The sequence below is a fragment of the Saccopteryx bilineata genome, chromosome 3 (assembly GCF_036850765.1).
Source record: "Saccopteryx bilineata isolate mSacBil1 chromosome 3, mSacBil1_pri_phased_curated, whole genome shotgun sequence".
NCBI lineage: Eukaryota > Metazoa > Chordata > Mammalia > Chiroptera > Emballonuridae > Saccopteryx > Saccopteryx bilineata.
Genome location: NC_089492.1, coordinates 273,516,179 through 273,801,034, shown reverse-complemented (window position 1 = coordinate 273,801,034; position 284,856 = coordinate 273,516,179). Strand labels below are relative to the sequence as shown.

The 284,856-nt window shown below is 45.7% G+C and overlaps 6 protein-coding genes, 2 non-coding genes and 1 pseudogene across 36 annotated transcripts; 6 read left to right on the top strand and 3 right to left on the bottom strand.

The window, feature by feature from the left end:
• Positions 1-77,495: 77,495 nt before the first annotated feature.
• On the top strand, positions 77,496-164,299 carry ARID1A (AT-rich interaction domain 1A). 2 transcript variants are annotated; one of them, XM_066270015.1, is made up of 20 exons: positions 77,496-78,679; positions 106,575-106,787; positions 109,337-109,789; positions 111,876-111,992; positions 143,134-143,374; positions 143,646-143,735; positions 144,273-144,440; positions 145,101-145,413; positions 147,507-147,652; positions 147,740-147,849; positions 148,997-149,206; positions 152,620-152,827; positions 154,368-154,500; positions 154,676-154,848; positions 155,221-155,371; positions 155,453-155,587; positions 155,672-155,768; positions 156,221-157,112; positions 157,470-157,600; positions 161,239-164,299. In XM_066270015.1, the coding sequence occupies exons 1-20, from the start codon at positions 77,549-77,551 to the stop codon at positions 162,967-162,969; spliced, it is 6,843 nt and encodes a 2,280-aa protein (XP_066126112.1). In that variant the 5' UTR covers positions 77,496-77,548; the 3' UTR covers positions 162,970-164,299. The 2 variants fall into 2 exon arrangements, with proteins under 2 accessions (XP_066126112.1, XP_066126111.1); XM_066270014.1 differs by having other exon boundaries at positions 154,673-154,848.
• LOC136332824 (small nucleolar RNA SNORA64/SNORA10 family) lies at positions 91,001-91,134 on the bottom strand. Its single transcript, XR_010730956.1, has one exon. It is a non-coding gene; the product is annotated as a small nucleolar RNA SNORA64/SNORA10 family (small nucleolar RNA).
• Positions 164,300-173,643: 9,344 nt separating the features above from the next.
• Positions 173,644-184,331, top strand: PIGV (phosphatidylinositol glycan anchor biosynthesis class V). Of its 24 annotated transcripts, none has more exons than XM_066270008.1 (7): positions 174,299-174,396; positions 175,289-175,377; positions 178,086-178,219; positions 180,486-180,545; positions 180,898-180,991; positions 181,619-182,019; positions 183,981-184,331. In XM_066270008.1, exons 3-7 carry the CDS (start codon positions 178,142-178,144, stop codon positions 184,260-184,262), a joined length of 915 nt encoding a protein of 304 aa, XP_066126105.1. In that variant the 5' UTR covers positions 174,299-174,396; positions 175,289-175,377; positions 178,086-178,141; the 3' UTR covers positions 184,263-184,331. The 24 variants fall into 24 exon arrangements, with proteins under 24 accessions (XP_066126086.1, XP_066126088.1, XP_066126084.1 ...); XM_066270001.1 differs by adding an exon at positions 175,583-175,663 and having other exon boundaries at positions 180,898-182,019; XM_066270002.1 differs by adding an exon at positions 175,583-175,663 and having other exon boundaries at positions 174,308-174,383; positions 180,898-182,019.
• An 18,567-nt stretch (positions 184,332-202,898) lies between these two features.
• On the top strand, positions 202,899-239,490 carry ZDHHC18 (zinc finger DHHC-type palmitoyltransferase 18). Of its 5 annotated transcripts, none has more exons than XM_066269980.1 (10): positions 202,899-203,278; positions 209,134-209,294; positions 228,982-229,131; positions 231,546-231,683; positions 231,801-231,849; positions 232,387-232,489; positions 234,276-234,388; positions 235,414-235,513; positions 238,122-238,199; positions 239,090-239,490. In XM_066269980.1, the coding sequence occupies exons 1-9, from the start codon at positions 202,995-202,997 to the stop codon at positions 238,161-238,163; spliced, it is 1,140 nt and encodes a 379-aa protein (XP_066126077.1). In that variant the 5' UTR covers positions 202,899-202,994; the 3' UTR covers positions 238,164-238,199; positions 239,090-239,490. The 5 variants fall into 5 exon arrangements, with proteins under 5 accessions (XP_066126077.1, XP_066126076.1, XP_066126078.1 ...); XM_066269979.1 differs by lacking the exon at positions 239,090-239,490 and adding an exon at positions 238,756-239,083; XM_066269981.1 differs by lacking the exon at positions 238,122-238,199.
• On the top strand, positions 214,424-215,035 carry LOC136329174 (large ribosomal subunit protein eL33 pseudogene; annotated as a pseudogene).
• Positions 239,491-244,607: 5,117 nt separating the features above from the next.
• Positions 244,608-245,947, top strand: SFN (stratifin). Its single transcript, XM_066269977.1, has one exon. It carries the CDS (start codon positions 244,700-244,702, stop codon positions 245,444-245,446), a length of 747 nt encoding a protein of 248 aa, XP_066126074.1. The 5' UTR covers positions 244,608-244,699; the 3' UTR covers positions 245,447-245,947.
• A 15,495-nt stretch (positions 245,948-261,442) lies between these two features.
• Positions 261,443-269,810, bottom strand: GPN2 (GPN-loop GTPase 2). Its single transcript, XM_066269976.1, has 5 exons — positions 269,077-269,810; positions 268,361-268,517; positions 266,589-266,749; positions 265,464-265,594; positions 261,443-262,281 (listed from the first exon to the last, which is right to left on the bottom strand). The coding sequence occupies exons 1-5, from the start codon at positions 269,485-269,487 to the stop codon at positions 262,209-262,211; spliced, it is 933 nt and encodes a 310-aa protein (XP_066126073.1). The 5' UTR covers positions 269,488-269,810; the 3' UTR covers positions 261,443-262,208.
• Positions 269,811-269,946: 136 nt separating this feature from the next.
• GPATCH3 (G-patch domain containing 3) lies at positions 269,947-281,848 on the bottom strand. The gene is made up of 7 exons (XM_066269975.1): positions 281,280-281,848; positions 279,110-279,531; positions 275,559-275,733; positions 274,573-274,632; positions 272,086-272,207; positions 271,838-271,965; positions 269,947-270,810 (listed from the first exon to the last, which is right to left on the bottom strand). Exons 1-7 carry the CDS (start codon positions 281,713-281,715, stop codon positions 270,594-270,596), a joined length of 1,560 nt encoding a protein of 519 aa, XP_066126072.1. The 5' UTR covers positions 281,716-281,848; the 3' UTR covers positions 269,947-270,593.
• Positions 281,849-282,116: 268 nt separating this feature from the next.
• Positions 282,117-282,203, top strand: LOC136332818 (small nucleolar RNA SNORD35). Its single transcript, XR_010730950.1, has one exon. It is a non-coding gene; the product is annotated as a small nucleolar RNA SNORD35 (small nucleolar RNA).
• Positions 282,204-284,856: the final 2,653 nt, after the last annotated feature.

Sequence of the window (284,856 nt, the reverse complement as noted above, 5' to 3'; positions counted from 1 at the left end):
AGAATCAACCAATGACTGGGATGGAGGGCACATGATCTGATGTACAGATGGTGTTATATTGTTTTTTGTTTGTTTGTTTTGTGGCAGAGACAGAGAGAGTCAGAGAGAGGGGCAGATAAAAAGGGAGAGAGATGAGAAACATCAATTCTTCATTGCAGTTCTTTAGTTGTCCATTGATTGATTTCTCATATGTGCCTTGACCAGGGGGCTACAGCAGACCGACTGACCCCTTGCTCGAGCCAGCGACCTTGGGCTCAAACTGGTGAGCTTTGCTCAAACCAGATGAACCCACGCTCAAGCTGACGACCTTGGGGTCTTGAACCCGGTTCCTCTGTGTCCCAGTCCAACGCTCTATCCACTGTGCCACCTCCTGGTCAGATGGTGTTATATTGAGTTGTATACTTGAAGCCTGTATGGTTTTGCAAACCAATAATATCCCAATAAATTCAATTAAAAATCAATCAATAAATGCATAAATAAGTGGAACAGAACAACAAATTCTCTCTCTGTCTCTCTCTAAAATCAATAAATTTAACAATAAATAAATAAATAAATAAATGAACATGGTTTCATCACAGTGGTCAATATGTGGTACATTACACAAATATTACCAATGTGAAGACAGAAGAGAAGTGGTGGGAAAGATTAAATGGAGTAAGTAAGATCTTGGTAGACCTTGAGTTTCAAAGAGGATTTAAAATTTAAAAATAAAAGGATTTGAATAAAGGAGAGAGGAGCATGTGGGGAGAAATCAGTAGGGAAATGAACACAGGTTCTGAAGCAGGAACATAGAAGTATGTTCTCAGAATATTGAGTCTGATAAAATTAGAATATACACTTTAATGAAGAATAAGAAATAGGAGCCCTGGCTGGTTCACTCAGCGGTAGAGTGTTGGCCCAGTGTGTGGAGGTCCCAGGTTCAATTCCTGGTCAGGGCACACAGGAGAAGCAACCATCTGCTTCTCTACCCCTCCCCTTCCTCCCCCCCCCTCCCCCTGCAGCCATGGCTTGAATGGTTCAAGCAAGTTGGCACTGGACTCTGAGAATGGCTTCATGGCCTTGCCTCAGGAGATTAGCTCGGTTGCCAAGCAATGGAGCAGCAGCTCCCATGGGCAGAGCACTGCCTGGTAGGGGGCTTGCCGGGTGGATCCTAATTGAAGCAGAAGCGGGAGCCTATCTGTCTCCCCACCTCTCACTTAAAAAGAGAAGAGGAAGAGGAAGGAGGAAGAAGGAGAAGAAAGAAGAGCAGAAGGAAGAAGAGGAAGAAGAAGGAGGAGGAGGAGGAGTTGAAGAAGAAATAGGGCCTGACCTGTGGTGGCGCAGTGGATAAAGCGTCGACCTGGAAATGCTGAGGTCGCTGGTTCGAAACCCTGGGCTTGCCTGGTCAAGGCACATATGGGAGTTGATGCTTCCAGCTCCTCCCCCCCTTCTCTCTCTCCCTCTCTCTCTCTCTCTCTCTCTCTCTCTCTCTCTGTCTCTCCCTCTCCTCTCTAAAATGAATAAATAAAAAATTAAAATAAACTTTTAAAAAAAAAAAAAGAAAAGAAAAGAAATAGGGATTGACAGGTAGGGCTGGGGCAGATAATACATAGATGGGCTTGGAAGTCAGGTAGAAGAGTTTAACCTGCCTGAGTTGGGAAAACAAGGAGTAAAATTAAACCATCAACTGAACAAAATACTGAGTGGCAGAGAGGGTATGGGTTCTTGTGCACACTTGAAGATTAAGCCTACCCCTTCCTCCTCTTAATTCTGAGCAAGGGAAAGCTAGCAGAGGGGCCTGTGGGAAGCCACCTGTGTTTTTCTTTTCCTTAATACAAATCTTTTACATTTCTGATACAAATTCCCTTTGCCTCTTTCTTTTGAAACCAGTAAAAAGTTCCAAGGGGACCTGAAGCTGCTTCACAATTTAGAGTAATGCTTACTTCTAATGCTAGAAACCCATCTGGCTCTGTTTGTAACCATAAGGTAGTTTTCTAAATTTTGAACACATATTGGTCTGGAAATTCCCCATAACTCAGGAAGCAGCTTACCTAAATTGAGTATGAATGTATTGAGTTGTTCTGAATTCTCCTGGTGAAAGAACTTGTGAATTGTGATCCTATAGAAAACCATTTTGAGCCTGACTAGTTGGTGGCGCAGTGGATAGAGCGTTGGACTGGGATATGGAAGACCCAGGTTCGAGACCCTGAGGTCGCCAGCTTGAGCGCGGGCTCTGGTTTGAGCAAAGCTCACCAGCTTGGACCCAAGGTCGCTGCCTCGAGCAAGGGGTTACTTGGTCTGCTGAAGGCCCATGGTCAAAGCACATATGAGAAAGCAATCAACGAACAACTATGGTTTCGCAACAAAAAACTGATGATTGATGCTTCTCATCTCTCTCCATTCCTGTCTATCCCTCTCTCTGAAAAAAAAAAAAAATCATTTTGAAAATAGAAGGGCACAGGGGTTATGGTATGTACCTAGGTGGGTAAACTTTCTCCTCTCTTTTGTATCTTTTTGCTCACTACTGAACAAGAAGTTTTAGAAGCCAATGCTTGAGCCAGAAAGCCAAGCTCCTGGGTGATTGAAATTTTTCTGGTTTCAAATTAAACAGAAAACTAAATTAGCAAATTAATTGTTGGATGTATTTTCTTGCACCCTTCATCAGCTGCTGCAGGACCAGTAGCCAATCAAAGAAGACTTTTGGCTGCCCTGGAGAGGGGGCAGGGTTCAGAATCAGGTTCTGCTAGCTACCAAGTGTCAGACATGTTAATTTTAAATTACTTTTGTACAGCTTGATGTCAAAATGATTAAAGCATGAAGAGGAAAACAGGACCAAAGGAGAGAGAGAAGGGAAATCATTTACCATGCATTGGGAGCAAGGACACTTGCAATTCCATTTTAGCTGGCTTTCTCCTATAGGTTATGGAAGTTCTAAGCTTTAGGCCCTTCAGTGACCAAAAAGGGGAGGGTTGTGTGATGATGGTCATGGCTCTTTATTCCTTTTGTATAATGTTACTATATTTATATGGCAGAATCTATATCACAAACATTAATATGGCCACACTTTCTTCCCCCTCCCCAATAAAACTTAAATCTGATATTAGGCACTGTCCTAGGTATATTTCACATGTAATATATCATATAATCCTCACAACAATACTGTGAAGTATGTATTATTATTTCTATTCCACAGATGAGAAAACTTTGGCTAGCAGATTCAGAGCTGGGATTCTAGTCCCAGGTTTATTCTATTCCACAGTCATACTGCCTCTCCATTTTCTCTTTTGGGTTGGAAGAACCAAACAAGATTGTTAAGACAACTTCATGTCACGCATGCTTTCCTTTTGTTGAAAGATGCTGCTGAGGTCAGCCTTATTCTCCATGAAATAGTAAAAGCTTTACAGAACTAGTTTCCCAGGGTGAGCAGGTAGCAAGCTCACGGGTTGGTTTGTCTTTGTCTCTGTATCCAGCTTTACCCAGTTGGTTCCATGGACTTCATGAAAACTTTTGCTTAAGATGAGCCATCTCACCTGACTATGGTAATGTGAAGTATAAGGCTGACCTTTTCTGCTATTGCTTTTCAAACTTTAACACAAAGCTCTACTGCTTGAGTTCTCTTGGTCTGTGAGATTGTATTGTGTGTTTTCTCTACCCTTTCCAGAGTCACTCCACATTATCTTTTTTTTTCATTTTTCTGAAGCTGGAAACAGGGAGGCAGTGAGACAGACCCCCACATGTGCCCGACCGGGATCCACCTGGCGTGCCCACCAGGGGGCAATGCTCTGCCCCTCTGGGGCGTCACTCTCTTGCATCCAGAGCCATTCTAGCGCCTGAGGCAAAGGCCACAGAGCCATTCCCAGCACCTGGGCCATCTTTGCTCCAATGGAGCCTCGGCTGCGGGAGGGGAAGAGAGAAACAGAGAGGAAGGAGAGAGGGAGGGGTGGAAAAGCAGATGGGCGCTTCTCCTGTGTGCCCTGGCCGGGAATCAAACCCGGGACTCCTGCACACCAGGCCGACACTCTGCCACTGAGCCAACCGGCCAGGGCCACCCCACATTATCTTACCATGTCATTTGCCACTGGAATTGCAATATGGTGCTACAATTCAATTGGACACATGCCAGGCCAACAGTCTATCCACTGAGTCAACCGGCCAGGGCCCTTTCAGGTATTTCAATATGGCCCTTTGATCACTCATGACTTCTTTAATTTTTTCTTATAATCCAGGGTTTCAAGTCTCACTATCTTGGTTACATCCTCATTATCTTAATTATAATCCTCTAAAAGTGAACATGTTACTTAGATGTGGTTTAACAGAATGAAGTGAAGCTTTCTTTCCTTGTTCTAGATGCTGTATTTCTATTAATCCAGCCTAAAATTGTATTTATCTAAAGTTCCATATGAGGAAAAAAAACCTAACTTGACCCCCACCACCTCTCCTTGCTATGTATTTGGTTTCCATCTTTATGTTCCTTTTCTAGTTCTGTCATAACACGCCCACGTGCTTCTTTTCTGCATGACCTTGATCATCAATTTTTGCAGTGTAGTACTGACCTATGTGCACATATGTTACATTTATTTTCTCTTGGATTCCATCACCTTATTTCTTCCCATTTTAATTGCTGGTTTCTACCTAGTTCAATGTCAGAGAATCCAAATCGCTTTCTAACCATCTTGCTTCTTTATAATGTAAGGTAGGCATGTTCTGAATCTGGTGAGGTTGGATGTGTCTGTCCTGGTTAGCATTTACAATGCATATGCTGACAGTTCGAGGCTGGCTTCCAAGAGAGTAATCTGATTTGGGAATGCTGTTCCTAAGCAAATCTCAACAAATTTCACTTTACTGTTGTTCCAGAGGAAAATATATGGCCCAGGACTTGGTCATATAGGGGACATCCTAAATGTAAAAGGTGGTGAATTAATAGTGACTTTTTACTCTGCAATAGTTAAACTGAAAACGAGCTTGGATAATAAGCATAATGGAAGCAGCCTGGGTTCAAAATCCTAGTTCTGTAGGCTCCAGCCTGGGGGATCTTGTGTTAGTTACTTAATTCTTCTGCTGCCTCATTTTCCTTGTCTGTAAAATAGTGACAACAATTGTACCCACATTTTAGGCCGGTCACAAGGGGTTAATTCATATCAACAACTTAGAATAGTGCCTGGCTAGTAGTATTGGCTATGTAGTAAAAGGACAGATATTATTCCTGTATGTTGGAAGAGAATTTGAAGGTAGAACAGAAAAGAGATTGTTTCTTGCAGGCACTTAGGTTTTCTGCCTGCATCTTTTATAAGCTTTAATTCATTGAGCCACAGTACTGAGATTTTGGCTTTATAAGGAAGCAAACATCAGGAGGCTCAAAATCATTTGTGAATGAATGCCCCTCAATCTGGGGCTGGTGGGAAGCAGAGTAGAATTGTTATTTAAGAGGGAGAGTAAAGGTTAGAAGAATTGAAATCTACTAGAGATAAGATCTTCTTTTTCTTTCTATTGAAAAAAAACAAAAAACTTTCAGGCAAAAATGAGTAAATGGGGTTCCTAGTGAGGGCTGTGGAGTTACAAATACTACCAAAAGAAATAAGTAGTCTACAATGGTCAATCTTTTAAAAATCACTGGATTAAAAAAAAATGAAAACATGACTTCCTCCACCACCCCCATCCCACAGAAAACACCAAAACCACTTTTTAAGTCTTGGTCATAAAGCAGTTTAGTACAGAATTCTACAAAATATCAAAGATTCCACAGAAACATTATTTGCTTATGTTGTATGATCTACAGTGTAGACTCTACACAAACATAAGAAATTAGTTTAGGTTGTGTCAAACCGTGTTAAAATACAACATTAAATAAATGCAAAGAGCCCAGAACAAAGAAAATGATTAAGCTGGTTTAACTGCATTCAATCCACTATGCTAAATCCCTGTAGGGGGCTCGAATTAAACAACAAATTTGGTTCCTTGGCCTAAATCCTTTTCTTCAAAGGAGAAATCTTTCTTGTAATTCTGATAAATTTGTTTTCATCTTCTTCATTTCTTAGTCCCTAGAAAAACGGGTGAAAATAACCTCATTGATTGGGTTGCTTTTTCGGAAGAGATGGACTGAAGACTTGAACAGAGGGCGCTTGGCTTCGTTATAAAGCTAAAGGCGCTGGACGCGACCTGAGGCATGGGAGATGTGATTGTTCAGTCCCAGAAAAATGCCAGCTAGTGACACCCGGAATGAAGATTTTATCCGGCAGTGAATCAAATAAGGCTGAGAGGGAGATAATAAAGTGTAATTATAGCAGTGATGTTAGTGCCTGTTTATGGGGTCTGGCAGCAATTTGGTTGAACGCCCCTCATTTTGAGAAATTCGTAATTTTGGCAGTAAGAATTCTTGCCTTAAAATTTGGCACGAACCCTCACAGTTTAATATTGCAAAATCTGGGAAATGTTGAAATGTGGCTGCTATTCTAATTGAACCTTTTCAGGCTCTTTCGAATTGGTTTTTTTCCTGTTGGATTCACAAACAAACGCCTCTCTTTTAAAAAAGTTCACAAAGGTTTTTTTTTTTAAGCCACAAACTCGTCAGCTTACAAGCAGACGTACTGCTGTAATAAACTCTCATGACTTAAATCTTTGTGTACATACGGGGAGGAAAAAGCCTTAACTTGAAAAACCCGAATTCCTTCTGTTAGTAGCGCTTTAAAATTCCTCACAATCACCTATTTTTTAATTTCCTTTGAGTCAGGGCGGTACGACGTCGTGTTACTCTGGGTTTTATCAACCGACTGCTTCCCCCAAGATAATTCCCTGTTGTTTTAAAGTAGAAGGGAGGTCACCAGGCTGTAGTGAAATGTGGCCAACCACGGCTGGGACCAAGTTAGCCCAACAGGCTTCTCTAAAGTTACTGGAAGTTTTCTGACAGGAAACCGCTCACTTCTTACAAGTTTCGGCCCCGGTTCCCACGGCCCCAGCGGCTGCGGCCCCCCTGCGCCCCTCTCGGGGCCGTGCTGGGGCGCGGGCGCGGGCGCGGGGCGCTCTGGGCGGCAGGGGGCAGCAGCGGGAACCCGTTGTTCTGCAAGCGGGGGGTGGGGCGGGAAGCCGATCCCCACCGCCCGTTTCCTCCCCTCCCCCTCTCACGCCTTCTCTCCCTCCGCAACGGCAGGAGGGCGGGAGCGCGGAGCCTTCCCCCGGGACAGGGGGCGTGTGCGTCCCCTACGCTCCCCTCCCCCCGGCCGGGCTCTCCTGGCTCCCCGAGGCGGGAGTTTCCAGGAAGAGCTGAGCCCGCCGCACCACTGAGCGCACGAAGACGTCAAATAGTCCCTCAGAGTGATCTTATTAGAGAATTCTAGTTGCCAGGGGCTAAGTTGGACTCCCCAAAAGATAGGGAGTGGCGGCCTTGCCTGAGGAGCCCGGGCAAAGAGGTCTGAGCTCCCACTTTTCATTCCTGGGGAAAGATGTGTGGGGGAGGCGGAACGAGTTCCGGCGAAGCGCCGCGCGAAGTGCTCAGAGAGTTAAAGTGGGCGGGAAAACCCGGAGCGGACTCTCCCTGACACGCCCAGGACCTCCCACCCTATTCTTCGTGGTGTGGAGGAACGAAAAGAGCATGGGACGTGTTCCCGTTCCCTGCTTCCTAAGTCCCCACTGAAGAAACAAGCAGCAACCCGCAACCTGGAGGGATTCGCGGCGGAACTCGGGTCCCAGCACGGTGGGGAGGGGCCGCCTGGTTCCTCCTCCTCTAACGTCCGCACCGTCGGCGCGCAGTGCGCGCGATCGGAAGCCCAGGCCTGCGAGCTGGAGGAGCTTGCGCGCGCATGCGTGTGGTGGGCGCGCGGTTTCCGCCCCTTTCCTGAGTGCGTTCGCTTCCCCCCTTCACCCCCACGTCCCTCAGCCGCCACTTCCGAGCTTCCTCCACTCCCTGCCCTCTTTTTTCGGGGGAGGTAGGCCGTTTTGCAGATCTCCTGACTAACCCCTTCACCCCAGCTTCGCTCCGCCTCCCGTGAGCTTCGGTACAAACTCCGCAGCTAGGGCTCGGCTTTCACATTCCCGCCTCCGCCTTCTCTCGCCCCTCCCAACCCTAAAGCACTTCCTGCAAATTGTTCTGTTCTCGCTTCTCTTAGCGCCACCTCCTACTTAACCACTGACTATGGCTGCTTTCCTGTTGGTCAGGCCACGGGTTATAATCCTGTATTCTTCCTTAGCGTCGTGATGTCCTGCTCCATTTTACAGATGGGGAAGTTAAGGTCCAGAGCTCTGATGTGCTCCTCGACCTATTTCCAAATTCGAACGCACGATACTAGAAAGAGTAGCTCACGATCTCCTGCAATTCAAGCAGCTTTGCAGAGCCAGTCCCCAAATCTTTCTCTTGGAACCCTCAGTCCTTCAAAGCAAACCACATCAGCCTGGTCAGCAAAAGCCACAGAACAATTTACTCCAAATAAGTTACATAGCGATTATTGCGTTAGAAGAAGGGCCAACTGGAGATTTTAGCAGGCTTTTAGAGGTGATGCAGATGACTTGTTCAATATAAAGTCAGTTTTTTAACTTGATGTGTGATGTTTTGTCTTAGATTTTGTAATTTTCTTACTCCTTTCCCCGTTCGAGGTTATTCTTAAAGTTTCAAAAACCCTTTGACAGAATTTGTCTCGATTTAAAAAATACTTATTTTAGCTCAGCTGGTTATCTCAGTCGGGGCGTGGTCCTGAAACACCAAGGTGATCCCCGGTAAGGGCACATACCAATGCCACCAATGAATGCGCAACTAAGTGGGGCAACAAATGAATGCCCCCCCATCCCCGCCCCCACCCCGTGCCTATTTCCTTCTTCACTCTGTCTCTCTGAGGTCAATCAATAATTAAAATTTTATTATTCAAAAAGATAACTATCGTTAACATAATTGGTTATTATTATCCACCCCTGCCTCCCCAACTCCCAAAGCCAATTCTTCCCTGGGTATGAGCTCTGATTCAAGTTATCTTGAATCCATAAGAAGCTTGCAAGAGAAGCCATACAGAATCTTAAAGGACTGCTTCTCAACTTTGTGTACCACAAACTTTAAAGGTATAACTGGGAATTAAAGGAAACAGGAGACTTGTGTAATTTTATGTATAATATATCTAGAGAGTCCGTTATTTCAGATTAAAATGTCTCCAGACTCTCATTCTAAGCATTGTAAATATGGATCTGTTTTGTTGTTTTGTTTTAATTTTTTTAGATTTTATTTATTATTTTTTAGAGAGAGAAAGAGAGGGAGAGAGAATAAGGGGGAGAAGCGGAAGCATCAACTCATGGGCCCAGCTCGCTACCACTGCATTACTCTGCTAGCAAAGGAAGCATCAACTCATAGTAGTTGCTTCCTGTATGTGCCTTGACCTGGCAAGCACTAGGGTTTCAAACTAGCGACTTCAATATTCCAGGTCGGTGCTTTATCCACTGCGCCATCACAGGTCAGGCTAAGTTTTGTTTTAAATGACAGTTTTATCATGATTTTTCTCTATTTCAAGTATTTCTAGATTATATATTGGGCTGGCATCTATTTAGCATAGATGGTCTGAAAAAACAGACCAGATTTGTTAAAGACAGTCTTTTCTTTTAAAAAAAAGGTTTATCTTATTGATTTTAGAGAGAGAAAGGGAGAGAGCAGGAGAGAGACAGGAACATCTATCTGTTCCTGTATGTGCCCTGTCAGGGGATGGAACCAGTAACCTCTGTGCTTTGCGATGATACTCTAACCAACTGAGCCATCCAGCCAGGGCTTAAAGACAGTCTTTTGTTAGACTAAGAAGGTGGCCTGCCAACACTTTCTGAACCATTTATTCAGTAAATGAATGCCTCCTGTGTACATATCACTCTGTTAGATCTTTTGTGCGATATAAAATTAGACAAGACAGGGCTATTAACATTTTTAATTTATAATTTTAGAACCAGAAAGGGAAAGTGAGAGAGAAAGAGAAACATCAATTTTGTTGTACTTATTTATGTATTTATTGGTTGATTCTTGAATGTGCCCTGAGCAGGGATGGAACCACAACCTTGGCATATTGGGAGTATGCTCTAACCAACTGAGCTACCCAACCAGTGCCAAGACAGGGCTATTATTTATTTATATATTTGTGTATTTATTTTGAGAAACAGAGAGAGACAGGAAGGGAGAGAGTTCAGAAGCATCAACTCGTAGTTGCTGCACTTTAGTTGTTAATTGATTGCTTCTCATGTGTTTCTGAAGGGGGGGATGCTCCAGCTGAGCCAATGACCCGTTGCTCAAGCCAGTGACCTTGGGCTTCAAACCAGCAACCTTTTGGACTCAAGTCAGGGACCATGGGATCATGTTTAAAATCCCATGCTCAAGCTGGTGACCTCAGGTTTTCAAACCTGGGACCTCAGCGTCCCAGGTGTATGCTCTATCTACGGTGCTACCACCAATCAAGCAAGACAGGGTTATTTTTAAAAAGCAATCTAGCAGTGGAGATAAGACTCTCTACCACAGGCTTAACTCAGTAAACTTCATTATTTCCAGATTATTTTATTTTTTAAATCACTTAAGTTATATATTATTTGAAGTTTCCAAAATTTTTCTTCCTGTTTATGTGCAGTTCTCGGGTTCTGAATACATACATCAAGAGATGGGAACATTGAATAGTTAAGCATCTCAGCAGGAGCAGGAATAAGCAGTGATTTAATGGCAATATGAATAATGTCATAGTCCAGTATTGAAAAGCAAGATCCTAAGAATAGCCTGACCAGGCGGTGGCACAGTGGATAGAGCGTTGGACTGGGATGCAGAGGACCCAGGTTTGAGACCCCGAGGTTGCCAGCTTGAGCGCCGGCTCATCTGGTTTGGGCAAAAAGCCCACCAGCTTGAACCCAAGGTTGCTGGCTCCAGCAAGGGGTTACTCGGTCTGCTGAAGGCCTGAGGTTAAGGCACGTATGAGAAAGCAATCAATGAACAACTAAGGTGTTGCTACGCGCAATGAAAAACTAATGATTGATGCTTCTCATCTCTCTCCATTCCTGTCTGTCTGTCCCTGTCTATCCCTCTCTCTGACTCACTCTCTGTCTCTGTAAAAAAAAAAAACAACAAAAAAGCCTGACCTGTGGTGGCGCAGTGGATAAAGCGTTGACCTGGAAATGCTGAGGTTGCCGGTTCAAAACCCTGGGCTTGCCTGGTCAAGGCACATATGGGAGTTGATGCTTCCAGCTCCTCCCTACCTTCTCTCTCTCTCTCTCTCTGTCCTCTCTCTCTCTGTCCCCTCTCTCTCCCTCTCTGTCTCTCTCTCTCTCTCCCTTTCTCCTCTCTAAAATGTATTAAAAAAAAAAAAGATCATAAGAATAGCAGGAAAGAAAACTAAGTGTAAGAATGTCCAGGTCTTCAGATTTTAAATACTGAAGAAAAATGGGAAATCCTTAGGAATTATCTACTGTTTAACTTTCATGAGTGTTCACAAACAGTTTGTATTTCAAGAAGGATGAAATAGTCTTATATTCAAGTACTTTCCTACAACCCTGGCTGGGTCACTCGGTTGGTTGGAGCATCATCCAGATACATCAGGATTATAGGTTTGATCCCTGGCCAGGGTACAGACAGGAATCAACCAGTGAATGCATTAATAAGTGGAACAATGAATTGATATTTCCCTCTCTCTCTCTTACTCTCTTTCTCTCCCCATCCCTTTTCTGTCTTTCTAAAATAAATCAATAGGAAAAAAATTTAAGCACTTGCCTAAATACATAGATTTGGCCCTGGCCGGTTGGCTCAGTGGTAGAGTGTCGGCCTGGCGTGCAGGAGTCCTGGGTTTGATTCCCGGCCAGGGCACACAGGAGAAGCACCCATCTGCTTCTCCACCCCTCCCCCTCTTCTTCCTCTCTGTCTCTCTCTTCCCCTCCCACAGCCAAGGCTCCATTGGAGCAAAGTTGGCCAGGGTGCTGAGGATGGCTCTGTGGCCTCTGCCTCAGGTGCTAGAATGGCTCTGATTGCGGCAGAGCGATGCCCCAAGATGGGCAGAGCATCACCCCCTGGTGGGTATGCCGGGTGGATCCCAGTCAGGCACATGCCGGAGTCTGTCTGACTGCCTCCCCATTTCCAACTTCGGAAAAATACAAAAAAAAAAAAAAAAAAAACCCAAAAAACAAAACAACAACATAGATTTGGTGATGAGGTTTTTTTTTTGTTTGTTTTTTTGTATTTTTCCGAAGCTGGAAATGGGGATAGACAGACAGACTTCCGTATGCGCCCAACCGGGATCCACCCAGCACGCCCACCAGGGGCGACACTCTGCCCACCAGGGGGTGATGCTCTTCCCCTCTGGGGCGTCAGTCTGTCGCGACCAGAGCCACTCTAGCGCCTGGGGCAGAGGCCAAGGAGCCATCCCCAGCGCTCGGGCCATCCTTGCTCCAGTGGAGCCTCACTGCGGGAGGGGAAGAGAGAGACAGAGAGGAAGGAGAGGGGGAGGGGTGGAGAAGCAGATGGGCACTTCTCCTGTGTGCCCTAGCCGGGAATCAAACCCAGGACTTCTGCACGCCAGGCCGACGCTCTACCACTGAGCCAACCGGCCAGGGCCTGGTGATGAGTTTTAAGAAAGACCAATGGTAGAGAAGCAAAATCTAGTTGCAGTGGAATTCAAACTTCCTAAAGTATGTAGTAGGGGAGAATGCTTTGATTTAGGTTAGACCCAATACCCTTACCCACTCTCCCCCAAAGAAAATCATGTATAGTCAAGAGATTAAACATATAATGTAAATCTAGATACTTTTTGACCAATTTAGAAAGCGTTGCATTTGAACTTTATTATTCAAATTTACCTTCTACAGTGATTTTATGAGCTTTAGTTTCAGTTAGCTACTCAAGTGATTTTGCTGGGCTCCTGCTTCTACATGTACACACTGCAACATCAACCTTGCTGTTACATCTTGGTCTGCAAACTGATGCTTCTCATGGGGTTGGTACTATAAAATAGTGTAACTGGGTTTTTCAGCTCAACCCTATTTTATTTCTGACATTTAAATTCAGAAGTTAAATTGTAAGAACCCCAAGAACATGGTCTTTCTTAAGTAAAATGAAAAAAATACACAAGAAAATGTATTACTTATTAATTCTAAGGATAATTTTCAGAACTATTCTATTTGACTGTATTCATATCCATAACTTGCAACAGTGCCCCACAGACATAGTCAAGCTGCTGTGGTTTATTATCACTGAACTAACTAGGAGTAACACTATCTGATTTCTTTTTCTTTTCTTTTTTTTAAAGATTTTATTGATTGATTTTTTCAGAGGGAGAAGAAAAAGAGAGAAAGGAGATGAAGGAGAGGGAAGCATTAACTCTCATCTACTTGTATGTGCCTTGACCAGGCAAGCCCAGGGTTTCAAGTTGACATCCCCAGCATTCTAGGTTGACACTTCATCCACTGTGCCACCACTGGTCGGGCTCTTTTTTTCTTTTTGAGAGACATAAGAGGAGAGAAAAAGGGGGGGGGGGAGAGAGAGAGAGAGAGAGAGAGAGAGAGAGAGAGAGAGAGAAGGAGGGAGAAAAGCATCAACTCATTGTTCCACTTAGTTGTGCACCCATTGATTGCTTCTCCTACATGTCCTGACTGAGGTTCAGCTGGTGCCTTCAGGGTCAAGCCAGTGACCCTGTGATGGAACCAGCAATCTTGGTGTTCTGTGGGGATGCTCTATTCATTGCACCACTGGCCAGGGCACGATCTAATTTCTTTCTTTTTTTTAGTTATTTTTTAAAAATTATTTTTATTTTATTTATTCATTTCAGAGGAGAGAGAGAGAGAAGATGGGGAGGAGCAGGAAGCATCAACTCCCATATGTGCCTTGACTAGGTAAGCCCAGGATTTCAAACTGGCGACCTCAGCATTCCAGGTCAAGGCTTTATCCACTGCGCCACCACAGGTCAGGCTAGTTTTTTTTAAATGTGTTTTTTTAAATGTTTATTTATTGATTTTAGAGAGAGATAGGAACATCGATCTGTTCCTGTATGTGCCCTGATTGGGGACTGAACTGGCAACCTCTGTGCTTGAGGACAGTGCTCTACCCAACTGAGCTATCCAGCCAGGGCCTATCTGATTTCTTAAGGAAAAATCACCTTGCACTAAAAACTAGAAAAATTGATACAACTCATCAGTTTTATAATGATGAAAACCAAGTCTTTCCCCAGGTTATTTTCGATCTCTGTCTCATATAGCATAAACTGATCCTTATTGTTGGTCTCGCACCTAAGCTGGAATTCTAAGGCTTCTATTTCTTCAGTCATTTTAGAATCCACTATGAATAGATGTCCATTAAGTCTTTTCATCACCAGGCCTTTAAAGATGACTTTTCTAGCCACTGCTTCTGAGTTCATTCTTTTATCAGACCTGGGTAAATCACTCTTTTTTGTTTTTGTTTTTGTTTTTTGTTAAGTCACTCTTTTTATATGGCTTCAGTTTCTCTACCTTGGGTCTTGCTGGACTCACAACAGCTTTATTGCATTCTTCAGGGGGCTCCTTCTTTGCTTTAGTGCTATAAGACCTTGGTTTCTTTTTTTTTTTTTTTTTAGATTTTTAAAAATTCATTTTATTTTTTTTATTTTGTTTTGGTTTTTTTTGTATTTTTCTGAAGCTGGAAACGGGGAGAGACAGTCAGACAGACTCCCGCATGCGCCCGACCGGGATCCACCCGGCACGCCCACCAGGGGGCGATGCTCTGCTCCTCCGGGGCGTCGCTCTGCTGCGACCAGAGCCACTCTAGCGCCTGGGGCAGAGGCCAAGGAGCCATCCCCAGCGCCCGGGCCATCTTTGCTCCAATGGAGCCTTGGCTGCGGGAGGGGAAGAGAGAGACAGAGAGGAAGGAGGGGGTGGAGGTGAAGAAGCAAATGGGCGCTTCTCCTATGTGCCCTGGCCGGGAATTGAACCCAGGTCCCCCGCATGCCAGGCCGACGCTCTACTGCTGAGCCAACTGGCCAGGGCTAAAAATTCATTTTAGAGAGAAGAGAGAGAGAGAGAGAGAAGGGGGGATGGAACAGGAAGCATCAACTCTCATATGTGCCTTGACCAGGCAAGCCTGGGTTTTCAAACTGGCAACCTCAGCGTCCCAGGACAACACTTTATCCACTGCATCACCATAGAACAGCAGGACCTTGGATTCTTACAGCAATTTCTTCTTTTACTCAACTCTGTGTCCTTTTGAGTCTTGTTTAGTTTTTATACATTAACGAGAGAACTTTTATATTGAGAGATTGAAATTTTAGGCTTGAAAAATGATGTGATCTTAAAATAAAGCCTTAGAGAGATTAGGGGTATAAAGAGACTACCTCAGCAATTCTTAACCTGGCATCAGGATAGAATTCACTGGATCCATGAATGTAGTTACAGGAAAATGACATCTTTATTTTCACTAATTTGTAATTGAAATTTATAATTTCCTTTTAGTTAAATGTTAGTAACATAACCACAGCAATATTACTACAGCAATATTAACCACAGTGCCTTACTTGTGACTGTCAGATAGAAAACACAGATAGACCTGGCTGGGTAGCTCAGTTGGTTAGAGCACTGTTCTATCGACCAAGGTTGCAGTACCCCATCAGAGCACATTCAAGAATCAACCAATGACTGCATAAATTAGTGGAACAACAAATCGATATTTTTTTCTCTTTGTCTCTCTGTCTCTCTCCCCCTTTCTCTCTTTCTAAAATCAATAAAAAAATTTTAAAAAGGATCATTACATATCACATTGCGGTTGTTGTAGACACATTGATATAGTTTTTACTCACTTCTAGATCTTGTTATATAATGTGTTGATAAAGAAACACATTACTGTATCATAAATTAATTTTTTAATATTTAAATAACTGTTTTGGTATAAGAGGTTTCCTTTGTAAACCTATGTAATATCCTCATAATTATTTTGTGCATTTAAAAACATTATTCTAGCCCTGGCTGGTTGGCTCAGTGGTAGAGCGTTGGCCTGGTGTGCGGAAGTCCTGGGTTTGATTCCTGGCCAGGGCACACAGAAGAAGCGCCCATCTGCTTCTCCACAGTCAAGGCTCCATTGGAGCAGAGATAGCCCGGGCACTGGGGATGGCTCCATGACCTCTGCCTTAGGTGCTGGAGTGGCTCTGGTCACAACGGAGCAACGCCCCGGATAGGCAGGGCATCGCCCCCTGGTGGGCATGCCGGGTGGATCCCGGTCGGGTGCATGCGGGAGTCTGTCTGACTACCTCCTCGTTTCCAGCTTTGGAAAAATACAAAAACAAAAACAAAAACAAAAAAAAACACCATTATTCTGAGAAGAGGTCTATAGGCTTCTCCCCACTGCTAAACAGGTCTATGGTACAAAAAGTGATTAAGAACTGCTTTAATAAAAAATAAATACTATTAGTATTTGGTTATAAACCAATGAATAAAAGAAGAATCCATGAGTCCACACTGATATTAATAAGTAGATGAATCATTATATAAGTGTTGGAAAAGTGAAGGCTTTTTCTTTTAGTAGGATGACAACTAATTAATATAGATGGAATTATGGAATAAAAAACTCATTTGTGCCTGACCAGGCGGTGATGCAGTGGATAGAGCATCGGACTGGGATGCGGAGGACCCAGGTTTGAGACCCCGAGGTCACCAGCTTGAGCGCGGGCTCATCTGGCTTGAACAACAACAACAAAAAAAGCTCACCAGCTTGGACCCAAGGTCACTGGCTCGAGCAAGGGGTTACTCGGGCTACTGTAGCCTCACAGTCAAGGCACATATGAGAAAGCAATCAATGAACAACTAAGGTGTCGTAACAAAAAACTAATGATTGATGTTTCTCATCTCTCTCCGTTCTTGTCTGTCTGTCCCTAACTATCCCTATCTCTCACTCTCCCTCTGTCTCTGTAAAAACAAAACAAAACAAAACAAAACTCATATGTGGTGAGGAGAGGTAGAAGAGGGCATGAGGGGATAAATGGCAATGGAAGGAGACATAATTGTCATGGTGAACACAATACAATATAGATGATGTATTACAGAATCGTACACCTGAAACCTATATAATTTTATTAACCAATGTCACCCCAATAAATTCAATAAAAAAAACCTCATTCATGGATGCTAAAACTAGTGGGTGAAACTTTGATGAGCAGCAGGATATTTACATGGTGAAGTGTCTCTCCATAAATTACTTAATAGTCACAAAGGGAAAATAATGACAGAACCTCAATGATCACCACTTTAACCAAGTCATCAAACCTACATCACTGATATTGGGACAAACTGACTTTATGTACCTCTTAATAAGAAGCACTGGGACACAACATCTCCTCAGTAGTAATCTTGCCCAAAATGCACAAACTAAATCTAATCATGAGGAAATGTCAGGCAAACCCAAATTGAGGGCCATTTTACAAAATAACTGCCCTGTACTCTTCAAAAATGTCAAGGCCAGGAAACAAAAATAGGCCGAGTATCTGGTCCAGATTAAAAGAGACAAGAAAACTAAACGTAGTGTGTGACCTTAGATTTGATCTTGGATCAGAAAAATAAAGATAGGCCTAAATAATGTTTTTTAGGACAATTTATAATATTTAATATATGTGTGAATTATATAATGGTATTGTATCAATGTTCAATATGCTGATTTTTATATCTAATACTGTGGTAACAAAGAGAATGGCTTTGTTCTTAATAAATAACACACTAAAGCCTTTTTTATTATTTATTTAAGTTCCCCACTGAACTATTTAAGGGTAAAAGAGTTTCATGTTGCCAAGTCTCAAATGGTTCAGAAAAAATGCACATATTTGTAAGTATGTAAAGAGGCAATAATAAAGGAAATGGAGCAAAAGGTAAACAATTTTGAATTCAGAAAAATGACTGAGGGGAGTTTCTTCTACTATTCTTGAAATTTTTCTATAACTTTGAAATTATATTGCCTGAGATAATTTATTCCATATCCTTATTTTGAAGAGCAGAGAATTCAGATTTTTGAAAAGTGAAAACTTGTTCAAGGTCCCACAAGTTAGCGACAGGGTTACGGCCAAAACTCAGATCTCCAGACATAGGTCTTCAACTGAATTTGTTGGTGTTTGTGTTTGAATGGCAAAGGTTGAGCCACCCCTTTTAACTTCTCTTTTTATTTTCTTGGTTCCTTAGAACTAGTTCCTTCTACTAGAGAACCAGAGTAACAACTGAATGCTTCTTTCAGTTCCTTCATGATTAAGCAAGGATAAATTTGCTTCAGAAAAATGAAAAAAAAAAAAAAAGGAAAAAAAAGAAAGAAAAAAAAAGGATAAATTTGAAGCTTGTGAGCTGTACGGCTGAGATAGCCCTGTAGGTCCAACATTTTCCTTCTTGCCAGCCTTTTTCTGTACATGGGTAGCTATTTTTATTTTATTTTATTTTATTTTATTTTTGTGGCAGAGACAGAGAGAGAGAGAGAGTTAGAGAGAGGGACAGACAGATAGGAAGGGAGAGAGATGAGAAACATCAATTCTTCGTTGCTGTTCCTTAGTTGTTCATTGATTGATTTCTCATATGTGCCTTGACCGTGGGGCTACAGCAGACCGAGTGACCCCTTGCTCCAGCCAGTGACCTTGGACTCAAGCTGGTGAGCCTTGCTCAAACCAGATGAGCCTGCGCTCAAACTGGCGAGCTTGGGGTCTCGAACCGGGATCCTCCACGTCCCAGTCCAACGCTCTATCCACTGCGCCACCACCTGGTCAGGCACATGGGTAGCTATTTTTGATATAACATTATTTGTATCCCTTCTCCCAGAGAGTAGTGATGTATTATTGTTTAAACTTCTTTCCATAAACCACTTGATTTCAAAGTCTCTTCGATGTTAAATAAAGAAAATTGTATGTTTTTATATCTATGATTCTATGACTCAGTTTCCTTAATTAATGGAAAATGAAGGCATAATATACTGAAAGAAAAAGGAATATAGCATCTCAGAATTATAGTCATGAAATAAGGAGGTTAACCACAATAATAGATGGTGGGACCTTTTAATAGTTTTATTAGTTAATGACTAATATCAGCTTTATCAAAAAAATTAAATAAAATCTACCAGTTTCTATGCAAAACAGGTAATTGTTATCAGTGTGAGGACTCCTTGTCTCCAAATGAGATAATGGAAAATATTAATTTGAACCATATGGAATTGCCATTTTTTAGTAATAACTGAATATCAACAATTTCATATATCTCAACCTAATAGAAGTAAATATAGTATTAGGTAGTGATGTATTTTCTCTTACAGCCCAATGGTAGAAAAATGGAGATTGTTCATGTGGTATCTGCTTTTGACTCTTCAACTTCTTGGTTTCTTTTCTTACCCAGGCTGTTCGTCTGTCCTGATACACTCTGTGAGATTCATTCTAGCCTTCAGATTCCTCCAAATTTCCATGTTGGCTTATATTAGCTTCTAACACCTGGGATCCTTTCATTGATTCATAGAAAGTTAGAAATGGAATATCAGAGGAACTTTGTTCAATCTCCCTATATTTCAGATGAGTAAAGAAGCTAACATCATTAAGTTGATATGTGAGAGGTGTGGCAAGATTGCAGATATCCTGGCTCCCATTACAGTGGTCTTTCTACATCAGCACCCACATTCTATCTAGACCTTATCTTTTCTACAGCTCAATTTTACGGACTCGGGTCTATCTGTCAATCTCTCTTTCTCTCTTTCCTCCCCTTATCTTTTTCTTAGCTCCCACTTCTTCTCACTCAGTTACCTGGAACTTTCTTATTCCCTCATTTTTGTCTTTTTGCATTCCCGAGCAGCCTTAGCTTGTGCATTCTCTCTCTCTTTCTCTCTCTCTCTCTAAGATTTTATTTATTGGCCTGACCTGTGGTGGCGCAGTGGATAAAGCATCAACCTGGAATGCTGAGGTTACTGGTTCGAAACCCTGGGCTTGCCCGGTCAAGGCACATATGGGAGTTGATGTATCCTGCTCCTACCCCCTTCTCTCTCTTTCTTTCCCTCTCTCTCCCCTTCTAATAAAGAAATAAAGTCTTGAAAAAATTTATAAAAGAGATACACTCATTAAAAAAAATATTTTATTATTTATTTTACAGGGTGGGGCGAGAAGTATCAACTTGTAGTTGATTTACTTTAGTTGTACATTGATTGCTTGTCATATGAGCCTTGACTGAGCAAGCCTGGGTTTTTGAACCAGTAACCTCAGCATCAGCATTCCAGGTCAATACTTGATGCATTATACCAGCACAGGTCAGGTCTCTTTTCTTTTTTGTTCTTGTTTTTTATTATTTTATTGTTTTGTTTTATTTTATTTTGTGTGGTGTTTTTTGTTATTTCTCTCTTTTTATCTATGCCATTGGTGAAATGTGAAGTCCCAGCAAAGGTCATTTTATATCTCATTGGTCTGAGTTTAGGTCACTTGACCATCACTAAACTTATCAGTTCCTTGGAGGTAGATTATCCTGGTCTTAAGCCAAATAAGGTCTGCTCTGGATTTAGATGTGAAATGAGCTTTCTTGGAAGCTTCCTTGTAACTACAGATAAGACTATGGGTATTGTTACTAACAAGAAGAAGAAATAAATGTTGCATAGCCAAAACCAATAAAAATCCACTGTATGATGCTTACCACATTCTGTTACTTCTGTATTAATACATTCATACACTAATTAATATATAATTAGTACATTAGTCATTCTGTGTTAGTAGTTAACTTTCTTTACACAACTTGTACACAAATTTTCACTGCATCAATATGCATAATAAGGCCTGACCAGGCAGTGGCTCAATGGATAGACCATTGGACTGGGAGACAGAGGACCCAGGTTCAAAACCCCTAGGTCACCAGCTTGAACATGGGCTCATCTGGCTTGAGCATGGGTTCACCAGCTTGAGTGTGCGATCGCTGGCTTGAGTGTGGGATCATAGACATGACCCCATGGTTGTTGGCTTGAGCCCAAAGATCGCTGACTTGAACCCAAGGTCACTTGAACCCAAAGGGTCACTTGCTCTGCTGTAGCCCTCCAGTCAAGGCACATATGAGAAAGCAATCAATGAACAACTAAGGAGCCGCAACGGAGAATTGATACTTCTCATCTCTCTCCCTTCCTGTCTGTCTGTCCCTATCTGTCTCTGTCACACACACAAAATAAATGCGTAATAACCCAAAAGAGGAAACAATCCAAGACAAGTGTCTGTGAACTGATGATGGATAAATAAAATGTGGTATATCCATACAATGGAATATTACTGAGAAATAAAAAGGAATAAAGTACTGATACTTGCTACAACATGGACACAACTTGAAAACATTATGCTAAGTGTAAAAAGCCAGTCACAAAAGACCACATGTTGTATGATTACATGAATATGAAATGTGCAGAGTAGGCAAAAATCCATAGAGACAGAAAGTAGATTAGTGGTCACCAGAGGCTGGGGGGGGGGGGGAATGGAGGGGTGGAGAAATGGGGGATGGTTGCTAATAGATACATAATTTCTTTCAAGAGGTGATGAAAGATTCTGGAATTAGATAGTAGTTATATTTGCACAACTTTGTGAATATACTCAAAACTATTGAATGTACACTTTGAATTTAAAGGGTAAAATTTATGGTATGTGTATTATGTCAATTAAAAAAATATAAAATAAAGCCCTGGCCAGTTGGTTCAATGGATAGAGCATTGACTCGGCGAGCAAACATCTGGGTTTGATCTCTGGTCAGGGCACACATGAGAAGTGATCATCTCCTTCTCTCCCCCTCTCTGTCCCCCTTCTCTCTCTTCCCCTCCCGCAGTCGGTGGCTCGAGTGGATCCTGGTCAAGGTGCATGTGGGAGTCTGTCTATCTCCCCTCCTCTCACTCAAATAAATAAATAAATAAATAAATATACCATGAAGTTAGGAGCTCATTTTCACCTTTGTATTTTCAAATCCCTTGCTACCCCAACCCCAGTGCCTGATACATAGCAGGTACTCAAAAATTATTTGAATAAATGAATGGAAAAATTGGAATAATTGATTATATTTTTATTATAAAGAGAAAGACAGTTACCTAATTCTCTCCTTAAATTAGCAATGCATATGAGTGCAGACCAACATCTTTGTAACTAAAAAGTCTACATTATATTCAAAGATTATTCTTTATTTTTATTGGTTTATTTTGTACTACACTATATCTTAGCCAAAAGGCTGAGAAGTGATGTTGTTGGTTTATTTTATGATTTGTCACTTGAACAAATACCATTTGGTCATATATCATCACAGAATTGAGCATGTTAGTCCATGTTTTCTTCACTTTCACAGCATTTATTTTCTTGATTTCCTTGTAAAATTTGCTTTCACTTCAACTTTAAGAGCAAAGATTTATTATTTAAATTTATTTATTGACTTGAGAGAGAAACATCGATTTGTTGTTCCACTTATTTATGCATTCATTGGTTGTTTCTTGTATGTTTCCTGACTGGGGATCGAACACACAACTTTGGTGTATTGAGACTATGCTCTTAACCAACTGAGCTATCTGGCTGGAGCAAGAAAGCAAGGAGTTTAACTGGGGTTCTGATTTTGTTTTGTCTGATTACTGCTTATAATAGTTCTATTATTTTTTTTATTTTATTTTATTTTTTGTATTTTTCTGAAGCTGGAAACGGGGAGAGACAGTCAGACAGACTCCCGCATGCGCCCTACTGGGATCCACCCGGCACGCCCCGATGCTCTGCCCCTCCGGGGCGTCACTCTGTTGCGGCCAGAGCCACTCTAGTGCCTGGGGCAGAGGCCAAGGAGCCATCGCCAGCGCCGGGACCATTTTTGCTCCAATGGAGCCTCGGCGGCTGCGGGAGGGGAAGAGAGAGACAGAGAGGAAGGAGGGGGAGGGGTGGAGAAGGCAAATGGGCGCTTCTCCTGTGTGCCCTGGCCGGGAATTGAACCCGGGACTTCCGCACGCCAGGCCGACGCTCTACCACTGGCCAGGGCCAATAGTTCTATTATTTTTAAACAGTATTTTAAACCCTTTAGGTTTGTGTGTCTTGCCCAGAGGGCTTTTTTTTTTTTTTTTTTTTTTCAGAGACAGAGAGAGAGTCAGGGTGAGGGATAAACAGGGACAGAGAGATGAAAAGCATCAAGCATTAGTTTTTCGTTGCACATTGCAACACCTTAGTTGTTCATTGATTGCTTTCTCATATGTGCCTTGACCGCAGGTCTTCAGCAGACCGAGTGACCCCTTGCTGGAGCCAGTGACCTTGGGTCCAAGCTGGTGAGCTTTTGCTCAAGCCAGATGAGCCCGCGCTCAAACTGGCAACCTCGGGGTTTTGTTTTGTTTTGTTTTGTTTTGTTTTTTTACAGAGACAGAGATAGACAGGGACAGACAGGAATGGAGAGAGATGAGAAGCATCAATCATCAGTTTCTCGTTGCACGTTGCAACTTCTTAGTTGTTCATTGATTGCTTTCTCACATGTGCCTTGACCGTGGGCCTTCAGCAGACCAAGTAACCCCCTGCTGGAGCCAGGCAAGCTGGTGAGCTCTTTGCTCAAGCCAGATGAGCCCATGCTCAAGCTGGCGGCCTCGGGGTCTCGAACCTGGGTCCTTCCTCATCCCAGTCCGATGCTCTATTCACTGTGCCACCACCTGGTCAGGTAACCTCGGGGTCTTGAACCTGGGTCTTCCGCATCCCAGTCTGACGCTCTATCCACTGCCACTGCTTGGTCAGGCATGCCCAGAGGGCTTTAATCATATTAGCACCATTCAACTTAGTCTCTGTACTTAGCTCCATAAAGGTGGGCTATGGAACGACGTAATGTGCAGGTGGAATTACTGGTAATACAAATGATCATGAGTCTGAAACAGGATAAATTATCAGAAATAATCAGAAATTATCTTCTAAGTTCTTGCTGGCTTTATTTAAACTGACCACTCTACCTTCTCCTGGTCACTCCAGTTATAAGTAAGATACAGAGCCTGCTTAGCTCTGCCATTCAGAAGCATTAGCTGCTTTTTTTTTTTTTTTCATTTTTCTGAAGCTGGAAACAGGGAGAGACAGTCAGACAGACTCCCGCATGCGCCCGACTGGGATCCACCCGGCACGCCCACCATGGGGCGAGGCTCTGCCCACCAGGGGGCGATGCTCTGCCCATCCTGGGCGTCGCCATATTGCGACCAGAGCCACTCTAGCGCCTGAGGCAGAGGCCACAGAGCCATCCCCAGCACCCAGGCCATCTTTGCTCCAATGGAGCCTTGGCTGCCGGAGGGGAAGAGAGAGACAGAGAGGAAAGCGCGGCAGAGGGGTGGAGAAGCAGATGGGCGCTTCTCCTGTGTGCCCTGGCCGGGAATCGAACCCGGGTCCTCCGCACGCTAGGCCGACGCTCTACTGCTGAGCCAACCGGCCAGGGCCATTAGCTGCTTTTCATAGCCTTTCTATCTCAAGGGCTGAGTCAGGGATATGGGGCAGCAGATCCTGCAGATTTTGATTTGGGATTTCCAAGAAACTTTTTGAAATAGCTACCCTGTTTTTAATAACTGACAGCCCCAGTGTGGCCACTAAATATATTTTTTAATCTAGAAAAACATTCTTTTATTCTTTTTTCAAAACTTGATTTTTTACAAATTTTAAGTCTACCTAAGGTTGAAAAGAACGGTGTAATGAATATGTCATACACCCTTTATCTAAATTTATCACTTGTTGATGTTAATATTTTGACTTATATGCTAATGTACTATATCTAAAATATACATATATATACTCCTTTAAAAAAATATTTGTTTTAAGACTTTATTCATTTTAGAGAGAAGAGAGAGTTGGGAGGGGAAGGAACGGAAGCATCAACTCCCACATGTGCCCTGACCAGGCAAGCCCAGGGTTTCAAACCGGTGACCTCAGCATTCCAGGTCAATGTCTTATCCAGGTCAATGTGCCACCACAGGTCAAGCCCACATATATACTTCTAAAAATATTATTTTATGATCCTTTCAAAAAAGTAAATTGCAAGTTATAGATACCATGACACTTTCTTAAACATGTTAAATATTTTAGCATGTATTGCTTAAGAAAAACATACATACATTTCCTGCTGTATTAGTTTCCTGTACCTGCTATAACAATTTCCACAAATTTGGTGGCTTAAAACAACAGAAATACCCGACCTGTGGTGGCGCGGTGGATAAAGCATTGACTTGGAATGCTGAGGTTGCCAGTTCAAAACCCTGGGCTTGCCTGACCAGGTGGTGGCGCAGTGGATAGAGCATCGGACTGGGATGCGGAAGGACCCAGGTTCGAGACCCCGAGGTCGCCAGCTTGAGCGCGGGCTCATCTGGCTTGAGCAAAGAGCTCACCAGCTTAGACCCAAGGTCCCTGGCTCCAGCAGGGGGTTACTCGGTCTGCTGAAGGCCCGCGGTTAAGGCACATGTGAGAAAGCAATCAATGAACAACTAAGAAGTTGCAATGCGCAATGAGAAACTGATGATTGATGCTTCTCATCTCTCTCCATTCCTGTCTGTCTGTCCCTGTCTATCTCTGCCTCTGTAAAAAAAAAACAAAAAAAAACAAACAAACAAACAAAAAAAACCCTGGGCTTGCCTGGTCAAGGCACATACAAAAATCAATCAATGAACAACTAAAGTGAAGCAACTATGACTTGATACTTCTTGTTCTCTCCCCTCCTCTCTCTGTAAAATCAATAAATAAAATAAAACAAACAAACAACAGAAATGCATTCTTGCACAGTGCTAGAGGTCAGAAGTCCAAGATCAAAATGTTGGCAGGGTCATACTCCTTCTGGAGGCTCTATGGGAGAATCCTTCCTTTGCCTCTTTCACCTTCTGGTGGCTTCCTTGACTTCTGCCCATATCACTACCTCTGTGGTCACATTGCCTCCTCTTCTCTGTTTCCTCTGTGCATCTCTTATAGAAACACCTGCCATTTGGATTTAGAAACCACCCAGATAGTCCAATATCTCATCTCAAGATCTTTAACTTAATTGTATCTACAAAGACCCTTTCCCCTAATAGCAAAGGTTCTGGAGATTAGAATGTGGATATGTCTTTTGGGTGAGAGAGCTATCATTCAGCTCAGTGCATCTACATATCCACAATACAATTGCCATCCTTAAGAAAACACAAGTAAATCCTGGCCAGGTAGCTCAGTTGGTTAGAGTGTCATCTCAGTGTGCCAAGGTTGCAGGTTCAATCTGCGTCAGGGCACATACAAGAATCAACTTATGAACAGTTGATGTTTCTCTCTCTTTCTCCCTTCCTCTCTCTTCAAAATCAATCAATTAAAAAAAAACCCCACAGATAATCCCTGGCCAAATCTGTTGGTTAGAGCATCCCCAACCCAATAAGCTAAGGTTGCAGGTTACCTCCCCATTCAGGGCACATACAAGAATCAGCCAATGAATGCATAAATAAGCAGAACAACAAATTGTTGTTTCTCTTTCTCTCTCTCTCAAATTGATTAAAAAAATTAAAAAAGAAAACATCCAATTAAATTTTTTTTATTGCCTGACCTGTGGTGGTGCAGTGGTTAAAGCATCAACCTGGAAACGCTGAGGTTGCCAGTTCAAAACCCTGGGCTTGCCTGGTCAAGGCACATATGACAGTTGATGCTACTTGATCCTTCCCTCTTCTCTCTCTCCCCTCTCTATAATGAATAAATAAAGTCTTTTGAAAAAAATTATTTATTTATTTATTTATTGACTTTACAAAGAGGAGAGAGAGTGGCCCTGCTGGTTGGCTCAGTGGTAGAGCGTTGGCATGGCGTGCGGAAGTCCCGGGTTCGATTTCCGGCCAGGGCACATAGGAGAGGCGCCCATCTGCTTCTCCACCCCTCTACCCCTCCCCCTCTCCTTCCTCTTCCCCTCCCGCAGCCGAGGCTCCATTGGAGCAAAAGATGGCCTCTGCCCCAGGCGCTAGAGTGGCTCTGGTAGCGACAGAGCGACGCCCCTAATGGGCAGAGCATCGCCCCCTGGTGGGTGTGCCGGGTGGATCCTGGTCGGGCGCATGCAGGAGTCTGTCTGACTACCTCCCCGTTTCCAGCTTCAGGAAAAAAAAAAATACAAAAAAAAAAAAAAAAAAAAAGAAAAGAAAGAGGAGAGAGAGAAAGGGGATGTAAGGGAGGAGCAGGAAGCATCCACTAGTAGTAGTTGCTTCTCATATGTGCCTTGACCAGGCAATTCCCAGGTTTCGAACCAGTGGCCTCAGCATTCCAGGTCAATGCTCTATCTACTGCGCCACCACACGTCAGGCCACAGATACAATTTTATTACTTATTATATGATCCACATTTAAGTATTCCCATTTGTCATCATAATTTATAGTGTGTGGGTTTTATTATTAATTCTGAACTGCATTTTGTCCTCAGGTGTCTTTAGTGCTTTAGTTTTTTTTATTCTAAAACAATTCCCTACTTTTTTTTTCATAATATTGTCATCAAGGCCTTAATTTTGATTAATGTGATTATTTCTTTTTTTTTTTTTTTTTTTTTTTTAAATTATTTTTATTTATTTTTAGATTTTTATTTATTCATTTTAGAGAGAGGAGACAGACAGAGAGAGAAGGGAGGGAGGAGCAGAAAGCATCAACTCCCATATGTGCCTTGACCAGGAAAGCTCGGGGTTTCGAACCGGCAACCTCAGTGTTCTAGGTCAATGCTTTTACCCACTGCACCACCGCAGGTCAGGCTAATGTGATTATTTCTTTATAATTAAAGTTAAACATTTTTGGCAAAAACATTACATAAGTAACCAGTTGTTTTTTAAGAAAAAGTATGTTCAGCCTGACCGGGCAGTGGTGCAGTGGATAGAGCATCAAACTGGGATGCAGAGGACCCAGGTTCAAGACCCCCGAGGTCGCCAGTTTGAGCATGGGCTCATCTGGTTTGAGCAAAGCTACCAGCTTGGACCCAAGGTCACTGGCTTGAGCAAGGGGTTACTCTGTCTGCTGAAGGCCCACGATCAAGGCACATATGAGAAAGCAATCAATGAACAACTAAGGTGTCAAAACAAAAAAAATTAATGATTGATGCTTCTCATCTCTCTCCATTCCTGTCTCTCTGTCCCTGTCTGTCCCTTTCTCTGACTTTCTCTTTGTCTCTGGAAATACAAAAAATTAGAAAAAAAATCCAGGGAATGACAAACCAGCAAAATAAGTTATTTTTTTGGAGTTGGCATTTATAGAATCATGGAACATAAGACCTGAGAAAACTTAGAAAGAATTGCTCTTTACTCACATTCATTCATTTATTCTACAAATATTTGTTGAATGTGCCTGGCATAATATCAGGTCACATAGATGAAAACATAATTCTTATCCTGAAAGATAGAATAATTGCTATGAAAAGGTTAATGCACATTACAAAGAGCATATACAGTACACAGAAAGAAGTATCTGGGTTTTCTGTTTGTTTGTTTACTTGTTTTTTATTTGTTTGTTTGTTTTTGTGTGTATTTTTCTGAAGTTGGAAACGGGGAGGCAGACAGACTCCCACATGCACCTGACCGGGATCCACCCGGTACGTCCACCAGGGGGCGATGCTCTGCCCATCTAGGGCGTTGCTCTGTTGCAACCAGAGCCATTCTAGCACCTGAGGCAGAGGCCATAGAGCCATTCCCCGGCCTACTTTGCTCCATTGGAGCCTTGGCTGCGGGAGGGGAAGAGAGAGACAGAGAGGAAGGAGTGGGGGAGGGGTGAAGAAGCAGATGGGCGCTTCTCCTGTGTGCCCTGGCCGGGAATCGAACCCAGGACTCCTGCACACCAGGCCGACGCTCTACCACTGAGCCAACCGGCCAGGGCCTGTTTACTTGTTTTTGAGAGGAAGTAGCAATACTTAAGTTACGTCTTGAAAAAGAAATATGAGTTTGCCTAGTGAACAGGAGGAAAAGAACTTCTGGCTGAGGTGATAGCATATGAAAAAACACAGGAAGAAGATATAGAAGGGTAATTTAGAGAGTAGCAAGTAATTAGGTCTATTCAAGATGCCAGTCATTTCTCCTATGCTCATATTCTCTTCTTAGGAACCTGTCTTCCTCAAAGCTTATATGTATTGTATGACCCCGTATCCCTGGACGCAAGACCAAGAATGGGCTCTTGACTGGAGCTAATGAGATTTTCTCTTGCAAGAATAAAATAAAGCAAATGAACTTTTATTGTTAGTAATGGCAGACTGTATAATATATATATCATATATATATTGTATATATATATATATTTTTTTTTTGAAGTTAGAAGTGAGGAGGCAGTCACACTCCCACATGCGCCTAACTGGGATCCACCCGGTATGCTCACCAGGGGGTGATGCTCTGCCCATCTAGGGTGCTACTCCATTGCAGCCAGAGCCATTCTAGCGCCTGAGGCAGAGGCCATGGAGCTGTCCATCCTCAGTGCCTGGGGCCAATTTTGCTCCAATGGAGCCTCGGCTGCAGGAGGGGAAGAGAGAGATAGAGAGAAAGAAGAGAGGAAAGGGTGGAGAAGCAGATGGGCACTTCTCTTGTGTGCCCTGACTGGGAATCGAACCCAGGACTTCAACACGCCGAGCCAATGCTCTAATGCTGAGCCATCTGGCCAGGGCCAGACTATATAATTTAAGTCAACCCTCCTACTGAAGACAGCCAAACAAGGTAGATGAAATATAAAAAGCCTTATCTAAAAGCATACAACAATTAATAAGATAGTAAGGATTTTTTTGTGTGTGTGTGTGACAGAGACAGAGACTGAAACAGAGAGAGGCACAGATAAGGACAGACAGGCAGGAAGGGAGAGAGATGAGAAGCATCAATTCTTCAGTGCGGCACCTTAGTTTATTGATTGCTTTCTCATATGTGCCTTGACCAGGGGGCTATACCAGAGTGAGTAACCCTTTGCTCAAGCCAGCAACCTTGAGCTTTAAGCCAGCGACCTTTGGACTCAAGCCAGAGACCATGGGGTCATGTCTATGATCCCATGCTTAAGCCAGCAACCCTGCACTCAAGCTAATGAGCCCACGCTCAAGCTGGATGAGCCCAGGCTCAAGCCAGAGACCTCGGGGTTTTGAACCTGAATCCTCTGTATCCTACTCTGACAGTCTCTTCACTGCACCACTGCCTGGTCAGGCATAGTGAGGAATTATTGGGTTATGATTTTAGATAGGGAAAGAATTTGGAGTGATGAGCCTGGAACTCAAACTGCTTTTGTCTGGAGGCATTTACTGATTGAGAAGGGACTGGGAATCTAAGCTGCACTTCTGAAGCCTTGAGAGTCAATGGGGACAAAAATGGGGGTTCAGGACCCATAAAGAGTAATAACCCTGATAGATCACCCTCTTCTCTGTAGGGATAAGGTAGCACTAGAAGTAAACTAACCCTCATACAGACTGCAGGCTGACTTCATATCATCTAGGTGGCCTAGAATCTCAGGGTCTGAACCTGTATTAAATTGGACCTAACTGCTCATGGCAAGAGTAAATAAAAATCCTCTTTTAAGGAAAATATCATCATTCTAGGCCTTAAATGTTTAGATTTTTTTTTTCAAATACGATGTCCAGCACAAAGATAACCAGACACATGAGAAGTCAAGGCACCATGAGTATGGAGGAGAAATAACAGATAATAGAAAAAGATCCAAAGGGATTCTGTGTGCTTCAATTATTGGACACAGACTATAAAACAACTCTGTGTACTATATTCAAGGAGATAAAAAGCCAAACTTGGAAACCTTTGCAGAGAGCTAGAAACTATAAAAAGTGACATAAAAAAAAAACAACATTGCAGAGTATAAATGAACAATATGGAAACTAGGCTGAGACCATGGTGAACACTGAAATTTGTAAGGTCAGATAAACTCAAGTCTAGTGACCTTGTTGCTCTATCTGCAAGTCCAGGAAGAAATACAGACAGAAACAGAGATGAGAAAGCATGTGACTCCAGGGAAAGATACATAAAGAAAAGCTAGCTGACTATTTTCCAGTTCAGCCTCTTCCTACTGCAAATGATGCTACAATAAATATCTTTGAGCTGGAATGCTGAGATCGCTGGTTCCAAACCCTGGGCTTGCCTGGTCAAGGCATATAGGAAGCATCTACTATGAATTGATGCTTCCTGCTTCTCCCCTACCCCAAAAAATCAATAAATAAAATCTAAAAAAAATCTTTGTACACATATGCTTATGCACTAGTATTTTTATTTCTACAGAAAAAATCCCATATGTTGTATTAAGATATGTCTTAAATTGTGAAAGATACTGCCACATTACTTTCCAAAAAGGTCATAGCAATTCTCATTTCCCCCAACAATGTGTGAGAGTTCTCATCTCTCCACTTTCTTTCCACTACTAAATGTTACCAATGTTTTGATATAGTGCCAATTTGGAGAGTTAAAAATGGTATCTTAAAAATCTATTTTGCGGCCCTGGCCGGTTGGCTCAGTGGTAGAGCGTCAGCCTGGAGTGCAGGGGTCCCAGGTTCGATTCCTGGCCAGGGCACACAGGAGAAGCGCCCATCTGCTTCTCCACCCCTCCCCCTCTCCTTCCTCTCTGTCTCTCTCTTCCCCTCCCACAGCCGAGGCTCCATTGGAGCAAAGATGGCCCGGGCACTGGGGATGGCTCCTTGGCCTCTGCCCCAGGCGCTAGAGTGGCTCTGGTCGCTACAGAGCGACGCCCCGGAGGGGCAGAGCATCGCCCCCTTGTGGGCGTGCTGGGTGGATCCCGGTCGAGTGCATGCGGGAGTCTGTCTGACTGTCTCTCCCCGTTTCCAGCTTCAGAAAAATACAAAAAATAAAAATAAAAAATCTATTTTGCATAAAAACAGATATGCCCAAAAGAATAAAAGAGATAATCCAGACACAAAACCTTGTATATATGGTCAAATGATTTTCAACAAATGTATCATAATAATGTCAATGAGAAAGAATAGTCTTTTAAACAAATAATATTGAGAAAGCTGTATATCCACATGCAAAGGCTCTTACCTTATATCTTACCTTATACCATATACAAAGATTAACCCAAAATGGATCAAAGATCTGAATATAAGAAATAAAACTATAACACTCTTTTTTTTCTTTTCTGACCTTTGTCTATTTTATTATTTTATTTTTTACAGAGACAGAGAGAGAGTCCAAGGGATAGATAGGGACAGACAGACAGGAACGGAGAGAGATGAGAAGCATCAATCATCAGTTTTTCGTTGCGATACCTTAATTGTTCATTGATTGCTTTCTCATATGTGCCTTGACCGTGGGGCTATAGCAGAGCGAGTAACCCCTTGCTCGAGCCAGCGACCTTGGGTCCAAGCTGGTGAGCCTCGCTCAAACCAGATAAGCCTGCGCTCAAGCTGGCGACCTTGGGGTCTCAAACCTGAGTCCTCCGCATCCCAGTCCAATGCTCTATCCACTGCGCCACTGCCTGGTCAGGCATATAATACTCTTAAAATAAAAAATAGTAGAAAAGGCCCTGGCCGGTTGGCACAGTGGTAGAGCGTCGGCCTGGCGTGCAGAAGTCCCAGGTTCGATTCCCAGCCAGGGCACACAGGAGAAGCGCCCATCTGCTTCTCCACCCCTCCCCCTCTCCTTCCTCTCTGTCTCTCTCTTCCCCTCCCACAGCCGAAGCTCCATTGGAGCAAAGATGGCCCAGGCGCTGGGGATGGCTCCTTGGCCTCTGCCCCAGGCGCTAGAGTGGCTTTGGTTGCAACAGTGTGACGCCCCGGAGGGGCAGAGCGTCGCCCCCTGGTGGGTGTGCCGGGTGGATCCCAGTCGGGCGCATGGGGGAGTCTGTCTGACTATTTCTCCCCATTTCCAGCTTCAGAAAAATACAACAACAAAAAAAAGTAGAAAAGGTTCACGTCATGGGATTTGGCAATGATTATATTAGATTCTTAGATAAGACACCAAAAGCACAAGCAACAAAAGAAAAACTAGATAAATTGAACTTCATCAAAATTAAAAACTTTTGTGCCTCAAAAGATACTCTCAACAAAATAAAAAAGCAACTACAGATGGGATAAAATATTTGCAAATCGTACACCAGGTAAGAGATTATTATCCAGAATACATAAAGAACTCCTACAAACCAACAAGGGCAAAAAAAAACCAAACCAGTTTAATTTAAAAATAGGCAAAGGGCTTGAATGGACATTTCTCCAAAGAAAATATATAAATGGCCAATAAGAACATGAATGATACACAACAACACCACTGTTTATTAGGGAGATGCAAACCAAAACCACAGTGAAAAGTCACTTCCCATCTACCAGGATGGCTATAATAATATTAATAATAATAACATAATAACAATAAAGGCAGAGATTAACAAATGTAAGTGAGAATGTAGAGAAATTGGAACCCTCATGTATTGCTGGTGGGAATGTAAAATGGTGCAATATTTTAAAAAACAGTTCAGTTTTTGGTTCCTCAAAAAATTAAACATAGAATTACCATGATTCACTTTTGTGTATATTTTACAAAGGAATTGAAAGTAGAGACTCAAGCAGATATTTGTATGTCAGTGTTCATAGTAGCAACACTCACAATAGCCAAAAGATGGAAGCACCGAAGTGTCCATGAACAGATGAATGGATAATCAAAATGTAGTAGTAAATAGATATAATGGAATATTATTCATCCTTAGAAAGAAGTGAAGTACTGACCCATTCTACAATATGATGAACCTTAAAAACATTATGCTAAGTGAAATAATAAGAGATGCAAAAGGACAAATATTATATGATTGCACTGATATAAGGTACCTAGAATAGTCAAATTCATGGGGCAAAAGGTAGAATAGTGGCTACCAGGGGCTACCAGAGGGGTAGGGGGAATGGGAGTTTCAATTTAGGATGATGACATAGTTCTGTAAGTAGATAGAGGTGATGGTTGCACAACAATGTGAATGAACTTATACTTAATGCCACTGAACTGTAATCTTAAAAGCAGTAAAATGATAAATTTGATGTTATATATATTTTACCTCAATTTAACAAAAATCTATTTTGTATATCCCTGACTACTAGTGCTGGTGATCACCTTCTGTTTTTTCTTCATTTCTCTTGTTTTGTTTTTTGGACATTTATATTTCATTGTTTATAAATTGCCTGCTTTTATCCTTTGCCTATTTTTTCTCTAGCTTGGTTGTTTATCATTTTGTTATTTGTTTATAGAAGTTTTCTTTTTACATGAATAGTATTAGCTCTTTTTCTTCTATTTCATTTAGTTTATGGTGTCTTTGATATTCAAAAATTTCACAAAATGGCTGCCAAGAACCCATTACCATTATCAGGAAAATTTAATATGGTGAGAAGTAGAGAAATCAGTTCACAGAAAATAGGATGCTGGACAGAATACCTAATGGGCACTTAATAATGAAATTTTGTAAAGATGTGGCCCCTCCAGCAAAGAACTTTAAGGAAATGACAGGAGGCACTGGATATTCATGCTATTAGCTGAGTCATGGTTTACTTGTCATGTTTCAGTCATTAATTCTTCCAATAATTTCTTTACTCTTTCGACAAGCATTAATTGAACAGCTATAATGTACTAAGTGCTGTATTATAACAGAATACAAAAATAACTAAGACGTAAATATTACTTTTGTGAGAAGCTCATGGTATATTAGGGGAAGTAGAAATATAAATAACAAAGAATAGCAAAAGGATGAGTACCACACCAGGAAGATGATGGTGCCTCAGACTAGGAAGCTGACATAAGAAATGAATGGATTTGGGTTATATCTTAAAGGTAAAACTGACAGAACTTATTGGTGATCAGATATAGGTATCAGGAAAAGAGGAATCAAAGATAATTCTTAGGTTTTGGACCTCAGCAACTGTGAATATCTAGAAGAACGTTTTCTCAGCTAGAGAAGACTGAAGGAGTGATTTAAAGGAGAAAGATCAGTTCTGTTTTAGATATATTAAGTTTGAGATGCCTACTACCCAGTAGACTTGTTCAGTGTATATTATGAGTCTGGGAGCTCAGGGAAAAGAAGTGAGGCTGGATTATAAATTAGATCAATGGCAATATTTAAAGCTATGGAACCAGGTGGGACCAACGAGGGCAAAGTTTGGATCTAAAAGAGCCAAAGGCAGAGCCAATTTTCAGAAGTTATTGATAAGTAGAGGAAGAGGAAGATTCAACTAAGATGATTGAGGGCAAGAAGAAAAATAAGAGAAAGAAGCAACCTAGATGCAAATAAAAGAAATTATTTCAAGGAAGGAATAGTCAACAGTGTTGAATACTGTTGAGAGGTTAAGACGAAGGTAGAAAAAGACTAGGTTTGAATAGATTAAAGAGAGAATAGAGGCCCTGGCTGGTTGGCTCAGTGGTAGAGCATTGGCCTGGCTTGTGGAACTTCCAGGTTTGATTCCTGGTCAGGGCACACAGGAGAAGCGACCATCTGCTTCTCCCTCCCATCTCTCTCTCTAGCTCTTCCTCTCCCACAGCTACGGCTAGAATGATTCGAACAAAGTTGGCCCAGGCACTGAGGATGGCTCCATGGCCGTGGCCTCAGGCACTAAAATAGTTCAGTTGCTGAGCAACAGAGCTGTGGCCCAGCTGGGCAAAGCATTGCCTGGTAAGGGCTTGCTGGGTTGATCCCAGTTAGGTTGCATGCCCCACTGCCTCTGAATAAAGAAAAAAAAAGAGAGAAGATAGAGATGAGAAAGTAGAGACAGCAAATAGAGACAAACCCTTTGAGTAGTTTTATAAAGAAGTAAGATGCTGTGAGAAAGAGCTTAAAGATATATTTTTAAATTTATTTATTGATTTTAGAGAGATAGACAGGAACATCAATCTGTTCCTGCAGGTGCCCTGACTGGGAATCAAACCCACAACTTTGGTGTATTGGGACAATGTTCTAACCAACCTAGCTATCCAGTCAGGGCTAAACTATTTTTTAATAAAAACAAATGTTTGCCCTGGCTGGATAGCTAGGTTGGTTAGAGCACTGTTCCGAAGCACAGAGGTTGGCCAGTTCGACCCTAATCACAGCACATATAGGAACAGATTGATGTTCCTGTCTCTCTTGCTCTTTTTCCCTTTCAAATCAATAAAATAAACATTAAAAAAATAAAAAAGCCAACTTTAAAATAAATTACATTATATGGTACAAAATTTTAAAGATATAAAGAGTATACAGTGAAAAACCTCACTTCTGTATCTTTTCCTCAAACACAGTGTTTTCCTCCCTCATGTCAATGTTCCTAGTCTCTCATGAATCCTTCCAGAAATATTTTATGTATATAGAAGCAAATATTTATATGTATTCTTCCACCTTTCCTCTTTTAAACCAACACACAAATGGAAGCTCACTGTATACTCTGTTTCTGCCCCTTGTTTTTCTATTTATCAACATTTCTTGAAGATTATTCCATATAGATATATAAAAGTCTTCTGTTTTACTTATTTATGGTTGCACTGTATTGTTGTACCCTAATTTACTTATTGAATCCTCTATTTATTCAATAGTGATCCTTACTGATGAATATTTAAATGGTCTCTAGTCTTTTGCTATGATAAAGCTGCAATGAATAATTTTGCACATAGGTCATTTCACATGTATGACAATATATCTATAGGATAAAATTACTTAGAATATACTGAGTCAAAGGGTAAGTACATTTGTAAGTTTGATAGATATGGAGCCAAAATGCTTCTATAATTTGTACCAATATTATCTACCAGTAATGATGACAAGGCTTATTTCCCCATACAATATGTTATCAAAATTTTTATTTTTGCCAATCTAGTAGATAAAAAATGGTCTTGTGATGTTGCATCAAAAATGGTCTTTTTGGTTTTGTATTTTGTTTATTTTGAGTAAGGTTGAGTATATTCTGAAAAGTTTAAAAGCTATTTATAATTTTTTTCTTTGAATTGTCTTTCCCTATCTTCTCATCATTTTTCTAATGAGTTGTTGGTCTTATTATTGATTTTTAGGAGCTCTTAATATATCAAGCATGTTATATTTATGAGTTGCAAATATATCTTTTTACTTTGTTTATACTGATTATTTTCCTGCAGATTTCTTTTTGGCATACTTCAATTTATGTGAGTTTTGTGTAATACTTTTAAAACCTTCTCCACACCAATCAAAAACCTCCCAACAAACAAAAGTCCTGGACCAAATGGCTTCACAGAAAAATTAACACCTATACTTCTCAAACTATTCCAGAAAATTCAAGAAGAGGGAAAACTCCCAAGATAATTTTATGAGGCCAATTTTATCCTAATTGCAAAACCAGATAAAGATATTACAGAGAAAGAAAATTATAGACCAATATTCTGATGAACATAGATGCTAAAATACTCAACAAAATATTAGTAAAGTGGGTCCATCAATACGTTAAGAGGGTCATATACTATAATCAAGTGGGATTTATTCTGGAGATGCAAGATTAGTACAACATCTGGCCCTGGCCGGTTGGCTCAGTGGTAGAGCGTCGGCCTGGTGTGCAGAGGTCCCGGGTTCGATTCCCGGCCAGGGCACACAGGAGAAGCGCCCATCTGCTTCTCCACCCCTCCCCCTCTCCTTCCTCTCTGTCTCTCTCTTCCCCTCCCGCAGCCCAGGCTCCATTGGAGCAAAGATGGCCTGGGCGCTGGGGATGGTTCCTTGGCCTCTGCCCCAGGCGCTGGAGTGGCTCTGGTCGCGACAGAGCGACGCCCCCTGGTGGGCAGAGCGTCGCCCCCTGGTGGGCGTGCCGGGTGGATCCCGGTCGGGCGCATGCGGGAGTCTGTCTGACTGTCTCTCCCCGTTTCTAGCTTCAGAAAAATACAAAAAAAAAAAAAAAAAGATTAGTACAACATCTGCAAATCGATGAATGTGATATACCACATAAACAAAATGAAGGATAAAAATCACATGATCATATGAATAGATACGTAAAAAGCATTTGATAAAATTCAGCACCCATTTATGTTAAATACTCTCAGCAAAGTGGAAATAGAGGGAACATACCTCAACATAATAAAGGCCATATATGATAAACCCACAGCCAACATCATACTCAATGGGCAAAAACTACAAGTGTTTTCCTTAAGATTAGGAACAAGAAATGAAAGTCCACTATCACCACTTATTTAACATAGTACTGGAAGGCCCTTGTTGGTGGCTCAGTGGATAGAGCATTCGCCCAGTGTATGGATGTCCTGGGTTTAATTCCTGGTCAGGGTGCATAGGAGAAGTAATCATCTGCTTCTCTCTCCTTCCATTCCCCCTTCTTTCCCTCTTCTTTTCCCACAGCCAGTGGCTCAAGTGGTCCAAGGGTTAGCCTCGGGCACTAAGGATGACTCAGGGCCTGATTGTTATCAGACTCAGGTGCTAAAAATTGCTCTGTTGATTTGAGCATCAGCCCCAGACAAGGTTGCCAGTGAATCCTGATCAGGGCGCATGTGGGAGCCTGGCTCACTATCTCCCCTCCTCTTACTTAAAAAAAAAAAGAAAAGAAAGGGAAACTCAGAAAAAAATACATAATTGCATAATTGCTTCAAAAAGAACAAAATAAATTTAACCAAGGATGTAAAAGACCTGTACTCAGAAAATTATAAGACACTGAAGAAAAGCCTGACCTGCAGTGGCGTAGTGGGTAAAAGCATCGACCTGGAACACTGAGGTTGCCAGTTCAAAACCTTGGGCTTACCCGTCAAGGCACATATAGGAGTTGATGCTTTCTGCTCCTTTCCCCTTCCTCCCCCCTCTCTCTGTCTCCTCTCTCTAAAAAAAAATGAATAAATAAAAAATCTTTAAAAAAAAGTCATCTAAAGGCACTGAAGAAAGAAATTCAAGAAGATAGCAATAAGTGGAAGTATATACCATCTTCATGGATAGGAAGAATTAACATCATTAAAATATCCATATAATCCAAAACAATCTATAGATTCAATGCAAGTCCTATCAAGATACTAATGTTATATTTCACAGGACAAGCACAAATATTCTAAAGTTTTTTATGGAACACAAAAGACTCCAAATAGCCACAGCAATCTTGAAAAAGAAGAACAAAGTTGGAGTAATCATGCTACTGATATCAAACTATACTACAAGCCCATAATAACAAAAACAGTATGATACTGACAACAGACATATAGACCAATGGAACAGAATAGAAAGCCCATAAATCAACCCACATTTATATGGTTAATTAATATTTGAGAAGGACAGCAAGAACATACAATGGGGTGAAGACAATCTATTCAATAAATAGTGTTTAGAAAAATTGGACAGGCACATGCAAAAGAAATGAAACCAGACCACCTTCTTACACCACACACAAGAATAAACTCAAAATGAATTAAATATTTAAATATTAGATACAAAATCATAAAATTCCTGGAAGAAAACATAGGCAATAAAATCTCAGACATTTCTCACAGCAATATTTTTTCAGATGTATCTCCTTGGGCAAGAGAAGTGAGAGAAAAGATAAACAAATGGGACTATGTCAAACTAAAAAGTTTTTGCACAACAAAGAAAACCATCAACAAAATGAAAGGACAATCCACTGAATGAAAGAACATACACTGTTCACAAAAATTAGGGGATATTTCAAAATGAATATGAAACAGTAAAAAAAAAAAAGCATTTGATTGTTTTTTATTAAGAACATCAGAGCCTGACCAGGCAGTGGCACAGTGGATAGAGTGTTGGACTGGGATGCGTAGGACCCAGGTTGGAGACCCCAAGGTCGCCAGCTTGAGCGCAGGCTCATCTGGTTTGAGCAAAAAGCTCACCAGCTTGGACTCAGGGTCGCTGGCTCAAGCAAGGGGTTACTCGGTCTGGTGTAGCCCCACGGTCAAGGCACATATGAGAAAGCAATCAATGAACAACTAAGGTGTCACAACGAAAAACTAATGATTGATGCTTCTCATGTCTCTCCATTCCTGTCTGTCTGTCCCTGTCTATCCCTCTCTCTGACTCTCTCTTTGTCTCTGTGAATTAAAAACAACAAAAAGTTAAAAAAAAAAGAACATCAGAAAAGCAAACGACAAGTCAAAGATAGTTGTTTGATTATGCAAATGAGATGCAAAATCCACTTTCATTTCATTGGTGAAAATTCACTATACAAAAGGCTGAAAGTACTGGAGTATCTGCACGTTCCCGATCCCTTAATTTTGTGAGCAGTATAATTGCGATACATCTGATAAGGGATTAATACCCAAAATTTATAAAGAACTTATAATACTCAATACCAAAAAAATTCAATTAAAAAATGAGTAAAGGACCTGCATAGATACTTTCCTAAAGCGGACATGCAGATGGCCAATAGACATATGAAAAGATGCTCAATGTCAATAATTATTAGAGAAATGCAAACTAAAACCACAGTGAGATATATCACCTCACACCTGTCAGAATGACTGTCATCAATAAATAAACAAGTGTTGGTCAGGGTGTGAAAAAAAGGGACCCCTCATGCATTGTCATGGAAATGGAGATTCCCACATACAGCCACTGTGGAAAGTAGTATGGAATTATCTCAAAAAGTTAAAAATGGAACTTCCTTTTGACTCAGTGACCCCATTTTTGGGAATATGTCCTAAGAATCCTGAAACACTAATTCGAAAGAACATATGTGCCCTTATGTTCATTGCAGCATTATTTATAATAGCCAAGATCTGGAAACAGTCCAAGTGCTTATCAGTAGATGAGTAGATTAAAAAATTGTGGTACATTCACACAATAGAATACTACTCAGCCATAAAAAAAGAAGGAAATCTTACCTTTTGTGACATCATGGATAGGCCTAGACAACATTATGCTAAGTGAAATAAGCCAGTTAAAGAAAGACAAGTATCATATGATTTCACTCATATGTGAAATCTAATGAACAAAATGAACCAACAAGCAAAATACATAAAGAGCAGGATGACAACTATGGGGTCGTGGGACTGGGCCAAGGAGGTGAAGGGATGGAGCAAAAAAGGACAAAATAAATTCTCACGGATACAGACAACAGTGTGGTGATTGTGGGGAGGGAGGAAGGTGGAGGAGGATATGGGAGGATAAATGGTGATGGACAAAGACTTGACTTGGGGAGGGGTAGGTGAACACACAGTACAGTATACAGAGATGTTGTAGTGGGAATTATCACTGAATTAACACTGAAACCTGTATAATTATGTTAACTAGTGTCAGCCTAATAAATTCAATTAAAAATGAATAAAAAACAAAACCTTCTCCACTCCAAAAGTATTTTTAAAAATTTCTCAAAAGAGCCTGACCTGTGATGGTACAGTGGATAAAACATCGACCTGGAATGCTGAGATCACCAGTTCGAAACCCTGGGCTTGGTCGGTCAAGGCACATACAAGAGGCAAGAATGGTTGATGCTTTCCACTCCTCCCCCTACTTTTCTCTCTCTAAGATCAATAAATAAAATCTTAAAAAGAAAAGAAAATGTTCTTCTCCATGAGAATAATAAGAACACTGGGAAACATTGTCAAAATAAACTTTAAAAGAAAATTTCCCAGAAGAATTTTTTAAGTATGGGGAAGGAGACCTTAAAGCAGGGGTCCCCAAACTTTTTACACAGGGGGCCAGTTCACTGTCCCTCAGACCGTTGAAGGACCGGACTATAAAAAATATATGGCCTGACCAGGCGGTGGCGCAGTGGATAGAGCGTCGGACTGGGATGCGGAAGGACCCAGGTTCGAGACTCCGAGGTCACCAGCTTGAGCGCGGGCTCATCTGGTGTGAGCAAAAATTCACCAGCTTGGACCCAAGGTCGCTGGCTCCAGCAAGGGGTTACTCGGTCTGCTGAAGGCCCACAGGCAAGGCACATATGAGAAAGCAATCAATGAACAACTAAGGTGTTGCAATGAAAAACTGATGATTGATGCTTCTCATCTCTTTCCATTCCTGTCTGTCTGTCCCTGTCTATCCCTCTCTCTGACTCTCGCTCTGTCTCTGAAATAAATAAATAAAAAATTTTTTAAAAATGAACAAATCCCTATGCACACTGCACATATCTTATTTTAAAGTAAAAAAACAAAACGGGAACAAATACAATATTTAAAATAAAGAACAAGTAAATTTAAATCAACAAACTGACCAGTATTTCAATGGGAACTATGCTCCTCTCACTGACCACCAGTGAAAGAGGCACCCCTTCCAGAAGTGCGGCGGGGGCCGGATAAATGGCCTCAGGGGGCCGCATGCGGCCCGCGGGCCGTAGTTTGGGGACCCCTGCCTTAAAGCCTGGTTGCATGTTTTCAGTAGAAAGAGAGGAATTGATCTATGCTCTGCCACTGAGCCAAGGGCCTGATGATTAACCTTTAGGAGGAATAAAGACACTTCTTCCTTTGTTACAGGAGAGAAAGCAGAGAATATGGGTACTGATGCAGATTTTGGTGGATTTGGTGGTGAGAAGATGAGAAGGTTTTTATCTGATTGCCTGTGCTTTCTCTGTGACATAAAAGGCAAATTCAGAGTTCAGGGCAGGAGGACGTTGTTAAGGTTTAAGGAAAGATGACTATTTAGAAGGTGTAGAATCCTTACTGGATTCAATGTTCTAACTTCTGTTTACCTCCACCTGTTCTCCTGCCCACCCCTACCCTTCTGTCCTGGAACAAAAGATAATTTGTTTAAAGTTTTTATTGATACAATGATTCAATCTGATGTAATGACTTGATTTCCCTTTGAAAAACCCTTTATCCTTGGAGAATGCTTTACTTGATTAGATTAGTGTAAATGACTTGGCCTCAATGTGCTATTCATGGGTTCCTAGTGGAGTGACCTTGTCTTCAAGAGGTGTTTGGCCTGACCAGGCAGTGGCGCAGTGGAGAGAGCGTCAGACTGGGATGCCGAGGACCCAGGATTCGAGACCCCGAGGTCGCCATCTTGAGCGCAGGCTCATCATCTGGTTTGAGCAAAAGCTCACCAGCTTGGACCCAAGGTCGCTGGCTCGAACAAGGGGACTCGGTCTGCTGAAGGCCCACGGTCAAGGCACATATGAGAAAGCAGTCAATGAACAACTAAAGTGTTGCAAAGTGCAATGAAAAACTAATGATTGATGCTTCTCATCTCTCTCTGTTCCTGTCTGTCTGTCTCTATCTATCCCTCTCTCTCTGTCTCTGTAAGAAAAAAAAAAAAAAAGAGGTGTTTGGGTTCATTCTTTGGATGACAAGGGAAAGCTTTTCCGCAAATAATTCACTTTCTGTACTTACCACACAGTTGCTAAAAGCTCAACAACTTGGGCTTGAGTTGCCTGCCTTTTCTTTGTTCATCTGGCATTTATATGTCCCTAAAAAAAGAATTTGATTGGGTGGATTTGCCATTAATCATTATTTAATGCTGCTTTGGAACACACTAAGCTGCTGCTGCTGCCTCAGTGGCAGTTGCTAGCCTGAACATAGTTGCCTCTGGCTTGTGTCTTAGCTGCTGGTCAGTCAGCTAGGATAGCAGGATTTGTTCCATTCAAAACAGGTTGTATGAGTCATAGCATTTGAGCAGCAAAGAACAGTTTACTTTGCCTAGAAGGGGACCACATACCTGGTAAGCCTAGATGGCTACATGGACTTCTTCAGCCCTTCCAATTAATTGTTCACATTCTTTGTCTCAGTAATTAATTCTACTTCTGGGAATCTAACCTGAGGAAATAATCTTTAGGAGGCAGTATAGCAGAGTAAAGAACACACAGGCTTCGCAGTCAGATACACTTAGAATTGAATTCCCAATGTTGATGTTAAGTATCTACATCACTTTGCAATTTTTAAAAATCTTCACATACCACAAAATCCACTCATTTAAAGTGTACAATTTAATGATTTAAATATATTCACAGAGTTGTGCAACCATCACTATAATCAATTTTAGAATATTTTCATTATCTCAAAAGAAACCCTCTTCTGCCTGACCAGGTGGTGGCGCAGTGGATAGAACTTCAGACTGGGATGTGGAAGACCCAGGTTCGAGACCCCGAGGTCGCCAGCTTGGGCACAGGCTCATCTGGTTTGAGCAAAAGCTCACTAGCTTGGACCCAAGGTTGCTGGCTCGAGCAAGGGGTTGCTCAGTCTGCTGAAGGCCTGCAGTCAAGGCACATATGAGAAAGCAATCAATGAACAACTAAGGTGTTGCAATGCACAACGAGAAACTGATGATTGATGCTTCTCATCTCTCCGTTCCTGTCTGTCCCTGTCTGTCCCTCTCTATGACTCTCTCTCTCTCTCTCTGTAAAAAGAAATCCCATTCCTATTAATCACTCCCCATCCTACAGAACACTACACAATCAATAATCTTTTTGTCTCTATGGATTTGCTTATTCTGGACATTTAAATAATAAAATTACATAATATGTGGTTTTTGTGACTGGATTCTTTCATTTTTTTTTTTTTTTTTTAAATGAGAGACAGACAGAAAGGGAGAAAGATGAGAAGCATCAACTTATGGTTGTGACACTTAAGTTGTTTATTGACTTCTTCTCATATGTGCCTTGACGGGGGGGTGAGGGAGAGCTCAGGCCAACCCAGTGACCCCTTGCTCAAGCCAGTGACCTTGGGCTCAAGCCAGTGACCATGGGATCATGTCCATGATCTCATGCTCAAATCAGCAACCCAATACTCAAGCTGATGAGCTTGCACTCAAGCCAGATGAGCCCATGCTCACATTGGCAACCATGAGGTTTTGAACCTGGGACCTCAGCGTCCCAGGTTGATGCTCTATCCACTGCACCACTACCAGTAGGCCTTGATTCTTTTTATTGCTGAATAATCATTCCATTGTTTACATATACCACTTTTATTTATCCTCCATCAGTTAATGAACATTTGTATTTTTTTTTTTTTTTTTTTTACAGAGGCAGAGATAGAGACAGACAGACAAGAACGGAGAGAGATGAGAAGCATCAATCATTAGTTTCTCATTGCTCATTGCGACATCTTAGTTATTCATTGATTGCTTTCTCATATGTGCCTTGACCGTGGGCCTTCAGCAGACCGAGCAACCCCTTGCTCGAGCCAGCGACCTTGGGTCCAAGCCAGTGAGCCTTTTGCTCAAACCAGATGAGCCCGCGCTCAAGCTGGTCTCGAACCTGGATCCTTCCGCATCCCAGTCCGATGCTCTATGCACTGCGCCACTGCTTGGTCAGGCTGCATTGTTTTCATTTTTTAAGCTATTATAAAAAATGCTGTTGTGAACATTAATGTACACCTTTTTTAAAATTTATTTATTTTATTATTTTTACAGAGACAGAGAGAGAGTCAGAGGGATAGACAGGGACAGTCAGACAGGAATGGAGACAGATGAGAAACATCAATCATTAGTTTTTCGCGCGTTGCGACTTCTTAGTTGTTCATTGATTGCTTTCTCATATGTGCCTTGACTGCGGGCCTTCAGCAGACTGAGTAACCCCTTGCTGAATAACCCCTTGCTGGAGCCAGCGACCCTGGGTCCAAGCTGGTGAGTTTTTGCTCAAGCCAGATGAGCCCACGCTCAAGCTGGCGACCTCGGGGTCTCGAACCTGGGTCCTTCTGCATCCCAGTCCAACGCTCTATCTGCTGCGCCACCGCCTAATGTACACCTTTTTGTATATAAGTTTTTGTGTGGACATATATTTTTATTTCTCTTGGATATATACCTAGAAGTGGAATTCCTAGGTCATGGAGGGTCCCTATCTAATAGAATAACTTTATGTTTAACATTTTTATATTTATTTATTGATTTTAGAGAGAGGGAAAGGGAGAGAGAGAGAAACATCAATCTGTTCTTGTATATGCCCTGACCAGGGATTGAACTTGCAACTTTGGCATATCAGGACAATGTTCTAACCAACTTAGCTATCCGGCTAGGGTTTTATTTTCATTTATTAATTTTAGAAAAACAAAGAAGGGGGGAGAGAGAGAGAGGAAAACATTGATTCATTATTCCACTTATATATGCATTCATTGGTTGATGTTCCCTGACCAGGTATCGAACCCACAACCTTGGTATATGGGGACAATGCTCTAACCAACTGAGCTACTTGGCCAGGGTATTTAACTTTTATGAAACAGCGAAACTGTTTTCCAAAATGCTGTATCATTTTACCTTCCCATCAGCAATATATGAGGGTTCTAATTTCTTTGCATCATCACCAACACTTGTTATTATTTTTCTTTTTAATTATAGGCCATCCTAGTGAATGTTAAGTGACTTCTCATTGTGGTTTTGATTTGTATTTCTTTAATGGCTCATGCTTATTTTTTTAAGATTTTTATTTATTTACTTTTTTAGAGAGGGGAATGAGAGAGAGAGAAGAAGGGGAGGAGCAGGAAGCATCAACTCTCATATGTGCCTTGGCCAGGCAAGCCTAGGGTTTCGAACCAGCAACCTCAGTGTTCCAGGTCTACACTTTATCCACTGTGTCACCACAGGTCAGGCTCACTAATGGCTAATGATGTACAAATCTTCTATGGAGAGATCCCTATTCAAGTCCTTTGCCCATTTGAAAAATTGAGTTATTTGTTTTTTATTGTTGAGTTGTAAGAGTTTTTAAAATATATTTCTGAATACCAGTCCCTTATCAGATTTGTAAATTTTGTCTTTTCTTCCCTATTTTAGGTTGTCTTTTCACTTTCTGGATGGTATCACTTACAGCAAAAAGTTTTTAATTTTGATATAGTCCAGTTTAACTATTTTTTTCTTTTGTTGCTTGTCTAATCAATGTTTTGTTTTGTTTTTCCTTTTTTTTTTTTTTTTCTGAAGCTGGAAACAGGGAGACAGTCAGACAGACTCCCGCATGCGCCCGACCGGGATCCACCCGGCACGCCCACCAGGGGCGATGCTCTGCCCACTAGGGGACGATGCTCTGCCCATCCTGGGCGTCGCCATGTTGTGACCAGAGCCACTCTAGCACCTGGGGCAGAGGCCACAGAGCCATCCCCAGCGCCCGGGCCATCTTTGCTCCAATGGAGCCTTGGCTGTGGGAGGGGAAGAGAGAGACAGAGAGGAAAGCGCGGCGGAGGGGTGGAGAAGCAAATGGGCGCTTCTCCTGTGTGCCCTGGCCGGGAATCGAACCAGGGTCCTCCGCACGCTAGGCCGACGCTCTACCGCTGAGCCAACCGGCCAGGGCTCTAATCAATGTTTTTAATTCCTCTTTTTTCAGTCTATCATGAACTTACTCCAAGTTTTGCTCTTACCATTCTGCTGAAATTGCTTTTTTTTTTTTTTTATTTACAGAGACAGAGAGAGAGTCAGAGAGAGGGATAGATAGGGACAGACAGACAGGAACGGAGAGAGATGAGAAGCATCAATCATCAGTTTTTTGTTGTGACACTGTAGTTGTTCATTGATTGCTTTCTCATATGTACCTTAACTGTGGAGCTACAGCTGACCGAGTAACCCCTTGCTCAAGCCAGCGACCTTTGGGTCCAAGCTGGTGAGCTTTGCTCAAACCAGATGAACCCACGCTCAAGCTGGCACCTTGGGTTTTCAAACCTGGGTCTTTTGCGTCCCAGTCCAATGCTCTATCCACTGCGCCACCACCTGGTCAGGTTGAATTGCTTCTTAAAAGACAAATTGGCGGCCCTGGCAGGTTGGCTCAGTGGTAGAGCATCAGCCTGGCGTGCAGGAGTCCCAGGTTCGATTCCCGGCCAGGGCACACAGGAGAAGCGCCCATCTGCTTCTCCATCCCTCCCCCTCTTCTTCCTCTCTGTCTCTTTCTTCCCCTCCCGCAGCCAAGGTTCCATTGGAGCAAAGTTGGCCCGGGCACTGAGGATGGCTCTGTGGCCTCTGCCTCAGGCGCTAGAATGGCTCTGGTTGTAACAGAGCAATGCCCCAGATGGGCAGAGCATTGCCCCCTGGTGGGCATGCCGGGTGGATCCCGGTCGGGCACGTGCAGGAGTCTGTCTGATTGTCTCCCCATTTCCAACTTCAGGGAAAAAAAAAAGTTTCCTGAGATTTTCTTTTAAAATTTTTTTTTAATGTACTGATTGATTTTATAGAGAAGAAGGGAGAGAGAAAGAGAGAGAAGCATCAATTGTTCTATCCAAGCATTCCTTGGTTGACTCCTATATATACCCTGACCAGGGATTGAACCCACTACCTTAGCACATTGAGATGATACTCCAACCAACTGAATCACCTGGGAATGACATGAGACTTTTTTTTTGGTTAATGGGGTGACATCAACAAATCAGGGTACATATATTCAAAGAAAACATGTCCAGGTTATCTTGTCATTCAATTATGTTGGATATCCATCACCGACCCTGGCCGGTTGGCTCAGCAGTAGAGCGTCGGCCTAGCGTGCGGAGGACCCGGGTTTGATTCCCGGCCAGTGCACACAGGAGAAGCGCCCATTTGCTTCTCCACCCCTCCGCTGTGCTTTCCTCTCTGTCTCTCTCTTCCCCTCCCACAGCCAAGGCTCCATTGGAGCAAAGATGGCCCGGGCGCTGGGGATGGCTCTGTGGCCTCTGCCTCAGGCGCTAGAGTGGCTCTGGTCGCAACATGGCGACGCCCAGGATGGGCAGAGCATAGCCCCCTGGTGGGCAGAGCGTCGCCCCATGGTAGGCGTGCCGGGTGGATCCCGGTCGGGCGCATGGGGGAGTCTGTCTGACTGTCTCTCCCTGTTTCCAGCTTCAGAAAAATGAAAAAAAAAAATGGAAAAAAAATTATGTTGCATACCCATCACCCAAAGTCAAATTGTCCTCTGTCACTCTCTATCTAGTTTTCTTTGTGCCCCTCCCCCTTCCCCTTTTCCTCTCCCTCTCCCCCCCCCCCCCCCCCCCCCCGTAACCACCACACTCTTATCAATGTCTCTTAGTCTCGCTTTTATATCCCACCTATGTATGGAATAATGCAGTTCCTGTTTTTTTCTGATTTACTTATTTCACTTCATATCATGTTATCAAGATCCCACCATTTTGCTGTAAATGATCCGATGTCATCATTTCTTATGTCTGAGTAGTATTCCATAGTGTATATGTGCCACATCTTCTTTATCCAGTCATCTATTGACGGGTTTTTTGGTTGTTTCCATGTCCTGGCCACTGTGAAAATGCTGCAATGAACATGGGGCTGCATGTGTCTTTACGTATCAATGTTTCTGAGTTTTTGGATATATACCCAGTAGAGGGATTGCTGGGTTGCTGGGTAATAAGGTAGTTCTATTTTCAGTTTTTTGAGGAACCACCATACTTTCTTCCATAATGGTTGTTCTACTTTACATTCCCACCAACAGTGAATGAGGGTTCCTTTTTCTCCACAGCCTCTCCAACATTTGCTATTACCTGTCTTGTTAATAATAGCTAATCTAACAGGTGTGAGGTGGTATCTCATTGCAGTTTTGATTTGCATTTCTCTAATAACTAAAGAAGATGAGCATCTTTTCATATATCTGTTGGCCATTTGTATTTTTTCCTGGGAGAAGTGTCTATTCATGTCCTCTTCCCATTTTTTTATTGGATTGTTTGTTTGTTGTTGAGTTTTATGAGTTCTTTGTATATCTTGGATATTAGGCCCTTATCTGAGCAGTTGTTTGAAAATATCATTTCCCATTTAGTTGGCTGTCTGTTTATTTTGTTATCAGTTTCTCTTGCTGAGCAAAAACTTTTTAGTCTGATGTAGTCCCATTCGTTAATTTTTGCCTTCACTTCTCTTGCCTTTGGAGTCAAATTCATAAAATGCTCTTTAAAACCCAGGTCCATGAGTTTAGTACCTATGTCTTCTTCTATGTACTTTATTGTTTCAGGTCTTATGTTTAGATCTTTGATCCATTTTGAGTTAATTTTAGTACAAGGGGACAAACTGTAGTCCAGTTTCATTCTTTTGCGTGTGGCTTTCCAGTTTTCCCAGCACCATTTGTTGAAGAGGTTTTCTTTTCTCCATTGTGTGTTGTTGGCCCCTTTATCAAAAATTATTTGACTATATATATGTGGTTTTATTTCTGGGCTTTCTATTCTGTTCCATTGGTCTGAGTGTCTATTTTTCTGCCAATACCATGCTGTTTTGATTGTCGTGGCCCTATAATATAGTTTGAAGTCAGGTATTGTAATGCCCCCAGCTTCATTCTTTTTCTTTAGGATTGCTTTGGCTATTCGGGGATTTTTATAGTTCCATATAAATCTGATGATTTTTTGCTCCATTTCTTTAAAAAATGTCATTGGGATTTTGATGGGAATTGCATTAAATTTGTATATTGCTTTGGGTAATATGGCCATCTTGATTATATTTATTCTTCCTAACCAAGAACAAGAAATATTCTTCCGGCCTGATCTGTGGTGGCGCAGTAGATAAAGCGTCGACCTGGAAATGCTGAGGTCGCCGGTTCGAAACCCTGGGCTTGCTTGGTCAAGGCACATATGGGAGTTGATGCTTCCAGCTCCTCCCCCTTCTCTCTCTCTTTGTCTCTCTCTTCTCTCTATCCCTCTCTGTCTCTCTCTCTCCTCTCTAAAAATGAATAAATAAAATAAAAATAAAAAAAAATTAAAAAAAAAAATTTAATAAAAAAAAAAAAAAAAAAAAAGAAATATTCTTCCATCTCATTATATCTTTTTCTATTTCCCTTAACAATGGTTTGTAGTTTTCATTATATAAGTCCTTTACATTCTTTGTTATGTTTATTCCTAGGTGGGTTTTTTTTTTGGGTTTTTTTTGCAGTTGTGAAGGGGATTATTTTTTTGAGTTCGTTCTCAAATGTTTCATTGTTGGCATATAGAAAGGCTATGGATTTCTGTATGTTAATTTTGTATCCTGCGACCTTACTGTATTGGTTTATTGTTTCTAGTAGTCTTTTTGTGGATTCTTTGGGGTTTTTGATGTATAGGATTGTATCATCTGCAAAAAGTGATACCTTTACTTCTTCTTTTCTGATATTGATGCCTTTTATTTCTTTGTCTTGTCTGATTGCTCTGGCTAGAACCTCTAGTACCACATTAAATAAGAGAGGAGAGAGTGGACAACCCTGTCTTGTTTCTGATTTAAGGGGGAAAGCCTTCAGTTTTGTGCCATTTAATATGATGTTAGCTGATGGTTTATCATATATGGCCTTTATCATGACATGAGACTTTTAATTTTTTCTTTTTTTTAGCAAAAGAGAGATAGAAGGACAGCCAGACAGGAAGGGAGAGATGAGAAACATCAACTCATAGTTGCGGCACTTTGGTTGTTCATTGATTGCTTTCCCATACGTGTCTTGACTAGGGGATTCCAGCTGAGCCAGAGACCTTGGGTTTAAGCCAGTGACCTTTGGTTTCAAGCCAGCAACCTTTGGGCTAAGGGTCATGTCTATGATCTCATGTTCAAGCTAGATGAGTTCACATTCAAGCTGGCAACCTTGGGGGTTTCAAACCTGGGTCCTCAGTGTCCCAGGTCGATGCTCTATCCACCGTGCCACCGCTTAGTCAGGTGAGACCTTTTTCTTATTGAAGTACCCTCTACTTGTTCTCACCAAAGTCTTTTTTTTTAATAGAGACAGAGCGAGAGTCAGAGAAAGGGATAGATAGGGACAGACAGACAGGAAGGGAGAGAGATGAGAAGCATCAATCATTAGTTTTTCATTGCGACACCTTAGTAGTTCATTGATTGCTTTATTTTTTTATTTTATTTATTTATTTTTTTCACAGAGACAGAGAGTCAAAGAGGGGGATAGACAGGGACAGACAGATAGGAACAGAGAGATGAGAAGCGTCAATCATTAGTTTTTTGTTGAGCGTTGCGACACCTTAGTTGTCCATTGATTGCTTTCTTATATGTGCCTTGACCGTTGGCCTTCAGCAGACCAAGTAACCCCTCGCTCAAGCCAGTGACCTTAGGTCCAAGCTGGTGAGCTTTGCTCACACTAGATGAGCCTGTGCTCAAGCTGGCGACCTCAGAGTCTCGAACCTGGGTCCTTCACATCCCAGTCTGATGCTCTATTTACTGCGCCACCGCCTGGTCAGGCCTCACCAAAGTCTTAACTCTATATTCTATCAATTTAATATTTGCCTTTGCACTCTGGAGGGAGCTGTTCATATCTCTGATGGTCATTTAGCTTTCATTAGGTAGCTTTAGATCTGCTTTTATGGAACCCAACCCTGGCCTTTAAACTTGGCCAGTCTGGGCTAATTCAAGTCACTCTCAAACTCTCTCCCTCAGGGGACGATTCTGGCAGCTGAAAAGAACCACTTTTACTTTATACTTAATAATAATTGTTGATTACAAACACAACTGATTGGTTAGCATTTATTACCAATAGGTCCATGGTCAAGTTGACCACATTACCAGAATACATGATAAATAACCTCTTGTTACCTCTCAGCAATAGTATAAGGAAGGCAACTAGATATAATAAAAAGCAAACAGACTTCGAGAGTAGCTTTCTAGGTCTGGGTACCAGAAGGAGGTGGGTAAAGAGATGGGTACTCCCACTTTTTAACCCTTCTTATTCATCCAGGGTCTCCCAGATCCCCTATTCCTCCTTTTGTATAACACACAGGCACTTCAAGAATCCCTTGTCTAGCCACTGCTGCTCCAGAGCATGCTGGATGTGTCTGAGACTGAGCTTTGATGTGAGAAAAACCCAAGTCCTTGACTGACCAGGTGGAAGAGAGTTGTCTGCTCTCTGAAATCTTCCAGACTATTATTTGAAAAATAAATTTCTGTTTTTTATTTTAAAAAGAGAATGAAGATTTTTGATTCAGGGTTGAATTTGAATCTCAGCTCTTATACTTATTATTCCTTTGATCCTGGTTAAGTCACTTAATGTCTATTAGCTTCAGTTTCCCACAAATATAAAGTAGGGTTGCTGTGCATACTTTGCAGCACTGTTTGAAGTATAGGAAAGAAAATATGTATATCTTGCATATAACAAACACTCAGTTTTAAATGGTAGCTTTTACATTTTAAAAATTGAATACATTGACTTTAACTTAAGAGTACAACTTGAGCCTTTTTTCTATCAGGAAAAAAAAGGATTTGAAAAGCTCCCTGTAATCTATAGAAGATCTTTAAATCTTACCAGGTTTCTAAGTTATTTAGGTTTTCTTTATGCCCATATCTTAAGGACTAATGATTTGAAATCAGGAGAAATTAAGAATAGTTTAGAAACAAAGGAGAACTTTTGATAGAGAAAATCATATCTTGTTGAGTTGTGTTAGCAGAAAAGTACCTTCATTTCCTACAGAAAGTAATGTATCCAACAATCCAGAGCAACTGTAGGGGAATTAAGAATATTGAAGCAAGAGAAAAGGGATATAAAACTGCTTTTGAAAAACCAGTGCTACTCACTTCTAGGAAAGATGCTCATATTCCAAACCTATTTACTCTTACTTTACACACAATGCTAATAAACTTATTTATCTGGTTTCCTAGGACACAGATTAGGAAGAGAACTGCCAAAACCAGGCACCCAGGAAGTAAAAAGAGGTATTATCTAATAGCTTAATAAAAAAAGGGGGGGGGAAACCCAGAAAGAAAATTTTACTACTTTACTTAAAATATCTTATTTCAACCTTTTGTATTTTTAAAAAATTTTTTGTAGTTTCACCTGACCAGGCAGTGGCATAGTGGATAGAGCATCGGACTGGGATGTGGAGGACCTAGGTTCAAGACCCCGAGCTTGAGCTCGGGCTCATCTGGTTTGAGCAAGGCTCACCAGCTTGAGCCCTAGGTCTCTGGCTTGAGCAAGGGGTCACTTGCTCTTCTGTAACCCCCAGGTCAAGGCACATATGAGAAATCAATCAATGAGCAACTAAGGAGCTGCAATGAAGAATTGATGATTCTCATCTCTCTCCCTTCATGTCTGTCTGTTCCTATCTGTCCCTCTTTCTGATTTTGTCTCTGCCACAAAATAAATAAATAAATAAAATTTGTAGTTTCAATTATTATTTTTTATTTATTGATTTTTAGAGAGAGAGGAGTGTATGAGAGAGAGAGAGAGAGAGAGAGAGAGAGAAGGGGGAGGAGCAGGAAGCATCAACTCCCATATATGCCTTGACCAGGCAAGCCCAAGGTTTTGAACTGGCAACCTCAGTGTTCCAGGTTGATGCTTTATCCCACTGCACCACCACAGGTCAGGCCTGTAGTTTCAATTATTAAAAATAATTTCAATTGAGATAATTAGAAATTATATCAATTATTATTTAAAAAAATTAAATCAGGCCCTGGCCGGTTGGCTCAGCGGTAGAGCGTCGGCCTGGCGTGCGGGGGACCGGGGTTCGATTCCCGGCCAGGGCACATAGGAGAAGCGCCCATTTGCTTCTCCACCCCCTACCCCCTTCTTCCTCTCTGTCTCTCTCTTCCCCTCCTGCAGCCAAGGCTCCATTGGAGCAAAGATGGCCCGGGCGCTGGGGATGGCTCCTTGGCCTCTGCCCCAGGCGCTAGAGTAGCTCTGGTCGCGGCAGAGCGACCCCCCAGAGGGGCAGAGCATCACCCCCTGGTGGGCAGAGCGTCGCCCCTGGTGGGCGTGCCGGGTGGATCCTGGTCGGGCGCATGCAGGAGTCTGTCTGACTGTCTCTCCCCATTTCCAGCTTCAGAAAAATACAAAAAAAAAAAAAAAAAAAAAAAAAGACTAAGAACTTCCCCACACCCTTCTAAGACTAGGATCCTCTTAACACCCTTTAAAAAAAAAAAAAAATTAAATCAGACTTTTCACATTTTCCAAAGGTGCTAAATAAATAAAATTTATTTTATTTGCCTGTAAAGAGTTTCTAGGTCTGGGTACCAAAAGGAGGGAGATGGGTAAAAAGATGAAGATTTAGCCCTGGCCGGTTGGCTCAGCGGTAGAGCGTCGGCCTAGCGTGCGGAGGACCCGGGTTCGATTCCCGGCCAGGGCACACAGGAGAAGCGCCCATTTGCTTCTCCACCCCTCCGCCGCGCTTTCCTCTCTGTCTCTCTCTTCCCCTCCCGCATCCAAGGCTCCATTGGAGCAAAGATGGCCCGGGCGCTGGGGATGGCTCTGTGGCCTCTGCCTCAGGCGCTAGAGTGGCTCTGGTCGCGATATGGCGACGCCCAGGCTGGGCAGAGCATCGCCCCCTGGTGGGCAGAGCGTCGCCCCTGGTGGGCGTGCCGGGTGGATCCCGGTCGGGCGCATGCGGGAGTCTGTCTGACTGTCTCTCCCTGTTTCCAGCTTCAGAAAAATGGAAAAAAAATAAATAAATAAAAATAAAAAAAAATAAAAAAAAAAAATAAATAAAAAGATGAAGATTTCTAGATTGTAATAGTAAAGTCAGAGTAAATATATACAAACCTGTTTACATCAACAGGTCTTCCAAATGTGTCTTTAGATCTGGTTGGTTGCTTTGACCCCCAAGCAAAAGAGAATTAATAATGTATTCTTCTACAAGCTGACTAACCGTAAAACTTTAACAAGCTCCCCTTGGTATGCCCAGCTCTGTGAAAGACAAAAAGAGAAGAAAACAGGAAAGTTATATAACACCTTGCTTTGAGTTCCCAAAGCTTAAAAGATGATCATACAAACAAACTCACAATGTAAATTATACTGCTGAATAATATGAAACTATTTAATTAACAAAGATAATATATAAGAACAATTTCTAAGCAATGCCTAATACATATAAGCTATTGTTTTTGTTTTTATAATTTATTTTAAAATTTTTATTATTTATTTTTGTTGATTTTAGAAAGGAAAGGAAAAAGAAACATCAATTTGTTGTTCCATTCACCTATGCATTCATTGCTTGACTTTTGTATGTGCCTTGATCTGGGATTGAACCCACAACCTTGGCATATGGGATCAGTGCACAAACCAACTGAGCTAACTGACCAAGGCATATAAGCTATTGATTAAGAATTCAATGATGTCACAAAGTCCATTAATGCTATGGTTCTCAGCCTTTGTGATACCTCTATGGTTCTCAGGGAGTTTCAAGGGCTGAAAGCTGAAAGCAGAAAGATCTGCAAGGCTACCAGGCAGGACTGCATGAGTCCATCTGCTTTTTCTTCCTTTCTTGTCTGCCTCACTCAGGAAGAGCAAGACTCAAGACACGCTGAGGGAATTAGCCAACCACATGACAGATCTATTAGGGTAGCAGTCTACTATTATATATTCTTCCCATCCCCACCCATACTCCCACCCCTCCCAGAACAAAACCTTGTGAAAGCTGGAACCTGTTTGCCTAGTGTACAGCACAGGGCTGGCATGCATTACTATCTAAACATTGTTTGAATGAGTATGATTGAGTAGCAGTGAGAGCTTGAGATAACTGAAACCTTAATTTTTTAAAAGTATTGACTTTCCAGGCCCTGGCCAGTTGGCTCAGCAGTAGAGCATCAGCCTGATGTGCAGGAGTCCCAGGTTCGATTCCTGGCCAGGGCACACAGGAGAGGCGCCCATTTGCTTCTCCACCCCTCCCCCTTTCCTTCCTCTCTGTCTCTCTCTTCCCCTCCCACAGCGAGGCTCCATTGGAGCAAAGATGGCCCAGGCACTGGGGATGGCTCCTTGGCCTCTGCCTCAGGTGCTAGAATGGCTCTGGACACAACAGAGCAACGCCCCAGAGGGGCAAAGCATCGCCTCCTGGTGGGTGTGCCGGGTGGATCCTGGTCGGGCGCATGCGGGAGTCTGTCTGACTGCCTCCCTGTTTCCAGCTTCGGAAAAATGAAAAATAAATAAATAAATAAATAAAAGTATTGACTTTCCAACCATTTTTTAAATTTTATTTATTGATTTTAGAGAGATAAAAGGAACAGAGAGAGAGAGAGAGAGACAGACAGACAAGAACATTGATCCATTCCTGTTTGTGCCCTGACCAGAGATCAAACTGATAACCTTCATGTTTTAGGAGGATGCTCTAACCAAATGAGCTATCAGGCCAGGGCCTGAAACCTTAATTTGGAAAGCCTCTCCCAGGTATAAGGGTATGACTTGGAGGAATATGTGGACTACGCAGAAAATACAAGGTAGTATACAAGGATCTGTAATGGAACCATAGGCCCCAAAATGAACTCAGACAGGGCCCCAAATCTAGGCATAAGCATCTAGGGAAAGTGCTTTTGTTATATGCTAGTTGTTGGTAGAGATCAATAATTTATGTCTCATAAGAAAAATTTGGAAATAATGGCTGATGCCAACCCAAGAAGACCTAAAAATAACACAACTGAAAATTGGAGGCAGACAACACCAAGCTTAGACTCAACCAGCTCTACAAACAATACACCCAAACACACAGACATAATGAGAAGACAGAGAAGTGCAATCCAAATGAAACCACAAGAGAAACCTCCAGGAAATGAACTGAGTGATATGGAAATAACCAAACTTCCAGATGCAGAGATTAAAATAATGATTGTTAGGATGCTTAGGGATCTTAGAACAACAATGGATGGTCATTACGAACACCTAAATAAAGAAATAGCAAGTATAAAAAAGGACATTGAAATATTAAAAAAGAATCAGTCGGAGATGACAAATACAATATCAGAAATGAAGACCACAATGGAAGGAATTAAAAACAGGATGGGTGAAGCTGAGGAGCAAATCAGCGAGTTGGAGGACAAGTTGAACAAAGACATGGAAGCAGAGCAGAAAAAAGAAAGACTCAAAAAGTCTGAGAAACTCTAAGAGAGCTCTGTGACAGCATGAAGAGAAATAACATCCGCATCATAGGGGTTCCTGAAGAAGAAGAGAAAGAACAAGGGATAGAGACTTTGTTCAATCATATAATAGCTGAAAACTTCCCTAAATTAATGCAGGAAAAACTCTCACAAGTTCAAGAAGCACAGAGAACTCCTTTAAAGAGAAACTCAAAGAAATCTACACTAAGATACATCATAATTAAAATACCAAAGCTAAGTGATAAAGAGAAAATATTAAAAGCTGCCAGAGAAAAAAAGACTATCACCTACAAAGGAGCTCCCATAAGGATGAAATCCAACTTCTCAACAGAAACACTTGAGGCCAGAAGGGAATGGCAAGAAATATTCAAAGTAATGCAGAACAAGAACCTACAACCAAGACTATTTTATCCAGCAAAGCTATCATTTAAAATTGAAAGAGAATTAAAAAGCTTCCCAGACAAAAAAAAAACTCTCAAGGAATTCATTTCAACAAAACCAATGCTGCAGGAAATGTTAAGGGGCCAAACACCATAGCACTGTTCCAAAAGAAGAAATGCACCCCCATGTTTATGGCAGCAATGTTCACAATAGTGAAGATTTGGAAAAGCCCAAGTGTTCGTCAGTGGACGAGTGGATTAAAAAGCTTTGGTACATATATACTATGGAATACTACTCAGCCATAAGAAATGATGACATCAGATCATTTACAACAACATGGATGGACCTTGATAACATTATACTGAGCTAAATAAGTAAATCAGAAAAAACTAAGAACTATATGATTCCATACATATATGGGACATAAAAATGAGACTCAGAGACATGGACAAGAGTGTGATGGTTACTGGGGGAGGAAGGTGAGGGAGGGGGATGAGAGAGGGGAGGGGCACAAAGAAAACCAGATAGAAGATGACAGAAGACAATTTGACTTTGAGTGAGGGGTACGCAACATAATCAAATATCAAAATAGCCTGGAGATGTTTTCTCTGAACATATGTACCCAGATTTATCAGTGTCATCCCATTAAAATTAATTTTTTTAAAAACTAAAAAAGAAAAGACAAGAAAAATTTGGCTTTGGAAAGCTTCATTTATTGAAGAAGACATCTTGATTTTGGAGAACAGAAAAGTTTTTCCATGTTTTGCTGTTCAGTAAGGCAGAATATTTAGACTGACTCTCTTTTTTTATAGAAGTAACTTAGCATGCTCAAATACCTAAACACACAACTGTTGTGCTACTGGAAGGGGCAAGAGCAAAGAATCCAGGTAGAAATGAACAGGGAGAGAGATGTTTAGGTTCCTTATTCTGTGAAGAATAACATAGGGAAATGAAAGTGAACTGAGGAGAGGAAGAGAAATGGGAGCTGAAGAAACATTCAAGAGACTCAGCAAGAGAGATTACAAAATCATGTGCCCCTTTAGCACCAAGTGCATTTGCACTTCTTTCTCTGCCTCTTAGTTGTTTGAAAGTGCCAGGCATGCGTTCCCACACAGCACACCCTCGACTTCTCCTGGTCACACTGTCATGAGTCACAACCTTGATTGCTGTGGAAACAGCAGAGAGCGGGGCTCTTAGGGAGGAAGACAGTGCCTGACCCAGTGTCCACTACTTCAGGAAATGGGCATAAGGTGGCAGCACTGGTAGTGCCGGCAGGTGTTGTGGAGGGAAACTTGGCCAAGGGCCAGCTGTACTTAAGCTGCTAAGTCCCAGGGAGAACATGGAAAAAAGGAACTCTGTTAAAGAAGTCCATATTAGGGTAGTTAGTAATGGGAGTAGAAAGTCTTCTCCTAGGGAAGTGGTAGCACTCAGGAGCCCCACAAAAAGCAGTGGGTGATAGGGTCACATTGCCTAGCACCCACATATCTGTTGAAAGAATACTAGCCTATTATAAGGAAGGCTTAAGATGAATTGATGAACAATATAGATGAATCTTGAAATGCAGTAAGTGAAAGAAGCCATCACAAAAGGCCATATATTGTACCACTCCATTTATATGAAATGTCTAGGATAGGCCTATCTATAGAGACAGAAAGTAGATTAGTGGTTGCCTAGGGTTTGGGGCTAGGGAGAATAAGGGGTGACTGCAAAGGGTATGCGGTTTCCTTTGGGGGTGATGGGATGTTCTAAAATTGACTGTGGTGATAGTCACACAACTCTGAATAAGCTAAAAACCCTTGAATTGTAACTGTATCTTAATAAAGCTGTTAGTAAAAATGCCTGAGATTGTGCATTTCTAAGAAGTTCTTAGATGATCCTGAAGCTGCTAGTCCTGAAATCACACTTTGACTAGACAGGCTTTAAGAGACACAGTGAAATTATATTTCTTCTTTGAGATCAGTATTGTATCAGTGCTTTACTGAAGTTAAAATACCAATCATACTTGCTAGTGGCATAATATATATATGATGCATCCAACAACAGTTAATACTGGTATCTTGAAATACTACATTACTAACATTATAGAATTATCCATTTTATTGAAAAGCTCAAGATTTGGAATTTGTAAGGGAGCTAGGTTTGAATCCTGGATCTACCATTTATCAGTGTCATGGCCTTGGATTACTTAATCTATCTGAGCGTCAGTTTCTCTACTTATGGGATGGACATAATAATACTCAGCATGGCCCTGGCCGGTTGGCTCAGTGGTAGAGTGTCGGCCTGGCGTGCAGAAGTCCCAGGTTTGATTCCCGGCCAGGGTACACAGGAGAAGTGCCCATCTGCTTCCCCACCCCTCCCCCTCTCCTTCCTCTCTGTCTCTCTCTTCCCCTCCCGCAGCGAGGCTCCATTGGAGCAAGGATGGCCTGGGCACTGGGGATGGCTCCTTGACCTCTGCCCCAGGTGCTAGAGTGGCTCTGGTCGCAACAGAGCGACGCCCCGGAGGGGCAGAGCATCGCCCCCTGGTGGGCAGAGCATCGCCCCCTGGTGGGCATGCCGGGTGGATCCCAGTTGGGCGCGTGCGGGAGTCTGTCTGACTGTCTCTCCCCGTTTCCAGCTTCAGAAAAATACAAAAAATAAAAAAAAAATAGCAGATTTTTGTGAGTACTAGAGACTACATGGCACACACATAATAATACTCACTCATGAGAGAACTATTATTGTCATCAAATCTGTGGATAGGAGGATCTAGCCCACTTTCTTTTTCATGTCTACATCACACCATATTTTCATTTAAATTTTGAAATTTTGGTTGTATGGGAGATGCTTCCCTAAGATTATTTTTTTTCATCCATTTGAAGAAGGCATTGTTGTTTAGAGCTCTGGTAAAATCTATATGAAATATACTTTTTAAATATGTAAGTGTGTGCTTTTGAGGGGGGAGGATTGGTTCTGCTATTAAGGGATTCAAAGTAAAAGTTCAAGATATTCAATAAGAAATTTTGGTTTCCCTGATTCTGAAGTGCAAGGCTGAAATGATTTTTATTTATTTATTTTTTTTTTATTTTTATTTTTATTAAGAAGTTTTTCATACTGAGTTACTTAATTTTGTTTTAGAACCTCTTCTGTTTTCCTTTTCCTTTACTGGTACAGAAGGCAAGTTCTCTTAATGCCTGGCCCTCTGGGAAGCCTACAGAGTTAGGCAATTTGGAACACCCTGTATTAGAACGGAGTTGCTCCTCAATAGCTCGCCATGGAAGAGGGATTCCTGCTGCAAACTACATGACATCACAAGCACACAGCCTGGGCTGGAGTGAGGACTGCTGCCTCTTCCTTCTGGAGGCGCTCTGACCTGGGGGTCCATGGACTGCAGCAATAGATGAGCACCAGGTGCCTTGTTCCCCTGTTGTATCATACTTAGGCTATTCTCTGAATGTTAAAGAGATACAAGAGGCTGCCCAATGTGTTTGTATCTCCCCCCTTTTTTTGAGAGAGAGAGAGAGAAGAGAGAGATGAGAAGCATCAACTTGTAGTTGCTTCACTTTAGTTATTCATTGATTGTTTCTCATAGGTGACTTGGCTGGGGGGGTGGCTCAAGCTGAGCCAGAGACCCCTTGCTCAAGCCAGTGACCTTGGACATTCCAGGTGGACACTCTATCCATTGGTCCATCACCAGTCAGGCTCCTTTTGTTTTTATATTCTTTCTACTCTTACATTGACTTTATCTCCTTGGTTTTCCTGGTTTCTGGAAGAAAATGTGGCAAATACTAATTGTCACTGACAAGTTTGGGGTGTGCAGTGTTAACAAAATTTGTTTCTTCCTTTTTGTTAAGTAATTCATTTTTTTTGTTACACTTTTATACATTTAATCCAGGGGTCAGGAACCTATGGCTTGCGAGCCAGATGTGGCTCTTTTGATGGCTGCATCTGGCTCGCAGACAAATCTTTAATTAAAAAATATAATAACGTTAAAAATATAAAACATTCTTGCCCTGGCCGGTTGGCTCAGCGGTAGAGCGTCGGCCTAGCGTGCGGAGGACCCGGGTTCGATTCCCGGCCAGGGCACACAGGAGAAGTGCCCATTTGCTTCTCCACCCCTCTGCCGTGCCTTCCTCTCTGTCTCTCTCTTCCCCTCCCGCAGCCAAGGCTCCATTGGAGCAAAGATGGCCCGGGCGCTGGGGATGGCTCTGTGGCCTCTGCCTCAGGCGCTAGAGTGGCTCTGGTAGCAACATGGCGACTCCCAGGATGGGCAGAGCATCGCCCCCTGGTGGGCAGAGCGTCGCCCCTAGTGGGCGTGCCGGGTGGATCCCGGTCGGGCGCATGCGGGAGTCTGTCTGACTGTCTCTCCCTGTTTCCAGCTTCAGGGAAAAAAAAAAAAAAAAAAAAAAAAAAAAAAATATATATATATATATATATAAACATTCTCATGTATTACAATCCATTCATTTCCTACCGCTCATGTTCATGGTTGCAGGTGGCTGGAGCCAATCACAGCTGTCCTCCAGGACAACACCAAATTTTTATTGGTGTGTAATGTTCACGGGTCATTGTGAGGTCAGGAAGTAGACTTCCCTCCTTTTAATCAAGTAGTCAGCTAGCTAATTGCAGAAACCTTTTGATGAAGGAGATGGCTAAAAGAAAAAAAGATAAGGAGTATCGTACTTTTCAGCAGGAATGGTCAGAGGAATTTGCCTTTGTGGAGAGAGCAGGTTCTGCAGTGTGTCTAATATGCAATGATAAAATTGCATCAATGAAACGGTCAAATATAAAGCGGCACTTTGACACATGCCATACTACATTTGCATCAAAATATCCAGCGAGGGACAGCAGGAAGAAAGCATGTCAAGAGCTACTGTGTAAAGTGCAAGCTAGTCAGCAGCAACTCGTGTTTGGACCCAACAAGGTGACTGGAATTCGGCTAGCTTTGCTGGTGCTTTAGCAATTGTGAGTAACGGAAAGCCATTCACAGATGGGGAGTATGCCAAAACATTCATGCTTGATGTCGCCAATGAACTCTTTGATGACTTTTTGGATAAAGACAAGATAATCAAACGAATAAAAGACATGCCTCTGTCGGCAAGAACTGTTCACAATCGTACCATCATGATGGCAAATCAAATTGAGGCAACACAAGTGAAGGACATAAATGCAGCACCATTCTTTTCTCTCGCTTTGGATGAGTCAACAGACGTAAGCCATTTATCCCAGTTCAGCGTGATTGCAAGGTATGCTGTCAGTGATACACTACATGAGGAAAGTCTTGCTGTTTTGCCTATGAAAGAGACAACAAGAGGGGAGGACTTATTCAAGTCTTTCACTGAGTTCACTAAAGAAAAAAAATCTACTGATGGATAAACTTATTTTGGTGTGTACCAGTGGTGCTCCGTGCATGGTGAGGAAAAACAGGATTCGTAGTGCTTCTTAATGAACATGAAAAGAGACTCATCCTAAGTTTTCACTGCATCCTACATCAGGAGGCACTTTGTGCTCAGATGTGTGGTGAGCAGCTTGGTGAGGTGATGTCGCTGGTCATTCGGGTGGTCAACTTTATTATTGCCTGAGCTTTAAATGCTCGCCAGTTTAAAACACTGCTGGATGAAGTTGGGAATAATTATCCTAGTCTGCTTCTGCACAGCAATGTGCGTTGGTTGTCAAGAGGGAAGGCGCTCAGCTGTTTCGCGGCTTGTCTGAGTGAAATCCGGACTTTTCTTGAAATGAAAAACGTCGAGCATTCTGAGTTAGCTAACACTGAGTGGCTCCTGAAGTTCTACTATCTTGTGGACATGACTGAACATCTGAACCAGCTCAATGTGAAAATGCAAGGCGTAGGAAATACAGTCTTATCCCTTCAACAAGCAGTGTTTGCATTTGAAAACAAGCTGGAACTCTTCATCACCAACATTGAATTAGGTCGTTTACTACACTTTGAAAAACTGGGGGAGTTTAAAGATGTATGCACAGCAAGTGACCCTGCTCAACATCTCGATCTCCAGCATCTAGCAGGTTTTACATCTAATCTCCTGCAGTCATTCAAAGCATGCTTTGGAGAATTTTATGAACGCACTCGTGTTTTTTAAGTTCATCACCCATCCACACGAGTGTGCAGTGGACAGCACCAAACTGAGTTACATCCCCGGTGTCTCTGTCAGAGATTTTGAGCTACAAGCTGCTGACCTGAGGCCTCAGACATGTGGGTGAATAAGTTCAAGTCACTGAATGAAGATTTGGAAAGACTTGCACGACAGCAAGCAGAGTTGGCGAGCAAACACAAGTAGGGAGAAATGAAAAAACTTCAACCCACGGACCAGCTGATTGTCAAAACTTGGAACACGCTTCTTGTCACATACCACACACTACAGTGTGTAAGTATTGCTGTATGACAATGTTTGGCTCTACGTATGCATGTGAGCAGTCTTTCTCACATCTAAAGAAAGTTAAGACCAACCTACAATCATGTTTAACGGATGGAAGTCTCAACGCCTGCATAAGCTTAACCTCACCATGTATCAACCAGACTACAAAGCCATCAGCAAAACCATGCAGCACCAGAAGTCGCATTAATGGTAAGAAGTACTTTATTCATCATTGGTTAGCAACAGCATAACAACCTTATTAAAAAGAATTCAGAGACTTATTGTACTTTAAAAGTGTTGGTCTTACATAAAATGCACACATTTACTTGTATTTAGTGTTAAACATGTTGTATGGCTCTCACGGAATTACATTTTAAAATATGTGGCGTTCATGGCTCTCTCAGCCAAAAAGGTTCCCGACCCCTGATTTAACCTCTTGCCAACATATTTCTATCACTGTGTACTCAGCATTACTTATATGAAGGCCTAAGCAGTATGAAGACTTCACATTTTTTCTTCTCTATCTGTGTTTTATTCTTTTATTTTTATAATTTATTTCAGAGAGAGGAAGTGGGAGAGAGTGATTGTTTCTGTCTGTGTGCTAACCAAGGATTGAACCCACCACCTCTGCATTGCAGGACAATGCTCCAACCAACCAAGCTATGTAGCCAGGGCTCTATTTGTTTTTTAAATTATAGAAGAGTTAAATGCTGTCAAGTGGTAAATGTTTAGAGTTTAAGGTAAACATCATTCCAAATTTTATAAATACTATAATAGAAAACTGGTTTTGGAGATGCCGTTTTTTAGAAACCTGTTTTTAGAGAATTGTGTTGAATACAAATTTTCAATTTGAAAAAGAAAACACGAGATGCTGCCTGTTCACTGCAGCTTTGAATATTTAGGATTTCTTCCGTTAACAGTTCTGCTCTGTGTCACTGCTGCATGAGGTGCTCAAAAAAGCTAAACTGGAAGCACCATCCCCCTGAAAGGGACAGCCACAGGTTCATGGAGTGAGGAAGTGATAGCTGCTGGCCCAGCAACTTTCCAGGTCACTAATTTTGAAACTCCCTAAACACTGATCTAAAGCTCAAATTCTCACCTTGACCAGGTAGCTCAATTAATTAGAGCATTGTTCCAATATGCCAAAGTTGCAGGTTTGATCCCTGGTCAGGGCACATACAAGAATCAACCAATAAATACATAAGTGAAACAATAAGTCGATGCTTCTCTTCTCTTTTCCTTCCCCTCCCTCCTTCTCCCTCTAACAACAATAAACTTTTTTAAAAATTAAAAAAAGTGCTCAAATTCTCATCTTCAGTAGCAAGGGTCAAAAGGCTAGAAGGCTGTATTCTGTTTCCTCATCTAGCACCACAATTTTGTGGGAGAGTTGCAATTAAATGGATTCTAAGTCAGGCTTCTTCTTTCCTTTCTTGTCTGTCCAATTAAGGTCATTATTTGATTTTATACATCTTAGCCATTCATTTTGGTGGACAGTTGTTTCTCTTGTTACAAAGACCAAAGACCATTCTAACCCCAGAGTCAGCCAAATAGGTAGAACAAGTATCTCATAACTCCATGTAGCTGCTTTAGGAGCACTAGGTTCCAATTGATGCAGGAATCCCCGGCATGAGCACTGTTATACCAAGCTGCATGAGCTTTGAGAGCAGCCATTGTGGGATAAACTGTACCTTGTAAGCATTTTTGTACCATTATTCCAAGTATATATTACCCAATGTGAGAGCCTATGTGGTACTGAGACAAAAGAAAAAGAGAGAGAAGAGGGAGGCACAAGAGTAGAGAAGTTATTTTAGTTCTTTTCTCCTCTAGGAGGAAAAATAATGACTAAAACATAACTGAATGTAACAGCATTAGTAATATTAATAATAATACCTTTGATAAATGGACCAGTGAAAAAGCACAACACATAAACAAAAAACAAAAACAGAGATAATTGGGCCAGTGATCTTTTAACATCCATTATTTTCTTTGTACTCACCAAAAACTCCTTTTTTTTTTTTCAATTTATTTATTAATTTGAGAGAGAGAGAAAAGGAGATAGAGAGACAGACAGAAACATCAAGCTATTCCTATATATACCCTGGCCAGAGATTGAACCCACAACCTTTGCCTATTGAAATGATGCTCTAGCCAACCAAGCTATCCAGCCAGGACACCAAAATCTCTTTGACGTCCCATAGAATGGGAATTGCCATTCTTTTTTTTTTTTTTTACAGAGGCAGAGATAGACAGGGACAGACAGACAGGAACCGAGAGAGATGAGAAGCATCAATCATTAGTTTTTCATTGCGTGTTGCAACTTCTTAGTTGTTCATTGATTGCTTTCTCATATGTGCCTTGACCGCGGGCCTTCAGCAGACCGAGTAACCCCTTACTGGAGCCAGCGACCTTGGGTCCAAGCTGGTGAGCTTTTTGCTCAAGCCAGATGAGCCTGCGCTCAAGCTGGCGACCTCGGGGTCTCAAACCTGGGTCCTTCTGCATCCCAGTCCGATGCTCTATCCACTGTGCCACCACCTGGTCAGGCGGAATTGCCATTCTTAAAATTTTCCTTGTTTTTCTTTTCTCTTTGTTCAGCCTCCTTGGAAAACAAGGGATCTTGACCTGAGTGCCAGGAACTTATAAATTTTGAATGAAAAAGACTAATCTATTTGGGAAGTATGCCTTTCCTCTTAGGTAGACATCATCCTATAATGTACTTTTTGGTAGGTACCAAGGTAATGTATATTTAGTGTTGAACATCATAGCAGGTTGTCAGAGGACCTCCCATTTATAGTAAACTGAATGAGAGAATTGACATCCAAAATCAAAAAGTGAAAAATTCAGCCCTGGTCAGTTGGCTCAGTGGATTGAGCGTCAGCCCAGAGTACAAACATCCAGGTTCGATCCACAGTCAAGGGACCACCTGCTTTTCTTCTCCTCCTTCTCCCCCTTTTCTTTCTCTTTCCTAGCACAGCCAGTGGCTCAATTGGTTCCAGTGTCAGCCGCAGTCTCTGAGAATAGCTCGGTTGATTCGAACATCACCCCAGACAGGGGTTGCCAAGTAGATCCTGTGAGAGTCTGTCTCTCTATCTCCCCTCTTCTCATTTAAAAAAGAAAAGAAAAGAAAAACTCTAGCCTGACCAGGCAGTGGCGCAGTGGATAGAGCGTTGGACTGGGATACAGAGGACCCAGGTTCAAGACCCCGAGGTCGCCAGCTTGAGCACGGGCTCATCTGGTTTGAGCAAGGCTCACTAGCTTGAGCCCAAGATCGCTGGCTTGAGCAAGGGGTCACTCGGTCTGCTATAGCCCCTCAGTCAAGGCACATGTGAGAAATCAATCAATGAACAACAAAGGAGCTGCAACAAAGAATTGATGTTTCTCATCTCTCCCTTCCTATCTGTCCCTAATTGTCCCTCTCTCTGACTCTTCCTGTCTCTGCCACAAAAAAAAGAAAAGAAAAAGAAAAAAGAAAAACTCTAGACTCATTCAAAGCATTATAATGAAAAAATAGTTATTTGACTCATAGGGAACCTCAGCTCTGATGCTTCTGAGCATTCTAGTCCATATGACTAGGTTCTGTGAGTCTATTTGAAATCTTGATCATTACAGTTTGTAAATGAATATACACACTTGGAATTTTGACTTAGAATGAAAGTCTGGATACTTACCTCAAATGTTGAGATAGCTTTTAATGCAATCAATGAACAACTAAAGTGTTGCAACGAAAAACTGATGATTGATGCTTCTCATCTCTCCATTCCTGTCTGTCTGTCCCTGTCTATCCCTCTCCCTAACTCTCTCTCTGTCTCTGTTAAAAAAAAAAAAAAAAAAAAAAAAAAAAAAAGAAAAAGGCCTGACCTGTGGTGGCGCAGTGGATAAAGCGTCAACCTGGAAACGCTGAGGTTGCCGGTTCAAAACCCTGGGCTTGCCTGGTCAAGGCACATATGGAAGTTGATGCTTCCTGCTCCTCCCCCCTTCTCTCTTTCTCTCTCTCCCCTCTCTATAATGAATAAGTAAAATCTAAAAAAATATATATATATATATGTACATACACACATGTGTGTCTGTTGTTCTGGGTTGAAGTATAAAAGTAAAAATCTCAAATAAAATAGAAAACACAGAGGGAAAAAGGGGTGGGGAGAGGTAAAGGGATAAATGGTGATGGAAAGAAACTTGACTTTGGGTGGTGAACACACAATATAATATACAAATGATGTATTATAGAATTGTATCCCTGAAATTGATATAATTTTATTGTTACCCCAATAAACTCAATTAAAAATAAATAAAAGAAAAAGAAAGCCTGACCTGTGGTGGCACAGTAGATAAAGCATTGACCTGGAATGCTGAGGTCACTGGTTTGAAACCCTGGACTTGCCCAGTCAAGGCACATAGGAGAAGCAACTACTACAAGTTGATACATCCTGCTCCCCCCCATACACCCTTTCTTTCTCTCTCTCTCTCCTCTCTCTAAAGTCAGTAAATAAAATCTTTAAAAATATTTTAAAGGATAAATGCTTATGTTAAGAAAAAGAAAAAGAAGACAATTGTCCCTTATTATCCAGAGCCCCTTTATAGTTTTAGTTGTTTCAAAAATGTTTCTCTTTCCCTTGCCCAGATAATTCAGTTGGTTAGAGCGGCATCCTGAAATGCAGAGGTTGCCAGTTTGATCCCTGGTCAGGGCATAATCAAGGGTAGATTGATGTTCCTCTATCTCTCTTATCTCCTTCCTGTCTCTCTTAATTATATAATTAATTATTCTCCTGTTATTCCTGTTAAATATTTCTCATATTTTGGCATCACACACCAAACATGATGTCAGAGGCATCTGTGAATGCGTGTGCAGGTGTGTGGTATAGGCAAGGGACAGACTAGGTCAGATAGCATAGTGTGTGCAATGGTGAAGAACTTACTAAATTAATTCATCTTCAATTAGCAGATCACTAAGGATATGAATCACTCACAAGCAGTGAAAAGGAAATGTCATTGAATGGTTATGGCTTAGCATGACTGCTCATGTTTTCTATTGCATTTAATCCTAGTGCTATTGCTAGTGCAGGGCTCTCCTGTGAATTTTATTGTGGGACTTTAGAAATGTCTACTGCCAAGGATAGCATTAATGAGTATTCTGGGGGATAATTAAAGCAAGGAACAAAGTACTTAATAATGTTTAGAAATATGGCTTTGGAATTATATTATTATTAGCAACAGTCATACTATTAATTTCTAGTTGAAAGAATAACTAACATACTCACAAGATTTTTCAACCTCGGTAGAAGATCCATTTTGGTGAAAATTGAGTCAGAACAGCACATGCAACTCAAGGATTGCTGAAGAAGGGTAGGTGCACAGGATGAGGATGCTTTATCATGAAAGGTCAGTATTTAAGATAGAGACTGTGTATCCTTGGTCTGCAGTATTTGGTTAAGTTCCTAACTTCTACATAATGAGTTATAAATTGTGCTAATGATGAATTACTGAAAATCTCCAGTAGTCACTCAGGTTGTGACCTCCCTATGTCTAAGCTTCTTCCTAGAGGATACCTTCTTTGTGAAAGCCATATAATACCTGAACTCTCCTACGATTCCATCTTAGAAACATTGGCTGCTAGTATTTCATACAAAAACAGAGTAGGTGTAGAACCAACTAGAATCCTTCTTTTCTAGAACACTCTGCACCTTCAACTTTAGCTGGGCTTAAAGGGAAGCACAACATCAGCCATAAACTCCACCTTTTGCTGGAGTGTCCATATTTTTAGGTAGCTGTGATTGATTGGGAAAAAAAATACTTAAATGAGCTCTTGGACTTTATTCTAAGGTCAAAGGGGACTTCAAATGAAAAAATGTGAACTCTATATCTTGATCTTGGTGTTTAGGGCAAAAATAGTGCCTAATGTTGTATGGCCTTATGTACGCTTTTGTTTGAGTGTAGTTTGTGGATGGGCTCTATTAATGAAAACACATCATGGAGGAGAAGAATGTATGTGTGTATGTTTCAGCACTATTTTTCTTTTTCTTTTGTTTTTAGTGAGAGAGATAGAGACAGAGAGGTGCAGATAGGGACAGACAGGCAGGAAGGGAGAGTGATGAGAAGCATCACTTTTTGTTGTGGCACCTTAGTTGTTCATTGATTGCTTTCTCATATGTGCCTTGACTGGGGGCTACAGCAGAGCAAGTGACCCCTTGCTCAAGCCAGTGACCTTGGGCTCAAGCCAGAGACCATGGGCTTTAAGCCAGCGACCTTTGGGCTTAAGCCAGCGACTATGGGGTCATGTCTATGATTCCACGCTCAAGCCAGTGACCTGGCACTCAAGCTAGCGAGCCCATGATCAAACCGGCGACTTCGGGGCTCGAACCTGGGTCCTCTGCATCCCAGTCTGAAGCTCTATCCACGGCACCGCTATGTTTTTGTTTTGTTTTTTTAATTTTTCATTGATTTGAGAGAGAGAGAGAGGAAGGGGGAGAGAGAAAAGAAGAGAGAGAGAAAGGGGGAGGGGGAGGGAGGGAGAGAGAGAGAGAGAGAAGCTCAACTCATTGTTTCACTTAGTTGTTCTGTTTAGTTGTGTACTTGTTGATTGCTTCTCTTATGCACCCTGACTGGGAGTCCAACTCACAACCTCTGGCATTCAGGTGGACATTTTATCCATTTAGCCACCCGGCCAGGATCCAGCACTATTTTCAAAAGGCCTATTGGATAGGCTCAATGAAATATATTGGGTTATTTCTCCTTTGTCTCCTGTTATTTTCCTTCACAGAAAGACTGTAACAACAACATACTTGTACATAGGCCTGCAGTAGTCTCTTTGGAGGGGTTGGCCAATGAGGACCAAGCTGCTTGTCCCCATCTAACAGCCCCTCTGGTGGCTTCTGAATTCAGTTTCAATGTTGTTAAATATCAGGGCAGAAAGTGATAATTTGTAAAAGTGCCAGAACCCACTGTAATTTTTCCTGGCAGTTTTCCTTTGGTGTCATTGATAAGTTCTGCATTTCATACCACTACTACAACAATATCCCACAGCTTACTTTTCCTTTTGTTCCAATTCTCTTTTATCTTTGGAAGAAGTTATTTTCTGTAGGGATAGATAGGTTTAAACTCTATTAAAGCCAGTCAGAATGCTTTCTCTTAGGGGCCATTCATTTCCTGTCATATGCCTAATATGTTTCTTTGGATTTTCTGATTCTTGCATAAAAAGCCGAGGATGATGCTGCTGGCCTGTTCTCTCGAGGTGTTTGCAGTGAGCAGGCAGTACATTGCTGTTTTAGCCTCCCATCCTGTTTCACAGGACTGCATGCCTGCCTCCTTCCATTTTGTCAGTGCTCATACTCTTTTTCCTTCTCTTTCCAATTCTCTTCTACAGAACTTGTGTTGGAGCAAAAGCTTCCATTCCAGATCCACTCCAGAGCTGTTGTGAGAAACTTACCCACTCTAAGTCTTTATTTTTCCTCCTCCTCCTCCTTCTTCTTTTTAAGATTTTATTCATTGATTTTAGAGGACAAAGTAAAAAGAGAGAGAAGGGGAGGAGGAGCAGGAAGCATCAACTTGAGTAGTTGCTTTTCCTATGTGCCTAGACAGGGCAAGCCCAGGATTTTGAACCTGCAACCCCAGCATTCTAGCTTGATGCTCCATCCACTGTGCTACCAGAGGTCAGGCAGATTTTTTTCTACCTCAGTAAAATGCCAGTAAGAGCTTTATGCAATCAGGGTTGAGAGAAATGCCCACTTAGAATATTTGATTTTCCTCTGATTTTCTTCTCTACCCTCAACTTTCAGAAATTTTCCTTACATTTTACATTTGTGAAAATTTTCTAGATTGATTTTAAAGAATAAAGCAGAACAAAAACAGCCTACATTGGTTTAATATGGGAAGTCAAAGATAATAGACTTTTTCTGTTCCTGAGCAATAGCTTTCAATATTAAGATTGGTGGCTTTGCCTGACCAGGTAATGGCGCAGTGGATGGAGCGTCGGATTGGGATGCGGAAGGACCCAGGTTCAAGACCCCGAGGTCACCAGCTTGAGCGTGGGCTCATTTGGCTTGAGCAAAAAGCTCACCAGCTTGGACCCAGGGTTGTTGGCTAGAGCAAAGGGTTACTCAGTCTGCTGAAGGCCCACGGTCAAGGCACATGTGAGAGAGCGGTCAATGAACAACTAAGGTGTCGCAATGAAAAAAAACAACTTATGATCGATGCTTCTCATCTCTCTTCGTTCTGTCTGTCTGTCCTTATCTATCCTTCTCTCTGCCTCTCTGTCTGTCCCTGTAATAATAATAAAAAAAAAGATTAGTGGCTTTATTTTTCCTGGGTAATATTGTTGGTGCTTAGCTCTTCAAGTCTAAAAACAGCCCAGTATACGCCCTGGCCCGTTGGCTCAGCGGGAGAGTGTCGGCCCAGTTCAATCCCTGGTCAGAGCACACAGGGAGAAGCACCCATTTGCTTCTCTACTCTTCCCTCTCTATCGCTCTCTTCCCCTCCCGCAGCCAAGGCTCCATTGGAGCAAAGTTGGCCTGGGCGCTGAGGCCAGCTCCATGGCCTCTGCCTCAGGCGCTAGAATGGCTTCTGTGACAAAGAAGCAATGCTCCAGATGGGCAGAGCATTGCTCCCTGGTGGGCACGCCAGGTAGATCCCAGTCTCGCCCATGTGGGAGTCTGTATGACTGCCTCCCCACTTCTAACTGGAAAAATACAAAAACAAACAAACAAAAAAAACAGCCCAGTGTAATAACTACAAAATACAAAACTGTTAAGTTTCTCTTCTGATGGGGACTGGCTTTCAAGCTTCTTTGCAAGTAGGCTTTCATATATTATTTTTGGATCAGTTTGTGAAAATCAATCTTCAATGAGGCTCAGCAGAAATGTTCAAATTTCTGATCTACTCATTGGTTTTATAAAACTCCATTCCAGGTTTGTTTGGCTTTAAAATATTAATAGTTTTACTTTGTCAGCAAGCTCACCAATGAGATTGGTAGATAAGTTGATAGATAAGGAAAATATACAAATTAGAGTATAAAAGAGTTAGTACCTTTTTCCTCGTGTTAAATTGCCTCTGTTGTGTTATATTTGAAAGTCACCACAAAGCAGACCAGCCTGGACCTTTATTTTTAATTTTTGATTTTAGGTTTTTGGGGAGGTAATGGTGAGGGTAATTCTTACTTTATATTGGTACAAAAAAAGCAAGCTGACTTAAATGTCTAAGGGTATTTTTGCCGAGCTACTTTTCTTGTAGGAAAAAAAAAGTCTTATTCAGAAATTAACATTTCTCAAAGTTTGCTTCTTATTCTGAAATGTAAATTCCTTCAAATTGTTCAAAACTTATGATGAGTGGAGGAAACACTATCTAGACAAGTGGTTGTTGAGTACTCACTATACCTGATGCCTCTGTTACTGCTCTTTGGGGAGTTTTAGGAGCTGGGCAAGCACACTTTTACCACGAGGAGCCGTGGAGCTGCATTCAGACTCCATTCCATTTTTCTTCGTGGTAATCCAGTTCGTATCTTACAGCTTCCGTCTGGGAGCCGGTAATATAATAAATTGCCTAGACTCTCCGCTTCAATCCACTTTCCTCGCTTAATATGCAGCCCAAAGTTTTTCAGCTCGCTGTCAGATGGTAGTGCTAGACTTTAACACTGCTCCCAAGCCTCCGCTGGGGCTCTTTCTGAACACGGAGTTGCAAACTTTAAGAAACAGATTGCTCCAGGCGGAAATCCACGCCAGGCTTTGAACTCGGCCTCTGGCTTCCGTCAACTGACATAGTTGCCCTTTTGCTCAAACTCGCAGCTCCGGTTCGCACTGGAGAAAGCTCCGCTGGGTGTCTGCTGCTTTCCTGAGGAGGGACATATGTGGGGGCCGCAACCCGACGTTCCACCGATTCTTAGGCCTCAGTTCTGAACCGAGGCAAATCCTTACTGGATCCCAGTACTTAAAACTTCTTCCCCCAAACAGAGTGGGAAAGGAAGGAGCGAACCCGATCATTTTTGTTGTTGAGTTTTGTATTTCTGACACTTAGGAAAACATGCGCGAGAGGAAGGGCTGGTCTTCCTGCAAAAGTTTCCCTCTCTTGACAAACTCTCCAGGCCTCAATTCCATATTTTTCAGTTGACTGCGTGGATTTTAATAGGTTGTTCCCTTGTTCTCAGACCCAATTCTTGCACACTGTGCAGAGGGATAAAATGAGAGCACACCCTCTGTCAATTTCAGTCGGTTGGTCCTAGCAGCCCTGCCTCCCCACCCGCTTTGGCGGCGGCCTCGGGAGTTAAAGCTGTGCGCAGAAATTCCGTCTGATCCTCCAGGCCGGAAATCCAGTCCACGTTTGCCAAATGCTCTGTGGTCGGGGATGGTGATAAGAACTCTCTTGTGAGGGAGCAAGCGAGACTTTAGTCCGGTTTCCATGTCAACGATTCAGTCCATATTTGCCATCAGGCTGTTGGTGGCAGAGGCGCTTTCGTGAGGGTACGAGCTGTCCTAGTCCTAGTTCTTTAGTCTGCGCCGGGATTCCTGAGCTGCCTGGGTGTGGGGTTAAAAGGCAGGGGCCGTGGGGGAGAAAACTCCAACGAAGGGGAAGACCCACAGCCCCTAACCCGGGCTTGCAGCTCCGGCCAGCCACGTGCCCAGCTCCGCCCCTCCCCCTTTTCCCGCTGCCATTGCCCCTAGGGAAAGCTGGTGGGGGCCAATTTCTAAGAAAGTTCCCTTCAACTTGGCAGTCCCTCTAATAGTGGTGTGGGGCTCTAAGGGGAGGGGTGGAGGAAGACGCTAAAGATTTTGGGATTAAAAAAAATAGTGGGAAAGGGGAAATCCCACACTACCTCTTCCAACCAGGGTGAATAGATTTTTGTGCACTTTACCTTATTACTAGATAAAAATGGTAGCTGTTTTCTAAACAACTTGCCCACGGGTAGGAAAGAGATTTTCGCACTTGCAGAATTTCACAGCCATTGAAGAAAGGGGATGAGGGCTTCCTCTGGAGACAAATCCATTCTGGTTTACAGTTTTCAATGGACTCCAAGTTTCCCATTACACTCCAGCTCTGAGGAAAATGGCAGGGTAATTGCATGTAAAAAATTTCTCATTTGTGTGCAGGACTCAACTGTTTGCCAGCTCAAAGGCGGTTGATTAAATAGTCAAGCACCATTTATGAGGCAGCCTATAATTTGGTTTCTAGGACCTAAATGCACCAGGAGAGTTGTTGCCCCGGAGGACTGAATGTGAGTGAAAAGAGGACACTGGCCTGTTCCAGTCAGTCAGGTCCTGGCAGGCCGGTTTGATTCTTGGCTTGGGGGGGGGGGGGGCACCACTCCTAGCTAAGAGGAAGGTTTTGCCTTTTAATGTGTAAAATGCTTTTAAATTTTCTTGGGGGTAGGAATGAGTTCAGGGTTTTAGAATTATTCACAGTGACCAGTGACACAGCCAGAACTCCAGGGGCCTGCAGAATTTGGAAGTTCTAATATAGTGTTCTGTGGCCAAGAAGTCTCCATTTATAAAATCTGAGAGGAGAAGAGGCCCTGGTGTTTAATGACTATCAAGGCCTGGACTTCTTTCTCCCAAGGTAGCCTTGGGCCTGGTGAGGAGCTGGAATCCCCTCTGGCTTTTGTAGACTGTCATGTCAAGAGCATTCCAAATAGGCCTGAGGAGGAAAAAAGGCTGCTCTGGGATTTGGTGGGGCCTATAGAGCTGGAATTTTTTTATATAGGCCTCCAGCTCAATCTGCATCTCTGAGAATGTAATAAATAGTAAAACTTTAAAGAAACTTTTCAATGGAGGGTAGAAAAAAAAATTGGGGTTGCATCATTTTCTAAGTGATCTGTTACACTGCCCCCTTTCTCCTTTTAAAAAGAGAATTATTTCCCTCTGGTTATTCCTCTTTTGCAGTGGTTCTTCCAGTCCTTGGAGCCTCTCCTATGGTCTGTTTACATTTAAGTACTGTCTTTGGAGACTGGGGCTATTGGTCACTATGGGCTAAATTCTCTTAAGTGCAATGATGGGGCTTGGATTATCCTGCTAGAAACCTTCAGTGACCATTTAAATCAGTGTTGAAATGACCAGTTTTAATCTCAAAACCATTCTGCTATTGATTCCATTGTTGTATATGACACAACTTGACCACATATTTTTTTAAGGCTAACTAGACAGGGGTAGCTTTAAGTCATCCACCTCTGCCCTCTAACTTTAAGTGATTGGGCAGTCCCCTCCCCTCTCTGTCTTTCAATTCTGTAAAATGGGGATAATCTGACCTCATGCCCCCAGAGCTTTGTGAGGATCTGCTATTGAGGGCAGAGGAGAGGGAAACCGGAAAGTCTGAACAATGATCTGTCATTCCATTCGGCTAGCAAAGGGGGTAAAAGTAAGTTGTCCCCGCCCCCCTATCTCTCCGCTGGGTCTTTAGAGTGGGTTTGTAAAAGGCTTTGAAGAAGAAAAGTGCTGTAGAGGTGCTAAGTAGCAGCCAAGAGACCGAGGCCCGCTGCCAGGGGGTCAGGCCTGGGCCGAGGCGGCCGCGGTCTCGGGCTCAGGCCAATTCTGCAGCCGCGAGTAAAGTTCACGTCGTCCGCTTCCCTCGGTGTGGCCTGGAGGGGACCGACCCAGATAGGAAAGCCGGGAGGAAGGCGACGCAGGCTCCGAGAGGCACGAGCTCCGGGCCGGGTTTTCCCCGAAGCTTTCGGAGTCGGGGCTGCCGAGCGAAAGCGGCACAGGGCCTGCCGCCGCTGCGGCAGGTTCTCTCCCCTCCTTCTTTGTGAGGGGAAGAGACCGAGTCCGTTCCACGGCCTGCGCCCGCTCCGGGCTCCGTTCCGGGTTTGCCAGGCGGCCGCGACGGCGCTGGGTAAAATGGCAGTGCTGAGCCTCGTGTCGGAGTGAGGGGGACTCGGAGGAGAGTGGGGCGCTCTAGCCGCTGAGTCCGGCCGCCCGCCAGCTCGCTCGCCCGCCCGCTGCCGCGCAGCAGCCTCGGCCCGCATCGCGGCCAGGGAGGGGAGGCAGGGCGCCCGGCCCGCACTCCGACTCTGCCTCCCGGCGCCCGGGCTGCAGCCGCGCGCCCTCCAACCCGCCCGTCCCGGGTCCCCCTCCCCCCGCTCCCTCCCCGCCCCCTCCCCTTCGCCTCCCTCCCTCCCTCCCTCCCTCCCTCCTCCTTTCTCCGGCAGCAGAAAGCGGAGAGTCACAGCGGGGCCAGGCCCTGGGGAGCGGAGCCTCCACCGCCCCCCTCATTCCCAGGCAAGGGCTTGGGGGGAATGAGCCGGGAGAGCCGGGTCCCGAGCCTACAGAGCCGGGAGCAGCTGAGCCGCCGGCGCCTCAGCCGCCGCCGCCTCCTCCTCCTCCGCCGCCGCCAGCCCGGAGCCTGAGCCGGCGGGGCGGGGGGGAGAGGAGCGAGCGAGCGAGAGCAGCTCAGCAGCGGAGCCCCGCGAGGCCCGCCCGGGCGGGTGGGGAGGGCAACCCGGGGGACTCGGCCCCGGGGCGGGGTGGGAGGGGGGAAAACGACGAAGACAGGGCCGGGTCTCTCCGCGAACGAGACAGCGGGGATCATGGCCGCGCAGGTCGCCCCCGCCGCCGCCAGCAGCCTGGGCAACCCGCCGCCGCCGCCCTCGGAGCTGAAGAAAGCGGAGCAGCAGCAGCGGGAGGAGGCGGGGGGCGAGGCGGCGGCGGCAGCGGCCGAGCGCGGGGAAATGAAGGCAGCCGCCGGGCAGGAAAGCGAGGGCCCCGCCGTGGGGCCGCCGCAGCCGCTGGGAAAGGAGCTGCAGGACGGGGCCGAGAGCAATGGGGGGGGCGGCGGAGCCGGCGGCGGCGGGCCCGGCGTGGAGCCGGACCTGAAGAACTCGAATGGGAACGCGGGCCCTAGGCCCGCCCTGAACAATAACCTCACGGAGCCGCCCGGCGGCGGTGGCGGCGGCAGCAGCGATGGGGTGGGGGCGCCTCCTCACTCAGCCGCGGCCGCCTTGCCACCCCCAGCCTACGGCTTCGGGCAACCCTACGGCCGGAGCCCGTCTGCCGTCGCCGCCGCGGCGGCCGCCGTCTTCCACCAACAACATGGCGGACAACAAAGCCCTGCCCTGGCAGCGCTGCAGAGCGGTGGCGGCGGCGGGGGCCTGGAGCCCTACGCGGGGCCCCAGCAGAACTCGCACGACCATGGCTTCCCCAACCACCAGTACAACTCCTACTACCCCAACCGCAGCGCCTACCCCCCGCCCCCCCAGGCCTACGCGCTGAGCTCCCCGAGAGGTGGCACTCCGGGCTCCGGCGCGGCGGCAGCCGCCGGCTCCAAGCCGCCTCCCTCCTCCAGCGCCTCCGCCTCCTCGTCGTCTTCGTCCTTCGTTCAGCAGCGCTTCGGGGCCATGGGGGGAGGCGGCTCCTCAGCGGCCGGCGGGGGAACCCCCCAGCCCACCGCCACCCCCACCCTCAACCAACTGCTGACGTCGCCCAGCTCGGCCCGGGGCTACCAGGGCTACCCCGGGGGCGACTACGGCGGCGGGCCCCAGGACGGGGGCGCAGGCAAGGGCCCGGCGGACATGGCCTCGCAGTGCTGGGGGGCTGCTGCTGCTGCTGCTGCTGCTGCGGCGGCAGCCGCCTCGGGAGGGGCCCAACAAAGGAGCCACCACGCGCCCATGAGCCCTGGGAGCAGCGGCGGCGGGGGGCAGCCGCTCGCCCGGACCCCGCAGGTACACAGCTGAATGGGGAGGGGGCTGGGGTGAGCGGGGTCCGACGGGTGGGTGGCGGCTGCGGGGACCGGGCCAGAGCCGTGGGCTACCCCCAGTCCGGGGCTCCCACTGCTGGGGAGCTGCCATTGTCTGGCTCTTCTCTCTTAAAATGGCTGCCTGTCTCCCTTCCTTTCCTTCCCTCCTTCAGCCTTTGTGTGGGGCTTTCCTTGATGTGTCTGCTCCCCTTCTTCTTCTCCTCTGGTCCCTTCGAACTCCAGGGGTCTTCAAGGGGGTGCGAGGCAGAATGTGCGGGGAAGGGCCTGGTCCGAGGTGAGAGAGTGCTGGGGGCTTAGGTTAGGGGTGTAGGCAGTGCTAGGAGCTCGGGAGTTGAATGTACAGTTCTTTGCTCACCTGCCGTTCCTCTCTGACCCCCTACGCCTTCCTCCAGGCTGTCCCCCATCCGTGCTTTCAAGGAGGGGCCCCTCGGGCTTGGGGGACCTCGAGGGAGGGCAGGGGCTTGCTTGGGGGCAGCTAGAAGCCGGCTGCGGCTCACCCAGAGCAGCCTGGGCCATCTCCTGTCTTAGTCTCCGTGGGCCCAGTGGCCTGGGCTTCTCCCTGGAAGTGCTGGTAAACAGCTGAGTGATTGGAGTAGTAAGTGCAGATTGCTTTGGTTTGGGATTTGAATTATGGAGGTAAAATCCTTCTGTCAAAGCCAGGAGACAGTTGGTCTTAGGTTGACATCCTATCTGTGATCTGATTGGCTCCCCATCTCCTGCTCTTGGCCATTTATAATTGCCTCTGATGTAATGGTACAACAATCCTGATGAGCTCATAAACTTTTACACTCTGCTTTTCTGCCAGTGATAACCCAAACCATCGCTGCCACTATCTGCCTTTTATTCTAGAGCTGAAATTGGCTGTGACCTTGAGGAGGGAGGTTTAAGCAGCAATACTGTATCAGCAGGAGCAGAGCCCCAGACAGGCTGCCCTTGTTACATTGTGTCCGAAACAAAAGAGGCAGTGGCATTTTGCTTGTACCTTGGATTTATTATTTTTTTTTGTTACGTTTTATGCAGCCTGAAATAGATTCTGTGTTGTTAGAACAGTAGCTGGGTTTTTCTGTACAATGGGTTTGCTGTTTGTTTTGGTTTTGTGACTTTCCTGATGGTATAAATGACTTCTTTGATGGCTCTGAAGATGCATTTGTCTTGAGTAATTTTGACCCTGTTCACTTTGCAGAATTGAAATGATCTTACTGGGCTTTTTCTTGTGTGGCAAATGTGGGGTATTTATGAGAGGAATAGGAGAAAACTTTTCTGGAGGGGGGACTGCAAGCTTTCTAAGAGAATTTCATATTAGGTTCAAGTGTTCTGTTTTAAGAAAGGCTGGCCTCATTCTTTGTTTACATGTTGAATCTTGTTAACACTTTTCTTTTGTTAATTGAACTTTGGGCAAGCTGCTTAATTTAAAGGGAAGGTGACACATCTTTCATGATCTTGAGAGGGACTTTATCCTAACAGGTGATTTGGTGAAATTTATCACTTGTTCTTGGAATATCAAAAAGGCCAGTTTTCTATTTCATTATATATCACTTTAGAGCTTTAAATAGAGATTGGCCAGTTTTTTTCTTTGCATTTTAAGGTATTTTCCTATCTTTCAAGATAATAAAAGTAATTTACAATGATATTTCATATTTTTTAGAAGTTACAACTTTTAGGTACTTTTTAAAGCATTTTATTTTGCTCTTCCTCCCTCTTTGTTGTGTCTGTTTCCAATACTTTGGGCAGAAATACTGGGTATTTTGTGGAGTCATATATCTTTTAAGCGAAGAATAAAAGCTCCCTTCATATCTTCCCCCTCCCAGCAGTACCCAGTTGTACCTTTGTGGTATGAGATTTTGTTCACTTAGATAGCCTAATTAGCTGTATTCCCTCCCATCTAGAACTGCTTTTCTGCCCTTTCTTTTGAGTTGGGAATTTTGAGAATAGTTGTGTTAGGTGGCAGGTTTAGAGCTCTGTGCCTTGACTCCATATCTTCCATGATGTTGTACATCTGGGCCAGAAATTGGGGAATTTTCAGTTGGATTTCTAGTGTCTAGAGGATAAGTATTTTGCTTTAGTAAACAGAACATCCTCTTGTTTTTGGGTCATTCTATAATCTACACTTTTTCCCCCTCATTCCTTTTTTTTTGTGGGGGATAGTGAGAAATGTACCTTAAACTATTAGAGGAAATAATTTGGGATAAGTCAAGAGTTATTTAAAAGTAAAAGTTAATTTGAATTCTACTGGTTTGGCAAATACGTGTTTTGTTTGTTTGTTTGGATAAAACCAAGTTTTGCCATATAGCAATTTCTGTTTTTCAGTCATTAAACAAATATTTGAACACTTTCTTTGTGCTATGATCTGTGCTGGGTAAAAAGGTAGGAAAATAGATATAGTCCTTGTTTGGAAGCTTGTCTGTGCTGCCTTTGGGTGAATTTTCTAATTCCTTTTTAACATCACTCAACATGGCACTTCATACACTGTGGATTCCTGTTTTGATTTCAGTTCAGTTGTCTACTATCCTGAGATCCAGAGAGTGGGCTGGTGAGCATTCACTTGTGGAAGACAGTGAAAATTCCAGTTATGTGGGCTACTTCAGTTCAGCTGTGTAGTCTAGAGGAGGGTTATAGGTGGATTTTGTTCTGAATTCCTCTTTGCTACTTAAAAGGATAAAGCTCTTGTCAGACCATGGTGCCCTATGCTTAAGTATTCTTAAATAATAGGGCCTGGCTCTGTCTCCTTTCCCTAACTCAGTCTTAGGTTACAGATTATTTTGCAGAGACTTGATTAACATAGTTAAAGTGGTAATGTTTTCATTTAGTTCTGCCTTTTTAAAGTAAAAATTAGGTAAATGTGTGTATTGTGACTATGTCTTTTTCACAGGAGCTGGGAAGATCCCATCAGACAAATTTACCCATTTCTTTAAATACGTTTTCTTTAAGCTGTTGAATCCTGCTACTGATGAAATACTTTCGGTCACCTATATGCTTAACCTGATGTAAAGCTTTTTATTTGGTATGCTTATAGTTCTAGTACCTTGACAGTAGTACTAGCTCAGTAAAGTACAATAGAAAAGTGAAATAGAGTATGTAGTCCACAATTAAGCTGGTTTTGATTGTGGACATTTGGCTGTTCCTGCTAGCTATGGAAATATCAAATGATAAACTACTAGGAAACAAATGCAGGAATTCTGGGCTTGTTATGGGAATGCCTACTGGCAGACACTCTGGTCTGGCGGAAATACAGGACTCTTGGAGCTCTCTCAAATAGGAGGGAGCAGGAAAACCACACTGAGATGGCACTTCATTGTGGGGCTTCATGTTTCTGTACTGCCCATGAGAGAACTGGGGGTGATGGAAGTTGGAGTGGCGGTGAGAGAAGAGAAAGCATAGGACTGAGGGTGGCTTCTTTGTATTGGGCCCTGCAAGAACTTTATAAAGGTTCCTTTGTCTATGACAGAGTCACCACGAAAAGTGGCACCTGCTGTAACAAGATGTCTTGGATTGCATTAAACATTTATATGTTGGATTGACTCTTGTAAGGTGTGATGTCTACAGTAGGTCTTTTGCAAAGAGGCAGTGAAATTTTTTTTAAATGTAGAAATAGACTAACCGAAGTAATGGTCTGGGTCCCTTCTCATTCTGCCCTACCCCCACCCACAAAGGATGTATTGATTGGCTTCAAATCCCCAAGTTCTAGAAGCAACTGAAGCATGCAAGTATGATTAAAATATGGTATTCAAAATATATTGGCACCGAAAAGTTTTCTCCTGCTGGTGACCTGAGATGACATCCCCATCTCTGAAATGGAGTCCTGATTCCTGGCTTTTATCTGTGGGTTTTACCTTGTTTAGATTGGTCATTATCATTATTGATACAAATCAAGTTGTCTACAGCACAGTGGTAAGGAGTAAAGAGCACAGTACTCTGGAGGAAGAGGAGACTTTGATTCCACACATAGTTCTATTTATTTATTTTTTACAGAGAGAGAGACAGATAGGGGCAGACAGACAGAAATGGAGAGATGAGAAGCATCAATCATTAGTTTCCGTTGCGCATTGTGACACCTTAGTTGTTCATTGATTGCTCTCTCATCTCTCTCATACGTGCCTTGACCGTGGGGCTACAGCAGACTGAGTAACTCCTTGCTTGAGCCAGCGACCTTGGCCTCAAGCTGGTGATCCTTGCTCAAACTAGATGAGCCTGCGCTTAAGCTGGCGACCTCGGGGTCTCGAACCTGGGTCCTTCCGCATCCCAGTCCGACGCTCTATCCACTGCGCCACCGCCTGGTCAGGCTCCACACATAGTTCTAGATTAAGCTGTGTGACTGGGCAAATTATTTGCCTTCTGTCCCCCCCCCCCCATCAGTAAAGTGAAGTTGGGAACTACATGACCTTCTCCCTCTGTGATGCTACACATCTGTCTGTGCTGCCATATTTAACTCATGAGGGTAGCATCTTTCTGTACATTTATAAGTAGGGGTCTTGAGACTATCCCTCTCACCCTGGACTTAAGAAACTCAAGGCTGTTTTCTCCTGAGGATTTTATAGAAACAAGCTCTGAACAGCGAGGTGCAGTGGTGGTCTGTGGCCCTTTACAGAAAAAGTCCTACCAGACTGTCATGAGTCATTCCACCTGGCTAGTGGTTTAAAAACACTAAATAGTAATTGAAAAATTAGGCAGACTTCATTAAAGGAAGACATGAAAAATAGTTTCTTCAAAATTTCCCAAGAGGGAATTTTGGAGGTATATTAGGGATGGGGAGTGGACATTGATAAATTCAACATTAACACTGCTTATTTGGGGGGGAGAATAGGAAGATGGGAGAGGTAGCATTAAGCTCTCCATACTTTCTGGTGTTTGAGCAGGTCTAGGTCTGGTTTGGGCAGTTGGTTGTAATCTGAGTGCCTGAACTTGCCCTATAAATTTTGCTGAGAGAGGAGCAAAAAGTTCCTGAGACTAGAACAGGAAAAGCTAAGAGTCTCAGGGTCAATTTCATAGGTGTATTGCCTTTCCTCACACCCCTGGTTTTTGAAACTGTGTGGTGTGGTTTGCAAGTGGTCCTAGAAATGCTGTTCTTTCTCTTTAGCACACCTGAATTTCTTTTTTTTCCCCCTCCTCCTGGCTTAGTAGTTTAGAAGTGTAATTTCGGCATATTAAAGGTGTGCTGGAAGGAAGTTTCCCTTCATAAAAGGGGAAAAGGTAGTGGGAAAGGTGTTTGATAATTCTCTGCTTGACGCAGCAGCTTCTTCCCCTCTGAAGGAACCAAAAAATGTTTCAGAGCTTTGTGTAAATACTTGCTGAGCTGTCAATATATACCCAGGAGGTTTCTGTAGTAAGATGTGAACAGCTCTATAGAATGTTTGACAGGCAAATTAATAAACAGTTTTCAATCAAAGATAATGCTAGTCTCTTCTCGTGTGGTAGAATAAAATAACATTGGGAAAAAAGACAGGAATAGGGAAGAGAGTAGGTAGTGTTGGGGGGGGGGGGTGCAGAGGCGTAGAGCTGAGGAGCAGTGATCTAAAAGAGAAATGAAGTTAAAAGATGCTGCTCGGGAAGAAGAACCTCTGTGACCCTGGCTCCATGCTGTGCTCAGGGCATTGGAGCCCTCTTCAAAACCAATTGCAATTTTTTCCCCCCCAATTGCAATTTTTGAGTAAAAACAAATCGAAGTTTGGAAAGAAGGCCCTAAGTTTCAATAATGAGGTGTGTTTCAAAAGCTTGGTGTGAGACTTTGAGATTTAAAGACTTGTTCTTTCAGAAAGGTTTTTAAGGTTTGTGAGATGTTTTTAGGGTTGGGTTTACATTTTTGAAATACCAGAAAGGAGAAAAAAAGGTACTGTAACTTCAGTGTTGTTTTCAGCCTCTCTATTCTGCTTGGCTCTCAGGGTTATAAGCCCACTCCAAGTGCTGGGTTTATTTATATAATTTTTACTGGACTCCTGTGTATCACTTATATGTATATTAAAATGAATGCCCCTGGGTTCCTGGGTTGATGCAAAGCCCAAATGTTTGAGGACTCACTAAATCCTTCCTGAAGGGTTAAGTGGGTAGATTCAGTCTTTGTTTTTGAAATTGCCATTTTAGGATTAGAAACATTTTTGGGTTCCTTCAATGAAACACTTTTTTTTATTTTAATTTTAGTTTTTTAATGAAACACTCTTTTTATAGAGATATTTTAGAAGTTTAATATCTTAGCAATCTGCCTGTGGTATACGTATGTACTCTGCTTTGGTAGCCTTGTGAGTTGACCAGATTTATCTCTGAGTCCCTTTTTAAACTAAATCCACTGACTCTGACACCACTTTTCTTCACATGAAGTGTTTTATAGACCAGAGTTCTGGAAGTGCATTTTTGACTTACCACAATAGTAGGGAATATGAATGTAATTATGGCCCTGACCATAATTTTTAGGTTTAGCTAACTTACCAAAGGCTATCGGCTTGTTTTAAACAGAATACGGAAACTTTAGGTTGACACTGACATTGATTGCCCAGGCGTTTCACAGTGTGGTGGTGATGGTGGTGATGGTGGTGAGGGTGTTAGAATGTCATCTTGTTGCTGAGAGCATGATTTTTAGCTCAGGGAGATCTGGAGATTCAAATGGCGATGGGAAATTGCTGTATGTGAACATACCAATTAGATACCAAGAAGGAACTTAAAAGATAGACGCAATTTCTGTTTTGGAGGCATTTAGTTTTCTTGGGGGAGCATGCTTCTGTTCACACATCTGGAAAACTTGCAAAGTAAGGTTTTATAAATGGATATTAGACCAAACTAAGTCTATGGGCTGAAGAAATCCAAGAATGAGTAATCAGTTAGACACGTTACGTTGGGACAGCTTTTCAGAGGCAGTGACTTGTGAAGCTAAATGTTTAAGATGGGGGAAGTTAAAATATTAATTTGCTTTTTTCATAACATTACTGAGTTCCATGGATTTTATAGAATCCAAATTGCACATCCATCCACAGACTGGTAGTTGTCTCCTTCCAGTGACTTTGAGAATTTGAACTCTTAATTATAAAATTCCATGAAAGAGAATGGTTCTAGGGTCTTAGTGGTTCCTGTCATTATGTGGGGCATTTAGTACAACCTGCCAAGTTCTCAGCCAATTCAGGGGCTCTTTTGTAGTAATTTTGGGTTTGGAAGGTCATGTCACCTTCAGAGCAGTGTGCCCTGGACAACTTTGCAGTGACAATAGTTCAACTTTGGAGAGCCTGAGTTTTTTGTTTTTTGGGCATAGTTTAATTGATGTTTCTTTTTATTTATTTTTTAAAAGATTTTTATTTATTGATTTTTCAGGGAGAGAGATGTTGTGAGAGTGAGAAGTATCAACTCATGTGCTTCACTTTGTTTCTTGATTGCTTTGTTGTATGTGCCTTAACTGGGCAAACCTACAGTTTTGAACTGGCAACCTTAGCATTCCAGGTTGATGCTTTATTCATTGCATCACCACAGGCCAGGCCTAGATGTTTCTTAAAACAAGCCATGAAGTACCTGTTGGGATTCCTGTTATTTTTGAAGGGCTAGGAGCTGAGCTTGAACTGAGTTGCTTGGGTCAGGCCTTACATTGAGGGTTGTTGGGTAAGTAAGCCTGCACATATGCAGTTTGCTCATCAGTTCACAGAAATGGCCATTAATATTTTTTTTATTAGGTTTATGGCCAAGAAGCTCATTAATACTGCAAATACATACTTACTCCTTATGAGAGCATCTGAAATGTAGTGATTTTGGAGTCTCCTTACCTGCTGATCCATATGTGATTGGACCACACATGACTTCTGGCACTTTTCGAGGGCTGTAAGTGGATGCTTAACAGCTGCGGATGCATGGAGTGTCTAGTGCCAGGCTACTGTGCTTCCACCTGGAAGCGGAGGATGGGGTTACTCTGTTCCAGTATAGAAATATGAGATTTTGAATAGATTTTAGTTTAAAAATATTTCTTCTAACTTCTTTTGCCTTGCCATTCTGGCATTTTGCAAAAGCGAGTTTCTAGTAACTCAGAATTGGGCACCATGTTTCATCTGCCATGGACAGCAGGTGTGTAGGGGCTTGAGATAAACTCCTTATTCAATCCCAGGTTTTAGAGGGATCAGGTTAGGGTGAATGTTGACTTAACTGCCTTGACTATTCTCTGCAGTTGCCCCCCTCCCCTTACTTAAATGGATGGAATTAGTTTTTATTGAATATGAAGGGACATCTGAGTGAACTTTTGTGTTTGTTAGTCATTTGTACATATTAGAAGATGGTCTTGGGATAGGTTGAGTCTTTATTCCCAGTGGCTTCTGCATTTTCTAAGGGTGTTGTTCATGGGAAGAAGTCTAATGCCAAGAATGCATTCCAGCATACTGCAAAGTAGGAAATTTGATCCCTAAAATGTTGACTTAGTGTTGGTTATGGTACATATTAGAAATCACCCAGTAATCCAGGACAGATTTTTGTCGCTCTCCAGAAGTTAATGTTGATATGAAATACTAAAAGGGCTTTGGGCACTAGGGCTATGTGCTCTGCAGGCCAGGAGTGCTGCTTTGAATTGTCACACATATGAAGAGGAAATGTGCCATGTGCTTTTTTTCCTCTTGCATGGGGCTTCCTTATGGCTTTGCTCCTTCTGGTTCCCAAGTCTGCAGTGTTAGATATTAGACTTCCTCCTCCCTTGGCACAGGCACATTTGTGATTTTCTATGGCTCATCAGCAGCAGCCAAAAATTTTGTATGCTTTTCCCTCTTAAACTTGTTAGCTTTCAGCTTGCTTATTTATAGACATCTCTGTTAAAAGGAACCCCTCCCTCAAGATTTAGCACCAGCATGACTGCAGCAGGGGAGTTTAGGGGTTGATATGATACCAGTTATTTAAAAACCCATTTACTTTGTGCTTGGTGTTTTTTAGTTTGCCTCCTGTTTTCCTTGAGGTCATAATTTGCTTGCCAGGCATGAGTGCATCTAGGTCCAGCTATTTACTCTCAATTGACTCGTGCCCGGTGTACTTTGACTTTTAAGAAAGTGAGAGTTCAGCCACGTGGTGGAGAATTAAAGGCTACGTCATGCTGGGTGCTTCCTTTTAGAGGAAACAGATATGCCTTTGGGCTCTTCTTGCCCAGTGATTTCCCCTCTCTCTTGGTTAGACCTTAATATGGCTTTTTGTTGTCCATAGAGACTAAGTCATCTGAGCAGAAATGCTGGAAATTAGTTGCTGTTTGTCTTCTCTGGCAAATACAGATGACTTTCTCTTTCCCCTGTGGACAATTTTCAGATCTGGTCAGGTGGTGGAGTTCATGAGTTGGTCCAGCATTAGCTTAGCAGTGTGAAACTCTTGATAATTCAGAGTTGGACAATCTGTCCTCCATCTCCAGACTTCTGACTTGTTACCTGTTTAGGAATCTGGGCTGCCAAAGATAACTATATTAAAAAGGATTTAGGGAACAATTCTCATAGGTAGTTTATCCATAACGTTGTCCTGACTCAGGGATAGGGCAAATAGCTAGTAAAAGGTAGAGTGTGTATTTGAATCAGGATTGTCTGATTTTCCAGAGCTTTAACACTATAAACTACTAAAATTGCTTCCCCAAAACAAATTATTCAAGCACTAAGGCTTATTGGGACATTAGTTTTGCAATAGCCTGGAACTCTTAAATGCAGTGAAAGACTGAAAAGCCCTTAGTTACAACTTGACACTATGCCTAGGTTTCTGATGAATGGCCATGTGATCCCAGTGATGAGAATTAGTCCTCGGGCTCCTTTCTTGGGAGGGATTTTAGAGAGCTGTGGTTGGGGGTAAGATTCAGGTTCAAAGATAGAGTCCTTCACTTTGATCTGAGAGGTAACTTGCATTATAAAAACATTTGCAGAGTGATTTTACTTCTGTAACTGGGAGTACTCACTGGGGAGGCAGGGATTATTGTCTTAATTTCCACTTGGGGAAAATGAACACATAAAGGTTAAGTGGCTGTACATATACAAAGTTTCATAACAGAATCAGCTCTAAAACCAAGGTTTAAAGTTCCCTCAGGTTGTGTGACTTTAGGCAAGTCACTTAACTTTTCTGAATCTGTATCCTCAGTTATATAGTAAGGAAAAATGACTACCTTGTAGGCTGTAGTGAATAGTAAATAAGTTTATCTGAAAGTACTATTATCAAATGAAATTCAAACACGACTCCTGTTTGGTAGAGTCCCCTGTTTGAGAGCAGGATAGAATTAAGTGGTTAAAGAGAGTATTGGTCTTCACTAAATTAAAAACTGTCTCATAGTTCTTAGCTGCATCTTAATGCTTAAAAATGCACCCATTTTTTTAAGCACCTATTATAGTTGGAGAGCTAGAGTAGTGTGCAGTGGTTCTCAGTGTGGTCCCTAATCATCAGCATCAGCGTTACCTGAGCCCTGTTTAGAATTGCAAATTCTCAAACTGAATCCTAAACTGTGGCAAACTCTGGCCAGTGTTTTCTAACAAGCCCTTCAGGCAATTGTAATTAATGTATGGTCAAGTTTAAGAACTACTGGGTTTATGCATTTATGTTCAACTGGGTTATGGAATATATCTGAATTACCTTTAAAGTTTCTTCCAAATTGTATTATTGGCTAATATTTCAGACATATCTTCCCCTCCCATGATGCCAGTGTTATTGAATGGAGAAAAGGTTAAAAGTGCTTGAGGTTGGGGGAGAAGAAAGAAAATATTTTTTGAGATGATCTTCTACTATGCAATAATGATAAACTAGTGACAAAGCTTGTATATTTATAGGACTTGGATACTCCCTGACTTCCACTGTTATTTCTTTCTTAGCTCTTTGGTGATTGCATGAGGGTAATCTGAATCTGTGGTCCTGGTTGGTTGGTGAAGGTGATCATTTTAGGATGATTACCTATGGTATTCTCCAAGTATGATCAGTTGAGTAAACTGCCTAAGAAAGTGATTCTTGGCCCTGGCCAGGTAGTTCAGTTGGTTAGAGGTTGTCCTGATGTGCCAAGGTTGTGCTTTCAATTTCCAGTCAGGTCACATATCAATGAATGCATAAATGAGTGGAATGACAGATCAATGTTTCCCTCTCTCTATAAAATTAGTAAATTAAAAACTAAAATAAGTAAAGAAAGAAAGTGATTCTTGAAAATGCTACTCGAAGGCCTGTATTGGAGTATTAATTAAGTGCTACAATGTTCCTTCTGCTTGTGATAATGACCAACTGATTTGAGAACGGGGCCTTTGGTGATCTAGTGAGCTCTCAGTAGGCCTCTCTCCCCCCCACAACCCCAATGGCCATCCCGAGTTTTGCTGTAAATTCTTTCCATGAGTCCCTTGTGAAGTCCTAGCAAATAAATCCTCTAAAATATAGACTCCTTGCCTGGCCAGGCGGTGGTGCAGTGGATGGAGCGTCGGACTGGGATGCGGAGGACCCAGGTTCAGGACCCCGAGGTCACTGGCTTGAGCGTGGGCTCATCTGGCTTGAGCAAAAAGCTCGCCGGCTTGGACCCAAGTTCACTGGCTCAAGCAGGGGGTTACTTGGTCTGCTGGAGGTCTGCGGTCAGGGCACATGTGAGGGGGCGGTCGATGAACAACTAAGGTGTCACAATGAAAAATGATAATTGATGCTTCTTGTCTCTCTCAGTTCCTGTCTGTCTGTCCCTCTCTCTGACTCTCTCTCTGTCCCTGTAAAAAAAAAAAAAAAAAAGACTCCTGACAAGTTGTCCCATCTCTGAAGTGAATGAAGGCTCTCTGAGGGGTGGACATCTATTGATTGATTTTAGAGAGAGACGAAGGGAGAGAGAAACAGATTCACTGGTTGATTCTTGTATGTGCCCTGACCGCCAGGGATCTAACCTGCAACCTTGGTATATGGGGATGCCACTTTTTTCTTCTTCTTCTTCTTTTCCAAATGAGAGAAGGGAAGATAGGGAGACAGACTCCCACATGCGCCCCAATTGGGATCCACCTGGCAACCCCCTCTGGGGCCGATACTCTGCTCATCTAGGGCCATGCGTGCAACCAAGCTATTTTTAATGCCTGAGGCAGAGGCTACAGAGCCATCCTCAGTTCCCGGGGGCCCATGCACTTGAACCAACCAAGCCATGGCTGCAGGAGGAGAAGAGAGAGAGAGGAAGGGGAGGGGTGGAGAAACAGATGGTTGCTTCTCCTGTGTACTCTGATGGGGAATCCAACGAACTCTAGAAATAACCCCTGAAAATATAGTCTTCCTGATGGGGAATTGAACCCAGGACATCAGCGTGCCAGGCTGAAACTCGATCACTGAGCCAACCAGCCAGGGCCAAGATGCTACTCTTTTTTTTTTTTTTTTTTTACCCAGTGCCTGTTGCACCCCTCAAGGAAAGAGTGGCCACTGTGAGGCCAGCCTGATGTCCTGAGGAGGTCCTTTCTCTCTCTCTCCATTACGAAACTCACACATGTGCAGACCAGTGTAACTATGCAGAGCTGAGAGAGCAAGATGCTACTTTTTTTTTTTTTTGTATTTTTCTGAAACTGGAAACGGGGAGAGACAGTCAGACAGAGACTCCCGCATGCGCCTGACCGGGATCCACCTGGCACGCCCACCAGGGGGTGACGCTCTGCCCACCAGGGGGCGATGCTCTGCCCCTCCGGGGCATCGCTCTGTTGCGACCAGAGCCACTCTAGCGCCTGGGGCGGAGGCCAAGGAGCCATCCTCAGCGCCCGGGCCATCTTTGCTCCAATGGAGCCTTGGCTGCGGGAGGGGAATAGAGAGACAGAGAGGAAGGAGAGGGGGAGGGGTGGAGAAGCAGATGGGTGCTTCTCCTGTGTGCCCTGGCCGGGAATCGAACCCCGGACTTCTGCACGCCAGGCCGACGCTCTACCACTGAGCCAACCTGCCAGGGCCAAGATGCTACTCTTAATAGACTGTTTCACCTGGCTTGTTTGTGTTTTAAACCCACTTCATCATCCCTCTGACTTTTAGATTTTTAAATTTATTTTTCAAACCGAGAGCTTTTTTTTCTTTTTCTTTTCTTTTGTTTTTTAAAGAGAGAGAGAAACATCGATCTATTGTTCCACTCATACATGCTGTCATTGTTTGATTCTTGCTGTTACCTGACCAGGGATCAAACTTGCAACCTTGGCATTTCAGGAGGACTAACCAATTGAGCCACTTGACCAGGGCCTGTTTTCCTTGTTCTTATGTTTTTCCTTTTGTTCTCTCCTTTGGTGTCTGTGTTACAGAATGTAAAACACATGGAGATCTCAGTAACTATCACCCCAGTGTTAGTAAGATGTCTCCTTTCAGGACTGCAGATGCAATTCACCACTTTCAGATCAACATCATTCAGTGAATATTCCTGGGATCTGCTTACCTCTGTTGGAATGGCCTGGCTAACTAGAGGCAAAAAGTGCCTTTGCCTAACTAATTCATAAACAGAAGTTTCATAATCTCTACCTCTTCTCTTTCCCACTGTGTTACCTTTAGTCTGGAGACCGTTTCTTAGCCCCCTCCCTTATATCTGTTAGAACAGATTTGTAACATTCTTGTCTTTCTTTCTAGTCTGTGATTTGAATCCTCTGCTTTCCTAATGAAGCTTTGAATTGTCTTCTTTAAAACCCCTGCATAAAACCTCAAGTGACCAATATGTGGTTTCATTATGGCATTTTGGGTTAAAATAAAATGAGATTGAGATAGCTGGGTTCACCCACCCAGACAGACATATTCACCAAAGGGAAATTCTGTGCACTTTCAGTAAGACAATCTCAAAAGAGTTATGAGCTAAAACAGACATGGGGATGGGAGTGGGGCTAATGATACATTTTAGGTAGATTTCCATAGGTTAGCATACCAAGTATCCATCCCAATTTGATTATACTGGCCAGAGATAGCAAATAAAGAGGAGAGACAAATAATCTTCAGAAAAGACAGCTGATAACTTTGACCTGGTCCCATGTGTCTCTGGTATAAATGATGAAGGTAGGGTCTCCTGTACACATTTGTGTGGACAATGATATAGAGGTGGTGGGTACCTGTGTACTTTTTGGAACTTTGAAAAGAACTGGAAAATTTATAGGACTCTGGCCTTTTATTCAGGGAATTGCCGACCTTAAAAAAAACCTGGCCCTGGCCGGTTGGCTCAGTGGGGGAGCGTCGGCCTGGCGTGCGGGGGACCCAGGTTCAATTCCCGGCCAGGGCACATAGGAGAGGCGCCCATTGCTTCTCCACCCCCACCCCCTCCTTCCTCTCTGTCTCTCTCTTCCCCTCCCGCAGCCGAGGCTCCATTGGAGCGGGGATGGCCCAGGCGCTGGGGATGGTTCCTTGGCCTCTGCCCCAGGCGCTGGAGTGGCTCTGGTCGCGGCAGAGCGGCGCCCCCGGAGGGGCAGAGCATCGCTCTCTGGTGGGCAGAGCGTCGCCCCTGGTGGGCGTGCCGGGTGGATCCCTGTCGGGCGCATGCGGGAGTCTGTCTGGCTGTCTCTCCCCGTTTCCAGCTTCGGAAAAATACAAAAAAAACCTGAGGATTTAGGGGCACCTATAATCTTAATAAGATTGACTGTGTCCTGAGCCGTTCTTTAACTTATGTAATTTTGTGCCTGTCATAGTTCAGAGTGTGGAGTTAGGGGGACCAGGTGAAAGACTGGCATTTTTGACAAGGCAGCCCTAGAATTAACGTAATAAACACAGTGGCTTTGCCTCTGCTTCTCAAGAGTCTCCATCAAAAGATAGGAGTTGATTGATGACAATCAAAGCATGATAAATGGGATCCGTGACTGCATGTAAATCAAATTTCTGTAGCTTGGTAATGTGTCACAGAACTTTTTTAGTATAGAAGGAAAAAATTGGCAGGACCTAGAACTGTGTTGTTGGTATGTGTGTGGTGTGTGTGTGTGAGAGAGAGAGACAGAGAGGGACAGACAGGAAGAGAGAGAGATGAGAAGCATCAAGTCTTCCTTGCAGCACCTTAGTTCATTGATTGCTTTCTCAAATGTGCCTTGACTGGGGGGCTACAGCAGACCAGTGACCCCTTGCTCAAGCTAGCAACCTTGGATTCAAGCTGGTGAGCTGTGCTCAAACCAGATGAACCCATGCTCAAGCTGGTGACCTGGGAGTTTCCAACCTGGGTCCTCTGAGTCCCAGTCCGATGCTCTATCCACTGCACCACCACCTGGTCAGGCTATTACTGTTGTTTTTGAGAGAGGCAGGAAGTGAGAGTCAGGAACATTGAACTGCTCCTGTAAGTGCCCCGACTGGGGAATCCAACCGGCAACCTCCATGCTCAGGGACAATGCTCCAACCAGCTGAGCTATCCTGTTAGGGCTTAATTTTTAAAATTATTTATTTATTTTATTATCATTCTTATTATTTTTGAGACAGAGAGAGGAAGGAAGAGAGAGGGGAGGGGAAGGGAAGCATTTGTTAGTTGTTCCACTCAGTCGTGCATTCATTGGTTGCTTTCCATGTGTGTCCTGACCAGGGATTGAACCTGCAACCTTGTCGTTTTGGGACAGTGCTCTTAATGTACTGAGCTAACCAGCCAGCGCTGAGGAAGGAGTAATTTAGAAACTAAGTTAGAAGAGCTAGGTATGATTTACAAGTATTGTCTTTATTGAAAAGATATATTGCATAAGGTTATATGACCCTTGCCTCTGTATGTATTCCTTTAAGTGTACCATATCATTTAATGATAATGACAAATAAGCAGGGCATAGCCTGGCTGTGGTGGTGCAGTGGATAAGGCCTTGACCTAGGGCCCTGGTCGGCAAACTGTGGCTCATGAGCCACACGCGGCTCTTTGGCTCCTTGAGTGTGGCTCTTCCACAAAATACCACATGCAGGCGCTACCTCGATAAGGAATGTACCTACTTATATAGTTTAAGTTTAAAAAATTTGGCTCTCAAAAGAAATTTCAGTCGTTGTACTGTTGATATTTGGCTCTGTTGACTAATGAGTTTGCTGACCACTGAAACACTGAGGTCACCAGTTCAAACCCTGGGCTTGCCCAGTCAAGGCACATATGAGAAGCAATGACTATTAGTAGGTGCTTCCGCTCTTTCCCTTCTTTTTCTCTCTCCCTCTCAAATCAGTAAATCTTAAAAAAATAATAATAATAAGCAGGGTAGAAAGTGTTTTTAAAAACTGTCCCCATTGGGTTGGGCTATGGTCAGTGCATCCATACTAAGGTTTTTTCCTTAGTTGAAGCACCAAAGGATGGTTTGTGGGAGGAAGTACCTCTTCTGGTGTGAACCCATACCACTTCATGTGGAAACAGGTCTGTACATTATTAAGTTTTTTTGGGTTTTTTGTTTTGTTTTTTTACAGGGACAGAGAGAGAATCAGAGAGAGGGATAGACAGGGACAGACAGACAGGAACGGAGAGAGATGAGAAGCATCAATCATCAGTTTTTTTGTTGCAACACCTTAGCTGCTTACTGATCGCCTTCTCATATGTGCCTTGACCGCGGGCCTTTAGCAGACCGAGTAACCCCTTGCTCAAGCCAGCGACCTTGGGTCCAAGCTGGTGAACTTTTTGCTCAAACCAGATGAGCCCACGCTCAAGCCAGTGACCTCGGGGTCTCGAACCTGGGTCCTCGGCATCCCAGTCCGACGCTCTATCCACTGTGCCACCGCCTGGTTAGGCCATTGTTAAGTTTTTATTTTTTTATTTTTATTTTTTTCATTTTTCTGAAGCTGGAAACGGAGAGACAGTCAGACTCCCGCATGCGCCCGACCGGGATCCACCCGGCACGCCCACCAGGGGCGATGCTCTGCCCACCAGGGGGCGATGCTCTGCCCATCCTGGGCGTCGCCATGTTGCGACCAGAGCCACTCTAGCGCCTGAGGCAGAGGCCACAGAGCCATCCCCAGCGCCCGGGCCATCTTTGCTCCAATGGAGCCTTGGCTGCGGGAGGGGAAGAGAGAGACAGAGAGGAAAGTGCGGTGGAGGGGTGGAGAAGCAAATGGGCGCTTCTCCTGTGTGCCCTGGCCGGGAATCGAACCCGGGTCCTCCGCACGCTAGGCCGACACTCTACCGCTGAGCCAACCGGCCAGGGCTCCAGCTATTTTTTAAAATAAATGTTTCTTTCTGATTACCTTGGCTAGTGGTTGACTTTGTACTGCTAGGCTCTTGGGATGGTACTGGTCAGTTCTTTCCCTTAATTGCTCCAGGATTAAATGTTAAAGGAAATTCTGCCTCTGAGATTGGTCTTGAGTCCATTAAACTCTAGTGGACTCTAATGGGCTAGAGTCCATTGTTTTTTATAAGGCTCTTTGTGTGGAGATGCATTGCGGGACATTTAGCATCTTGCTCCCCGGGTAATAATGCCAGTAACAAAACAATTGCTGGAATAACCTAAAGAGGCAGTGTTATACATTATTTCCAAACACTTCTAAGGGGTTAGTATTGTCCTGGTTGAAAACTATTGTGCTTGACTGTCAGGATTATTGGAAGGAGCTGTTTAACAAATGCTTTTGGAGATCAGACTTAAAGTAGATGGAGCTTGAGAATTGGACTGGTCAATCCTTTTGCTGTCTAACTTGTGTGTTCTTGGTTTTCTGTTTGTTTAAGATTTTATTTATTAATTTTACAGAGTGGAGGGTCTCAAAAAGTATCAACTCATAGTTGCTTCACATTAGTTGTTCATTGATTGCTTGTCATATGTGCCTTGACCAGACAAGTCCAGGGTTTTGAACTGGCGACCTCAGTGTTCCAAGCTGATGCTCTATCCATCACACCACCACAGACCAGGCTGTTCTTGTTTTTTAAGGAGGTATTTTGAAACAGCTTTCAATCCATTCTGCTTTTTCTCCTATTGAGGGTTGAGAGAGGGAAGTAATATCCGTTATAAAGTGATTCTGTAAAAATATTCATATACTTATCATTTGAACTGCCTTATGTCTTTGTTGGACAGTTTTTACATTCCCATTTTACAAGTGGTCATATGCCAGGTGGTGAAGTGACTTGCTCAGACAGAGAAAGCACAGCATAATCTTATAGCTTACTTGATTGCTAGTTAACCTCTAGCTAATCACTCTTAGTTTCTGGTCTTGAGTATATGGGACCAGACCTTAACTGTTGTTGTTTCTGAGTTTTATTGCTAGAAATCTGGGACTTGTGTAGGATGATAATAGCTAATATTTTGGGTGCTGGAAGATACAGTCAAACACACAAAGACTCTTATGTACCTCTTGGGACTGATATATTCTAGACTAGGATATAGACATTGAACAAGATAATAAAACATGTAGAATGTTAGTAATACATATTCAGGAGGAAAAGTTTATCAGGGATCCGGATTGAAATTTTACATTGGGTAACCAGGCAAGCCCAATACTTGATACAAAAGAGTGAAGTTATAATAAAATCTGGGAGAAGAAAATATTCCAGGTGCCTGATTGGTGGTGGTGCAGTGGATAGAGTGTCAACCTGGGGTGCTGAGGTCCCAGGTTTGAAACCCTGAGGTCACTGGCTTGAACAAGGGGTCACTGGCTCATCTGGAATCCTCCCATCCCATGTCAAGGCACGTATAAGAAGCAATCAGTGAACAACTAAAGTGATGCAACTACAAGTTGACACTTCTCTTCTCTTTCCCTTCCTGTTTTTTTCTCTTTCTAAAAAATAAAAATAAAAAAGTACTCTAGACTGACCAGGCGGTGGTGCAGTGGATAGAGTGTCAGACTGGGATGCAGAGGACCCAGGTTTGAAACCCCGAGGTCGCCGGCTTGAGTGCGGGCTCATCCGGCTTGAGTATGGGCTCGCCAGCTTGAGTGCAGGGTCACTGGCTTGAGCTGGGGATCATAGACCTGTCCCCATGGTCGCTGGCTAGAGCCCAAAGGTTGCTGGCTTGAAGCCCAAGGTCGTTGGCTTGAGGGGGCTACAGCAGCTGTAGCCCCCTGGTCAAGGCACATAAAAGAAAGCAATTATTGAACAACTAAGGTGCAGCAGTGAAGACTTGATGCTTATCTCTATCCCTCCCTGTCTGTTCGTCAGTCCCTATCTGTCCCTCTGTCTGTCTTTCTCTGTCGCAAAAAAAAAAGTATTTCAGGTGGAATTCAGTATATTCAAAGGTTCTGAAGTGAGAGCATATCCAGCTGGATTAAGAAAACAGTGTTTTTGTTTTGTTTTACTGTGTGAACTCAACCCTGAAGGTACCACTGCTATTATTTCTATATTGTTGGTGTGGAAACTGAGGGACAGAACTCTTGACCATTGCCTAGGGACTGGCCATGTTGAACCAAAGCATTTCCTCAGGGTGAAGGAGGTTAGGACTTGCAAGACCTCTAGAATTATACTTTCTCTTCCATATTCCCTTTCCTATTTTTAAAGTAGGAAAGTTTGCTTTATACATAATTCATACATAATTCTCTACCTTCCTGGGGCATAGGAATCTGTATTCTGGTCTAGGATTCAGACAGTGAACAAGATGAATAAGTAAAGCATATATATGTTAGTGATATTTCCTCAAGAGAATGGATAATCGGGCTGGATATAGCAATTGGGGAAAGCTTGGCTTTGACTGGGAATGCTGCTTATTTGGGAATCTGAGGTGCATTCCTGCTTTTTTCTCTTGGCCATGCACTGCCCTCTTCAGACGAATCATTGTTTGGCTAAGGAAACGGAAGGTGTATCTGAGTTCTAGAGTCACTCTGTGCTGGAGATGGCAGGATCTTTAAAAGAGGGAGGCTGTGTAACCCAAATAAATGCTCTCAGACTGGACATGAATTGCCTAAGGAGATTTCTGGCCCCATCCTACAGCTGCTTATTTAGAATCTGGAGGGCAGGGTTCGATTGTGTGGCTGAGAAAGTTGAGATAAAATCTGATTAGTGCCTCCCCCCCCCCCCCCCCGGAGTTGGTCAGAGAATTGGGATTGGAACCCAGATATTCTCTGTCTGGTATTCTTCACCATGATGTACTGTTGCCTTACTCCTGAGATTAAAAAATTGTAAAGAAAAGGATGTTTATTTTTATCAAATGGTATTTTGGTTCCTGTTTAAGCATCATTCTTGTGGCCTTAATGCTATTATAGCCCTGAGTTTTAAGCAATACCTAAAGAGGAATTCTTTCTCGAGTTGTGTGATATCCTTAAAAGCTTTTGTAATTTGTTGGAAATTGGGAGATACTTGTTAGCTAAGTTTGGTCTTCCAAAAAAGTTAATCTTCATAATTTTGGGTAAGGGCATTTTCTCTGTTGAAAGGTGGCTAAGCCTGACCGGCTGGTAGCACAGTTGTTAGAGTGTCGGACTGGGATGCAGAGGACCCAGGTTCGAGACCCTGAGGTCACCAGACGGGCTCATCTGATTTGAGCAAAGCGCACCAGCTTGGACCCAAGGTCACTGGCTTGAGCAAGGGGTTACTCGGTCTGCTGAAGGCCCGTGGTCAAGGCACATTTGAAAAAGCAATCAGTGAACAACTAAGGTGTCACAACGAAAAACTGATGATTGATGCTTCTCATCTCTCTCTGTCCCTCTCTCTGACTCTCTGTCTCTGTAAAAAAAAAAAGAAAAGAAAAAAGAAAGGTGGCTAATGAAAGTGTTCTGGATGAAGAGCAGGACTTTTATCATTTGTTGGGCAATTCATTAGTTAATTTGGTGCTCTAGCTGCTTTATTTGAAGGGTTCTTTCTGGAACCAAAGGAAAAAATAAAGAAATACCACCTGGTTGTGGTTTTTCCTGCATGCCTTTTTTGGGTGGACAGCTGTGAGGTGGTTATTACAGTTGGCTCTCATAATTTGAGTTTTGCTAGATGATTCAATGACTCTTCCCCCTTTGGTTTCTCTTTTCAACCCATGGTAAGTTTTCTCAGATCTACTGGTCTGGAAGGATAGAGCACAGCAGCCTAACTATCTCTGAGCCTGGGAGATAGCCAGGCTTCTTGTCTTGTTCTCTATCATTTTAGAGACAGAGTCTCGATTGGAAGGTCCTGAGACTGGTTGAAGCCTCTCCTAATCAGTTTTGTCAGGCTAGTGCTTTGGGTGATGTCTTTGAAATTGGCTCATACTTAGTCTATAAAGTGGAATGTGCTCTGACCTTGTAGAATCATTTCTATAAGCAGAATAGGGTAGCTAGAACTTTCCATTGACTTTGGATTTTTTGTTTATATTCAACTTGGACATTTCCTGGAACTTTGAAAGAATTTCTTAAAAATCTGTCTCACTGGTGTGGTAGTTGCCAACTAGTTTGGTAATTTCTCTCTCACCATAGGCAGATGGCCAGTTTGTTTAGAACTTTGAATGAACTAGAACTAGAATGAAAGAATCGTTTTCCATCTATTGTGAAATAGAAAATGGAATATTGATTCTACTGTTATGAATGATAAAAGTCATAGGCTGAGTGGGTTTAATTTCTTGGATCAGGTGTTGGTGTATCTGATGAGAGATTTTTAACATCATCAATTTAACTTTAGGAAACCTTTAATGATGTTTCTAGTGAGGCCAAATAGGAGGTGTCAGGAATCTTATTATCCTAGGTGGGGGGTCTCCTTACTTTTTAGGAGGCTGGGTCTGGGGATAGACTAAACAAGCAGGTTTCTGGGCAGTTTCTCTTCATTTGGGGAAGAAGTCTTTTATCAGTCTTCAAAGCTATGAAATACTGGAGGAGTGAGAAAAGGCAGGATGAGCCAGGCATTGACTGGAGGGAGGGCACAGTGAGAATGACTTATACTGGTTAATTTGTGTATCAGGATATAAAGGGTGATTCTTTTATGGAAGTCTGCTCTGTCCATCCTAAGATCTGAGTGGAGCCATGTGGAACCTAGCGGGTTAGTTGGGTGAGGCCTTAACTTTTATATTTGTCCCTGCCTGGAATGCTTCTTCACAGGGAGGGCCCAATATGGGAACTGTATCAACAGCTGCCGCCTGTCCCTGTAATCACAGGAAGCTGAGGCTGGGTGCCTTTGTATAGGGAGCTCACAGCCAGACAATAGTTTGTGCTGGCGGGGCCATGTGGCAAGTCACGTGACCCGGGGCAGTTTTCTGCTGGGGTCCTTACCCATCTGTTCTCTCAGCTCTTTCTGGGTTATCAGGCCCCAGTCCAAGTCCTCCCAGGCAGCCAGCTTCATGGCCAGAGATTACGAGCACTAACCTTCCTGGCAAGGGTGGTGTGGCTTCGCGTTTATGCAGATTAGCCATGTGTTTCTCACTTCAAGGCGTTCCACAGGAAAAGCCTTTTCCTGTGTTTGGCTCTCAGTGGGCGGTTTCCAGCTTACTGTACTGGGACTCAGCAAGGCAAGCAGCAGGCATGCACGAGAGGGATCACAGTACACTGGCCCCCTCCCATTCCACCTCCAGTGCTACGTCACCACAACACAACCGCTCGTGCTCTCATACTGTTGGTGTCATTCATTCGGTGCCAAGATTGCTTTAAAAAATTCCCTTGGCCCCAGTTCAAACAGGAGTACAGCTGGGATGTGTTAGATTTTAGGCAGTCTGCCCTCAATTTGAGATGAGTTATAAATAGCAGTGCTGACTTCCTTAACTACCGCTCTCTGAGGTAAAATGCAGGTTAATTACTGTGGGAATCAATTAGGGGGTTCTTTCGATTAAAGAGCCAGGGATTTTTTTTTAATTGTTATTATTAAAAGTTATACAACAAATCTGGCTAGGAATACATTGAAAACACAAAGAGTAAGAAGTAATGTGTAATTGTCCAAATTCCAAGATTAGGACTCTAGGTTTATATTGGCCTCAGCCAGTTGGAATTTAGGGTGACAGAACAAGTGGTAGTCAAGACTTCTCTCTGATGGACGCCTTTTGGCAGCCCCAGCCCATCCCTCTCTGTAGTATTCTTGCCGATCCAAATCTGGCTTCTTAGGGCTGCAGCCTGGTCACTTCTTTCTGCATCTTTGGGTTGGACCTGAGGCCTGGAGCTTTCCTCAATTGGACTTTTATTTCAAGAAAATTAAGTTTCTCACCTGACCAGTGGTGGTGCAGTGGATAAAGTGTTGACCTGGGACACTGAGGTCATGGATTTGAAACACCAAGGTTGCCTGCTTGAGTGCAGGCTCATCCAGCTTCAGCATGAGATCATAGGCATGATCCCATGGTCACTGGATTAACTGGAGCAACCAACAACTAAAGTGACACAACTACGAGTTGATGCTTCTCATTGCTCTTCCTTTCTCTCTCACACTCATATGCATGCACGTGGGCACTGCTAAATGAAAGAAGAAAGAAAAAATTAAGTTTCTGTTTTCCTGATACACTAGCATCAGTCAGTCATGGTCACAGGTTAGAGAATTGGAAGCCTAGTCTGTTATCAGCAACTCCTGAGGGTTGTTCTAGCTTTATTTGGTGCAATAAGAAGTTGTGAGGGATTCTATTAGCTGGCTGGTCTGGAGAGGCTTGTAATGTCATTTGTTTGGAGCAGGGGGAAACTTTCAAGTGGTTAGTCTGTAAGCTGTTTGTTCTGAATGTATTCAGAGGGGCCAGCCTGCTAGGCATCCTTGCCTTTGATGCCCCTACAACTGCATCTTTTGATGCATTTGATTTGGCAAGCAGCTTGTAACACAGCCAGTGATCTGGAAAGAGATAAGTGGTAGATGGAGATGGGGGGGGGGTGTTCTTATTGGCTCTTTTCCACTTATTTATTTTTATTTTTTATGAATTCAGGAGAGTATATAGCAGGGGGCCTGACTTCCCTGATCAAGGGGGCAGCATTTTCCTCCCAATTATGTGTCTTTATGGCAAAGCCTTTGCTTTTGAAGTGTAATCACAGTAATCTACTCCTGTGGTTTCCTTTTGAAAGGATTTCCTCTCGTCTTTCCCAGAAAGGAATCTCTTGCTCTTTGCAGCCCAGGGTTTGGTGTTTGCCATCCATTGCGTTTTCCTTGGTGTCTGCAGATGCTGATACTGGCTTTTATATCTTGTGTGTAGTAGGGATTTTTCTGGTCTGAAATTGCTACTTTTAAATCAACTAATTAGTGAACATTTAAGCCCCTCCCCCCCGTCTCTGTTTTGAGAGATTGGAAGATGGCATTTCATCAGCAACTGCAAATCACAAATCTTTCACAAAGGTTTTAAATGTCAGAAATGTGAGTTAGGTCCCTGCCCTCCTCCTTTTCTGATATGAGCAGATGTTAACTTTGACCTGAGAACAGAGTAATCTGATTGTTGGGGCCAAATATATTTTAGTTTGCTAAGCTGCATATTCTGTTGATTTTAACCCTTTGGTGAAGAAAGGGAATCCGAAATCTGATATCCAGGAAAGGAAAATGTCTCAATTTTATTTTTAGAATAAGAATTTTTTTGACTTGTGTTATTTTTGATATGCAACGATTTCCTGAAGTTGGTGGAAGAAGCCTTGAACCCTTTATTTACTAACTCCCCTGTAAGTAGCTGTCCTCTATGGTGAGTCAGTTCCCCTGCTGTGAGAGGAAAAAAAGGCCACTCGCCTTTAGCCTTTTGTTTTTAAGCAGGGTGTTGGGGGGGATGTCTGTATAGTTTGAAGACCTCTCGGGTATAGGGTGGCACATAAGAGTCTTCTCAAAAATATGCTTGTTCTCCCTTATCTATTTATTCCACCCTCTCCTCTTTCATTACTAATCACTTGATTTTTCCACCCTCAAAGTCATAAACTGGTTAAGGGCATGCCACTGCCGGTATGGCTAGGTGGTTTGATCTAGGTTTTCTTTCCATCGTATCCCCTACCCACTTCTTGCAGTAGGTCAGCCTGGCACATTGAAGTTACTGAGTCCTAGCTCTGCACTTGGGGTCTTTGAAAATAAAAGATCTGATCTCTGGCTTCCTTGAACTTAATCTTGAGAGATTTAGTCAGCTGGACAACTAAGAGATAAACTTTGTGATTCTGACTAAATTTATAATAGAACATTTTGAAATGTGAGAGATAAGAGTGTGCTGAAAAAGGTAGGAAGTGGCTTCATGTTGAGGGGTTGGGTTTCTGCTGGTGGAAGCCATCGTGTATGTATGGGAGGGCAGAGCAGGAGGATACCATTGTAGAGAGCTGTGCATGCTTCATATGTGGAGGACTTCAGTGTGAGACTGAAAAAATATGTAGAACTGGGGCACACTATGGAGGGCTTCAGAGTTAGGCAGAAGCACACTATTTATCATTATTGATAATACCTACTGTTTATTAGACAGTTAAACACCAGGCATTGTATGAGTGTTTAGGTGCATTTTAGCTGAAAAACTGATGTGTTCAATATCAGACAGTGATAGATTTAGGATTTGAACCCATGCCTATCCGTTTGTTATACTTTTTGCTCTTTCTGTATGATACTAGTAGTACAAGATGTTGTAGGTAGGAAGTTTGGAGCTGTTGTTGAACAAGGAGAAATGAAAATGATTTGTGAGTATTGCTCTAGAACCGTGTGGTCCAGTATGGTAGCCACTAGCTAGCTACATATGGTTATTTGATTAATTAAAAGTAAATAAAACAGGCCTGACCTGTGGTGGCGCAGTGGATAAAGCGTCAACCTGGAAACGCTGAGGTTGCTGGTTCAAAATCCTGGGCTTGCCTGGTCAAGGCACATATGGGAGTTGATGCTTCCTGCTCCTCCCCCCTTCTCTCACTCTCTCTCCCCTCTCTATAATGAATAATAATAATAATAAATCTTTAAAAGTAAATAAAACAGTTCCTCAGTCACACTAGCTATATTTCAAGTAGTTAAGAGACACATATCACAGAAAATTTTATTGAGTATTCTTTAGATTATTGGTTCTCAGCTAGTATATAATCATCCAAGGATTTTTATAGGGTGAGGGTGAGGGGAACCCAAGCGCTGCCAGGCTCACTATATTGTAATTTCTAGGGAAAGGTCCAGGCATTTGTAAAGCTTCACAGAAAATTCTCATCTGTAGCAATGGTTAATAGCTACGGCTCTAGAAGCTCTATAGTAGCCATGGTAACGACTGCCCCTCAAGTGTTGTAGGGAGATCTGGACTGACAGAGTGGGGTGGTCTCTGTTCAGCAAATGTAGTCTTCACCTGGGGGCCACGTGGACAGCAGTGGCAGTCTGGAATGAGATGAGGATCTCCTCGTTTTGTGCAGCATGATGTGCCCATAAGCCCTTGACCTCTTTACAGGAGATAATGGTAATGTTTTGGATGCAGGTGTATCTGAGGAAGACCACCTGCTATTACTTACTTACTAATCCAGTTGTAGTTTAATTTGAACTTTCTAATCAGTCCCAAAAGAATCCGTGTAGCTCCAAAATTATGATTGGGAACATTATTGGAGCTTCTGATACAGACTTGCCAAAAATTGTTTTAGTTATGTTGGAATTGCAATTTAATATTGGCATTTAGTAGTGATTTGGGACACAGTGTTACTATGATTGTAGTTTAGATGAGGATACTCCCATCATCACTGTAACCTTTTTAGCTAAGATTTCAGCTGCAGCCTAAGAGAGAACTTTGCACTTCTACTTTATTCCTTTTGATATTTAGAAGAATAGTCTCTGTGGCTTTTTGTCTTATCCATTTCTCTCATGACAGCTTGACTTCCTCTATTATAAAACACTTAAGTAGTACTCTGCTTTGCCCTCACCCCTGAAAAGACATGTACAGAGAACCAATTGTTTTCCCCCTTATTTTGGAGGTATTTTTGTTATTTTTAAGGTCTTACACACCTTAAGTTATAATTTATTAATGATAGAATAAGAAAACTTGAAGGGATTCTACATATAATCTAGGCAGGTGGTTCTAAAAGTGTGGTCCCTGGAAATAAATAAATAAATAAATAAATAAATAAATAAAAAAGTGTGGTCCCTGGACCAGCAGCATGAGTATCACCTGGGAACTGTTACAAATGTATATCCTACACCCCACATGAATCTATAGAATTAGAGACTCTGGAGATGTGTCCCAGCAGCCTGTGGTTTAACAGGCTTTCCAGGTGATTTTCATGTTAAAGTTTGAGAACCACTGAACGACTTGAAAGTTCATGAAATTCAGACCTATAATATTAATATCTATTCCCCACCCCAATCTAAGATTTAGTTTTCAAGTTTTATGTCAGGCCCAGGCCTACTCTCCAACCTGGGTTTATCTATTTGTAAGGTGCTTAAGGAAACTTCCCCTTCCCCTCCATACCACCAATAGATAGACATAAGTAGGCATCGCTGGTAGAGCAAGTGTTCTGAGGCTCTGTCCTGTATAGCTCCAGCAGGATAAAGTTATGTCAGAAAGCAAATAAGCTAATTGAACCTGTTGCTCCTCAAAGAGAAGAAAGAAAACTATGTTTGTAGCCAAATACCTGAGAGGTGAACTTTGAGCTTTCATTATTGGTGCTATGCTGTACCCCTCTATCTTTCTCTCTTTGAAGAGCCAAAAGTTATATCCTCTGTATACACTCAAACTCTTGAATATTAAAGGAGGTGAACTTTTCAGGTGAGATGCACAAAGCTGTAAATTGAAGTCACAGTTGCCTTAACAGCTATAACTTAGCCGTGTTACTCATTTGGAAGAAAGCATAAATTTAAGTGTTTGTGCCATAGTGCAAGCAAGCTATAAAATACAAGGAAAAAAGATTCTACTCTAAATGCTTGTATACTTGAATCCCCCCACCCACGGTATTGAAGCATCAGTTTTGGTGCTGATCATAGCAAAAGTATTGCGGCACTGTCCTCTCCCAACTGCAGGACCTTTGTTCAGATTTTCTACACCACAGAGTTACATATATTCATTTCTCCACACCTGGTATGTTCCTTAGATCTCTATATATAAATATCATACTTACCAAGTCACATATAGTTTACAAGAAGCTGTCACAGACAGGCAGTATTTTCATTTTACATATGATAAATCAGAGTTCTGAGAAAGGTTAAATGATTTGCCCAAGGGTTTCTGGGTCTGTACCATTATTTCTCGTAGTAACTGTTTTTTCTATGTGGCGTACAGACCTATATATTTAGGTTTGTGTTCATATTGTCCAGAGGCTATGAAAGCTTCAGTTTAATGAAATTCTCTTTTATTTTGTAGCCATCCAGTCCAATGGATCAGATGGGCAAGATGAGACCTCAGCCATATGGTGGAACTAACCCATACTCGCAACAACAGGGACCTCCGTCAGGACCGCAGCAAGGACATGGGTACCCAGGGCAGCCATATGGGTCCCAGACACCACAGCGGTACCCAATGACCATGCAGGGCCGGACACAGAGTACCATGGGCAGCCTCTCTTATGCACAGCAGGTAGATGATTACTCTTAAATTACCCTAATCTTTAATCTGTCCAGGATGTCGCCATGAGCTATAGAATCAGAACATACCAGCCCTGGCTGGGTTGCTCAGTGGATAAAGTGTTTTCCCAGCATCTGAGGTTGTGGGTTCAACCCCTAGTCAGGACACTTATGAGAAGCAATTAATGTGTACGTAAACTAAATGGAACAACTAGTTGCTGCTTCTTTCTCCCTCCTTTCCCCGTTCCCTTCTCCCTTCTCTCTACTCCCTTTTTCCTTCCCTCCTGTCCCCTCTTTTTCTCCTTTCCTCCCTTCCGCTCTCCATTTCTCCTTCTCCTCCTTCTCCCCCTTTTTCCCCTCCTGCCCTCCCTCATCAATGGAAAAATTTAAATAAAGGAAAAAAGGAACATATCTTTGGCCTTCTAGCTGGAACTGCTGTCTTCCAGTAATTCGCCTAAATGACTAATGCAGTGGGAAAGAGAAGAGGTACCACTGTGTGTTCTCTAGACCTTTTAAAAAGCATGGAGCTGTTCCTTTGGTCACATACAATCTAATAATATACAAGAAAGGTGCTAATGTAAATATCAAGGGCATGGGCACTGTTCAAAAAAATGCCCACAAATGTTGCCATAGTAAAACCGGAAGAGTCTACAGTGTCACCCAGCATGTAACGGGCATTGTTGTAAACAAACAAGGGTAAGATTCTTGCCAAGAGAATTAATGTACATATTGAGCATATTAAGCACTGTTAAGAGCTGAGATAGCTTCCTGAAAAGTGTGAAGAAAAATGATCAGAAAAAGGAGGAATCCAAACAGGTATCTGGGTTAAACTGAAGCATCAGCCTGCTCCACTCAGAGAAACACACATTATGAGAACCCATGGAAAGGAGCCAGAACTTCTAGAACACATTGCCTATGAGTTCATGGCATGATAAGTGTTAAATAAATAAATAAATAAAGACCTTTGTACTATTAAATAAAAAGAACATTGCTTTGGTTTCTAAACCTCTTGAAAGGAGCATAGAACAACTAATTGTTAGTTATAGTGTGCTACTTACAAGGCTAAAGTTGTAGGCACCACCCCATGTGCTCAAAGGAAAACTGCTCTCTGGCCACAGGCTGTATGTATATACCTGTCTCCTTTAACCTGGCTGGCCTGCTTGTACCCACTAAGTGGTGGTCTCTGAGGGAGATGAAAAGAAAGAAAGGCAATGGCTGAGTTCCTACCCAGTGCTACCATGAAAACTTCTCATAACGTGTCCTGGGGTCGGAAGAGGCCTTTTATGTTTCTTCAACATAAAGCTGTCTGGTTCACAATGAATATTTAGGAGAGATAGGGGGTAGTAGGAAGAGGGAAGATTGAAACAGTAAGGTTGCTAACAATTCTGTTATAAATGTTAAAATTTCCCTCATCTCCTTTTGTGCAGACATCCACACCATTTTCATTGTCATTTTTGTTTTGATGTGTTTTTCTACCATTTATTTATTTATTTTTCTTCTTTTTCCCAAGTGAGGAGGGAAGATAGACAGACTTCCACATGTGCCCTGACCAGGATCTATCTGGCAACCCCCATCTGGGGCTGATGCTCATCTTGGGCCGATGCTTCTCTGGGGTCATGGCTCACAATGGAGCTATTTTTAGTGCCTGAGGCAGAGGTTCCATGGAGCTATCCGCGGCACCCAGGGCTGAATGCATTCAAAAGAGCCATGGCTGTGGGAGGGGAAGAGAGAGAGATGGGAGAGGGGGAGGGGTAGAGAAGCAGATGATTGCTTCTCCTGTGTACCCTGACAAGGAATCAAACCCAGGACATCCACTGGCCAGGGCCTTTTCTACCATTTATATATGAATGATAGTCATACTGAAAAGGCCTAACTTTCCGTAAATATAAAAAATAGGGAAAAAAACCCCAAATTAAATATTGTCACCTTTTTCCAGTGAGAAAATGGAGACTAGATGGGGTAGATATTGTTGGATTCTTTTGGGTTGCTTTTGCCTACTTATCAAATGTATTCTCCAACCAAAATGTATTCTTAGTGTCTGAAATTCATAGTGCCTGGCACAAGTAAGAAGATTCTCAGATATTTTTTTGAATGAAAATTAAATGAAAAAAATAACCAGAGTAGCTGAGTGATTTCACACTAGATTATAAACCCTAGGTTTTCAGTTGGCTGAGCTAGGCTGCTGTTGACTATTCATTGTGGCTAGGAAACAGATTTCTAGTGCTTATAAAAACAGTGTAGGGCCATGATAAAAAGAGAAGACTCATTAGTGAAAACAGCTGCTCTTGAACTCTTGTAAATAGCCTAAATATTAAGTAGTACAGTATAAAATTTTCTGTGGATGAATGCAGCCCACTTGTAAACAAACCAACTAGTAGTCCAGCTCAGTCATCCTTCCTGGCTCAATTTAGACAGAGATGGTGGAAAAACCCTGGGCCTTCTGTAAGACATGGCTTGCTTGTTTTCTATACTCTTTTTATAGGGTATAGCTTTTGACAGAATATCTCATCTTTCTTCATTGAGAAGAGTCAGTGCTAAAATGTATTCTTCCCTTTCTTACAGATTCCTCCTTATGGACAGCAAGGCCCTGGCGGGTATGGTCAGCAGGGCCAGACTCCATATTACAACCAGCAAAGTCCTCACCCCCAGCAGCAGCAGCCACCCTACTCCCAGCAACCACCATCCCAGACCCCTCATGCCCAGCCTTCATATCAGCAGCAGCCGCAGTCTCAGCCACAACAGCTCCAGTCCACTCAGCCTCCATATTCCCAGCAGCCATCCCAGCCTCCACATCAGCAGTCTCCAACTCCATACCCTTCTCAACAGTCTACAACCCAGCAGCACCCCCCGAGCCAGCCCCCCTACTCACAGCCACAGGCACAGTCTCCCTACCAGCAGCAGCAACCTCAGCAGCCAGCATCCTCGACGCTCTCCCAGCAGGCTGCGTACCCTCAGCCCCAGTCTCAGCAGTCACAGCAAACCGCCTATTCCCAGCAGCGCTTCCCTCCACCACAGGTAAGATGCCTCTTGCCCTTCTTTACATATGACCACAGACAGTTTGGGGATTGGTGTCATGAGAATTTTGCCATACAGATTGGTTCTCTAAAGTGCACTTAAACACCAATTAAATGGTGAGTTAACACGCTAACTAGATTGATTGAACTAATAAAGGCATAACCTTTTTAACTGCGTAAAAGCCTGTATCTCTCCTTACTGATAAAAAAAAATAGGGCAATAGAAAGTTGCATAGACAGATAAATTGAAGATAATGGAATAGATTTTTTTTTAAACTAGCATTTAGAATTTGAGCATCCAAGTAAATTTGGTTGGGGTCCCCCCCCCCCCGGAGAGAGATGAGAAGCAGCAATTTGTAGTTGTGTCACTTTAGTTGTTCATTGATTGCTCCTCATACATGCCTTGACCAGGGGGCTGAAGTTGAGCCAGTGACCCCTCGCTCAAGCCAGTGACCTTAAGCTTCAAGCCCACACAACCTTTGGGTTCAAGCCAAGGATCATTGTTGATGATCTCATGCTCAAACCAATGAGCCTGAACTTAAGGCAGATGAGTCCAGGCACAAGCTGGCAATCTTGGGGTTTCGAACCTGGGACCTCATCATGCAGGGTTGATGCTCTATCTACTGCACCATCACTGGTTAGACAGTTTGGTCTTTTTTTAAAACAGAACTTTGGGCCCTGGTCAGACAGCTCAGTTGGTTGGAACGTAGTTCTGGAGCAGGCGTCCCCAAACTGCGGCCCCCTGAGGCCATTTATCCGGCCCCCTACGGCACTTCCAGAAGGGGCACCTCTTTCATTCGTGGTCAGTAAGAGGAGCACTGTATGTGGCGGCCCTCCAACGGTCTGAGGGACAGTGAGTGGCCCCCTGTGTAAAAAGTTTGGGGACTTCTGTTCTGGAGCATGAAGGTTGCCAGTTCAATTCCCTGGTCAGGGCCCATAGAGGAGCAGCTTGATGTTCCTGTCTCTCTCCCTGTCTCTCTCTCAAAAAAAGAAAACAGGAGAATAACTTTGGGAGGCTATACTGGACATTTGTTTCAGCTGCTATTTTGTTCTGCTATTGCTCAAAATATTTTGGACCCCTTCATAGGAAATTGCCATCAGAGCTCACAGCACACTCTTTAGAATATTATCAGTGGTGGCAAATCCTTTTATTTTTTGAGGATGGGTTTGATTTTTGGGAATGGCTAAAATTCACTTGTAGCTATGTCTATGAACAAAGTAGGTGATGAAGCCTAAAAATAACAATTTGGGCTTTATTCTTTAAAGAGCATAAAAGGAGAAATGACCGAGTGATGATAGGGCCACTAAACATTTTTTGCATTGGTGGTTATTGTTTGAAAAATATCCCAAGGCACAATGACTTTGAAGGAAATAGTAGTAATTTTAATGCAGAGATGCTAGCATGAGTTTTTTGTTGTTTTTAAAACCATAATTGGTCTTATTACTTGATAGTTATAACTTATAATTAGCCAGACTTTAGAATTTAACCCCAAGGAATAGCTCTCTCTCTGTGGGTAGTGATAAATGGTCAACATTGCCAGCAAAAGTCTTATATCCACTGTTGACATTCTTGTCTGGAGAGCCACACCTTTTATTTTATTTTATTTTATTTTATTTATTTTATTTACTTTTTAAGTGAATGGAGGAGAGATAGTGAGACAGACTTACACATGTGTTTGGACTGAAATCCACCTGGCAACCCCCATCTGGGGCCCATGCTCGAATCAACCTAGCTATTTTTAGCTCCTGAGACTGATGCACTTGGACCAACTGAACCAGTTGAGCCACTGGCTCAGGTGGGGAAGGGGAAGGGAAAGGCAGAAAAGCAGATGGTAGCTTCTCTTGTGTGCTCTGACTGGGAATTGAACCCGGAACATCTATATGCCAGGCCAACACTCGATCCACTGAGCCAACTAGCGAGGGCCCAATCTTTGTTTTTTCTGCTTTCGGATGACTTGTGTGCAGTTGGGCAGTCTCTCGCACCCAGCTTCCCCTGTGTGAGAGTTCCATAGCCCTTTCACCATGAGGCAGGCTTACCTGGTTTGTCAATGCCTGGCCTTCACAGTTTTTTGTTTTTCTTTTTTTAGGAGTTATCTCAAGATTCATTTGGGTCTCAGGCATCCTCAACCCCCTCAATGACCTCCAGTAAGGGAGGGCAAGAAGATATGAACCTGAGTCTTCAGTCAAGACCTTCAAGCTTGCCTGTGAGTATGCCTGCAACCCTCTAAAAGAGAGGAAAGCAAAGAAAACTGGTTTCTGGTTGGTTGGATGATTTGGTAGTATTAAACTAAGTGAACAATGAGCTATTTCAGGTTCAGAATTCTGAATAAGAATTTATGGACTGACCTTGTAGTGTCTGTTTTGACTGTCTGCCTAGGGAATAGGTTTATGATCTCTGTTTAGAGTGTTTTGGTTTTGGTTTTAAATCTTGGCCTCTTAGAAATGGACCGTGTGAGAGACAGAAAAGAAGATGTTGAGAGCCTATCTGCTCTCCATCAAAGTTTAGAGAAGTTTAAATTTTTTGGTGTTTATTTTATATTTTTTAATTTTGAGGGTTTAAATTTCAGGTTTTTGTCTTAGCATGTAGCTAAGAGGTAGGATTTGGGATGAATGCAGCATGAATTGTCACATTGACCACAGGAAGAATAAAAGCAGTTTTTCTGGTTGGTGTTTTGTGTGAATAGGTGCTTTTGTCTAGTAAAATGCTTGGTGCCCAGATGGTCGATTACTGTTTATGGAATGGACTGACTATATCTTGAGAAAGGCAATATAGTCTGCTGGTTAAGAGCATTTTGACTCTGCCACTGACTCCAGCCTTGAGCAAGCCTGTCCATGCTCTAGTTTTCACATCTGTGAACTGAATCTAAAAGTACCCTCTTGATGGGGGTGGTTATTAATGTTTAAGAGGTTAATAAGGAGAAAGTGGTGATACATTGTAGACATTCCATAGATGTCAGCTATTATCATCATCCCAGAAGGACTATCCTTTTTTTTTTTTTTTTTTTTTTAACAGAGACAGAGTCAGAGAGAAGGACAGAGGGACAGATAGACAGGAACAGAGAGAGATGAGAAGCATCAATCATTAGTTTTTCGTTGCAACACCTTAGTTGTTCATTGATTGCTTTCTCATATGTGCCATGACCGTGGGCTACAGCAGACTGATAACCCCTTACTCAAGCCAGAGACCTTGGGTTCAAGCTGGCGACCTGGGGGTCTCAAACCTAGGTCCTCCACATCCCAGTCTGACGCTCTATTCACTGTGCCACCACCTGGTCAGACAGGGACTATCTTTGATACTGGAGAAGCAGTTTGCATTAACCAGAGTAAGCTGGTTTGGGGAATATTTATCAATTTAACCCTAGTCTTAGCTTTGCTATTACATGTGGTCATATCACTCAAGTTCTGAAAATTAATCTCAGGAATGAAATGGGCTGCTCTGAAATCAATAACACAGTAGGTCGCAAACCCTCCATTACAAATTCTGTTTAGGAAATGGAAATTTAGCCACACAGGCCCAGACAGGAGTCTTAAAATTTTTATTTTACTTGGTATTGAAGCCTATCGCTTCAGTTATTCTGATTTGGGGAAAAAAAATTTTCTGGATTTTTAAGTAATAGGTAGGAGGCAGAAACTCTGCATCATGAAGCCTCCTCTGGTTTTCCCTGTATATTTCTGAGCCATTACCTTAGTGTAGGACAAAGGCTGTGGAGTCCATTAGCACTTCTTCTGGCTTCTCAGGCCAGGATGTAGAGCCACTGTCAGATGGGACTTCTGAGGCTGTTGTCTCTTCTGCTGAGGATTTGAGGGAGGAAGGCAATTCTTCTTTGTTCCTTTCTCATTAATGTCTGTTGTAATTCTTGTCTGCATTCTGAACTTCACGGGAGTGTGCTTTTCAGCCTGATTTATCAGACATGTGTAACCACCCCTTCAACTATGGTTTGTGTCTAAATCTGGGTGAGGTGCTATTGTGGCAAGAACACAGACTGGTGGATTTTTGCCAGTGCTGTAAGTTACTCCCCATCAGAAAGTTTTTGCTTGTTCCTACTGACCTTTTAACAAAAGTGCATTTGGTATTTTTTAGTCCCAAGAAGCCTAGCATATAAACACATTGCATGTTTTCAAGGTCTGAGAGCCTTGTCCTATGCAGCCAAGAGCTTCTGATTTGACCTATTGAAGTGAAAGTGCTGGCAGCTTTTTTTGTTGTTGTTCTTCAAGATTTTATTGATTGATTTTAGAGAAAGTAGAGAGATGTGGGGGGGGGGGAGGCAGGAAGCATCAACTTGTAGTTGCCTTGACCAGACAAGCCGAGGATTTCGAACTGGCAACCTCAGCATTCCAAGTCGACACTTTATCCACTGTACCACCACAGATCAGGTGTTTTTTTGTTTTAATTTATTGATTTTAGAGAGAGGAAGGAAGGGAGAGAGAGAGAGACAGACAGACAGAAACATTGATCTGTTTCTGTATGTGCCTTGACTGAGGATCCAGCATGCAACCTTGGTGTTTTAGGATGACGCTCTAACCAATTGCGCTATCCAGCCAGGGCTGGCAGCCTCTTGGGCCCAAGGGAGGGTTATTCTTGGGCAGCCAATCACAAGGAGCATTCCAGATTCAGGCTTCTACTATAGATTCATCCAAATGGGTCATTTACTCTGTGGTAGAAGCTCTATGTGGGAGGTGAGCTGGCTGGGTTATTGGCATCTTATTTGTTGAATTGCTTTTTATCCCTCTGCTACTTGGAACAAGAAACAAAAGGTGGTTTTTCTTTGAAATTTTGGTTTGATGCCAGATTTTCCTAGCCAGGCTGGGAAACAGCCATATCTGAAAAAAGAAGTTGAGATTCCCTACAAAGGATCCTCTCCTTTCTTTTTTTTTTTTTCTCTTTCTTTTTTTTTATGAGAGATAGGGAGGGACAAACAGGACAGGAAGGGAGAGATGAGAAGCATCAACTCAATAGTTGTGGCACCTTAGTTGTTCAATGATTCTTTTCTTATATGTGCCTTGACCAGGAGGCTCCAGCCAAGTCAGTGACCCCTTGCTCAAGCCAGCAACCTTGGAGTCATGTCTATGATCCCATGCTCAAGCCAGTGAGCCCACATTCAAGTCGGCAACCTCAAGGTTTTGAACCTGGGTCCTCGGCTTCCCAGGCTGATGCTCTATCCACTTTGCCATCGCCTGGTCCGGCCTCCTTCCTAAGCAGCTGTGTTAAGGGATTCTGATGGTTTACCGATGATGTATTCCTTTACTCAAACAGCTATTCATGTTTGGCTCCAGAGAAGATGCGAGGCTGACTGGAGTTGCAGCCCCTTCACTTTCCATATCACTCTCTTCACTCACTCATTCACCTTACTGCTTAGCCCTAAAGACATTGTGATTGGGACTTTTGATTTAAAGACACAGTATGATTTTTAATCTTGATTATTAAAAAAACAATATTTTGAGGCGTTTTTGCTTAGCTCTTAATGCCAAACGATTTAACCACAGTTATCCTGATTATGTTATTCCTCTATTTATAAAACCTCTCAATTATTTTTCATTAATTGTGAAATGATACCCCAAGTCCTTACTATTGTCTAGGCTGTGTCCCCTGCCCCCACTCTATTTTCTGATTCAGTAGGTCTAATGGGAGGCCTGAGAATTTGCATTTCTAACATTTTCTTCCATAGTGCTGATACTACTTGTCCAGGGATGGCACTTTAAGTACCTCTACGGTGTGTCCCTTTTTTGCTCTCTACCTTCCTCTCAGCTTTCTCTCAGTTTTTGTTAAGACCCTGTGTTTTTCTTTTCTGTTTTAGATCCTTTTCTTGACCTCATACACTTTTCCTTCTAATTACTCCAGTTCATATTTCAGCCTGCAACTTCAAGATTATTTCCTTGGAAAACTCCTTCTTACTCAAGCTTCAAAACTCAGTTTAGCCTGACCTGTGGTGGCGCAGTGGATAAAGCATCAACCTGGAAATGCTGAGGTCGCCGGTTCAAAACCCTGGGCTTGCCTGGTCAAGGCACATATGGGAGTTGATGCTTCCAGCTCCTCCTCCCTTCTCTCTCTCTGTTTCTCTCTCTCCCTCTCTCTCTCCTCTCCAAAAATGAATAAATAAAATTAAAAAAAAAAACAAAAAAAAAACTCAGTTTAAATAATTTTCTATGGTGCCTTCACTAACTAAAGGCAGTTTCTATTTTTGTTTTTATTTTATTTTGAGAGAAAGGGAGAGAGATGCGAAGCATCAGTTCTTCCTGGTGGCACCTTAGTTGTTCATTGATTGCTTTCTCATATGTGCCTTGACCAGGAGGCTACAATAAAGTGAGTGACCCCTTGCTCAAGCCAGCGACCACTGGGTCATGTCTATGATCCCACACTCAAGCTAGCAACCCTGTGCTCAAGCTGGTGAGCTTATATTCAAGCCGGAAGAGCCCACGCTCAAGCCAGTGACCTCGGAGTTTCGAGCCTGGATCCTCTGAGCCCAGTCTAACACTCTTATTTTTTGTGCCACCGCCTGGTCAGGCAGCAGTTTTTATTTTTTATTTCCTTTTCTTTTAAATGTTTATTTATTGATTTTAGGGAGAGAGAGAGACAGGAACATCAATCTGTTTCTATGTATGCCCTGGCTGCGGATCCACCCGACAACCTCCACACTTTGGGACAATGTTCTATACCCAACTGAGCTATCCGGCCAGGGCCAGTTTTTATTTCTTTAAAAACTGCAATATTTAAAACATAAAGTGTAAAGAGTAATTTGGAGCCTGAGTATTATTCATCTGTAGAAACTAAACTTTGTTAACATAGTTGTAAAAGCACCTTATATAGCCCTCTGGGATCACTTCCCCACCCTTACACACAGAGAAGCATCATCTTGTATTTGAGGTTTCTTTGCTCCATTTTGCCAAAAGCATTTTGCTGATACCTCTACTTACTTGGATCTCTTCCACTAGATAGTAAGTAAGCTCCTGGAAGGCAGGAACTGTATTATTGACCTCTGTGCCCCCAATGCCTACCATGTGACTCTCAAGACTGGTGGTTGCATGTTAGAGTTACTTGGGGAGTGAACAATTTTTTTTTTTTTTTAACAGAGACAGAGAGAGGGATAGACAGGGACAGACAGACAGAACGGAGAAAATGAGAAGCATCAGTCATTAGTTTATTCGTTGCGTGTTGCAACACATTAATTCAGGGGTCCCCAAACTACGGCTGGCGGGCCCCCTGAGGCCATTTATCTGGCCCCCACCGCACTTCCGGAAGGGGCACCTCTTTCATTGGTGGTCAGTGAGAGGAGCATAGTTCCCATTGAAGTACTGGTCAGTTTGTTGATTTAAATTTACTTGTTCTTTATTTTAAATATTGTATTTGTTCCTGTTTTGTTATTTTACTTTAAAATAAGATATGTGCAGTGTGCATAGGGATTTGTTCATAGGTTTTTTTGGGGGGGGTTTTTTGTTTTGTTTTGGGTTTTTTGGATTTTTTTTTTTTGTATTTTTCTGAAGCTGGAAACGGGGAGAGACAGTCAGACAGACTCCCGTATGCACCCGACCAGGATCCACCCGGCACGCCCACCAGGGGCCACACTCTGCCCACCAGGGGGCGATGCTCTGCCCCTCCGGGCGTCACTGTGCTGCGACCAGAGCCACTCCAGCGCCTGGGGCAGAGGCCAAGGAGCCATCCCCAGCGCCCGGGCCATCTTTGCTCCAATGGAGCCTTGGCTGTGGGAGGGGAAGAGAGAGACAGAGAGGAAGGGGGGGTGGAGAAGCAAATGGGTGCTTCTCCTATGTGCCCTGGCCGGGAATTGAACCCGGGTCCCCCGCACGCCAGGCCGACGCTCTACCACTGAGCCAACCGGCCAGGGCCCATAGTTTTTTTTTATAGTCCGGCCCTCCAACCGTCTGAGGAACAGTGAACTGGCCCCCTGTAAAAACTTTGGGGACCCCTGCATTAGTTGTTCATTGATTGCTTTCTCATATGTGCCTTGACCGTGGGCCTTCAGCAGACTGAGTAACCCCTTGCTCGAGCCAGTGACCTTGGGTCCAAGGTGGTGAGCTTTTGCTCAAACCAGATGAGCCCGAACTCAAGCCGCACTCAAGCTGGCGACCTCGAGGTCTCAAACCTGGGTCCTCCGCATCCCAGTTCGACTCTATCCACTGAGCCACTGCCTGGTCAGGCGAGTGAGCAATTTTTAAAATCAAAGACCAGGGTTCATAGAGTTCCAATTTGTTTGACTTGGGGTGATGCTTGGGCTTTGATGTGGTTAGAGTCTGTCCTGGGTAATTCTGATTTGCAGCCCTAGTAGAGATCCACTAGTTCAAACCATAATAGACTATCTTAGAACCAGTGTTTCTTGTTGGTGCTTATCTCAGGTGTAATTTCAGTAACTTATTTAATGTAAGCCCATTGAGGGCTGAGTTGCTCTGTCTTGCTCATTGCTTTCATAGTACCTGGCATATAGTAGTCTCTAACTCATTGAATGAAGGAACCTGAGAGCAGTATCCATTTACATTGCTCATCTAGAAAGTATATCTGAGGGTGACAGCTCGACCATGTTTACTGGATTGTTGTTTGCCCTGCTAAGGCAAGGCAGGTATCACAGACTGTGATGGGATGGCCCAAACTCTATTATAGAAGATGGATTAATTTATTTGTTAATTCCTGGCAATGGCTTAGGAAGAATCTGGGGTTAGGGTTTGTAACTTGTCTTTTGAAACAGCTCCCACTTCCCCTCGGGTGAGTGCCTCTCCCGAGATTTCTTTTCATTGTATGTATTTTCAGGCAGAATCTTTAAGGGACTCTGAAAATTGGTGTCTGACTTTTTATTATAGTCATTTTTTGAGGATGACTTGGAGTTGCATCTATTTTTTTTTGACAGAGACAGTGAGAGAGTCAGAAAGGGATAGACAGGGACAGACAGACAGGAACGGAGAGAGATGAGAAGCATCAATTGTTAGTTTTTCACTGCGCATTGCAACACCTTAGTTGTTCATTGATTGCTTTCTCATATGTGCCTTGACCGCGGGCCTTCAGCAGACTGAGTAACCCCTTGCTTGAGCCAGCGACCTTGGGTTCAAGCTGGTGGGATTTTGCTTAAACCAGATGAGCCTGCGCTGAAGCTAGTGACCTCGGGGTCTCGAACCCTGGGTCCTCTGCATCCCAGTCCGACGCTCTATCCACTGTGCCACCGCCTGGTCAGGCTGAGTTGCATCTTTAAAAGCTTCTATTTAAGTGACTCGTCAAAGTGTATGTAGCTTCCCTAGAATAATGAATGCTTGCCACATTTTTCTGAGGCACACTTGTAAATTTACATTTTAGTGGGTTTTTTTGTTTTTGTGACAGAGACAGACAGAGGGACAGATAGGGACAGACAGGAAGGGAGAGAGATGAAAAGCATCAATTCTTTGTTGATGCACCTTAGTTGTTCATTGATTGCTCTCTCATATGTGCCTTGACGGAGGTGGGGAGGGGCTACAGCAGACGGAGTAACCCCTTGCTTGAGCCAATGACCTTGGGCTCAAGCTGGTGAGCTTTGCTCAAACCAGATGAGCCCGCACTCAAGCTGGCAACCTTGGGATTTTGAACCTGAGTCCTCTGTGTCCCAGTCCGACGCTCTGTCCACTGCGCCATTGCCTGGTTAGGCTACATTTTATTCTTAATTACACCTGGGATAGGGTTTCCATTTAGTGATAGGAAATGGATATAGAATTGAAAGCACTGATCTGGAAAGGTTAAATAGATTAGTGCTTCTTCAACATTAGCCTGCATTAAGAATCATCTGGAGCCCTGTCCAGTTAGCTTGGTTGGTTGGAGTGTCATCCTGATACACCAAGGTTGTGGGCTTGATCCCTGGTTAGAGCACATACAAGAATCAGTGAATGCAGCCTGACCTGTGGTGGCGCAGTGGATAAAGCGTCGACCTGGAAATGCTGAGGTCGCCGGTTCGAAACCCTGGGCTTGCCTGGTCAAGGCACATATGGGAGTTGATGCTTCCAGCTCCTCCCCCCTTCTCTCTCTCCCTGTCCTCTCTGAAATGAATTAAAAAAAAAAAAATCAGTGAATGCAAAAATAAGTGAAACAACAAATTGATATTGTTTTCTCTCTCTCCCCTTCCTGTTTCTTAAATCAATAAAAATAAATTTGAAATAAAAAGAGCCTGACCTGTGGTGAGGCAGTGGATAAAGCATCAAACTGGAATGCTGAGGTTGCTGGTTCAAAACCCTGAGCTTGCCCGGTCAAGGCATATACTAGAAGCAACTACTATTAGTTGATGCTTCCTGCTCCTCCCCCCTTCCCTTCCCTCTCTAAAATCAATAATTTTTAATTTTAAATAAAAAGAATTATCTGGAGATAAATTAAAACATAGAATACTGCTCTCTACACAGAAAGATCCTTTCTCAGTAGGTGTGGGAGGGGACCCAAGAACCAGGTGGTGCTGAAGTTGCATATAGCATATTTGAGTAACAGTGACTTTAGGTAGTCTTTTGAAAAGGGAAGGAAAAAATTGCTAGACTAGGAAGCCAGTGGTAACTTGAATAGTAACGGTGATTGATACTGTAGATTGACTTAATTTTTTCTTACTTTTTGAGAAGCAGGGGGAAGGCAGGCAGGCAGGCAGACTACCACATGCACCCGGCTGGGATCCACCCAGCATGCCCACCAGGGGGCGATGCTCTGCCCATCTGGGCCTTTGCTCCACTGCAGTCCGGGCCATTCTGGCGCCTGAGGCGGGGAGGCCATGGAGCCATCCTCAGCACCCGAGCCAACTTTGCTCCAGTGGAGCCTTGGCTGCAGGAGAAGGAGAGAGAGAGAAAGGAGATGGGGAAGGGTGGAGAAGCAGAGGGGCGCTTCTCCTGTGTGCCTTGGCCGGGAATTGAACCCGGGACTTACACATGCCAGGCTGATGCTCTACTACTGAGCCAACCAGCCAGGGCCTGACTTTAAAATTTTTTTAAATTTATTTATTGATTTTTAGAGAGAGAGGAAGGGGGAGAAGCAGACAGACATCGATTTTGTTGTTCCACTTCTTGATGTACTCATTGGTTGATTCTTGTATGTGCCCTGTTTGGAGAGCAAACCTACAACATTGTCATATCAGGACAACACTCTAACCAGCTGAGCTACCGTGCCAGAGCTGTGGTTTGACTCTTAATGTTTTGGAGGGAAGGCTATCTGTTGAAAATGGTGAAAGGAAGGGCTCCATTCATCTGTGGCCTTATTGCAGTTTATTCCTGGGTTGACAGCCCTTGTCCTGCCAGCACGACCCTGGGAGTACTCCACTCTGGTACCCATCACTGACTGGGTCCCTTCCATAAATTGGTTATCAAATCCTAGTTTACCTCATAAATGGCTTTCAAATCTGGTTTTCCCTGTCCTTCCCCACTGCCTTTTTTTTAGGCCCCTGTTATCCCTTACCTAGTGTCTTGCCACAGCCTCCTGACAGTTGGTTCTTTCCCTTCCAAGTCGCTCCTCAGCATAATCACCAGAGTGATCATTTAAAAAACAAAAATCAAACTTAGCCCTGACTGGGAAGTTCAGTTGGTTAGAGTGTCGTTCCAGTATGCCGAGGTTGTGGGTTCAGTCCCTGGTCAGGGGTCATAGATGAATCAACTAATGAATGCATAAATAAGTGGAACAACAAGTTAATGTTTCTCTCTCCCCTCCCCTCCTCTTCCCATCTCACCCCTTCTCTCCCCTTCTCTCCCCCTCTCTCCCCCTCTCTCCCTTTCTCTCCCCATCTTTCCCTCTCTCCTCCCCTCTCCTCTTATCTCCCCTTCTCTTCCCCCTCTCTTTTCCTCCCTTCCCTTGACCCCTCCCTTCCCCTCTCTCTAAAATCAATTTTTTAAAAAGTCAAACCTGGCCCTGGCCTGTTTACTCAGTGGTAGAGCATCAGCCTGGCATGTGGATGTCCCAGGTTCAATTCGTAGTCAGGGCACACAAGAGAAGTGACCATCTACTTCTCCCCCCTTCCCCCCACCCTTCCCTCTCTCTCTTCCTCTCCCCAGCCATGACTCAAGTGCAGGGGTCCCCAAACTATGGCCCCCTGAGGCCATTTATCCAGCCCCTGCCGCACTTTTGGAAGGGACACCTCTTTCATTGGTGGTCAGCGAGAGGAGCATAGTTCCCATTGAAATACTAGTCAGTTTGTTGATTTAAATTTACTTGTTCTTTATTTTAAATATTGTATTTGTTCCCGTTTTGTTTTTTTACTTTAAAATAAGATATGTTTAATGTGCATAGGGATTTGTTCAGTTTTTTTTATAGTCTGGCCCTCCAACAGTCTGAGGGATAGTGAACTGGCCCCCTGTGTAAAAAGTTTGGGGACCCCTGCTCAAGTGGTTTGAGCGATTAACCCTCAGGCACTAAAGATGGCTCCATGGGCTCCATAGCCTCTAGGTCAGGTGCTAAAAATGGCTCAATCCCCCAGATGGGCAGAGCATCGTCCCCTAGTGGGCTTTGCCAGGTGGATCCTGGTCACAGTGCGTGTGGGAGTCTGTCTCTCTGCTTCCCCTCCTCTCACTAAAATAAATGTTAGTTAGTTAATTAATTAATTAATTAAAAACCCTGGCAAGTAAAACCTTACTGCTTTAAAACCTCTGACTACTGCCTGACCAGTGGTGGCGCAGTGGGTAGAGCATCGGCCTAGGTCACTGGGATCCCAGGTTCAAAACCCAAAGGTTGCAGGCTTGAGCACGGGATCACAAGCATGATCCCGGGGTCACTGGCCTTGGCTTGAGCCTCCCAATCAAGGCACTTGTGAGAAGCAATCAATGAACAACAAAAGTGATGCAACTATAAGTTGATGATTCTCATCTCTCCCTTCCTATCTCTCTTTCTTTCTCTTCTTCTCTCTCTCACTTAAAAGTAAATAAATAAATAAAACCTGGCTTCCTGTTAACCTGAGTGTGACAAAGTTCTTTGTAATCTGGAGGATGTTTTAAAATAGGTAAATTACTTGTTATTGAAGTAAAACTTGATGCTGTTTGCTGTGGGTATTATATAGAAGACAGGTGCACAGGCCCTGGCCAGTTTGCTCAGTGGTAGAGCCTCGGCCCAGTGTGTGGAAGTCCCAGGTTCGATTCCCAGTGAGGGCACACAGGAGAAGCACCCATCTGCTTCTCCCCCCCTCCTCCCTCTCCTTTCTCTCTCTTTCTTCTCCTCCCGCAGCCAGGGTTCCATTGGAGCAAAGTTGGCCCTGGGCGCTGAGAATGGCTCTATGGCCTCCACCTCAGGTTCTAGAATGGCTCCGGCAGAGACAGAACGACGCACCAGATGGGCAGAGCATCGCCCCCTGGTGGGCATGCCAGGTGGATCCTGGTTGGGCACATGCAGGAGTCTATCTAACTGCCTTCCCACTTCTAACTTCAGAAAAATAAAAAATTTTTTTTAAAAAGACAGGTGCACATTAGATAAGGGTTGAATTTTGATGACTTCTAAGGGAACCTGAACTCTTAAGTCTGTACTTTTTTTTTAATTATTATTTTTTTAATTTATTTTATTTTTTTACAGAGACAGAGAGAGAGTCAGAGTGGGGAATAGACAGGGACAGACAGACAGGAGCAGAGAGATGAGAAGCATCAATTATTAGTTTTTCGTTGCGCATTGCGACACTTTAGTTGTTCATTGATTGCTTTCTCATATGTGCCTTGACCATGGGCCTTCAGCAGACCGAATAACCCCTTGCTCAAGCCAGCGACCTTGGGTCCAAGCTGGCAAGCTTTTTGCTCAAGCCAGATGAGCCCGCGCTCAAACTGGCAACCTCGGGGTCTCGAACCTGGGTCTTCCGCATCCCAGTCTGACGCTCTATCCACTGCGCCACCGCCTGGTCAAGCTATACTTTTTTTTTTTTTCATTGATTGATTTTAGAGAGACAGAGACGAAGGGGGGGAGGGAGAGAAAGAAGCATTCATTTGTTCCATTTAGTTGTACATTCCTTGGTCACTTCCGTTATGTACCTGGACTGGGAACTGAACCCACAACCTTGGTGTTTTGGGATGGCATTCTAATCAACTGAGCTAACTGGCCAGGACCTTAAATCTGTACTTCTGAATGTTACATGGTTGGTACCCTCAAGTATCCTCCTCTGTTTCATTCGTGAAATACTGTAAATATCATAGAAGAGTGTTTCTGTGAGTGCTGTCAGAGAGTTCAGTGAAGTCAGTGATCTATTTATGTCTAAATAGTTAAGGGAAGACAATCATGGCAGAAGTTTAGAATGAGCTAGGTATGGATGTACTTAGGTGGTTGGAAAGGAAAAGTACAGCCTGAGCAGAGGCCAGGTGGTGGAGCAGATGCAGTATAGATGATATTTAGGGGGCTGGTCAGAATCAAGCTTCTTGGTGTGGGGAGTTAAGGCAGGAAAGCTAGATCACGGGTTGTGACCTGGTGTGCTAATAATAAGTAAGGCATTTGGGTCTGATCTTATGGGCCTTCTGATACATATTAGAGCAATAACGTAAAACTAATGCTTTACAAAAATGATCCATTGATGTGTACTTTGGTTTGGAAGGGGGATAAATTAAACTTTTGGAAGTACTTCTGGCAAAAGTGTGGTGGTCTATGTGCAGGAAAGAGTATATAGAACTGAGAATAAGTAGATTCTTTTGGGTGAAAAATTTAATGAGTTTGATTGACTCATAGAAAATCTCATTGATAGACATGGATAGGTTAATAGACAGACACTTTTGAGTATGTCTGTCTGTAAACCTATCCATGTTAATAGAATAGGTTACTAAGTTCCTTATAGTGAGGAATCTAAAAATAAATGCTTGGTTACTAGTTGGAGATAGGAGACTAAAACTTGAGTAAGAGCTGAATCAGAATCAAATTTGAGAGTTGTCTGTGTGATTTAATAGTTAAACCATGGAATGACGTAGGCCTCCCAGGCCAAGGAGTACGAAGAGGAGAGCCAGATAGAGGCCTGGACAGTGTCTGTGGTCATTGTGTAGAAGCACCCAACATATAGCCAGATAAACTGGAGGAGGACCAGGATTGTCACATTTATGGAAGCCAAGGGAGGGAGGAAGATGGTCCACATTAAATGTATGTAAAGGTTGATTTGTCATGAAGAAGTTATTGGGATCCTTTTTAGGTAAGGAAAGGACCTGGTTTCTGAGGACTGAAGGAAAGGAAACAAGCAAAGGAAAGGTGTCAAGGTAAAGAGCACTCTTGAAAGTCATTGAAGGAGGAAGCAGCTGAGTTTTCCCAAATCATCTCAAGACCTGCAGGTATATAAGGCAGATAGCAGTGTGAAGATGCTGGCAGAGTATTAGTATAAATGGACACATCTTTGGGTGTTATGAGAGAAAAGAATCAAGAACACTCACTGAGCTAGCTTATAAGGGACACTATACTCTTGACTGAAAAAGCCCTAGAGCAGCAGTTCTCATATTTTTCCGATGGCTTTAGGCGACCCCTGTGTTTTGGTCGTTCGACCCCCACTGGGGTTACGACCCACAGGTTGAGAACCGCTGTCCTAGAGGCTGCAGTTGAAGATCTAGATCAGTGTTTTTCAACCGCCAGTCTGTGGACAGGTCCGCGGAAGAGTTAACCACCATGATGTTATATGAAGATTATAAACCCAATGATCTTAGATTTGCTTGTGCTCAGGGTGTTTTCTGCCTTAGCAGTCTCTAAAATAATTCCTTTTTTCACTGGTTCCCAGGTGTAAAAAGGTTGAAAACCACTGATCTAGATCATACTTGTTTTCTCTGGTTAGTTAGACTTGGTGGTTATTGATGGCAGGAGTGAGGTAGAAAACAGGATTAGGATTTTTAATGTCTGTTACATTATCTGTAGATACTCTTTTATCATTTGGTTTTCTAAAACCTTCTCTAGATTTCACTTAACAATATAGTAGCTATTAGCACTCATATTTTACTGCTGTGATGGTCTCAGACCCTGAGAGTTTGGGTTACAGGGATCTGGAAAGAGGAAATGAGAGGGAACTGTGTTGTTCTGAAGAATCAGATCTTAGAGGGCAGGAATAAGGTCAGGAAAGAAGCTACAGCCTATACCAATTCCAGAAGGGCAGGAATTGAAATATACGGAGTAATCATTCCTGTTTTACATATGAAACTAAGGGTAAGAATTAGGATTTGAATCCAGCTCACTTTGATATTTCAGATTGACATGCTTCCTGTAACATCCCACCCAGCAAAAGGAAGACATAGAGAATCTGATCCTTTTCATGTTTAGCCAAAAGCCTCAACCCCGCCTGACCAGGTGGTGGCGCAGTCGATAGAGCATTGGACTGGGATGCAGAACACCCAGGTTCGAGACCCCGAGGTCACCAGTTTGAGCCCAAGGTCACTGGCTCGAGCAAGGGGTTACTCGGTCTGCTGAAGGCCTACGGTCAAGGCACATATGAGAAAGCAATCAATGAACAACTAAGGTGTCACAATGTGCAATAAAAAACTAATGATGTTTCTCATCTCTCCGTCCCTGTCTATCCCTCTCTCTCACTCTCTCTCTGTCTCTGGGGGGGAAAAAAAAGAATTAAAAAAAAAAAGCCTCAACTCCTTTGCCACTTAACATTTACTAGACTTGTCCTAAAAGAAGGAATACAAATGGATTTCCATCTCATTTTTGTTTTTCCAGACCTTGTGATAAAGGCACAGCTGAGTTGCGATAGGATAGGAAGGGGTGGGAAAGGGAAGAAGGGCAAATCCATGGGGCAGGTCTGCTGGAGAATCGAATCAACTAGGGCTCACCTCAGAGAGTGGAAAGTTGACTAGAGTTTGGTTCTTTGGTTTCCCTTAAAGCCCTGTTCTGTGCCTTTCTTCTTAGAACACAGTGTCCTGATTAATGCTAACTTGAATCAGTTATATCCTTGTTTCTGAAAAAAAAAAATGTGGTTTCATTATCTAGGAACACAGACATCACCTGGGAACTTGGTAGAAATGCAAATTCTTGGGCCTCACCTCAGCTTTAAAGGATCCACTATTGTTAGCAAAATCCCAGGTGATTCATTTGTCTAATGGTTTAGAAGCAAGGAATTAAGCCCTGAGAGCTGAGAGTGTAATAAATCTGGATTCTTTGGAATACAGTAATTTTTGCTGTTTAGTAAAATTTAAATAATCTCTGAGTGTGAGAGATGGGAATGGGAGACCACCACCAAGTGTTTTTTATGAGTGCTAGGGGCACCCCATACCTATAGTCCAGACCCCATTGCGGGGCCATCCACAGCTCCCAGTATACCTCTACAGCCTCATCTCTAGCCACTCAGGTGTACCTTAAGCTCCTTACAACTCTTGGTCCTTCCTGCCATTTTCCTTTTGCTTAGAATGTCATGAGCCTCCCACCCCCAACACACACAAACACACACTTCTCTTTTTTAATGCTCAGCAAACTTCTACTTTGGCTTTAAAACTTAGCTGAAATATCCTTCTCTGAGATTTCTTCCCCATTTTCTTCAAGCAGTTTCTTCATGATCACATAGATTATGGTGATACCTCTGCCTGAGTACGGAAGTCTGTATCTGCTGACCTGTATCAGGCAGATACTCAGTAAACCTTTGTTGAATAGCCCCTAGGTTTTGCTATCTATCTGAGCTTGAGAGCCAGCTTTATGACCCTGGCCGGTGGGTCAATGGATGGAGTGTTGGCCTGGTGTATGGATGTCGCCAGTTCAATTCCTGGTCAGGGCACTACAGGAGAAGTGACCATCTGCTTCTCCCCCACCATCACCACAACCATCTGCTTCTCCCCCCCCCCCCCATTCCTCACCTCCTTCTCTCCCTCTTCTCCTCCTGCAGCCAGTGACTCGATTGGTTCAAGCGTGGCCCTGGGTGCTGAGGATGGCTCGGTTGGTCCGAGCATGACAGCCTTGGGCATGGGCACTAAAAAGAGCTCATTACTCCAGCATTGGCCCAAGACAGAGTTGCCTGGTGGACCCCAGTCAGGGCACATGAAGGAGTCTGCCTCACTGTCTCCCCTCCTTTTCACCTGGAAGAAGGGGGGAAAAAGAGCTTTTGCCATCTGGGTTTATTGGGGAGGGGGGATGAGAGAAATCTTCTAAAAGCTTAGAAAATTGGAATGTTTTAAGGATTTTAAGTTTACATGGTTTGTATTCCCTTTTGTCACATTTCGTGGTAAAAGGGGCCAATGGTTTTTGCCAGCTTATTTTCAAAGAGGTAACAGAAATGCCACTTGCAGTTTTTATACTCAGAAGCTAGGTGGTTCTGTTTTCTTTATATCTGACCGTGTATCTATGTTTGTTCCCCTTGAGTTGCAGCCCCGGTGTGCTCTCACAAAGTCTGAAAAAGGAAATCCCCACCCCCACCATATCTGCCCAGAATGATCAAGCAGCATGTACCCTGAGCAAGGAAATGTTCCTTCTCTGGAAAGCTGGTTCTCTGGTGGGGCTCGCCTATCCGATTCTCCATCTTTGTCACTCTGCTCCAGCCCTGACACTGCCTGGTGCCTGCCGGAGCCTATGCTGCTTGCTGCAGATTTCCGTATGCCTGTTCCTGGGCCCATTTCCTGTTTCTATTCTAGTTGCTGGTGGCTCAGCTCAGCTCAGCTTCCTGCTTGTGTATCTCACACAGATTCCTCTTGCTAGAACCTTTTGATTTCTTTAGTACAACTTCAGTCTGAATACTGACTGAGCCTTACCTTTGGTGTAATGTCTCCTGGGGTCATTTACCTACTGAGGACTGGTGGGAAGTTACACACCCCCGCCAAGCATACCACTTAGATTTGACATTGTTTTTTAGTGTGTCCCAGCCCTGCTATATAGGTAGCTGGTAGTTGCCAGAAATTGGTATCAGAAGATAAACTGGGATCTTGTACAGGCCAAACCTTTCTTCACTCATTAGGTGCATAAGGCTTTTAGGACAGGTATGCCCTGGAACTAATAAAAAACCATATTTCCTGATGCTGAAGAAGGCATTGGTACCCTTTCTAACCCAAACTTCTCTGAAGCCCAGAGAGTACTTATTTTGGGTTGGGCAGGTAGTGCAGAGTAAAAGCTTGCAGAGACTATAGGGAGGGATGAAAAGGAAAGCGTGTGTTGACTCAACCTTCATCTCGTGTGAGTAATTCAACCTTCCCAGAGCTTAGAGTAGAAGGAAGAAGGTGCAGGGAATTTATAAAAAGGGACAAAGTGAAGGTGTATTTTAAGTGTGTTTTAAAATTACGTGTCACCCCCCCTCTCTTACCTATTTTTCCCAAAAGATGTTGACTTAGCAGAGAATGTGTTTGTGAATAATTCTGTTCTCTCTCTTTCACAAGTACTCTTTTGGGATCTTCTGTTAAAACTGTGTCACAGAGGCCCTGGCCGGTTGGCTCAGTGGTAGAGAGTCAGCCTGGCGTGCGGAAGTCCCAGGTTCGATTTCCGACCAGGGCACACAGGAGAGGCGCCCATCTGCTTCTCCACCCCTCCCCCTCTCCTTCCTCTCTCTCTCTTCCCCTCCCGCAGCCGAGGCTCCATTGGAGCAAAAGATGGCCCGGGCGCTGGGGATGGCTCCATGGCCTCTGCCCCAGGCGCTAGAGTGGCTCTGGTCGCAACAGAGTGAAGCCCTGGATGGGCAGAGCATCGCCCCCTGGTGGGTGTGCCGGGTGGATCCCGGTCGGGCGCATGCGGGAGTGTGTCTGACTGCCTCCCCGTTTCCAGCTTCAGAAAAATAAAAAAAAATAAAAAAAACCTTAAAAAAAAAAAAAAAACTGTGTCACAGTAGTTTCTACACTGAAAGCTAGGTCTAGATATGTTTGTATAATAGGGATTAATATTGGGAATTGGTCTTACAAAATTGTTAGAAGGGCCTGACCAGGTGGTGGCGCAGTGGATAGAGCGTCAAACTGGGACACAGAAGACCCAGGTTTAAAACCCCGAGGTTGCCGGCTTGAATGTGGGTTCATCTGGTTTGAGCACAGCTCACCGGCTTGAGCAAGGGGTCACTCGGTCTGCTATAGTCCCCCAGTCAAAGGCACGCATGAGAAAGCAATCAATGAACAACTAAGGAACTGCAACGAAGAATTGATGCTTCTCATCTCCCTTCCTGTCTGTCCCTCTCTGTCTCTCTGTCTCTCTCTCTTTCTGTCACATACAAAAAAAAGAAAACATTAGGATTGAAGGAGCAACTGCTAGGCTTGTCCTTCAGGAATGGAAGGAACCTAGACCCAGATTTGACCCACTAAGGGAACTCCTGCTTGTGAGTCACTATCAGATTGGTTGCTCTAAATCTGCTATCCAGGATCAGTAAACTGGAATCAAGAAGCAACAGCAGCTGCTGCTGCCACAACCAGCACCCAATTAACTGGAAGATGAAGCTGAAATGCTCCTGCAGAAACAAATGAAGGAGACAGAAACATGGTCTCTGCTATACATTACTCTAATCTGAGCCTGCTTCTAATTAGTGAAAACTGAATTGTATCCAATACCCATCGGAAGGGATTCTGGGAGATGTAGTTTTTAACTTTTTAAACTTTTAAAATTAGGGAAGAAGTAGGATAGAGGCAGTTTGAGTTAGTCCACAGAATATTTACCACACAAATACAAACACTACCACTCCCCTTTACCTCCCACTTTACATATGACTAACCTAAGGCCTAGAGGGGTAAAGGACTTGCCTAAGGCCAATTAAGTAAATGAGACCATTTGCTTTCTGGACTTCTAGTCCAGTGCTTTTACTATTAGGACTAGCTCCTATAAAGGGTCAGCAAAAAGTTCAATTAAGAGAAGGAAGAATGCCTTGTCCTTGTTCAGAAAACACTTTGTCTTTTATATTCTCTTTGGAGAAAGGGAAGAAGGAGATGTGGGGTTGAGATTTCTTGGCAATACTATGGCTTCTGAAATTAGGTCTACTCTTCAGGAAGATGTAGGACTCAAAAGTAGGAAGTAAATGTAGGAAGAAACCTCAAAAATTAGAATTTCCTGGAACTCCAAATTAACATATGGATGAACTCAGTTGCCCCGGTGACAGTGGCTTTGTTCCCCCCTTCCCTTTCCCTCACATTGGTACTGTTTGCAAAGCTGCCATTGTTCTTGTCCGAAAAGACCAACCAAGATCAAAAGGCCAGCCTACCAGATGTGTACTGCCAAGCTATTTTTCATTTGTCCTGGGATGGGTGGTGGGTTAGGGGAGCTGGAGCTTTTTGAACAAGATAAAACCCTCCCGTCAGTACTGTCCTTACAGAAACCACTAGGCTCCTCTACACCATAGTGAGAATTTGCTCTCTAAACTTGATCCAAGTGGGAGGATCCCTAGGCGTGGAATTGTTAACATACTTGATAAATCAAGCATAGCATTAGCTCAGGGTTTTTTTTCACATGTTTCTAAAATATTTGGTGTTCTATGTGAAAGCTGTGGTGAATCTGGTATGTGAACTAGTGTTGTCCCTTTGGAAACCAGTGCTTGGTCTTGTGCTTTCTTCACTTTTGTGGCCTGAACTATTCCATCTTCCCCACCTGGTGTCAACATGGAATTGGCTGGTATTGTGACATAATCTGACTGCCATGAGGCAGAACTCACCTGCAAGCTACCAGCTTGCTTCCTTCCCATTTGACCTTTTCCAAGGAAGCTAAGAACCCATGTCTTGTTGAAGGTGAAAACTAGGGGTTGAAGGCTCTAGCTGAGAATCAGCAAACCTGCCCCTTACAGCCAACTATGATGTGGGAGGGATGTTGAAGATTGTTTACTGAGATGAGTGAAGGTAATTTCCTGACATTTGGAGGAAGGTAAGAGAGAAACCGTGTTCAAATAAAAGGGATCAATGTTGAGAGGAACAGTTATCAAGACTATTCACCCCACCCCATTTTCTACTTTTAGAACTTGGCCCTATGTTCAGTCTTACTCTTTTTGGTTTTAATCAGTGGTCCCCAACTTTTTTTGGGCCACGGACTGGTTTAATGTCAGAAAATATTTTCACAGATCGGCCTTTAGAGTGGGATGGATAAATGCACAAAATAAAATTATGCGACCGGCGTAAAAACTGTGGTATTTTTAAATATAATTGTCGAACTTACGAGACCAGCATCACAAGAGTGAGTCTTAGACGGATGTAACAGAAGGAATCTGGTTATTTTTAAAAAATAAAACATTGTACAGACTTAAATGGAAATAATGTAAGTTATTTATTCTCTCTCTGCGGACCAGTACCAAATGGCCCACAGATCGGTACCGGTCCGCAGCCCAGGGTTTGGAGACCACTGGTTTTAATGGCTTTTGTGGTTGATAGCTGTCCTTTTCTGGTTTAAGATTATATCCATTCCACACTCTTGGGTTTGTTTGTTCCACTCCCTTGCCCCAAATATTAGATTTTATCTAGACCAGTAGGCCCATAATAGAAAAGACGGCTGGCAAATATAAATTTAGGGCTTTACATACCAAACCAAGGAGGCCATGCAGCCCAGCCCCCTAGACCTTGGGCTAAGCTACGTTGAGCACAGTACCAGCTTTGTCTTCCTCAGTTGTTCACGTTATTACATCTTTGCTTGCCTCTGGTTGCTATAATTTTGAGGGGCAGCCAGATGAGGTGGAAGCCTAAGATCCCCCCCCCCCCTTATACTTCTTATACCTAGAATTCTGCTTTCTCTTCTGTGTTCTTTTCCTTTCCCCTTTTTCCTGCCCTCCTTGCTCAGGTTCTAGGATTCAAGCTGATCATGATGGACCAAGGTGTGTGTAGTTGGCCTTCCTAAAAAGGAATGCTTGACTTGGAGAAAGTGGGAAGTTCCTAACCACATTTGTCATGCTCACTTCCTGCTGGGATTAGCACAGTCCTATTCCATAAATATGCACTGCTCTTGACTGCTCTAACTCAGGCCCATCTCTGACCCAGTTTCATTTTTGTCATACCTCAAATGAAGAGTCTGTTAGCTACTGACTGTTAAAACACTGCACATTTTTAGCCAAAAGGTAGTTTCTGACTAGATGAGACATCTCTTCCAGCCCAAGTGTGTGTGTCAGAATGCTGGTCAGTTTGGTGACATGGGATTTTGCAGGCCTAGTAGGGATTGACAACCTGGAAAGCAAGGGTTCAACTGATAAGTGCCGTATGTGAGTCCTAGGATATTTTTATTTATTTTTTTAAGTTGGGAACCTGGATTTTTTTAATGTAAAATCTTTTAATTACTAGAAGGGTCTGTATAGAAGTGTTGGACAAGGGATTAAATTGTTCTCTAGAGACTGGATCTACCCTGCAGCTTCTTGTGGACTGCCCATGTAGCTTTGGCTCCCTTGGAGCTGGTGCTTAGACTTTCTCTGGGGTTGGGGGCCAGCTCTGGGGAACACCATCTAACCAGTGCCAGCTTTCATTGTGTTTGGTATTTGTTCTGTTGGTTTGGGAGGGGGAAGTGCAGGGGAGATGTTGAGCAGAAGCACTCAATGTGATTAAACCTGTAGCTGAGCAGATCTGTGGGAGCAGAATATCGACCGTTGGAAAATCAATGGCTGCTGCAGTGGCTGAGCTGCTGTTTGCCTGGGCTCCCACCACAGGAATGCAGGCCGCACAGCAGTCTTCTTCTTCACCGTTTACACCTCAGCAGCACCCTCAGCCTCCGCCCAAAGGGTCTATCCACCTGAAGAGATTCTGCTGTGGTGGATTAGAACAATAGGTTTCTGTATTTTTGTAATTAGGTTGAAATTGCTTCAGTGATACAGAGCCCTGCCTCCTGACAGCCTCCTTTCTGGGTGATCCTTCCCTATACTGCAGTTCTATCAAGAATTCTTATTCAAGTGGCTAAGGCCCGTTCAGGGTTGCACTTTCCAGTTTTAGACAGCAGTAAGTTGCCTTGACCCAATAGTGCCTTACTGAATGTGGAGGTCTAAAGTTCAATTACAGGGTTAAGATGGGGGAATGGTGATGAAAGAGAGAGGACTAATAGACATTGGGTCTAAAGAGGATGCTTTTGAGTAGATTACTGGTTCAGCAATATTTTTCAAACATCTTGTCTTCTGTGCCTGATATTATTTTCTGGTCACTAATAACAGAAGACTACATACTGGTCCTGCTCTGGTTGCATAGGCTAGTGGGGGAAAGGGCAAATTCAACACAGTGCTATTAGTCCTATAACACTGCCTAGAGGAGCCTTAGAGGGACTCTGGGTCCTACCTGTTGGTTGAAGGGCAAAGGAAGTTGTACTATGACTTTGGAGGCTTTGCTCCCCCCCCCACACACACACACACACAGAGCTGTTCTCATCTTTGAAATTTCCAAGGCAAAAAACTACTTTATTTTTATTTTATTTTTTTTGTATTTTTCTGAAGCTGGAAACGGGGAGAGACAGCCAGACAGACTCCCGCATGCTCCCGACCGGGATCCACCCGGCACGCCCACCAGGGGCGAAGCTCTGCCCACCAGGGGACGATGCTCTGCCCCCCCGGGGCGTCGCTCCGCCGTGACCAGAGCCACTCTAGCGCCTGAGGCAGAGGCCAAGGAGCCATCCCCAGCGCCCGGGCCATCTTTGCTCCAATGGAGCCTTGACTGTGGGAGGGGAAGAGAGAGACAGAGAGGAAGGGGGGGGGGGGAGGTGGAGAAGCAAATGGGCGCTTCTCCTATGTGCCCTGGCCGGGAATTGAACCCAGGTCCCCCGCACGCCAGGCTGACGCTCTACCACTGAGCCAACCGGCCAGGGCCGCAAAAAACTACTTTAGTCTATAGTTGCTGCACCTAATGTGCAACTTTAAGGAATTGGTTTTCCCAGCCATCTCTCTTCAGCTGGGAAATGGGCCACACTGCTCTGTTACAGATTAACTCTGTTGGCCCATTGTTGGAACACAGCTATGGACAAGGGATTAAAGCTTGATTGGTTTTTGCCCCCAAAGAGAAGCTGTCCCATCTTGTAGTTTGGGAAATGGGGCCCCTAATAAAGGCTTCCATCGTCCTGCAGTTTGGAAGGATGACTGCAGGGCTCTGGGTAAGGAGGAAAGTGTGAGGTTTTGAAATTGCCTGAGATGAGGCCAAGTAGAGGCCAGAAATGTTTGGCTTCTCTCCTTGGGTCACACCCTTATGCTTGGTAATAGGATTAGGGCATATTCAATAATGAAAACCAGTAGAGACCAGATATCTACCTTCATGAGACTTAATTTCCTGCTTGTCTCTCTAGATTCTAAGTCATTCTGTCCTCACCCCTCTTTTTGTATTTTTCTGAAGCTGGAAACGGGGAGAGACAGTCAGACAGACTCCCGCATGCGCCCGACCGGGATCCACCTGGCACGCCCTCCAGGGCGTCGCTCTGTCGCGACCAGAGCCACTCTAGCGCCTGGGGCAGAGGCCAAGGAGCCACCCCCAGCGCCCGGGCCATCTTTGCTCCAATGGAGCCTTGGCTGCGGGAGGGGAAGAGAGAGACAGAGAGGAAGGAGAGGGGGAGGGGTGGAGAAGCAGATGGGCGCCTCTCCTGTGTGCCCTGGCTGGGAATCAAACCCGGGACTTCTGCATGCCAGGCCGACACTCTACCACTGAGCCAACCGGCCAGGGCCTCACCCCTCTCTTCTGTGCATTAAGTACCCTTCTCAGGACCCAAAGGTGAGAAAAAAGACTATACTCTTTAGTGTAGAAGTAGGTTTAAATTAAGAGAGTTAGGTGAAAGTAAACCACCCTGGCTGGATAGCTCGATTGATTAGAGCATCGTCCTGGAGCACAGAAGTTGCCAGTTTGATCCCTGGTCAGGGTTCATACAGGAACAGATCAATGTTCCTATCTCTCTCTCCCTCCTTCACTAAAATCAGTAAATAAATTAAAAACAAAGTGAAAACAAGCTGTGAAAAATTTGTAGTAAACCATGAAAGAAGGTTTAGAAAGCAAGAGTAGTTTATAGGAAGAGTGGCTAAGAAAGAGGGAAACACATAGCATTGTAGAATTGGATTATCTAGTTTTAGTCTTTCCTTCTGCAGAAGATCTAATTGAGGTCTAGTAAGGTTAGCTTGTTAGAGTTACGTAGCTATAAACACCCAGCATGTCTGGAGACAAGTTGTTGCCTGACCTTGTTTGGAACATGGAGCCTTTGATAGTGGCAGCTTTGGAGCCAAAGAGCACAGGCTCTTCTGTTTAATAGGTCTCTGCCCTTGGTTGGGTAAGTCATTTAACTTCTAAGCTTCCTACTTCTTTGTTAAAATGGGATTGATACCGAGATCAAAAGATGGTGTGAGCCTGACTAGGCGGTGGCGCAGTGACTAGAGCATCGGACTGGGATGTAGAAGACCCAGGTTCGAGACCCTGAGGTCGCCAGCTTGAGTGCAGGCTCATCTGGTTTGAGCAAAACTCACCAGCTTGGACCCAAGGTCACTGGCTCGAGCAAGGGGTTACTCGGTCTGCTGAAGGCCACCATCAAGGCACATATGAGAAAGCAATCAATGAACAACTAAGGTGTCACAATGAAAAACTGATGATTGATGCTTCTCATCTCTCTCCGTTCCTGTCTGTCTGTCCCTATCTGTTCCTCTCTCTGACTCTCTCTATCTCTGTTAAAAAAAAAAAAAAAAAAGATGATTGTGAGAACAAAATGTGAGCCAATCACATACCTTAGGGTTGAGCACATGACAGTTCTGCTTCCCTTCGAGAGGGAGACACAAAAGGATTTGCTTTATTCCTCTTTTCAGTATCTTGATTTTGGTGATTGGGGCTCCCAGAGCTTTATATATGCATTCTGATATGTATATAAAGGGGATTTTTTTTTCTTGAAGGTGAGCCCCTACCAAACACTCTGAAGACAAGAAGAATCTGACCCTTCTCCATTGTACATCCTCACTAGGCAGCCAGAAGGTACCAGGAAGAAACAATCTATTATCCCCAGAATAGCCTATTGTAGAAAAAAAGAAGGAAGAGTTTGGTGAGAGGTTTTTGGAAACCTGGGGAGAAGGGGTAGGAAATAGAGTTCTCTGAGCCTTTCCTAAAGCAATTTCTGCTATTCCAAACTGAGTATAGTGAAGGCAGGAGATGCGGTGCTTGGCCCTAAGCTAAAAGGATGGTGTTAGCCTCTGCATCTTTTCTTTCTTCTTCCTTACCATCTGTTTAACCCCTTTTGTGGACCACCAATAGCAAGAGACAACCTATTCTATGCATTAATTTGTTCTTGGCATTCAAGCCATCACCAGCTAGTCTACTCTCTAGGCAGGGATGGCAGTTCATCTGTTGGACTGAGACCATTCATTGGAATAACAATATAGCAGCCATACTCTGGAGTTCCTACCAGTCTGGGTGGGTCAAATTGCCCCTCCTCCATCCAGCAACAACTGAGGGTGGGGGGAAGAACCTATGATTTAAACTTTATTGTACTGAATACTTTTTAGAAGTGGTTGATAGAGATAGTTTCTTCTTTGCTTGACCCTTGACAAATATATATGTTACTTAAGGAAGGATATTTTATGGAAAAAACCAAGTCTCCCCAAAGCTTACGTGCCTTAAGTAATTCCTGTGTAATTGTCTTGAAGTTTGCCAAAGCTGTTGCCTCCTTTCTTACCATCTGCCTTTCTTCAAGGGTTAAGTTTCCTGCCTTTTCTGTGTTCTTGAGGGTTTCCTCCCGTTTTCTAGCATGAGAGCAGCCTCTTGCTATGGCCATGGATCTGTTGGGTTAGGAATATCTTTTGACAAATTGCTGGTGCTGTTTTTTGTTTGTTTGTTTGTTTGTTTGTTTGTTTGTTTAAATTATTTTTATTCATTTTAGAGATGAGAGAGAGAGAGAGAGAAGGGGGGGAGAAGCAGGAAGCATCAACTCCCATATGTGCCTTGACCAGGCAAGCCCAGGGTTTTGAACCAGCGACCTCAGTGTTCTAGGTCGATGCTTGATCCACTGCGCCACCACAGGTCAGGCCTGCTGGTGCTGTTTTGATCATTTGTTTTTTAATGTGTGTGTGTGTGTTTTTATTTATTTATTTTTATTTATTTTTATTTTTTGTGGCAGAGCCAGAGTCAGAGAAAGGGACGGATAGGGACAGACAGACAGGAAGGGAGAGAGATAAGAAACATCAATTCTTTGTTGCAACTCCTTAGTTGTTCATTGATTGCTTTCTCATATGTGCCTTGACCGAGGGGCTACAGCATACCGAGTGACCCCTTGCTCGAGCCAGCGACCTCGGGCTCAAGCTGATGAGCGTTGCTCAAACCAGATGAGCCCATGCTCAAGCTGATGACCTCAGGGTCTTGAACCTGGATCCTCCACATCCCAGTCTGACGCTCTATCCACTGCGCCACCACCTGGTCAGGCTATATATATTTTTATTGATTGATTTTAGAGAAGTGAGAGGGGGTGGGTAGGGCAAGAAGCATCAACTCATAGTTGCTTCTTGTATGTGTATTGACTGGGCAAGCCCAGGATTTTGAACCAGCAACCTCAGCATTCCAGGTTTACACTCTTATCTACTGTGCCAACATAGGCCAGGCCAGATTTGGTCATTTCAAGCTGTACATTTGCACTTTTTTCATTCAAGGATCATCATTTGAATATGGTTAAGTTGCAAGGTTCCCACCACACACATATACCCACAAACAAACCTACTACAAGCATGTGTAGGATTTACCTGACTCTCAGTGGGTGGTTTCCCTGCCAGCAGTTAACACAATTTGGCAAAAGCTCTTCACAATTAAAAGAATATGAGAACCCCATCTGGGAGTTAACAAATGCTCCTATTCTCAAAGATTCAGCCAAATTTATGAGAAAAAACTGAGTCAAGCAATACCATGAGCCTGTTCTTTAGATTTGCCTGTTGATGTTATTTAATCTGCTCAGCAAAATGAACTGATGTCATCCTCATGAGGTTCTGTTAGGAGATTGTTTAAACCCCCCTCATCTAACCCTGATCTGGTATCTTCCTGCTTGAAATGTTCTTCATCAGGCAGCCAATTCATGTTAGCACTTGCAGCCCTTCCTGTGAGAGCACTAGCACCCCCCACACATATACACCCGCACACCCCCCCAATTGAGGTATGGACTGTAATTTCGGGCATGGTTTTGTTGTGGTGTGAAGAGAAGGTGTTAGCTACTGAGTTCTGTTTGTCAGCAGAGCCTGACAAACCCATGCTGGCACTCACTGGGACTGGGCAACCAATCACAGCTGGAACAGTTATCGTCATGGATTCCCTATGGGCTTTCTCTATCAGGTCACATCCCAAAATAACATTGGGCAGTATTTCAAGTGAAGAAACGAAGGCTTTCAGGGCTGTAGCCAGCTTAGAGTGTGAGATTCTGTGTGAAATAGTTGGACTTGCTCCAGTGCTTTTGATCTGCATGGTAGATGAGCAGTAAAATGCATGAAACACGTTGGAAACACGTGAGGAAATTCTCCCTGGCCCTGCAACTTCCTTGGAACTGGCAGGGCACTGAGTGGGCTGATCCTCACCTCCCCTTTCTTAGCAGGATTATGCTTGGAGGAGCACAAACCCAGGAAAACAGATCTTTCCATTTAAGAGGTAGTGTTATAAATCTTTCAGCAGTTCTCCTAGAAGGTATCTGTCAGGTGGGCCCTTTTGGGAGCACTGACAACATGAGTCCTGACATACTAAAGGTGGCCCCCACTAGACAGACTAGGGGCTGGTATTGATTGAACTCGTCTGTGTTAAGTATGTTGTGGAAATCTATACTTGTTAAGCACACTGAGCTCTGACTCAACAACCAGACATCCAGCTTTTTTGTAGAACAAAAGACCTGAAAAACTGGCTTTTTGTAGGGTAGAAAGCAGAGGTGTGTCCTGTGCAATAAAAGGACATGGAGTTCAGAGCAATATCTATTCATGTAGATAGAGGGAGAGACTGCTTTTGGAGTCTGCCCTTACAACTTTCTCCCATTTCCCAATAAAAACATATACTTGTGAATAGCCACCGGGGCTGGAGGGTATGTCTTCCATCTTACTCCATTTGTGTGTTGTCTTCTCTCTCATTCCAGGGCATTGCTACTGGTATCACATATTTCATATGACCCTGACCATATGGTGCCGTAGAGTTTCATGCATATGAACTCCACTGGCATGGAATTCACAAACTTAGATTTATCCAGTCCTCTCATTGTATAAGTGAGGAAACCGAAGCCTGATTTTGTTGTCAGCTAACCCAAGGTCACAACTGATAAGTACCAAGATATGGGCCTTGTTTTCCTAACTCAAGGGTATAGTGCTATTTCCTCAGTCCATATATATAATATCAGCATAATGGAGAGACAAGGAACATAGGCTCTGGGATTCAGCAAACATGGGATCAAAATCTAGATTCTGACATTTAGTTGCTGGATGACGTGGGCATGTAACCCAATCTCTGAGCCTCAGCTCTCCTCATCTTCTACATGTTAGTGGTAGAAGTACCTACTCCCAAAAATTATAGAAAATTAAGTCACTCCATAAAGTGCCAGGCACATCATAGATGATCAAATGGTAATTATTGTTAATGTGAATGATTTGTCTCTTCCTATTGCTAACATTATGGTAACTTAATTTTTTTTAATCAACTACTCACCCATGCTGACCGGTTGCCATCTGATGGAAATGACAGTTTGAGAGGTTGGCCTCAAATCAACCAAATCAGAGAGATAAGAGTGTTAATGCTGCCGCCTTCCCCACTATTATTCGAGCCTTGCTATCCCAGCCCATGTGGGGCTGCTTTCTGTTGACAGTGGTTTTATTTAGTACTTTATCTCAAAGGATCTCAAGGCACTTTACCAAAAGTGACAGTTCTCCTCAGAGTGCCTCTGTGAAGAAAGCCACCACTTTGTCACCACAAATGCCCCCAGCATCTTGAGAGTCAGGGGCTACCAGTGTTCTCTTCAGGCTCCTGGGCTTCCCTCAGCTGGACTAGGACATTCACACAGGGATCTGTGGAGATTCTGGTTTTTCACAGATGTGTGTCTGAAGGAGCATCCACAGGCCCTGCCCTGACTCCATAGCAATGGTTGATGGGTTATGGTTGGGTTTTTGTTTTTTGTTTTTTCCTTCCTCAGTTCCTCAAAAGGTCTCCAAGGATATACATCCTATTGAACAGGGTTCTGTTGAGGGCAGCAGGAAAAGAGCGAAGGGGAACTTTGGCTCTATCCATACTGAGTTGTTTTTACCATGAGAATGTTTGTGTTATACTTAAAAGACAGAAATGTTCAAGACCCTTAATTTTTCAAAGTCATTTGAATAGAGCCAAGTTCTTGTTTGATTCCTATTCTATTCCAAAAATACGCTGATTTCTTTTTCATGTTAAAAGCAAGTAGCTTTTATTAGCAGAAGCTGGTGGTTTGATAAGGAATGGAGACTGTAGGAAGAAATGCTGAAGGAACCTACTAGTCCCTAAAACAGCACTGGGCTGTGGTTTCTGTTACTGACTAGAGATTAGCAAGTGGCTTTTGAGGCCTTTTCTGGCATACATGGCTGGCTCTCTCATCATCTTGCTGCCTCTTTGAGTTTACTCTCCTTGGCTCAGAGAACTTAGTCTTCAACATGGAGATGGAATCACCTTCTCTCAGGATGAACCCAGGGCTTTTTATAGCTCTAGGTTTTTTAGTACTTTGAGAAGAGGCTCTTTGCTTTTACCTAGAGAAAGGCTTCTTGAGTTCCCTTTCCATGCTGAGACCAACTCTAGTTGCATTTTTAAAGCATGCTGTGGCGTACTAGCCGCGCTTAGCGAAAAGCTAGCATTTTCTAACTTCTCAGCTAACACTGAAAGCTGGACATAGGCACAAATGCATAGCTACCTGCCTGCATTGCCTTCAGGGCAAGCTTTGTTTCCATAGAACTCAGCAGAAATGTTCCTAGCTTAGTGAAGTAACCAGCTATTTTGCAGAAGGTCCAACCAACCTGGATACTTGGAGGAGAGCCTGAAAGTACTCTCTGACCTCCAGTGTTACTGTCCGAGTCACCTTGAACTAATTCCCAAGGTGAGCTTGTTGTGGGAATAAGAAGAGACTCAAATCAGGTCATTTTGGATCTCCTTTCTCTTCAGATGTGTCCTTTTAAAAGAAATTTTTTTTTTTTTTAACTCAAACCTGAGCCCTTATCCAAAACTCCTCCTTTCTTCAAGATACAGTTAGGTTCTAGTCTGAAGTTAGTATGTTGTGTTGGGCCAGTGGTGTTGCTAGAGAACAAATGTGGGGTAGGGTTGGGAGGGGGTTTCCTGGGGTGAATATTTTTCATATTGAGCTCCTGATTGCTAATCTTGAAGTTTATTGACCCAAAGTGAACTCTTACTAATAATTTTAAGGCAAAGTCCTCAGAAAACTAGGTCTGCATTGAGTAAACTTAAAATTAGAGAAAAAACTGGATTTGTTCAGTTGATAAACATTTGTTCTTCCCTATTATGGGCCAGGTATTAGGAATATAGTCCCAGAACTTCTCATTCCTGTGCATAGGTTCATTTTCCACCTCCTACCCCTTATATTTTAAATATTACGGTAATTTGGGTATTCTACTTATTCGTGCATTCATTGGGGTAGGTTCTTATATGTGTCCTGACCCAGGATCAAACCTGCATCCTTAGTTTTTCAGGACAATTCTCTGACTAAGCTAGATATCTCTCTCTCTGTCTCTGTCTATCTCTTCCTCCCTCCCTCAAAATCATTAAAAAAATTTTTAGCCTGACCAGGCGGTGGCGCAGTGGATAGAGCATCGGACTGGGATGTGGAGGACCCAGGTTCGAGACCCTGAGGTTGCCAGCTTGAGCGCGGGCTCATCTGGTTTGAGCAAGGCTCACCAGGTTGTACCCAAGGTTGCTGGCTTGAGCAAGGGGTCCCTTGGTCTGCTGTAGCCCCCCGGTCAAGGCACGTATGAGAAAACAATCAATGAACAAGTAAGGTGCCACAACGAAGAATTGATGTTTCTCACTCTCCCTTCCTGTCTGTCTGTCCCTCTCTCTCACTCTCTCTATCTGCCACCAAAAAATTAAAAAAAATTTTTTTTAATTATGGTAACTTGAAGAAAGTGAGTCCTTGGTAAATGTAGGTTGTAATAATCTGATAGAAAGGGGATATCTTAATTATTGCCCAAACTTGTTAACATATTCTTGTGGCTCCTGGTACTACCCTGGCAGTGCTTTATAAAGCCTCCTCAGTGGAAAAAAACTAAAGACTTATTGAAATTCTGCAGTGTTATGACTATAGAAGTTGAGGCTGGGAAGGAAGATACAAGTACTAGATCTCCTTCTGATGGATAGACCAGAGGGTGGGCCAGTTTTTGGCTATGGTCCAATAAAACTTTTAAGTATTATCAGTAAATATTTTTGAACTGTAATAGCAGAGTTGAATAGTCGTAGTTGAAGAAGAGTATATGGCACTCAGCGTCTAAAATATTTTCTCTTTGGCCTGTAATAGAGAATTTGCCATATGTAAGCTATAGTATCATGACAGCATAGTGTGTGTGGTGTACTTCCCTTTGAGTGTTTAAGGAAAATATTAATCATATAGTAGGATTGTTCAAAGAAGAGTCTTTTTCTGCCTAATACTGCTAATCCATGTCCTTGTGTGGTATGTTTCAGGATCTGTCTGGTTCAATAGATGATCTCCCCATGGGGACAGAAGGAGCTCTGAGCCCTGGAGTGAGCACATCAGGGATTTCCAGCAGCCAAGGAGAGCAGAGTAATCCAGCTCAGTCTCCTTTCTCTCCTCATACCTCCCCTCACCTGCCTGGCATCCGAGGCCCCTCCCCGTCCCCTGTTGGCTCTCCCGCCAGTGTTGCTCAGTCTCGCTCAGGACCACTCTCACCTGCTGCAGTGCCAGGTACCCTCAAGTACTGGGTTTTGGGGAGAGGGAGTGGGACTGGCTTCCAATGATATTAGGGGGCCCCAACCTTCTACTGGCAGAGAAAGCCTCTCTGGTCATTTCTGCAGTTTCCCATCAGCATTTGAAAAAAAGGAGTTGGGAGCCCCTTGGTAGGAGCTCTCTGTGTATGTGATGCTGGGAGGTGCTTGGTCTTCCAGCTCTGAATTGACTTCCTAGCCAGAATTTCTAGACTTAGCCATGATTGGCTTACTTTCTCTGTCTGGAGCAGGCAACCAGATGCCACCTCGGCCACCCAGTGGCCAGTCAGACAGCATCATGCATCCTTCCATGAACCAATCGAGCATTGCTCAAGATCGAGGTAAGAGACAGGGCTTTAAGGAAAGGGTGGGCTATGGCTGACACTGGGTTATCCAGTGCAGTAGCTTTTGGAAAACTGTATCACCATGAAGTTTAGGACAATCCCAGCAACAATTACGAAGTTAAGAGTGGGCTTAGCCATGTTGTGGCTCCAGAACTGTTTCCCCACAATCATTCCTTGTTTCTCAGTGTCTGTATTTTGATAGAGTCCCCCCTACATACATTGTATCCAATTTGGTCAGCAGATGCTAAAACTCATCATGGAATCTTTACTCTTTAAATGCTGTACCATTTTGTTTTTTTGTAATTGCTGTTTGTCTTTTCAAACCCCCATTTAGTAGAAAGAGTTGGCATAGTCTGGTTAATGGCTATGTCTCTTTGGAGGGTGGCTAAAATGGCACAAAGTTATATAGCAATAAGAGAGATTTTCTTCAATTAGTTACTAAAGAAACTATAGATGGTGAAGTTCTAGGTTAAGGGGAAGCATTTGTTCCTATTGTACTGAGGTAATAATTATATGGGCACTACCCACAAATAGGTTACATGCAGAGGAACCCCCAGATGCCCCAGTACAGTTCCCCCCAGCCCGGCTCGGCCTTATCTCCACGTCAGCCTTCTGGAGGACAGATGCACACAGGCATGGGCTCCTACCAGCAGAACTCCATGGGGAGCTATGGTCCCCAGGGGAGTCAGTACGGCCCACAGGGTGAGTATTCTACCCAGTTAGGAGTACATAGACATGAGATGAGAAAATAGTTCCTTGTCTGATATGCTGCTGCCTGGAGTGTAAGAGTAGGACCTTCCTTTGCTTATAATTCACCAAGGCCAGGCACTAAACAAGGGCAGGACTGTCACCATGGGAAAGTCCTTGAATATCCCTGTGCCTCTGTTTCATCTATAAAATAGGGATAAGGCATTTAGCTCCAGACTGAGCAAAGACACTTAATAAGTGGTAATTATTGGTTATTATATGTGTTTTTAGTAAATTAGTCCTAGTAGAATGGATTTTTCTTCAAAACTGGCCCTAAACTAAAGCTGGAATGTCCTTCATGTAGCATGGGCTAGAAGGCAAGGATGTAGAAAGGAAAGAATCTGGGCGTTGTTGGGCCTGTATAGCAGCAAAGCCAGTCTTGCTCTGTGCCATCTTTAAGATGAGGGAACAATGCTTTTGCCCCCTCCCCTTTTACTTTGAAAAAAAATTTTAATAATGTAAAGGCTACCATGAAATTAGTCTCTTTTCAGACCAAATCTCAAATGATTTCCATTGTTTATCATCTTTGGAGTTTTAGAGTTTGAGCAATATTAGTGAGTTGCTAATAAGTCACTAACCACATTTCTGTGTCTTCTTTCCTTCCTCCCTTCTTAGGAGGCTACCCCAGGCAGCCAAACTATAATGCCTTGCCCAATGCTAACTACCCCAGTGCAGGCATGGCTGGAAGCATGAACCCTATGGGTGCTGGAGGTCAGATGCATGGGCAGCCTGGCATCCCACCTTATGGCACACTCCCTCCAGGGAGAATGAGTCATGCCTCCATGGGCAACCGGCCTTATGGCCCTAACATGGCCAATATGCCAACTCAGGTTGGGTCAGGGATGTGTCCCCCACCAGGGGGCATAAACCGGAAAACTCAAGAAACTGCTGTCGCCATGCATGTTGCTGCCAACTCTATCCAAAACAGGTAAGTCCTGGGAAGTGAAGAAGGTCTCAGTGCAAGGAAATAAATTAGTCATTTAGGTCATTGAGATACTTATATACCTAAACCACATCATCTTAGTAAATATGCATTTTACTGAGAGCTTTTTAAAGAGTAGGATTTCTTACAGTAGGAAGCACAACGAAAGTTCTGATTCTTAAGTATCCTAAATTGGCATCAAATTTCACATGACCAGATATCATATGTAAAGAACTTTATGAAGTATGAGTTATTTTGATTAGGAAAAAATAAGTCTTCAGAGTTTTTTCATTTCCTACTGTTCTATGTGGTCCTGTGCATTTGACTCTGGTGCTAATGCACAAAAAGTTCAATTGATTTGGTTTAATGAGTTGAAGATCCATCTCTTCTTCCTTGGCCACAGAATGTGATTTCTCTGTTTTTGTTTTTGTTTATAAGTGGGAGGAGAGAGTGAGACAGACTCCCACATGTGCTCCTACTGGGATCTATCCGGCAACCTATGTCTTGGACCGATACTCAAATCAACCAAGCTATTTTTAGCACCTGAGGCTGACATTTGAGCCACTAGCTGCGGGAGGGGGAGGGGGAGAGAAGCAGATGGTCGCTTCTCTTATGTGCTCTGACCAGAAATTAAACCCAGGACATCCATATGCTGGGCTGACGCTTTATCCACTGAGCCAGATGAGCAGGGTCAATTCCTCTGTTTCTGAAGGCTCTGTCCTGGTACTCCATTGTTGGTGTCTACAGTTCTTAAAGTGACTAGCCTTACTGGGATGTTGATGAACCAAGGTAGAATAGGATGATTGACTGTAACTGTAAAGAGGTTGGTTTGGTTACTACTTCAGAATGATGAAAGCACAAGGTTTGTAGTGGGCCCATCAAGAAAGAATACAGGCCTTCCAGACCCTTTCATTCCCTGCCACCACCAGGTGCTTTGCTGTTTAGGGCTGCAGTTTGGTTGGGATTTAATGTGACAAAGCATGGTAACATTGAGCAATTGGGGCCTTTTGGCATAGAGAGCTCTTAAATGGAAACATTCTTGACTTTGAAGGTGGCTTTGAGGCTGGCAGTACTTAAGAGACAGGGTAGGACTTTATTCTTCAAGGGGTGCTTCCTTTAAAATTGAGCTATGGTTTCCCATTTGGGGCTTGAACCTTTTGTGGGAAGTAGAAGATAAAAATATCTAAGTCAGCCCTGGCCGGTTGGCTCAGCGGTAGAGCGTCAGCCTAGCGTGCGGAGGACCCGGGTTCGATTCCGGCCAGGGCACACAGGAGAAGCGCCCATTTGCTTCTCCACCCCTCTGCCGCGCTTTCCTCTCTGTCTCTCTCCTCCCCTCCCGCAGCCAAGGCTCCATTGGAGCAAAGATGGCCCGGGCGCTGGGGATGGCTCTGTGGCCTCTGCCTCAGGCGCTAGAGTGGCTCTGGTTGCAACATGGCGACGCCCAGGATGGGCAGAGCGTCGCCCCTGGTGGGCGTGCCGGGTGGATCCCGGTCGGGCGCATGCGGGAGTCTGTCTGACTGTCTCTCCCTGTTTCCAGCTTCAGAAAAATGAAAAAAAAAAATAAGTCAGGTAGTGCACGATTGTGGTTTTTCCTTGTAAGCCTAACTAAATGGTCTTGGCTGACACAATCCTATTTTGCTCAAGCCTAAATCTGAAAGCTCAGTATCTCTCTCTGTCTCTCTTTTTTTTTTTTTTTTTACAGAGGGAGAGAGTCAGAGAGAGGGATAGATAGGGACAGACAGACAGGAACGAAGAGAGATGAGAAGCATCAATGATCAGTTTTTCTTTGTGACACCTTAGTTGTTCATTGATTGCTTTCTCATATGTGCCTTGACCGCGGGCCTTCAGCAGACTGAGTAACCCCGCGCTCAAACTGGCGACCTCAGGGCCTCGAACTTGGGTCCTTCCACATCCTAGTCCGATGCTCTATCCACTGCACCACAGCCTGGTCAGGCAAGCTCAGTGTCTCTTAACTCCTTTCTCTCTCTCTCTCTCTCTCTCTCTCTCTCTCTCTCTCTTCCTCTCCTTCTCTCCCTCTCTCCCTCTCTCCCCCTCTCCCCCTCTCCCCCTCTCTCTCTCCCTCTTTCCATCTTTCTCAGGCCACCAGGCTACCCCAATATGAATCAAGGGAGCATAATGGGAACTGGACCTCCCTATGGACAAGGGATTAATAGCATGGCTGGCATGATCAACCCTCAGGGACCCCCATATCCAATGGGTGGAACCATGGCCAACAATTCAGCAGGTAAGTCCTAGTCATTGCTCAGAGATTTCTTCCAGAATGATCATATCACAAACCTATTAAACTTAAGAATATTTTTTTCTCTTATAGGGATGGCAGCCAGCCCAGAGATGATGGGCCTTGGGGATGTCAAGTTAACTCCAGCCACCAAAATGAACAACAAGGCTGATGGGACACCCAAGACAGAATCCAAATCCAAAGTAATGATTTATATCTTGCCTCCTCTCAACTTTCTGTCTTATTCTTTCCAGTGATAGGGAGGAAAAACAAGAAGGTGATTAGACTCTAGCTTTTTATGACAAAACTAGGTTGTCTCAGAAAATATTGTTGTTTCCTCTTCTTATCATGAAGCGTCCCAGGATAATAGCTCATTAAATTAGGTTAAGTTAGTCTAAGGAGTCCTGATGTATAAAAAAGCATTATATTCTCACAGCTGTCTGTAACGGAGGAAATATACCAGACTTGCAGTATAGAATTCTCTGTGAAATTGTGCCCCCTATCCATAGCCAGTATGTGCCATGGGCAACTAGTTGCTCTCCTCTTCATGGACCATACTAAGAACAGCAGGAATGGTTGGTGCCCTATGGTTTGTAAAGGGGGAGATGAGGCAGGTAGGATTTGGGTCCTTGGCCTCCCTGTAGGTTGGTCTGGAATGTGTTGTCCGTTGGGCCATGTGGCAACCTGGGGATCTGTTCAATGTTTGAGTCATTTGAAACATTTCTGTTCTTTGTTATACCTCATTTTTCCTATCTTATAAAGTAAGAGAAATAAAAATTCATAGCTGCCACCTTCTATGGGCCTTCGCCTCTGGTTCCCACACCTTTTTGCCATCCTCCCGTCTTGGACAGAATACTATCCAAACAAAAATTTTCAAGCAATTGGGAGACCTTTCCTTTTTGAGAGGTGATAGTTGATCCCATTGTCTAAGGTCATGTTTTGAGTTTCTTGAGTTCTCCAAAACAGTCTCTAAAAGTGTCCAAGCTCCTGGGTAAATTGTGCAGGAATGGTAGTGACATTGATGTTAGGTGGACAAAGATTTGACACTTAGCCCTGCTACTTGAAAGCTATGAATCTTAGGCCTGCTCCCTTAGCTTTAAGAAGAGGATAATTTGTAATACCTAATATGGAAAGGCATCTAACACAGCACCCAATGTTTAGTATTTTTCTTTCTTTATAGGAAGAAGGTTTAGCTCCCTTTTGGCTTTCAACCATATGAAGGCAGGGCAGGTGTCAGTAACCATCCCAGAATAAGAAGCTTTATCACTGCCCTAATTAAGGGACTCCTGAGACCCTTGGCATAGGCTTTAATCTAACCAGTTCCTAAGAATCTCTATCTGCCCCTTCCAGAAATCCAGTTCTTCTACTACAACCAATGAGAAGATCACCAAGTTGTATGAGCTGGGTGGTGAGCCTGAGAGGAAGATATGGGTAGACCGTTATCTTGCCTTCACTGAGGAGAAGGCCATGGGCATGACAAATCTGCCTGCTGTGGGTAGGAAACCTCTGGACCTCTATCGCCTCTATGTGTCTGTGAAGGAGATTGGTGGATTGACTCAGGTGAGTGCCTGGCACTTGGCTTCCCCTGTGGTTTCAACAGCCTGCCTCAAGGTACTCAGTGGCTTCAACTAGCATCATGCATCCCACAGGGATATTACCTTTTCCTACTCTCCAAGTCACATACTGACAGACTTGAGAGCACGGGCTTCCAGAAGATAGACTTCCAGAAGGCTGAGGCTTCCCTGGGTAGGATGAGGTATTAGCATTACGTTTACCATATATCTAGAGTTACACTGTGTTGCAAGGATAGGAACGTCTGTGGGCATTCTGATTCTATGGAAGGCAGTCTGGCATGGTAGACCAGGGCAAAATTTGGAGAGATAGGACTGGTTTTGAATCTTGTCTTAGCCACTTATATGTGATCTTTATAAAGGTTTGTAACCACTCTGAGCCCTAATGTTTCTTACTTGTCAAGTAGGGACAGTGTACCCTGCTAGACTGTCTAAAGCTAGAAATAATAAAGCTTTCAGCAAGATTTCTGCTACATATAATTGGTCTGCAAGATGATGCAAGGGCAGGAAAAACTAGTTGCTGACCCTTTCTAGGAAACTTTTCAGTGGAGGTAAGATTTCAGGAGCTATATAGTAGAAATTGTGAAGAGAGAAGAGCTGGGAAATTTTGTTCACTTGCTCTGTATGAGAGACTGAAGTGAATGAATTCATCTCTGCTACAAACCTCTGAACTGAACACTGCCCTGAGCCTTGCCTCTGTCCTGATACCTTATAGCTTTGTTTTACACTCAGCCCAGGCGACGAACGGGTGAGACGACACTGACAGACGGCACACTGGCTTGCATATTTTCCTGCTATGTGTGTTCTGTAGTCATCAGATCAGGAGCCTGAGTTTGTGGCTGAGCTCAGGGAAGGCGTGACTGGGAGGGATGTATTCCAAACCTTCTAAATCAGAAGAGGAAAACAGCTGTCACCAGCAGAAAAGAAAGTGATTGGAATGAAGCCAACCAACAGTCAGTTATGAATTCCTTCTCCCTTCAAGCTTTATTTCCCTCCCCCACAAAGGAAAACAAAACAAAACAAGACACGTGTGCACTGCCACATAAGTAGCGTGGGAAGCAAAGCCACAGAGGCTTCTGAAGTGACCCTGGGCTTATTCCTGCTGTTCTCCTTGGTACTAATTTTCACACACACAAGCCTCTCCTGCCTGTAGGGAAAGGGGACATTAGGTTAGGTTTGGCATACTTTTAATTAGGTGGGCTTCTGAACTTGAGATGAAGTACAGAGGGAATCTCAAAGCCTGAGCCTGTCATGGTTTGCAAAAGGATGCCAGCCTTTTAGATGCTATGATGTGACTGAACTCTAAAGACAGTTCAGAGGAGAAAGAGTAGTTATAAATTAGTTTGTGCAGGCTCCAGGAAGGCAAAAGATGAGTCCTGAGTTCCTCTGAAGGATTAATAGGGTTTATGTAGAGGAAGGGGCCATTCCAGTTGACTGGCCCAGGTGGCCTGAAGATGGGAAAGATTCTGGAATGTACCCTATCAACAATGGTTGTTGGTATTACTACACATCTCCATTTTATATAATGTTAGTTTTTATGTGTGCCTTTTTTTTTTTTTTTTTTTTTTTGGTATTTTTCTGAAGCTGGAAATGGGGAGAGACAGTCAGACAGACTCCCGCATGCGCCCGACCGGGATCCACCCGGCACGCCCACCAGGGGCAACGCTCTGCCCACCAGGGGGCGATGCTCTGCCCCTCCGGGGCGTCGCTCTGCCGCGACCAGAGCCACTCTAGCGCCTGGGGCAGAGGCCAAGGAGCCATCCCCAGCGCCCGGGCCATCTTTGCTCAAATGGAGCCTTGGCTGCGGGATGGGAAGAGAGAGACAGAGAGGAAGGAGGGGGGGGGGGTTGGAGAAGCAAATGGGCGCTTCTCCTGTGTGCCCTGGCCGGGAATCAAACCCGGGTCCCCTGCACGCCAGGTCAACGCTCTACCGCTGAGCCAACCGGCCAGGGTCTATGTGTGCCTTTAAAATAAGATTTGGGCCTGGCTTGACCTGTAATGGCACAGTGAATAAAGTGTCGACCTGGAATGCTGAGGTCGATGTTCGAAACCCTGGACTTGCCCAGTCAAGGCACATATGAGAGTTAATGCTTCTAGCTCCTCCCCACTTCTCTCTCTCTCTCTCTCTCTCTCTCTCTCCCCCCCTCTTTCTTTCTAAAACTGAATAAATTAATTTAAAAAATCTAAAAAATGCTGCAGAGTACTAAATTAAGTCTTTAAAAGAAAAGCACACTGCACCATTCTTTCTCGTTAATAAAGTTTATGAAAAAAAACAGCCCTGGCTGGTTGGCTCAGTGGTAGAGTGTCGGCCTGGCGTGCAGGAGTCCTAGGTTTGATTCCCAGCCAGGGCACACAGGAGAAGTACCCATCTGCTTCTCCACCCCTCCCCCTCTCCTTCCTCTCTGTCTCTCTCTTCCTCTCCCACAGCCAAGGCTCCATTGGAGCAAAGTTGGCCTGGGCGCTGAGGATGGCTCTGTGGCCTCTGCCTCAGGCGCTAGAATGGCTCTGGTTGCAACAGAGCAATGCCCCAGATGGGCAGAGCATCGCCCCCTGGTGGGCATGCCGGTTGGATCCCGGTCAGGCGCATGCAGGAATCTGTCTGACTGCCTCCCTGTTTCCAGCTTCGGAAAAATACAAAAAAAAAAAAAAAAAGGGCCTGACTGGAGGTGGCACAGTAGGTAGAGAATCAACTTGGGATGCTGAGAGGTCTAAGGTTGGAAACCCCAAGGTTGCTGGCTTGAGTGCAGGGTCACTGGTTTGGCTAGAGCCCCCCCCCCCCCCTTGGTCAAGGCATGTATGAGAAGCAATCAATGAACAACTAAAGTGCCGCATCTACAAGTTGATGCTTCTCATCTTCATTTCTCTCCCTTCTCTCTCTCTCTCTCAAAATAAAATAAGATTTGAGCCCTGGATGGGTAGCTCAGTTAGTTGGAGCATTGTCCTGGTATGGCAAGGTTACGGGTTCAATTTCCAGTCAGGGCGCACACAGGAACAGATTGATGTTTCTGTCTGTCTCCTTTCCTCTCTCTCTAAAATCAATCAATAAATTTAAAAAATAAAGTAGGATTTTAATCTGTTGGTGATTTGCACATGATTTTTCAGCAGTATGTATTTGTAAAGACTATACCTCCTTAAAGCTGTTATCTAATTAATAGTGATATGAAATATGCCCTATTATATTTGCCTTGTCTGATGGTTGCAGTGATCTGTGGATAGAGCCTGCTGAGGGTAGATGATAGCCAGCCACGAATTTAATGTTTATGGACTATCCACCGAGTGGGGTTAACTTTTGTGATTAACTGAGAATTGTGATTCCACAAGAGATAAGTACCTGGTAGCCTGATGGGGTTTGGGACTTGTGGGCAGAAAGATGTACCTTGACTCTTATGGTTGGTTTTACAGGTCAATAAGAACAAAAAATGGCGGGAACTTGCGACCAACCTCAATGTGGGCACTTCAAGCAGTGCTGCCAGCTCCTTGAAAAAGCAGTATATCCAATGTCTCTATGCCTTTGAGTGCAAGATTGAACGGGGAGAAGACCCTCCTCCAGACATCTTTGCAGCTGCTGATTCCAAGAAGTCCCAGCCTAAGATCCAGCCTCCCTCTCCAGGTAGGAATTGGGTGAGCCTCATCAAGGCTCATACTTCAAGGGTAGTATTCACCTTTTTTGCCAGTACCTACCACCAGAGATGTATGCTGTGCTCTGTCACAGATATAATAGGTTGGCAGACTAAAGAGCAGGCAGTGGCAACTCTTGGGAGGTAGCCTTAAGTTTTAATTTCCATTGTGCACCTGGCATCTTGCCAAATGTTTGTAAACTAGCAAGTGGGAGGGACATCAGAGCGGGGAAATCTGACAGATAGCAAGGCAAGACAGTCTGGGAGCTTTGGCCCACTGATGTCAGCACCTTAGAATGCAGCTCAGACTAGAGCCCTGAATTCCCCAGGGAGCTGAGATGGTAATGAATGGGAAGGAGGTGGTGGGGAGGGGATATGAATGGAACTCTCTGACTGCTCTCCTTTGTGAAAGGAAGCTGAGGCCTGGGCAAGCATGGGAAGGCCAGGACTCCTAGAAGGTTGGTGTAAACACATGTGCTCTGGTGTTGACCTCTGAGGGTGTAATGAGTGCCTGAGATGACTCATCAGCTAGGGAGGCCCAAGCAGTGGGATATCTGCTTCTGGGAATGGTAACTAATGGAAACATAATTACTGTTGGTTCTGTGCTCATCAACTGGAGCAGCGATTTTCTTTTCTTTTTTCTTTTTTTTTAATTGATTTCAGAGAGAGAAGAAGGAAGAAAGAGAGAGAAAAACATCGATTTGTTGTTCCCCTTATTTCTGCATTCATTGGTTGATTCTTTTATGTGCCCTGACCAGGGGTCGAGCCAGCAACCTTAACATATCAAGACAATGAGCTAACCAACTGAGCTACCTGGCCAGAGCCAGAGCAGCAATTTTCAACTGGTGTGCTGTAAGACTTTTTAAAACATACAATGCCTGACTATTTAGTCAGGGGCACTGACCTCATTTCCTTTAAATTGTCAAATTAAAAAAATGAAAACAGCCAATACAATAGTCATCCAGTGTGAATAAATCAAAATTATACCTATTTTGCCTGACTGGTGGTGGCACAGTTGATAGAGCATTGGCCTGGGACATTGAGGTCCCAGGTTCAAAACCTCGAGGTCAAAAAACAAACAAACAAACAAAAAAAAACCTCAAGGTCACCAGCTTGAGCATGGGATCATCCAGCCTGAGTGCGGGTTCCTTGACATGATTTCACGGTCGCTGGCTTGAGCAAGGGGTCACTGGCTCGGACTGAGCTCCCTAGACAAGGAACGCATGAATCAGTGAACAACTGAAGTGCCACAACTATGAGTTGATGCTTCTCATCTCTCTCCCTTCCTGTCTGTCTGTCTGTCTCTCTCTCTCTCTCTCTCAAAAAAAAAAAAAAAAAAAAAAAAGGCAAGGACCATGATAGACTCCCCAAGTTCCCTTTTTTATGACCTGGCCTTGAGATTTCCTGTAGAGAAGGGTGATTTAGGCTTCCTCGCTTTAATTTTATAACAAATACTCTTTTCTGAAGAGATGGTAGCATGTGTTTCTGTGAGAGTTAAACACTTTCCTGCTCACCCTGCATCTTTGTCCACAGCTGGATCAGGGTCTATGCAGGGGCCACAGACTCCTCAGTCAACCAGCAGTTCCATGGCAGAAGGGGGAGACCTGAAGCCACCAACTCCAGCATCCACACCACACAGTCAGATCCCCCCCCTGCCAGGCATGAGGTAAGGCCACAAACAGGCAAGTCATTTGGGGTACCTTGGACAGAAGTGCATGAGCTCCTGTGCAGCCTGGTGTGGTCCCTGCTCTGCTTGCCCAGACAGTGACTCCCATATGTCCTGCATTATCAGAGGAATTGCTTTATTTGGGGTTTAATTGACTTTCCTTGCTCTGGAGCAGGAGCAATTCAGTCGGGATCCAGGATGCTTTTCCTGATGGAAGTGACCCCACATTCCAGAAACGGAATTCCATGACTCCAAACCCTGGGTACCAGCCCAGTATGAATACCTCTGACATGATGGGGCGCATGTCCTACGAGCCAAATAAGGATCCTTATGGCAGCATGAGGAAAGGTGACCAATTGCTGTTGGCCTTGTACCCTGAGGACAGAGCCAGGGAAGTGGGGTGATAGGTTGAGAGTGAATCAGTGTTCTTGTCAAGCCATCCTCTGAGATAAGGCATTTTCAGACCTAACCACCCCTCTTTATCCCTGCCTCCTTTCTTATTTTCCTCTCCCTGGTCTCACCTTGTTACCAACCCTTAAAAGTACATGCTCTTTGCTGATTGGGGCCTCTTTAGACCTCTGTTTTAAACCTGTCAGGAAAACAAAAGGAATAAACTTGACCTCTGAAAAGGGCATGGATGGGTCTTGGGGGCAAGCAAGGTGTATATTGCTAGGCTTGCTCACCTACCAGTTTTTTCACTGCCTGCCTTTCTGCACTCAGCTCCAGGGAGTGATCCCTTCATGTCCTCAGGGCAGGGCCCCAACGGCGGGATGGGGGACCCCTACAGCCGAGCTGCCGGCCCTGGGCTGGCAAATGTGGCAATGGGACCACGACAGCACTATCCTTATGGAGGTCCTTATGACAGAGTGAGGTAAGCATGGCCCCCATTCCTGTCCCACCCCAGAACCCCACAGCTATAGTGGACTCAATATTATTCTCCAATTTTATTTAGGACGGAGCCTGGAATAGGACCCGAGGGAAACATGGGCACTGGAGCCCCACAGCCGAATCTCATGCCTTCCAATCCAGACTCGGGGATGTATTCTCCTAGCCGCTATCCCCCACAGCAGCAGCAGCAGCAACAACGGTGAGTGAAGCCTGGTCTCAGTGCTTCTGGGCCTTGGTCTTTGCCATTTCCCACCCTGATCTTCTGTTTTTCTTCCTCCTGCAGACATGATTCCTATGGCAATCAGTTCTCCACTCAAGGCACCCCTTCTGGCAGCCCTTTCCCCAGCCAGCAGACCACAATGTATCAGCAGCAGCAGCAGGTGAGGAAGGTATCAGGTAGACTGATACACAAAGCACTAGTTTTATAAACTAAGATGGAAAGTCTGAGAAGCTCACTTTAGGTCATTTGGTTGTGGTCTGCCATCCAAATAACTAGTTTTGCCTAAAGAGCCAAGCCCTCAATCTTTTCTCTATTTGGAGTCCAGTCCAGTTTCTAGTTCTCCAAAAGGGCTAGTGACATGCCTTATTTTGATTTTTGAACTTTTCTTTGTTTTTCTACTTAGAGCAAGGGAGAGCCAGAGGGGAATAGAGAAAGAGTCCTGCTTTCAGAGATAACTTTCAAAGATAATTTGTACAGGTTATTTCTTTGTTCTCTTGGAGTCTGTATCTCTTCAAGAGGGGCAGAAGGAAGCCCAATGTCTTGTGTAGAGCCGTGGTTCTTGTGTTCCTGCGTGCAAAGCATTAACTTCCCTTCTGATTGTCCCTGTCTTAGAATTACAAGCGGCCGATGGATAGCACATATGGCCCTACTGCCAAGCGGCACGAAGGGGAGATGTACAGCATGCCGTACAGCACGGGGCAGGGGCAGCCCCAGCAGCAACAGTTGCCCCCAGCCCAGCCCCAGCCCACCAGCCAGCAACAAGCTGCCCAGCCTTCCCCTCAGCAAGATGTGTACAACCAGTATGGCACCGCGTATCCTGCCACTGCTGCCGCTGCCACTGAGCGCCGACAAGCAAGTGGCCCCCAGAACCAGTTTCCATTCCAGTTTGGCCGAGACCGTGTCTCAGCACCCCCTGGCTCCAGTGCCCAGCAGAACATGCCACCACAAATGATGGGTGGTCCCATACAGGCATCAGCTGAGGTTGCTCAGCAAGGCACCATTTGGCAAGGGCGTAATGACATGACCTACAATTACGCCAACAGGCAGAGCACAGGCTCTGCCCCCCAGGGCCCCGCCTATCATGGTGTGAATCGAACAGATGAAATGCTGCATACGGATCAGAGGGCTAATCATGAAGGCTCGTGGCCTTCCCATGGCACACGCCAGCCCCCGTATGGTCCCTCTGCTCCCGTGCCCCCCATGACAAGGCCCCCTCCTTCCAACTACCAGCCCCCACCAAGCATGCAGAATCACATTCCTCAGGTATCGAGCCCTGCTCCCCTGGCCCGGCCAATGGAGAACCGCACCTCTCCTAGCAAGTCTCCATTCCTGCACTCTGGGATGAAGATGCAAAAGGCAGGGCCCCCTGTACCTGCCTCTCACATAGCACCTACCCCTGTGCAGCCTCCCATGATTCGGCGTGACATTACCTTCCCACCTGGCTCTGTCGAAGCCACACAGCCTGTGTTAAAGCAGAGGAGGCGACTTACAATGAAAGACATTGGTAAGGAGACCTCCCTGGTTGGGTTGTGTAATCTCTTTCCATCTTGTCCACTGTTCTCACTCCATCCTGATACTCTGGATGAAGTAAAATCTGGTCCAGTGTTGACTAAAACAGAACCAAGGAAATTTGGATAAGGAAGCAATCAGCTGATTTCAGGCTTTTACAGTCAAGGAATTGCTATGCAGCGATGTCCTAAGAGGACCTAGAAGCCATGAGGGGCAGATGTATGTCATCTCCCAAATAGGAACTGCCTCCATTTGTTATCTTCATAACAGTGAAGGCTGATAGGCCAGCCCTGGGGGTGATCTCCAGCCAACCTGTGCTTGGTGGGTGGATGACATGGAGGTTTTGTTTCAGGAACTCCGGAGGCATGGCGGGTAATGATGTCCCTCAAGTCTGGGCTGCTGGCAGAGAGCACATGGGCCTTAGACACCATTAACATCCTACTGTATGATGACAACAGCATCATGACCTTCAACCTCAGTCAGGTAAGTACAGGTGCCTGAGGAAGATTGGAAGGTTAGGAGGGCCTGGTATTTTCTTGAAGTTGATGGTGTTAAGTGACACAGGGAATTAAGTTATCCCTGGCCATCATGGTCTCCTCTCTCTTGCTTTCTCTCTGATACCTTCCATGCTAGTACTTTGCCACTGGCCATGGGCCCAGAATATTGAAAACAGTAATAATTTATGTAAGGTATCAGGTTGTCTTCAAAGGGAATCTGAGAGAAACTCTTTGGTATTGGTAAGATTCTGTTGTCAGCAAGGACACCATGTTTTCTAGACTACCAAGAACCACCTGAGGTCTTTATCAGTGAGAATAGTTTCTTTATTCCCTTTCTTATTTCATCCACTCTGAATAGAAGAGATCTTTGTTGATCTCATTCTCCTAAGGTGTAGTATGGGATGTGCTTGGGGGTGGGGGTGGGAGTAGTATTTAAGGATGTCTTGCATAGATGATTCTCCAGACCCTCTCTCCACAGGACTTGCACCTTGAGTTTCCCAGTAATTGGGAAGAATTTCTGCTGTACCATTCTGCTCTTTCTTTTGAGCATCCTTAGCATCTACCAACTAACCCATCTTTCAAGGAATTAACGGGGCATTGTTATTAATATAGTTATTGTTTAGCCCAGGCCAGATAGCTCCATTGGTTAAGAGTATCGTCCTGTTCGATCCTTGGTCAGGGCACACATAGGAACAGATTAGGGTTCTTCTCTCTCCCTCCTCCTCTTCCCTCCTTCTCTCCTTTTTTTTCCTCTCTCCCTCTCTCCCTCCTCCCTTCCTCTCACTAAAATCAATAAAATAAATAAAATAAAATGTTTTTAAAAAGTTATGCCCAGCCCTGGTTGGTTGGCTCAGTTGGTTGGCCCGGCATGTGGAAGGCCTATGTTTGATTCTCAGCCAGGGCACACAGGAGAAGTGCCCATCTGCTTCTCCACTCTTCCCCCTCTCCTTTCTCTATCTCTCTCTTCCTCTCCCGCAGCCAAGGCTCCATTGGAGCCAAGTTGGCCCGGGCGCTGAAGATGGCTCCAGGGCCTCTGCTTCAGGCACTAGAATGGCTCTGGTTGCAACGGAGCAACACCCCAGATGGGCAGAGCATCATCCCTTAGTGGGCTTGCCGGGTGGATCCCGGTCAGGCACATGCGGGGGAGTCTGTCTCTCTTCTCTGCCTCCCCATTTCTCACTTCAGAAAAATACAACAAAAAAAGTACCACCCAACCTGTGGTGGCACATTGGATGAAACGGCAACCTGGAATGCTGAGGTCGCCGGTTTGGAACCCTGGGCTTTCCTGGTCAAGGCACATAGGAGAAGCAGCTACTATGAGTTGATGCTTCCCACCCACCCACTCCTATTTTCTCTTTCTCTCCTATCTCTAAAAAGAGAAGAAAAATCAATAAATAAAATATTTTTTCAAAAGAAAATAACATAGTTCCCATTTATTGTACCCTCACTTTGTGCCAGGTTCTTCTTACATTCTTTCATGTCATACAATAGCTTTGTGGCCACTTACAGATGACTATCTAGGTTCAGAGTCTTATCTTCACCTAGGTTCACACAGCTGTTAACATCTTTCTGATTCTTTCTTTTTAAATTTTATTTATTGATTTTATCGAGAGAGGAAGGGACAGAAAAAGGAACATGGATCTGTTCCTGTATGTGCCCTGACTGGGGATTGAACCGGCAACCTCAGCGCTTCGGGATGATGCCCCAACCAACTGTGTTACCTGGCCAGGGCAACAGTCTTTCTGATTTTAAAACTTGACTTTATTGCATAATATTGACTCCCATGAGAAAGTAAAGGAACAGCCCTGGCCAAATAGCTTAGTTGGTTAGAGCATTGTCTTGAAGCACAGACGTTGCCAGTTCAATCCCAGGTCAGGTCACATATAAGAGCAGATCGGTGTTACTATCTCTCTCCCTCTCTCCCTTTCTCTTTCTCTCTCTAAAACCAATACAATAAACATTTAAAAAAAGTAAGAAGAAGGAAAGGAGCAAATGAGCAATTTCCATATTCCAAGCATTTGATATATTTCATTTAGACCTCATAACAACCCTGCCAAGTTTAGGATTTTCCTTAAAGATGGGAAAACTACAGCTTGGAAAGTTAAACCACATGGCTAGTTCCTGGAAAAGCCAGAATTTAAATCTAGATTTTTCTAATTCTGAAGCCTTTATTTTAGCCTGACCAGGCAGTAGCGCAGTGGATATCAATCACTACTGTGTTGGCCTGGGACGCAGAGGACCCAGGTTCGAAACCCTGAGGTCACCAGCTTGAGCAATACCAGCTTATCCGGCTTGAGCACGGGCTCACCAGCTTGAGTGTGGGGTCACTGGTTTGAAGCCCAGGGCTTGAACCCCAGGTCTCTCTCTGGCTTGAGCAAGGGGAACTCGCTCTGCTATAGCCCCCGTCAACGCAGATATGAGGAAGCAATCAACGAACACCTAAGGAGCCGCAACAAAGAATTGATGCTTCTCATCTCTCCCTTTCTGTCTGTATGTCCCTCTCTGTCCCTCTCGCTGTATCTCTTTCTGTCTGTCACCAAATAAATAAAGCCTTTGTTATTTTTTTAATTATTATTTTTTAAAACTTATTTGAGAGAGAGAAAAAGAGAAACATCGATTCCTGCTTATTTATGCATTCATTGGTTGTTTCTTATATGTGCCCTGACTGGGGATTGAACCAGCAACCTTGGCACATAGGAATAACATTCTAACCAGTGAGCTACCAAGCCAGGGCAAAAGCCCTTATTTTTCCCATTCTGCTATACTGTTCCACCAGAAATTGATCTTACAGGAAATTAATGTCTTCTTCTAGAGGTAAATAGACTATACAGAATCCAAGCTGAAATTTGGGTTGCCCTAGCACCAACTTGGACCACTGTTTGGCAAACCAAAGCTTCATACCACTCATTATGTTGCATGATTCATGGAGATCCAACATCAGAATGTTGGGGAGTTTGGAGAGAAGAGAGCAGATGAACATTTGTTCATACTGCATTCCATCTCTCCTCTCATGTCATGAGGATCATCCCACCATGTTTAGTCTTGGTCTCTATTTGGCAGTGGAATACAGTATTTTAAGAGGGACAATGACAGCCCTGGCTGGATAGCTCAGTTGGTTAGATCATTGTCTTGGAATGCAGAGGTTGCCAGTTCGATTCCCCAGTCAGGGCACATACAGGAACAGCTCAATGTTCCTGTCTCTTTCTCTCTCCCTGCCTCTAAATTAATTAATTTAAACAAAAAAAAAAAAGGGACAATGACAATGACCATTCAGACCAAACGGCCTGGTGAAGAAAACCAGAAATTGGTTGAGAAAGAGGAGGCTGAGAGATAGTGGCATCGGTAGTGAGTTGCAGAGCTGTTGGTCACCATTCCTGTTCTGGAGGCAGGCTCACATGAAGGAAGGTTGGTTGGGCAGAAGGAAGAACTTTGTGTCAGTCAGAAGAGAAATGAAAAGGACTAACTGTGGAGAGCCTTTGGGGAGGAAGCACCTCTGCTTTTCTCAGTGATGCAAATATCTGACCTAGAAGGAAAAGGGGGAGATCAGATGGAAGACCCTTGGAGATCTCTCAAGTTGTATCCCACTTTTCTCCCTTAATTTATTTCCTATCCTTTCTCTTTTAGCTCCCAGGGTTGCTAGAGCTCCTTGTGGAATATTTTCGACGTTGCCTGATTGAGATCTTTGGCATTTTAAAGGAGTATGAGGTGGGTGACCCAGGGCAGAGAACACTACTGGACCCTGGGAGATTCAGCAAGGCGTCTAGTCCAGCCCCTGTGGAAGGGGAGGATGAGGAGGACCTTCTAAGTCCTAAACTAGAGGAGGAAGAAGAAGAGGAAGTAGTTGAAAATGATGAGGAGATGGCCTTTTCAGGCAAGGACAAGGCAGCCTCAGAGAATAGTGAGGAGAAACTTATTAGTAAGTTTGACAAGCTTCCAGTAAAGATTGTGCAGAAGAATGATCCGTTTGTGGTGGACTGCTCAGATAAGCTTGGGCGTGTGCAGGAGTTTGACAGTGGCCTGCTGCACTGGCGGATTGGTGGGGGTGACACCACTGAGCATATCCAGACCCACTTTGAGAGTAAGACAGAGCTGCTGCCTACCCGGCCTCATGTGGCCTGCCTACCAATCACCCAGAAGCATGTCACAACAGCAGAGTGTACACCAGGGACAACAGAACAGGAGGGCCCCCCACCTGATGGCCCTCCAGAAAAAAGGATCACAGCCACTATGGATGATATGTTGTCTACTCGGTCTAGCACGTTGACTGAGGAGGGAGCTAAGAGTGCAGAGGCTACGAAGGAGAGCAGCAAGTTTCCATTCGGCATCAGCCCCGCACAGAGCCACCGGAACATCAAGATCCTAGAGGATGAACCCCACAGTAAAGATGAGACCCCACTGTGTACCCTTCTGGACTGGCAGGATTCCCTTGCCAAGCGCTGCGTCTGTGTCTCCAATACCATCCGAAGCCTGTCATTTGTGCCAGGTAACGACTTTGAGATGTCCAAACACCCAGGGCTGCTGCTGATCCTGGGCAAGCTGATCCTTCTACACCACAAGCATCCAGAACGGAAGCAGGCACCACTAACTTATGAGAAGGAGGAGGAGCAGGACCAAGGGGTGAGCTGCAACAAAGTGGAGTGGTGGTGGGACTGCTTGGAGATGCTTCGGGAAAACACCTTGGTCACGCTAGCCAACATCTCGGGGCAGTTGGACCTCTCCCCGTACCCTGAGAGCATTTGCCTGCCTGTCCTGGATGGACTCCTACACTGGGCAGTCTGCCCTTCAGCTGAAGCCCAGGACCCCTTCTCCACCCTGGGCCCCAACGCCGTCCTCTCCCCCCAGAGACTGGTCTTGGAAACCCTCAGCAAACTCAGCATCCAGGACAACAATGTGGACCTTATTCTGGCCACGCCCCCCTTCAGCCGCCTGGAGAAGTTGTATAGCACCATGGTGCGCTTCCTCAGTGACCGAAAGAACCCGGTATGCCGGGAGATGGCCGTGGTACTACTGGCCAACCTGGCACAGGGCGACAGCCTGGCAGCCCGTGCCATCGCAGTGCAGAAGGGCAGCATCGGCAACCTCCTGGGCTTCCTGGAGGATAGCCTTGCTGCCACACAGTTCCAGCAGAGCCAGGCGAGCCTGCTTCACATGCAGAACCCGCCCTTTGAGCCAACCAGTGTGGACATGATGCGGCGGGCTGCCCGTGCACTGCTGGCCCTGGCCAAGGTGGACGAGAACCACTCAGAGTTCACGCTGTACGAGTCACGGCTGTTGGACATCTCGGTATCGCCATTGATGAACTCATTGGTTTCACAAGTCATTTGTGATGTACTGTTTCTGATTGGCCAGTCATGACAGCCGTGGGACATCTCCCTCCCTGTGTGTGTGTGCGTGTGTGGAGAACTTAGAAACTGACTGTTGCCCTTTATTTATGCAAAACCACCTCAGAATCCAGTTTACCCTGTGCTGTCCAGCTTCTCCCTTGGGAAAAAAGTCTCCTATTTCTCTTTCCTACCAGCCCCCTTCACCTTTCTACCTTTCTATTCCTTGTCCTCACCTTACTCCCCTCAGGACCCCACCCTATTTGAAAAGACAAAGCTCTGCCTACATAGAAGACTTTTTTATTTTAACCAAAGTTACTGTTGTTTACAGTGAGTTTGGGGAAAAAAATTAAAATAAAAATGGCTTTCCTGGTCCTTGCATCAACGGGACGCCACATTTCATAACTGTTTTTAATGGTAAAAAAAAAAAAGGAAAAAATACAAAAAAAACCCTCTGAAGGACAAAAAAGGTGACTGCTGAACTGTGTGTGGTTTATTGTTGTACATTCACAATCTTGCAGGAGCCGAGAAGTTCGCAGTTGTGGACAGACTCTGTTCACTGGAGAGGCCTGTGCAGTAGAGTGTAGACCCTTTCATGTACTGTACTGTACACCTGATACTGTAAACATACTGTAATAATAATGTCTCACATGGAAACAAGAGAAAAAAACGCTGGGTCAGCAGCAAGCTGTAGTTTTTAAAAATGTTTTTAGTTAAAACGTTGAGGAGAAAAAAAAAAGGCTTTTCCCCCAAAGTATCATGTGTGAACCTACAACACCCTGACCTCTTTCTCTCCTCCTTGATTGTATGAATAACCCTGAGATCACCTCTTAGAACTGGTTTTAACCTTTAGCTGCAGCCGCTGTGCTGCCACGTGTGTATATATATGACGTTGTACATTGCACATACCCTTGGGTCCCCACAGTTTGGTCCCCTTCCCAGCTACCCCTTTATAGTATGACGAGTTAACAAGTTGGTGACCTGCACAAAGCGAGACACAGCTATTTAATCTCTTGCCAGACATTGCCCCTCTTGGCGCAATGCTGTACAGGTCTCTGTAAAAAGTCCTTGCTGTCTCAGCAGCCAATCAACTTATAGTTTATTTTTTTCTGGGTTTTTGTTTTGTTTTCTTTCTAATCGAGGTGTGAAAAAGTTCTAGGTTCAGTTGAAGTTACTGATGAAGAAACACAATTGAGATTTTTTCAGTGATAAAATCTGCATATTTGTATTTCAAACAGTATAGCTAAAACTTGGTGTAAATTCCTCCTTTTTTCCTTTTTTGGCTTAATGAATATCATTTATTCAGTATGAAATCTTTATACTATATGTTCCACGTGTTAAGAATAAATGTACATTAAATCTTGGTAAGACGTTTGTGAGGCTTTTTATTGTTTTCAAACTATTTAAAAGCTTGGCCTTTTGGGGATGTGAGTCCTGTTCTTGCAGCTCTCTCCCCTAAAAGTTGGCATCCTGGACCCTGTCGTTTCTGCACCATATTTCATGTTACCTTCCACGTTTAAGAAAGTCGAGATCATTTTGCCTGCAAGAGGAAGTTCTAGGCATTAAAAGCAGGTTAGCCTCTTGAAATAAAGTGGGTTTAAATAGCCAAAGGAATTGATAATGCTCTAGAACAGTGATTCTCAATCTTGATCATCTCATGGCATACATAAACTAATTACTGCAGCACACCAAAAAATATATTTTTTTGCCAGTCTGACCTCCAAAATAGGTATAATTTGATTCAGTCACACCAGATGGCTATTGTATTGACTGTTATCACTTTTTTTTGGTCACTTTTTTATTTGACAATCTAAGGGAAAAGAACTCAGTGCCCCAGACTAAATAGTAAGGTATCGCATGTTTTTAAAATTCTTGCAGCACTTGACTTGAAATTCTCTGCTCTAGAAAGAAACTTCTGGAAATAGTTGGCAAAGGGGATGATCTCTATTTTTCTTAGAAATTGTTAACAGTAAAACAACCACTTATCTGGAGATAGCCTCCAACTTAACCATTAATTTCTCCAGACTGGCTCTCCTCTGCTTCCTGATGAGAGTATTCAGATGCTTTCTTTCTTTTTTTTTTTTTACAGGGACAGAAAGAGAGAGGGATAAATAGGGACAGACAGGAACGAAGAGAGATGAGAAGCATCAATCAGTTTTTCATTGTGACACCTTAGTTTTTCATTGATTGCTTTTTCATATGTGCCTTGACTGTAGGCCTTCAGCAGACTGAGGAACCCCTTGCTCGAGCCAGCGACCTTGGGTCCAAGCTGGTGAGCTTTTTTTTTTTTTTTTTTTCCTTAAGCCAGATGAGCCCATGCTCAAGCTGGCGACCTCGGGGTCTTGAACCTGGGTTTTCCGCATCCCAGTCCAACGCTCTTATCTACTGCGCCACCGCCTGGTCAGGCTCAGGTGCTTTATTAATATCTCTGGACGTTTCATTTGAACATGCCAAAATTAAAATGCCATCTTTCCCTAATAACCTACCTCTCCCATAGTTTTCTCAGTAAATGGCAACTCCATCGCTTAGCAAAAAAAAAAAATCCTTGACTACTTTCATTCTCACATCCAGTCTGGTTCCACTCTTCAAAAATTAATCCTCAATTCAGCCACTACCACAGTAGTTTAAGACACACCTTTCCTGGATCCTTGAAATATCCTCCAAACTGGCTACCCTGCTTCTGCTTGACCTGGTTGAACCTATTCTCAACATAGCAACTAAAATGTTCCTTTTAAAACCAAGTTTGGCCTGGTGCAGTAGATAGAGTGTCCTCTGGGATGCAGAGGACCCAGGGCCAAAACCCCAAGGTCACCAGTTTGAGCATGGGATTATAGACATGACCCCAAGGTCGCTGGCTTGAGCAAAGGGTCACTCACTCTGCTGTAGCACAAATGAGAAAGCAGTCAATGAACAACTAAGGAGCTGCAAAAAAGAATTGATGTTTCTCATCTCTCTCCCTTCCAAGTATGGTCAAAATCCTTTAGAGCAGGGGTCTCAAACTTGCAGCCCGCGGGGCCACATGCGGCCCGCCGAACAATTTTGTGCGGCCCGCAGACTAATCCACGGGCTTACTTAATTTTATCCAAAATATTTTGAACTTCATGGATTAGTCTGCGGGCCACACAAAATTGTTTGGTGGGCCGCGAGTTTGAGACCCCTGCTTTAGAGCCTCTCATAAGTTAAAGTTCAGATCATTATCATAACCTCAGTTATCTAGTTTGCTGTTACCTCTAGTCTTCTCTCTTCCCCATTGCTCACTATACTATTCAGGGCTGTTGCCAACTTGGGGCCTTTGCACTACTGTTTCCTCTGTCCAGAATACTCTCATCAGATAACTGCATGATCCAACCCTTCATCTTCTTTTTTTTTTTTTCATTTTTCTGAAGCTGGAAACAGGGAGAGACAGTCAGACAGACTCCCGCATGCGCCCGACCGGGATCCACCCGGCACGCCCACCAGGGGGCGACGCTCTGCCCACCAGGGGGCGATGCTCTGCCCATCCTGGGCGTCGCCATGTTGCGACCCTCCTGGGTGTCGCCATATTGCGACCAGAGCCACTCTAGCGCCTGGGGCAGAGGCCACAGAGCCATCCCCAGCGCCCGGGCCATCTTTGCTCCAATGGAGTCTTGGCTGCGGGAGGGGACGAGAGAGACAGAGAGGAAGGCGCGGCGGAGGGGTGGAGAAGCAAATGGGCGCTTCTCCTATGTGCCCTGGCCGGGAATCGAACCCGGGTCCTCCGCACGCTAGGCCGACGCTCTACCGCTGAGCCAACCGGCCAGGGCCCCTTCATCTTCTTAAAATCTGCTCAAATATATCAGCAGTTTGCCCTGGGTATCCTATTTATTTTTATTTATTTTATTTTATTTTTTTATTATTATTCATTTTAGAGAGGACAGAGAGAGAGAGAGAGAGGAGAGACAGAGAGAGAGAAGGAAGGGAGGAGCTGGAAGCATCAACTCCCATATGTGCCTTGACCAGGCAAGCCCAGGGTTTCGAACCGGTGACCTTAGCATTTCCAGGTCGACGCTTTATCCACTGCGCCACCACAGGTCAGGCTATTTTTATTTTTTTTATTTTTATTTTTTTGTTTTTTGTTTTTTTTTTTTTCTGAAGCTGGAAACAGGGAGAGACAGTCAGACAGACTCCCGCATGCGCCCGACCGGGATCCACCCGGCACGCCCACCATGGGGCGACGCTCTGCCCACCAGGGGGCGATGCTCTGCCCATCCTGGGCGTCGCCATGTTGCGACCAGAGCCACTCTAGCGCCTGAGGCAGAGGCCACAGAGCCATCCCCAGCGTCCGGGCCATCTCTGCTCCAATGGAGCCTTGGCTGCGGGAGGGGAAGAGAGAGACAGAGAGGAAGGCGCGGCGGAGGGGTGGAGAAGCAAATGGGTGCTTCTCCTATGTGCCCTGGCCGGGAATCGAACCCGGGTCCTCCGCACGCTAGGCCGATGCTCTACCGCTGAGCCAACCGGCCAGGGCCTATTTTTATTTTTTTAATGGAAACTTCTTAAGGACTGGACAGAGAGATTCCTTTAATTTTTTTTTAATATTTTTGATTTTTAGAGAGAGAGGAGTGAGAGAGAGAGCGAGAAGGGGGAGGAGCAGGAAGCATCAACTCCCATATGTTCCTTGACCAGGCAAGCCCAAGGTTTCAAACCAGCAACCTTAGTGTTCCAGGTCGACACTTTATCCCACTGCGCCACCACAGGTCAGGCCTGGCTACCCTATTTAAAAGAGCAATCTGCTCCTCTGCTGATTTCCCTTCTCTGCCTTAATTTTTTTTTTAAGATTTTATGTATTCATTTTAGAGAGGAGAGAGAGAGAGAGAAAAAAAAAGGGGGGGAGGAGTAGGAAGCATCAACTTCCATATGTACCTTGACCAGGCAAGTCCAGGGTTTCAAACCAGTGACTTCAGCATTCCAGGTTGACACTTTATTCACTGTGCCACCACAGGTCAGGCTGCCTTAATTTTCTTTGTAGTGTTTGTTACCATCTGGCCTGTAGTATATTGTACTTATCTACTGTCTTACACCAGAAGGGAAGCTCTCGGAGGGCAGGTTGTTTATTCACTTCTATATCCCTGTCCCATAGCACAGCCTGGCACATAGTTGATAAGTGAAATGTAAATATTGGCCAGATGCAGTTACTTTTATAAGCTAATGTTACAATTATATAGCTTCTCTGTTCATCCACTTCCTTAGGGAAAAAAATGGACAAACCAGAATGTTATTGTGGACACTTAGAAGTGAAACTTGAAACAACAGTTCTCTATTGTTAGTACTTACTTATGTACCAGACATAGTACATCAAATAATCCTACAACAGTCCCATGACTATCCTACAACAGTCCCATGACTGTGAGATCAATATTCTGGCTTCCATTTTGTAGTTGAGGAAAGTGGCTTGTATGAGGTCTTCCTAACTCTAAGGCCCGTGCTTTTCCCAATTCACCAGACTATACCATCATCCTGGGTCAGAGGTCAACGACCAGTAATAGGGGTCTAGTGGTGGAGCTCAGCAGACAAGATTTGCTTTTATTGTATTTAGCTTGGGTTAAATTATCGTAAGAATTTCAATCAAGTGTTTATTTGTTTGTTTTTTGGGTTTTTTTTACAGGGACAGAGAGAGAGTCGGATAGATAGAGACAGACAGACAGGAACTGAGAGAGAGACGAGAAGCATCAATCATCAATTTTTCGTTGTGACACTTTAGTTGTTCATTGATTGCTTTCTCATATGTGCCTTGACCGTGGGGCTACAGCAGACTGAGTAACCCCTTGCTGAAGCCAGCGACCTTGGGTCCAAGCTGGTGAGCTTTTTTGCTCAAGCCAGATGAACCCACGCTCAAGCTGGTGGCCTCAGGGTCTCGAACCTGGGTTCTCCGCATCCCAGTCCGACGCTCTATCCACTGCGCCACCGCCTGGTCAGGCTCAATCAAGTGTTTATAAAACTAAATATGGTTGTTAATATTTGGGTCAGGGACAGGAATGAATAGTTAGTGTTTCTCTATTGAGAAGGAAATAGACAATTGACTAACCATCAATCAAGGACACCTTCCTAGGACTTCTGGAAAACACTGAACAGGAAGCTTTTCATATCTATATTTTGCTGAGCAATATTGCTAATGGCTGTTTTTGCTCTGTGCCTCTTGAACTCCACTTTCTAGGGCAGAAAGTGCATTTCTGGGGTGTGTGTGGAGCATTGCCTAGGAGTTTGGTTTCCTGGGTTCCTTTCATCCACTCTCCTGCAATGCAGGGGGAGCCTAGCCTGGTCTCTAGTTTCTGACCGAGTTAGCACAGGCCAAGAACTGCTAGCCACTGAGCTGTGAGTAATTTGCTTTTGAGAGAAGTAAATAGAACCTTGCCAGTAGAGAGCCCAGGGGTGTGGCCGGTAGTTCTTTTCCCAGGCTCCTCCCTTCCCACCCCCTAAATGACCTTAACCTTCTTTCATAGCTGGAGAGCTGCCAAGTCTGGTCTAAACAATACTTCCAACCTCATTGGCTCTTTTGCCTTATAGCCACTGCCACCCCTAAGTGGCTAAGGTTCTTCCCACTAGGTCTCTAAGTGGGGATCAAGGTTTTCTAACTACTGAAAGGCAACACCAATGGAAGAGTGAAAATAACCTAGTGTCCATGGCCTTTCAAGGATCAGTGTTTGGGTCCTGCACTTGGGAGGAAGGGCGGGGTCTTTGTCCTAGGATTTATGATCATCTTCCAGTGATAGAGCAGAAGCCAAAACATGCTTTTGGCCACCCTAGGTTTCAGGATGGATGTAAGTGCCATCTAGCATCCTTGTGAACTACCAATGAATGCCTTTTATCCACAGCAGAAAGAAGAAGCATAAAATTCTGGTAAGGCACAGTTGACTGGCATCACAGTCATTAGCACTGCCTGCTAACAGTTGGCAGTGACAGGTATCAGAGGCCTATGTGGTCATTTTTATCCCATAATGGCATGGCCTCAAAGCTAACATCCCAGATCAGGGTCAACTTCTCCAAATAGGATTGGGGTCAAGGAAAGTTTAGTGTGTGGAAACTAAACTACTGAAAATAGATACTGGGCTGTTTCCCTGCTCAGCCTGGGGCCAAGGCCATTCCCAGATGTGGCAGGCACAAGGCAAGGCAGCCCTAGAGAGAAATGAGTTGTCAGGTTGCTTCAGGGAGGGGAGTGTTCTATGAGAACTTCCTTCACACCTTCAGTGGAAAAATCACTCCTCTTTTCATTCAGGCAGGTGTAACAGCGCTTTATGCCAAGCAGTATAAAATGCACAAAGTAGATATTATTTCCCTGAGGACAAGAACTGTGTCTGCTATGCTCAGTATTATGTCCTCATCTCCTCTCCCAGAGTAGGCACTCCCATTTTGTTGAACAAATCAAACTCCGAAGATAGGAATTTAGTGGGGGAAAGAGTAGAGTTTGGTGTGCCCTATGTGGTATTCTTGGCATAGCCCATAAAGACTTACTTGTGTGGAAAAAAAGGAAGAGAGATAAAGGTAAACCTGAAAAAATTTAAAATAGTGTGGCCTACCCTGTGGTGGCGCAGTGAATAAAGCATCATCCTAGAATGCTGAGGTTGCTGGTTCAAAATCCTGGGCTTGCCTAGTCAGGGCACATATGAGAATTAATGTTTCCTGCTCCCACCCCCCTTCTCTCTCTCTTTCTCTCCCTTCTCTAAAAAATGAATGAATAAAGTCTTTTAAAAAATTAAAATAGTGTGGAGTATTGGAAAAAAACTGCCTGACCAGGTGATGGCACAGTGTATAGAGCATGGGCCTGGAACACTGAGGACCCACATTCAAAACCCCAAGGTCGCCAGCTGGAGCGTGGGCTCACCAGCTTGAGCACAGGGTCGCTGGCTTGAATGTGGGATCATAGACATGAACCCATGGTTGCTAGCTTGAGCAAGGGGTCACTGGCTTAGCTGGACCCCCCCCCCCCCCCGTCAAGGCACATATGAGAAAGCAATCAATGAACAACTAAAGTGCCACAACTGCAAATTGATACTTCTTGTCTCTCTTCCTTCCTGTCCTTGTCTTTCTCTCTCTTTCTTGAAAAAACAAAAAAACTGCCTAAGAGACTAATGACCTGAATTTAAGTCCCATGTCTACCACTAACTGTGTAACTTGAGGCCAGTCACTTCCCCTTAGTTCTTGCATTCATGAAATATAGGTATCAGGTTAAACAAATTGACTTATTTACCAGATCTTTATTCAGTACATACAATGTGCAAAGCACTAAGTGTACTTAGTGCAGGACCTCCCAAGTGCAGGACCCAAACACTGAACAAAGCCCCCACTCTCACAGAGCTTACATTCCAAAACAAGGAAACAGACAATGAGTAAAACTCATGGACAGGACAACCAGGTGGTGATAAGTGCTATGAAGAAAACAGAACAGGCCTGACCTGTGGTGGTGCAGTGGATAAAGCATTGACTTGGAAATGCTGAGGTTACCGGTTCGAAACTTTGGGCTTGCCTGGTCAAGGCACATATGGGAGTTGATGCTTCCAGCTCCTCCCCCCTTCTCTCTCTCTCTCTCTGACTCTCCTCTCTCTCTCTCTCTTCTCTAAAATGAATAAATAAATAAATTAATTAATTAAAAAAATTTTGACCTGACCTGTGGTGGCGCAGTGGGATAAAGCGTTGACCTGGAACACTGAGGTCGCCGGTTTGAAACCTTGGGCTTGCCTGGTCAAGGCACATATGGGAGTTGATGCTTCCTGCTCCTCCCCCTTCTCTCTCTCTCTCACTCCTCTCTCTCTAAAAAAAATCAATAAATAAGAAAACAGAACAGGGTAATGGGATACAGGGTGTTGACTGTGGTGGATAGTCAGGGAAGGCCTCTCTGAGGAGGTGACATGCTTGCCAAAGGGTGGTCTGGCAGTGAAGTGTTTCAGGCAGAGCAAACAGCAAGAACAGAGCTAGGGGCCCTGGCCGGTTGGCTCAGTGGTAGAGCATCGGCCTGGCGTGCGGAAGTCCCGGGTTCGATTCCTGGCCAAGGCACACAGGAGAGGTGCCCATCTGCTTCTCCACCCCTCCCCCTCTCCTTCCTCTCTGTCTCTCTCTTCCCCTCCCGCAGCCAAGGCTCCATTGGAGCAAAAGATGGCCCAGGCGCTGGGGATGGCTCCTTGGCCTCTGCCCCAGGCGCTAGAGTGGCTCTGGTTGCGACAGAGCAACGCCCCCTGGTGGGCGTGCCGGGTGGATCCCAGTCCCGCGCATGCGGGAGGGAATCTGTCTGACTGCCTCCCCGTTTCCAGCTTCAGAAAAATACAAAAAAAAAAAAAAAAGAACAGAGCTAGGCAAGTTCAAGAAACAAAAATGCTATAACTCTTATATTCTAGAATTCTAAAAACAGTGATACAAAAAAGGAGAGAAACAGTGATGCATTGTTTGGGTCAGGGATTTGTATTATGAAATTGTTTCTTGGTGATATAGGATATTTGCTTCTTAATGGAAGTGGCTGGGTAGTATAGAGTCTTTCAGGAGCCCTGGGATACCTCTCTCTCTCTCTCTCTCTCTCTCTCTCTCCCTCTCTCTCGCTCTCACTCTCCCACAGTGCTGGTCGCTCTGCTGGCTCCCTGTGCAGATGCAGGCTCCATTTTAGCCTCTGAGTCTAAAAGCAGACTAGAGAGAGTCACCTCTTCCACTACTTACAGCCTTGGAGGTTCAGAACCCCCTCCCATCTCACCTAGTCTTCTAATCTGACAAGCCAGGGCTCTGAGAGAACAAGATTCAGCTTCTTTATTTTCCTGTCGGAGCAAGAGCCAGAAAATGAAACAGGAAACAGAGTGGAAGAGTAGGGATGCCGGTAGCAGAGAAGAAAAGGAAGGAGAAATTGTAGGAAAGTAGAGCCTAAGATCTGAACAAAGTTCTACTTCTAAAAAGGGACAGTTGAGCTCTTAGAACACATTCTGACTTCTCACAAGAGACCCCTGTCCTTTTTACAAATAGATTTTTGAGGGAATTTAGTGTGGGCAGAAGGAAACTTAAGAATGCATACCTTTTCCCATATGAATTCACAAAGTAAGAACAGTTCATTTCTCATTGTTGTCTTTGCAGGCAGAGTGCTGCTTGGAGCCCCACAGACTTCAAGAGTCTCAAGTCACAACCTTAGGGGGCAGTCACGGGTGTGCCCTACAGCTTTGCAGATCCACTCACAGGCCTCTAGAACTGAGAACAAGTGTGTGCCACTGAAAAGTCTGGAGGAAGAATCTTCTAAGCTCCATTTTCCCCCCTTCTATTCCATGCACAACTAAAATGTGATTTATACTCTATCCACTTTAGATACATTTGTTGTTATTTAGGTCTCCAGGCTTGAAATAAGTTATAAAGAATCAAAAGCTACAGTCCCCGGCCCCCACTGTATCTGGGCTGTTTCTTTGCCTGAGAGATAGCAACCATCTCCTTTGTTCCCACCTACAAGAGTAGCTGTTGCAGAAGATAAACCCCTCCCTCAGCCAGGGCCGTGGCCAGAAGCTAACCCAGCCCCTAGCGTCGTTTGGAGGGCAGATAACTGAAACCACAAAAGGCTTTGGAATCCTAAGAAACAAGAAATCCACCAACGGAGAAGGATTTATTATCTATTTCCTTTAGGTACGGCACAAAGTTGTTCTAATAGTTTCCGTTACAGGGTTACCAACTGGCTGCTCCTCCCTAACAGACGGTTTTGTTGAGTTAGCTTCTTTTTTATTCTTCTTTTTTTGGCCCCACTTCCTAGGAACTGCTTGTATGAGGAAGGAGAAAGAAGTCCTGGGGGTGTGTTCTCTTAATTTTCCTTCACCATCATCATTAGCCACCTGAAGTGGGACCGAGGATTGAAGTAGGACAGAAGGTCCCTGGTAACAGGAGTGGAAAGTCAGGGAGATCCCCCCCTTTCTTCACACCCAGGACATAGAGTGCTACTGCTGGCTACAGAAATCCCGAGGTTTTCCCTTCTATTCAGAGAACATCTATTGTGTGCCAGGCCCTGTGCTGAGCTGTTGTTGCCTGACAGCAGGGAAAGTGCCGCTCTGGCTTCTGTGAAGAAGCCGCAGGGCAGTACCCAACTCCTAGAGTCTTGGCACACACTGGGAGCTCAGAGGATATTTGCGGGATGGAACTGGGGCAAGAACACCGACTCTGAGACAGCAGCCCCGGTGACTATCTGAAGGCAGGAGAAGGGGCTTGAGGAGCGTGCCGTGCAGGAGGGAAGTCTCCAGGTTGTCACCAAGGCGGAAAGGTGCCAAGGTAGAAGGGCGAGGACTTGAGGGGGCTCTTTGGTTCGCGCTCCACTTGCCCGGAGTCATCATGGCTGCCACAGAGGGGGCGGGGCAGCTCCGAGTCCGGGCAGGAGAGGGACGGAGCCGCCGTCGGCGGAGCCAGTGCGCAGGCCCGGCCGGCGCTGAGCCCCGGATGGAAGAGCTGAGGTTCGGGCCCTGCCTGAGAGATCAAGACCGGCTGGCGCTGGGGGTCAGACGCCAGCGTGGGTGCCCTGAACTCCTTGGGGGAGGGAAGTTGTTAAACCGAGGCCTCAGGAAGCGGAGGCCACTGTGAAGTGGGGAACCCCTCCCCTCCGCCATTGCGGCCTCCGGGTGCCTCCTCTTCCTTTACACTCTCCCGCCCTCCTCTGCCTTTCCGGCCCTGCGTCCTCCTCGGAAATGTCCCCTGGGCCCTTTGGGGAGAGGAGATCCCCGGTCCGTGGTTGGGACTGTGTCTGAAAGAAACAGGGTAGAACGGGCTTTAGACGCGACTGGGCTGGCAGAAGGCGGTCTCTGGCTCGCGACGGACCGCGAAGCCTCTGGCCTTAAAGACCCTTGGTTAGAGCGATTTCCCCACCCCACAGAGGATGTTCTCTCACCCCGTGGGTCCAGGGCGCCAGTTTAGCAGGCTGCCCTGCCTTCAGCGTACCCAGGAAGAGCTTGCGCCATCATTGAACAAGTACCCGGCTGGATTTGGGAGACCTTGGTTGTAACCCTGTCTCAGAAAGAGCGCATCCCATTTGGACAGGATGAGGCCCGGTGAAAAGACTGAAGTTTCAGAATTTTAAAAAATTACATTCTCTTTAAATATAGCTTGAGGTGTGTCATCTGATCCCAGTGAGCCTCAGTTTCCATATCTATAAAATGGCGATGGTAATTATACTGGCCTCACAGGGTCTAATGAGATCTCTAATGTAAAACCTACGGAGATTCTTATTACTCACCTCTCTGGTGAGTAATTTATCTTACGGGAAAGTAGAGTAAAACTAGTTGCTCTCCTGCCAGTTTAGAGAGTGATTTGGCAAAGGGGTTGTTGGGAAATGAGGCTGGCAATTAGCTGAAAGGGAGAACTCACTAGCTTTATTTCGTTTTTACTTGGTTTACCTGTAAACTAAGTGTAGGCTACGAGTCTCCTGTGGTCGTTGGGGCTAGAGCTGGACTCTGGAGAGAGGAAGGAAGAATGACAGCCTGGTGGAGAGGCAGAGGTGGGTTAAATGCTTTTCCATACCCAACTCCTCTTCTGCATGTGGGTTGGATAAAGGGGGAAAAGTGATTTCACCCAAGGATAGAGAACTTGCATCCATGTGAGGATGGCTGTGTCTGTTTGTACTATTCCTTTCGATTCAGCGAGTCAGATGTTGGAAATGTTGGGTAGATTCACAAACTACCTCCGCTCTCTGGGGTTTTCAGAAGCTTGCCTTTGAACCGAATTTTGATGAGCAAACCGGTGTGGCGTTGGTGGCCCCTCCCTCCAGGCTTCCTGGTGATGGAGTAAGCAGCAGGCTCCCCCTTGTGCTGAGGATAAGTACTGTTGCTATTGGCCAATCATGCTCCCTTTCTGGAGAAATTTTATTTTTCTTATGGCTTCTGTGACTTTGTAGTCTTGCTCTTAACATGAGTATGGTGAGAGGCATACTAGGAGCAGTGATTTTCTATCTAGAGCCAATGAACTGGTGATGCCACATCCTGTTCTTGCCACTTCCACTCAATCAGAACACAGGCTAAAACTATCTGTATGCTAGGCATGGGGGATATAGTTGTGAGCAAGATAGACAAAGCCTCTGCTCTCCCAAGCAACTTAGTTAAGCAATTACAATCAATACCACACTGCAAAGTGCAATGAGAGCATATCACATTGTCTAGGGAGGGTCAGAGAAGAATGCCAGAAACAATTGGTACCTAAAGGTTTGGTAGGTATTAGCCAGATAAGAGAAAAAAGAAGTCTTCCAACCCTCCCTATTAATATCTGGGTTTAAGGATTTCTTTTCTTTTTTTTTATTCAGTGAGAGGAGGGGAGGCAGAGACAGACTCTGGCATGAGAGTAGCCCAGTGGCCCACTGAGGATGATGTTCTGCCTATCTAGGACATTCCTCCATTGCTCAGAAACTGAGCTCTTCTTAGCACCTGAAGTGAGGCCATGGAGCCATCCTCAGCACCGAAGCCAACTCGCTCCAATAGAGCCATGGCTGCAGAAAGGGGAGAGATAGAGAGAGAGAAGTAAGAGAAGGGAGGGATGGAGAAGCACATGGTCACTTCTGTGTGCCCTGATTGGGAATCAAACCCGGGATATCCACACTCCAGGCCAACGCTCTGCCATTGAGCCAACCGGCCAGGGCCAAGTATTTTTTTCCTTTAGGGATAGAGCCTCAACATACATCCGGAACTCAGTGAATGTTGCAGAGTGGATTGGGGCAAGAACACCAAATCAAGAAGTTGCCTCTGAGGCTCTTGCCCTCCCTTCTTATTTCCCACACTGGTTCTATAGAAGCCATTGCTATTTTTAGCCCAAGGAATTGTTTAAAAAAAATCCTTGAAGTACATTCCTTGCCTCAGAATGGCTTTGCAATTGTTTGTACCTTGCTGCCATTCCAACAAAGAGATGAGAAATAAGTTTTCTCCATCCTAGTAGTCAACCCTGTTTTGCCCCTAAGTTTGTTTTAGCAATGTAAGCTGGCTGAAGTCCTGACGATGGTGGTTTTCTTTTCCTTCTCCACTTAATTTAACAGACCAGCTGAACACACATCAGACAATTAAGCTGGAGTGTATAGTGATTATGGTCTTCCAGTTAAGTTCTGTACCCTATTTTTGGGACTCTGGTTTGGGACCTAGTTTATTATTCTGGGCAAGAGGAAAAGGACACACACCAAATAATAGCATCTACAATATAAATGTAGTAGTACTTCTTCACACCTTATTTTACCATCATGACAATTCTGTGAGAAATAATCTGATCCCATTATAAACATAATGAACTAAGGTTCAGAAGGACTAAATGAGAACTTGTGATAGAGCCAGGACTTGAACCCAAGTCTTTAGTTCCTGCATAAGGGCACTCAATAGGTTTTTTAAAGATTTTCTGCGAGTTTAGCTTTCCAGTTTATATCTAACTGTGTGAAACTTTCCCAACACAAAAAAATAGTGCTTCAGGGTGACACCAAGAGACATTTGCCGTCAATATGCTTTTCGGTCATCTGGGAGTTATGTGATTAAATTTGCCTAATAATGCTGAAATCCTGTGACGAATGCTTTCAAGAATTTACTTTCAGCCTGACTTGTGGTGGCGCAGTGGATAAAGCGTCAACCTGGAAATGCTGAGGTCGCCGGTTTGAAACCCTGGGCTTGCCTGGTCAAGGCACATATGGGAGTTGATGCTTCCTGCTCCTCCCCCCTTCTCTCTCTCTCTCTCTATCCCTCTCTCTCTCCTCTCTAAAAAAAAAAAAATGAATAAATAAAAATAATAATAATAAAAAAAAGAATTTACTTTTACTTTCAGGCCCTGGCCGGTTGGCTCAGTGGTATAGTGTTGGCCTGGCGTGCGGGAGTCCTGGGTTCGATTCCTGGCCAGGGCACACAGGAGAAGTGCCCATCTGCTTCTCCACCCCTCCCCCTCCTTCCTCTCTGTCTCTCACTTCCCCTCCCGCAGCTGAGGCTCCACTGGAGCAAAGTTGGCCCGGGCGCTGGGGACGGCTCCGTGGCCTCATCCTCAGGCTCTAGAATGGCTCTGGTTGCAACAGAGCGACGCCCCAGATGGGCAGAGCATCGCCCCCTGGTGGGCATGCGGGGTGGATCCCGGTTGGGTGCATGGGGGTGTCTGCCTGCCTCCCCGTTTCCAACTTCAGAAAAATACAAAAAAAAAAAAAAAAATTTACTTTCAGCTCATGTGTGACATTTCCTCCTTGGTTTTGGAGTTTAGAAGCCTGAGGGAGCACAGTCCTAGCAGCAACACCCCTGAATTCCTGCAGTGAGAGGATGTGGCCCCTGGACCCATCCCGGAAAGAGGTGCTGAGGTTTGCGGTCAGCTGCCGTGTCCTGACTCTGGTGCTGCAGGTCAGTCTCTGATCTTTTGTCTTGAACATGCTATTGCCACATGACTTGGATAAACACTAAGAAGAGTCCTCATCTTCTTTTCACCTCCCAGGTGTGCCCCTCCCTATGATTGGAACCATAGACAGGCTTCATAGCTGAAAAGTGGGTAGGACTCTTAGGAATGGTCTGTTTAATCACTTATTTTACACATGAAGCAGCAGAGGCCCAGGAAGGTTAAATGGTTTCCCTAAAGTCATGCAGCAAGTTAGAGGAGGGCCAGAATCAGACCCTAGATTTTCTAACTTCTGAGCTAGTGGGCTTTCCAACAATACTGTTCTGTATCCAGAGGTGCCTTTAGGGTGTGACAATTCAAAGCATTGCCCTAGGTCTCCTAACCAGGATACCAAGCACTGTGTCAGTCAGTTGAGTGGCAAAGAGGTGGCAATGTCCTGAGACCATCTCTGTATATTTGTTCAGTCAGTAGTTTCCCCTGCTCTGGTGTCTCCCCCTTGTTACTTCATCCACACACAGCCCTCAGAATGCATGTGCACTTTTGCAAAACCCTCTTTCCTCTCTAGGAGGAAAGACTGTCCTTATACATATTTTATTTTATTTATTTATTTTTTAAACATTGTTTTTTTTTAAAGAATTTTTTTATTTATTCATTTTAGAAAGGAGAGAGAGAGGGAGAGAAGAGAGAGACAGAGACAGAGAGAGAGAAGGGGGAGGAGCTGGAAGCATCAACTCCCATATGTGCCTTGACCAGGCAAGCCCAGGGTTTCGAACCGGGGACCTCAGCATTTCCAGGTCGACGCTTTATCCACTGCGCCACCACAGGTCAGGCCCTTATACATATTTTAATCAAATTTCATATATGTCTGAATTTCATCCAGTGCCTAGCACAGTGCCCAGTGCTTAGTAGATCCTCAGTGTGTGTTGTTATTGAATGTAGTCAATCATTGTCAACAATCTAGGTTTGAATCAATGTCAACAATCCTAGGTTTGTTCTATTACCATAATTATGTTTGCCTTTTATCACAAGCTTCATTCTCTCTGAGGCTCATAGCTGGTTCCTTTGTGGAAATCTTTCCTCACTTCTCTCTCACGATAGGAGGCATAGCAGGCTCTGTTTAGTTAAAAGTGTCTTCAACTTGGAAACTAGGGCTGTTATCAGTGACTGTCACTCCTGTCTCATTTGTTTTTACTGTTTGAAGTGGGCTGATTACAAAGGAAAAAGAAAAAAACTGACCAAAAAAAGAAAGAGCCTAGAAATGGGGTAATATACTCTTGGTGCCAGGCTACAGAAACTGACTTGATGATAGCTTTGAACCAGTGTCAGCTGAGTGATTGGCAGAACCAGTGGATCAGTACTGTGAATCGGCATCTGGGGTAGGGAACCAGGACAGCTGGGTTCTAATTCAGATGGCGATTTGGAAACAAGGATGTCTTCTAGACTGTTCACTAGACCACCAAAAGTTTGTTAAGTATCTATTCTGTTCCACAAACTGTTCTAGGTGGTGAATATAAAAGTCATGCTCTCTTTTCCCTTAAGTAACTGGCGATCTAAGGGGCAAAAAGACATTTAGTAATAATGCTACTTCATTATTTCTCCCACTGTGTTCACCCTTCCAGTTTTAAAGCTCATGCCATCAGAATATATTGCCAGTACCCTTCATTGATTGTTTTGGGTTTTTATTCAATTTACTGATTTTAAAGGGAGAGAGAGAGAGAGGGAAACATCAGTTCATTGTTCCTCTTATTTATGCATTCTTTGGTTGATTCTTTTTTGGGGGAGAGAGAAGAAAGGGGGAGAGAGAGAGAGAGAAGCATCAACTTGTTGTTTCACTTAGTTGTGTCATTGATGGCTTCTCATATGTGCCCTCTCTGGGGCTCAAACTGGTCACTTCAGGGTTGAGCTGATACCCTCTTGAGCCAGCACCCTTGTGATCAAGCCAGCAACCTCGAGATCATCAACCCTGGGATTGAGCTCACAACCCTAGATCGAACTGGGATTAACTGGTGACCTTGGCGCTCCAGGATGACACTCTATCCACTGCACCACCAACCAGGGCTATTGGTTGATTATTGTATATACTCTGACTGGAGATTAAACCCACAACCTTGATGTATCAGGACAAGACTAACCAACTGAGTTACCAGTCAGGTTCTTTTTTTTTTTTTTTTTTTTCATTTTAGAGAGGAGAGGGAGAGACGGGGGGGGGGGGGAGACAGAGAGAGAGAAGGGGGAGGAGCAGGAAGCATTAACTCCCATATGTGCCTTGACCAGGGTTTCGAACCGGTGACCTCAGCATTCCAGGTCGACGCTTTATCCACTGCGCCACCACAGGTCAGGCCCCAGTCAGGTTCTTGAGTCACTAAATGTCAAGGTGTCCAGGGCCCAGTCCTTAGATCTTTTCTCTATCTGTACTTCCTAGTGTTCTTATCGAATCTCATACCTTTAAATACTGCCCATGTACTTGTGACTCCCAAATTTTTACCTCTAGCTCTGATCACTCTCCTGACCTTCAGACTCATATATCTCACTGCCTCATTGACCTCTGCTCTGGAATGCCTAATTCAAACTTAACCAGTCCAAAACTGAACTGATTTTCCCCAACAAATCTGTTCTTCATTTTATTAAGCAGTAATTCTTTTCTTCCAGTTACTCAACAAAAATCTTGTTCTCCTTCATCCCACAGGCTCTCTTCAATGCCATCATCCCAGATCACCATGCAGAAGCCTTCTCTCCTCCTCGCCTCACCCCCTCAGGCTCTGTGGACCAACTTGTGGAAGGTCTCCTGGGTGGCCTGTCTCACTGGGATGCTGAACACTTTCTGTTCATTGCTGAGCATGGCTACCTGTATGAGCACAACTTTGCCTTCTTCCCTGGTTTCCCCCTGGTCCTGTTGGTGGGGACTGAACTTCTGAGACCCTTGCGGGAGTTACTGAGCCTGCGGAGTTGCTTGTTAATCTCAGTAGCATTTCTCAATTCCTTGTTTTCTATCCTGGCTGCAGTTGCACTTCACGACCTGGGCTGTCTGGTTTTGCACTGTCCCCACCAAGCTTTTTATGGAGCACTGCTTTTCTGCCTCAGCCCTGCCAATGTCTTCCTGGCTGCTGGTTACTCAGAAGCTTTGTTTGCCCTCCTGACATTCACTGCCATGGGGCAGCTGGAACGGGGCCGAAGCTGGACTAGTGGACTTGTCTTTGCCCTTGCCACTGGCGTACGCTCCAATGGGCTGGTCAATGTTGGCTTCCTCATGCATTCTCAGTGCCGAAGCTTTTTGTCTTCCCTCATGGTGTTGAATCCTCTCAGACAGCTCTTGAAGCTGATGGGCTCTGTGTTCCTGTCCATGCTCGCACTTGGCCTTCCCTTTGCCCTCTTTCAATATTATGCCTATGCACAGTTCTGTCTGCCAGGCTCAGCCCACTCCATCCCTAAACCCTTGCTGAAGTTAGCTGTGGACAAGGGCTACCGGATTGCAGAGGGAAATGAGCCCCCGTGGTGCTCCTGGGAACTTCCCCTAATATACAGCTATATCCAGGACATCTACTGGAATGTTGGCTTTTTGAGATACTATGAGCTTAAGCAGGTACCCAATTTTCTGCTGGCTGTACCAGTAGCTATCCTGGTTGCTTGGGCAACTTGGACATATGTGACCACCCACCCTTGGTTCTGCCTGACTCTTGGGATGCAAAGGAATAAGAACAGTGAGGCCCTAGAGAAGCCTGATTTTGGATTCCTCAGTCCTCGGGTGTTCGTGTACCTGGTTCACGCTGTGGTGCTGTTGCTGTTTGGCAGTTTGTGCATGCACGTTCAGGTGAGGTGGAGTCCTGGCTGGGGAAAGGATGTGAATACAGGCACAACCCCTCAGCCAGGATCGGGAAGACAGCTAACTTCTCCCATTTGAGTGACTTGGGTCTAATTTCTTTTCTTTTTTTTAATTGGTTGATGATTTTAGAGACAGAAAAGGAGGAAGAGAGAGAAGCCTTTATGTGTTGTTCCACTTAATTGTGCATTTATGGGTCACTTCCTGTGTGTGCCTTGACCAGGGATCGAACTCATAACCTTGGTGTTTCAAGATGATGCTTTAACCGACTGAGTTAACTGGCCAGGACTAATTTATTTTTTCAACAACTATGTGGCAGCTTTCTTTGTGCTAGACCCTGAATCAGACCACTGAGGATGGAACATGAATAAGATAAGATTGTTGCCCTATCGGGTCTCATGGTAGAAATGGGAGACAGACATTTAACAGATGAATTATAGCACAGTGGGATGGGAGAGAAGTTTCTTTTTGAGGCAAAGTATTGTGGAAGCACAGAGAAAGAAGGTAGCTGACCAAAGGAGGGAGTCATATTTAGGCCAGGTCGTAGAGAGTAAGAACATTCTGGGCAAATAAAGAGTGTATGCAAAGAAAGAAGAGTTGTAAAAGTATCTGACTTGGCAGATAAAGGAATAAGCACAGAGAACACTTCTAGGACCTTCCCCAAATACACTTATACCCAGAATGTCAACTTGATAGCTGACTTTCTGAGGTACTGTGAGTGGGTGCTTGGTTTTCAGAGGAGATATCTTATGTAATGTTTGGGGTGGTGGTGGGGATGAAGAGGGACGGGAAGGGTTTGATCATTCAGGTTTTTTTTTTTCTGTTCCTGGCTGTGGCCCCAGTTTCAACTTAACCCCAAGGAAGTCTTTTTGTCTCCATCCTGGCCACTCCTTAGCAGTGTCTGCCTCTTGGAGGCGCACGCTGGCCGAGAAGTTCTTTGAGTTGTGTGAATAAGAGGCACAGGGGAAACGGAAAGTAACATTCTGAGTTTTTTAGCTGGATTTGCTAGTGCAGGGAATGTCAGCAAAGCTTAGTGTTTCTAGGCAGATTTGGGAGGCCATTTGGCTCTGAACTTCCCTAGAAAAAGGATGTTGAATCATAGTGACTGTCCTCTGCTCCCTTTCCCTATGCTTTGCCATCCCTATGGGATGAGGGAACCACCTTAGATTCCCAAAGTTCCACATCACAGCCTAGAGTTCAGAGTCCAGGCCCTGGGGTAAAATTTGTATTGACTGACTCTTTTTTGCTGGGGGAGGGTACATATTACTCCTTTATTAGAAACTGTAAGTGAGCCTAGCTAGATAGCTCAGTTGGTTAGAACATTGTCCCAAAGCACAGAAGTTGCCGATTTGATCCCCAGTCAGGGCACATACAGGAACAGATCGATGCTCTCCTCTCTTTCTCTCTCTTTCTCTCCCTTCCTCTCTCACTGAAATCAATACATTTTTTTCTATCTTTTTAAAAATTTATTCATTTTAGAGAGAAGAGAAAAAGGTTGGGAGGTGTAGGAAGCATCAACTTCCACATGTGCCTTGAGCCTTGACCAGGAAAGCCTGGGGTTTCAAACTGGTGACCTCAGCGTTCCAGGTCGATGCTTTAGCCTCTGTGCCACCACAGGTCAGGCCTGAAATCAATAAATTTAAAAAAATAAAAAGAAATTGTAAATAGAAATTGTTTCGACCTCTGAAGACTAAAAACTACAACAGATTGATCCATTATTGTGGCAATTAGTCCGTCACTATGTTTATTTGTAACACTGAGGTCACCTGGCTAGTGTCACACACAGTTTTATAAGGCAGATCCTAAGCTCTACTAACTGTTGTGTCCAGTGTAATACATTTATATTTGTGGGGTTATAATTTATCCAGCAGCAAGGAAGCCCCAGGCTAATCCAATTTGAGGCAAGTGACATTCCAATAAATGTGTGGGTTTCCCCCTTTTATGATTTCCAGGTTCTCACCAGGTTTTTGGGCTCCTCCTCTCCTATTGTGTACTGGTTTCCAGCTCACTTGCTTCAGGATCGAGAGCCACTGCTGAGATCCCTAGAGACTGTGCCTTGGAAGCCTCTTGCAGGGGACTCCCCACCAAGACAAAAGGTCCCCAGAAATTCTATCATGGGACTTTTGCACAACTGGAAAACCTGTTCTCTAGTCACACGATGCATTCTAGGCTACTTCCTGACTTACTGGCTCCTGGGACTACTCCTACATTGCAACTTCCTGCCTTGGACATGACCTGGAGTCTCAGGGGACAGACTTGAAGCCAACTTAACAGGGAACTGGAAATACAAAAACATAAATACACTGCCTGTGCTGCCTCGGGACCCTTACTCTGTCCATTAGAACCTCTCTATTTGAAGGTTGGTTAAGAATGGGAACAGGCCCTGGCCGGTTGGCTCAGAGGTAGAGCGTCGGCCTGGCATTCAGGAGTCCCGGGTTCGATTCCCAGCCAGGGCACATAGGAGAAGCGCCCATCTGCTTCTCCACCCCTCCCCCTCTCCTTCCTCTCTGTCTCTCTCTTCCCCTCCCGCAGCCGAGGCTCCATTGGAGCAAAGATGGCCCGGGCGCTGGGGATGGCTCTGTGGCCTCTGCCTCAGGTGCTAGAATGGCTCTGGATGCAACAGAGCGACGCCCCAGAGGGGCAGAATATCGCCCCTGGTGGGCATGCCGGGTGGATCCTGGTCAGGCGCATGCGGGAGTCTGTCTGACTGCCTCCCCGTTTCCAGCTTCGGAAAAATGAAAAAAGAAAAAAAAAAAAAAAGAATGGGAACAGTATTAGCCACTAGAGAGCCTCTAATGGTCCTGGCTATGGAAAATTTTAGAGTAGCAACTATTTTTGCAGTAAGTGAAAAAATCTTTTTTTTGTGTGACAGAGAAGGACAGACAGACAGGAAGGGAGAGAGATGAGAAACATCAATTCTTCATTGCAGCTCCTTAGCTGTTCATTGATTGATTTCTCATATGTGCCTTGACCGTGGGCTTTCAGCAGACCGAGTGACCCCTTGCTCGAGCCAGCGACCTTGGGCTCAAGCTAGTGAGCCCTGCTCAAACCAGATGAGCGAGCCCACACTCAAGCTGGCAACCTCGGGGTCTCAAACCTGGGTCTTCTGTGTCCCAATCTGACGCTCTAGCCACTGTGCTACCGCCTGGTCAGGCAGTGAAAAAAATCTTATTCCAAGTCTAGAGTATACCCAGATCTGTCTTTTCAGCCAGGCACAGCAGAGATAGTCTTAAACTTACCACTGATCCACACATAAGTTTAAATATAAATTATTTAAATTAAGTTTAATCAAAGGCTCTAGCTAACAGGCTGGTAATAGTCCATACATGATGGCAGAGGCCTAAACAGTGTAGTGGCAGTAAGTAAAGTAGGACCTTCTTTTCTAAATGGGACACAGTTTCTGAAGATTTTTTTTTCATGATTTGTCCATTTAATTATATGAAAAAACTTACAAAGGTATGCCAATTAAATAACTTATGGATATATGAGCAATCATTTACCTTATTTTTCTTCATTTTCAAGTGAGAGGAGGGGAGACAGAGAGAGAGACTCCTGCATCTGCCCAACCAGGATCCACCTCCATCTGGGGCCATGCTTGCAACTGAGCTATTTTTAGTACCTGAGGCAGAGGTGCCTTGGAGCCATCCTCAGCGCCTGGGGCCTTTTCACTGGAACTAGTTGAGCCATGGCTGTGGAAGAGGAAGAGGGGGGTGTTGAGGTGGAGAAGCAGATGGTCACTTCTCTGTACTCTGGGAATCAAACGTGGGACATCCACGTGCCCAGCCGAAGCTCTGCCACTGAGCCAGCCAGCCAGGGCCATCAGTTACCTTTTAAGAAATAATACAAATTACTTGGGGGACAAAGTCACAGAAAGAAGAGCATTGCACAAGAAAGCCAGAGACCTGGATTCTAGTCCTCTCAAGAAAACCCACTTACCAGCTATGTGACCTTGGGAGAGCCTTTGGAGCCTTAATACCTCTTCTGAAATTGGGGAAATAATATACCCTAAAGGGGACTGAGGGGTGAGTGAACCATACAACCTCTTGTAGGTCCTTTTCTCTAAGATCTTAAGAGCTGCCCTAAACAATGAAATCACCCCAGTCTAAACACATAGAGGCTCAAATGTGCTTTTAGGAGAAAATATTCAGTTCTTAGAAGAATCCCTCCCCATCTTGGGTACAACTCTGAGGAGTACCTGAAGTGACCTTTTCTTTGAATGAAGGAAAGCTGTATTGTCCTGCATATGTAAACATGTGCCAGGCAACTAAATGGTCAAAGTAGTGACTGGTGCCCAAGTACCTGTGCTTGCTTGATTGGTAGACATGAGTCAGAGGAGCCAGAAAATTGATAAATTGTAGATAAGTCCAAGGTTGAATAAAATAGTACCTGACTAGCCCCATTTGGTTATGAGCCCATCACTTTAATGGTAATAAGATTATTGACCTCTGCTGAGCTATTTTTGCTTATTCTTTGAGCCAAGTAAGAGGTTCTGCATCATCACCACTCATTCCCTACTTGAGCAAAAAATTACAACAAGCAAAAACTTCAAAATAAATGGTTAATTATAAGCAGCTTCTGGAGAGCCCTGAGAATTGGAATTTTGACACGCTCCCTCTGACCATGACAGAAAGCTAAACTTGCCAGCGGAAGGGAAGCTCCTGGCTGAGTCCCAGCACCCTCTGTTGGAGCTTCTCTAGTCAGCCTGGCCAATAAGCATTTCCCATCCATTACCCCAGCTTTAGCACAGCTGAGAGAATTTGGTCCAGAGTCAAATGCTTCTGAAAATGTACACACAGATTGGGGCAGCCCTCTGCCTTCTGCCAAGACACCCAAGTGCCCTTCTTGGCAAACGATCATCTCTGCTGTAGTGTCCTTCCAGTTGGCAGAAATTATTCCCTCCCTCCTCACCAACAGCTGCAAATCCAGGGACTTCCACCCTGTGTGTAGGAGGAGCTGAGGTCCTGTTTCAGCTCTTCATTGCAGAAATAGGAGCACTAGACTCGGCTCTCATGCCTTCTCCTCTTTGCCTCTTCTTGGGGGATAATCAGGACTGATTGTTCCCCTACTGGAAGAGCTGACTCAAACTTCACAGGGTAGGGAGTGATATCACTGCTCTGGCCGTCTTAGCTTACCCTTTACACTAGATCTCATCACTCCCAGAAACAAGAAATTTCAAGGACAAGAGACCCTATAAATGGGAATCCCATAGTATCTAAATCATGCCGGTATTTAGCGAAGATCTTTACGGTTACAGTCGATCATAGAGGAGGTAACAGGACCCCAGCTATGTGGACGCACCTGGAGACCACAGTTTTCTCTTTGACCTTGGAGGGATGGAGTTGCTCTTCTCTAAAGATCTAAGGAATGGGCTGATTTTATGGCCAGCAGCTGTCCTTTTACCATCCTATTAACAGTCTTTAATAGTCTGGGAGAGGGACATGAAGGGCCCAAGACAGGAAGCTTCCTGTTTACCCTGAGGTCTAACAATGCTGCAGCTGGGTTGGGCGTCTACAGTTTCAGAGAAAAGTAATTTCCTTCTGAGACCCAACTAAAACAGAAACCAGAGCTTCATGTACCTAGAGATCTATGCTTTTTTGTTCTTTAATGAAGGTGGGAGGAGAGGAGATGTTCGACAAGTCTTCACCAATCCCCCTGGGGGAAAAAAATCACTCCGTTTCTTTACAGACGCTTTTACCTTCATCTAAAAATGTAGTGTGTGCAGGCTCAAGAGACTTGAAGTTGATTGATTTTTTTCAGCAATTGTTTATTTATTTTTATTTTAGGGGAATAAAGATGACTTGCTATGTCTCCCATTCTCAAATAACTCAGAATTGCTAGCTGATACACAGAAACATTAATCAAGAGAGAAACTTATCAGTTTTGGGGAATGAAGGGATACTTACACGACTCAGTCTATCTCTACTCAACCTTTTTATGATGAAGATGAATTAAAGTTTTTTTCGTATGCTTAGGAAAAGGTGAATGAGGTACAGGTAAGCGCTCTGTAAACTCACATGTAGAGCCAGAAGTCACGGCTGCCACTATCAAAGCAGCCTCCTGGCCCATGCAGGTTCGCACTGGATTCGGACAGTTGGTAAAGAAACAACAGAGCCACAAACTGGTGGGCCATAGTCTTTAATCCTAGCTTGCACCCGGCGGGCAAGTAAAAACACACACTGGGCTCCAAAACCCACTCACATTCAGTGCTCACAAAGCTACTGACTTATCCGAGTTTCCTAGAATCAAAGGTTTCTAGCTCACCAGCCTTATTCTCCTCAGTTCCCCATCTCCTTCCTTATCCCAGATACAAACTCTGCACAAACTGGCATCTCACTCAGCACTCCACCATCTTGGCTGCTTTTCCTGGCCTACTCCACATGGCCTCCTTCTGCTCTCCTCTAATGATAATCTCAGGAACCAAGAGAGCAAGCTCCTGTTCTACCCCTATTTTATAGTGTAGAAATCCAAACCCTTAATCCAATATACAAAACAGGAAAGTCTCTAATACAAAGTCACTTCTCTGAGGCATGATTGGATTGTACCACCCCACATCAAAACGGGTGGGAAAGGCTTAATCCCAAAACCAAGCCCCAGGCTACAAACACATTAATATCACCTGGGCAACACCCTCACATGGGCAGCGCCATTTTCAACAAAGTGAGCATAATACATTTTATCTGCCCAACATCACACAAGGTGGAGATCCCTTACAGCTTTGGAATAACCGAAAAGGTTTTGGAGAGAAATGGCCTTTGAGCTGGACATTGAAGGAAGGACAAAAAGGATTTAAAAGTTAAGGGCAGAGAATGAGTATAGGAAGCAGGTAATGGAACAAGACAGGGAGAGCTTAGTTTGAGTAGAACCAAAGTGCTGTCATTATTGAGATCTAGGCCTTGAAATCAGCCCCAAGCCCAGCTCTGCTGTGTACTAGTTATGTAGTTATGTATCTGACTAGTTATGAGTCAGATACTGAGTCTCTAAGCCTCAGTGTACTTATCTGTAAAATATGGGTCACACTATGGCTCATAGATGTGAACAATGACATTATCTGTCTCATAGGCTTGTTGGAATTAAATGAAAAGTGTTTACAACAGTTTTAACAACTGAATAGCTGCATTAGGACATGTTAAATTTACAATGCCATCAGCTCATTCATATGCCAGGAAATGTGGAACTGAAAACAAGGAGAGGAGTCAGGGAGCCATTCAACCAGACATGATCATTATAGCAGGCTTGAGATTGTGTTTGATTGACTGTCAAAAGGAAAAGTGCAGAAAGAGAAGGAAGGTCAATAAGATCTTGGGCAAGTGACTCAACTTCTCGAAACCTTTTTTCTCATCTCCAAAATAGGTATTATAGCCCAGGCCGGTAGTGCAATTAGAGTATCATCCCAGTATGCCAAGGTTGCAGATTCGATTCCCGGCCAGGGCACATACAAGAGTCAACCATGGATCAATGGAACAACAAATCGTTGTTTCTCTCTTTCCCTCTCTCAAAATCAATAAATAGCCCTGGCCAGATAACTTGGTTGGTTAGAGCAGTGGTCCCCAACCCCCGGGCCGCGGACCGGTACTGGTCCACAGAGAAAGAATAAATAACTTACATTATTTCCGTTTTATTTATATTTAAGTCTGAACAATGTTTTGTTTTGTTTTTTAATTTTTATTTATTTATTTATTTTAGAGGAGAGAAAGAGAGAGAGAAGGGGGGCGAAGCAGGGAGCATCAACTCCCATACGTGCCTTGACCGGGCAAGCCCAGAGTTTCGAACCGGCGACCTCAGCATTTCCAGGTTGACGCTTTATCCACTGCGCCACCACAGGTCAGGCTGAACAATGTTTTATTTTTTAAAAATGACCAGATTCCCTCTGTTACATCCGTCTAAGACTCACTCTTGCCTGACCTGTGGTGGCGCAGGATAAAGCGTCAACCTGGAAATGCTGAGGTCGCCGGTTCTAAACCCTGGGCTTGCCTGGTCAAGGCACATATGGGAGTTGATGCTTCCAGCTCCTCCCTCCCCTTCTCTCTCTCTGTCTCTCCTCTCTCTCTCTCTCTCTCTCTGTCTCTCCCTCTCCTCTCCAAAATGAATAAATAAATTAAAAATTTTTTAAAAATTGTAATATAAACCGGCCCGTGGCCCAAAAAAGGTTGGGGACCACTGGGTTAGAGCACAGTTTTAAAGCACAGAGGTTGCCAGTTTGATCTCAGCCGGGGCACATACAGGAACAGATCAGTGTTCCTGTCTCTCTCTCTCTCCATTACTCTCTCTAAAATCAATAAAATAAACATTTTTAAAAATAAAATAAAAATAAATAAAATAGGGTCGATAGCACCTATCACACGGAGTAGTCATGAGGATTAAATGAGACACTAGATTGGCCCTGGCCGGTTGGCTCAGTGGTAGAGTGTCGGCCTGGTGTGCAGGAGTCCCAGGTTTGATTCCCGGCCAGGGCACACAGGAGAGGCGCCCATCTGCTTCTCCACCCCTCCCCCTCTCCTTCCTCTCTGTCTCTTCCCCTCCCGCAACCGAGGCTCCATTGGACCAAAAAGATGGCCTGGGCACTGGAGATGGCTCCTTGGCCTCTTCCCCAGGCGCTAGAGTGGCTCTGGTCGCGACAGAGCGACGCCCCGGATGGGCAGAGCATCGCCCCCTGGTGGGCGTGCCGGGTGGATCCCGGTCGGGCGCATGCGGGAGTCTATCTCCCCGTTTCCAGCTTCAGGAAAAAAAAAAAAAAAAAAAAAAAAAAAAAAAAAAAAAAAAAATATATATATATATATATATATATATATATATATATATATAAATAAATGAGACACTAGATAAAGTACTAGCATGATGCCTGCCACAGAGAACTTCAGGAAGAAGAAAAAAAGAAAACCATGAATGGTAGCGGCCATTATTATTTCTATTATTATCATTATCATCATTAAAGAATTAGAAACAATAGTTTTAGAGGAATAGATAGCTTCAAGAAGAAAGAAATGGTTACCCAAGATTATATGCTATTAAGGTTAAGGAAAGGATGAAAACAGTAGGCTAACTGCTATAACAACTCCCAAAACTCAGCGTCCTAAAAATAAAAGTATCAACCCTGGCTAGGTGGCTCAGTAGATAAAGCATCCTCCCAGCACACAGAGGTCGCAGGTTCAGTGTCCAATCAGGGCACATACCAGAGGAAATCAATGAGCACACAGCTGGATGGAACAACTAAGTGGAACAATGAGTTGGTGCTTCTCTCTCTCCTTCCCTCCCTCCCCCCTTCTTTTGCCCTTCCTCTCTCAAATTAATGGGAAAAATTTAAAAATAAAGGTTTCTTTCTTGTTTACACTGTGAAATGCAGGTTTGAGGAGGGAGACCTGTTCAACCTGGTCACCATGGACCCAGGCTTCTTCCATTTTGTGGTTCTGCCCTAGAGAGAGAGAAAGACTTTAAGGAACGGGCTTATGATTGTGGAGGCTGGCAAGTCTAATATCTTCAGGGTAGGCCAGCAGCTGGAGACCCATGAAAAAGATGATCTTGCAGTTTGAGTCCCAAAGCAAGCTACTGGTAGAATTCTTTGTTTCTCAGGGGAAGTCTTTTTTTTCTCTCTTTTAAGGCCTTCAACTGATTGGATGAGACCCTCCTACTTCATGGAAAATAATCTGCTTTACTCAAAGTCTACTGATTTGAATGTCAATCTCAACTATAAAAATACCTTCATAAAAACAGCTAGAATAATATTTGGCCAAATATCTGCATACCGTGGCCTAGCCAAGTTGGCACACAAAATTAACGCAACAGGTTTCTGCTCTACTTGCATCTAGTCTGATCCATGTGAGACTAACAACATTGAAAGCTTTTTTCTAGATAGACTTCTCAGCCTGATATACTTATTTGCTTCTTCACTCCTTTGCCTCACTCTCACTAATGGTTGGTACCTTAAAGCTGTGTGAAATGATCAGTGGGACGACCACACTCTTTTCTTTTTTTTTTGTATTTTTCTGAAGTGAGAAGCGGGAAGGCAGAGAGACAGACTCCTGCATGCACCTGACCGGGATCCACCCAGTATGCCCACTACGGGGCGATGCTCTGCCCATCCGGGGCCGTGCTTGCAACTGAGCTCTTTCTTAGCGCTTGAGGCAGAGGCCATGGAGCCATCCTCAGTACCCGGGCCAGCTTTGCTCCAATGTAGCCTTGGCCGCAGGAGGGGAAGAGAGATAGAGAGGAAGGAGAGGGGGAAGGGTGGAGAAGCAGATGGGCGCTTCTCCTGTGTGCCCTGGACGAGAATCGAACCCCGGACTTCCACACGCCGGGCTGACACTCTATCACGGACCTAGCCAACCAGGGCTAGGCCACACTCTTTCCCTGTATTTGCTTTGGAGGTGAGCACATCTTTCAATTCCTGTGGTTTAAGACCTTTTTCAATATTATACAATTTGTTGTCCAGAATCAATCAGCTTTTCCCACCCTGAAAGGCCTATCATCTCTAGACTTTCTCTGTATTTCCCTTCCATGTCTGCTTGAATACCAGCTAATTCTCACCTAAGTCCACCTCTTTCTTCTACTACTTTACAAAGAAACCTGTTCTAGTTATTACATTACTGTCTTTCAGCTCCAAACCCACCCTCCTACTTTTTGCTAATGAGATAATGGAGCTGGGATTCTGCAAATCCCATTTCTGCTTTGTCAGTGGGCTCTTTGTTTGGCCGTGCAAATAAGGGCCACCAGAGGGAGATAGTGAGGCCAGAGGAGGGAAGAAAGGATTCCTGTTTGCTTCCTGTTCCTGTGAAGTCACCCCAGCAATGTTCCCTCACCCTGGCAGCAGCAGTTCCTTCTTATAGAGGGAGCTGAGTCCACTTTACAGTTTTTTTTCCCAACAGCTGAAGAATCAGTTTCATAGTGTCCCACTCAGAGACACCAGCCCCAACTGGGTAGCAAGCACCCCTTTCATCAGAGGTGTTGGTCCCTCTTCCAAATTAAGAAACACCAGGACCAGACTTGGAGGTCTGAGCTTAAGCTCTTAGAGACCTCTTCTGAGTTTTAGTAATTCCAAACTCTTCCCTTTGTTCTCCCAGCCCTAGGATTATAGATGCTTCCTGTTGTTGCTGCCTCCATAATATCTCCAAGTTTTCCTTTTACCCTTTCAGTTATCTAGTTAACAACTCTATACCTAGTTTACCATTCTAACCATTTTTTTCCTTTCCTTTTTTTTTCTAACCATTCTTTTTTTCTTTCTTTCTTTCTTTTTCTTCCTTTTTTTGTATTTTTCTGAAGCTGGAAACGGAGAGACAGTCAGACTCCCGCATGCGCCCGACCGGGATCCACCCGGCACGCCCACCAGGGGGCGATGCTCTGCCCATCTGGGGCGTCGCTCTGTCTTGACCAGAGCCACTCTAGCACCTGGGGCAGAGGCCAAGGAGCCATCCCCAGCACCCGGGCCATCTTTTGCTCTAATGGAGCCTTGGCTGTGGGAGGGGAAGAGAGAGACAGAGAGGAAGGAGAGGGGGAGGGGTGGAGAAGCAGTTGGGCGCCTCTCCTGTGTGCCCTGGTCAGGAATCGAACCCGGGACTTCCGCAAGCCAGGCCGACGCTCTACCACTGAGCCAACCAGCCAGGACCTCCTAACCATTCTTTATATTAAATTCTCTGTCCAATGACTGGTATAGTTGCTTCTCACTGGACCCTAACTGCTATAGAATTTGGTACTAGTAACAGTCCCAGGAAATAGCTCTCAAAAGATAGGATTAGGGAACTGGTTTGATTGTGTCATTTAATTTGAATGTGCTAAGCTTCTTGCCAATGAGAAATGTGATGCTACTAATCCATGACATGCGGTGGCATCATGATTAATCAAATTATCACCTGGGGTTATTTGTGATGAAGTGCCAACTAAAGCAAGTGCCTTGGGGGCCCAAGTGGTTGTTGCACTTGACTGTATGGCAGTGATGATGACTACAGGGAGTTGGTATGTAAGGAGTTCTTCTGAAAGCATCAGAGTCCTTGCAGAAAATGACAAATTTGGGTCAGTTCATGGTAAGAGAATCATAGTGCTTCCATAGTAGTCATAAAATAATCTCTTATTTCTTTTAGCCACCAGACTTATTTGCTACAAATAAAACAAACAAAAAATTATGATGAGCCTGACCTCTGGTGGTGCAGTGCATAAAGCATCGACTTGGAATGCTGAGGTTGCTGGTTCGAAACCCTGGGCTTGCCTGGTCAGGGTACATATGGGAGTTGATGCTTCCTGCTCCTCCTCCCTCCTCTCTCCCTTTCTTTCTCTCTAAAAATAAATAAATAAAATCTTAAAAAAATAAAATTATGATGAGGCCCTGGCCAGTTGGCTCAGTGGTAGAGCATCAGCCTGGCATGTGGAAGTCCTGGGTTTGATTTCCGGCCAGGGCACACAGGAGAAGTGCCTATCTGCTTCTCCACCCCTCCCCCTCTACTTTCTCTTTATCTCTCTCTTTCTCTCCTGCAGCCAAGGCTTCATTGGAGCCAAGTTGGCCCAGGTGCTGAAGATGGCTCCATGGCCTCTGCCTCAGGTGCTAGAATGGCTCCGGTTGCAGCAGAGCAATGCCCCAGATAGGCAGAGCATCACTCCCTGGTGGGCATGCTAGGTGGCTCCTGGTCAGGCGCATGCGGGAGTCTGTCTCTTTACCTCCCGTTTCTCGCTTCAGGGGGAAAAAAAAGCATGCAGCCTGACCAGGCAGTGGCGCAGTGGATATAGCATTGGACTGAGATGTAGAGGACCCAGGTTCGAGACTCCGAGGTCGCCAGCTTGAGCGCAGGCTCAACTGGTTTGAGCAAGGCTCACAAGCTTGGACCCAAGGTCACTGGCTCAAGCAAGGAGTTACTCGGTCTGCTGTAGCCCCATGGTCAAGGCACATATGGGAGAGCAATCAATGATCAACTAAGGTGTCACAACGTGTAACAAAAAACTAATGATTGATGCTTCTCATCTCTCTGTTCCTGTCTGTCCCTGTCTATCCCTCTCTCTGACTCTGTCTCTAAAAAAAAAATTTTTTTTTAAAGCATGATGCAGAGTTACATCAGTTTATTTTTTTTTATTTTTTTTTACAGAGACAGAGAGTCAGAGAGAGTGATAGATAGGGACAGACAGACAAGAATGGAGAGAGATGAGAAGCATCAATCATCAATTTTTTGTTGCGACACCTTAGTTGTTCATTGATGGCTTTCTTATATGTGCCTTGACCGTGGGCCTTCAGCAGACCGAGTAAACTAGGGGTCGGGAACCTAAGGCTCACAAGCCAGATGTGGCTCTTTTGATGGCTGCATCTGGCTTACAGGCAAATCTTTAATAAAAAAAAATAATAACGTTAAAAATATAAAACAGGCCTGACCTGTGGTGGCGCAGCGGATAAAGCGTCGACCTGGAAATGCTGAGGTTGCCGGTTCAAAACCCTGGGCTTGCCTGGTCAAGGCACATATAGGAGTTGACGCTTCCAGCTCCTCCCCCCTTCTCTCTCTCTCTGTCTCCCTTCTCTCTCTCTCTTACCCGCTTCTCTCTGTCTCTCCTCTCTGTCTCTCCCTCTCCTCTCTAAAAAAAAAAAAAAAAAAAAAAAGAATTAAAAAAAAAGAAATAAAAAAAAATGAATTAAAAAAAATATAAAACATTCTGCCTGACCAGGCGGTGGTGCAGTGGATAGAGCGTTGGACTGGGATGCAGAGGACCTAGGTTCGAGACCCCAAGGTCACCAGCTTGAGCGTGGGCTCATCTGGTTTGAGCAAAAGCCCACCAGCTTGAACCCAAGGTCGCTGGCTCCAGCAAGGGGTTACTCGGTCTGCTGAAGGCCTGCAGTCAAGGCACATATGAGAAAGCAATCAATGAACAACTAAGGTGTCACAACGCGCAATGAAGAACTGATGATTGATGTTTCTCATCTCTCCGTTCCTGTCTGTCTGTCCCTCTCTCTGACTCTCTGTCTCTGTAAAAAAAAAATAATAATAATAATAAAAAAAACATTCTTATGTATTACAATCCATTCATTTCCTACCGCTCATGTTCATAGTTGCTGGTGGCTGGAGTCAATCACAGCTGTCCTCTGGGACAACACCAAATTTTTATTGGATAATGCGTTAGGTACACGGGTCGTTGTATGGCTCTTACAGAATTACATTTTAAAATATGTGGCGTTCATGGCTCTCTCAGCCAAAAAGGTTCCCGACCCCTGGAGTAACCCCTTGCTCAAGCCAGCGACCTTGGGTCTAAGCTGGCGAGCTTTGCTCAAACCAGATGAGCCTGTGCTCAAGCTGGCGACCTCGGTGTCTCGAACCTAGGTCTTCTGCATCTCAGTTTGACGCTCTATCCACTGCGTCACTGCCTGGTCATGCAGTCTTATTAAGTTTTGTAATTGAGCCCCTGACCAGTGGTAGAGCATCAACCCGGCATGTGGAAGTCCCGGGTTTGATTCCCAGTCAGGGTGCATAGGAGAGGTGACCATGTGCTTTTCCACCCTTCCCCGCCCCCTCCCCGTTCTTTCTCTCTCTCTTCTCCTCCGAAAGCCATGACTCGAATGGTTCAAGCAGGTTGGCCCTGGGCACTGAGGATGGCTCCATGGCCTCACCTCAGGTGCTAAAATGACTCGGTTACCGAGCAGCAGAGCAGCAGCCCCAGATGGACAAAGCATCTCCCTGTAGGGGGCTTGCCGGGTGTATCCTGATCAGGGCACATGTGGGAGTCTGTCCCTTTGTCTCCCTGCCTTCCCACCCCTCACTTAATAAAAAAAAAAGTTTTGTGATTGAGAAGGAGTGGGACCGTGAAACTTGTAATGGGGACATTTGGTTTGACTTTCTTCTAGGTTCTGAGTCCCCTCTATTTTTCTAGCAGATGGGAAGAAGAGCAAGGATCAACACCTGGGAGTTTTATGGGCCAGCCCGTCACTTCTACTCACATTCCATTAGCCAGAATTCAGTCACTTGGCCACACCTATCTGTAAGAGAGTCTGGGAACTGTGGGTATTGGTGAGAATGAATAGTTTATGCTACACAGAATGGGTAACTAGAAACATATAAGATAGAAATTTTAGCCTGATCAGTGGTGGCACAGTGGACAGAGCCTTGACCTGGAGTGCCAAGGTCACCAGCTCAATCCCAGGGTTGCTTGCTTAAACCCAAGGCCACCTCGGGTGACCAGGTTCAATCCTGGTCAAGGTATGTAGGAGATGCAATGAGTGGGATGCAAAACTAAGTGGAGCAACGAGTGATGCTTCTCTCTCTCCCCCTCCTCCCCCAAAACAAACAAACAAACAAAAAAAGTTTTAGGAGAGTGATGTAGATAGGCCAGATTGTAAGAAGTTAAGAAATGAATAGGTGAGCAGGAAGTGGTAGCTACTCTTTAATGCGACTCTAATGAGAGAGAAAAGATAAACCTGAGCCTAGAGCAGGGGACCCCAAACTACGGCCCGCGGGCCACATGCAGCCCCCTGAGGCCATTTATCCGGCCCCCGCTGCACCTGCGATAGTGGCACCTCTTTCATTGGTGGTCAGTGAGAGGAGCACAGGATCCATCCTCATCCTGTGCTCCGGGAGTACTGTATGTGGCGGCGCCACAAAGCGCAGCATGGCTCACGTACAGTACTACTTCCAGTGACGTGGATGCACGCATCACGGCTCCGGAAGCGCGTCATATCACCTGTTATGGCTAGCAGTGACAAATATGGAACCAGACATTGACCATCTCATTAGCCAAAAGCAGGCCCATAGTTCCCATTGAAATACTGGTCAGTTTGTTGATATAAATTTACTTGTTCTTTATTTTAAATATTGTATTTGTTCCCATTTTGTTTTACTTTAAAATAAGATATGTGCAGTGTGCATAGGGATTTGTTCATAGTTTTTTTTATAGTCCGGCCCTCCAACGGTCTGAGGGACAGTGAACTGGCCCCCTGTGTAAAAAGTTTGGGGACCCCTGGCCTAGAGTAAAGAAGGTAGCCAAGCATGGAAAGCTGTTTCTGTTGTTGGTTTTACTTTTTTTTTTTTTTCCTGAAGTTGGAAATGAGGAGGCAGTCAGACAGACTCCCGCATGCGCCCGACCGGGATCCACCCGGCATGCCCACCAGGGGGCGATGCTCTGCCCATCTGGGGCATTGCTCTGTTGCAACCAGAGCCATTCTAGCACCTGAGGCAGAGGCCATGGAGCCATCCCCAGCGCCCGGGCCAACTTTGCTCCAATGGAGCCCTGGCTGTGGGAGGGGAAGAGAGAGACAGAGAGAAAGGAGAGGGGGAGAGGTGGAGAAGCAGATGGGTGCTTCTCCTGTGTGCCCTGGCTGGGAATCGAACCCAGGACTCCTGCACGCCAGGCTGATGCTCTACCACTGAGCCAACCAGCCAGGGCCTGTTGTTGGTTTTTTAGTTTATTTTTGCTTTTTAATTGATAGAGGAGAATTGAGTATGTGTTGGCAGTCTCAATGAACAGGAGGGGAGATAAGACATGAATGGAGGGTTGGCCACAGGCATAGGGAAGTCCACATATTTTTTTAAACATTTTTATTTTTTATTTATTTATTTTTTAATTTTTATTTTTTTTAAATTTTTAAAAAAATTTTTACAGAGACAGAGAGAGAGAGAGTCAGAGAGAGGGTAGACAGGGACAGACAGGAATGGAGAGATGAGAAGCATCAATCATTAGTTTTTCATTCTGCATTGCGACACCTTAGTTGTTCATTGATTGCTTTCTCATATGTGCCTTGACTGCAGGCCTTCAGTAGACCGAGTAACCCCTTGCTTGAGCCAGTGACCCTGAGTCCAAGCTGGTGAGCTTTTTGCTCAAACCAGATGAGTCCGCGCTCAAGCTGGCGACCTCGGGGTCTCAAACCTGGGTCTTTGGCATCCCAGTCCAACGCTCTATCCACTGCGCCACCGGCCTGGTCAGGCTTTTTAAACATTTTTAAAAAGATTTTATTTATTGATTTTAGAGAGAGGAGAGAGAGAAGGAGATGGGGATAGAAGCAGGAAGCATCAGTTTTTAGTAGTTGCTTTTCTTATGTGCCTGGACCAGGCAAGCCCACGGCCTTGAACCAGCAACCTGAGCATACCAGGTCAACACTCCACTGCGCCACCACAGGCCAGGCAGAAGTCCACGTTTTTAAGTGAGAGGAAAGGATAGATTCGAACAGAAATTATGAGTTAGATAGGAGGAAAGCTGAAAACCAAGTCGATTTCTATGAAGTGATGAGGAGCAAGAGAAGGTTTGGGGTTTCAAGAGGACCCAGTTGAGATGGGAGAGCAGGAATGTGTAATGGAAGCAGTATGTCTAGTTTTGTGACTTTGTTCCATAGCCACGGAGTAAAAGAGGAGGAAGCCCACAACTTGGTTCACTCCAAGGTAGGACTCATCAAATCCAGAATCTTTGGCACTGAGGGCATGGATGGGTGGCCTTGGGCATGTGTACCAATTAGTGATCCTTGATGTCACTGTTATTGCCTCTTTACTCCTTCCCATCATGTTTTTTTACTTTTTTTCTTACTCTCTCTTACCCTAGTCTCCAGCTCTGTCTTTTCCTATACTTTTCCTTAGGTTTTCCAATAACCCCAGTCTGGTAGACAGACCCTGAAGTGACCCCCAATAATTCCTGCTTCCTGGTATTCATACCTTTGTATAATCCTCTCCTCTTTTTTTTTTTTTAGATTTTATTTATTGATTTTAGAGAGAGAAGAGAGAAAGAGGGGGAGCAAGGAGTGGGATCAATTCATAGTAGTTGCTTCTTGTATGTGTCTTGACCGAGCAAGCCCAGGGTTTCGAACCGGTGACCTCAGCATTCCAGGTTAATGCTCTGTCCACTGTGCCTCTCCTCTTAAGTTAAAGTGGGACCTGTGACTTTCTTCTAACCTGTAGAATATGGCAGAAATGATGGAATGTCACTCCCATTACATATAGTTGATCTTTGAACAATGTGGGGCTTGGGGGTGCTGATGCATGTGCAGTAGAAAATTCATGTTTAACCTTTGACTCCCCAAGAACTTAGTTGTCCCTCAGTATCCATGGGGGATCAATTCCAGGACCCAGGCAGATACCAAAATGCCCAGATACTCAAGTCCCTTATAAAAAATGACTACATCGGCCCTGGCCGATTGGCTCAGCGGTAGAGCGTCAGCCTGGCATGCGGGGGACCCGGGTTCGATTCCCAGCCAGGGCACATAGGAGAAGCGCCCATTTGCTTCTCCACCTCCCCCTCCTTCTTCTCTGTCTCTCTCTTCCCCTCCCGCAGCCAAGGCTCCATTAGAGCAAAGATGGCCCGGGCACTGGGGATGGCTCCTTGGCCTCTGCCTCAGGTGCTAGAGTGGCTCTGGTCACGGCAGAGCATCGCCCCCTGGTGGGCAGAGCATCTTCCCCTGGTGGGCAGAGCGTCGCCCCTAGTGGGTGTGCCGGGTGGATCCTGGTCGGGCGCATGCGGGAGTCTGTCTGACTGTCTCTCCCCGTTTCCAGCTTCAGAAAAATACAAAAAAAAAAAAATGACTACATCAATGCGTATAGTCAGCTCTCTCCATCATGGAGTCCCAACTGTGAATGAAAAACAGTACAGGTATTTATTTATTTATTTATTTTTACAGAGACAGAGTCAGAGAGAGGGAGAGATAGAGACAGACAGGAACGGAGAGAGATAAGAAGCATCAATCATTAGTTTTTCGTTGCAACACCTTAGTTGTTCATTGATTGCTTTCTCATATGTGCCTTGACCATGGGGCTACAGCAGACCGAGGAACCCCTTGCTCAAGCCAGCAACCTTGGGTCCAAGCTGGTGAGCTTTGCTCAAACCAGATGAACCTGCGCTCAAGCTGGCAACCCCGGGGTCTCGAACCTGGGTCCTCCACATCCCAGTCTGGCGCTCTATCCACTGCACCAACGCCTGGTCAAGCAGTACAAGAATTTATTTATTTATTTTTAATTTAAAAAAAAATTTTTTTTTTTTTTTTGTATTTTTCTGAAGTTGGAAACGGGGAGGCAGTCAGACAGACTCCCGCATGCGCCCGACCGGGATCCACCCAGCATGCCCACCAGGGGGCGATGCTCTGCCCATCTGGGGCGCTGCTCTGTTACGACCAGAGCCATTCTAGTGCCTGAGGCAGAGGGCCACAGAGCCATCCTCAGCGCCCGGGCCAACTTTGCTCCAGTGGAGCCTTGGCTGCGGGAGAGGAAGAGAGAGAGAGAGAGAGAGTGAGAGAGAGAGAGAGAGGAAGGAGAGGGGGAGGGGTGGAGAAGCAGATGGGCGCTTCTTCTGTGTGCCCTGGCCAGGAATCAAACCCGGGACTCCTGCACGCCAGGCCGACACTCTACCACTGAGCCAACCAGTCAGGGCCAGTACAAGTATTTATTGAAAAAAAAAAAACTGTGGGCCTGACCTGTAGTGGTGCAGTGTATAAAGCATCAACCTGGAACACTGAAATCGCCTGTTCAAAACCCTGGACTTGCCTGGTCAAGGCGCATATGGGAGTTGATGCTTCCTGCTCCTTCCGCCTTTCTCTACCCCCTCTCTAAAATGAATAAATAAAATTGTGTGTGTGTGTGTGTGTGTGTGTGTGTGTGTGTGTGTAAATAGACCCATACAGTCCAAACCTGTTGTGTTTAAGGTCTGCTGTATGGCCTGACCTGTGGTGGCGCAGTGGATAAAGCGTCGACCTGGAAATGCTGAGGTCGCCGGTTCAAAACTCTGGGCTTGCCTGGTCAAGGCACATATGGGAGTTGATGCTTCCTGCTCCTCCCCCCTTCTCTCTCTATCTCTCTCCTCTCTCTCCCTCTCCCTCTCTCTCTCCTTTCTAAAAATGAATAAAAAAAAAAAAAAAAAAAAAAACCAAGTTAATTAAATCAAAGGGAAAAACAAAGCAAAACATAGGTCCTAAGGTCTGCTGTATGTTATTTAGTAAAACTTTGTCTTAGCAGACTAGAGCTAGAGACTTGCCTCTGGGCTTGAATGAAGTAAGCAGCCATGTTGGAGAAGCCCACAGGGCAAGGGATTGTGGTAACCCCAGGAACTGTAGACGGCTGAAGCACACCTCCAGCTGACAGAAAAAATCACAGACCTTCACTCATGCATTATCAAGGAAATAAGTTCTGCCAACAACCTGAATGGGCCTGAACCAGATTCTTCCCTGAGTGTCCATGGGAGAATAAGGCCTGGCTGACACCTTGACTGCCTTCTAAAACTCTAAGCAAAGAACTCAGCTGAGCCATGCATAGCTTCTGACCTGGAATCTGTGAGAGAATGTGTGCTATTGTAAGCCACTAAATTTGTGGTAATATTGGTTACACACCAATAGAAAATGAATAGACCCAGAATTCCTGAAATACACTGGGACCCTGAGGCATGGACACTACATGAAGTGACACCTAGGAAAACCTGGGTCTGGGTCCAGATCACAAAGCGGCTGAGGAAGTCCAGAGCATATACTACTCACACTGGGCACTTTGAACTTCAAGACAGTAGTTAACAGGCCCCTAGCTTTCAAAGAAGATTGCGTCCCCGTCTCCACCCCTGCTAGCTCCGCAAAATGACTGCCTAATCAGTCCTCAGAGATAGGTGAAGTCTGCCTGGCCCAGCAATACAGATTGCAGAAGTAAATCACGAAGTCCACCACCCGGGCACTCTTGTTACGGTGCCTGGCACACGGGACGCCCAACAAATGGTTTGCTTGAAAAGAACAGGAAGCCCTAAAGCGCGCATCTGCTGCTCCGTCATTGTGCAGATGGGACCGGTCCGGCTCTGGGGCCGAAGGACTGGCCAGCGCCCCGCAGCGGGTCAGGACCCGACCGCGGGCCGGAGCGCCATCCCGGGCCCAGGCGGAGGGGGCGCTGCGGCAGGAGGCCGCGCCGGCGGGGGCGGGGCGGGGCGGGGCCGCCCCCAGCGAGTGAGCGAGCGCCGCGCGCTGCCGCCGCCGCCGCCGCTGCCGCCGCCACCTCCGCTGCTCCGCCGGGTCCCGGTGCGGCGCGGCCGGCCCGCGCGGCGCGGAGCCCAGGCCCGCGGCCGGCCGCATGAAGGACTGCGAGTACCAGCAGATCAGCCCCGGGGCCGCCCCGCCGCCCGCCTGCCCCGCCGCGCCCCCCGGTCCGGGCCCCGGGCCCCTGCCGCCCGCCGCCGCACCGCGCTGGAGCGGCAGCGGGAGCATCGGCCACCGCCCACGGCGCAAGTGGGAGGTGTTCCCGGGCCGCAACCGCTTCTACTGCGGCGGCCGCCTCATGCTGGCTGGCCACGGCGGCGTCTTCGCGCTCACGCTGCTTCTCATCCTCACCACCACCATCCTCTTCTTCGTCTTCGAGTGAGTTCAGCGGCGCCTCCGTCCCCGCCCCCTCAGGCGTCCCATCCTCTCGGGTCTCTGTCTCCGGCTGCGCACCCCACCTTCCCCAGCCCTTGGTGCGCACTCTAGACCCTCTGGTCCCAGCTGGGCACCCCTCCTCTCCCGCTTCCCAGGCATTCCACCCTTTCCAGCACCTTCGGGCACCCTCCGCTCCCTGCCCCTCTGGGGCCTGCATCCTCCCTGTGCTTCTCAGAGTCTGTCCTCAGGCCTCTCCGTCTCCTTGCGTATCTCTTATCCTTCCTCCCTGGTTTCCATCCGCCCTCCCAGCCTCCCAGCCGGTCCTCTGTGGCCCCGCCCTAGCACCCCCATCCTTCCCTGGCACTCTGCCTTTGCCAGCCTCTGCCAGGAATACCGCCCTCCCATGTCCCTTGACTCCCATCCTCTCTGCCCTCCCAGAATCTGCCCCTCAGTCCTCCCGGCTTTTTGGGTAGCTCCCCTGTCCTTACCTATCCACAGGACAAGCTCTGGTCCACCCCCAGGTTCTTTTGACCTTTTGAGGCATCTTTTCTTTATATCCCTTCCAGATAACTTCTGAGTTTCTTCCATGTCCTTTGGCGAGATACACCCTACCACAGATTTCCTAGCTACCTTCCCCATTTCCTTCAGGGTCCTTCCAGGGTCCCCTTGGTCATCTGTCTACTCTGAGACCTTTTCCCCTTGCTTCTCCCCCTGAGTCCTAAGGCAGTCTTCCCTCAAACATCTTTGAGTGTCCCAGGCCTCCCTTTCTCTCCAGCACTTAGCTTCTCTAGAACTTCCTGGCCTTCCTCTGCCTTCTCCTGTCCCCCACCAGATACCTCCCAAGGTGCTCCCGGCCACCTCCTGACCTCCTGGCTTTCTTTCCCTTCTCAACATTTGGCGCATTTCTCTGGCCTGTTCCATGGCAGGAACAGCTGTAGTGTCTCTTTATTTTTCAGGAGAGTCCAAAAAGCTTTTGTGTGACAGGTCATGTTTGCCCCATGAGTTTTTGTTTCTTTTTAAGATTTTATTTATTGACTTTAGAAAGAGGAGAGAGAGAGGGAGAAAGAGGGGGGAGGAGCGGGAAGCATCAGCTCATAAGAGTTGCTTCTCATATGTGCCCTGACCAGGCAAGCCCAGGGTTTCAAACCTGAAACCTCAGCATTCCAGGTCGATGCGTTATTCACTGTGCCACCACAGGTCAGGCTGTCCCCATGGGTTTTAACCTCTTTATATCCCCAGGATTGGCCCACACTGGTACCTCCAGTTTATGGATGAGGAGGAAACACTTCTCATTTTACCAGGATCACATATTCATGTCAGAAGTTTTTCACCCTACTTTTGGTCTCTAGCTTCAGCCACCTGCTATGTAATTCCTTGTATACACGCATGTGCACCCACGCACACACCCACCCTATGTGGTATGAACTCCACATTCCCCTCCTAGTTCTCATCTTTTGTGGTCTTCATTATACAGTGTGGTTAAGAATGCCACCTCTGGCCTGACCTGCGGTGGCACAGTGGGTAAAAACATCGACCTGGAACACTGGAGGTCGCCAGTTTGAAACCCTGGACTTCCCTGGTCAAGGCACATATGGGAGTTGATGCTTTCTGCTCCTCCCTCCCTTCTCTCTCTGTCTCTGTCTCTCTCTCTCTGTCTCCTCTCTCTAAAATGAATAAATAAAATCTAAAACAATAAAAAAATAAAAATAACTGATTAAAAGAAAAAAAGAATGCCACCTCTGGAGCTAAGAGATCTGGTTCAAATCCCAGGTCCACCACGTACTAACTATGGGACTTTGGTGCAGTCACTTCACCTCTCAGAGCATCAGTTTCCTCAACTATAGAATGCCATTTATGGCCCTGGCCGGTTGGCTCAGCGGTAGAGCGTCGGCCTGGCGTGCGGGGGACCCAGGTTTGATTCCCGGCCAGGGCACATAGGAGAAGCGCCCATTTGCTTCTCCACCCCCCCCCTTCCTCCATGTCTCTCTCTTCCCCTCCCGCAGCCAAGGCTCCATTGGAGCAAAAGATGGCCCGGGCGCTGGGGATGGCTCCTTGGCCTCTGCCCCAGGTGCTAGAGTGGCTCTGGTCGCGACAGAGAGACGCCCCGGAGGGGCAGAGCATCGCCCCCTGGTGGGCAGAGCGTCGCTCCTGGTGGGCGTGCTGGGTGGATCCCGGTCGGGCGCATGCAGGAGTCTGTCTGACTGTCTCTCCCCGTTTCCAGCTTCAGAAAAATACAAAAAAAAAAAAAAATAGAATGACATTTATAACAGTACCCCCCCCCACGGTTGTCATGAGGGTGGCATAAAGTAATGCACATAGTTTATAGCCTATAGCAAGAATTTTTTTTGTGTGTGTGGCAGACAGAGAGAGTCAGAGAGAGGGACAGATAGGGACAGACAGACAGGAAGGGAGAGAGATGAGAAACATCAGCTCGTTGCGGTTCCTTAGTTGTTCATTGATTGATTTCTCATATGTGCCTTGACTGCGGGCCTTCAGCAGACCGAGTGACCCCTTGCTCGAGCCAGCGACCTTGGGCTCAAGCTGGTGAGCTTTTTGCTCAAACCAGATGAGCCCACGCTCAAACTGGCGACCTCGGGGTTTCGAACCTGGGTCTTCTGCCTCCCAGTCCAACGTTCTGTCCACTGCGCCACCACCTGGTCAGGCTATAGCAAGAACTTTTAAGTTTTGTTGTTTTTTTTTAGTGAAAAGAGAGAGAGAGAGAAGTGGGGGGAGGAGCAGGAATCATCAACTCCCAGTGCTGGCTGTCAGGGTTCCCTTCCCCAGGGCCTGTGGTGTGATGAATGAGGCTGGCACAAAGACACTAGCCTCCATCTACCCTTTCCAGATGCCACATCATGTATTGTCAACATTGGGTTTCCCCTTGAAGCAGGCTGAGGACTTTCCACCACTTAGCTTTTCCCTTTCACCCTTCCCTTCTGAGTCAAGGTAGATACAAAGTTCTGGGATAGTTTAGCGAGCAGAAGCTCTGGGGAGCCCCCAGCACCTGCTCTCCGCCCTTCCTGGCCGCTGGGTTGAGTTTCAGATCCATGTTCTGAGCCAGCCCATGGAGGTGTTTTGAAAGTGCCTTTTCCAATGTCCTGCCCTAGCCTTCCCACCAGGGCTGCAGCGAGGGCAGAAGGAAGCAGTGCTTGACGAGAGTTGGCCTTGTGACTTACAGTGTGGGATTTGGTCAGTTCAGAAGCAGGACCTTCTTTGGGTTGAGTGGTATCTTCGCTGGTGACAGACTTGTCCCCAGAGAGAGAGGAAGCAAGGATTTCTATGTTCAGGGAGAGCTTTACCTCTGCTTCTACTCAGTTGGGATGGTGACGTTGGCAGGAGAGTTTGGGTTTGAGCCAAGAGCTTCTGGACTGGGGTGGAAGCTCAGTGGGGAGCCAGCATGATGGGAATGCTGTTGTGGAGGGTGCGAGAGGTGCTCCTGCTCGCCTGAGGGGAGAGGAAAGGTGGCTCTCTAGGTCCTTCCTGCTGAGAATGGCTTTGCTCCATTGTTTGGTTTGGTGGATTATTGCACAGGCCTCCAAGCAGGGCTCCCAGCTTCTGCCTGCTTCCCATTCCAGGTAGCAGCCAGAGTGCAACTTTAATTGTAAATCAGACCTGAGTCCTCCCTGGCTCTCTGGATTAGGGCCAGACAACGGGCTTCCTACCTGTCCCCACCTCCTCCCACTACCCCTGTGTAGTCTCCTCCAGGCCCAGCAGCTTCCTTGCACACTCCTGTCCCAGGTCCTTGCACCTTTAAGTAGCTTAATGACTCACTCCCTCACTCTCTTCCATCCTTCCCTGACCATCCCTGTGATGTAGAAAGCAATCCCTGCCTCACATTCCCTCTGCCCTGACTTATTGCTCTCATCTGACATACCATATGTATACTTTCTGTTGTTTAATGCCTTTCTCCACGAGAATAGGACTTTAGTCTCCTCACTATTGTATCCTCAGTGCTTAGAACAGGGTCTGGTGTGTAGTAGGTGCTCAATACAGTAAATATTTGTTGAATGAATGGACAGAGCATTTGCTGGGAGCCCAGAGTCGTCAGTCCTATCACTGGCTGGGTGACCTTGGATCTGGCTGTGGGTTTCTAAAATCAGGGGGCTGGGACTTGGTGTTTTTGAGGACTCTACAAGTCTCCAACTTCAAGTCTTGTCTAGCTCCAAGAAGTCTAGTTGGACACGAACTGGTTGAGTTGTCATATAGGTGACATGGAGGGGCCAGCTCTGAGGTTCAGACCTAGGGAGCACTAAGATGTCTGTAGCAGAATGTGTCCACGTGTCCCACTTGGAGCCCTTGGCCTTTGCAATCTCTGCTCCTCAGGCCAGAGCCTCCAATGATAAAGGCTCCAGAAACGGCAGGTAGGTGCCCACAGGCTTGCTTCCTGCTCTTATACCAGCTCCTGGAACCTCAGCTGATTCGGGCCTCCCAGTGGCCAGTCATCTCCCAAATAGCAGCTCCTCACCCCACCAGGTGCTGCTATGGCTCTGGGGAGGGAAGGTAATAGAGGACAATGGTTAATAATACGGGTGGGCCTCAAAATCAGACCTGTGCACAAGGCATTCTCCAAGCCGGCTGGGATCAGGGGCCAGCCTTTGGGTAAAAATGTCAGTAGCTGGGTCATGCTCTTCTCCCAACCCCTTTCACCTGGCTAATCCTGCTTATTGCTCGGGCGTTAGCTTAGGTACCTCCTTCAGCCAACCTATGTGGCAGTTCTCTGTTTACATGTCTGTTCTCCTCACTAGACCATAAGCTTCACTGAGGGACCAGGGGACTATTGTTGTATTTACTGCCTGTATTCCTGCTTCTTATTGAAGGTGTTGCCTGGCACATAGAAGACCTCAGTAAATATTTGTGGAGTGAGTGAGAGTGAGTGAACATTGTCTTGGATGAGTCATCTCAGCTGACATTCCAATTAATTGGTAGTACAGGCAGTCTCCGGGTTACGAATGAAATAGGTCTGTAGGTTTGAAAACGTTTAAGTATTTATATGTACAGAAAGGTAAAAATAAATACTATGTTAAGACAAACACCTGTCTAAGTTGCATTTAAATAGGTAAATGTAACCTGACCAGGTGGTGGTACCGTAGGTAAAGCTTCCATCTGGGATGCTGGGGACCCAGATTCAAAACCCCAAAGTCACTGGCTTGAGTGCAGGCTCACCAGCTTGAGCGTGGGGTCACCAGCTTGAGCGTGGGGTCACCAGCTTGAGCGTGGGATCATAGATATGACCCCATGGTCATTGGCTTGAACCAAAGGCCTTTGGCTTGAAGCTCAGGGTCACTGGTTTGAGCCCATGGTCACTGGCTTGAGCCAAGGTCGCTGGCTTGAGCAAGGGGTCACTGGCTTGACTGGAGGCCCCCCCCAAGGCATGTATGAGAAAGCAGTCAACGAACAGCTAAAGTGCCGCAACAATGAGTTGATACCTTTTATCTCTCTCCTGTCTCTCTTCCTTGCTAAAAAAAAAAAAAAAAAAAAAAGGTAAATGTACCTGTTTGAATTTACATACAAATTCAGCTTAAGAACAAACCTACAGAACACATCTTGTTTGTAACCTGAGGACTGCCTGTAGCTGCCTGAAGCTCTGTTTCGAAGGAAGCTGAGGCTGCAGCTAAGTGAAGGGTTAAGAGTGCGAGGATCAACTGATCACATCTGCCATGGCTCAGGCTCAGGGTGAAAGTGCAGGATTAATTAGAAAGTGTCAGGCACTTAAAGGGGAGTGGCTGCTGGCCCCGGCAGAGGCTCTATTCAAGAATGTGTTGGTATTTGCTGGGAAGACAAACCTGCCTAGTGCTGTAACTTTGTCCCCCAGGGAGTCCTCAGGGTACGTGCTCATCTTTCTCTCCTTCTTTCTCTAGCTGTCCCTTCCTGGCTCGCCAACTGACCCTTGCCATCCCCATCATTGCTGCCATCCTTTTCTTCTTCGTCATGAGCTGCCTGCTACAGACAAGTTTCACCGACCCCGGGATCCTGCCCCGGGCTACTGTCTGTGAAGCTGCCGCCCTGGAGAAACAGATCGGTGAGGCTCCTAACTTCACGTGAAGCTGTGTCCCCTAGGTTCACATTCCTGGATTTGATGGGAGGCTTGGTTTTCTCTTCCCACATTATGCTAGGACCTGGGGGTCCAATAGTGAGCAAGGCAGGTAGGAGCTGACACTACAGTGGAGACAGATGATAAACAATTGAGCAGATAAACAAAAAACACTAGCAGGTGAAGGGTGTGATGGTGGCCAGCTCAGCACTGAGTGCTTCCAGGGTGCCAGGCGCCGTTTTCCCCTCTTTATATCCATGATCTTATTTAATCACCTAATAATCCGATGAAGTAAGTACTGTTGTTATTCTCTCTTTACTGATTAAGTTGAGTCTCAGAGAGTTTAAATAAATGGTCCAAGATCACACACAGTGAGTGGAAGAGCTGGGATGAGACCCCAGGTGGTCTGACCAGAGCCCCCGCTCTTAAACATTCATATACACTTATTCATTACTCATCAAACATTTATTGAATCCCTACTATACGCCAAGTACTTTTCTAGATGTGGACAATACAGCAGTCGACAAATCGGACAATAATTTCCGCCCTCTTGAAGCAGACATTCCAGTGGGAAGAATAAAACAGTAAACAGCAATGAAAGAAATGCATTGTGTCAGGAAAGGAAACCAGGAAAGAAGGATGAGAGCTGGGGAGAGTGTGTGATTTTCAGTAGGGTAGCCAGGGAAGGCTTTGTGAAACACCTGTGTAGATGAAGGGTTGAGCTGTGTGGGGATCTGGGGAAAAAGCACAGTGGGTATGGGGAGTAGGCTGATTTAGATGAGGTAGTCAGGGGAGGCCTCTAGGAGGAGGTAGCAATTGAGCTGAGCCCTGAATGATGCAATGGAGCCAATCATGTGCGGTTTGGAAACAGTAAAAGCAAAAGCCTGGAGTTGTAAACAATTTGGTATATTCGGGCAATGGCAGGAAGGCCAGTATGGCCAGAAAGGACTTGTGCTTTCAGGCACCCCAGATGGCCCTTGATTCCTCACAGCGTGAGTCTCCCTAGGTGGCTGGGCATTGGGGGGGGGCAGGGCTTTAACCTCAGCTTGCTCCACCCCAGCTCCTTCCTGCTGAGAAGTGACGTAGATATTTGCACACCTCACAGGTTTCCTGTTCGTGGTTGGCTTCTTCCCCTAACAGGGTGGCTTTCAGACAAGCTTTTAAACACCCAGCTGGCCCTGAAGAGACGTAGTGGCCTGTAAATGTCAGAGCCCTGCTGCACCCATGACAGGAAGTCATCCCACTAATTCTCTGCAGCAGCTTGGGAGGAGAGGATGTTCTCTCGCTCTTTTTTTTTCTTTTTTTTCTTTTTTTTTACAGAGACAGAGAGTCAGAGAGAGGGATAGATAGGGACAGACAGACAGGAAGGGAGAGAGATGAGAAGCATCAATCATTAGTTTTTTGTTGCAACACCTTAGTTGTTCATTGATTGCTTTCTTATATATGCCTTGACCGTGGGGCTACAGCAGACCGAGTAACCCCTTGCTCGAGCCAGCGACCTTGGGTCCAAGCTGGTGAGCCTTGCTCAAACCAGATGAACCCACACTCAAGCTGGCAACCTTGGGGTCTCAAACCTGGGTCCTCCACATCCCAGTCCGATGCTCTATCCACTGCGCCAGCACCTGGTCAGGCTGTTCTCTCGCTCTTTGTTCCTTGTCACATCCTCAGCTCAGACCTATCCTCAGCCACGCCCTTGGCTGCTGTCTTCCTCCTCTGCCTACATTTAGCTTCCTTCTTCTGTGTATCCCTGGCCCACTCGGTCTGGTTTCTGCGCTGTCGGAACCCCAAGGTCTGACTTCTCCTGGTCTGCCTGTCAGCAGGGAGGCTCAGCTACAGCCCTGTTTCTCCTCCCTCCTGGGTGGGGCTAATCAGGAGGCAGGATTATTGTCCAGCACAGCCTGGGCTCAAGGTCTGGCTGCCTGGAATCCTCTACCTCCTGTCAGTGGTCTGGGTAATACTGACAACAGTAATCCCCCACATTTGGGGAGAGCTTGACTGTATTCATATACATAGTGAGGGCTTCCCACCCATTATTCCCATGAATCCTCACAATAGCCAGGTGTACCAGGCAGAAACTGAGGCAGGTGATCACAGGAGGGAGGGTGGAGGAGTGGAGATGGAGTGTGTGCCTTGACTCCTAAACCCATTGTTTCTTCTTCTGAGATGGGCACATCCCCTCATCCTTATGTCTCAGCTCAGGTACTCCATACTTTGTGACTGCCGTTGGGCCACACCTTCCATGACACATTCTCACAGCACTTTGTATTGCCATCTTGGCCCTATGCTGCATGGTGGTCATTATGGAATTGTCAGTCGGGCCCAGTAGCCCTTCCTAGACAGTGAGTATCTTGTTCACCTTGTTTGCCACATGGACAGCTGAGTGACTTTAGCCCAATGTTTGAGCCTCCTTGCTGTCCCCATGTGACTGATGGAGAGACAGTTGGAACTTCTCCCCATTAGGCATTATAGGTTTGATCATTTATGTGCTAGGTCATTAATGTGTTGATTCTCAATACTGACTCCTAACTGTGTGTGTGTGTGTGGGGGGGTGTCGGGGGGCAAAGGTAGGCCTGACCACCACAGGTGAGATCAGGCTCAGGAGAGGATCAGGGAGACCAGGAGTATCTTCTGCCCGGTGAATATGGGGAGGCTTCATGGAGAGGTATACTGAGCCAAGCCATAAGGTTTGGGTAGAGTTCAAGCACAGGAAGGTGTGTGAAGGGTGCCTTCCAGGCTGGAACAGAAGGAGAAAAGGACAGGGTAGGAAGAAGGGGGACAGGTGTGGGGCCCTGATCAGGCCATGTTGGCTGGAATACAAGGCGTACTTCAGATAATTTGGGAAATTCTCACTAGGGTTGGGGTGGAGGCAGTATCATGGGCCCGCATGTCAAGGTCGAAGACTTTCCTTTTGAGAACAGTTGCCAAGACTAGAAAGTGGCATCTGTGGGGGCTTTGAATTCTCAAACTTGTAAAGGAAGCTTCTGATCAGGATGAAACATTTTCTTGAAAAGGACTAACGTCACTGAGCCTTTTTGAGAAGGTTGGGGGCTGGCTCTGAGCTGGTGGTGCTGCTCATATAAACATGAACTGATTACCTGGGCCTGGGTTTGTGCAGGTCATGGACATCCCACTTTGGCCTTCTAGGCCAGCAGCTGTAGCCCAATAGGGCTCCTACCCCCACAAACCTGTTTGAGACTGGATGACCAGGCCTCCCACTTTTCTCAGGACTGTCCCTGTTTTAGCACTAAAAATCTCCTGTCTTGCCTGACCAGGCGGTGGCGCAGTGGATAGAGCGTCGAACTGGGATGCGGAAGACCCAGGTTTGAGACCCCGAGGTCGCCAGCTTGAGCGTGGGCTCATCTGGTTTGAGCAAAAGCTCACCAGCTTGAGCCCAAGGTCCCTGGCTCCAGCAAGGGGTTGGTTACTCAGTCTGCTGAAGGCCCGCGGTCAAGACACATATGAGAAAGCAATCAATGAACAACTCAGGTGTTGCAATGTGCAACGAAAAACTAATGATTGATGCTTCTCATCTCTTCGTTCCTGTCTGTCTGTCCCTGTCTATAACTCTCTCTGTAAAAAATTTAAAAAATAAAAAAATAAAAATCTCCTGTCTTGGGAGACCCCTCAGTTGCAGGCAGACCGGGCCCTTAACCACCCTGGTTTGCAATCCTGACTTGTCAGCTGGCAGGCCATGCAGCTGGATCAGCTGCAGGGCCACGTGGTCCAGATGCACTGGACAGTTGGGAGAGAGATAGGAGGTTGGAACTTTGGCCCATAAAACTCCTGGTGTGATGGGAGGCGATAGAAACATCTGAGTCTGGTTGACGGACACTCATCTAGACAGTCACAACTCACAGGACCAACACGCTGGCCTCCTCTTCCTCTGCCAGCATATAGCAGGTCACAAACCCCATCCTATCTTCAGGGTATTTCCCCTCAGGTCCTTCCACAGCCCCAGGACTGTCTCTACCCTGATTGGCTCTTCTTACGAGGCCTGGACACCTGGCTTCTCCCTTCAGTCATGGTTGTCTCTCCAAGACTCACATCTGGCCCCGGCCCTTCGTGGCTCAGAATTTGGGTGCCTTCCTAGCACCCTCAGCAGCATTTCCCGAGGATCACACATTGGAGTACAACCTTTGGGACTTTTGCTCTTTCTGTATCTTGCCATATACCTTCATTTCTTTAGTATTTTTCTTTAAATGGCTTGCTTTTAAATGTAGTTTAAAATTTTTATCACCCCTATAAACAGAAAGCCACTTGTTCTCCATTGAAAATAATCATAAAAACAAAAACATGCCTGACCTGTGGTGGTGCAGTGGATAAAACTTTGACCTGGAACGCTGAGGTCGCTGGTTCAAAACCCTGGGCTTGCCTAGTCAAGGCACACATGGGAGTTGATGCTTTCTGCTCCTCCCTTCTCTCTCTCTCTCTCTCCTCTCTAAAATGAATAAATAAAGTTAAAAAAAAAAAACAAACAAAAACATAACAATGTTACAGAATTCTTGATGGTTATAATTGCCTGCTGAAAGCAGCCACTTTGAGGCCTGTGAGGATCACAGATATTAGGTATTAAAAGTTGAGACTTTTCCTTGATGGAATGAAAGGCTTGAAAGAGAATTGAGGCCCTGGCTGGTGGCTCCAGGGATAGATCATCAGCCTGGCGTATCGCCATTCTGGGTTCAATTCCCAGTAAGGGCACACAGGAAAATCAACCATCTGCTATTCTTCCCCTCCCTTCCCCCTTCTCTTTCTTTTCCCCTCCCCCAGCCAGTGGCTTGATTCATTTGAGTTTGCCCCCCCCCCCGGCACTAAGGATACCTCAGTTGGTCCATGTGTGACAGCCTCAGTATAGCTCAGTTGGTCTAAGTGCAACAGCCTCAACAGCCTCAGGTGCTAAAAATAGCTCAGTACTTGAGCATTGGCCCCAGATGGGTTTGCCAGGTGGATCCCGGTCGGGGTGTATATGGGAGTCTGCCTCACTATCTCCCCTCCTCTCACCTAAAAAAAAAAAAAAAAAAGGAAAGAGAAAGAGAATTGAAAAGGGAGTAACTTTGCCTTCTTTGCACCATCTTGGAGCCTATGCAGGCCTGTAGGAAGCAGGACTTCTTTAACAACAAATGTCTGGAAGGCTGTGGTCCAAGGCCATTTTGCTGGCTGTAAGCAGGGTTTCTGGAACCAGAGGGAGCACAAAGCTCTTCTTAAAATTGAAGGTGTTTTGCTTGAGATGGAACTGAATTCTATCTAGGCAAGGGGTATCCTTATGTGTACAAAGCAAAGAACAACACAGTGACTCCCAGTAGCAAACCGAATAAAACCAGAATCATCTGGGAAAAGGTAACTTGTGCTTATGGAAACAGTGGAATGATTGGTGCTAAATTCCGAAACAGCCTTCCTGCTAAGGCCATTGGACACAGAATCCATGTCATGTTGTTCCCCCCCTTCCTTTTTTTAAGCAAGAGAGATGGAGAGACAGGAAGGGACACAGATGAGAAGGACCAACTTATAGTGCGGCACTTTAGTTGTTTATTGGTTGCTTCTCATATATGCTTTGACCCAGGGGCTCCAGCGGAGCCAATGACTCCTTGCTTAAGCCAGCGACCATGGGATCATACTGATGATTTCATGCTCAGGCTGGCAAACCTGCACTCAAGCTGCATGAGCCCGCTCTCAAGCTAATGACCTTAGGGTTTTGAACCTGGGACCTCAGTATTCCGGGTCGATGCTCTATCCAGTGCACTACCACCGGTCAGGAGGATTTAAGCTTATTGAAAAGTAAATAAATAAAATGGATTTGTTCTAAAAAAAAAAAAAAAGAGGAAGTTAACATTCTCATCACGTGATTCAAGGTTGCTTAGTGTCATGGCCAGGAAACACACTATCTTCCACCTTCCTGAGAACTCGCCTATGAAGGCCACTTGCCTGCAGGGTCAAGCAAACTCCAGCCTACCCTTCCCCCCTTCTCCTGCCACTCTCAGTGCCCCCAGCCACACTGCGCAGTTAATGACTCTGTGCCTTTGCTCATTGCCATGCCCTCCTCCCTGGCAAGCCCGAGGAACCATTCATTCTGACCCAGCTTAATTGTAGCTTTATCTTATGTTGCTTTCTTTTAAATTTTTTATTGATTGATTTTTAGAAAGAGAGGAAGTGAGAGAGAGGAAGATAAACATCAACTTGTTGTTCTTATTTATGCACTCAGTGGTTGTTTCTTATATGTGCCCTGACCGGGTATTGAACTGCAACATATTGGCATAGTGGGTCTAACCACTGGGTAGGTCTAACCACTGACCTACCCAGCCAGTACTCTCTTCTTGTTGCTTTCTTGAATGCTGCCTCCTGCCCTACCTCACATATTCCCCTCTGTAGTCTCACAATATTGAATCTAGATAGCAGTAATACCATTAAGTGACTATCTATGGCAGTGGTCAGTAAACTCATTAGTCAACAGAGCCAAATATCAACAGTACAACGATTGAGATTTCTTTTGAGAGCCAAATTTTTTAAACTTAAACTATATAGGTAGGTACATTCCTTATCAAGGTAGCGCCCGCATGTGGTATTTTGTGGAAGAGCCACATTCAAGCACATTCAAGGGGTCAAAGAGCCGCATGTGGCTTGCGAGCTGCAGTTTGCCGACCAGGGAGCTATGGGATAGACCAGTGGTTAGACTTCTCCATTATGTCATGTCTAATTTGCATCCTCATCTTACAACGTTGATACTATTACCCTGAGGAAACTGAGGCTCAGAGAGATTGAGCAACTTCCTCAAAGTCACAGGCTAGAAAGTGGCTGAGGCAGGTTTCAAAATGAGATCAGGTTGGCCCCAAAGGCACCATGCTTGACTCATAGGGCCTCTTACACCAACTCTGTAATTATCCACTTCTGCTCACTCTGCCCTCAGGCTGAGCGCTTTCTGTATACCCAGGTTACCGCTAAGCCTGTATGTGGTAGGGGCTCCATAAACCTCTGGAATAAACAGGAGTGGTCTGATGGGGATTACAGTGACTCAGTGCTCACAGCCTGGGCACTCTGACTGACCTTGAGCTGGCCTGGAAGCTGGGTGGACCACAGCTGTTTCCTCCACAGATGGGACAACAGACCCAACAGGGCAGGTGGAGATCCCCTCCTCCATTCACTAAAGCCTTCTCAGAAGGTCATGACCAGTCCCAGGGGGCTTCCACGCCAGCCAGCCGCTGGGCTTCATTCACAGCCCCAGCCATTAAGGTTCTGACGGCAGAATGCCTGCCTGACTGCAGAATGCCTGCCTGCTCTTCTCTGCGGGTTGTGGTTAGGGTATAGAGACCCACAGCAGGCCACTTGGTCAGGAGGAAGGCGTCTGGAGACTCATTTGCTTCTCAGGGCCATTCATTGGGAAGGAATGTCCCCCTCATTGCTACTTCCCCAGGGGCTTAGTGTCCCACCTGGAAGGCAGTAGGAAGCCCTTTCTATTTCTTAGGAAAGAGCCTAAAGCAGGAAGAGCCCTGGAATGGGTCTTAGGTTCCCTGAGGGTAGGGACAGCATCTCTTATATCACTCTCTTTCTTCATTTCTTCAACAAATATTTTCTGAACTGGTGACCAAAGCAAGCATATTTGACTCATCTATATGTACTCGCCCCTTATCCTCTCACCTGCCTCCCCCAGGCCTTGTACAACAGCTTGGCATAGTAGATGTTAATGTTTGAAAGAATAAATAAATGAATGCCTTGGAAGGCAAGGATTCTAATTTCCCATACTTAAAGCGTGTGTGTGTGTGTGTGTGTGTGTGTAAAATGAGACAGGGAATGTCAGCACAGTATGAAAATTGTTACCCTCTAGCCCTGGCTAGGGAGCTCAGTTGGTTAGAGTGTTGTCCCAATATGCCAAAGTTGTGGGTTTGATCACAACTCAGGGCACATACAAGTCAACCAATGAGTGCATGAATAGGTAGAACAACAAATTGAGGGTTTTTTCCCCTCTCTCTTCCTTCTTCTCTCTCTCTCAAAATCAGTCAATAAGAAAATTTTTTTCCTCTATTGAAGCTTAAGAGGTTTGAGCTTTGTGGTCAGAAATGGCAAATGGACTTGTTCCGGGCACTAACAAGCTACCACTGGTAGTGGTGGGAGGAGTTGGGGTGAGGAGAATTATGAGGCCAAGTCCGGAGCAGTGATTGGCCAGGACTGTTTGGCCTGAGAAAAAGCAGTGGGATACTACTTGTCTTCCTTGCCCATGGAATTCAGCCTCTGTAGTGGCATTCCCACAAAGCCTCCTTTGACCCAACACGTTTAGGGTCCTGCAGTTGGTGATTCATTCAGCATCTGGGTGGTACGCTTGCTCCATCCAGCATGACACATCTCTCCTTTACCTCTGGCTCTTGGCAGCCTGAGGAAATTGGGTATGCAGAGCTTTACTTTCTCTCAGCTCTAGAGAGGAAGAATCCTGGCCCTGAGGCCAGAACATACTGGTAGGAATGCCCTCCCCACCTTGGAGGAGAGGCTTGGCTCTTCGCTGCCCTGGGAGGGCCTGTGAGAATTCTGCAAGGACTTCTGTACTTGTCCTGCAGATTGTCTGGGCTGGCCTTCACTCACAGATGGGCTGTGTTCTGAAGTTTCTTCGTTAATCAGTTGTTTGCAATATAGACAAATAAATATACATAAACAAATCGATAATAATAATGGCTAGGTTGACCAGGTGGAGGCGTACTGGACAGAGCGTCGGACTGGGATGCAGAGGATCCAGGTTCAAAACCCCGAAGTCGCTGACTTGAGCGCGGGCTCATCTGTTTGAGCACAGCTCACCAGCTTAAACCCAAGGTCGCTGGCTTGAGCAAGGGGTCACTTGGTCTGCTGTAGCCCCCTGGTCAAGGCACATTTGAGAAAAGCAATCAATGAACAACTGGGATGCAGCAGCCAAGAATTGATGCTTCTCATCTCTCTCCCTTCCTGTCTATCTGTCCCTCTCTCTGTCTCTCTCTCTGTCTCTGTCACACACACACACACATATACACAAATAATTAAATAACAACAACAACAATAATGGCTAATATTTCTTAAGCTTTTGCCAGGTGCTAGACACTTGACTAAATCCACTTAATGAATTCTTGCCTAATTCTCCTAACAACATTAAAAAAAGATGGAGTTGATTATGTCCCATTTTCATATGAGGGCACAGAGAGGTTCAGCAACTTGACCCACATCACACAACTGGTTGTGCCAAGATTTATACCCACCTATCGGAGCACAGCCACAGCACGAAGTGTTTGTTAGGACCAAGGCCTCTGTGCTGATTTGTCCTTGCAGCATCTCTTTCAGCCCTTGCCACAGCCTTATGAGATTGAGACTTTCTTACATCCATTTTATGGAATGAGGAAACTGAGTCCAAGAGAAATGAAGGGACTTCCTTAAGTAGCAGGGGGGGAGCAAAACCAGGATTTGAACCAAGTGTTTCAGACTGCAGAGCGCGCACCTTGTGAAAACAGCTTCTAGTTAAGTACTCGCCAGGTGCTGCTTCCTTTACATATACCATTTCTGATCCTTACAGTCCTTCCAGGTAGTTGTTATTTGTCTGCTTTTACAGGTGCAACAGTGGGCACACAGAGCTTGAGTAACTTCCCTAAGGACACCAGCTCATAAATGGAAGGGTCAGAATTTGAACTCCAAGCCTGCCTGTGTCAAAACCATATTTTCTTTCTTCTTTGCCTGCTGCCTCATGGTTCCTAGGCATAGGACTGCCTGTTTATTCCACAGTCCCTGCTCTCACGGGGTGTACGGTCTAGTTGGAGAGGCAGGGCACACACCGCAGTCCTGTGACACTTCAGTACGGAGCAGTGAGCAGTTTAGGTGCTGCTACAAGGCTCGAGAACCCCTGAGGCCAAAGTGGTGAAAGAAGCTGCTAGCTATTAGACAGGGCTCCAGCAAGTCCTGGGAGCCAAGAGAAGGGAGGGGCTGGGGCTTGGAGCAGGGGCAGGAAGCCCTCAGCTCCAGTGACTTGTGGGGGAAGAGCAGTGGGAGAAAAGCCAGGAATGGAGGTTGGGCCCAATATCAGAACAAGAAGTTTGTCCTTTTTTTTTTTTTTTTTTTTAGAGGAGGCAAGTGAAAGGTTTTGAGCTGAAAAGTATCTCAAAAGGGGTTATTTAGAGGAATGCGTCAGTGTATACAAAGGGAGGTTGAAAGGCAGAGGGTCCGGGAGTGGGGAGTCCTAAGCTGATGGGTGATACAGGCCTGGCCTTCGTAGGATGTTGGAAGGGAAGAGCGAAGAGGTGAGGCAGGGGAGAGGGAGAAGGAAGTGTCTGCAAAGAGACTCCGAGCTAGGTTCCCCTGCCTCTGCCCCTCCCCTGCCGTATGACCTTGAGCAAATCCCCTACCCTCTCTGCGCCTTTTTCTCATTTATAAACTAAATGGATGAGAATAGAGGCAGTGAGCTCTAAGGGAGATTGATCAAGTATCTGCTATGTGTGTTCCAGACCTGTGTGTTCTCTTCGAGGTTCCTGCCAGCTCTTGGATTGTGCCATCACCAAGAGGAAGGAACCAGGGATAAATAACGCTCATTATGACACTTAAAAATTTACAGAAAGAGCCTGACCTGTGGTGGCGCAATGGATAAAGCGTCGACCTGGAAATGCTGAGGTCACCGGTTTGAAACCCTGGGCTTGCCTGGTCAAGGCACATATGGGAGTTGATGCTTCCAGCTCCTCTCCCCATTCTCTCTCTCTGTCTCTCCTCTCTCTCTCTGTCTCTCCCTCTCCTCTCTAAAATGAATAAATTAAAAAAATAAAAAATAAAATAAAAGGTTCACAGAAAAAAGTAACATCTAAAAAAAAAAAAAAATTTACAGAAAGACCTCAACCCCAAGCTTTGGAGACTTGGTTTCACATCCTCCTTCTGCCACTTACTAGTTGTATGGCCTTAGATAAGTCACTTAACCTCACTTTAGAGTCTCCTTGGCTGTAACCGGGGGATGACAATGATAACCTGACCTCTTGGGATGTTATCAGGGTTATTTTTATTTTTTTATTTTATTTTTATTTTTTTATTTATTCATTTTTTAGAGAGGAGAGAGAGAGGGCGAGAGAGACAGAGAGGAGAGAGAGACAGGGGGAGGAGCTGGAAGCATCAACTCCCATGTGTGCCTTGACCAGGCAAGCCCAGGGTTTCGAACCGGCGACCTCAGCATTTCCAGGTCGACGCTTTATCCACTGCGCCACCATAGGTCAGGCTGTTATCAGGGCTAAAGAAGATACTCTTTGCAGAGTGCGCAGCATGTAGTAGACCCTCAGTGAAGTGTTCTTTCTCCACTGCCTTTTCCCTTCTTTCTCCCAGTAATTCCATGAACCAATAATAACAGTGCACACTTTTTAAGCATTTGCTTTGTGCTACTTCACATATATTAACTCATTTAATCCTCACAAGAACCTGATGAGGTAAGTACTATTATCCCCCTTTCAGTGATTAAGGAAACCAAGGCATAGAGAGGTTAAGTGATTTGCCCTGTCACACATCTTACAAATGGTATCATCAGGAGAAACTCAGCTAGTAAGAGGTGGAGCCAGGATTCATGCCCCATTCTACTTGTTATTCCCATTTTACAGATGAGAAAAGTAAGGCTCAGAGAAGTTTGTTTGACTGACAACCAGTCAGTGGCAAAACCAGGTTTCAAAGTGTGTCCATTGGCCTCACCCCCCCACACACACACACCCTTTACCGTTCTACTGGAGTTTTGTTTTGTTTTGTTTTCTTTTTTGAGACAGAGAGAGAGTCAGAGAGAGGGATGGATAGGGCCAGACTGACAGGAACAGAGAGAGATGAGAAGCATCAGTCATTAGTTTTTCATTGCAACACCTTAGTTCATTGATTGCTTTCTGATATGTGCCTTGACCGTGGGCCGTGGGTCTTCAGCAGACTGAGTAACCCCTTGCTCGAGCCAGTGACCTTGGGTCCAAGCTGGTGAGCTTTGCTCAAACCAGATGAGCCCACGCTCAAGCTGGCAACTTCGGGGTCTCAAACCTGGGTCTTCTGCCTCCCAGTTCGATGCTCTATCCACTGCGCCACCACCTGGTCAGGCCCATTCTACTAGTTTTAAGGAAGAGATAGTTGCTCATGTGCTTCATTCCATTCAGATACACTGGTGGAGGTGATGGTGCAACTGCCTAGCAAAAGTCTGGTAGCTGGAAATGTGAGATGCGAATCTTTGCTTCACTGATGCCCACCAAGCACCTAGAATAGTGCCTGGAATGTTGTACAGCTCGGTGAATAATCACTGGGACAAATGGTCAGATTGGAGGAGATATGTGGAAAGTCAATCCAGTGGATGTGATGGCTTGATTTTGGGGAATCACAGGCAGCCCCGTGTGACTCTCAGAAATCTATCCAGGAAGGAGCCACTGCTCTAGGTACTTGGTCCTCTGTGGCCAGACGACCAAGAGGCCTAGTGGGTAGAACTATGGGCTTTGCATATGGCAGACCTGGGTTCAGATTCCAATTTTGCCAATGTACCAGCTATATGACCTCGAACTAGACCTTGGATCTTTTTCTTAGCTTTTTACTGAAGCGTAACAGCTCTACCAAAAGTGTATAAATCATAAGTATTCTATGTTAATACTGAAAGTAATCAGCATCCAGATAAAAAACAGTGTATGAGCGGTGTCCTAGGAGCCTCCTTCTTGTTCCCCTTTCTGATCATTGTCGCTCTTCCAACGGTTACCACAATCCTGACTTCTAACCATAGATTACTTTTATCTGTTTTTGAACATTCTGTGTTCTTACATGTGTGATTTCTTCATTTTGCACAATGTTAATGAGATTCATACATATGTATTGCTGTGCCTAGTTAAGGATCACTCATTCTCATTGCTGTATTATAATTCCATTGTGTGAATATGCTACGTTTTAAAACCCATTCTATTATTGATGGACATTTGGTTAGGTCCAGCTTTTGGCTGTTATGAGAATTGTTGTTTTGAACATTCTGTGTATGTCTTTTTGTTCACATCAAATCATGTACTTTTCTATTGGGAAGACACCTAGGAGTGGGATTACTGGGGGTGCATATGTTGAACTTTCATAGTTGTTGCCAAACAGTTTCCAAAGTGCTCAAATTGAGATTTCTAGTTGCTCTTCATTTTTGCCAACACTGGATTTAATATTTTTTTCATTTTAGCCATTCTGGTACATGTATAGTGGTACCATATTGCGGTTTTAATTTGCATTTCCCCAATGACTAGTGAGTATGAGTGCACTTTCATGTGTTTATTAGTCATTTGGACAGCTTCTTTTATGAAATTCCTGTTTGAGTCTTTTGTCCACATTTGAATTCAGTTATCTGACTTTTTCTTAATGACTTTAATACATTTTTTTTCTATTTTTTGTTTTTGTTTCTTTTTTTTATTTATTCATTTTAGAGAGGAAAGAGAGAGAGAGAGAGAACAGAGGTGGGAGGGGGGAGCAGAAAGCATCAACTCCCATATGTGCCTTGACCAGACAAGTGCAGGGTTTTGAACCGGCGACCTCAGTGTTCCAGGTTGACGCTTTATCTACTGCGCCACCACAGGTCAGGCTTTCTTAATGACTTTATAGGACTTCTTTATATGTTCTGGATACAAATTCTTTATACTGTTTCAGAATTGTACATATCATCTACTCTGAAGGTCACCTGTTCAGTCTTTTTTATTATTATTATTATTTATTTATTTATATTTTTTTACAGAGACAGAGAATGAGTCAGAGAGAGGGATAGACAAGGACAGACAGACAGGAACGGAGAGAGATGAGAAGCATCAATCATTAATCTTTCATTGCTCGTCGCAACACCTTAGTTGTTCATTGATTGCTTTCTCATATGTGCCTTGACCGCGGGCCTTCAGCAGACTGAGTAACCCTTGCTGGAGCCAGCAACCTTGGGTTCAAGCTGGTGGGCTTTTTGCTCAAACCAGATGAGCCTGCGCTCAAGCTGGCGACCTCTGGGTCTCGAACCTGGGTCCTCTGCATCCCAGTTCGACGCTCTCTCCACTGCGCCACCGCCTGGTCAAGCCCTGTTCAGTCTTTAAATAGTATCTTTAGATGAACAGGAGTTAGTTGTGATATAATGCAGTTTAGCAAATTGCTCCTTTATGATTAGCCCCTCTGTGTCTTGTTTAAGAAATCTTTGCTTCATTCACATGAAGTTCTGTGTTTTTTTTTTTTGTTGTTGTTGTTGTTTTGTTTTGTTTTGGTTTTTTGTATTTTTCTGAAGCTGGAAACGGGGAGAGACAGACAGACTCCCGCATGCGCCCGACCGGGATCCACCCAGCACGCCCACCAGGGGCAACGCTCTGCCCACCAGGGGGCGATGCTCTGCCCCTCCGGGGCGTCGCTCTGCCACGACCAGAGCCACTCTAGCGCCTGGGGCAGCGGCCAAGGAGCCATCCCCAGCGCCCGGGCCATCTTTGCTCCAATGGAGCCTTGGCTGCGGGAGGGGAAGAGAGAGACAGAGAGGAAGGAGGGGTGGGGGTGGAGAAGCAAATGGGCGCTTCTCCTATGTGCCCTGGCTGGGAATCGAACCCGGGTCCCCCGCACACCAGGCCGACGCTCTACCGCTGAGCCAACCGGCCAGGGCCGGAAGTTCTGTTTTTTATAAATCCAAAACATCTGCATTTAGAGCTGCAAACCATCTGGAATTGAACATGTGTTTGGTGGAAGACAGGAGTGCAGATGCATTTTCCCCCATTTGTATATCCCATTGACCTTGTATTGTTTACTGGGGAAGACCATCTTCCCTCACAGCACTGCAATGTTGCCTTTATGATAAACCACACAATCATAGACATGTTGGGTCTGTTTCTGGACTTTCTCTTTTGTTCCATTGGTCAGCATTTCGCCTGACCTGTGGTGGCACAGTGGGATAAAGCATTGACCTGGAAGTGCTGAGGTCGCCGGTTCGAAACCCTGAGCTTGCCTGGTCAAGGCACATATGGGAGTTGATGCTTCCAGCTCCTCCCTCCCTTCTCTCTCTCTGTCTCTCCCTCTCCTCTCTAAAATAAAAATAAATAAAAACAACCATTGGTCAGCATTTCTACCCTTGTACCCAAACCAGGCTGTCTTAAATACTATAGAGAGAGAGGGAGAGGAAGGAAGGGAAAAAGAGATAGAGAAGCATTAACTTGTTCCACTTAGTTGTTCCATTTAGTTGTACACTCATTGGTTGCTGCTTTTTTTTTTTTAAGATTTTATTTATTCATTATAGAGAGGGGAGAGAGAGAGAGAGAGAGAGAAGGGGGGAGGAGCAGGAAGCATCAACTCCCATATGTGCCTTGACCAGGCAAGCCCAGGGTTTTGAACCAGCAACCTCAGCATTTCCAGGTTGACGCTTTATCCACTGTGCTACCACAGGTCAGGCCCATTGATTGCTTCTTGTATGTGCCCTGACAAGGGATCGAACCACAACCTCAGCATAGTGTGACGACACTTGATCCACTGAACCATTCAGCTAAGGCCTTTATCCTGTGTTTGGATATTGAGTTGTATAAGTCCTTTAGCTTTGCTCTTTAAGAGTGTCTAGGTTGTTCTCAGTGCTTTGCATTTTCACATGAATATTAAGATGTTTGTCAGTTTCCACACACACACAAAAACAACCCAGAGATTGTGTTGAATCCACAGACTAATATATCCTTTTCTAATACTGAGTGATTGTGTTGAATCTACAGATTAATGTATCCTTTTCTAATATTGAGTCTTCCAATCCGTGCATATGATATAGCCCTGTATTTCTTTTTCTCTTAAAATTTTCATTATGGTGCCTGATCAGGTGGTGGCACACTGGATTAAGCATTGATCTGGGACACTGAGGACCCAGGTTTGAAACGCCGAGGTCATCCAGCTTGAGTGCAGGCTCACCAGCTTGAGCATGGGATCATAGACATGACCCCATGGTCGGTGGCCTGAGTCCAAAGTCACTGGCTTGACCAAGGGGTCACTGGCTCGGCTAGAGATCCCCACCCCACCCCACCCCTGGTCAAGGCATGTATGAGAAAGCCATCAATGAACAACTAAGGTTCCCCACAACTATACGTTGATGCTTTTTTTTTTTTTTACAAGAACAGAGAGAGAGTCAGAGAAAGGGATAGATAGGGACAGACAGGAATGGAGAGAGATGAGAAGCATCAATCATCAGTTTTTTGTTGCAACACCTTAGTTCAGGGGTCCCCAAACTTTTTACACAGGGGGCCAGCCAGTTCACTGTCCCTCAGACTGTTGGAGGGCTGGACTATAAAAAAAGACTATGAACAAATCCCTATGCACACTGCACATATCTTATTTTAAAGTAAAAAAACAAAATGGGAACAAATACAATATTTAAAATAAAGAACAAGTAAATTTATATCAACAAACTGACCAGTATTTCAATGGGAACTATGGGCCTGCTTTTGGCTAATGAGATGGTCCATGTCCGGTTCCATATTTGTCACTGCTAGCCGTAAAAAGTGATATGATGCGCTTCTGGAGCCCTGACGCACACCGGAAGTAGTACTGTACGTAGGAGACGCAGCACTTTGCGGCTGACCACCAATGAAAGAGATGCCCCTTCCGGAAGTGCGGCAGGGGCCTGATAAATGGCCTCAAAGTGCTGCACGCGGCCCCCGGACCGTAGTTTGGGAACCCCTGCCTTAGTTGTTCATTGATTGCTTTCTCATATGTGCCTTGATCGTGGGCCTTCAGCAGATGGAATAACCCCTTGCTTGAGCCAGCGACCTTGGGTCCAAGCTGGTGAGCTTTTTGCTCAAACCAGATGAGCCCGCACTCAAGCTGGCAACCTCGGGGTCTCGAACCTGGGTCCTCCGCATCCCAGTCCGACACTCTATCCACTGTGCCACCACCTGGTCAGGCCATTGATGCTTCTTATCTCTCTCCCTTCCTGTCTGTCCCCCCCCCCATCTCTCGCTAAAAAAATAAAAATATTTTATTATGAAAAATTTTTAATATTCAGAGAAGTAGAAAGAATTAGTACAATGAATTCCTATATATTCATTAGTATATCAGCTAGATTTAATAGTTGTTACTAGTATATCTTATTTGTGTCATATATACATATACAATTCTTTTTTTTAATTTTTTTTTTTCAGAAACAGAGAGTCAGAGAGAGGGACTGACAGGGACAGACAGACAGGAATGGAGAGAGAAGAGAAGCATCAATCATCAGTTTTTTGTTGTGGCACTTTAGTTGTTTTTGTTTTTGTTTTAATTTTTTACAGAGACAGAGAGTGAGTCAGAGAGAGGGATAGACAGGGACAGACAGACAGGAACAGAGAGAGATGTGAAGCATCAATCATTAGTTTTTCATTGTGCGTTGCAACACCTTAGTTGTTCATTGATTGCTTTCTCATATGTGCCTTGACCACGGGCCTTCAGCAGACTGAGTAACCCCTTGCTGGAGCCAGCGACCTTCGGTTCAAGCTGGTAGGCTTTTGCTCAACCCAGATGAGCCCGCACTCAAGCTGGCGACCTCAGGGTCTCGAACCTGGGTCCTCTGCATCCCAGTTTGATGCTCTATCCACTGCGCCACCGCCTGGTCAGGCTGCACTTTAGTTGTTCATTGATTGCTTTCTCATATGTGCCTTGACCATGGGCCTTCAGCAGACCAAGTAACCTCTTGCTCAAGCCAGCAACCTTGGTTCCAAGCTGGTGAGCTTTTGCTCAAACCAGATGAGCCCGCGCTCAAGCTGGCGACCTCGGGGTCTCGAATCTGGGTTCTCTGCATCCCAGTCCGATGCGCTATCCACTGCACCACCGCCTGGTCAGGCCATATGTAATTCTTATTAAATAATTTTGTAGTAAATCATAGACACTTTACCCATAAATATTACAACATGTTCTTCAAAATCTAAGGACAGCCTCTAACATAACCACATTTCTATGATCACATCTTGGAAAATGAATAGTTCCCAAATTTCTAATCTGTAGTCATTTTTCTCTAGTTACCCTCCAAACGTCATTTGTTGCTGTGTTTTGTTCTTCAAAACAGGATCCAGTCTAGGATCATGCATTGCTTGTTTGTTTACATCTTCTATCTCTCTTTTGTTTTTATTATTATTTAAAATATTTTTTATTAAAAAAAATAAAAATATCCCTGGCTGGATGGCTTGGTTGGTTAGAACATTGTCCTGATGTGCTGAGGTTGCCGGTTCGATCCCTGTTAGGGCACATACCTCTCCTGTTCTCTCCCTTTCTCTCTCTAAATATCAATAAAATAAACATTTAAAAAATTTAAGAAGATTTTTTTTTTTAGTGAGAGAGAGAGGAGGGACAGAAAAGGAAGCGAGAGAGGTGAGAAGCATCAATTGTTCGTTGCAGCACCTTAGTTGTTCATTGATTGCTTTCTCATATGTGCCTTGACCAGGGGGTTCCAGCCAGTGATCCCTTATTCAATCCAGCAACCTTTGGGCTCAATCCAACGACCATGGAGTCATGTCTGTGATCACTTGTTCAAGCCAGCAACCCCGCACTCAAGCTGGTGAGCCTGCGCTCAAGCCGGCGACCTTGGGGTTTCAAACCTGGGTCCTCTGTGTCCCAGGCTGATGTGCTATCCACTGCACCACCACCTGATCAAGCGAGAATCTTTTAAAACAATAATAAAAGTATTTATTGATTTTTAGAGAGAGACAGAAGGGGAGAGAGAGAGAGAAACATTGACTTATTCCACTCTTCTACATTTCTTCTAACTTAGAACTATCTCCCTTCTCTTTTTGTAAGTGACTGACTTTGTTGGAGATCAGGCCAGTGGTCTTGTCGATGTCCCACATTCTGTTTTGGTTTTTTTTGTTGTTGTTTTTTTACAGAGACAGAGAGAGAGTCAGAGAGAGGGATAGACAGGGACAGACAGACAGGAATGGAGAGAGATGAGAAGCATCAATCATCAGTTTTTCATTGTGACACCTTAGTTGTTCATTGATTGCTTTCTCATATGTGCCTTGACCGTGGGCCTTCAGCAGACTGAGTAACCCTTTGCTCGAGCCACCGACCTTGGGTCCAAGCTGGTGAGCTTTTTGCTCAAACCATATGAGCCCGCGCTCAAGCTGGCGATCTCGGGGTCTCGAACCTGGGTTCTCAGCATCCCAGTCTGACGCTCTATCCATTGTGCCACCGCCTGGTCAGGCAAGGTGGGGTTTTTTAAAACTTTTTTTAAATTTTTATATTTTATTCATTTTTATATAGAGAGGAGAAAATAGAGAGAGAAGGTGGGGAAGAGCAAGAAGCATCAACTCCCATATGTGCCTTGACCAGGCAAGCACGAGGTTTCGAACTGGCAACCTCAGTGTTCCAGGTCAATGCTTAATCCACTGTGCCACCACAGGTCAGGCTCCTCATAGCATTGTTTTCTTTGTCCCTTCCTGTCCTGAACCTCCTGGAGATTGGAACTTGGATCTAGGCTTGAACAGATACAGATAAACCTCACTAAGTCTAACTGGGGTCTCCTTCTGATAGCCCTTCTCATAGTTGATTAAGGCCCACTGTGTGTGAGCAGGTGTGTAGAGTTTTAATACATAGCAGTCTCAGTAAGTGGTAGCAGTTCTTAATATTTGTCCCCACGTTAGGTTGGTATTTCCCCTAACATTGTTCCCTGGAAGTTTCCCTGAGACTCCTCTTGTCCCTGCCAGGCAGTGGTGGCTTCCCCCAGCTGGGGCTCCTGGCTCCAGGCTTGGACAATCCCATATTTCTCTCCTCCCATCCTCAGACAACACAGGCAGTTCCACATACCGGCCACCGCCTCGGACCCGGGAGGTGATGATCAACGGGCAGATGGTGAAGTTGAAGTATTGCTTCACCTGCAAGATGTTTCGGCCACCCCGGACCTCACACTGCAGTGTGTGTGACAACTGTGTGGGTAAGTGGGGAGCCCTGAGATGGAGATAGGAGTCATGTGCAGCTGGTGGGGTGTCAGAAATATTCAGGGCTGGGCAGGAAGTCTGGTTCACTCAGATTTGCTCAGATTCAGAAGGAACGTGAGTGGCCTGACCAGGTGGTGGCGCAGTGGATAGAGCGTCAGACTGGGACACGGGGGACCCAGGTTCAAAATCCTGAGGTCACCAGCTTGTGGCTTGAGCAAGGGGTTACTCAGTCTGCTGAAGGCCCATGGTCAAGGCACATATGAGAAAGCAATCAATGAACAACTAAGGTGCCGCAACGAAATACTAATGATTGATGTTTCTCATCTCTCTCCCTTCTTGTCTGTCTGTCCCTATCTGTCCCTCTCTCTGTCTCTCTTTCTGTCTCTGTCACACACACAAAAAAGAAGGAACCTGAGTGTGACCAGTGGGCTCTGAGTGTGATCAGTGGTGTCTTAGCTTCAGTCCAGGTTTGGTGGGTTTCCCGCAGCTCTGGAGTGTGGGGCAAATGCAGAGAGGCCCTGAACTCTTCTCCCAGGCCTCAGCCTGGTCCTCAGCAGGTCCAAGGTACCAGGATCTAGAAACTAGAGCAGTAATATTCTAGATACATTTGGGCCAGAAGAAGAATGCTCTATCATCCGGTGCCCAGGACCAGCTATCCTGGAAGACTTTGATCTGATTCCCAGGGTTTGGGAGGGACAAGGATCTGGGAACAGAGGAGTTGAAGCTGGTAAGGTGGATAGGATGTAGCCGGGATTGGAAGCTAAGCTGCTCACCCACCACTGCAGTAGTTGCTGGGAAACCGGATGCTGTTTTGTCCCCTCTCTCTGCTCACCAGAGGCCAAACAACTCTGATGGTGACTAAGAGTATGCCCCTTGTAGGGTGTCTCTGTGCAAGAGGACCCAGGTGAGCTGAGCCATGGTGACTGTGCACAGTCCCCAGGGCATTGAGCTCATCATGCTGGCTCAGCCTTCCTGAGCAAGAGAACAGTAGGGAACACCCCATGACGGCAGGCAATGGAGTGGGTGACTCATTGGGTGTCAGTCATCCATGAGAATTTGCCACACCCACCCCCTGCAAAGGGTGCTGGCCTTAGTATGAGGCAACAGGCGTGTGACCCATATTCCCACAGGGGACTTTCCTCACCAGTCTGGGTGTGAGCCTGCCGCCAGGGACATGGTGTTGGTATAAGATCATTCCTCTGACCAGGCCTCTGATGCCAGTTCTCCACTGGTTACATAGTGGCCTACCTCCCTCCCTGGGCCTCTAGATCTAGCTCGAGGGAGAGGGGCCATTGGCTCTTGGTGTGTGGCCAGGGTCATAGGCCAGGCAGCAAGTACTTTCTGTGAATCTTCTTTGTACTAGACACTGCTGGACCCTGGGATGCAGCTCAATGGGAGGCCAATACAGCACCCCCCATGGAGTTTACAGTCAAGCCGGGTAGCTGGCCAGGCCACTAATTGTAAATAAGTATGTAAATACCATGGGTAAAGTCCTGCAAAGATAAGTGCCAGGACAATGGGGCGGGTGACAGGGGACTCTTGCCTTGTCTGAGGTCAGAGGATGCTTTCTTAAATACAGTGTGTCCGTAAAGTCATGGTGCTCTTTTGACCGGTCACAGGAAAGCAACAAAAGGCGATAGAAATGTGAAATCTGCACCAAATAGAAGGAAAACCCTTCCAGTTTCTGTGGGATGATGTGGCAGCATGTGCTCATGTGCAGATGATGACACAACACCGTGTATACAGCGGAGCAGCCCACGGCCATACCAGTTGAGATGTGGACGGTACAGAGGAAAGTTCAGTGTGTTCTGTGGCTCGCTAAATTCGAATCCGTGACCAAAGTGCAACATGAATATCGGCGCGTTTATAACGAAGCGCCACCATGTAGGAATAACATTACTTGGTGGGATAAGCAATTGAAGAAAACCGGCAGTTTGGTGGAGAAACCCCGTTCTGGTAGGACATCAGTCAGTGACGAGTCTGTAGAGGCTCTACGGGATAGCTACCTAAGGAGCCCTAAAAAAATCTGTGTGTGAGCCCACATCGAACTGCACTGAATAGGTATGAAACTGGGAGAGTTTTCCTTTTATTTGGTGCAGATTTCACATTTCTATCGTCTTTTGTTGCTTCCCTGTGACCGGTTAAAAGTGCACCATGACTTTACGGACACACTGTAAGTGGCTTTGTAGCTAAAACATGAAGGAGGAATTACCCTTCACCAGGAAAAAGTCAGGGAGGAATGTGTGTGCACTGGGAACCGGCCCTCAAAGGACTAGGGCAGGGTGTGTCTGAGGAACTGTGAGCTGCAGGTGCAGCGTGAGGGGCAGGAGAGCCCCAGCAGTGGTGTGCGGCCTCTGAACACCTGTGCTCGTCAGGCCAGGCCTAACCCTTCTCCCCGGCCCTTTTCCAGAACGGTTTGACCATCACTGCCCCTGGGTGGGCAACTGTGTGGGGAGACGGAACTACCGCTTCTTCTATGCGTTCATTCTCTCCCTCTCGTTCCTGACGGCCTTCATCTTCGCCTGCGTGGTCACCCACCTGACACTGCGTGAGTAGGCTGTGGGAGCAGGGATGGGCACAGGGCGGGCCAGCAAGCTCAGCCAGGCTGAGGGGCTGTGGTCACTGTCCCTCTGAGCTGTGCCCTCTCCTGTTTCTTACTCCCCAGGCTCTCAGAACAGCAACTTCCTCTCCACTCTGAGGGAGACACCAGCGAGATATCCTTTACCTTTTGTCTACTAGTGGACACCCTGCTGGGAACCGAGGCCCCTTTACCGGGGTGGGTCCCCACACTTCATCCTGTAAACAGAGGGGCCTGGTGGAGAGCCTGTGTTGGTCCTCTAGAACCCAGTATACCAACTGCTTCTGTTCACGCCCAGGCTTGAGCTGATCCTAACTGGGCTGTTGTGGGGATGAGGCGGCCAGGGACTTCCAGGAGCCACAGTCTCTGTCTTCCTTTAAGACACCCAGCTCCCTGGACCCCATCATGTCCATGGCTCTTGGTGCTTGGAACCCTCAGTTTCCTCTACCATCCATCTCCCTGGGCTTCTTCTACTCTGGAGGGGAGCTCCCAAACTCTTTTTGGGGCCCAGGAGGTGATCCTGCTGAGAATTGGTGACTGGGCCATAGGAAGGTTACAACTTATTTTCTTTCTGGAGAAGGATAGTTGAGCAAGGCTGGGTGTGGCTCGATCCTAGGCATGGGGGAGGCTCCCAGTTCTGATCCCGGTTGTGGGTCCTTGACGCCCTGCCCACTGTGCTGGAGCTGGTGATATGCTTCTTCTCCATCTGGTCCATCCTGGGCCTCTCAGGGTTTCATACTTACCTCGTCGCCTCCAACCTGACAACTAACGAGGACGTGAGTAAGGCTGAGGCCACTGCTCATTCCTGGGCAGGACCCTCAGTAAGAGGCAGGGTTGAGGGAGTGGGGGTGGCGGCAGTTCAGCCTTGCCTCTCGGCCTTCTGGGAAATGGGGTGGAGATGACAGGCAGCCAGACACCCCCCCGCCCTTCGTGCTCAGGACTTGGCCCTGGGAAGCCCAGTGCAGGTTTCCGAGGCCCCTGCAGCCTTGGCCCCTCAATGCCGGCTCCCAGCGTCTCCAGGATGCTTCCTCCCTAACCCACAAAGCAGCACTCACCCCACCACAGTCATTAGTCATTACATTTGGCCAGCGCATTATTGTTTCCAGAGTTCTTTCTGTTCCCATCATTTCTTTGGGTCCTTTTGCCAATTCTGAGGCAGAAGGAATAGGGATAGTTTTTCTCCATTTGATGGCTGAGTGACTTGCCCCAAGGTCACACAGCCGGGAAGGGACAGGGCCAGAAGCCATGGCCATGTTCACTGTGCCCCTGCTGCATTTGTAGCCACCAGAGATGTGACTATTCTCAGGTGTCCTTGAGGCTCTCTGAGGCTTCCTTATTGAGGAGGACAGGACCGTGAGGGTCTATCAACCCTCCTTACTTGCTGCCTTACAGACCCCCAAAGAGCACTGTTTGAGTACTCACTGTATGCTAGCCTTGGGCCAGGGCTCTGTCCTCCCCTTCCTATTCTCTCAAACAATAAAAGAGCAAATGAGAGCATCCATTCCAGGGCCGCATCTGATACTAAGAGGCCCATCTACCAACAGAAAATACATCCCTTGACCACAGCTTCTCACTGAGGAAACAGCACCTATGATAGGGTATCATGTGCTAGGTGATGGGTACAGAACAGAAATGACATCAGCCAGCATCTCCCAGTGTGGTTTCATGGGTGCTGGTTCTGTGGGATATTACTAGGGGTTCAGCACAAAGGATTGATATAGCCAAATAAGTTTAGAAATCTCGGTTAACGTCAAGCTGGTGTCAGGTGTCCCTCACTGCTAAGCTCCTTGGTGCCTTTGATCGCTGGCTCCACAGTTCTAGAGATGGAGAAAATTTTGTCTGCTGCTCCAACATTGCTACCAGAGAGTTAGTATCAGAGAGTTCCCTCTGACTTTTTTTTTTAAGGTTTTACTTAATTGATTTGAGAGAGAAGAGTGGGGGGAAGGGAGGAGTGATAAGCATCAACTCATAGTAGTTGCTCCTCATATGTGCCTAAACTGGACAAGCCTGGGGTTTCGAATGAGCAACCTCAGCATTCCAGGTCAAGGCTTTACCCACTGCGCCACCACAGGTCAGGCAAGAGAGTTCTCTGTTTTTCAAATGAGGATTGAAACTCAAGAGCAGTGGTGCTCTGTACAGGGTCATGCCCTGCGTCAGTGGCGGAGCCAGAGTTCTCAGGCAGCCTGAAGCCTGTGCCCTTGTCCTGTCCTTCCTCTTAGGTGGCTGGCCAGAGAAAGGAGGATGCACCCAAAGAGTTTCTTTTGGAGGTTTCTCTTCAGCTCTATTCTGTCTTCTGTCCTGTTTGGGGCCTCTCCCCCTCTACTGGATGGCCCCAAAAGTTCCCCACATTCTCTCTCAATGTCCTAGGTTAAAGACATATCCCCTCCAAAAAAAGAAGAAGAAGAAAAAAAAAAGATGTGTCCCCTTTAATAGACATGTTTCCTCTAAGAGTCTAGGTGGAATTGATTCCAGAATTCACCAATTTCCCCTGCCTCTAGATGTCCCTCCCAGAAAAGAGAAGCAAAGGGAGGTACCTGAGGCAGACCTCCTTCCTGCTTACAGATCAAAGGCTCGTGGTCCAGCAAGAGGGGTGGTGAGGCCTCCGTCAATCCCTACAGCCATAAAAGTGTTATCACCAACTGCTGTGCTGTACTCTGCGGCCCCCTACCTCCCAGGTGAGATGGGGGTGACCTGGTGAGTCTACACCTCTCCAAGAGGTTCTGGAATCCGCAGACCTCTCCTCCCATCTCAGTCCTGTCCACCGCCCTCTGCTGAATGCACTCAGGGCGTTTGTCACATGAAGAAGTTCTAGAGAGCATCGTAATTTTTTAAAATGTATTGATTTTTAGAGAGAGAGGAAGGGAAACGGAGAGAAAAACACTGACTTGTTGTTCCACTTATCCATGCTGTCACTGGTTTTTTGCATTGCCCTGACCCACGGATCGAAGTTGCAACCTTGGCACGTCGGTACGATGTTCTAACCAACTGAGCTACCTGGCCAGTACTGAGAATTGGAATTTTTAATCATGTGCTCATTGTAGAAAATAATTAAGTATACAATATAAAAAAGAAGAGTAGTAGGTCTCACCTGTAATCTTAATCCACAGGGATAACCAAAATTAATGTTTTGGCCACGTTTGGGCAATGCTACCCTTCTGGTGCTGATGGCTAGACTGTGTGGGGCTTCATTCTCCCTCCTGGTGGAAAAAAGCCCTGGTGGTTCAGCCCAGCTAGGTAGTACTGCATCGGTCTTGACAGCAGGGGGCGGCAGAGCACCAGACCAGGAGCTAAATTGCAATGGACACTGTGGGAACAAGACTTCCCACACTGTCCCCTTCTCCTCCCACCAATCCTGCCTCTCAGGGAAGAGACAGTAAGAATTGCGCTATCTTCAAATGCCCTTTTATTCTTACTTTCCCCTTACCTACAGCCTGGCTTCTTGGCAGTCATACAGAAAGTAGCTCAGTTGGAATTAACAGTGCATGAATTCTGTGACCAAAAGCCAGTTGTCCAGAATGCAGAGAGGGCCCTTCTGGAAGGAGAAGTCTTGAGCCCCCAGCAGGAGAACAGCTCCCTTTTCCTCAGGCTTTCTAAGGGCTTGGACTTTCCTTGGCTGGGTGGTAGATTCTGCCATCCAGCCCCTAGTCTGGAGCTTTGGTGTTGGGCAGGGTTCTCACGTGTCCCCCTTGTGTTTTGGAAGCCTGATTGACCGGAGGGGATTTGTGCAGTCTGACACCGTGTTGCCCTCACCCATCAGAAGTGATGAGCCAGCCTGCGGAGCCAAGCCCGATGCCAGCATGGTAGGAGGCCACCCCTGAACCTGGCTCAGTACTTGCCATCTGCTGGCCTGTTTGCCCTTCTGCACTCACCGGCTGCCCTCCACACCTGCTGGGACCCTCCCCATGCCACCCAAGGGAAGCAGAGCCGCCAAAGACTCAAGTCTTTTCATATTTATTTCCCACCCTGTGTGCTGTCCCCACACTGTTCCATGGCTGTACCCTCTGCTCCCCAAACCCAGGTTCCCATGGCCTTGGGCCTGAGATCCCCCAGCTGGATCAGTGGCAGGAGTGACAGATTAGAGGCCAGGGCCAGGCTGCCCAATGGTCCACACCAAGTTTCTGTGCTAGGGCGAGCCCTGTGTGAGTGAGCGTGTGGACTGAGTGACGCCTCCCAGTTGGGGAAGCTACTGAGCCCTGCTGACCCGGGGTCCTGGAATGAAGTGGGGCCCGTGAGCAGACAGCCCTGGACAGTGGGCTGTGGGAGAGGATGCTTCCGTGGGCTGCTTTGGTTTGTGAGCTCCTTCATTCTCTTTGTGATGGTCATTGTTTCTTCTTTAGTTTTTATTTTCTGTGTGGAGTTTGCCAATAGGATAGAGTTGGGTTCTAGGTAGAGAAGAGTTGCAGGGGGAGGGAGGAGCAGCCTGTGTCAGGAAGCCAAGCCAGCCAGTCAGGCACCCAAGACCTCAGCTCCCGCATGATTCCTGGGCAGCACACTAGGAAGTGGAGGCCTTGCCCTTTCTCTACCCATGGAGAGTTTTCTATGGGATCCCAGCCTGGCCCCCCATCTCCCTCCCAAGTCAGGTCTGGGATGGGTCGATTATATTCTGGCTGGCAATACTTGAAACGGGTTTATTAATGCTGGCTATTTTGCACTATTTTATAGACCTCTTTTCTACATAGCATTTTTTAAATGGAAGAAAAAGAAAAAAGTGAGCCACATTGCTGTCTGTGTAGTGCCAGGTTAAGGGTTATCAGAAGGCAAGTTGGTTTTAATAAGCTTATTGCAGGAGACCTGGCTGTGAGTGTGTGTATGCATGCGTGTGCACGTGCGTGCGCGCGCGCATGCTTTCCCTTGTACAAATATGGCTGATTCCTACTTCCCCACATTCCCTGGGCTGCCCCTTCCCTGCCATCCCCCTTCAGTGTCAGCCAGCAGCAGCAGGAGCAGCTTGAGCCATGGGGACAGGAAACGTGTGCATTGTTACAAGAGACCCCTGGACTCCTGTGGTGGCTCAGTGCCAATCCTCCTACCTTTCCTTCCTGCAGGGACTCCAGACAGCCAGGGGCTGGGATTCAGCCACCCATACCCCACCCCTGTCACCCAGGCCCCAGGCCAGGCGTCCAGCTGGGATCTGCCTAAACAGGCTCAGGCTGGGTGTGGTGGATGGGGTAATGGCTGTTGGGAGTGGCTGCCATCCTACAAGCCACACCCCCTCCTCCAAGCCCTGAGTTTGGGACCCAGTGCCAGGGGCTAGAGGACAGGGAGTGTCTGCCAACAGGACTCCAGTCCAGAGAAAAGGAAGGAAGGAGCAGGGTGGGCCAAGAGGCAAGTGAGAATTGACCTAAATCTAGGCCGGAAACTCAGAGGATGTTTCTCTGCAGCTGGAAGCTGTGGTTTCTTCTCAAAATATACTGCTCACAAAAATTAGGGGATATTTCAAAATGAAGATGAAGCAATAAAAAAAAGAAGCATTTGATCTTTTTTTACTAAACAAGAACATCAGAAAAACAAACAAGTCAAAGTTGTTCAATTATGCAAATACGATACAAAACCAACTTTTATTTCATTGGTGAAAATGCACGATATAAAAGGCTGAAAGTACTGGAGCATCTGCATGTTTCCTGATCCCCTAATTTTTGTGAGCAGTGTAAGGAAATTGTCCCTCCTTGGCCCTTCAAGAGGGCTGAAGTCCTTGGAAGGTGACATAGGAAGTTCCCTCATCTTGCCCTTCCTTGCTCCAGAGGCTAGTGAGTCACAGGCAGCCAAAAAGTGGCAGCCACAGAGGGTCCCCTCTGGGAGAAACAGCGCTGCTGCACCTTGGTGCCCGGGCCACGCTTCAGTGGCACTGGGAGGTGGGGAGGCAGTTGGCTAGAGGAGGGGATTCCCATCTGCCTTTTATTTAAGCCAGTATTCTTTGTTCCTGCTTGTAATAAAACATTTGTTTTTAAGAGTTGATTTGCTTTGTTTGCTCTTCCTTTGCTGAGGTCCCAAATGGCAGCCGTCTATTCTTTCAGTCAAACTTGATCTTTCCTGGGGAGAGAGAGAAAAGGCAGGCAGCCCATCTACCTGGCTAAAATCCTCCTCTCCTGGCGGGAGTTTGTCTGCTGCAGGCCGAACAAAGGGGGCTGCGGGTAGGCCCCAAAGGCGTGTAAGAAGAGGCCATTCTGTCCTTTTTCCCCTGTACCTTCCTCTGCCTCAGGGGCTTGGAGACCCCCAAGTTCTTCTTCTTTGCTGTCTTTCTACTCTGACCCCAGTGACTGCTCAGCTAAGAAAATGTTTATGAGACAGTAGATTTCAGTTTGAGAGCTGGAGCCTTCCTGGCCCCCACCCCAGTCTAGGCAGCCCAGCCCAGCCCAGCCCAGCCCGACACCTTGTAACACTGGCCCACCTCTCTGGTATCTCCTCCAGGAGGACACCTGTCAGGACTTTGCCATCTCCTGCACAGCCTGAGGGGAGCTAACAGTCCTCTTTGCAGAGGGTTAGCTGGTAAGACCGTATCTCCCCCGTCAGCCAGCACTGCCCGCTCCCCTCACACACTATCTCATCCTCATCGCATGCCTCACCAACCCCATGGTGCCCATTCATCTGTCTGGTGTGTGATGTGGTGTGTGTGCTGGCAGTGGCAGGGTCCCCAGGGCTTCCGCCTGAGCAGAAGGATGGGGGTGTGGAGTCAGGGCCAAGAGCCCAGCCCCCCTCCAGATAAGGAGGTAGCTCCATGCACAGCAGCTCTTCAACAGCACAGGAGGTGAAGGGTGAGGATGGGGAAAGGATGGCGTACCTGCTTTGAGGTGCTTGGGCCTGTCCTGGTGGCATCCTGGTGTGTAGGGCCCTTGATCACTAACAGTGTGTCCTGGCTTTCTGTCCCTGCTGAGCTTTCTCTCACCTGCCTGTTTTCTCTCCTGCTTCATTGCCTGCTGCCTGAGCCTTGGCCCTTCTGTGGGGAAGAGGCAGGTGCTGTGGCACCCCTCCAGGCTTCCTCTTTTCTCCCAATCCTGCTAATCCTCTCTCTTCTCCTTCTTTGCTGTCCTGCCGGGATCTCCAGTGTGTGCGGGGGCTTAAGGACCTCCTGAGGACCGCTGCTCTCTGCCTCTCCAGGAGTGGCCTGGGGGGAGCCAGGCACCCGGCACCTCCACCTGCCTAACCTGTGGCCCATCTGCCACCATCTGTGCCTACAGGGTCTACCCCCAAGCCTAAGCCTACCCCACATGTGTGCTCTCTAGGGTTTTCCCATAGGGGACAGGGGCTGGCCTCTTTGGCCCCAACCCTACTCCATGCTGGCCAGAGTGTAGAAAAGCCATATGCAGCTGTCAGCACAATAATGTAACACTATGCTAAAACTTGCCCTCCCCTCTTCCACCTTATTTTCCCTTCCCCAGATTTGTAAGGTGTCAAGACTTTAGGAATCTTGCCTTACAGCCTGCCTCCCCAGAATCAGGCATGGCCATAGTCGAGCTGAGCAGGTTTCTTCAGGAGCTGTCTGGGGTGTTGATGGTTGATGACGCTGCTGAACAAGTTTGGTAACTTTTAAGCACAACTGGTTTGACACTGTTCCCACGGCCCCGCCACCCCCCAGCACCCGGAGTAGGTAGGTTGCAAGGAGGATGCTTGTACCCTTTGCTCCAGGCCCTGAGGGACTGAGCTAGCTCTGACAGCCCCTTGTTCGTCAGAGAAACTAAAGGAAACCAGGCTGGGCCTCAGAAATCCGCTCAGCCCATGGCTGGGGGCTGCTTGTCTGCTGTCCTGTACCTTTTTTAACCAAAATAAAGATTTCCCTCTTCTTGCCATACCTTTGGCTGTCTGGTGCCACCTTTATTTTGGTGTCTGGGGGTGGGGTCTGCAATGAGTATGCCGGAGAACCACTGGCTTACAGCTGCCAGCTTTGTTCCAGCTGATCTGTGCCCTTTGGAGATTTCAAAAAGGTACAGCAAAGCCAGAAGTGACACAGGAAGAGTGAACAGCATCCTCTTCACTCTGCCCCTCCAGAACTCCCGGTCTCATTTCCAGAGACCTTCAAGCCTTAGCTGACTGCTAACCTCTGAAAGTCCCCAGCCTAGGCTGGGACAGAGGATTTGCCTCCAGTCTGGGGCTGTCACACCCCTGAACTGAGTCCAGCCCAGGGTAACTCTCACGGAACCTTCCCTCTCCCAGCTGCCTCCCCACATCAAGATATACACACAGTGTGCTAAGAGCTAAAGAAATAACTACTGCTGCTATTTAGCAAGGACTTGACAAGTGCCAGGCCTGTTTTCTCACCTAAAAGTATGAGGAAGGTCCTGTCAGCCTTTTTACAGATGAGGGAACTAAGGCTCAAGGAAGGCAAAAGAGTTGCCCAGGGTCTTCCAGCTGATAAAGTAGCATATTCAGGATTGAACTTGATCTCTGCCTTGACCTCTGATACTTCTGCACTACCCAAAGAATGAATATGGCTGCTTAAAGAGGAGGGGACCTCACAGGGAAACCCTAAAATTAAAGAGTATCATTTGTAGCCTGGCCTGTGGTGGCGCAGTGGATAAAGCGTCGACCTGGAAATGCTGAGGTCGCTGGTTCAAAACCTTGGGCTTGCCTGGTCAAGGCACATATGGGAGTTGATGCTTCCTGCTCCTCCCCCCTTCTCTCTCTCCTGTCTCTCACTCTCTCTCTCCCCCCCCCCTCTCCTTTCTTAAATGAATAAAAAAAAATTAAAAAAAAAAAAAGAGTATCATTTGTAGCCAGCAGAGGATTTAAAGATGATTGTGGGGCTTCCTTGTACCAACAGGGAAACTGAGGCCCAGAGGCAGAAATCTGCCCAAGGCCTTAAGACAGAGCTGGAATGCAGTCCCACACCCTGAACTCATTCCATTTTCTTTCCAAAAATTCCACACCATGTCCTAGACTGGGATATTCTAAACAGCAATGCCTTGAGGAAGAAAAGTCTCAGCTGAGTCACTTATAAGTAATCTAATCCCCCTCCCCCTACCCCAAAGGCAACTAGTAGAGCGAGCTCTTGGTTGGGTAACTGAACTCTAGTTTACAACTAGTCAGAAGGAGAGGGTGCCATAGCTTCCTCCAGTCACCTGTTTAGTCTGATCATTCTAAAACTGGAAAAATTTCCTAGTTCTTCCTGGCATCTTAATCTGAATCTCTCCTGCTGCAATCAGAGCCCGGTGACCTGTTCTCAGTGGAGATAGACAGTAACTAGTTGCTGCCTGCCTTCTGTGCCACAATCCTTCAAAGCTGTTTACCAGTTAAGAAGGATTTGTTGTCCATGGGACCACAGACCTCAAGCCTGCTGTCAGAACAGATGCTATACAGAAGGGTTGGGAGGTAGTAGGCAGGATAAGGAAAGCCCCTTTCCAGCTTCTGTCCTGCTGACTCAGGTGGCTGCCGGTGGAACTCGGTACCCTGCTGGGGCCTGCTGCTTCCTGTCTGCCTGGGCTTCTGGACTTGGGAAATGGAGGCCTGGAGGCAAAGGGTGGTGCCTGAGACAGGAACTGAGTCAGAATCAACAGGCCAGAGCTGGCAGGAGATGTCAGGCAGCCTGGCCCCCATATTCAGCAGGGGAGGAGGAGGAGTGAAGGGGCTTCCTTTCTCTTTGCCAGGCCTGTGCTGAGGGCATGAAGCTTGCAGGTGTGAACCACCACTAGGCCTCCTAGCTTGAGTGGTAGGAAAAAGAATGTTCCCTCCCTACAGACAGAAATAGTTCCAAAATTGCCAGGCCTGGCCTCCCAGGTTTATGCTGTTCTGGGATTTCCAGCTTTCCCCCATGACTTAGCTCAATGACTAGTCAAAGGAAGGTCCTTGAGGGCCCAGGGCCTGCACAGACCAAAGGAATGTCCAAGATGGAGAAGGAAGACACAGTGTTGATTGAGCATATCTGACCATTGTTTATCAATCTTCTTTCCCTTGTGGACACCCAGCTAGGCAGGCTCTAGTCTTTGGCCGAGGCCTGGTGTTGGGGCCCTTCCTCATTTCAGTCCTCAGCTTCATGTTCATACTGTGAGTATATATGTTTATAATAATAAAGTTGATTGGATTTTTACATGAGAATAATTATCATCCACTCAACTGCTTTCCATCAACTCATTTTATCCTCACAACAAACCCCATTTTACACTTCAGAAAACTGAGGCTCACAGATGTTAAGTCACTTGGCAAAGGCCACAACAGCTTTTTTTTTTCTTTTTAATAATTTTTATTTATTTACTTATTTTTACAGAGACAGAGCGAGAGTCAGAGAGAAAGGGATAGATAGAGGCAGACAGACAGGAACGCAGAGACGAGAAGCATCAATCATCAGTTTTTCATTGTGGCACTTTCGTTGTTCATCCATTGCTTTCTCATATGTGCCTTGACCGTGGAGCTACAGCAGACCGAGTAAGCCCTTGCTCAAGCCAGAGACCTTGGGTCCAAGCTGGTGAGCTTCGCTCAAACCAGATGAGCCCGCACTCAAGCTGGCAACCTCAGGGTCTCGAACCTGGGTCCTCCGTGTCCCAGTCCGACGCTCTATCCACTGCGCCACCGCCTGGTCCGGCTACAACAGCTTTTAAGAATTGAACCCAGCTGGTCTGATTCCAAAGATACTGGCTATTCTGTCTCTCAGAAAAATAATACACATTCACAATTGGTAACTTAAGAGACTAGAAAAAGCCTGACCAGGCTGTGGCGCAGTGGATAGAGCATCGGACTGGGATGCAGAGGACCCACGTTCGAGACCCCGAGGTCTCCAGCTTGAGCGTGGGTTCATCTGGTTTGGGTGAAGCTCACCAGCTTGGACCCAGGGTTGTTGGCTCAAATAAGGGGTTACTCGGTCTGCTGAGGGCCCAGGGTCAAGGCACATATGAGAAAGCAATCAATGAACAACTGAGGTGTCACAATGCGCAATGAAGAACTGATGATTGATGCTTCTCATCTCTCTCCGTTCCTGTCTGTCCCTATCTATATCTCTCTCTGACTCTATGTCTGTGTAAAAAAAAAAAAAAAAAGACTAGAAAAAGGAAAAAAAAAACAAAACTGCTCACAGTCTCACTATGTAAAGATACGCTCTGGAAGGTGTATTTTAGTGTATTTCCTTTCCATCATTTTCTGTCTGATTTGAGCAAGGCCTGTGGGGTATCAAGCCTAAAATCCCTTCTCCTTCCTTGGAAAACCTGTAGCATCAGCCCAGATATGTCTCTACTTTTCCTTCTAAAAGGCAGATCTCCCCTTTGGGCCTGCCTCGGATTGCTGGCCTAAGCCTCCCTCCTTCCAGAGGGGGAGAATGGTTGTTCAGACACCAAGAAGAACTCTGGGAGGGACAGGCCTGTGAAATGGTCCTGGCTCCAGGATTAAGCTGGCTGGATCCCAGTGAGCGGAGCCCCACCCCTGAGCCCCCGTCTGAGCTTTAACTAGGGGTGGGGCAGATAAGCAGGAACCTACCTTTATGGACACAATGCCAACACTTTTAGACAAAAGAAACTCTTGGCTGACACAAGAACAGTACCCCATCTAAGAGGGACAGAAGGTTGACCACAAAGACCTCTCCATCTCTGAGGCCTCTGCCAGAGGTCAGAGGTGGAGCTATAGTCAAAGGAAAGGGTCAGGAAAACTTCTGAGAGGCAGGTTGTGGGAGGCAGTACTCAGCTGCCCCATAAAACAAAATGGTATGTGTCACTGCTACCTCCTTTTTCTTGGTCCTGTCTCTCTCCTCATTTGCTAGCGTCCCCCCCTGGGGAACCAAACTGGGCTGAGCACCCAGGTGGCCTGCTTCCCAGCCTCTGACAGAGGGTGAGCTGAGTCAGGCAGGAAAGTGGGACAGCCAGCAAACTGGGCCCCCACCCTCTGTGATCCCCACTGATAGGGGATGGCGGTGGCGTGGAGGGGGGGCAGGTGACCTGGTGTGGAGAGCCAGAGGGTAAGTCCTCAAACAAGTGGCAACAGGCCACTAACTTGAAAGGGAAAATTGTGTTGTGATGGGAAAGGTGTCCAACAAATCTACTGGGTGACTAATTACAATGGCTAGGCTGGAGCGTCAGAGGCTGCTCATTAAATACCTCATTAAGTGGCACTCTGAAAGCTGCCACCTGTGCATTCTGGGAGCTCAGAGGGGACAGGACCCTGAGAAAGGGTGAGCATGGGGGATAGAACCATTTCAATTTGCTAGTATTTTGTTTAGTATTTTAGCATCTGTATTCATTAGAGATATTGGTCTGTAGAGAACCATTTCAAAAAGCTTGGATCTCACTTCTAAATACATCCTGGCGCTCACACATCAGAGGCCTTGATGGAGGAGAAGCCTAAGGAAGTAGGATGCAGGGGACTTAGTAGCTAAATGACCTTGAGAAATCTCATCCCCTCTGAGCCTTAGTACTCCTCTCTAAAGTGGAGTAGTAGTCGCAGTCCTGTCCACCTCAGAGATGCAGCAGGGTTAAATTAGGTCATGAATACAAAAGTGCTTGGGAAACTGTAGAGCCCTACCTAAACTTGAATGATCTCCCCTAAACTTAGGGAGGAACCTATCTGGCAGGAATAATAACCCCATCTGCCTGCACATGGCTTTATGGGATCTGCCCAGGCTGATGCATCCATGTAGTTAAAGCAGCCATGTGGCTAAAGCCATCCTTAGCCCATGAAAGGACACCGTGAAGAACCTGATTTGGGAAACTGGGGCATCTTACTTAATGTGGGCACCCGTGTATTGGAAGCCTTGAACAAGAGGGGGCAGCGTGGAGCAGGGAAAGGTGCCTATCTATGCAGGTGGGACCACCCAAATTTCTCCTGCTGACTAACTATCCTGATGACTCACCCCACATCCCAGCCCTTTTACCTTTAAGGAAGAGCGGGAAAGGGTGGAGAAGAGGAGAAGGAGGGAGGTGCAGGTCCTCGGTCCCGCCCTCTGCCCCTCCCTCCCCACCCTGCTCTGGGCCAGGCCATCCAGCCAAAAGGCAGGCAGGGAGCAGGAGAGGCACAGAATCTAGCTTAGTCCTGAGGCAGCCAGTTAGCGCAGTGCCTGCCCGTCTGTCCCCGCAGCCATGGAGAGAGCAAGTCTGATCCAGAAGGCCAAGTTGGCAGAGCAGGCCGAACGCTATGAGGACATGGCAGCCTTCATGAAGAGCGCTGTGGAAAAAGGTGAGGAGCTATCCTGTGAAGAGCGAAACCTGCTCTCCGTGGCCTACAAGAACGTGGTGGGTGGCCAGAGGGCTGCCTGGAGGGTCCTGTCCAGCATCGAGCAGAAAAGCAATGAGGAGGCCTCAGAGGAGAAGGGTCCAGAGGTACGAGAGTACCGGGAGAAGGTGGAGACTGAGCTCCGGGGCGTGTGTAACACTGTGCTGGGCCTGCTGGACACCCACCTCATCAAGGAGGCTGGTGATGCCGAAAGCCGGGTCTTCTACCTGAAAATGAAGGGCGACTATTACCGCTATCTGGCTGAGGTGGCCACTGGTGACGACAAGAAGCGCATCATCGACTCTGCCCGGTCAGCCTACCAGGAGGCCATGGATATCAGCAAGAAGGAGATGCCACCCACCAACCCCATCCGCCTGGGCCTGGCCCTGAACTTTTCCGTTTTCCACTACGAGATCGCCAATAGCCCTGAGGAGGCCATCTCACTGGCCAAGACTACCTTCGACGAGGCCATGGCTGACCTGCACACCCTCAGTGAGGACTCCTACAAAGACAGCACCCTCATCATGCAGCTGCTGCGAGACAACCTGACGCTGTGGACGGCCGACAACGCTGGGGAAGAGGGCGGCGAGGCACCTGAGGAGCCCCAGAGCTGAGCCACCAGCTGCCCTTCCTGCCCTGCCCTGCCCACTCCAGTCCTCCACCCCCAGCAGAGGGGACTAGTATGGGGTGGGAGGCCCGACCCTTCACCCTGAGTGCTCTGCCCCAGCTCAGAGAGGCTGCAGAGAGGGACCAGCAGAGCTGAGGCCACTTAGAGCCATTGGGTCCCACTCCTTCTGCAGCAGTCGGGTGCTCCTGACCGGTGGTCATCCCACCCAGCCTTGTTCTCTGCACCCCCTCTTCAAGACCCCATCAGTGAACCTGGCCACTTCTTCCCCGGACTGGACTCCCCTCCCACCTGTCCCTGCTGCCTCTGGATCTTAGGAATTGAGGAGTGTCCCACTCTGGTGGCTGAGAACTGGACTGTGGCAGAGGCTGGAGATGTGTGTGTGTGTGTGTGTGTGTGTGTGTGTGTGTGTGTGTGTGTGTTAGAGAGGGAAAGTATATCTGCTGGGTGTGACCATGTTTCCTCTCAATAAAGTTCCCCCATGACACTCCTCCTGTCTTTTCCAGTTATTGGTGGAGGGCTGGGACTGGGATTGGTGTATGATTTACAGAAACCCTGATTTTGTACTGCTTATTTAGGTCTCTAACATCCCATGGGGCTGGCTCAGTCACCCGCAGGCAAGACTTGGGGCCGGTGACTTCAGGTGAGAGGCTGGCAGTCGGGCTGTCTCCATCAGGCCCCAAACAAACCGGTCTGGTCCCAGGAGTGTCAGGTGAGCTTAAAGGCGTCTCTGAGCCTCCTCTGCTGAAGAGCTCAGATCTGAGGGGATAGGAAACCACTGAAGTCTCAGGTATGAAGTCTGAGGACAGCGCTGCATGAATATGCTATAGTGAGCAGCACTGAGCACCCCCGATTTGAAAGTGGGGGGTAGTCACATCAGGTGCTCAGGTCTGAGAGGCGGCAAGTATACGATCTTGGGAAGGGGTGTGACACCGTCATTTAAAGTCCAGCTCTGAGGAGAGGGGAACGACTCTCAACGTTCGCAGACGGGATTAAAATGAAAACGGCTGGAAGAAAGGAGGCGCAAAATGGGCTGGAGGAAGCTCGAGGCGCTGAGACCGGCCTGGACTCCTGCCCCAACTCCCAGGTGCACCACGCCCGGCCTTGCGACTGCCTCACTGGTTCCCGCCTCCACGGCTCGGGCTGGAGGCGGGCCTGAGGTCGAAGTCATCCAATTACAGGAGGCTGCTGCTCGGCGTACTGGCCAATGGGAGAGTGAGTGGCGGGCGCGCGCGCGGCGCCGCGCTGCTGGTTCTGCGAGTCCCGAAACGCCCCTGCGGGACTGAGACAACCACGCCTCCTGTCGAACTCCAGGGGTGGCGCTTTCCGGGTTTCACTCAGGCAGGTTGCTACCTGTCCCGCGCGAGAGCTAGGTATCCTAAGAGCAACTGGACAGGGCGGTGCGGAAAAAGCAGTTCCCTCCCTTTGAGTCATCTACTTAACCTGCAGTGCCTTGCTGGCACGCCAGCTGGGAAAAGGCCACCAAGTGGCCCTCACCACAAACCAGAGTCCAGGCAGCCCTGAATTGGCGGTCAGAAGGCTTGGATTGCGTCCCTCACTTGGCTGTGAGGCCTTGGAAAAGCCATTATTTCCTTGAGCCTCGGTTTGCCCTTCTGCATCAAAAGGGGCTTGAACTAAAAGCTTTCCAATGAAACCTGAAGAATCTGTGTTCTGGTGTCAAGCTGCCTGGGTTTGACTCCCAGCCTGCCTTGGCCAAGGCTCTTAACCCTGCTTATTTTTATATCCTCTTTATAAAATGGGGATTAAAAAATAGTACCTTCCTCTTAAGAGATGCTGTGAGGTTTGAGAAATTAAGTGCACTTAAAGTAGTTCATAGTACATGTTGGCTATCATTAACCCTTCTAGCATCAATAGCCTAGGATTTATCCAGCTTTTTTTTTTTTTTTTTTTTTTTTTTTTTTTTTTTTAACAGAGACAGAGTCAGAGAGAGGGATAGATAGAGACAGACAGAAAGGGAGAGAGATGAGAAGAATCAGCTTATAATTGTTGCACCTTAGTTGTTCATTGATTGCTTTCTCATATGTACCTTTATGGACACTGGGGGGCTACAGCAGAGCCAGTGACCCCTTGCTCAAGTCAGGGACCTTGGGCTTCAAATCAGCGACCTTAGGGCTCAAGCCAGTGACCATGAGGTCATGTCTATGATCCCATGCTCAAGCCAGCGAATCCGTGCTCAAGCTGGTGAGCCCATGCTCAAGTCGGATGAGCCCACACTCAAGCTGGTGACCTCAGGGTTTCGAACCTGGGTCCTCCATGTCCCAGTCCAACGCTCTATCCACTGCACCACTGCCTGGTCAGGCTATCCAGCATTTTTAAAAAAGGTTTTATTTATTGATTTTACAGAGAAAGGAAGGGTGGGGTGGGGAGCGAGAAGTATCAACTCATAGTTGCTTCACTTAAGTTGTTAATTCGTTGCTTGTCATATATGCCTTGACCAGGCAAGGCTAGCGTTTTTTTGTTTTTTTCCAGAGACAGAGAGTGAGTTAGAGAGAGGGATAGACAGGGACAGGCGGACAGTCAGACAGGAAGGAAGAGAAATGAGAAGCATCAATTCTTTGTTGCAGCTCCTTAGTTCATTGATTGCTTTCTCGTATGTGCCTTGACCGTGGGGCTACAGCAGAGCGAGTAACCCCTTGCTCGAGCCATTGACCTTGGGTCCAAGCTGGTGAGCTTTGCTCAAACCAGATGAGCCCGCACGCAAGCTGGAGACCTCAGAGTCTCGAACCTGGGTCCTCCGCATCCCAGCCTGACACTATCCACTGCACCACCGCCTGGTCAGGCAAGGCTAGGGTTTTGAACTGGCAACCTCACTATTCCAGGTTGACACTTTATGCACTGCGCCACCACAGGTCAGGCTCTCCAGCATTTCTGGGCCAAAAGCAGAATCATCAGTCAGGCCCAGTCCCAAGGAGCAGTTTTACTGCTGAAGCTGACCTGCATGCTCACTGGGTCACCTGGGAATGCTGGCCTGACATCAAGTGGTCACTCCTCCACCTGGCATGATTGGGGGAACTCAGTTCGGCCTCATCAGGTTCCCCAGAGTCCCAGTTTGGCCACACCCATGGGACTCAAAATTGAACTGCTCTTATCAGAGTAATTCTACAGAGGAAGTTGGCAGAACCACTGCAATGCCTTCTCAGTCCCCTGTTTTCTCCCCTCCTTTCCTGGAAGTGTGTTGGATTTCCAAACCAGGCATAGACTCTGGGCTAGGGTAAGTGACTCCCCTTCAGCTCTGAAAGTGACCTGGTTTCTCTTACCAGACAGGTCTGGTAACTTTCTTTTAATGGAATAGGTCCTGGGAAAGGAACTTCTTTTTTCTCAGCCTCTGACTGCCTACTCTCTCTAGCATTCAGGGTTGCCATAGATGGAGAAAGAAATGAGCATGTTGGTGTTGAAGGATTTCAGAAGCATATGGTGTGGATTGGATTGGATTGGAGCATCATCAAATCAGATGGCTAAATGTGAGCTGGCTTAGGCACCAGACCATGAAGGTCCCAGACCTTTTTACCTTTGACATGTTTTTTTTTCTTAAATCTCTGTAAAGCTGTCTTTTAAAAAAATTTATTGACTTTAGAGAGTGTGAGAGAGAAACATCAATTTGTTATTTCATTTATTTATGCATTCATTTGTTGATTCTTGTCTGTGCCCTGACCAGGGATCACAATCTTGGTGTATTAGGACAGTGTTCTAACCAATTGAGCTACCCAGACAGAGCCAGTAAAGCTTTCTTTTTTTTGTTTGTTTGTTTGTTTGTTTGTATTTTTCTGAAGTTGGAAACAGGGAGGCAGTCAGACAGACTCACGCATGCGCCCAACCGGGATCCACCTGGCATGCGCATCAGGGGGCGATGCTCTGCCCATCTGGGGCGTTGCTCTGTTGCGACCAGAGCCACTCTAGTGGTTGAGGCAGAGGCCATGGAGCCATCCTCAGCTCCCAGGCCAACCCTGCTCCAATGGAGCCTTGGCTGCGGGAGGGGAAGCGAGAGACAGAGAGGAAGGAGAAGGGAGGGGTGGAGAAGCAGATGGGCGCTTCTCCTGTGTGCCCTGGCCGGGAATCGAACCTGGGAATCCTGCACTCCAGGCCGACGCTCTACCACTGAGCCAACCGGCCAGGGCTCAGTAAAGCTTTCTTACTGTTACCCAGAGTGGGGTTTCAGTGAGCATTTCTTGCCATCTTTTTCTGGCCTAAATAAGTCGTTTTAGAAATTTCAGTCCTACTGCTAATGGATATGGAGTTTCTTTTGGAGTGATGAAGTGTTCTGGATTTAAATTGTGGGGATATTTGTACAACTTTGTGAATATGTATGAAACACTGAACTGTACACTTTTTTTTTTTTTACAGGGACAGAGAGAGAGAGAGAGTCAGAGAGAGGGATAGATAGGGATAGATAGAAACGGAGACACATGAGAAGCATCAATCATCAGTTTTTCGTTGTGACACCTTAGTTGTTCATTGATTGCTTTCTCATATGTGTCTTGACCGCGGGCCTTCAGCAGACTGAGTAACCCCTTGCTTGAGCCAGCGACCTTGGGTCCAAGCTGTGAGCTTTTTGCTCAAGCCAGATGAGCCCGCACTCAAGTTGGCAACCTCGGGGTCTCAAACGTGGGTCCTCCGCATCCCAGTCCGATGCTCTATCCACTGCGCCACCGCCTAGTCAGGCTGAACTGTACACTTTTTTTTTTGTTGTTCTTTATTTTGGGGGAGGTGTTTTGTTTTTTTTTTGTGACAGAGACAGAGAGAGAGTCAGAGAGAGGGACAGACAGACAGGAAGGGAGAGAGATGAGAAGCATCAATTCTTCGTTGCGGCACCTTAGTTCATTGATTGCTTTCTCATATGTGCCTTGATGTGGAGAGCTACAGAAGACCAAGTGACTCTTTGCTCAAGCCAGTGACCTTGGGTCCAAGCTGGTGAGCCTTGCTCAAACCAGATGAGTCCGCGCTCAAGCTGGCGACCTCGGGGTCTCGAACCTGGGTCCTCCATATCCCAGTCCAATGCTCTATCCACTGCACCACTGCTTGGTTAGGCTGGTTCTTTTTTTTTAAGATTTTATTTGTTTATTAGAGAGAGAGAGAGGGAGAGAGAGAGAGAGAGAGAGAGATGTGGGGGGGGCGGGAAGCATCAACTCATAGTACAGTGGTACCTTGAGATACGAATTTAATTTGTTCTGTAACTGAGCTCATAAGTCAGTCAACTCGTATATCAAACTACTGATACTGGACCCGTGCGTGAACTAGCGGGAGCTTCCCAAATCACGACTTGTATCTCGGAATTTTGCTCGGTTCTCGAACAAAAATATGGACCAAGTCACAGCTCGTATCTTGAAAAATTCGTATGTTGGTCTATTTGTATCTCAAGGTACCACTGTAGTTGCTTCTTGTATTTGCCTTGACTGGGCAAGCCTAGGGTTTCAAACTGGTGACTTCAGCATTCCAGATTGATACTTTATCCACTGTGCCACCACAGGTCAGGCTGAATTGTACAACAGGGGTCTCAAACTCGTGGCCCGCCGAACAATTTTGTGCGGCCCGCAGACTAATCCACGAAGTTCAAAATATTTTGGATAAAATTAAGTAAGCCCGTGGATTAGTCTGCGGGCCGCACAAAATTGTTCGGCGGGTCGCATGCGGCCTGCGGGCCGCGAGTTTGAGACCCCTGCATTAGAAGGATGTATTTTATGGTATGTGAATTATATCTGTCTTAAAAATCAGCTCCAGAAGGCCAAGCAGGTCATAATACCAGTCAGGTTCCACTGGAAATTTCATAGTGATCATTCTCCCCTTCCCATTATCCTCTCCACTTGAGCACACTGTTATAACCTTTTCCAAATTTCAAAGCCCATCTTCAGGTCAAAACATGACTAACCAGCTTCTTTCTTCCTTTAACACATAGAACAGAGCTTTGAATATGTGCTATTTTGCCAACTCCTTTTGTTTATATAGGTACACTTATTGTTATGATTTCATATCTACTTGATTCTATCTTGGGGTTTGCAGCTATGTCCTGGGTTTATTTCTTGTCTCCTCAGAGAGCTCTCTAAAAATAGTAACTTTGTCCTATTATTCATTCTCTCTTCCCACAGGTTCTCCAGCAAGGTCTAGGTACAGGAAGGTGCTCAGAACTTAGTTTTGGTGGTTTTTTTTGTTTTTATAATACTGATTTATTCTTTTTTTTTTTTTTTTTTACAGAGAGAGAGAGTCAGAGAGAGGAATGGATAGGGACAGACAGACAGGAAGAGAGATGAGAAGCACAATTTTTTTTTTCTGTTGTGGCACTTTTAGTTGTTCATTGATTGCTTTCTCATATATGTGCCTAGACCATGAAGCTACCGTAGACTGAGTAACCCCTTGCTCAAGCCAGCGGCCTTGGGTCCAAGCTGGAGAGACTTGCTCAAACCAGATGAACCCACGCTCAAGCTGGCAACCTCAGGGTCTCGAACCTGGGTTCTCTGTGTCCCAGTCAGACACTATCCACTGCACCTCCACCTGGCCAGGCAGAACTTAGTTTTTTGTTGTTGTTGTTGTTTTTTATAGAACTTAATTTTTTTGTTTTTTTACGGAGACAGAGAAAGGAACAGAGACAGGAACGGAGAGATGAGAAGCATCAGTCATTAATTTTTCGTTGTGCATTGCGACACCTTAGTTGTTCATTGATTGCTTTCTCACATGTGCCCTGACCACAGGACTTCAGCAGACCAAGTAACTAACCCCTTGGTCGAGCCAGCGACCTTGGGTCCAAGCTGGTGAGCTTTTTTCTCAAACCAGATGAACCCACGCTCAAGCTGGCGACCTCGGGGTCTCGAACCTGGGTCCTTCCGCATCCCAGTCTGACACTCTATCCACTGTGCCACTGCCTGGTCAGGCTAGTTTTAAAACCATCCTTTCCGGTTGGCTCAGTGGTAGAACGTCGGCCTGGAGTGCAGAAGTCCCAGGTTCGATTCCCGGCCAGGGCACACAGGAGAAGCGCCAATCTGCTTCTCCACCCCTCCCCCTCTCCTTCCTCTCTGTTTCTCGCTTCCCCTCCCGCAGCCAGGGCTCCATTGGAGCAAAGATGGCCCGGGCGCTGAGGATGGCTCTGTGGCCTCTGCCTCAGGCACTGGAATGGCTCTGGAGGTGGGCAGAGCATCGCCCCCTGATGCGCATGCCAGGTGGATCCCGGTTGGGCGCATGCGGGAGTCTGTCTGACTGCCTCCCTGTTTCCAACTTCAGAAAAGTAAAAAAAATAAAAATTAAAAAAAAAAAAACCCAAAAAACAAAAACAAAAACAAAAAACCATCCTTTCTCCTGACCTGTGGTGGTGCTGTGGATAAAGCATCAACCTGGAATGCTAGGTTGCGGGTTCGAAACCCCAGGCTTGCCCAGTGAAGGCACATGTGAGAAGCAACTATGAGTTGCTTCCTGCTCTCCCTGCCTTTCTTTCTCTCTTCTCTCTAAAAATCAATAAATAAAATCTAAAAACCAACCAAACAAAAACCCAAACCATCCTTCCATGCTGGAAATCTGGTTTAGTGCCAGGTCCTCGGTTGTGGAAACAGAAATATAGCTGGTTCTGAGGGCTTGCAAAGATCTTCCTCTCTTAAGAATTTGAATGGTATGGGGAAAATTTGCAACCTAAGATTTTCTAGAGAAGATACCTACTCTTTTTTTTTTTTTCCTTTTACAGAGACAGAGAGAGGGATGGACAGACAGACAGGAATGGAGAGATGAGAGCATCAATCATTAGTTTTTCGTTGCGCGTTGCAACACCTTTGTTGTTCATTGATTGCTTTCTCATATGTGCCTTGACCGCGGGCCTTCAGCAGACCGAGTAACCCCTTGCTTGAGCCAGCGACCTTGGGCTCAAGCTGGTGAGCTTTTACTCAAACCAGATGAGCTCGCACTCAAGCTGGCGACCTCGGGGTCTCGAACCTGGGTCTTCCGCATCCCAGTCCGACGCTTTACCCACTGCGCCACCGCCTGGTCAGGCAGATACCTACTCTTTTTTTTTTTTTTGTATTTTTCTGAAACTGGAAACGGGGAGAGACAGTCAGACAGACTCCCGCATGCACCCGACTGGGATCCACCCGGCACGCCCACCAGGGGCGACACTCTGCCCACCAGGGGGCGATGCTCTGCCCCTCCGGGGCGTCGCTCTGCCGCGACCAGAGCCACTCTAGCGCCTGGGGCAGAGGCCAAGGAGCCATCCCCAGCGCCCGGGCCATCTTTGCTCCAATGGAGCCTTGGCTGTGGGAGGGGAAGAGAGAGAGAGGAAGGAGGGGGTGGGGGTAGAGAAGCAAATGGGTGCTTCTCCTATGTGCCCTGGCCGGGAATCGAACCCGGGTCCCCCGCACGCCAGGCCGATGCTCTACCGCTGAGCCAACTGGCCAGGGCCCTCTTTTTTTTTTTAAAGAACTTTTTTTTTTATTTTAATTTTTTTTTTTAATTTATTCATTTTTAGAGAGGAGAGAGACAGAGAGGGAGAGAGAGGAGAGAGAGACAGAGAGAAGGGGGGAGGAGCTGGAAGCATCAACTCCCATATGTGCCTTGACCAGGCAAGCCCAGGGTTTCAAACTGGCGACCTCAGCATTTCCAGGTCGACGCTTTATCCACTGCGCCACCACAGGTCAGGCCTAATTTTTTTTTTTGTATTTTTCTGAAGTTGGAAATGGGGAGGCAGTCAGACAGACTCCCGCATGCACCCAACCGGGATCCACCCGGCACGCCCACCAGGGGGCAATGCTCTGCCCATCTGGGGCATTGCTCTGTTGCAACCAGAGCCACTCTAGTGCCTGGGGCAGAGGCCAAGGAGCTATCCCCAGCGCCTGGGCCAACTTTGCTCCAATGGAGCCTTGGCTGCGGGAGGGGAAGAGAGAGACAGAGAGGAAGGAAAGGGGGAGGGGTGGAGAAGCAGATGGGCACTTCTCCTGTGTGCCCTGGCCGGGAATCGAACCCAGGACTCCTGCACGCCAGGCCGACGCTCTACCGCTGAGCCAACTGGCCAGGGCTTACAGATACCTATTCTTAATTGGCTCTGTAGATCTACAGGAGTAGGTGATGGAGAACAAGGCATTGGGTTCAACGTGCCTTCTCAGAACCAACCAGACACCCTAGGGATACCAAGGCATTGGGCTTGGCAGGCCACTCTGGAGCTCCTTCTAGAAAGACAAGATACTCCTATATACACACACGTCCAATGTGCAGATGTCCAGTGCCTTTTTGGGAAAACCTGAGTTTAGAAACTTGTACCGAGATTGTTCTGGCCAACAGTGTCCCACTCCTGCTTCTTCCTAGAGGACAGAGTACTGTAGCAGTAGCAGTGGGCCTCATTGCTGTTATCATCTTTGTTTTGCAGATAAAGAGAATGGGGCTCAGTATAGCTAAATAATCTGGGAGTAGAATGGATTTGACTCCAGAGTCCATGATTTTTAAATGACAACAGCTATTGACAAGTTGTGTTCAGAGAGTTCCCCAGAAGCTGCCACAGGGCAGGAGCCCAGTGGTTGGGGTTTCCCGTTTCCACACATGGCTAAAATAGCCACACATATGTTTGTAATGTATATTGGAGTTACACGAGTTAAAAATAAGTTTGAAAAGAGCCTGACCAGGCAGTGGCTCAGCAGATAGAGCATTGGGCTGGAACGCAGAGGACCCAGGTTTGAAACCCCAAGGTTGCGAGTTTGAGTGCGGGCTCATCTGGCTTGAGCGTGAGATCATCCGGCTTGAGTGTGGGATCACAGACATGACCCCATGGTCGCTGGCTTGAACCCAAAGGTCGCTGGCTTGAGCCCAAAGGTCGCTGGCTTGAGCCCAAAGGTCACTGGCTTGAAGCCCAAGGTCGCTGGCTTGAGCCCAAGGTCGCTGGCTTGAGCAAGAGGTCACTCGCTCTGCTGTAGTCCTCTGGTTAAGGCACATATGAGAAAGCATCAGTAAACAACTAAGGAGCCGCAAGAAACAATTGATACTTTTCATTTCTCTCCCTTCCTGTCCCTCTCTCTGTATCACAAAAAAAGAAAAAATAGTTTGAAAAGAACCATATTATGCTATGCTGCCCTGCTCCTAAGAATCAAGAAAGTCTTACTCTATTCTCACTCTAATACCACCCCAGGGCCCGGTAGAGAGGAATGATCTTTTTTTAAAAATATATATTTCCTCTAAATGCTGAGGTCGCTGGTTCGAAACCCTGGGCTTGCCTGGTCAAGGCACATATGGGAGTTGATGCTTCCGGCTCCTTCCCCCCCTTCTCTCTCTCTGTCTTTCTCTCCTCTCTCTCGGTCTCTCTCTCTCCTCTCTAAAAATGAATAAATAAAAAAAAATGAAAAAAAACTTGTTAAAAATGAATAGTACAAATCTTAAAAAAAAGTATTAAAAATATATATTGCAATATATTTATTTATTTATTCATTTTAGAGAGAAGAGTGAGTGAGAAAGTGAGAGAGAGAGAGAGAGAGAGAGAGAGAATGGGGGAGGAGCAGGAAGTATCAACTCCTATATGTGCCTTGATCGGGCAAGCCCAGGGTTTCAAACCAGTGACCTCAGCATTCCAGGCCAACGCTTTATGAGAGGAATGATCTTAAATGATAAAAAACTGTGTAGTGGACCAATTTCCCGACTCATTCACCAAGTTAAGGTTTCCTTATTCTGGTTATGTCCTTCCTTCCTTTTCAATTCTTCACCCGGTTCACAGGGTCTACCCACCCCCCAATCCTTGCTGTGTATATGGAGTGGGGAAGGCAGGTTTCTGCAGGGTAGGTCCCCCACTTCTCAGAACTACCCCCACACCAGCCCCTCCTACCCACTGAGTCAGGAGCCAGGAATGTCTGTGGGGGCAGTAGACAGGTATGTCACCCTGGGGGTGTCAAGCTGATTCACCTTTCATCTCCACCCAATCTTTTTACTGCTTGTTGGGAAATTTAACTCTTTATTTGCCTAGAGATAAAAGGGGAGATCTCAGACTCTGAACTCATGGAGTCTTCAGCCTGTGGCTAGATACAGTATCAGATTGTGGTATTCAAGAATTTTTTTTTTTTAAATCAGGGTACATATATTCAAAGAAAACATTTCCAGGTTATCTTGTCATTTAGTTCTGTTGCATACCCATTACCCAAAGAGAGATCGTCCTCCGTCACCCTCTATCCAGTTTTCTTTGTACCCCCCCCCCAATCACCACACTCCTGTCCATGTCTCTTAGTCTCACTTTTATGTCCCGCCAATGTATGGAATCCTGCAGTTCTTGTTTTTTTCTGATTCGCTTATTTCACTCTGCATAATGTTATCAAGATTTCACCATTCTGCTGTAAGTGATCTGATGTCATCATTTCTTCTAGCTGAATAGTATACCATGGTGTATATGGGTATTCAAGAAATTGATGTTGAAAGAGAAAGGAGGGTGGGAGGAAGACACATTTTCTCCCCTTTCTTCCTCCAGATTAAGGTTAACCTGAAATTTCCTTGTCTGAGTGTAGAGGGGACTGATTTTTAATTCAGAATAGATTGATTATGTGACCACTGGTATGCTTTATGAGATGAGGAAATTTTACCCATGTCCCTGTGTTCCTTCTGTGCTGTTTATGGTTCCAGGTAGCAATGTGCAAGCTCTAGATTAAGATATAGGAAGAAGCCACCAATCAGTGGGAAGAGAGCTGTATTTGCACTGTAAGCAATTTCTTGAGTTTTGTTTTTTTTTTCCTGAAGCTGGAAACAGGGATAGACAGTCAGACTCCCGCATGCACCCGACCAGGATCCACCCCGCACGCCCACCAGGGGCGATGCTCTGCCCCTCGGGGCGTCGCTCTGTCGGGACCAGAGCCACTCCAGCGCCTGGGGCAGAGGCCAAGAAGCCATCCCCAGCGCCAGGGCCATCTTTGCTCCAATGGAGCCTCACTGCGGGAGGGGAAGAGAGAGACAAAGAGGAAGGAGAGGGGGAGGGGTGGAGAAGCAGATGGGCGCCTCTCCTGTGTGCCCTGGCTGGGAATCAAACCGGGGACTTCTGCACGCCAGGCCGACGCTCTACCACTGAGCCAACCGGCCAGGGCCTAATTTCTTGAGTTTTTTTGTTTATTTGGGATGGCTTTGAAGAGGCCTTTCATCTCCCTCCTCCACAACTGATTCAGGGTTTTGGAAGAGGAAAGAAATTTAAAACTTTCCCGTGTATTCTATTCCAGAGCATTTTTACAAATGCTCGTTTTTTCACCTTATTTGGGCTCCTAATCCCCGGTCCATCTCCTCACTGCTTCTCAGTCTTAAGGTACATTGACACCTGAACTTCTGGGGCTTTCTGAAATTTGCTCCCTTGCCAGAAATGAAGAACACAATTGGTTGTAAATGAGACTTATGACTTCCGCCCTCAGTAGGCTTGATGCCATAGAGATATCTATTAATTGGGACTCTTCCTTCTAAAGGGGACTGGAAGTAGAGGTGGGCAGCTCAGACTAGGCTGGGTAAAGGCTCAATGGCTAGGATCAAGAGAGAAGAAAAGGGCAAGGACAGGAAGGGGCAGTTTGCTAGAGAACTTCCTTTGAGGAGGCTGGGGTAGTTGGGCCTTCCCACTGCTTTCAGAAACTAGGTGGTCCTTGATAATGTTGGGATGGGTCTGAAGTCATTACTGGTCCCTTCTCAGGAGCCATGAGAAAGGACAGAAAAATCTCCAAGATCGACCTTCCCATAAACCATAGGATCAGTTTTCTTCTCAGCCACCTTGGGGTGAGCATTTTGTTAATTGAGAAACAGCTGAGAGCAGACCGGCTGTGCATCAGCACAGTGGACTTCAGGCCATCACCCTCACTCCTAAGCCGCTTTGGAATGGAAGACTTTCCAATTAACTGTGGTCTCTGATAAGTTCCAAACACTAATTTGCCACTGTTGGGGCCCCCATTCAGAGCCAGGAAATACATCTATCCTACTGTCAGTGGTTAGCAGAGATGACCAAGAAGGTCCCTTCTAAGGCACTCAGACATGCCTTCCTCCCTCTAGAAGCCATTCACAATTTGCCAGGTAAGGTCTGGAGGAGACGGACACTTTCAGGAAGTGTCTGTGAGATGTAAAGTGGCACTTTTTTTGGAACTGCTGATTGTGTTGTGTGCCTTAAACTGACACTGTTGTAGAAGACATTTGGCAATATGAACTGATAACCTGGAAAACATCAGCTTTCTCATTTCTAGGATTTTACTGTAAAGTTAAAAGTCAACTCAGACAAAGACTTGCATACAAAGATGTTAATCACAGGACTGTTTACTATTTTTATTTTTTATTTATTCATTTTTAGAGAGGAGAGGGGGAGAGAGAGAGGAGAGACAGAGAGAAGGGGGAGGAGCTGGAAGCATCAACTCCCATATGTGCCTTGACCAGGCAAGCCCAGGGTTTCAAACCGGCGACCTCAGCATTTCCAGGTCGATGCTTTATCCACTGCGCCACCACAGGTCAGGCACAGGACTGTTTACAATAGCAAAAAATTGGTAATGACTTATAGACTGTATGGGAATTTGAGTAGGTAAGAATGTTAAAGCCATACCACAGAATATTATCATGTAAACACTAAAAAGGTCTTTGTGTTTTTAATTACATGAAATAGTGTCAACTGAAAAAAGCAGGTTACAAAGCAATTATAACATATCTCACTTATATAAATGCTATAACTATCCCTCTGCATGTGTAGAAAATGTACAAAACATACATTTAAATATAAAACATAAATTATATTTTAATTTTTATGTTATGGAATTGTGGGTCTAATTTGCTTATTTTCCAAGTTTTAAAAATTGCTATATTTATCATAAAGGTAAAGAAGAAATCTTAAGGGCAGTTGCCATATCCCAGCCATACTGGGGGATGGTCGTTTCCCTAGTCCCCTGGTCGGCAAACCACGGCTTGTGAGCCACACGTGGCTCTTTGGCCCCTTGAGTGTGGCTCTTCCACAAAATACCACATGTGGGCACTACCTCGATAAGGAATGTACCTACCTATATAGTTTAAGTTTAAAAAGTTTGGTTCTCAAAAGAAATTTCAATCGTTGTACTGTTGATATTTGGCTCTGTTGACTGAGTTTGCCGACCACTGCCCTAGCCTACACATTTCACGCCGAACAGATTATCACCTGGAACAGAGCTGAAGGGTTAGCGCTCATCTTTTCTGCATTGTGTCATCCTCTCCCCAACATGACAATCATTCATCAGTGGGAGGTGGAGAGAGCTACATTTCATGGAGGAGAAAACATCCTTGCTGTCATGCCAACACCTGAAAATAAATCTTTGGATTATTCCACCCTTCTCCACTCCATGACTGGAGAGAATAAATGCTGAGGGTGCTCAGAGAGCCTGTAAAGTTCTGAATGACACCTCTTTCCAACTTGTTTGCTTTGGAGACAGCCGCGGCCTCCATGATGGGGTAAACATCAAAACCCATGACCACAGCTATTGGTACTATTTAAAAAACACAGCACCCATCCTCATTCTAATTAGGGCTTTGTCCAGCTGCTTGGGTGTCAGGATTCCTGGGCTCCAGGCCCCATAGGTGACTCACAGCCAACATTAGGCTGTGTCTCCTGGCCTCAGTTTCCCTGGCTTGCTTCTGTTGATACTCCCCACCTACTATGCAGGGTGTTACTAAGAGTGAGGTACTTTGAACTCCACAGATGAAAGAGGCTGGGGAAGCAGCACCTAATTATTATCCCCTAGAAGGCCAGATGTGGGAGTGGAGGTTGGCTGCTTTCATACTGTTCCAGCCATAGGAGCCTCCTCATGATGCTCCACTGTGCTCTGGTTGTCAAACTAGGAAGCAAAGTTCAGTCATTCCCATCTCAATGCTACTTCAGACTAGATTTTCTTAAACTGCTCAAACCACCAGTGACCTATCTTCCTCTTGATTTATGATTCACTAATACTCTACAGGTGTCTAAAATCTTCCTTTCTTTTTTAATTAAGTGAGAGGCAGGGAGGCAGAGGCAGGCTCCTGCATTGACCCCACTGGGATCCATCTGGCAAGCCCACTAGGGGGCGATGGGGCCGCTGCTCCATTGCCTAGCAACTGAGCCATTTTAGTGCCTGAGGTGGAGGCCATGGAGTCATTCTCAGCGCCTTGAGCCACCTGACCTGTGATGGCGCAGTGGATAAAACATCGACCTGGAATGTTGAGGCCAGTTCAAAGCCCTGGGCTTGCCTGGTCAAGGCACATATGGGAGTTGATGCTTCCTATTCCTCCCCCTCTTCTCTCTCTCCTCTCTAAAACTAATAAAAAAAAAAAAAAAAAAAAAAACCGTTTGAGCCATGGTTGTGGGAGGGGAAGAGAAAGAAAGAGGAAGGGAGGAGAAGCAGATGGTCACTTCTCCTGTGTGCCTTGAATGGGAATCAAACACGGGACTTCCACATGCTGGTTGATACTACCACCAGGGCCTAAAATCTTCCTTTCAATTGGTCTCAAATACTGCGGGATAAGGACTGTGACTTTTCATCAGTAAGTATTCACAATGAAGAAGTCAGCAAAGTGGACTATGAGAGAGCCAGGCCAGCTGAAGTTCAAGCTCATCATTCTGTTTCCTTCCTGTAAAGAGGGGCTTAGTAATAGTCACCATCTTGTTCCTATCTCTGGGAGTTTCTGTGTGAATGACATGAGGACCATGTATGTGAAAGTACTTTGTAAAATGCCAAGCCCTTCACTTGTGTTTAACAGAATCAACTATATGCAAATAAGACTTGTGGCACAACTGCCTTCTGTTCCCTTGTGCCTTGAAATTACAACTGCAAAATAAGCCTGGGTTGCCACCTATTGGTTGAAAATATGAACTGCATCCAAACAGTTGCAAGAAAAGCAAAAGCAAACACCAGTATTTCCAACTTTAAAACCATCTTAATATTTGCCACACCCTTCTGTCATATAGACTTACTACTGTTCTTTAAACAATGCACTTCATTTTTTTTTTATAAATTTTTTTTTTTTTTTTTTAGATTTTATTTATTCATTATAGAGAGGAGAGAGAGAGAGAGAGAGAGAGAGAGAAGGGGGGAGGAGCAGGAAGCATCAACTCCCATATGCGTCTTGACCAGGCTAGCCCAGGGTTTCGAACCGGCAACCTCAGTGTTTCCAGGTTGACACTTTATCCACTGCGCCACCACAGGTCAGGCAATGCACTTCATTTTTAAAGTAAACTTTTAATCACTACTATAAATGGAAACTTGGTAGCACTTGCCAAAAATAGAGTAAAACTGTGAAATAAATACAATGAAAATAAAACGTTAAGATCTAGCTAGGAAGTATTGCCTGTGAAAGCTCAAGCTTGAGGATCACCATTAAAACTGAAAATTAACCTAAATGTACCACTGGAAAATAAGTGTCATTCCTCTAGTATGATCCTGTGCTTTGGGGAAATACTGCCCTGTATGAAGAAATAGAACTCTTTGGAGGGAAGGTGGCATTCACTCATTCTATCCCAGCTCCTTGAGTGGCTGAAGAAAGTTTGAAAGCTACAAAACATAGAAGAAAATAAACTTGTATTGTAGCACAGCCCACCACAGTCTGAGGGGAGCCAGTGCTGAATTCCTGGTGGCAGTGCCCACAGCTCATGAGCACTCAAGGAGTGGTGGGTGCTTCTACTTGGCCAGAAGTCCTTTGCAGAGCTGGATGTCTCTTCGTCAGCTTTCTGTTGAAGGACCTTCGTCAGAGGACTGTTGTTGGATCTGCAGCCTGCTGAGCTGTCTGCAGCTTACTGGGAGCCACAGCTTTCTCCAGCATTGGGTTATGTGTCTTGTTCTCCAGAGGCCAGATTGTTACAACTTCATGGCTTCCTGCTCTACTGACTGGTCTGAGGGTGCCAGGTACTTCTCCTGGATGCCCAGAGTGCTGTGGGAGCGTGTGTCAAGGATGACAACATGGGCAAGGATGGGGAACTGGTCTGGACAGGATCTGACTCCACCGATGTCCACCTTCCAACCATGTCTGGCGGAGCACTTCCATCCTCCCTTCCTCATAATTATAGCTTCAGGCAGCAGGGACCAATTGGGTCTGAGAAGCCTATCAAAGCAACCAGACTAAAATGCTCCTATATTTATCCCTTCCTCACATTGCTGAGGATCAAAGGACCAGAGTGCTAACCCTTCAGCTCTGTTATGACACATGCTCAGAGCCAGACCATGGACATTTATTATTATTATTATTTATTTATTTATTCATTCATTTTAGAGAGGAGAGACAGGAGGGAGGAGCTGGAAGCATCAACTCCCATATGTGCCTTGACCAGGCAAGCCCAGGGTTTCGAACCGGCGACCTCAGCATTTCCAGGTCGACACTTTATCCACTGCACCACCACAGGTCAGGCCAGACCATGGACATTTAAATCCTGATTCTGCTACATCCTTTTTCTCATCCTTTTTTCAGTTCAAGAGTTGTTATGAAGATTGATGAGACAATGAATACAGAGTGCCTAGCATGGCACCTGGCACACAGTAGATACTTAAGAAATGCTTGTGACTTCTCTACTAAGGGAGGGAACCTAGGGAGGGAACCTAGGGAGCTCAAAGAAAACAACGAATTTCTGCCTGAGCCACAGGGTATCATCTACCTCTCTGGGACAACAGTAAGGACACAAATCAGATTCACAAAGGCAAAGACCCTGACACTGCCGATGGAACCCTGTGAGGCTGGCTGGCCTGAGGTCAGGGCCTGGGGTCTGGGGCCTGACTAGGTGATAGGGGCTGACCATGGCTGTTTACTAGATGACTCCAGTGTCAGCAGTTGAGATTCTACAACCAGGGAGACTAAGGTTTGAACTGTTCTTTCAACACATGCTGAGTGAGGAACCTCAGGCTTGTCACTCTCAGAACCACAACTGTGTCTATAAAAGGGATTGAATGACATCCTACAAATGAAGTGTGTAGTCTACCAAGTGATGTTCAAGTTAGTCTTTTCTTTACCATCCAGGGATCCATCCATCAAAATCCTCACCCCTATAAAAACTGACTCTGAACCTGTGCCTCCTCCCCTTCACTTTTCCTCAGGAGGTAAGGCCTTGTTCTTGTGCAAGCTGGCCCTGAGGATCACTCAGGGTCAATGGGAACCATCTTGCTTGACTTAGAATAATCTCAAACCTGTCTAATCTCTGGCCTGAAGCCCACACTCCTGAGCAGGGTACATGAAACCCTGTGTTCTGTCTGCCCATCTATCTGGCCCTATCACTGTTCCCCAGCCCAGCCAGATGTCCTGCCCACAAGTCATGCCCTTCTACTTGCAACCCCCAAGCCATGTCTCACAATCTTGAACTCTTATGCCTTTGAATGCAGTTCTTTTTGTGTTGAATTTCCTTTCCTGTGTGTGTGTGTGTGTGTGTGTGTGTGTGTGTGTGTGTGAGAGAGAGAGAGAGAGAGAGAGAGGGACAGACAGGGAGAGAGATGAGAAGCATCAATTCTTCGTTGCAGCTCCTTAGTTGTTCATTGACTGCTTTCTCATATGTGCCTTGACTGGGGGGCTACAGCAGAGTGAGTGACTCCTTGCTCAAGCCAGTGACCATGTGGTCATGTCTATGATCCCATGTTCAAGGCAGCGACCCTGAGCTCAAGCTGGTGAGTCGGTGCTCAAGCCGGCAACCTTGGGGTTTCAAACCTGGGTCCTCTGCATCTCAGTCCAATGCTCTATCCACTGCGCTTTCGCCTAGTCAGGCTCCCTTTCCCTCTTAATTAATCTGGTTAATCCTCACTTTGAGATGATGTAACTCAAATGCCATTACCACCATGAAGCTTTCCTTACACTCATTCCTTAGCAAAGTTGATTTTCCCTTCTGTGTGTGTGTGTGTGTGTGTGTGTGTGTGTGTGTGTGTGTGAGTGTGTGAGGCAGAGACAGGGAGAGTCAGAGAGAGGGACAGATAGGGACAGATAGGAAGGGAGAGAGATGAGAAACATCAATTCTTCGTTGCGGTTCCTTAGTTGTTCACTGATTGATTTCTCACATGTGCCTTGACTGAAGGGCTACAGCAGACCGAGTGACCCCTTGCTCGAGCCAGCGACCTTGGGCTCAAGCTGGTGAGCCTTGCTCAAACCAGATGAGCCCGTGCTCAAACTGGTGACCTCCAGGTCTTGAACCTGGGTCCTCCGCATCCCAGTCTGATGCTCTACCCACTGTGCCACCACCTGGTCAGGTCTTTTTCTTTTTTTTTTGAGAGAGAAGACAGAGATGAGAAGCATCAATTCATAGTTGCTTCACTTTAGTTGTTTACCAATTGCTTCTCATACATGCCTTGACCATGGGGCTCAAGCTGAGCCAGTGACCCCCTGCTCAAGCCAGGGAACTTGGGCTTCAAGCCAGAGACGATGGGATCAATTTGATAATCCCAGCTCAAGCCAGCGACTCCATGCTCGTTGATGAGCCCGTGCTCTAGCCAGAGACCTTGGGGTTTCAAACCAGTGGCCTCAACATCCTGTGTCAATGCTCTATCCACTGTGCTACCACTGGTCAGGCAACTTTCACTTCTTTATAATAATCCTCAATTACCTTATACACAGAGTGAAGTTGAACCTCATGTTCAGCCAACCCTGAAGCCTTTTAAGGCAGTGGTCCCCAACCTTTTTTGGGCCACGGACCAGTTTAATGTCAGAAAATATTTATCCGTCCCACCCACGGACCAGCCTTTAGGGTGGGACGGATAAACGTATCACGTGACCGCGACAAGCGTCAAGAGTGAATCTTAGACGGATTCTGGTCATTTTTAAAAAATGTAATAGAGGAAATCTGGTCATTTTTAAAAAATAAAACATCGTTCAGACTTAAATATAAATAAAACGGAAATAATGTAAGTTATTTATTCTTTCTTTGCAGACCAGTACCAAATGGCCCACGGACCGGTACCGGTCCGTGGCCCAGGGGTTGGGTACCACTGTTTTAAGGGACTAGTATTTGCACATGAAAGGTAGTTACCAGGGAGCCCAATTGGTCAACATGAAATCAGTCACCTACAAGGGTGGATGGAGCCATTCTGAGTCTGTCCCATGTCTCCCCACACTGGCTTGGCTGAGAGGCTAGAGAGTAAGGATACGAGGAGAAATGGAAGTCAGCTCCCATTGCAGCAGACATCATGGCCTCCAGGCTTCGCTGCTCTTGGACCCCAAAGCAGTAGCCATTGGCTTTATCCACAGCCTGCAGGACCCGCTGAATACTATCCTTGTCCTGGGCAGAGAAGAGAGAAACAGCTCTGTGAGTGAAACCGAGGTGTGTGGAAGTGAGGCTGTATCAAACTGCTTGCAGTCTCCGAACACTTTGCCTCAATCTTGCCTCATGAAGCATCTGAATATACAGTTTCCTTGGCCTGGAGTAGTTCTACATGTTCCCAGAGGCCTGGCCATCTCTCGTTTTTTCTGACCACCAACCCACCTAAATTGGAACAGATAAGGTCTTCTGTGCACAACCACAGCCCCCTAGATTATCTCTATTGCAGCTCTGATCCTACCATATTACTATTAGTAAGATATTAACTCATCTGCCTCTCCTACACCCTTTGAGGTCGGACTCATTTGTCAAGATATTCCCAGTGCCTAGCATAATACTTAGCTAACAGTAGGCATCCATTAAATATGCAGGTAACCAACCTATTTATTCATCCACATAAAATAATCACATAATAGGAAGGAAAGATCAAAATAATGCATTACAGTCCTTATTACAATACCTAGCATAGAAAGCTTTCAGTAAGTGGGGGTTGCATTAAAAAGGGAAGAGAGAAGTTTGCTCAAGCCCACCCACTGCAGAAAAAAATTGAACATTCACAGATATTTCCCAGGGTATTGTGATAGGCTAAAGGTGAGAAGCACAGGGTTGGATACAACTCTGCAAAGTCAAAAAGCAGTTGCTCATCTTGAAAGAGCCTGTCTTTGGCCTTGGTCAAGCTGACTTTCTGATCTCATCCATTTTCACACTGAAGAGGGAACATGTGCAGAGGACTAGGCAACACAGAATAGATAGGGGCAAAGTTTGGTCCACTCTCTTTACTAGAATCCTGCCTATCAGAGCCCTTTTGCCTAAAACCAAGGGGACCAATGATAGTCGGACTAAGGACAAAGACCATTGCTTGAGCCCTCAAAGCCTCCTGTACCCTTGGCTTGGTGAGGTCTCAGGCACTGTCAGAGCTGACAGTCAAGGGAAGAGGCCTCTTAGTCCCTGGTACCTGAATATTGAGAGGAATGAAGGAGACCAGGCTGTAGTCTTCAATGAGCTGCACCAGTTTCTCATTGAGCTGACGGTAGTGGCGGAAGAAAGGGTCAGAAGCCAAGTGGTCAAGAAGGTATGAGAGGTCCAGGACCTCTGTGTAGTAGTCCAGGTTGAAGGCTAAGGAAAGAAACCAATGTTCAAGAGCAGCTGGCATGAGGCTAAAGCCCCCAGGGAGGGACCATATTTTTCCTTCTTCCTCTGTCTTCTTTCCCTCACTCATTTATTCTTTCAACATTGGGATTGAAATGAAGTTACTAAGAAGAAAACAGTTGGTTTCATTTGCTGGCTTTGTCATTTACTAGCTATATGGACAGGTACCCCCATGGGGCTGCTGTGAGGATTAAATGCTATAAACCCCAGTGATTGGTACCTCCCTCAAGAAGCTCAGAGTCAGGTCGCACACCCAGGACCCAGCATACACTCTAAGGACGTTAGCAGGGTGGCATCTGGGTAAATCTCTTTCCTTTTCTGGGCCAGTTCCTTCTTAATGTAAAATGAGATCAGACTAGATGATTCAGGGGTCTCTGACTCAGGTTTTTGTTTTTTGTTTTTTCATTTTTCCAAAGCTGGAAACAGGGAGGCAGTCAGACAGACTCCCGTATGTGCCCGACCGGGATCCACCCGGCATGCCCACCAGGGGGCGATGCTCTGCCCATCTGGGGCGTCGCTCTGTTGCAACCAGAGCCATTCCAGCGCCCGAGGCAGAGGCCATAGAGCCATCCTCAGTGCCCAGGCCATCTTTGCTCCAATGGAGCCTTGGCTGCGGGAGGGGAAGAGAGAGACAGAGAGGAAGGAGAGGGGGAGGGGTGGATCTGACTCAGTTTTATGAATACAGACTTCCCACTAAGAGAAGGAAAGTGAGCCTAGCCCTGGCCGGTTGGCTCAGCGGTAGAGCGTTGGCCTAGCGTGCGGAGGACCCGGGTTCGATTCCTGGCCAGGGCACACAGGAGAAGCGCCCATTTGCTTCTCCACCCCTCCGCCGCGCTTTCCTCTCTGTCTCTCTCTTCCCCTCCCGCAGCTGAAGCTCCATTGGAGCAAAGATGGCCCGGGCGCTGGGGATGGCTCCTTGGCCGCTGCCCCAGGTGCTAGAGTGGCTCTGGTGGCAACATGGCGACGCCCAGGATGGGCAGAGCATCGCCCCCTGGTGGGCAGAATGTCGCCCCATGGTGGGCGTGCCGGGTGGATCCCGGTCGGGCGCATGCGGGAGTCTGTCTGACTGTCTCTCCCTGTTTCCAGCTTCAGAAAAAAGAAAAAAAGAAAAAGAAAAAAAAAAAGAAAGTGAGCCTGCACTATCCATTTCGCCTGGAAAACTCACGCACCAAAATGAACCAAGGAAGCAGGCTGTCAGAGAGTGACCAACTCACGCTGTGTGCTCTGCCTCTCAGGTTCTAATCAGCTCTAATGAGAAGCTGACACCCCTGTGCCTACAAGGAAGAATGTCCTGGGCACTTCAACAACAAACTTCTTGGGTTGCTTGACAGGTACATTTCTCAATGAGAATTAAGAAACTGGAGCCAGGTACACTCTTGGGTTTAGATGTACCTAAGCTAACATACTAGCTGTGTGATTCATGTAAGGTCTCTGGGCCTCAACCGTCTCATCTGATTTACTTATCAGGCTCCTGTGAGGATGACTATCAAGAGTCAGAGCTAAGAAGGTTGAAGACTACCATGTAGCCATCTGGGCTGGAGGCCCCACACCTTGGCTGCTCAAAACAGAAGCACTTACCCAGCTTCCCATAGTGCTCAATGAGGTCCATCTTGGAGAGGAGGTTGACATGAGGTAGCTCTACGTGCAGCATGGTAGCCAGGGAGGTACACAGTACTGAAATGAACTTGGCTGGGTCTGTGCAGTAGTGAGAATCCACCAGGTGGACAGCAGTCAGCTGGGAAGGGAGGAAGAGACAGGATGGGACTGGCCTGGGGAGGCAGGGAATATCAAGGTCTATGTCTCCCCCATCAGATTGAGGATGCCTGAGGAAAGAGTGCAAGCCTTCCCCATTAGTCTCCTCCTGTTTCATTCTAATAGCCACACTCATTTCCTTCTCCCAGTTGATATGGGCATTTCTCTTATAAGATGAGCCTGCCAGGGGCCAACTCGTTCAATTCCCACTGCATCTGATTCCATTCTTTCACTTACTTTTGCCCCCAACTCACAGCAACAACCACCATGCCATTTTTCACATAACTCCTTCCATATTTCCAATAATCACAGTTGGGTACTAACACATCCATTTTACAGATGAAAAAAATGAGACTCAGAACAATAAACTTATTTACCCAGGACAATACAGCGAGTCAGTGGCAGAGCCAGAATTCGAAATCATACCCCTTATACTCCAAAACAATTCCAAAACAATCTCACTGTATGATATGGGGTGGGGCATGTCCTCCCTGTCTTAGTTCCTTCAAGTGCAAAATGGGCCTGCCCGACCCGAGACGCACCCTGAGGTCCCACTGGGACATCTGGGAGAAGATGCTGCGCAGAGCGCCGTGGTGTGTGCAGAGTTCCACTTGGCCTGGACAGTCGAAGAGGAAGTAATGGCCGCGGAGGGGGGCAAGCTTGGCACGCAGCCAGTCCAGATTGGCCTCCAGGTACTCCATGCAATACAGCAGGCCGCCGTTAGGCCCCAGACTCAGCGCGTCCATCACGTCGCCCAAACCCACCAGCTCGCTCACGTCCACCGCGCACTCGTAAGGCAGCCCCTCGTTGGCCGGGTCCAAGTTCACTACCGCCACACGCCGGCCCAGCGCGCGTAGAAACTCGCTCATGCCCAGGCAGTACGTGGTCTTTCCCGAGCCCGGAGGGCCGATCACCGCCTGCCCAAAGGCCGTGGTCGGAGCGGTCCCCGCCATGGGGTGGCACTTAGCCCTGTGAGCAATCAGGAAAGCTCGGCGGGTAAACAGGGCGGGCAACCGCGCCAGAGACAAAAGCTGAAGGCGATGGGATCCCCGACGTGCACTTTTGGGGGTGGCGGAGCCCCCAGAGTTGCCTAAGGAGGAACAGCAGGGAGCCGATCAATACAAGGAGAGTGAATGGCTGGGTATTGACCAGACCAGCACCGACTTCCGGACAATGTCGGAAACGGCGGAGTCCCGGAGAGGAAGTCCCGCCCTCACGGTGACGACACAACTTGGAGCCGAGGATACTGGCGGCGCGCAGATTTTCATCCCCAGCGAGGGGGTGGGTCCGGTGTGAGTCGTACCTGAGGGGCAGAGAAACCTTTTTCAGGATTTCCCCAATCTTCTTCTAGGCCCAAATTAGAAGTGAAAGAGAAATCTGGTCATAAACTTATTTTAAAATTTTTATTTATTTATTTTAACGAGAGGAGAGAGAAAAACAGGAACATCTATCTGTTCCTCTACGTGCCCTGACCAGAGATTGAACCGGCAATCTGAGCTTCAGGACAATGCTCTAACCAACTGAGAATCAGGCCTGGGCAAATCTGGTCATAAACTTATTTATTCTCCTATTCGTTTGCAGATCCAGGCCATCTCCCTCAGATTCTCTAAGGTTTAGTCCCAGGAGGTTAGGGGTGGAGGCAGTGGGAAGGCCTGCTCCAAGACTGTCTCCTTGGAGCACCACAAATCCTCTTCTCTCCCAGATCCTTTCCCTGTTTTCTCTGGCTTTCATGTCCAATGGAGGTTGTGCTGATAACCTCGGTCAATCCAGCTTTTACTGTACTGGGGGAGGCAACAGGGGCAAGTGCAAACAGGGACCAGGATTAGACCAAGGAAGAGAGATCATTAAGTCCTAATATCAAAGGGGGGGACAGGAGGATTTTTGTAAAATTGTCCCTGAGGTAGACAGCCAAAAGGCAAGTTCAGAACAAAGTACCGTGAAGGAACCTCCCAGATTGCTGCTCCCAGGTATCTTCCTGGTTCACTGGGAAATAAGGCCGGGGCAGTGGGCTGCCACTGTGCAGTTATGAGTGATCTGATTAAGGAAGCTCCTGAATCTGTCAGTCAGGCTCTGAGAAGCTGTTCCAGGCACAGCTGGCACCCCTTACAAAGGTCGTGTCTGTCCGAAACTTCATGCTGGTGGGTGGCTGGCGGCGGAGCAACAACTCCCCTTGGTCCTGGGGTAGGGGCTCATCATAGATGGTGGAAATGAGCCCCAAACCGGTTCCACGTGGCCTCTTCAGTTGCCCAAATGGCTGTAGCTTCTCTCCATGGTAGCTGAATTAAAAAGGGCTCTCAGTGAGAGGGTTGCTCTTTCTCAAAACCAAGCTAAAAGGGCTGGGAAAGGACAGGGAAGTAACTGCTGCATATCTGGTTTGTCCCAAAGCCAGAGCCTTGGCCCTGGCCGGTTGGCTCAGCGGTAGAGCGTCGGCCTGGCGTGCAGGAGTCCCGGGTTTGATTCCCGGCCAGGGCACACAGGAGAAGCGCCCATCTGCTTCTCCACCCCTCCCCCTCTCCTTCCTCTCTCTCTCTTCCCCTCCCGCAGCCAGGGCTCCATTGGAGCAAAGATGGCCCGGGCGCTGGGGATGGCTCTGTGGCCTCTGCCTCAGGCGCTACAATGGCTCTGGATGCAACAGAGCGACGCCCCAGAGGGGCAGAACATCGCCCCCTGGTGGGCATGCCCGGTGGATCCCGGTCAGGCGCATGCGAGAGTCTGTCTGTCTGACTGCCTCCCCATTCCCAGCTTCGAAAAAATGAAAAAAAAAAAAAAAAAAGGCAGAGCCTTTAGATCTGGATCTTTGTTCTCCATCCCCCTTATCCATTCATCAACAGTGCCAGCAACCAGGGAACTCAATGCCTTTTCATTTTATTTTTAAATTTAATTTTTATTATTACTTTGATTTTAGAGAGAAAAGGGAGAGAGAGCAGAAGTACTGATCTCTTCCTGTATGTGCCCTGGCCTGAGATCGAACCGGCAACCTTTGTTTATCAGGACGATGCTCTGACCAGCAGAGCTATCCAACAAGGGGGTAATACTTTCATTTTAAATAGTAAACAAAGTTTGGAACAGTTACCATTCTGTGACTTACAGTCACCCCCTAAAGGCAATCATCAAGTACAAACTCCTAAGAATAGGGGGAATGACCCCTCCCCAGCAGATCCAGACCTAGTTTTTCTATCTAACTCTGCTTTGAAGTTCACCCCTAGGAGTCTTCAGCACTCACCCAAAAACCAGAGGAAAGGGGGAACCAGGGTCTAGTTGAAGGCTAGTTTAATACCCAGGAAGTCCATTAGCCATACTCACCCCAATCCACGCTTGCATCTGGGGTGCTGGCCATCATTATCCAGGGCCTCAGGTACCCCTGAGCACCTGCTGCCCAGGCCCTGGCCCTCAGCCCAGCCCTGACGCTCCATCACCTTCCGCCCAATGCCCTGCAGAGGGAAGCAAAAAGCCTGAGATGGGGCTCTTATGGAGGGCAGGGGAAGAGGAAAGAAGAGAAAGAATGGAGGTAGAGAAGGAAAAGAGGTCAATGGATTGGGCATAGCACTCACCTTGGTGTGGCGCTCAAAGGTGCCCACCTGGCATTCAATCACGGAGCTATCCTCCTGGCCATCACGGAGTCTCTGTTCCAGGCGCATTTGGACAGAGTCTCGGGCATCCTTATCTCCACCATCTGAGGAAGCAGAGCCCGGTTTACAGAAGGGTCTCTCTTAGCAGGAGGGGGGGAAATCAGGTGTCTAGGATCTAGGACCTCTTCACAAGACTTACATATTCATCGTTATGATGTTTTATTACTTTATTATTCTCATTAGACTGGGAGCTTGCCAAGAGCAGGAACCATGGTTCTCCTATCTTACAGGTGAAGAAATTATGGTGTAGAAAGGTCATAGAGTAAACAAATGAGAGACAGAATTAGAGCCCAGGTCTTCCCCTTCTCTCCCCACCCAGGTCATTTTTTCTTAGGGGGGGTGGAGATGAGAAGCATCAACTCTTAGTTGCATCACTTTAGTTGTTCATTGATCGCTTTTTTTGTGTGTGTGACAGACAGAGAGACAGAGGGACAAATAGGGACAGACAGGAAGGAAGAGAGATGAGAAGCATCAATTCTTTGTTGCAGCTCCTTAGTTGTTCATTGATTGCTTTCTCATATGTGCCTTGACCAGGGTGCTACAGCAGACTGAGTGACCCCTTGCTCAAGCCAGCAACCTTTGGGCTCAAGCCAGCGACCATGATCCTGTGCTCAAGCTGATGAGCCTGTGCTCAAGCCAGCAACCTCGGAGTTTTTACCCTGGGACCTCAGTGTCTCAAGTCAGTGCTCTATTCACTGCACCACCACGTCAGGTCCCACCCAGGTAACTTTTTTTTAAAGATTTTTAAAGTATTGATTGATTTTTAGAGAGAGGAGAGAAAGAGAGAGAGAGAAGTGGGAAGCATCAACTCATAGTAGTTGCTTCCTGTATGTGCATTGACCAGGCAAATCCAGGGTTTCGAAGTGGTAACCTCAGTGTTCCAGGTCGATGCTTTATCCACTGCGCCACTACGGGTCAGGTCTCACTCAGGTAATTTTTGTCTCCAGAATCTAGATTCTTTTGTGTGTGTATGACAGACAGAGAGAGGGACAGATAGGGACAGACAGACAGGCAGGGAGAGAGATGAGAAGCATCAATTCCTGTGCTGCAGCTCCTTAGTTGTTTATTGATTGCTTTCTCATATGTGCCTTGACCGGGGAGCTACAGCAGAGCGAGTGACCCCTTGCTCAAGCCAGCATTCTTGGGCTTCAAGCAAGTGACCTTTGGGCTCAAGCCAGTGACCATGGGGTCATGTCTATGATCCCACACTCAAGCCAGCGACCCCATACTCAAGCTGATGAGCCTGCACTCAAACTGGTGACCTTAGGGTTTTAAACCTGAATCCTCTGCACCTCAGTTTGACCCTCCATCTATTGCACCACCGCCTGATCAGGCAGAATCTAGATTTTTTTATTTATTTTTTTATTTTTATAGGGACAGAGAGAGAGTCAGAGAGAGGGATAGACAGACAGGAATGGAGAGAGATGAGAAGCATCAATCATCAGTTTTTCGTTGTGACACCTTAGTTGTTCACTGATTGCTTTCTTTCTTTTTTTTTTTCTTTTTTGGAATTTTCTGAAGCTGGAAACGGGGAGAGACAGTCAGACAGACTCCTGCATGCGCCTGACCGGGATCCACCCGGCACGCCCACCAGGGGACGATGCTCTGCCCACCAGGGGGCGATGCTCTGCCCCTCCGGGGCGTCGCTCTGTTGCGACCAGAGCCACTCCAGTGCCTGGGGCAGAGGCCAAGGAGCCATCCCCAGCACCCGGGCCATCTTTGCTCCAATGGAGCCTCGCTGCAGGAGGGGAAGAGAGAGACAGAGAGGAAGGAGAGGGGGAGGGGTGGAGAAGCAGGTGGGCGCTTCTCCTATATGCCCTGGCTGGGAATCGAACCTGAGACTGCTGCACGCCAGGCCGACGCTCTACCACTGAGCCAACTGGCCAGGGCCTGATTGCTTTCTCATATGTGCCTTGACCGGGGGCCTTCAGCAGACCGAGTGACCCCTTGCTTGAGTCAGCGACCTTGGGTCCAAGCTGGTGAGCTTTTGCTCAAACCAGATGAGCCCACGCTCACGCTGGCAACCTCGGGGACTCGAACCTGGGTCCTCTGCATCCCAGTCCGACGCTCTATCCACTGCGCCACTGCCTGGTCAGACAGAATCTAGATTAACTGGAGCATGAGCTACTGACCCCACTCTACCCGGGTCTGCCCACCATAACCAGAGCTCTCTGAGGGCTGTCCCTACATGTCCTTGCTCCACAAAGAAAGGAAAAAAGCTCTACCTACAACCAGCACTTAATGCATTCAACCAGAGATGTCTTAAGAGAGGAACCTTCTCAGTGAGTTACCCCAGGGTAATAGGTATCCTGTCCAGCCTCTGCTAAGCAGATCTGGTAAAGTGTCATAGTAAGAACAGGGTACCAGTTCCACCCCCCAGTACTACAACCCCTGGCCCAGTACCAGTACCTCTGTCGTAGTACACACTCATGTCCACATCCCAGTCATCGGCTGTCTGTTCATCAAAGTCTGCAGGTATATAAAAGCATCAGTCAGAGTGAGCTAAGGACTCCCAGTTCTGTTGAGAGTTAAATCTAGACTTAGACATATGTTCTAGAACATTTTTTTCTTTAATTTTTATTGATTTCAGCAAGAGAAGACGAGGGAGAGAGACAGGAACATGGAGCTGTTCCTATATGTGCCCTGATCGAGGATTGAACCAGCAATTTCTGCTTTGGGATAATGCTGTAACCAACCAAGCTATCAGGCCAGGGCACTTGGGGCTTTTTTTTTTTTTTTTTAATTTTTATTTATTTGCCTGACCTGTGGTGGCGCAGTGGGATAAAGCGTCGACCTGGAACACTGAGGTTGCCGGTTCGAAACCCTGGGCTTGCCTGGTCAAGGCACATATGGGAGTTGAAGCTTCCTGCTCCTCCCCCTTCTCTCTCTCTCCCCTCTCTCTAAAAATCAATTAAAAAAAAAATCAATAAATAAAAAAAAAATTTTTTTATTTATTTATTAATTTTAGAGGGGAGAGAGAGAGATTGAGAGAGAGAGAAAAAGAGAGAGAGAGAGAGAGAAGGGGGGAGGAGCAGGAAGCTTCAACTCCCATATGTGCCTTGACCGGGCAAGCCCAGGGTTTTGAACCGGCAACCTCAGCATTCCAGGTTGATGCTTTATCCACTGCGCCACCACAGGTCAGGCTGGAGCTTTTGATAATAGTTTTAAATCTCTCCTCTGGGAGGGTCATCCAAGAATTTGTAGGAGGGCATTTTCTCTTCACCCACTGATTCCCCCACCCCTAAAAAGGATGACTGGTCTCATATATAGTCAAGGTAAGCCACTTTCCTGGCCCTTTATTTGGGCCCACTGCCAGGGATTCCACCCTGGGGAACACAGGGCCTTGAGCAAATGCAGCCTGGATCACTCCCGCCCTTGTCTGGTGCCAGCATTACCTCCTTCTTCCTCCTGCCAGAACTGGGCATCAGTGTAGAACACCAGGCCAGAGCCGCCCTTCTCCCACTTGAGCTCGATCTCCTCCTCAAAGAGCCGCTCAGTGGTACGTTCCTGCCTCGTCACATCCTCATGCAGCGCTTCATGCCGCTCCCACTCCTCACCCCGGTCGTCATCCTGGAGAAGGGCAGAGGTGACCTATCTGTTTACCTTCCTGACCTATGCCCACAAGGAGGGCAGCTCAGGGCACAGGAGGTCCCTGAGATGGGCCCCTCAACATCATTTTACCAAAATTTTCAAAGATGCAACTCATATTATGCCTTGAGGCGTTGACCAACGCATCTCTCCATCCCGTTTCCCAACATACCTGGCTCTTTCCCCTGACAAGTCTGATTCACTCTTATTTCTGTGTTTTTGGTCATATCATTCCCCGTTCTGAAAATATCTGCTCTTCTCTCTCACCTCCTGCTCTGTACTTGGTTAACTCCTCCTCACCCCTCAAATTTTTTTTAAAATTTAATTTAATTGAATTTTATTTATTCATTTTAGAAAGGAGAGAGAGAGGGAGAGAGAGAGAGAGAAGAGAGAGAGAGACAGAGAGAGAGAAGGGGGAGGAGCAGGAAGCATCAACTCCCATATGTGCCTTGACCAGGCAAGCCCAGGGTTTCGAACCGGCGACCTCAGCATTTCCAGGTCGACGCTTTATTTTTTTTATTTTTTTTATTTTTTTAATTTATTTATTCCTTTTTAGAGAGGAGAGAGAGAGAGACAGAGAGGGAGAGAGAGGAGAGAGAGAGAGAGAGAAGGGGGGAGGAGCTGGAAGCATCAACTCCATATGTGCCTTGACCAGGCAAGCCCAGGGTTTCGAACCGGTGACCTCAGCATTTCCAGGCCAACACTTTATCCACTGCGCCACCACAGGTCAGGCCAAGCCCAGGGTTTTTTTGAACTGGCGACCTCAGCATTTCCAGGTCGACGCTTTATCCACTGCGCCACCACAGGTCAGGCCATCACCCCTCAAGTTCTACACTAGGGGTCAGGAACCTATGGCTTGCAAGCCAGATATGGCTCTTTTGATGGCTGCATCTGGCTTGCAGACAAATCTTTAATAAAAATAATAATGTTAAAAATATAAAACATTCTCATGTATTACAATCTATTCATTTCCTACCGCTCCTGTTCATGGTTGCGGTCACTGGAGCCAATCACAGCTGTCCTCTGGGACAACACCAAATTTTTATTGGATAATGCGTAATGTACACGGGTCGTTGTATGGCTCTCATGGAATTACATTTTAAAATATGTGGCGTTCATGGCTCTCTCAGCCAAAAAGGTTCCCAATCCCTGTTCTACACCCTACATGGAGCTGCCCACCCCGAGGCCCACAGCACTCTCACTGGTCTCTGAAGGTCTCAGTTGTAATCAGCACACACTGTTTAGTCTTTCATACATGATATCACAACAAAAGAAAGGACAAGAACTACATATTATCTATTGTCTACTCTACAGTGTGTCAGGCCCTTCACATAAGTTAGTTGGCAACTTTAATCACCCCAACAACCCTGTGAGGTAAGGATCATTATCCCCATTCTATAGCTGAGGAAATGGTTTCAGAGGACTAAAATGACTTACCCAAGATAGTACACCAAGAGCCTGGCCAGCATTCAAACCCAGCTCACTTCCCCATACAGCTTTTCCAGATACTGGCTCTCTTTTCCATGAGATTTAAGGCTCTTTGAGGGCAGGAAACAGTCTTAAAATATCTCTGGAATCCTGTGCTAGCCCCTTAGTTTACACTGCTTAACTAGACTTGTGGAATGACAGGATAACTCATGGTTTGAAATCTTGGGGACCCCTGTCTGGATTAAACTTCAAGGGGCCTCAGGAATCCCGGCTGCAGAACAGGTGCTGGAGAAAAGTCAGGACAGTACGACACTCAGATGTGGTCAAGATGTGTTAGCAACTCTTTGTTTTGAGCATTGAACACAGATGAATTACTTTTTATCCACAGTGGCAAAAAAAAAAGTTTCCTAACAAATCACACCTCTTCTGATTTTATGGGTGAATAACCAAGTTTGGAGAAAAAGGTAGAAGAAATAGGTATTAAAATTAGAGTGGAGGCTAGTATTCAATCTACAGACTTAAGGTTAGAAAATAGAGGTGACTTCTCAGCCACATAATGAAAGCACACAGAGGTTAGACAAACAGTGAAGGAAACTGGGTCACAGGCCAGCTCTGCCTCTACTTCCTTAGATAATCTTATCTCTTGGTATTTTCATTTATTAAAATAACCCCCTCCTTTTTTTTTAGTTGTTTTATTTATTTTTATTTTTATTTTTTATTTTTCTGAAGTTGGAAACGGGGGGCAGTCAGACAGACTCCCGCATGCGCCCGACCAGGATCCACCCAGCATGTCCACCAGGGGGCGATGCTCTGCCCTTCTGGGGCATTGCTCTGTCACAACCAGAGCCATTCTAGCGCCTGAGGCAGAGGCCATGGAGCCATCCTCAGCGCCCGGGCCAACTTTGCTCCAATGGAGCCTTGGCTGCGGGAGGGGAAGAGAGAGACAGAGAGGAAGGAGAGGGGGAGGGGTGGAGAAGCAGATGGGCGCTTTTCCTGTGTGTCCTGACCAGGAATCGAACCCGGGACTCCTGCACGCCAGGCCGACACTCTACCACTGAGCCAACTGGCCAGGGCTCCCTCCTTTTTTTTTTTAAAGTGAGAGGAGGGGAGATGAGACAGACTTCATCCTGCACCCCAAATGGAATCCACGTTGCCTGGGGCCAACTCTTAAATCAACCGAGCTATACTCAGCACCTGAGGCTGACACTCAGACCAGCCAAGCTATCCTCAACCTTGGACGTCCACACACTGGGCTGATGACACTTGAGCCACTGAGCCAACTGGTTAGGGACTTTTTTTTTTTTTTTTTTTTTTTTTTTTAAGAGAGATACAGGGAAGAGAGAGAGAGACGACAGGAATGTGGAGCTGCTCCTGTATGTGCCCTGACTAGGGAATCTAACCAGCAACCTCTGGCTCAGGGAGGATGCTCCAACCAACAGAGCTATCCAGCCAGGGCTTAATTCCTTTTCTATTTTCAGAGAGACAGCGAGAGGAAGGGAGAGAGAGGGGAGGGGGAAGGGAAGCATTCATTTGTTGTTCCACTCAGTTGTGCACTAATGGGTTGCTTCCTGTGTTTTCCCTGACTGGGGATCAAACCTGTAACCTTGTTGTTTCAGGAAAACGCTCTTAACCTGACTGAGCTAACTGGCCAGGGCCAGGACTCTCCTCCTCTTGAGGGAATGAAAAGAAGACCCCTTTAAGAATCTTCTGATAGAAGTTCTAGCCCCTTCCCAAGGGAAGTGTATATTTGCACATGCAAATGCAATATTACATTTAATGCCAGGGAGTTCTAATTCTTTGGAATTGTCCTGAGGACTCCAGATTCAGAGTTCTTGTAATGTACAATTGAAGAGTGGTATTATTAATGCCGTGGCCTCTCTAAACTGCCAACAAGGACAGGATGGCTCATTTTACGGCTCATTTTACTCACATCATCTGAGTGTGACTCTTCTTCCTCCTTTTCCCCTTCTTCTTCGGGTTCTCCACAGATGCTGGCTGGTATGGCTGTCATGCAGGTTCCCTGGGGTATTTCCTCACCCTCAGCCGTGTACACAAGCTCTTCCTGCTCTACAGTCTCTGAGTCCTCATACTTGAATGGCACATTGCCGTAGCGTCGGGAGGAGCCTGTCTTGGGGAACTGAAGCTGCAGCTGGGTGATGATCCGAGGGGGCAGGCGGCAGGCCCGGATCAACTCCAAAAAGACCTGCAAGGGTGTCCCCACATTCCCACTGGGCATCAGCACTGGTGGGTTCAGCTCTGGCAGTTGCCTAAGGTCAGCGAGAGTGAAGGCTTCACTCTTAGCCTTCCAACTCTGCAGTTCCTTCCGGGTCTTGAAGGGAAAGGAGCCAAAACCTTAGGAAGCAGGGAAAAAAATGTCTCTTGAAACCAAGAAGCTTCCAGTAGCACTTGAGCCAGAAACTAGTCAAGGTTTAAATCCTAAATGCTGTTCCTCCTTTCAAACTTTCCCAGAGTCCCTCCCTCCACTCCCTGACCAGAACTACACTGCTCACAAAAATTAGGGGATATTTTACTGCTTCATATTCATTTTGAAATATCCCCTATTTTTGTGAGCAGTATAGTAATTTCATGCTATTATTCATCACTTCAGTTGAGCACACAGTTTCTTCCAGATCTGGTTACCGTTGATGTTTTGATTCTCAACTGCCACCAACCCCTGCACACCCTCATATCATGTGCTCCATCCACATTGAACAATTAAACATGCCCTGAAAATTTCATGGGCTTTCTCATCTCTGTCTTTGTAAATAACCATTTATTTTGAACACCATTCTTTCCCACAAACTCTTCTCTTTCAAGATCCAGATTAAAAGCCCCATCTCTAGGAAATCGGTTTCTCCCTCCTCTGTCTTCTCACAACATTTGGTTATAAACAGCAAAGGCTCTTGAGCAAAATGCTGGCGTGTTTTTTTTTTTTGTGACTCTGCCACTTACTAGCTCTGTAACCTTGAACAAGTAACATTAACTTCTACATCCCTCAGTTTTTTCACCTATAAAATAGGTAACAATAGATCCTGCCTTAAAGGATTGTGAGAAAGTAAGAAAATGAAAGGCTTAATATAGTGCCTAGTAAGTATTCAGGAAGTGCTGAGTAAATATTAACAATTAGAATGGCATCTCTATTACCTTTTAACACATCTGTCTTCCTCTCTGGGCTCTGTGTATAGAATGAGTACAATTGTTCTCTGCCTACCCTAGAGTAACACTAGGTCTAGCAATGTAAGCTAGATGAAAAAAAATTTTTTTTAATTTACTCATTTTAGAGAGAGAAGAAGGGGGTGGGAGGGAGAAACATCAATTTGATGGTCCACTTATTTATGCATCATTGGTTGATTTTTGTATGTGCTGAGACCTAGATCAAACTAGCAACCCCTGCGTATCAGGAGCTATCCGGCCAGGGCTAGAAAGCTAGATTTGTTAAATGAATAATTAGAGGGCTCTGCACTGTTTGCTGTTCCTCATCAAAGTTAATTCCTATGAATGGGAGCCTGTCCTGTGCAGTGGATGGAGGGCCCACCTGGAGCTGGGTCACGGGTTGGAAACCTGAGGTCAAAGTCGCTAGCTTTAGCCTGGGGTCGCTAGTTCCATCCCGGGTCAGGGCTCATATGAAAAGCAATCAGTGGATGCACAACTAAAGTGGAAAAACGAGTTGATGCTTCTCTCTCTCCCAAAAAATAAAAAAAGGAAATGAAAGAAAAGAAAATGGGAGCTGTCCTGAGAAAAGAAATTGTCTCTTCGTTTGCATCTTGCTGGGTGGGGAGCAAGGAATAGAACGCAATTAAAACAAAAAGGATTAAAAACCCGATTTCCTTTTAATCCTGTCAACGCAAAATCAACCCTTCGTATAAAGAAAAGGGTCTCGAAGGGGACATAATAAATTGGAAAATATTAGAAAGTACGCATAGGTCTCTCCCCACCCCCTCCATCCGTACCCCGACTAAACTAACGTGCAAGTTGAGCCTGAAACTCTGTCCAAAAATGACCTAAACTAGTGTCATAACCAGTGACCTGACTTATCCTCATCACTCGTCAGGAAAGGTACCTGCGTTCCAGGTGCAGTCTGTTATCTTTCCCAACCGTACCTGATGCCTCTGTAGGTAGCCGAAGTCTGCGGATGAAACAGCGACTGGGCAACCATGTTCCCTGAGAATCTAGCCACTGGCGGCCGGAATACATGCGAAGAAACCTCTGGGCTCGAGCCGCCCCCCGTACGGAGATGACGCAGCAGCAGGTGCGGGTCTGGGCGGGAGCAGAGGCCCGAGTGGAGAGAGGGCGGGCATCGGTAACAGAACTCTGGGCGAGACTCTGGCCAGCAGGAGTTAGGACAGAGTCGGGAGTAGCCTGGGGAGGGGCCCGCTCAGGACGATGCCGGTAATGGAAACAAAGGAAGCCACAACCGCTCTGTTCCCGGAACTGGCTAAAGTAGCTCCGTAACTGGGCCGATCGCAACTCCGATGGGATGCCACTCACTACTAGGTAAACTGCTGCCTCTTCCTCTGTCTCGCTGGACACCGCCATCTTGGATTGTCACATGATAGGTTGGAACTAGTTCTCTCGAGAACACCGCGAGCGATGCAAGGGGCCTGTGTCACAATCTTATTAGCCCGCCGCGGATGTGGAGCCCGGAGTTAGAGAGGTCCTAGGAAAGTTGTTTGGGTCCTTTTCCTACAGAATGAACCTCGCGATGATGGTAAAACCTGAGAAGTGGGATTACTAAAGTCGCATAAACTCTTAGGCCCTGGCCGGAAAGGTGGGTTGGTAGAGCATCTTCCCAAGGTGCAGGAGGTTGCCTGTTCAATCTCCGGTCAGGGCACATACAGGAACAAATAGATGCGCTCTCTCTCCCCCCCCTTCCCCTCTTGCTAAAATCAATTAAAACAAACAAACATTCTTATGAGGATCAAATTAGAAGACTGGGGGGCAGATGATAGCTTTTTCTCACGATAGTCTGCGGATGCTACTGTGGGCACTGCGGATAATGCCAATTGCTTGGTTGATGCCAGGAGAAGCCAAAAAAAAAAAAAAAAAAGAATGAGGGAGGCGTAGTTTTCAAAATTTTTAGTTGTTGGCATTCTCCCAAACCTATTCTCAGTTATTTCAGAGACTTTTCAATAGTTCATCCACTTACTCTTCCAAAACATGTTGGACTTAAAATAAGTAAGAAAATATAATCCAGTTGAAAAATGGACTGAAGTCACTTCACAGAAGAGAAACATTTCCAATTAATAATTAAAGATATTCAATCTCGTTAATAAGGAAAGACTGCGGGTTGATTTAGTGGATAAAGCATCCTCCCTGCCCACCCAGGTCGCAGGTTTCATCCCCTTTCAGGGCCGTAGGAGAAGCACTGGATGAGTACATAACTAAATGAAACAACTATGTAAGTGGAATGAGTTGATGCTTCTTACTCTTTCCCTCCCCCCCTTTCCCACTCCTTTTTCTCAAATCAATGGAAAAAATTTTAAACTAATAATCAATGAAAGGCCCTGGCACATACAGGAATCAACCAATGGATGCATAAATAAGTAAAACTATAAATGTTTTTCTAAGTCCAAAAAAATTATTTTTTATTTTTTGTGGCAGAGACAGAGAGAATCAGAGAGAGGGACAGATAAGGACAGACAGACAGGAAGGGAGAGAAATGAGAAGCATCAATTCTTCATTGTGGCTCCTTAGTTGTTCATTGATTGCTTTCTCATATGTGCCTTGACTGGGGGCTACAGTAGACCAAGTGACCCCTTGCTTGAGCCAGTGACTTTGGACTCAAGCTGGTGAGCCTTGCTCAAACCAGATGAGCTCGTGCTCAAGCTGGCGACCTCGGGGTCTCGAACCTGGGTCCTCCACATCCCAGTCCGACGTTCTATCCACTGTGCCACCACCTGGTCAGGCCAAAAAAATTTTTTTAATCAAAAAAAGGCAATAAGACCCATTTCACATCCACCAGATTGGTGACAATATGGAGCAAATGGAGATACCATACATTGTTGGTGGAAATGTGAACCGGTACAACCATTTTGGAAAATATTTTGGCATTGACCAATAAAAGTGAAGGTAAACATATCTTTTGACCCAGCAATTCCACTTATAGGTATATACTTTAAAGAAATTTTTGCTTATGTTTATCAGATATATTGGTGGTGTTGCACTTACCAACCTTGTGAGCCTGGAAAACGGAGAAGGTTGAGAAAGCCTTCCCACACCTCTATGCAAAGAAACACCCTGCCCTCTATGACAGATAAAACTTACGGGTGCCCCCTTGTTTGCCTGTGACCATGCACAGGTTTCAAATTTCAATTCTTTGTCTCATAAACAGATGAACTGCTTGTCCCCACTGATCAATTACAAAAAAAAACAAAAAAACTTAACCAGACTTGGTGAGCTTCTCTTCTTCCCTCAGGTCTCTGAATTTTGCACCTCCCAAATGCCTCTAAACTTGAGCCAGCACACAACCACTCCTTAACAGCCCCTCCAGAAAATTGGTTGGCTTCATGATCTACTGTCCCATCATGCCACTCCTGGTCATCCATATACAGAAACTCAGTTCTTTCTAGCCTTGTTTACTCCTCCCTATGAAAGAATAACTCTTTTGCCTAACCCTTTAAACACAGGTTGAGCTTATAATCAGAGAGTTTTCCCAATGCAAAAGCTTTTCTCTTCCTGTTGTAATAGTTCTTTTCCTTCCTTGCAATAATTTCAAATAAAGTCTGTCTTTACTAAGTCCAGATTTATTTTTTTTATTTTTTTAAATTTTTTCTTTTGTATTTTTCCGAAGTTGGAAATGGGGAGGCAGTCAGACAGACTCCTGCATGCACCCAACTGGGATCCACCCGGCATGCTCACCAAGGGGCAATGCTCTGCCCATCTTGGGGCGTCGCTCTGCTGCAATCAGAGCCATTCTAGCACCTGAGGCAGAGGCTACAGAGCCATCCTCAGCGCCCGGGCAAAGCCCCGCCCGGGCTGCAGGAGGAGAAGAGAGAGACAGAGAGAAAGGAGAGGGGGAGAGGTGGAGAAGCAGATGGGCGCTTCTCCTGTGTGCCCTGGCCGGTAATTGAACCCGGGATTCCTACACACCAGGCCAATGCTCTACCACTGAGCCAACTGGCCAGGGCCAGTCCAGATTTATTTTTATTTGACAGTATACATACATATGTATAGCTGCATGAGTGAAAATAAGAAAGTCAGAAAAGGCATTCTATGTATATAAAGTTTAAAAATAAAAACAAAAAATGTTTTTTTGGGGGATACATAAATAAGTATGCCTTAAAGTAAAGAGCACTAGCCAGTTAGCTTCATTGGTTGGCAAATTGTCCCAATATGCCAATGTTGTTGGTTAAATCCACAGTCTGGGCACATGCATGGCTCAACTGGTGAGTGCATGAATGGGTGGAGCAACAAATTAATGTTTCTCTCCTGTCCTCTTTTTAAAATCAATAAATATATATATTTTTTTACGGAGACAGAGAGTGGACAGACAGACAAGAAGGGAGAGAAATGAGAAGCATCAATCATTAGTTATTCATTGTGACACCTTAGTTGTTCATTGATTGCTTTCTCATATGTGCCTTGACTGTGGGGCTACAGCAGACCGAGTAAGCCCTTGCTCAAGCCAGCGACCTTGGGTCCAAGCTGGTGAGCTTTGCTCAAACCAGATGAGCCCAC

What these genes read in the sequence shown, in the direction of transcription:
- ARID1A (XM_066270014.1), top strand. Translation starts at nt 77,549, where the DNA reads ATGGCCGCGCAGGTCGCCCCCGCCGCCGCCAGCAGCCTGGGCAACCCG. An exon ending in AGACAGAATCCAAATCCAAA is followed by an intron (nt 147,850 to 148,996) that starts GTAATGATTTAT and finishes TGCCCCTTCCAG; the next exon opens with AAATCCAGTTCTTCTACTAC. An exon ending in CCCCCCCTGCCAGGCATGAG is followed by an intron (nt 154,501 to 154,672) that starts GTAAGGCCACAA and finishes CTTGCTCTGGAG; the next exon opens with CAGGAGCAATTCAGTCGGGA.
- PIGV (XM_066269989.1), top strand. Translation starts at nt 178,142, where the DNA reads ATGTGGCCCCTGGACCCATCCCGGAAAGAGGTGCTGAGGTTTGCGGTC. An exon ending in TCCTGACTCTGGTGCTGCAG is followed by an intron (nt 178,220 to 180,485) that starts GTCAGTCTCTGA and finishes TGCCTTGACCAG; the next exon opens with GGTTTCGAACCGGTGACCTC. An exon ending in GTTTGTGCATGCACGTTCAG is followed by an intron (nt 182,020 to 183,980) that starts GTGAGGTGGAGT and finishes TATGATTTCCAG; the next exon opens with GTTCTCACCAGGTTTTTGGG.
- ZDHHC18 (XM_066269978.1), top strand. Translation starts at nt 202,995, where the DNA reads ATGAAGGACTGCGAGTACCAGCAGATCAGCCCCGGGGCCGCCCCGCCG. An exon ending in CGCCCTGGAGAAACAGATCG is followed by an intron (nt 209,295 to 228,981) that starts GTGAGGCTCCTA and finishes TCCCATCCTCAG; the next exon opens with ACAACACAGGCAGTTCCACA. An exon ending in GGTCACCCACCTGACACTGC is followed by an intron (nt 231,684 to 231,800) that starts GTGAGTAGGCTG and finishes CTTACTCCCCAG; the next exon opens with GCTCTCAGAACAGCAACTTC.
- SFN (XM_066269977.1), top strand. Translation starts at nt 244,700, where the DNA reads ATGGAGAGAGCAAGTCTGATCCAGAAGGCCAAGTTGGCAGAGCAGGCC.
- GPN2 (XM_066269976.1), bottom strand. Translation starts at nt 269,487, where the DNA reads ATGGCGGGGACCGCTCCGACCACGGCCTTTGGGCAGGCGGTGATCGGC. An exon ending in TGTCCCAGTGGGACCTCAGG is followed by an intron (nt 268,518 to 269,076) that starts GTGCGTCTCGGG and finishes CTCCCTTCCCAG; the next exon opens with CTGACTGCTGTCCACCTGGT. An exon ending in GCTGACTTCCATTTCTCCTC is followed by an intron (nt 262,282 to 265,463) that starts GTATCCTTACTC and finishes ACGCTCCCACAG; the next exon opens with CACTCTGGGCATCCAGGAGA.
- GPATCH3 (XM_066269975.1), bottom strand. Translation starts at nt 281,715, where the DNA reads ATGGCGGTGTCCAGCGAGACAGAGGAAGAGGCAGCAGTTTACCTAGTA. An exon ending in GCTACCTACAGAGGCATCAG is followed by an intron (nt 279,532 to 281,279) that starts GTACGGTTGGGA and finishes CTGCTTCCTAAG; the next exon opens with GTTTTGGCTCCTTTCCCTTC. An exon ending in AAGAGTCACACTCAGATGAT is followed by an intron (nt 275,734 to 279,109) that starts GTGAGTAAAATG and finishes GCCCTTCTCCAG; the next exon opens with GATGACGACCGGGGTGAGGA.